Genomic DNA, 288358 nt, shown 5'->3' on the forward strand with positions numbered 1-288358 from the left:
TACCATCAAAGCATCTCAAAAATTATACTACTGTTCAATCCATTTGAAGAAAAACAGAAAGTAAGAACTTTGTTACAAATGTGGAACACTAGGAAAAAAATATTATTTCCAAGATCCTTTGCTGGTATGACAAGTCTTGGGAGTCATGAGATTCTGTGAAATGTTTGTTTGGGCTGCTATATTTGTCATTACAGCTGATTGCAGCATAGAGGTGCCTGTCCTCTACGGGAGCTAGTGATACAAGATAAAAGTCATCAGGAAAAATAAATGTATGCCATTTTCTGTCAGTTAGACACTGTTGCTATACCAATGACAATTCTCTGTATATTCTATTTGAGAGGTACACAAAAGTGTTTGATAGAGGATAAATGCTGCAAGGAAAATGGTTTTGATTCATGAACATTTTGGTTATGAACAGTCATCAGGAATTGAATAAGTCTGTTAATGAGGTTCCACTGTAAATGGATCACACAGGGACATCACAGAATGGATGATTTCTGATCTCTCAAAAATTTCTGATTAGGGCAGAGAAAAATACTCAGTATTGTTTAGTGCCTCAAAACTCAATTTCACCATCAATTAACACAACCTTCCAGACAACTATCCCCTCTTCTTGGATGACACTCAACTATCCCCCTCTTTTACACTGAATATTCTTGGTCTGTCCTTTACTTATATGTAATTTTAAACTGGAAGCTTCACATCTATTCCCTAGCTATAACAACTGTGAAGTTAGATGTCAATTGTTTCTGCCAGTTTTTCTCACCTCCCCATTTGTCAATTATTTACAAGGGCCTTATCTGTGAATTACTTATGCACATCCCTAGCCTGTCAATATCAGTAATACAGTGGTACCTTGAGATATGGGCTGCCTGAGATACAATTTTTTTGAGATATGAGCTACAATTTGGTAAATTTTTTATTTTGAGATATGAGCAAAATTTTGAGATACGAGTTACGCTTGGGGATGTTGCTGCTATATTCAGTGGCTTGGTGCATCGGCCCAGCCTTAGCTGAGCTAGTATCTATGTGTTTCTCATGGATCTCATGCACTGTGATTGTTCTTTCATCATTTTCACACTATTTATTGATCTTTTTTTATTATCTAAAGAAATTGCAGTTTTAATTTATGTTTAATGTTTGTGTCAATGGTGCCGCCTCCTCCTCCTTCTCCTTCTCCTTCTCCTTCTCCTTCTCCTTCTCCTCCTCCTCCTCCTCCTCCTCCTCCTCCTCCTCCTCCTCCTCCTCCTCCTCCTCCTCCTCCTCCTCCTCCTCCTCCTCCTTCATTTACCACCATTAACCAAAAATGTGTGTCTCCAAGGTAAGAACACTAAATAAACTTTTGCTGTTATCTTATATATTTTCCTATTTTCATGTATTGATAAAATATGCATGTGTACGTAACTGAAAAGACAAAACAAATTTCTCCTATTTCTGCCTACCTCCTCCACCGAGGCTTACCACAAAAATGGAGGGAGGGCAAATGTAAACAAACGAACCTCTACAGCTACGGCGTTGCGGCCGTTATTCTCTCTCTCTCTCTCTCTCTCTCTCTCTCTCTCTCTCTCTCTCTCTCTCTCTCTCTCTCTCTCTCTCTCTCTCTCTCCCCCCCCTCTCTCTCCTTCTCCCCCATACAGTAAGGCCCCCACTTGGCGAATTAATTACTCTGGCGAAACTACCGCCAAATGCGAATTTCGCCAAGCAAGAGTTCTTTATATATAAATTGCCTAAAAATGCCTCAATCAGTCTTTGGTCATTGCCAAAGTCCCTCTTTTGACTCCTAAAATACACCATCTTTCAAGCTGAAATAAAATCTTTTGCCTTCACATATTAGAACACGTACAAAACAGACCAATAAACAATAAATAAAGCTAAGAAGACATGATATAAAGGCTGTAACTTCCGTTTTTCCACCCATTTCCTTCGGCCGCTGTCGTCCTTGTCGCCACCACCTGTTGCGCTGGTAGAGGCCATGTTGGCGGTAAATCGCTAGAATTTGTTCCCACGCTAGCAGAACAGAGGGTAGCACAAATAAAATGGCTGAAGGGGACTCTCACACTACATTCCGATAGGTTTAGAGAGAGGTCTGACATCACCGGGGAGTCCCGTGGTTCGCTGTGCGGCCGCCAGGAGGGGACCGCCAAGTTTGAATTTAAATTGGCAAGTGTGCACTCGGTGGTGCATGACCACCCTACTGCCAAAAGTGAATTTCGCCAAGCTGAGATTCGCCAAGTGTGGGGGGGCTTACTGTACTTAAACAAACTTCATTTATTCAATGAATAATGTTTACAGGATCATCAACGAGGTCCTCTGTGATTATTAGAGCAGCCAGTCTTCTGTGGGTGGCTCTATTTGTGCACTCCAGCTGATTGACAGTCCCAATTGAGGGTTAGGAATGCAGTAGGATAATGTCCCATTGAATGCATCCTCTGAGATAAATATACTTTATAAGAGTAGTTTATCTATTTATATTATCTTTTGTTATGTTTTATTAAGTTTCTGTGCAATAATTATTATTTATAAATACAGGCAACACCCGCTTAACGAACATTCACACAACGAAATTTTGCTAAAACGAACATTTCCTTTTACTACCATCTACTCGTATAATGAACACCAAACTCACTCTAACAAAATCTAATCCAGGTAATTTTTTCCAAGTTTGAAGGCCCCACTATATCACGCAAGCCGACAGGCTTTTCAATACACCAGCGCCTCTCGTGGGCAAAACGCGCACCACTCACTCCTCTACCCTTCCCCGCTCTTAGTTCAAAACAAAAACAAGGTCCAACATCAGCTCATCATCTCACACTCAACATGCCACCAAAATGCCCTGCAACCAGCCCTGCAATGTTGCCTGGCATTGCTAAGACCAGGAAGTCTCTCACTCTCGAAGTGAAGCTAGATATTATTCACAGACACGAAAGGCGAGAAAACTAATAGCATTGCTCGCCACCATCTTGACTCCATCTACTGTCTCTACTATTTTTTAGTCAGCAGACTCTATTAAGAAGGCTGGTGAAACTGTATATTCCTTGCAAGTTAAAAGAACCACCTGAACTCGTGACTGCAATGGATAAAATGGAAAGCCTTGTGGAAATGTGGTACATAAGTTTTGTATGCGGTACAATGATGCACCCTTTGTTTACCTTCCACAGGTTGCCGGTTAGTGTCTTTCCTGCTCCACTCTCCCTCCCTTCATAAATTTAAGATCATCAACATTATAAAGTTACATACATACATGTATTAGTGTACATTATAATGACTTAGTCTTAAATTAAACTGCTTAAATGTTTAACTTCATAATTTTTACTTTCATCAAACCTTTTACTGTACTATGATGCACTCTCGCTTTGTTTATTCTCAATGGAAGATCAAGTCAGAGGTTAAAATTGTTATAATTGGTTCACTTAACGAAAATTCGCACAACGAACGTTTTCTTAGGAATGTAACCTGTTCGTTAAGCGGGAGTTGCCTGTACCTTTTCTTACCTGAAAACACGTAAAAAAAATAGGGGTGCTTCTTTTAGGGAGGCTGGAATGGATTAATGGCATTTCAGTGCATTTCAGTGGGAAAAATTGTTTTTGAGATACAAGCTATTTGAAATATGAACTCCATCACAGAACGAATTAAACTCGTATCTCAAGGTACCACTGTAATCTGGTGGCTTCTATGATAGGTCACTGAGAAGATTTATGAGATCTTTTTAACTTTCCCTGGTAAGTGTGCTCTTAGTCTGTGCTGTCCAACTATGCGTGGTCATGCGTGATTTACGATGCACTGGTACCAAGGCTCAGATTTCATCCGGAGTTGGGGATGAGAAGGTGATGTGGGGGAGCACATCACCAGAAAAACAACCATTCACAAAGCATAACTCGGAATTTAGGTTAACACAGTGTTGACAAGAGCAAATGACAATGAAACCATATACAGATATGCGTGAAATGACAACATACTAGCATGAGCTATGTAACAGACAGTACCCCAAAAACAAAGGGACATGAAGTGAAATGGGATGGGTAGGTACGCATGACCACGCACAGATGAACAGCATAGTCTAAGAGGAAACCCGATCATGGCACACTTACCAGGGTAAGTTATGATGATCTCATAATTCCTCATCAGCTGTGCGGTCAGACAGCATGGTGTCATTTATGACTGTTTGTAGCCTCATCCCCAATGTAACAAAAAGGTTGAAACACCGAATGTGCATACATCATGTCTATGTAAGAAACAAGAAACAACAAGAGATAAAAAACAGAGATCATTACATACTCTCAGCATATGATTTCAGAATGTTCTGTCCAAAGGAACCCACAGGTATTATGATTTTGTTATAATGTTTAGCAAAAGTAGATTCATATCTCCAACCAATTGCTTTTTTAAGCATTACCCACGCCATTCCTGTTCTAAATGTCATAGAAGTGGATGCAGACTGAACTGAATAGGCATTAAACCACGCGTCACTTATACTGGACTTTCTCATTACATCTTTGACCCATCTAGTAATTGTGGCCTTTGATGCAGGCCCAAAAGGTAACCCGGTTGTTAACAACAGTTTGTTTTGATCAGGTCTTATTCTCAGCTTATTTGTCAAATGTAAATATGGCATCAACAGTACAAAGATTAACATTCTAAGGAAGAGCACAAACATTTCTTGCAAATAATGTTGGACATTATAAGTTTTAAGTGGGTCACTGATTCTAAGCAACATATTGCTGATGTCCAGACAGTCAGTGGTTTGAAACCTTTGCCTAGACAAAAGCATGAGTAAACCTGTCACTTTTTTGGGTAAAGTTGAAGAGATAATTGGGTATTTCTTAACCAACCAGGAAGTCTTAGTAGCAAATCACAATCTCATGTAAATCCATCCCTAGGTAGTTTTGAGCATTGTCTGTAACCTCATAAACAAGTGCACAATCTTGTTCTGGCCTGCTGGAGTTCCATTAATTTTAACTACTGTAGAGATAGCTGACCTGGCTGCATTGAGACTGCTATAACTGTAACCAGAACCATCTACATTACTCTTGTGGAATGAAAAGAGTAAATGGTCCAGTAGTTATGTAAAGGGGGCAAAAAAAAAAAAAAAAATCACCTTTTTCTCGTAAACAAGTCATTCCTTACTCTGATATACCTCCCATATGCCATAAGGATTTTCTTATCCTAGGCCTCATACAGAAAGTCTGTAACCTGTTCTGAAACTCCTGCCCTGTGGAAAGATTCCCTTACAGAGGCCATACTGTAAACCTCAGATTCCTGACTGGATGCATCTGTTGGGGATCCTGAGGCAGATACAAACACCTTTGAGGAAGAAGTTGAGGTGCAGTTTTCAACAGGTGAAGATCCTCTGCCAACCAAGGTTGAGCTTCCATACTGGCAGAATCACTAATACTGATGCCTTGTCTTCCCTTACTTTTTGAATGATGTCTTTTATGACTCTAAGGTAGGGGAAACATAAAGGAATGAATCATTACTCCAACAGAATGAAAAAGCATTTGTGCCCAATGCCTCAGGATTCCAAGAATAAAATAGATGTAACTGAGTGTTTTGATGAGGGTTCTCTATAAATTCTGCAAATGTTTCTAAAAACTGTGAGCATTACTCTCCATTCTTATTGAAATCACACTGATGAGATGCTAAATCAACTGTAAAATTCGTAGAACCTTGGATGGATTCAGCAGATTGTCCTGCACACTAGCCCGGTCAAAACAAATTTTTCCCTTATGCCTAAAAAATGTTTAATGCTACCATACTTAATGTTTGCAACAACTGTGGTATTATCTGATTTTCTTATACTATGCTTATGTCAAACATTATATGTGATAGAGCCTTAAGTCCAAAAGGAACACTTTTCAATTCCAAAATATTAATATGGTCCTTTTCATGTTCAGTCTATTAGTCAGCAGTAATGATTTCATCTGTACAAGACCCCTAACCAGACAATGAAGCATCTGCAGAAATAATTAAGTCTGGGACCGATGTTTATATTGATTCCACACAAGAATGAATGTTAGTTGTCCACCAGCATATAAGACATTTTGCTCTCTGATCTTGGCATAATAAGGCATCAAAGTCACCACAATTTTGTTTAAGAGCCTCATTCCTCAGAAGTTATGAATACAGTAAGGTCTCGGTTTACGTCAGAGTTACGTTCCTGAAACATGATGTAAGTCGATTTTGTACGTAACTCGAGTTTCCGTACATTTCAAAGCATATTATCGAGTTTTCAACCAATCATTGTTTATGGTCATTCAGGTAAGTTAAAGGTTATATTGTTATATTATTTACAACTACGTAGGAATATGAAACACAAGCTTGTTTTTGTTGTTGATTAGGGCCACGAACGCGAAGGATTGCGGGTTGCTGAGAGGGATGGCCCTGAGGCCGCCAGGAGAGTGGGCAGGTCGAATGTTGTGATGCCCAGGGCAGACAGCTGGAAGCGTAGTGCAGTGCAGTGGGAGTAGAAGCGTGGGCAGCGGGGCAGGAAATGCAATAGGAAAGGGCAATAGGGATCAGCAGACAGGCGCAGACGGTGCAAGTCAGCTGCGAGTGTCGTGTGGCCCAGGCGAAGGCTCCGGAGTTGTTATTGTTGTGATGGGTGTGCGAGCCCTCAAGGTCGTCAACCTCCCCCGTTGTCATGGTAACGGGCTTCCCATTTTCTTCTTCCCTCCCTCACACACAGCTGCTGCCTCCCTTCTCATGTCTTTTAATTATGTCCTCTTTTTCTTGTAGCATAATGGTTTTCCTTTTCTTAGCATCACTGCTGTCACTAAGAAGTTTTCTGTTTGGTGCTATTGAGCAAGATACTAAGAACTTGAGTCAGTAAACGCAGAAGTAGGATAACACTCTTGCCAGGGGCGATGGTGTGGTGGAACTGAGGCAGGGTGTTATTGTATTCAAGCGTGAGGCGGGCGGTGTGGCGGGCAACCACCAACAATAACAATAAATCCCGCACTTTAAGATTTATAAATTTTCAATTTTTTTAATCTTAAATTGCCTTATAGTGGACTGACGTAACTACGAGTTTGACGTAACTCGAGACCGACGTAACCCGGGACTTTACTGTATTTGTATTTTAATGGAGCCCAATGTACAGAGTCTCCTGCAGCCACTACATTAGCAATAAAAACTGCCAGATCTCTGATCTCTGATTCGCATTTCTTCCATTTGCAATAATTGTAAACACAACTGCTTAATCTTTGGTGTTGTACCCTGTGTGAGTGTAATGGTCATATCACTAGAGTTCAAAATAAAACCCAAGAATTCTATCTTATGACTGGGCTGGAGATCTGACTTCTTGTTAATCTTGAAATGCAGTTGATCCAAGGTTGAGGCAAAATATTGTACAATGGCAATAAATTTCTCTCTTGAATTTGCCACCACAAGACAATCACCAATGTAAACATTAGTCAGGATACTTAAAGCCCTAAAATGGGAAAAAAGAAATCTTTAATAATTTAGTAGAGCCGAAGAAGAGAGGAAAAACCTTGAGGCATGCAAGTAAACTGCCATGAGAGTCCATTTCACATAAATCTTAACCATGAATGACCTGGCTCAAAACTGGGACAGAAAAATAAGCATGCTTCAAGTCAGTGGATGCAAAAAAGTAATTCTCTGTAATTAATAGTAAGTTATCTTCAAGTATTTCCATCTTGAAATGATGATATTCCACATATTCATTGAAATATTTTAAAATTAAGAATACAGTGGAGACTCAATACTCAAACTTAATTCGTTCCAAATGGCCATTCGAATATTAAAAAGTTCAACTATTAATACCTGTAAATCAGGTAATTCGTTCCAACCATTGCCAAACCCAAGTTTAGAAAAAAACGGCGGTTTAATTTTGCAGTCGCCGCTAGCATTGGCGCACAGAAACAGGGTTAGCCTGTCTTTCATGGGCTTGTGTCCTGACAAACACTTCTCTTCCTTTGTTATATAGATCACGTTTGGTAGTTTTTTTTTTCCAAAACAGGCCAGTTTCATCACAATTAAAGATCTGTTGTGGGCTTAAGCACTCCTTATCTTTCTTGAATTCAGACACAAATTACTCAGCGGCAGCTCTGTCATCACTTGCGGGCTCGTCGTGCCTCAGAACAGAATGAATTCCAGTTCTTTTCTTGATATTCCCTAACCACCCTTTACTTGCTTTAAAATCATCATTGGAGTCAGATGTAGTATCAGAAATAAGATCACGATGCAGCAGCCTAGCCTTAGCACAAATTATGCCCTCTGACAAAGAATCACCAGCCATCTGCCTTTGGTTTATCCACTCAACAATTTTTCCATTTCTTCCACTGCCGCAGGTCATTTAAATAGTCTTTTCACACCATTTGCCACATCAGCTCTTTTAATGAGCTCTGTCTTCTTCAGTATTGTGGCTACTGTAGATTTAGCCATACAGTATTCAGCTGCAAGATTGGTTATTCCTTTTTTCTTGTATTTATCAATAATCTTTTTCTTTTCGATGGTTGTCACTATATTCTTTCTTGTAGGCTTATTCTCACCACAAACAAGCCTCTTCAGTGCCATTGTAAGCTTCTAAGTGCAAAAAAAAAAAAACTCCAGAGAGAAAGCGCAAGACAATGTGATCAACTGGCTGCGGTGGACCGGTGGGGCACGTGGGGCAGCGGGAAGGATGAAAGCGCAGGACAATGTTATTCTTACGACAGCGAAGGATCAACTGGCTGCGGTGGACCGGTGGGGCGCGTGGGACGGCAGGAAGGATGAAAGCGCAGGACAATGTTTTCTATCACAGACACCTGTTTTTCATACAAAAAACTAGCAGTTCCACTGTCTCACTTACTTTCATCCGCCGAGATTACAAAAATTCCCGCCTGGCGCTACGCCTGCCAGCGCGGTGCCTGGCGCTGCCGGTGGGATCGGCTGTGCTGCCCCTCAGTTAATTTTCGGCATGCATCGTGTACACATGCGCTGCGCTTCCATCCCTGTTTCGCTTCTTGAACTTTTCAAGTGCTTTCTTTGCCGGTTTCTTCGTGTTTTCGTGGCGGAGGACCTTAATGGGCAGCATACTCGTCCAGAGCTGCCTGCTGCTGCTCGGGAGAGTAGTTTGCTGATGGATGGGGCTGCTTCCACGTCTGGTTCTTCCGGCTCTCAGTCATTGTCTAAGCCTTCTAGAAGGGTTTGCTCAAGACCAGACTGCACCAGGGTCTTGGGCACTTTCCTCCAAGACCCTCATTCTGTTTGTGTTAATTGCAGGGATATCTGCAACCCAGATAAGAGGTGTGATGAGTGTTCTATTTGGAGCAGTGATAAAGTCCTTGCAGCGTATAAGTACCAGTGTGGTTTGAGGCGCAGGAGGTGCGCCAAGGCAAAACATTCACATAGTTCTGTTACCCCCTTTTGTAATGTTTCCTGTGACATAGGCACATTGCAGTCTGTTAAAGCACCTCCTTCTATTCAGGGGACAAGGGTTTCATCGGCTGCCTCTGTTTTGTGTGACGTTCATGGCGGTTCAGAGATTTCGTTTCAGGACGTTAGTGTTTTCTCCCAGGATGAGCTAACAGCTGGGTATTCAGCTTCCCAGCAGGGCACTAAGCCTCCTGTTGCTATTGACCTCTCTTTGTTTTTGAAGTCTTGGCAGGAGGAGGTGCTTGCTTCTGTCAATTCTCTTGTTGCTTCTCAGATAAGAGATTTGCATGGTTCTGTGCCCCCCCGCTACTGATCCCTCTCTTCCAGCTGTCTTTGGACCCAGACCTGATGCAGTTCAGTGTCCTGGCCCCCAGAGTCCTGACGCAAAAAGGTGTGTGCAGTCACATCGAGTCAGTGGGCCAGGTGAGGCTGTCTGAGGACTAGAGGTGCCTCTTAAGCGTTCACGTCCACCTAAGGATGACGCTAGGAGGATCAAGAAGTCCCGCCCCACCTCAGTGGTGTCCGGCTACCCCCCCCTTCTCGGGACCGGTTGGTGGGGGGAAGACTGGGGGTAGGTGGACTGGCGCGGTAGGCTTGGCCCCCCCCCGGTTTGGATGAAGGCCTGACAGGGAGAGAGACTTGCCCTTTTGCCTTGTCTCCCTGCTGTTACGTTCACCGGTTAAATGGGTAAGATTGGCATCGGGGAGCCGGTGAACAATAACAATAAAAAAAAACACTGCAGGTTCAACTGGTGAGGAAATGCAAAGGGGGCACTTTAAAAAGCTATACATATAACATATACATATAACACAGAAATAAATACAACAATAAAGAGCCCAACTTAATACCTAACAATAATCCTAATCTTATATGGAGGCAATGTGCAAAAAACGGACGAGGGGAAGTGATACTTATGCGGTGTCGCAGTGGTGAAGTGCTGGGTGAGGTAGATCCCCACGGTAGTCCAAGAGGCGTTATGTTCACTGGTTGAGGCCTGGACCTCGACTGACTTTCCAGAAAGCCGAGCTTGCTTTAACACTTCCGCTGGAGTCGAATGGGGCCGCGTGAATCCAACTTCGGGACAGTAGCGGGGCTTCATGAGACGGTGACGTGGAGGGTTCATGAGACGGTGGCGTGGAAGGTTCATGAGACGGTGACGTGGAAGGGAGGTGGAGAGGTGGCGAACGAGGTAACAAGCGGAGGAGGTGATGGTAGTGGAGTATGTTACGGGCGGGTTGTAACATTTCCTCCCCTAAGACCTCCGTAATGGGCTCATGAAGGAGGTGAGACGGGAGATCTTGATAAGGCGTCGGCGATGATGTTGTCCACCCCTTGATATGGTGGACTTCAAGTTGAAGGGTTGAGTTAACAAGGCCCACCTAAGAATGCGTTGGTTTCGGTTCTTCATGGCGTGAAGGAAGGCCAGAGGATTGTGATCGGTGAAGACCTTCGTAGTTTGAGGACCAGGATGAAGGTAGCACTCAAAACGTTGGAGCGCCAGGACGAGTGCCAGAGCCTCCTTCTCGATGGTGGAGTAGTTGAGTTGGTGTTTCTTCAGCTTGGTGGAGTGATAGGCGATGGGATGGAGGATGCCGCTTGTGGGGTCCGCTTGTAGGAGGACAGCACCCACTCCAACTCCACTCGCGTCCACTTGTAGATGGAAGGGGCGGGAGTGATCTGGCGTCCAGACCACTGGCTCCGAGGAGAGGAACGCCTTGAGATGTTGGAAGGCTTGGTCACAGGTTGGGGTCCAGTGGAAAGGGACGGAAGTGCTGATAAGGTCCGTCAGGGGCGGCCAGGGTGGAGAAGTTCCTACAGAATCGTCTGTAGAAACCAGCCATCCCCAAGAACCTCATGAGAGCTTTCCTGGTGGTAGGGACAGAGCAGCCAAGGATGGCCTACACGTTGGCTCTCTTGGGGCGAACCTTGCCGTTCCCCACATGTCCCAGGTAGACCACCGTAGACTTCCCGAAAGTGAACTTGGCCAGGTTGATTGTAAGCCCAGCTTCCTGCAACCGACCCATCAGCCTCCGAAGACGGGTCAGATGTGTCACCCAATCGTCCGAAATCACCACCAGGTCATCCAGATAGGCAGATGTTCCCTACAAGTCCTAGGTGATGTAAATTATAGCCCTCTGGAAGGTGGCGGGAGCATTAGACAAGCCGAAGGGCATCACTGTGTATTGGTATAGTCCGAAGGGGGTGATGAAGGCGGATATTATTCGGGCCTCGTCCGAGAGGGAATCTGGTAGTAACCTTTAAGTAAATCTATAGTGGTTACAAATTTGGCTACTCCTATACTATCTATAAGGTCCTCTATCAAGGGCAATGGGTAGGAGTCTGGCACCGTCACTTTATTTAATTTCCTGTAGTCGGTGCAAAATCGACTACTACCATCTGGCTTAGATGTTAACAGGCAGGAGAAGCCCAGGGGATATACTAGGTTCTGCAAGGTGATGACAGAGCAGATAGTCTACCTCTTTTTCATCAAGTCTCTTTTAATGGGTGAAATGCGATAGGCTGGTTGTCTTATAGGCTTGATGTCATTAGATATTAATGTTATATCATGTTGGATAGTAGTACAAAGTCCTGGAAGGTCACCTGTGATTTCTGAAAAGTCTAGCAATAACTTTTTAAGATCAGACTGTTGTGAAGGTGTTAAGGAAAGAAACACCTCATCAAGGTTGGACATGATTTGGCTGTTTGAGGGGCGTCCTTTAGGTGACGAGAAGAGGAATTCGATGTCGGACTCTTCCTCGGGGGGCACAGGACCAGACTCCTTCCCTACCAGACATACAGGTACAGTGCGAGACAAGTCGTCCTCTGGTTCTCTGGAGTGGTAAGGTTTCATTAGATTAATATGAACTAGTTGGGAATCCTTACGACGGTCAGGAGTGTGGACCACATAATTTAATGGACTTAGTTTTTGAGCCACAACATAAGGTCCCATGAACTTACTGTGAAGAGCATTGCCTGGAGTGGGAGAAAAAGTAAAACCTTGTCTCCTGGTTTGAAACTTCTCATGACAGATTTGGGAAGAGAATTTTGTTGCATTTTAGTTTGAGATTTGAGGAAGTTTGATTTAGCAAAAGATCTGACTTCACTGATTTTATTCTTAAGGTTACTGATGTAGTCAGACACACTGGGGCTTGAAGGAGTATTTTGAGTAAACCATTGATCCTTTAATATTTTGAGAGGCCCCCTGATCTGTCTACCATAGAGTAATTCAAAAGGGAGTAACCTAAAGAATCTTGAGGAGATTCTCTTAAAGCGAAGAGAAGGAAAGAGATACTTTCATCCCAGTCTCCTTGATGCTCCAAGCAATACTTCTTCATCATGGATTTTAATGTTTGGTGAAACCGCTCCAGACAGCCTTGGGATTGGGGTGGTAAGCCGAGGAGGTTACATGGTCGATGTTTAGCTCATTCACTATCTGTTGGAAAAAATTGCTAGTGAAATTGCTACCCTTGTCAGACTGAATTTGTTTTGGAATTCCTACCGAGGTGAAAAAATGTATTAGATGTTTTACAATGGTCTTTGATGTGATGTTCTTAAGAGGGAATGCTTCAGGGTACCTGGTAGTGGGATCCATGAGGGTTAACAAATACTGATTCCCTCGTTTGGTTTTGGGTAAGGGCCCTACGCAGTCTAGAATGATCTTTTCGAAGGGCTCCGTCTGAACTGGAATAGGCGTCAGAGGAGCTGGCACAAGGCGTTCGTTAGGCTTACCCACAATTTGACATATGTGACATGTTTTTACATAGTGTGACACATCCTTTTTCATTCCTGGCCAAAAAAATGTTGAAGAGCCTTCTTGTAGGTTTTTGGATGCCTAGATGACCTGACAATCCATCATGAGCTAGTTCTATAATGGCTGGTCTTACAGACAAGGGATGACAACTTGATGTGTTTCTGACCAGGTGTCTAGTTGTTTCAGTTCAGGAGGTCTGTAGGCACGCATCAGGACTCCTTCCTGATAATAAAAACAAGGCAATTTAGACATATCCTTTGTCTCACTGGCAACATGTCTGATCTTAGCCAAAGTGAGATCCTGTTCCTGAGCATTAATCAAATTCTCCTTTGAAATGATGTTATTGTACAAGTTGTCAGTAGAGGCAATCATTGGTGGAGGAGGTGGTGAAAGGGCAGGGGACTTGGACTGAGACCTGGTGACTGCACACACTGGGAAGAAGTGAGGGGGATGTTTCGTCCAGGGTCTTAGTGGGACTTTCTGTTAAGGGAGAATCAAGAACAATTAAGTTTGGAACAGCCAAGTTACCCGCAAGATCATTACCCAGTACAAGATGTACCCCCCGTTACTGGCAGTTTACCAGGTTTAATGGCTACCACAACCTCTCCTGAAATGAAAGGGCACTGTAAGCTAATTTTAGCCAAGGGATAGGAGAGCTGTGATTCGAGACCTGTAAGGATCACCTTCTCCCCAGTGAAAGCCTGTTTGATGTTAGGGATGACATCTTCCCTTAAGATGGATTGGGCAGCACCTGTATCACGCAGAACCTTGACATTTATTGCCTTGTCTTTACCATCAGTCAGGGACACTTTACCTTGATACATGTACGAGTCATAAAGTTCTAGAGGAGAGTTGACAGGGTTAGCTAGGGCCACTGGTTTCTTGTTCTCAAATGTGTTAGGTTTAGGGGCCACAAAAGAAAGTTGACGTTGAGAGGCCTTGCAATTTGGGTGTCTACATTTCTGGATCGTGTGACCTGGCTTCTTACAGTATGTACACCAGGGGGAATTATATGCATTTGGCGAGAATCCGGTCGGCTTACCACCCGCCCCCAAAACCTTCCCCAAAGGAGGACCTAACATTAGATAGTGAACCACGACCTCTACTACCCAGGGATCCCATCAACAAAGCAAACGCATCAGCCACTTTAGCGGCAGACATAAGATCACTCTCTCCCGTTCTTCCACATGCCTCAGAATATTAAAGGGTAACTTGTTCTTCCATTCTTCCAGGACCATTAGATTGAGCAACTCCGAAAAGGTGGTAATGTTAAGGGCGGCTAACCATTTCTTAAATTGTCTTAGTTTCTCACTAGCAAATTCAACATAGGTGTGAGAGTCTGGTTTCACATACTTTCGAACTGTTGTCTGTATCCGTCAGAAGTGATAGAGTAGGCGTCTAGAATGTTACCTTTGATCTCTTCATATTCTACCTCATCACTAAGGCCGTTGTATACCCTGTAAGCTTTTCCTACTAGTTTAGGGACAAGGAGAGACACCCACTGATCCTTGGGCCATTTATTCCTATTAGCAATCTTCTCAAAAGCGCGAAATGACCCGTCAACATCAGATTCATCAAAAGGGGAACTAGCGGAGCAGCTGTAGCGGGATTAAAGCTTGCTAACTTTTTCTTTATATCTACTTCTTCCCCTCTAAACTTAGCGTCATTTCGTAGGGTTAACTCCTGAATTTCTAACTCTTTCTCCTGCCTTTTAAGTTGTAACTGAAATTCTCTCTCTTTTTTTTTTTTCCTGTAGTTGCATTTGTTTTTCCTGCATCCGGTATTCTAGTCTAAGCTTCTCAATTTCCCACTGACTTATCCTACTCTTATCCTGTTCTTCCTGGGGACTGTGTATTATAGTCCTCGTAGAGGCTGACATGGGAGTTAACTCCTCTATGGCATTTCCTAGCAACTGACCTTCTTGCACTAGATGTTCAACAACTACATTCTTAATGACCTCTTTAGTCATCTGAGACGTGATGGGAACATCAAAATGTTTAGCGATGGCTTTCCACTGGTCCTTCTTTATATTAGCACCTTTAAGTTGTTCCAGAGAAGGGTCAGCACAAAAATCTTCAACGTTAAACTGAGCGGAAGCCATATTAAATAGATGTTAAACAACAACAAAAAAATGATAAGCGAATTACTTAAGTGAGGAACTTGGCAGAGTGATAATAAAGGCAACCTTGGAAATTACCTAGATTATACTTAAGTAAACACTTATGAGTACAATCACTAATGAGGGGTAAACTAGAGAATTACGGCATTAAGAGGGATCCGGATTACTCTAGTTACGAGACTTGAGAGTGAGGAGCGAATTGTACTGAGACTTGTTATTGATAAGGAGGCGGATTAGTCTGAGAGACTAGTTAAAATGGCCGATTCTAACTAGCGAGAAAAATGATCCGCGAAGTGAGGGGATTGAGGGTTCGCATGAACATATGATGATCCCAACACTTGGATAACACTTATTACACACCTGCCTATGTGCAAAAATAGAGATAAGTGCTATCGGTGAACACGCCTTTCTACCTGGTTTCCTGCTCTACCACTGCTATGCGATACCAATGAAAGTCACGAAGCACTTTTAACCCAAAAGGAGCCACTTGATCGCACAAAGGTAAATTTAAACCACACGCAGAGTAAGTCACAGAAAAAACACATCAAAGTCACAACACCACAGAAACACAGAAAAAAAATGTAATCACAGAAAAAAAGTCACTGGAAAAATGGAACACTGAACATGGGTTATAATGGTCCTGTCACGGTCGCCAATTGTTACGTTCACCGGTTAAACGGGTAAGATTGGCATCGGGGAGCCGGTGAACAATAACAATAAAAAAAACACTGCAGGTTCAACTGGTGAGGAAATGCAAAGGGGCACTTTAAAAGCTATTTTAATAACCCATAATGAAACTGACATACACATAGATATAACATGAAACATGAAACACATACACATAGATATAACATGAAACACAGGAAAATGACATACACATATACATATAACACAGAAATAAATACAACAATAAAGAACCCAACTTAATACCTAACAATAATCCTAATCCTATATGGAGGCAATGTGGAAAAAACGGACGAGGGGAAGTGATACTTATACGGTGTCGCAGTGGTGAAGTGCTGGGTGAGGTAGATCCCACGGTAGTCCAAGAGGCGTTGTGTTCACTGGTTGAGGCCTGGACCTCGACTGACTTTCCAGAAAGCCGAGGTTGCTTTAACACTTCCGCTGGAGTCGAATGGGGCCGCGTGAATCCAACTTCAGGACAGTAGCGGGGCTTCATGAGACGGTGCCGTGGAAGGTTCATGAGACGGTGATGTGGAAGGGGAGGTGGAGAGGTGGCGAACGAGGTAGCAAGCGGAGGAGGTGATGGTAGTGGAGTATGTTACGGGCGGGCGTAACACTGCCCACAGGATGGCATGCTCACGCTGTACCCACGGGCTGCCTCCTCTGTCTGTTCAGCCAACAGGGGCCCAGTGTCTGATGACCCCCTTACGGCCCAACAAACCCACTGTCCTGCTTTTACAAGTCTTCACAGCGGTCATGTTGCCTCTGTTTCGGCTGATGTGTCTCCCCCTCGGCACGACCCGACACGCTCAGACAGCCGTCGTTTTGGAGGTGATCTTTTTCTGGCAGATGCTTACGATCGGTGTGTCCTGCTTGGGCCTCTTCGCCCTTCTTTTTCTGGGTGGCAGGATTCCAGGGCCTCGCCGTTTCCGGGGCCTGACAGGGCACGTCGCAACTCAGAGAGGCATGATAGGTTATCTACAAGCCTGGAGGAGGATGAGGGGCGTGAGTTCCCGCCTCATGGCCCTTCCATGTACCATCGTATGATGAACTACATTGACTCAGTATTTGAGGACGCAATGGGCCAGCGGTTTGACCTGGAATGCCCTGTGGCCCCGGGTACCAGCACCTCACGTACAAGAAAGGGACCCATCCTCCTTGGAAGGACACAGCCTATCAGGGTTTTCATGGAGCAAGCCGACAGTGCTTATTTGAAGGCAAATGAGAAGAAACCAACCTCAGTTGGCTATCCTTCGGGCAGGTTCGCTAAGATTTACAGTGTGGTGGGTCAGGAGGTTTATGGGAAAGCTGCCTTAGTTAATCCTAGCCTCCACGCTGCCCTGCATCCTAGTGCCAGAGAGCCTCGTGTCCTCCGTGAACACCTGGAGGTGGCCAGGATGGAGGGGGTGGTCACCAGGTCTAGAGATGCCCTTAACTACTTCTTTTGGTGCTTGGGGGCCATGCATCTTCTGGCAGCTCACAACCTCCCTGCACCCCTCTTAGACTTGGAGGAGCAGCTCGTTAAAGCTGTACGTATGGCTCCTAATGACGCTTGCAGGGACTCGACTTGCGTCATCGCCAACTTGCGGGCCTGGAGGAGGGAGGCTTACCTTTGCCGCCTCAGACCCTCCTTCTCGCAGGTCAAAAAAGGCATCCTTTGGAGGTCTTCCATTTTTTCCCCTCTCCTTTTCGATGAGGACCGACTTCAGGAGGCAATGCTGATAGAATGCTCCATGAGGCCGCATTCAAAGCTCTCGCCTGGCCACGTCCTGCCCGAGGCACGCCCTTGGTGGAGCGTGGTCCCCGACCATCTACCTCCACAGCTGTCAGGCCCTCTGCTGCTCCCGCCCACAGACCCTTCGCCACTCATGCCAGGGACTCCCGGGGATTTGGCGGCTCTCACTCTTCTCGTCTCGGTGTGCAAGAAGGGGGACGCAAGGACAAGCCCTTTCGGAAGTGACGCCCTTCATCTCCAGGGGGCAGTTGCAGGCTGTCTAGCCCGCTGCTGGGAGGAGTGGCTCAAGATAAGGGCAGAGATGTGGATCCTCGACGGTCTAAGCCCTAAGGGAAGGCTACAGGATTCCCTTCTCTGCGCCCCCGCCACTCACAACCCACTTCAAGGAACCCAGAGGCTATGCCCCAGGATTACTCAAAGGACAAGCACTTCGGTTGGAGATCCAGCAACTAAAGGCCAAGGGTGCCATAGAGAAGAACCCCCTACCCCGGGTTTTTACAGCCACATGTTTGTCGTTCCGAAGGCCTCGGGAGGTGTCCGACCCATCATCGACCTCTTCATCCTAAACAAGTACATCGTCACCACCAAGTTCAAGATGGAGACTGTCAGAACCGTCACATCTGCAATATGACAGGACGACTGGATGCTGTCTCTCAATCTGAAGGACGCCTATCTCCAGGTGCCCGTCCATCCAGACAGCAGGTGTTTCCTGCGCTTTTCCTGGGAGGGCTGCCACTTACATTTCGAGTCCTTTGCTTCGGCCTCTGTACTGCCCTACAAGTCTTCACTCGTCTCATGGCCCCTGTCTCGGCGGAGTTCCATCGTCAGGGCTTCTGCATCCTCCGATATCTGTACGATTGGTTAGTCCTAGCTTCGTCTGCAGACGAGGCTCAAAGAGCCACCACTTGTCTCATTGGCATCTGTTCAGTTCTGGGGATTCGCATAAATTGGGAGAAGTCCTCCTTGACTCCAGATTAGGAGAAGACCTTCCTCGGGATGCTGATTCACTCTCCTCCTTTGAGGGTTTTCCCGACGCAGGGGAGGATACACAATCTACAGAATACAATTCGTTCCTTCCTCAGTTGTCCGTCCCCACCTGCAAAGGACTGGTTGCGGCTTCTCGGGCACTTGTCCTCCCTCATTCATCTAGTGCCGGGATTGAGGAGGAGAATGCGCCTTGTTCAGATTCAGCTGAACCTGCAGTGGGACAGACAGTCGTTGGCAGACGACCATCTTGTACGCTGGGACCTCAACAGTCGCCGGGACCTGGAGTGGTGGCTGGAGGACCAGAACTTGGCACAGGGTCAATCCCTCCATCTAGCTCTTCTGGACATCTTTCTCTTTACGGATTCCTCAAACGAAGGGTGGGGGGCTTCTCTCCTTCAGGATTCTGTGAGTTGCCTCTGGGACATTCAAGAGAAGTCCCTCCATATCAACGTCCTGGAACTCAGGGTGATTTGCCTGGGGCTCCAACACTTTGTGGACGTGCTGCGGAATTCTGTTGTTGTGGTTTTCTCCAACAACACCATGGTGCTCGCGTACCTGAGCAAGGAGGGTACCTACTCCACTCTCCTCAACAACGAGGCTCGGGAGATCTTAGACTGGGTAGAGGCTCATTCGGTGAGAATTTTTACTCAGTTTGTACAGGGTTCCGACAACGTGGTTGCCGACTGCCTCAGCAGGCGACACCAGATTCTGTCCACGGAGTGGTCACTTCACATGGACGTGTGCCGTCAATTGTGGCGGGTATGGGGCTACCCGACTGTCGATCTCTTTGCCACACGTCTCAACTTATTGTGGTCAATGTTATGTTACCACGAAGAGGGCACAAGAGTAGCAGTGTCTTCTCAGGGGAGTTAACGAAAACACAGCTTGGGTTTTCCTTATATTAACAATACAGTTATTTACACTAAACAAGGATAGTCTTGTACACACACACAGTCCACAGCTCCCTGGCAAGCGCCCGAGGGAGCACAACGGCCAGCTCGTGTGTTAGCCAGACTCCAACTAACGTAGCACCATCTTGTCAATCTCTCGTCAGGAAAAACTCACTGACACCGGTGACCGACTCATATATTAAAGAACAGTTACAAATGCATTGGTTACAATAGTTAAAGTATTACTTAATCATAAATGAAAGAAATAAAATATATGATAGTGTTAAATATGTCTATGCTGTTATGATTACATATATATAATCCAGCAACCAGAGGTTCCCACACTGAGCCTGTGGGAACGTATACTGACTTAGCATAAGAAGTGCTTGCACATGAAAATGAAAGGATGTGCTCTTCGCTAAGATCAGCCTCGCTTCTCACGGCTGTGTGTAGAAACAAGGAAAAAAAAAAAAGAATTATATACAATTCATACCCTAACAAACTACAGAATCCCGAACTTTGTCTCTCCATTTCAGGATCCTGAAGCAATTGCCACGGATGCCTTTCTTTATAGTTGGGACAACCAAGACCTGTATGCCTTCCCTCCTTTTCCTCTCATCAGGAAGGTGCTCAACAAACTTCGGGCTTCCAGCAACACCAGTCTCATTTTGATTGTGCCGTTCTGGCACCAGAGAGAGTGGTTTCCAGACCTGTTGGAGGAGTCACGAGAGCCACCCCGATGCCTTCCGCTTCAGCGGGACTTCTTGACTCAGCCCCACTCCCACAGGTTCCACTGCGGTCTCCACGGGCTTCAGCTGACAGGGTGGAGACTGTCAAGCAATACGTGAGATACAGAGGCTTCTCCTCTAAGGTGGCAGAGTTTTTGGCACATGATAAGAGGCCTTCTACTTCTTTAAACTATCAGCACAAGTGGAAGAGGTACAGGAAATGGTGCAAGGACAACGGGCATACTGTTTCTAACCCCACGGTCCAGAAAGTTGCAGATTTTCTTGTTTATTTGCGTCAGGATTGTCATCTTTCCACCTCTGCTATTAAGGGCTACAAGGCCATGCTTAACAGCGTCCTGGCAATCAGAGGTTTGGACCTCAACAACGACCAGGTGCTGAGTCTTATTATCAGAGCCTGCTCTTCCCAACCACAGAGGTCTAGCAGGAATCTTCGACCTTCCTGGAACTTGGATGTCGTTCTTTGCTTCCTAACCAAGGCTCCCTTTGAACCTTTGCGGCTCTCGTCTACCAGAGACCTGACTAGAAAGTCTCTTTTTCTGCTTGCTCTTGCTACAGCGCAGAGGGTAGGAGAGATCCAAGCACTCTCTCACAAGACGAGCTGGCAGGGACAGGATCTGCTGGTCTCTTATCTTCATGAATTTATTGCTAAGATGAATACGGACGCCCACAGTACTCCTCGGGAGTTTTGTATTAAGAGCCTTGCCACTGTTCTGGGCTCTGAGGATGTGGAGAGACTTCTATGTCCCGTTCGGACGCTTCGTCACTACCTGCACAGGACAGCTTCACCTGCAAGACCCCGCAACCTCTTTCTTGCTGTTAAGTGTCCTTTCAGACCTATGTCCAAAGCAGCAATTTCCTTCTTCCTACGGGATACCATTAAATCAGCCCACGTTTCTTTCCCTGACTCTTCCTGCCGTGAGCTTAAGGTCCATGCCCACGACATCCGTGGCATTGCTACCTCTATGCTCATGTGGAAGAACCGTGGGGCAGTGGGAAGGATGAGGCCTTTTTTGTTTACAACCACGTGGATGGACGTTCGACTAATAGGTATTTTTTCAAGTATTAAGTCAAACTTTTGCATTCGACTATTGAAAAGTTTGACTATTTAGACATTCGAGTATTGAGTCTCCACTGTAATCTTCACAGTACCATCTGTCTCTTTACTTTGGGAAAAAATATTAAAAAAAGAAACCTGAAGAAACATATGTAGCTCTCTCAGTAATATGCTGTTGAATAAACCCTTCATGGTTGCATGAACTGCTTGTTTGTCCCGGACAGAGAAATGTGAAAGAAGAGGAACATCAGGTTTGTGAGGGAAAAACAGGAAAGGAAAACAAATCCTTAACTTGAACAGTGTTATGTATCCAAGGATCACTGGATAATTTCACCTAGAAATCAAAGCAACACTTAAACTTATTCCCTCAAAAAATTTCCTGGCTGTTAACCAAGGTAACCTACCTGAGACAGATATAGATTTAGACCTTAGTACTGGGGGATGAGCAAGACAAACACTATCAACAGGTAACTTGTTTTGCATTATAGAAATCTCATCCTTTGCCTCTCTTCTGGAAATTCCCCCTATGTTAGGGTTGTTCCTGGGGATCTCTAAACTCTTGCTGAAAAAATACAAGGATCTGCTTCAGCTTAAACCTCTTTGGATTAATATATTTCTGCATAAACTGTTGAGCCATGACAATAATGTTAGTCTCAAACAATATATCACCTATCATGTTATTATCCTTAACACTTTCCTAGAAAGACTTAAGTCTAAAGTTCCTCATCAGAGTCATGCAATTAAATAAAACATTGGCAATAACATGCAAAGGTCATCATCGACATTGTATAGACAAACATTATGGCAGAATGTTTGAATTTGGGAGTTCATGAATCTTATTAAAAGAAATGAGTGCCTCTCCCAATAAAGAAGTCTGAGCTAACTTGTTCTCCAATCTGTGACTCTTAGGGCCAAGAGAATTAATCATGATAATAATAGTACATATATGATTTATCAGAATTGCAGTATATACATACTGAAAATGTATATAGGAGATGGGGGTAGGCTTAAGAATAGTACTCTAGTCTAATGGTTTATCACTTACACCATGGTGGGGATTGCACTGTCTTGTGGCACAGACAAGGTGAGGTGTATTAGTAGCAGGTGGCATAGGCATGGGTGACACAGCAGGCTCCTCCAAAATTTCTCTGGGGCCTCTCAATGTCTAGCAGACAGCTTAAGCAGACTCAAGATGGTCAGGGCATCATTGTAGTTGGTGTAGGCAGGGCTGAGGATAACCCTGCTGGCTTCTTTTTGCATATTATCCAGCTGCTGCTGTTGAGTGGAGCTGAGAGAGGAGGACCACGCTGGAGAGGCATACATGAGTTTGGGGAGGATGAAGATGAGGTGCATCCCATTCAGTTTGTCTGCCAGCATCCCCAGGGACTTCAGTTTTCCCAGCATGTACAGCTTGTTTTTTTTTTTTTATTTATGTCCTACTCTATAGGATAGGACCTGTAGGTAACTTGAGTATTGAAAGTGCTGTTAAGCTTCGGCCTATTAGTGGCACAGGCAATTTTATTTACAGTGGTACCCATATTAGGGCCCATATCACCCCCCAAGTGCATCTTTGGTGTAACCACCTAGAAACTGGGTATCATGGTGACATGTAGGTAACTTGACTCGACAAATGACAAAGTAACATTTGATCCTGTGTGGACATCTGTCCGATCTCATGCTCACCACTCCATCCACTATGCCACTGCCGTCCATATAGGCAACTGACCTGACTGTGGTGGTGACATATGCTGCTTCCAAGTCAGCTGATTGTCTGCCATGACACTGAGAAGCTTGGCCAAACAGACCATTTTGAGGCAGTGAGAACCCACAAAGAGTTGGAGAGGAGGCATTGCTGCTGAGGAGACACAGACATGCATCATTACAATCTTGCTGTGGTTGATTGTCATCCTGTTCTCCTTGGTCCACATCTGTAGTTACTCCAATGTTGCTTGGAGTGCCAAGTAGTCCGGGTCTCTTATTGTTGATTGGCATGCCTATGATACAGTTGTCCATGTACTTTCAGCAATAGGGAGTTTTGTTGAGAGTATCATTAATCAGTAACGGGAAACACAATGGACCCATCTTGGCGTCCATGGGGACCCCACATGTCAGCTCTTTGAAAGAGGAGATGGAACCCTGATAATGGATGGCCTGTCATCTCCCTTTAAGGAAGTTGGCAAGCCATGCTATCAGGTAGGGAAGGAGATCCAGACTAATGGCCTTATTAATGACCAATTAATATGATCTACAAGATCAAAAGCTTTTCTGAAGTCCACAAAAGCAACACCTAGAGAGGTGTTTCTTTTGTCCAAGTGACTGTAAATGAATTCAAGGAAGCTGATTAGGTAGTGAGAGGTGGAGGTAGCTCTTATGTTGCCAAACTGTTTGGTGTCAAGAGAGTTTCTAATTTGTTGTAAGCCCAGTGGAACAGAAAGTCTTAACAAATGAGGCTAGGGATGGGTGTGATAACAACTAGCCTGAGGTCATTGGGTAACTGTGGACTGAGAGTTTTAGTTTTAGGGATGGGTGTGACAAATGATGTTTTCCATTCTGTGGGGCATGAGTGCTGTATCTTAAGAAAGAGATGTATTTATTATTGAAAATTGACAGGAGGAGGTAGTAGACACGTACCAAAATGATAATTTACTCCCTGTGAGGTCTAATAGCACTAGTTCAGGGACTGCTGTTAACTCTTCATTAAAGCTAGTTGTGATCTTGCTGAACGTTTCCCTTTGTGTCTCACAACTCAAGGGGGCAGTCACAGCCTACCCTCTAAAGACAACTCTCCTTCTTCACACAAAACTACATGCACTTACCACACACACAACCTTCACTTAAAATAAAAAATAAAAAATGGTGACTCTAAATCCAGCCTTGGAGTTCCCTTCTAGGGAAGGGACCAGAAATGTCCCCAGGTCGAATTACTCTCTCGTTGGTGATCCAGAAAGTCTTGACACCTCCCTCAACTTTTCTTCATTAACTTCTGCAAAATTCATGGTCTTAGATCTAATTTTCAATCTGTAGAACACCACCTCTCCTCTACTAAACCTCATGTTCTTTTCCACACCAAAACAGCTGTCTAAGGCAACTGACAGTAGCCCTTTCTCTGTTCCCTCCTACTTTATTCTCATTTTCGTTCCAAAGCTGGATGTTGTGTCCATATGCGCAACAACTCATCAACTTGCTCTCGTGCCCACGCTCTCAAATCTTCGAGTTTTCCATCATCTAGCTTAAACTCAATAGTCACTCTCTAACTAAATTTATCTGTGCTGTCTATCTCTCCCCTAACTCCTCTGACTATAGTAACTTCTTTGACTATTCAACTTCCAAACTGGAACACATTCTGTCCCTCTATCCTTTCGTTGGAGATCTCCATCCTCGGAGATTTCAATGTTCACCACCAGCCTTGGCTTTTCTCTCCCTTCATTGACCATCTTGGTGAACTAGCCTTCAACTTTACTATCCTCCATGACCTAGAGCAACTGGTGCAACACCCTACTCGTATCCCCGATCATCTTCATCTTTTTCTCACATCTAATCCTTCAGCTTATGCTGTTAGCCTATCTTCTCTGTTGGGCTCCTCTGATCACAATCTCATTTCTGTATCATGTCCTATTTCTCCACTCCCTCTTCAGGATCTCCCAAAGTCAAGGTGCCTCTGGAGTTTTACCTCTGCCAGATGGGGGAACCTGAGGAGGTATTATGCTGATTTTCCCTAGAATGATTACTGTTTCTGTGTCAGAGACCCATCTGTGTGCTGAATGCATAATGGAGGTGATAGTGTCTGGCACGGAGGCATACATTCCTCATTCTTTTTCTCAGCTTAAACCTTCTAAACCTTGGTTTAACACTGTTCTAATGCTATACATGATAGAGAGGTTGCCCAGAATAGGTACTTGAGTCTTCCATCTCCTGAATCTCATGTACTTTATAATAAATTTCTGCCCAGAATCATGCCAAGTCTGTTCTTCAACTTGCCAAACATTCCTTCATAAATAGAAAATGTCAAAATCTTTCAAACTTTAACTCCCCTCGTCACTTCTGGCATCTGGTTAAAAACATCTCTAATAACTTTACTTCTTTATCTTTCCCTTCTTTATTTCATCCTGATGGCACCACTGCCATCTCATCTGTCTCAAAAGCTGATCTCTTATTTCAAACCTTTGCTAAAAACTCCACCTTGGATGATTCTGGTCTTGTCCCTCCCTCTCCTCCTCCCTCTAACAATTTCATATCTACAATCAAACTTCTTCGTAATGATGTTTTCCATGCCCTCACTGGCCTAAACCCTCGGAAGGCTTATGGACCTGATGGGTTCCCTCCTATTGTTCTCAAAAACTGCTTCTGTGATTGCACCTTGCCTGGCCAAAACTCATTCAACTATGCCTATCGACTTGTACCTTTCCTTCTTGCTGGAAGTTTGCCTACATTCAGCCTGTTCCTAAAAAGAGGGACTGTTCTAATCCCTCACACTACCGTCCTATAGCTTTAATCTCTTGCTTGTCTAGGTTTTTTAATCTATCCTCAATAGGAAGATTCTTAAATATCTGTTACTTCACAATCTTCTTTCTGATCACCAGTATGGCTTCCTTCAAGGTTGCTCTACTGGTGATCTTCGGGCGTTCCTTACTGAATCTTGAGTCATCCTCTTTTAGAGATTTCGGTGAAACTTTTGCTGTTGCATTAGACATATCAAAGCTTTTGATAAGAGTCTGGCACAAAGCTTTGATTTCAGAATTGCCCTCCTATGGTTTTTATCCTTCTCTCTGCAACTTTATCTCAAGTTTCCTTTCTGACTGTTCTATTGCAGCTGTAGTAGATGGCCACTGTTCTTCTCCTAAATCTATAACAGTGGTGTTCCTCAGGGTTCTTTCTTATCACCCACTCTTTCTATTACAAAGGATCCTTGCAATTCGACAGGGTTAGTGCGGTTTTACATCAGTCGAATCAGCGTTTATTCAAATCGTGAAACAATTTTTCCCATAAGATACTTAAGAATTAGGGGGAAATAGGGACCATCTCCAGCCTAGACCCCCTCAAATCATCACTATAACCTCTAGAAAACACTAACTTAGACTAAATCAGTACTATTAAAGGCTTCATTTATATCTAACTTTTTTTATTAAACACATTAGGGTGTTGTACAGTACATTTTTGGAAATAAAAACACTTGCAGCGGTTTCACGGTACTTGTCCCTGTTCTTCCAAATTGTTATTACTGTTGATCTAGGGACACTTATTTGCTTTGCAATGACACTGTGAGTTATACCTGCCTCACACTTTCTTATATAAGTTCAAGCTTATCTTTGAAAGGCAGGAAATTGTGCTTCTTAGTGCTGGGGCTGGAGGTGGCTTTCCGTCGTCTTGAGTCATACGAAACAAAAATTTCAGTCCAATTAAGATTATGGATTCTAATTAACACTTTTATAATAAATTAATTTTCTTGTTAATTGGAATGATGCTATGATCTCAAATCAATAGAATCTTGATAAGTAAATGTAAATATATTTGTATACATATATTTTTGTCCTAGCGTAGCAGTGAAAAACAGTTCAGTTGTTTGTTTACATTTCTTTGGCACTGTGACATTCTAAGGCTTCTCTTCCAAGGAACAACTGGCCAAGATGAGCAGCTCTGTTGTTTATGAGTGGACAAGGCTGTCTGAAGAGTTTCTCATGGAGATCATTAAAGGCCAAAAATAGTAATGGCTTGCTGGGGTGAAGGGGCCGCCATGTTTGTTTACAGTTGACAAATGCGACAAAGGCGGAAGTGATCTTGTGTGATGACCAGCGTTGACAAAAGTTGAGTCTTCAGAAAGTTGACAGAAAAAGTTCACGGAAAAGTGCTAGTGTGGTGCCGCCTGCAACGCACAGGGTAGTGTCGGTTTACATTTTCGCCTGGCAGGTTTGCGGCGAAATTGGGGTGGCGTGCAAGATATGAATGTCAAATTGGCGAGTCAGTCGGTCGAACCTTGAGGATTGGGTATTAACTGAGTTCAAATTGGCGATAATTCAAACTGCGAATGGTCGAATCGCAAGGATCCCTTGTATTGATTAATGTCCTTCTTAACTGAACTTATTGCCCTATCCACTCCTACACTGATGATATCACCCTACATCTTTCCATGTCCTTTCAGAGATGACCAACCCTTCAGGAATTCAACAGATCACATAGGGATGCCACAGAATGCCTGACTTCTGATATCTCTTAAGATTTCTGATTGGGGCAGAGAAAACTTAGTAGTTTTTCAATGCCTCAAAAACTCATTTCCTCCATCAATCAACTTGATGCAACTTTCCAGACAACTATCCCCTCTTCTCCAGTGACACAACTGTCTCCCTCTTCCACACTGAATATCCTTGGTCTGTCCTTTACTCAAAATCTTAACTGGAAACTTCACATCTCATCTCTAGCTAAAACAGATTCTATGAAGTTAGGCATTCTGCTGCGTCTCCACCAGTTTTTCTCGCCCCCTCCAACTGCTAACTCTGTACAAGGGCCTTATGCGAGGCATTTGCTCCCCAATTTTAGCTGACGCTTTTCCACTTTTTAGACAGCCAGTACTCAAGTGGGCCTTTTTTTTTAATCTTTTCTTTTTTTTGTTTTTTGCCATTGGCTGGCCCTCTTCCCTACATTTAAAAAAAAATAAATAAAAATCCATCCTCGTATGGAGTACTCTTCGCATTTTTTGGGGGGGTTCCACTTACACAGTTTTATTAGATAGAGTGGAATCAAAGCTTTTTGTCTCATCAACTCCCCTCCTCTGACTGAAAGTCTTCAGACTTTTTCTCACTGCCGAAATGTTTCATCTCTTTCTATCTTTTATCACTATTTTCATGCTAACTGCTCTAGTGATCTTTCTAACTGTATGCCTTCCTCTTGTGGCCTCACTGCACAAGGCTTTCTGCTTCCTCTCGTCCCTATTGTGTCCAACCCTCTAATACAAGAGTTACCCACTATTCTCAATCATTCATACCTTTCACTGGTAAACTCTGGAACTCCTTACCTGCTTCTGTATTTTCATCTTCCTACAACTTAACTTATTTTAAGAGAGAGGTGTCGAGACATTTGTCCCTGAATTTTGACTAATTCTTTGAAATCTTTTAGGGAAACTGCAGCTCCAGTGCACCTTTTTTTTTTTTTTTTCTAATGTTTTGTTGCCCTTGGCAGTTCTCCCTCTTTCATAAGTGTATATATATATGAACAGACACTCAGTCTATAGCACTCCAGCTAAGACATGTATGAGTGGACAAAGCTGTCTGAAGAGTTTCTCATAGGGAGCATTAAATCCATTCTATCTCTTAGATAGAATGGAATCAATGGCTTTTTGTCTTTTCAACTCCTTTCCTCTGACTGACTGTCTTCAGCCCCTCTCCCACCAGTGTTGTTTCTCATGCTATCTTCTACTGTTATTTTCATGCCAACTGCTCTTCTGAACTTGCTAAATGCATGCTGCTCCTCCTCTTGTGGCTCTGCTGCATAGGGCTTTCTTCTTTCACCCCTATTCTGTCCACTACTCTAATGCAAATGTTAACCATTACTCTCAGTCATTCATCCCTTTCTCTGGTAAACTCTAAAACTTCCAACCTGCATCTATTTTACCATCTACCTATAACCTGAACTTAATTAACATGTTCCCCGTGTGTTGGTTCAGCAGTGTACCACATGAGATTCTGTTTTAGCACATATTGGTCCACCGGTGGCCACAAATTAAAAATCAATATCTTCATAATTAGTGTATTTTATACCACATTTGAGGCAAATATGCCTTTGGAATATTTTTTTTATCACATGGTTTTATGAGAAACTTGTATATGACTCATCCAAACTTTATTTATAAACTACAAAAAAAATTGCTGACAAAAACAAAACAAAAAATATTAAGAAATACAAAATTAACAATTTTAATTATTGTATTTGAAGAAAATAATTTCCTTCTTCACATAATAATAGCTGACACCTGGAACACATCAACCCACACCAAAATGAAATTATTTTCTTGATAATAAAGAACTTGCTTTTCACAGAATGACAGCTAACATGATTAAACATAAAATAAGTTTATTTTTCATAAGTAAAAGTAAGAAATGGTAAAGAAAAACAAAAAGATACAATATGCCATACAGAATTGAATATCATTATACTGATATAAAATATACATGAAAATGCATTATAATTAAACTTATATGAATGTGAAAATTGGTATGATTGGTGTAAGTCCTTTGAACAATACCACATGCTCATTCACTTTGGAATCTTTCAATTCTATACTAAAATTAACTAATTGGAATTTCTTGAAAAATTGCATATGATGCACATTACACTGAAATCCTTTCAATATATAATTAGCAAAATAATGCAACTTCACAAAACAATAATATTGAATACAGTTGCATACTGTATAACATTGTGCTCCTTGTAATGAAAAGATAGCATTGCTTTCATGAAACTTATGCACTGTACTTTTTCAGCTAAACATATAATACATAGGTGTGGCTTCTCTTCACACTCAGAACAGAATGTGTTTACTCTTCTGTATTTGTTTCTTACTACCTTGAATCCTTCAGGGAGAGTGATTTTTCACAGCAGCCACAACACCTTTTTCTTGTTTGTCTCTTAGGTCCATCTTTTCAGTCAGTACATGAAGACTTCTTTTTTCTGATATAACTCCAGGACTTTTTGCAGGCCTAATGTTCTCAGGTTCATCTCCAATGAGGGAACACACTAAGGCCTCTTGACTTTGCAGCTGACTCATCTTATCCCATGTGAAGTACTGACAATGAAGAACCCAAGCATTTACTATTGATAGTCCAGTAATCAGTTCAAAGACCAACTTTCTGTACCATTTCTGCTTTTTTCTCAGAGGACTGTAGTAAGACGTATACTGATCAGAGACATTCACACCTTTCTTTGCTTTGTTGTGTGCCATTACACTTTCTGGTTTGAAAACCTCTGCTTTACTTTTGGTCTTTTTGCCAGTAGGAACTAAAACATACTGTGTTCAGGCAGAGTTAAGATAGTCAGTACATTTCTTTTATCTCTCCATTTGAAAACTTTCACCCCCTTGCTGTTCTCCTGTCCTTTCATTTAATTTTTTCTTAGTTTACTTTCAATAACTTCATTGGGAAGGTATTTTCTTGAACCCTTTAGGGTTGTTCTGGCATACCAACAATTAACATATTTATAATTATGCCAATTAGTTTCTTCATTTCTTCTTTTGTAGTTGGTTTTCATGTAATAAACCTTGACCTCCTTGTCAGAGGTGCTGCATTTATTTTTTGTTCAGCATATGTTTTTGTCTAAGTAACTACTATGTTCAAAAGAGCATCAATTATGAATAATGTGTACATATCAATAGGCTCTAATTTTCCTGTGACCGAGTTTACTTGATGCAAAATGACGAGCTCTTCTTTACCACTGAAGGCATAGCTACGCTGTTTAGAAGAAACAAGCCCCCATCCCTGTACAGGTGCAAGACTACTGGCAGAATCATCATCTGTTTCTGTTTCATTTCTTCTATCAGCTTCTGTCTCTCCTCCTGCTTCATCTGTTCCATTTTCTTCTGTCTTTCTTGATTCATCACTTTCTTCACTGCTGCTTGATTGACTCACATTAGAGAGAATGAAATCTTCATCAGAATCTTCTTCAATACGACTACCATAAAATGACGAGGAATTCTTCTTCTGCACGTGAAAACGCATAAAACTGTCAACAAATTACTCTAATGAAAATAAAATCACTGTGAAGCATTTCCATAGTAAGTGTAATTAATTTTATTCATAACTAATTGGAAAAGTGTGATATAGAGAAACTTATAATTTATTTATTTAAAATCAAGTGGTACACAAGTGGCGCAAGATGCAAAAGAACAACAACAAACTCCAGTATGGTGAGTTGGGTCACTGGCAGAGCAACATGTGAGTTGTACACCGGTGGCCCACTTCGCTACAGGAGAGGAAAATATTGTTATACAGTGTGTTGGGCCACCAGTGAGACATCATTTTTATGAAAGCAAAAGAGTTGTTGGGGATGTAAAGGAGGTATATACAAGGTTTCTTCCTCATAGCTTCACTGGGACTTTCGTGAGAGCATTATGAAGGTTGCTGTGATAGAGGGGAGTCTTGATGTTGCCATAACACAGGTAATGTGTTAAGAGGGAAATTTCAAGTCTTTTATCTCATTCTTTAGGCTAACTCTTGAACCTGTTCAGGATCTAGCATCTCAGTGGGCCCTTTGGTTTGATTGTTTTTGTTGCCCTTGGCCATTGCAATAATATTTGAGTAGTTCGGCAGTCATTAGTGATTGACATCAGATAGCTTCACTGTGACGCACAATCAGTGGTTACCTCCAGCCGTTCACTGTATTAACTGACAGTATCAGACTGTCACACCATAAACACAGTTCTTGGAACTTTGTCATCTTGGCTGTTCTAACATGTTACTGTTGTGTATATAGTATTACTTTGGATTTTACTTAATCAAATCACCCTCTGCTGAGGTAAGCATTCCCATGAGATCAGCTGTTCCGTTCCACACCATCAGTCGTTGGTACGCGTCCACGCCGTTCAGACGTTCGTTCTGCCGCCTTCTGTTTCCGGCCCACGGTTTCCAGCCACGTCACCGAAGACATAGGTACATTGCCTCATGGTAATCTTTGTACATATGGCATGGGTTGGGCCTGCCATACGGCTATATGGTATGGAATGGGCCTAGCATTGTGATCTGGTATGGGTTGGGCCTGCTAGTTAGCCAAAGTTTACCCATTATGCAGGTATGATATGTGGCATGGGTTGGGCCTGCCATGGGCTATAGATTGGAGTGGGGCCTTTCATAACGCTAAGGTGGGGTTGTGCCTTCCATTGTGTCATTTGTCGATGATTATATATTGAGGCAGTGTTTGTTTACGGTGCGGCTCCCCACGTGCAGGTGCGGGAGTCATGTCTTGCTCTGGGGATAGCAACGCACTTCTGACTATGGCTTCCTGCAGTGCTTCGGCGAGGAGGAGTGTCAACAGGTTGTCCAGGGAAGGAGTGAAGAGGCGTCATTCCCGGGACAGGAGCATCAGCTCCAATGCCTCGCCTGTTGGGCAGGGAAGCAGGCACTCTGGCCGCAGGTGGAGGTTGCCCACCCACTCGCATGCCCGGTCCCCCACCAAGCACGGTACTGCGCCTGGGCCTTCTTTGCACTTTGTGTTGGATGAGTTGGCAGTCTTAGGAGGTGAGATTGCCAAGCTCAGTGCTAATCCGCCGAAGTCCGAAGAGGAGGTGAACTTTCAGGCCACTGCTTCTACAAGACAACCGTCCCCTGCTAACTTTTCTGGTTTTGTTGCTGAGAGTAGTGAGGAAGGTGAGATCACAGAAACAACCCCGAGGGGCAGTGTTTTGCTCCAGAATGCGAAAGACTTGGGTCCCCCTGACACAGTTTCTGTGGACATTAATGACCAGGTTGCGGGGATGGTCAACTTCTTGTTTGACAATGGCATGCAGGACGAGGACTACAAGGCCATATCTGAGGATGTGCTTACCACACGACCTAAGAATTGTCCTGCGCTGGCTCCTGTGGAGTGCAACCCACAGATCTTGGAAGCACTGAAAACAGATACAAGAAAAGTAGATGCTCGCCTCAAGGATGTATGTGGGGACATTCTTAAGGCAGGTACCATTCTTACTAAGTTTCTTCTGGCCTTGGATCAGGTTGCATAGCAGTCCGCTCACCCTGTCGTGGAGCGGGGGTGAATAATATTAACGGTGCCTTGGCACTTCTTGGCCATGCCAATCATAAGAATAATTTGGCGAGACGGTTTGTGATGAAGAGAAATTAACCAAAAATATTCCCACTTGTGTTCAGATAAGTTGCTGATGTCCCGCTTACTGTTTGGTGATGATGTGTCTCAGTCTACCAGGCAGATTGAGGAATCTGAAAAGCTGTGGCATAAACTAGCAGCCAAGAAAACCACCCCTGTCCCGTGGAGGTTCACAAGTGGCAGGTCCAGAGGCAGAATTCTGGGGGAGGACAACTCACAGGACCTACTCACCTAGGTTCCAGCCCTACGGACTGCTCAGGGGTGTCAGGCAACAATAGCCTCGTCCAAACCAGGAGTAAAAAATCGCCAGGGGCTGGGGTCACTTCAGGCCCCGGCGTTAGCTGAGGTTAGTAACAAATTTGAGGCAGGTAGGCTTCATAAATTTACTAATGTATGATGATAAATTACCAAAGACCCATTAATTTTGGATATGGTGCAACATTGCCATTTGGACATAAATGTTGCTGATATTGGGCATTTATTCAGTGGGGAGCTTACATACTGCTTCAATTTGGAGGAACAACATATCATTGATGAGGAAATCAATAATGTTTTGGAGCTCAAGGTGATTGAGATTACTGATAGAAAGGAGGCACAGATTATTTCACCTATTTTTCTTAGACCTAAAAAGAATGGTGGATACAGAATGGTACTCAATTTAAAACGACTAAACAGCCACATCCCTTATAAACATTTCAAAATGGAGAACTGAACAAGCCAACAGGCTCGTCAATGCAGGGGATTATTTAGCTTCAGTTGACCTCCGTCATGCATAGTATTCAGTTAGGATTGCACCAGAACAACAGGATTTATTATGTTTCAAATGGAAGGATACTATTTATAGATTTACTTGTCTCCCCAATGGTGTTGCTGAAGGCCCAAGGCTTTTCACAAAATTGATGAAACCAGTATTTGCTTATTTGAGGAAAAGTGGTTACTCTATTACAAGTTTCATTGATGACACTTTAATTTGTAATAGTTCTCAGTCAGGTTGCCTTGCCTGTATTGGGGACACAATTGATCTGTAACAGAAGCTGTGGTTTTGTATTAATTATGAGAAGTCTGTATTGACCCCCACTAGGAATATTGAGTATTTAGGCAATATTATTGACACCAATCTCTATGCTGGTTTCGCTTCCAGCCCGCAGGGTGGAGAAAATTACTGACGCTTGTACGAGACTGCTTCGGAAAAGTAGAGATAAGATTCGGGAGGTAGCTAGAGTTACTGGCCTCCTGGTTGCTGCTATTCCAGCAGTGGAGATGGGCAAGCTGTTTTATCAGCAGTTGGAAATGGAGAAAATTGCAGCGTTGCAGGTAGAAAGGGGAAATTTTGATTGGTGGATGTCCATTACGGAAGGGATGAAATCAGACCTATGCTGGTGGATTGATAACATTACTACACAGGACAGAAAAATTTTTAGACTAGGCACTGATATCCACTTGTATACTGATGCTTCTACTTGAGGTTGGGGGTGTCACCTTAACCAATGGTGTATTGGTGGTGGATGGTCCTGGGAAGAGAGATTGTTGCATATCAACGCTCTTGAACTTAAAGCTATTTTCCTAAGTCTTCAGACGTTCAAACAGGACCTAATTGGTAAACATGTTAAAGTTTTTTGTGACAACACCACTGCTATCAATTATGTGAATGAGATGGGCGGCACAAAGTCTCCAGTTTGTAATGCTCTCGCTACTGAGTAGATCTGGGATTGGTGTATTGCTCATAGTGCTTGGGTCACATGCTCACATATTCCAGGTAAGGACAACACAATTGCCGACATGCAGTCACGCACAATTAATGATAGGCATGAATGGAAGTTTAATGAAAATGTTTTTCAACTTTTATGTGGGGTGTTTGGCACACCAGTTATAGACTTGTTTGCCTCAAGACTTAATAAGCAAATTGCCTCTTTTTGTTCCTGGCACCCGGACCCAGAAGCAGGATACTTCGATGCCTTCTCGCTAAACTGGGCTGACTTTGACCTGTCCTACATGTTTCCCCCATTTTCTGTGGGCAGAAGGGGCGAGGGGATGGATGATTGTTCCCATGTGGATGTCACAGCCATGGATGGGGACTTTGCTCGGCATGTTGGTCGACCATCCGTGCCTCATTGCAATGAGGAGAGGTGTTCTCACACACCTGTCTTCCAATGCGGAGCATCTGGTCATGCGTCACACCAGACTAATGGGATGCTTGCTGTCAGGGAGCAGGTCCGAGCATGAGGAGTATCTGCAGAGGGTGCAGATATCATCATGGCCTCATGGACAGCAGGTACAGAGAAGCAGTACCGACTGCATTTCAGAAGATGGTCGCAGTTTTGTAGTAGGTGGAACATTAATTCCATTAATCCCAATGTCAGCGACATAATAAACTTCTTGTCTGATACTTTTCACAGAAATATGAGGTATGAATCGGTCAACATGGCGAGAAGTGCTATCTCTTCTTTAGGCATCATAGTGGATGGTTGCAGGGCTGGTAACCACCTCTTAGTCATCAGATTTATGAAGGGAGTATTTAACCTAAGACCACCCCTACCTAGGTATGCTGCGACTTGGGATGTCCAGCCTGTTCTAAGGCAGTTGCAATTCATGCACCCGTTGCACACGTTGTCTCTTAAGGACTTGACTCTAAAATTAGTTATGTTGATGGCACTGACACAGGCTGCGAGAGTACAGACTTTGCACTTATTGCCAATTAAGGGTTTATGCATCGAGCAGGATTTCATTAATGTGCGTGTGATAAAATTTCAAGCTTATCCCAAGGATGCAAGCTTGTGTGTGTATGGAACTTTACGGCAGTATCTTGCCAGAACACAGGAACTTAGACAAGGCATGGGGCAGGAGTCTTATAGTTTATTTCTCAGCTTCATCAAACCACACAAAGCAGTTACTAGAGACACCATTGCTCGGTGGCTCAGGAAGATGTTGGATAGGTCAGGGGTAGATACTACTAGATTTACGGCCGGCAGTGTTCGAGCGGCTGCAGCATCCGAGGCCAAGGCTATGGTGGTGCCCATTAATTGTATTATGGCAAAAGCAGGGTGGACAAGGGCAAGTACTTTTGCTAAATTTTATGATAGGCATGTGGGCACAACAGATCCATTTCAGGATGCTGTACTACAATAATGAGTTTTTTGCAAATTTTTCTATGAATACTGGAATGTTTTTTGCTGATGGAGGCAGACTGGATATATTTTGGACTCTGGAGAATTTAGGATGGATTTGTTAAAGTATTGATTGGGTAGTTGATATGTTGGGGACCAATGTCTGGGTGATACATTTGTTTTCGGGTTTAATGTAACGTTTTGTATAATGAAGGTTACTGGTTTGCACAGTTTATTTTTGTCACCCTACATTCTGGTTTGGTTACTCGGTTACAATTTACCAGGAACGACACCCACATGGCTTCAAAGCCTCATGGGAATGCTTACCTCAGCAGAGGGTGATTTGACGAAGTAAAATTATAAAGTACACGAGACTTACCTCTGGGGAGTTGAAGTGTGCTTGTAATTTTACGAAGCAAATCACCTCTGCTTGAGGGAAGCATTAACATGCCCGCCTCTTTTCCCACCCTTGTTTTTCTGTTTCCTTATGAGGAAAGTTTTATTTGTGATTTAATGTATGGAAACGTGTGGTGTATTTCATGTGGGTGTTCGTTGCTACGAAGTCTGATGGTGTGGAACGGAACAGCTGATCTCATGTTAATGCTTCCCTCAAGCAGAGGTGATTTGCTTCGTAAAATTACAAGAACACTTCAACTCCCCAGAGGTAAGTCTCGCATACTTTATAATTTTATGTCAGCTGTCGTCTCTGCTGACACGGGGCGCTCAAATGAGATATGCGGGAGCCCAACCAAACACCAGTTGCGCACGCTTGACCACACCGGACGGACGTGCTGTGGACCCGCTGGTCCATTTGGTGCTTTTTCTTTCAGCAGGCCACATTACTTGTTACGTAGGTACAGTGCCTACTATCCGTTATCTGTTTAAGGGCGGTTAGTGCCTTACAAGATGGCTTTTTGTTGGCGGGGGGCTATATACAAGCTTACAGCTTTGTTTTGATCTCCCTTTGACGACAAGGTTGTGTGATGGAGTCTCCCGGCTCCAGTGATGATGGGGCTGGTGCCCCTGTTGGACCCTCCCTGGCCAATTGTGCGCCCAGTGCCCATGATTTGGACCACAGCGGCAAGGGCAGTGACTCTTCCAGGAGTCATCATGCCGGGGATCGGGCGAGGAAGCGCCAGTCACGTTCGGTTCACGGTTCCGACGTGTTTGCCTCTGCCCCCTGCCCCCCGCCCGCTTCAACTCTACCTTCAGCCCCCCCACCCGGGCAGTGGAATGCTGTTTTAGACGCCCTGGCTGAGATGAGGTCTGAAATTGACCATCTCAAGAGGGACCGTGGGAGCCTTCCCCTGGTTTCACCTAATCCTGTGAATGCGGGGGCCTCCTCCACTGCCCGCACCACCAGGATTAATGAGGGTGCTGGGCCTTCTCATGGGCAGGCTTGCTCGCCATCCCCTCCTTCCTTCTCGGGATTCCCTGCAGACAGCAGTGATGATGATTTCGTTGGTGAGCCCTCCACTACTGTGAGTCCCCTTCTTCGGGCCTTCAAGTATTTGGGCCGACGGACGTGTTTTTGGCCGAAGTGGACAGTAAGGTGGCTGATATGATAAATTTTATGTTTGATAAGGGCATTCGAGAGGACGACTATAAAGCCTTATGTGAGGATGACTGTGTTTTGAGACCTGCTAACTGCCCTGCCCTCTCTGCAGTGGACTGCAACCCTCAAGTGTTGGAGGCACTAAGGCCAGTGGCCAGGAGAGTGGATTTTCGGCTGAGGGAGGTGAACAAGGACATTTTGAGGGCTGCTTCTATAATTACCAAATCTTTAGTGAAATTAGACAAAGTGGCCCGTGATGACCAGCACCATGTGATAGCACAGGAAACAAACTTGATAAATGGTGCACTGGCCTTGTTAGGTCATGCCAATGTTAGGAACAACCTCAATAGGAGGTTTGTGATGAAGCGTGAATTGAATCCCAAGTTTTCTCACCTCTGCACAGAAAAAGTTCCCATGTCCAGATTCTTGTTTGGTGATGATATCTCCAAAAGTGTAAAACAGATTGAAGAATCGCAAAGTTACGGTCCACCATCACAGCCAAGAGGCAAGTTTTCCCGTGGCGTCTTCCTGGCAGAAATAGAGGTTTCTCGTCTAGGTTCCAGCCCTACGGGTTTAAGAGGTCGGCCTTCAAGTCTGGTCAGAGATCGTCCCAGGCTCCACGCTACCCAGACCCAAAAAACGCCAGGGGCCGGGGCTACTCCAAGCCCCGGCGCTGAATCAGGCAAGTGGGTGGTAGACTTCACCACTTTGTCCATGAATGGAAGGAAATTACTTCTGATCCTTGTATATTAGATTTTGTTCAACACTGCCATTTGGATATTAATGTGGAGAATGTCAAACACTTATTTTTTCAGAAGGTTGAATACAGGTTTAATTCTTTAGAACAGGATGTTATCTCTACTGAAATTCAAAAATTACTTCTTCTCAAGGTAATTTCTGTCACTGAGTGGCAATATGGACAAATTATTTCTCCTATTTTTCTAAGGAAGAAAAAATGGTGGATATAGGATAGTTTTGAATTTAGAGAAACTTAATTTACACATTCCATATATCCACTTTAAAATGGAGGATTTTGAACTTGCGATCAAGCTCATTCATGCAGGTGACTTCTTGGCGTCAGTGGATTTAAAACATGCCTATTACTCAGTCAAGATAGCGGAGGAACAGCAAAGATTTTTCTGTTTCACATGGCAAGGGGTTATTTACCAATTCAATTGTTTGCCTAATGGGGTGTCACCAGGCCCTAGAATTTTCACAAAACTTATGAAGCCAGTTTTTTCACATTTGAGGAACAAAGGTTATACTATCACCAGTTACATAGATGATTCACTTATCTGCAACAGCTCACAAGCAGGTTGCCTCGCTTGTGTGCAGGACACTGTTTCCCTTTTCAGGAAACTGGGTTTTTGTATCAATGAGGAAAAGTCCATTCTTACTCCTACTAAGTCTATTGAATACTTAGGCAACATTATCAACACTGACACTGTGAAAATTTCTTTGCCGGAAAGAAGAGTTTCTAAAATTTGTCTTGCTTGTGAGGATCTTATGCACAAGTCGGTTGCCCAGATTAGACAGGTTGCACGGGTGATAGGTATTTTGGTCGCTGCCACCTCTGCGGTCGTTCTGGGAAAACTGCATTATAGAGTTCTTGACAGGGCCAAGATTAATGCTTTACATCACTCTCATGAGAATTTTGATGCTATGATGCCTATTTCTGAGGAGATGAAACAAGAATTACTCTGGTGGTGCAAAAATGCAGCAGTACAGGATAGGGTTATTTTCAGGCCGGCTGCAGAACTTGAATTGTTCACAGATGCTTCCAATATTGGTTGGGGTGGCAGCCTTAATCAGGTTTCTACAGGTGGTAGTTGGTCTTTGGAGGAAACTTCATTACACATCAATGCTCTTGAACTTAAAGCAATTTTATTTACTCTGCAGGCATTTCGGCAGGAAGTTAAGGGAAAACATATTAAAATTTTTTGTGACAATTCTACAGCTCTTACTTATGTGAATGAAATGGGAGGTACCAAATCTCTGCCCTGCAATGATCTTTCTATACTCATTTGGGACTGGTGTGTTGATAATGAAGTATGGATCACATGTTCACACATCCCGGGGAAAGCTAACTATGAGGCAGATGAGGCTTCTCGCACTTTCAATTCTTAGCACGAGTGGAAATTGGATGTCAATGTTTTTAGTTCTCTCTGTTCCACTTTTGGTACCCCCTCTATTGACCTGTTTGCATCTAGGCTTAACAAACAGATACCTATGTTTTGCTCATGGAAACCTGACCCTGAGGCAACTTATTTTGATGCTTTCTCTCTTAACTGGACAAATTTTACTCTTCCTTATCTTTTTCCTCCCTTTTCCTTGATTTCTAGGTGTTTGCAGAAGATGGGGGCAGAGCAGGTCAAGGGGGCACTAATACTTTTCCTCATTTATATTAACGACATGCCAGAAGGAGTGAACAGCTACATAAATCTGTTTGCAGATGATACGAAACTGTGCATTGTTATAAAGCAAAAAGAGGATTGTGAAATACTGCAAGAAGACCTAAATAAGATATGGGAATGGAGCAAAAAGTGGGAAATGGAATTCAATGTGAACAAAAGCCATGTCATGGAAATGGGAAAGAGTGAAAGACGACCCATGGGAATCTATAAGATGGGAGATGGAGTAGAACTGGAGAAAGTAAAAAAGGAAAAGGACTTAGGAGTGACGATGGAAGAAAACAATCAACCAATAAGCCGTATTGATAGAATTTTTAGAGAAACATATAATTTGCTAAGGAATATTGGAGTAGCATTTCACTACATGGACAAAGAAATGATGAAGAAATTGATAAGTACTATAATAAGACCCAGATTGGAATATGCAGGAGTAGTGTGGACCCCTCATAAAAAGAAACACACAAGGAAATTGGAGACTACAAAAAAATGGCTACAAGAATGGTTCCAGAATTTGAAGGGATGACATATGAGGAGAGACTAAAGGCTATGGATCTACCAACCCTGGAACAAAGAAGGGAGAGAGGAGACCTGATACAAGTTTTTAAATTGATCAATGGAATGGACCAAGTGGATAATGAGAAACTGATCCTGAGAGAAGAATATGACATCTGAAGCACAAGATCACATAGTAAAAAGCTGAGAAAAGGAAGATGTCTGAGAGATGTTAAAAATATAGTTTCCTGCAAAGATGTATTGAGACGTGGAACAGTTTAAATGAAGAAGTAGTGTCTGCAACGAGTGTGCATACTTTTAAAGTAAGATTCGATAAGTGTAGATGTGGAGACGGGGCCACACGAGCGTAAAGCTCAGGCCTTGTAAAACTACAACTAGGTAAATACACACAGTGGTGAGTTTGTACAAGGCAAACAGTAAACACAGCTGTAGCTCTGGATACAGTGCCAACTACTAAGCCCAACAGATCTGGTGATGTATTGCAGAGGGAGAGGTAGCTATGCTAATGATCCTAATTTATGTTAAATTACTTGTGTTGAAACCAGAAAAGTATTGGAAGGGGATGGGAATACAGATGACACTGCCGCCAGTAAACAGGGGAGCAAGACCTAGGAGTGAGATGCAAATGATAGAAACACCTTTGTGGTTATGACAGCTGGGAGGTTGGAGTTATGAAAGGGAATTTTCCACCTTTAAAGAGGAAAAGCCAGTATGCCAAGGATGATAACAGTAGAAAAAGAAATTAGGTGTCTGAGGGAGATGATTGCTGGGATATTTGAGAAGCAGGAGCAGTTGATTACAGAAAACCAAGAACTGAGAGAGAAATGTGATAGATTAGACAATACTGTTAAAATGAACAATGACAAAAAAAATGTGGATGAAATAAAAAAGGAAACAGTGTCTTTAAGGAGAAATGAAAAGAGTATAAAGTGGCACTGCAAGGGCTGAAGGAAAAGCTAGGCAGTAATGTGGGGACAGAAGGAGCGATAAGTGAAACAAAGCTGGAAGAGTGGAAGGACGTCTGGAAAAAAGAACAAGAGGATGAAAAGTGAAGTTTGCAGTGGTAGTTAAGTAACAAACATGAGAAAAAACGAAGAACAGTTATACAAGTAATTAGAGAGAAGGGAGAGACACAGTAAATAAAAAGAAATACAGTAAGCACCCGCAATTGGCAAATCTCAGCTTGGCAAAATTAACTTTTGGTGGTAGGGTGGCCACGGACCACCGAGTGCATGTTTGGTGATTTGAATAAAAACTTGGCGGCCACACGGTGAACCACGTGGCTCGCTGGTGACGTCAGACCTCTCTCTAAACCTATCAGAATGCAGTGTGAGAGTCCCCTTCAGCCATTTTGTTTGTGCTACCCTCTGTTCTGCTAGAGTGGGAGCGAATTCTGGCAATTTACCGCCAACATAGCCTCTATCAGCTCAACAGGTGATACTGATGGGGGATAAGGACAATGGTGGTGGCGCCAAGGACGACAGCGAACGAGAGAAATGTGTGGAAAAACGGGAGTTACAGCCTTTATATCATGTCTTCTTAGCTTTATTTATTGTTTATTGATTGGTTTTGTACATGTGTTCTAATATGTGAAGGCAAAAGATTTTATTTCAGCTCAAAACATGGTATTTTAGGGGCCAAAAGAGGGACTTTGGCAATGACCAAAGATTGATCGAGGCATTTTTTGGCAATTTATATGGTACAAAGAACTTGTGCTTGGCGAAATTCGCATTTGGCGATAGTTTCGCTAGACTGATTAATTCGCCAAGTAATTAGTAATGAAATCCTGTGGTATTTCACTAGTAATTCACTATCACTCAGTGCCACGGAGTCGAGGTTATCCTCATGGCCATAAGCGTATATGAATACTAAGATGTGATATCCATTATAGCAGACAATAGAGGAGTGGAAACATAAATATCGTGCTTTATTTTTTGGTATTCCATGTAAGATTTCACTTTATGCATTACAAAACAATCCTTTCTTGACATTGAGGCTCTAACATTGGTGGGGGAGATGTAGTGTCGGGGTGTATTTACCTATTTGTATATTACCTATTTGTGTATTACAGGGCCCGAGCTAAGCTCTCTGTGTCCTGTCTCCTTGTCCATTCTTGTCATATCTCTCTTTCATCTGATTGACACACACCGTGTCAACGACATCACTGCTCATTTTATTCCACTTATCAATGCTACGATGCGGGAAACTGTATTTTCTCACGTCATTTAGACAGATGTCCTTTATTAGCTTTTTTCCATGTCCTCGGAGATGATTACTTGTGGTCACCTTTATCAACTCTCTATCCAGTATGTCAATCTTGTTCACCAATTTATACATAGTTATCATGTCTCCTCTTGTTCTTCTCTCTTCTAATGTGGTCAGCCCCAGCTTCCTCAGTCTTTCCTCATAGTCTAACTCCCTGAGTCCTGGTGCCATCCTTGTTGCCAGCCTTTTTTACCCTTTCTACCGGCCACTTCTTCTTCACATTTTTCTTCATATGCAGTGACCAGACACATGCTGCATATTCTAGCTGGGGTCTTATTAAGGTACATAATATCTTCTTCATCATTCCTTCATCTAGATAGTGGAATGCAAGGCCAATATTTTGAAGCATGTTGTATGTTTTCCAAAAAATCTTGTTAATGTGTTTCTCCGGTGACAAAGTGTTTTGCACGGTTACTCCTAAGTCTTTCTCCTCATTGGTCTCTTTAATTTTCTCATCACCCAGCCTGTAATCCCTGTTTGGTCTGTATCTACTTCTTCCCATTTTCATAACATGGGTCTTGTCTATATTAAATTCCATCTGCCACTCTTTACTCCACTCATATATTTTATCAAGATCTTCCTGTAACTTGTTACAATCTTCCACATTCTTTACTCTCCTCATAATTTTAGTATCGTCCAAAACATGTTCATGTAACTGTCAATTCCTACTGGCATATCATTAACATAAATCAAAAACATGATGGGACCCAGCACTGACCCTTGTGGAACTCCACTGGTTACCTTCTTCCACTCGGACTTCCTTCCTCTCACCACTGTTCTCATTTCTCTTCCCATTAAGTAATTTTCCATCCATTTTGCTAGTTTATCATTTACTCCTCCAATCATCTTTAGTTTCCACATCAGTCTATTGTGTGGTACTTTATCAAAGGCCTTTCTCAAGTCCAGGTAGATAGCATCCACCCATCCCTCTCTATGTTGTAGTATGTCAGTCACTCTTGAATAAAAACATAATAAATTGGATACACACGATCTTCCTTTTCTGAAACCAAACTGCCTTTCACTCAGAATGTTTTCACTTTCTAGATACTCACTCCACTTAGCTTTAATTACTTCTTCACATACCTTGCACAATATACTAGTCAACGATACTGGTCTATAATTTAGTGGTTCCATTCTACTACCATTCTTATATATAGGCACAATGTCAGCTCTTTTCCACTCTTTCGGGACTAATCCTGTTCGTATGGAGGTTTCCACAATATCAAATACGGGGTTCAACAATTGATCCTTACATTCATTTAGCAACCTCCCAGATATGCCATCAGGCCCCATTGATTTATTAATATCCAGATTGCTTATAATTTTCCTTACATCTTCCTTAGTAACCATGATGTCCTGCATTTGCTTTATTTCCGTAGGCCTTCCTCCCATAAAATGCTCCTCCTTTGTAAACACTTTGCAAAAGTTGTCGTTCAAAATTTCAGCTATATCTCCAGCATCTTCATATACTTCTTCCCTGTTTTTTACCTTTTCTATTGCCTCCCTTTTATTTAGTTTTCCATTTATGAATTTGTAAAACATTTTTGGGTCACTATCACAGTTTTCCACCACCCTCTGTTCATATTCCTTCTGTGCTGTTCTCCTTACTTCAACATATCTATTCCTTACTGTTTTGTAGCCTTCTCTAGATAATACATCACTGTTTTTCTTAAGTTTCTTCCATGCCTTTTCTTTGTTCTTTTTTGCTTCTTCACAATTTCTATTAAACCACTGTTTATTATTTAAAGTCCTCTTTCTGTAATATGGCACAAACTTTTCACAGCAGAGTTATACAAATCCATAAATTTATCGTATTTCAATTGCATATCTCTTTCCTGGTATACCACGGACCAGTCAATTTCATTAAAGAACTCCCTTATATGGTTATAATTTGCCCTAGTATAATTTAATTTTTCCTCCTGCGTTCCACAATCTTATTCGTGCTTAATTCTGTATCCAGCTCAAAGCTTAGGACATCATGATCGCTTTTCCCCAAGGGACTTTCATGTTCAATTTCCTCTTTTAGAGAGATTCCCCTGGTAAATACCAAATCCAACCTTGCTGCAACATCTTGTCCCCTGCACCTTGTTGGTGATCTCACCCACTGTGTCATCAAGTTATTTGTTGCTACCTTTAACAATTCTTCTGCCCACTCACCACCATTCACCACTTTGTAGTCTTCCCACACTATTTCTTTGCAATTAAAGTCTCCAACTATCATCACTCTATCCTTTCTGATGAGTTCTTGCTTCATTCTGTCTAGAGTATTTCTCATCACCATTTGGTACTGTTCATATTCCCAAGCACTGGTTCTGGGTGGTATGTATACTGTTATAATATTAATGTCCCTCTTGCCATCTGTTATAAGCATACTTATCACTTCCTCATTTCTCTTACTATAGTTCACCTCCTTCACTATCAGATCTTCCTTAGTAAGAACCATTATACCACCACCTCCTTTATTTTTCTATCATTTCTCCATACTTTGTAGTGTTTTACAACAAACCAGTCTAGCTTTATTTCGGCCTTAGCTTTGTTTCCACTACACACATTATGTCCAGTTCGTTATTTCTTAGGTAATCCATACATTCTAGCCTCTTAGACAGAAATCCATCTATGTTCGTGTAAGTCACTTTTATTCCATTCCTAGTCTCTTTCTTCCATGTAATGCCTATTCCGTCTGTTTTATCCACCACTTCTTTAGCCTCCCATTTCTCATCCTCCAAAAAAACTTGGTCTTTTCTTCCTCTGTTCTTTCGTCATTCCTCTCTTTCACTTTAGATACAATCTCTTTCATTTTCATTCTCTCATCTTGTGACATATTTCTTCTTATGTAAATTGTTTTGGTTTCCTCAGAGTCCTTAAGTTTCCAAGCCCTCCTCAACAAGGCCTCCACTGCCACCTGAGACTTTAATTTCAATTTTAATGGTCTATTCTTGCCTTCCTCAAAAGCTCCCAATCTCACACTTTCTTCTACCTCAGCATATAGGTCCTCTTCTTCCACAGAGATCTTGTTCAGTAAAGACTTAATCTTGTCATTTTCCTTATCCCTCCTGTCCTGCCAGTTCCTGTTAGTTTCCTCCTGCAATCCTATTATGATCACACATTTTTTCTTTTCAGCAATATCTCTCACCACATACTCATTTTCCTTTAGTGCCTTTACCATTTCCCTCTGCATAATCCCTTTATTTTCCTCTTCCTGCTTTTTTACTATCTCCCTAAACGACCTTTGTACCTCCTGATGTTCATGGTTCACTTCTTTCATCCTGGTATCAATTACATTAAGACATTCCTCTTTCTTCAAGTTCCCTTCGGATATTTTTATCTCCATTTCCATGAGTTTAGCCTTCATCTCTTCACATTGTTTCCTTAGTTGTTGGTTTTCTTTCTCCATCTCTACTTTTTCCTTCAATAGCTCTTTATTCGCTAACGTTAACAAATAGATCTCTTTTTTAAACGAATCATTCTCGGCTAGAACTCTATCCAGTTTTTCTTCTATTGACAAAATGTTTAGGAACTTACTTTCCAGTGCCTGGATTCTTGCATCCATATAAAGTTTCTCCAGTCCTTTTGGCGTAGTAATAAAACCTTCAAAGTCTTAAGTTTGCCTGGACGCCATTTTTGTTGTCAGCTGATTACGGCCAGAACGATCACCGTCCACACTCCCCTCTCAGGGAACACTCTCCATATCCCTCACTTTCAGCACTAAGAGACAGTAGGACATTAACGGACACTAACTTAGAGTTACCCGGGCCCTGTAATACCATAGGTATTTTCTTTCCTCCCGTCCGCAGCCGGAGACGAGCCGTCCTCTCTCAGCGACGGCGGCGGCGTGTGTGTTTCAGGCAGTGTCAAGACATAAAAGATATACGTATATTGTTTGAGGAGCTTTAAAAGAAGGTTAGATAAGTTCATGGATGGGGAAGATAGATGGAATTAGGTAGCTTAAGCACACTGGGACTGCCTCGTGTAGGCCTGGTGGCCTCTTGCAGCTTCCCTCTTTTCTTATGTTCTTAATACAGTAAAAATCCTTAAATCCGGAACCTTATAATCCGGAAAATTTGAAAGTCTGAGTTAAACATGTAAAAAGTAAGAAATAGTAATAAATATATAATAATAATAGCCGAAACCGAACATGTCATCACCGACATTGAGTTTAACACAAACTCATAAGAGAATAATATTTGGAGGTATTATAAGTGGTGTTTTATGTTTCTATAGGTGATGTGTGTAATTCACTGTTTGATTTGTTGCAGTCTCTGACGAGACAGCCAGACGTTACCCTACGGAACGAGCTCAGAGCTCATTATTTCCAATCTTCGGATAGGCCTGAGACCAGGCACACACCACACACCGGGACAACAAGGTCACAACTTCTCGATTTACATCCCGTACCTACTCACTGCTAGGTGAACAGGGGCTACATGTCAAAGGAGACACACCCAAATATCTCCACCCGGCCGGGTGTGTGTGTGTGTGTATTTACCTAGTTGTAGTTTTACAGGGCCTGGGCTTTATGCTCGTGTGGCCCCGTCTCCATATCTACACATATCCAATCTTACTTTAAAAGTATGCACACTCGTTGCAGACACTACTTCTTCATCTAAACTGTTCCACGTCTCAATACATCTTTGCGGGAAACTATATTTTTTAACATCTCTCAGACATCTTCCTTTTCTCAGCTTTTTACTATGCGATCTTGTGCTTTGGATGTCATATTCTTCTCTCAGGATCAGTTTCTCATTATCCACTTGGTCCATTCCGTTGATCAATTTGTAAACTTGTATCAGATCCCCTTTCTCCCTTCTTTGTTCCAGAGTTGGTAGATCCATAGCCTTTAGTCTCTCCTCGTATGTCATCCCTTCAAATTCTTGAATCATTCTTGTAGCCATTTTTTGTAGTCTCTCCAATTTCCTTGTGTTTCTTTTTATGTGTGTGTGTGTGTGTGTGTGTGTGTGTGAGTCCTGTTATCTGCGGTGGTGGTCCAGCTGGTGTACGCTCAACGCTGGTGACGTGATTGACTGGTGTATGATGTTGGAAGCCTTCCTTTCTTTTTTGTTTCCCTTTATTAGACATCGGTAAATGTTTTATGTTATGAAATGTGTTTTGTATTATATGTAAAATTATTTTATAAAGTGTGACATAAGTATTGTGGACTGTATACATATTATGTGGGGTACAGTACAGTACAATCACTCAAACTTCTCAGTATATGTGGATGGTGGAATAGCCTACGTAAAATAGTGAAATCACCTACACAAATACAAGTTGACAAGTAGGAAAAGAGCAATCATCACATATGGGCCGTCATAATGGCTGGAAAGGCCTATGCCACTCCCCCCATAGTCTGGCAAATCTTCAAGAAGAAAAAAAAAAAAAAAAAAGCCTACGTAAATCTTGTGTGGTGTGGTGAGGAAGTACACAGTGGACTGGTGGTAGCAGCAATCCCTGTAAGATGTTATGACAGTACTACAAAGAGATACAGCAAGTAGGGGTTAGTTTAGTGGGGTTTACATAGTACCCTCAAGATTTTAATCTTACTTTCAGCCTTACTATCTTACAATCCGGAAAATCCTAGAATCCGGAATGCCTGAATCCCCATGACTTCCGGATTTCAGGAGTTTTACTGTATTTGCTTGTATATGGTAGCAAACACGCAAACACAGTGAGCTGTTTGCTTATTGTTTCATCTTGACCAAATTGCACGTGGAATTTATTTGTTTTGGACATTTCTTCACCTTTTTCAAACATTATGTATATTTTGTATGGGTATTATTCTATTTCTGGACATAATTGCTGAAATATGTTTTATTTCACATTGCTGTGAAATGGAAGCATTAAAGTTAGGGAGGGTTAAAATCGGTGCTGACAAATGAAACGTTAAGATTAGGGAGAGTTAGAATGGATTGGTATTGGCAGCGTTGAAAACCCATTCATTTATGTAACAATAGTTTGCTTTGGTGTACATATAGTCAGTAAGTGAAGCAAAATCTGGGTATAAGTGAAAATTGCATGCCCCACTGAGTCACTGACTTCAACACTGCCAGATGAAGTTCCAAAGCAAGAAATTCATGCAGAAAGAAGTGGTATTTCATTAGTAATTCACTATCACTCAGTGCCACGAAGTCGAAGTTATCCTCGTGGCATGAGCGTATATGAATACTAAGATATGATATCCATTATAGCAGGGAGTAGAGGAGTGGAAACATAAATATCGTGGTGAAAACAACACGCAAGCTAATAGGGTCACAAGAAGAAGAAGCGGCCAAGTCGCCGTGAGTCTCCGCCTCGTCTGTGGCCGATCTCATCTCTGCTTTATTTTTTGTTATTCCATGTAAGATTTCACTTTATGCATTACAAAACAATCCTTTCTTAGGGGCAAGGTTTGTAAAAAGCTAATAGAAATGTTGTTTTGTGAACATAATGTATATATAAGACAGTAACACCACCTCGAGAGGTGGTGTTCCCACCAACCTGAGAGCAACCTCGTTACTGTCCCTCCAAGCGTTCATGGATGCCATTTCACGACAGGAAGTTGCTCTGACGTTAAAGTTTCTTGGATCCAGCTCCCGCTTTTCTCATGCCTCATTTGCAGTCTGCCAGCACTGAGTACAGATGGAATCTCTTCAATATGCCTATAATTCACCAAGATGGCCCCAAAATGTCCTTCATCTTCTGCATGTGGGGTTATTTTTGATAAAGTGGTAAAGCTCAGAGGAAGATGGTGACTGACTGTGGTGTGAGTGGCAGTGATGCAGTGAGTGTTTTGTTTATGTATTCTTTGTTTTGTTGTTTTCTTATTTTTTGCTTTTTCTTATTATTTCTTGCTTTTCCCTTTGCATTAAATACACTTCTAGTATTTGGAATGGTAAATAATGATAACATGTTAATTTAGCCTAATAAATAGAGTATTTTGTACAAATTTTTTTGTACCACATCCCACATCCCCCTTATTATCTATTGTTTCTTATGAGAATTACATGTTTGTTTTACGCGAATTTTGATATACGCGATGCCTCTTGGAATGCATCTATCGTGTAAATCGAGATACCTGTATACATATATTATATATATATTCAACTTTTCTTTCTAAGAAACAAAAACAATAGAGACTTGGAATGCATAATTTATTTCATCAAAAAGTAAAAACAAGCTAATGTTCATTAAAAATTAATGATAAACAATACTTCGGTTCCAGAAATTGTAGTTATTACAAATTTTTTCTAATAATAACCATATTGTCTTTAGGACCAGGTGTTTTTTCTTTTCCTTTCTTTACACTTTACACATTTTGAAAAAGACTTGAAAACATTAATTTTTTCATCTCACCATAGAAAACTTTATTTTCCCCTACACATGCACAGTACAAAAGACCCAGACATTTTCTTAATCTCACCTTAGAAAATATTATTTCCTTTTCCCTTGCTCCATCATCACAGACCACATAAAAAACCCACTTTTTTTTTCCCCACTCTAGAAAATATAATTTCCCTGTCCCTGCCTTCTGTCACCCTCGACACTACCTGCGTCTGTCATCCTTCCGCTTAAGAATTCGTTTGACTGCGAAGCGGCGGTGAGTAAGAGTGTTGGGGGAGTTGTACATCAACATTACATTCACCTCCCATTTGTAATTCAGGTTCTGTAGCAGCTGTGGGGGAAGAGAGGGTAAAGGGTGAATGGGAGTGTTTGGGAAGGATTAAGTTAGTTTTAAGGGTGTTTTTGTTAATTTTGTGAATGTTTTTAGAGGGTGTGTGTGCATTTAGGATAGGTCTGGAGGCCATGTATTCAGGAAGGTTCTGGTGTATTTCAAAAGACTGAGGGTATGTACAAGATTACAGATGTATTTGAAAGTTCTGGGACAACTACTACTTACCTTGGGGGTGACAAAGAAATACTGACTGCAATCATCACTTCCTTCTGTTTCCATCAGCATTTCAAGAATCTTCCTCTCATTCACTTTGTCCATCCCCTGTAAGGTTAGTTTAGGTTAAGTCAGGATATACTAGGTTAAGCAAGGTTAGTTAGTTAAGATAGGTTAGGCTTGATTAGGGTTCCTCAACCTTTTTACAGCAGTGGCTCCCTCCAAGGTAATATGAGTTCTCATGGTCCCTCCTTCCCTAACTTACTACATCTTTGGAAGTAAATATAGTAATGATTGTTGGGGTAGAACTATGGACTTGAAATTCATACTCCACTATATCAATAGATTTCATAATTTGAATGAAAAACAATAAGGACTCCCAGTACACTTGATATCTTTATTTAAAGCTCTTATTCAGGAAAATTAAAGGACAAATGGACCAAAATGGGACAGAATGTCAGTAAAAGGACAAACATAGCAACTCTGAATCCAGTGTTGCAAACTCAAGAGAATTTTTATTTATTTATTTTTTTAGGTGACAGAAAACTCCAAAGAAAAAAAAAAAAAAGAGCCCACTTGAATTGTCGTCTCCATAAAAGAATCAAAAGAATTAGTCAAAATTCAGGGACAAATGTCTCGACACCTCTCTCTTAAAAGAAGTTAAGTTGTAGGAAGATGGAAATATAGAAGCAGGCAGGGAGTTCCAGGAGTTTACCAGTGACAGGTATAAATGATTGAGAATACTGGTTAACTCTTGTATTAGAAGGCTGAACAGAATAAGAGTGAGAGGAAGTAGAAAGCCTTGTGCAGTGAGGCCACAGGAGGAGGGGAGGTATGCAGTTAGCATTACAATAGCGATAAAAAGATGATAGAAAGGGATGCAACATTATGGTGGTGAGACAGAGGCTGAAGACAGTCATTTAGAGGTTGGGGAGTTGATGAGATGAAAAGCTTTTGATTCCACCATATCTAATAAAGCTGAGTAAAACCACCCCAAACATGTGAAGAGTACTCTATACAAGGATAGATAAGGCCCTTGTACAGAGTTAGCATTTGGAGGGACAAGGAAAGCTGGCAGAGACGCTGCAGAACTCCTAACTTCATTGAAGCTGTTTTAACAAGAGAGAAATGTGAATTTTCCAGTTAAGATTATGAGTAAAGGACAGACTGAGAATATTTAGTGTGGAAGAGTGAGAGTTGAGTGTCACTGAAGAAGAGGGGATAATTGTCTGGAAGGTTGTGCAGAGTTGATAGATGGGAGAATTGAGTTTGTGAGGCATTGAAAACTACTAAGCTTTCTCTACCCCCATCAGAAATCATAGAAAGATCAGAAGTCAGGCGTTCTGTGGCATCCCTGTGTAATCTGTTGAGTTCCTGAAGGATTGGACGTCTCTGAAAGGACGTGGAAAAATGTAGGGTGGTATCATCAGCATAGGAGTGGATAGGGCAAGAAGTTTGGTTTAAGAGGTCATCAATGAATAATAGAGAGTGGGTGACAGGACAGAACCCTGAGGAACATTACTGTTAATTAATTGATTTAGGAGAAGAACAACAGTGGCCGTCTACAACGGCTGCAATAGAATGGTAGGAAAGAAAACTTGAGATAGAGTTGCAGAGAGAAGGATCAAAACCATAGAAGGGCAGTTTTGAAATCAAAGCTTTGTGCCAGACTCTATCAAAAACTTTTGATATGTCTAACACAACAAAAGTTTCTCCGAAATCTCTAAAAGAGGATGATCAAGATTCAGTAAGGAATGCCAGAAGATCACCAGTACAGCGACCTTGATGAAAGCCATACTGGCGACCAGATAGAAGATTGTGAAGTGACAGATGTTTAAAATCTTCCTATTGAGGATAGATTAAAAAAACTTTAGACAAGCAAGAGATTAAGTGTATAGGACGGTAGTTTGAGGGATGAGAACGGTCACTCTTTTAAGGAACAGGCTGAATGTAGGCAAACTTCCAGCAAGAAGGAAAGGAAGAAGTCAATAGGAATAGTTGAATGAGTTTGGCCAGGTAAGGTGCGAGCACGGAAGCACAGTTTTTGAGAACAGGAAGGACCCCATCAAGTCCATAAGCCTTCTGAGGGTTTAGGCCAGCGAGGGCATGGAAAACATCATTATGAAGAATTTTGATTGAAGACATGAAATAGTCAGAGGGAAGAGGAGAAGGAGGGACAAGCCCAGAATCATCCAAGGTGGAGTTGTTAGCAAAGGTGTGAGAGAAGAGTTGAGCTTTCGAGATAGATGAGATGGCAGTGGGGCCATCAGGATAAAATAAAGAAGGGAAAGACGAAGTAAAGTTATTGGATATGTTTTTGGCCACATGCCAAAAGTCACGAGGGGGAATTGGAGTTTGAAAGATTTTGACATTTTCTATTTATGAAGGAGTGTTTGACAAGTTGAAGAACAGACTTAGCATGATTCTGGGCAGAAATATAAAGTGCATGAGATTTTGGAAGGCTGAAGTACCTTTCGTGGGCAACTTCTCTATCATGTACAGGGGATCCTCGTGATTCGACCGTTCGCAGTTTGAATTATTGCCAATTTGAACTCAGTTAATTAATACTCAACCCTCAAGGTTCGACCAACTGACTCGCTGATTCGACATTCATATCTCGCACACCACCCACCCGGTCAATTCCGCCACCAGCCCGCTAAGTGGAAGTGTAAACCGACGCTACCCTGTGGGTTGCTTAATCTACGTCACTCTCGCTCCAGCCACCATCCAGGCAGGCCACGCTCCACCGTTCCACCTCCTCCTGCCTCTACGCCACTTTGACCATGCTGCGCAAAGTCGCCTCCAGCCCCAGCCCTAAGAAGCACAATTTCCTGCCTTTCAAAGATAAGATTGAGCTTATAAGAAAGTGTGAGGTAGGTATAGCTGATAAGTGTCATTGCAATGCAAATGGGTGTCCCTAGATCAACAATATCAACAATTTGGAAGAACAGGACAAGTACCGCAAGACCGCTGCAAGTGTTTTTATTTCCAAAACTGTACTGTACAGCACCATAATGTGTTTAATAAAAAAGTTAGATATAAATGAAACCTTTAATAGTACTAATTTAGTCTAAGTTAGTGTTTTTTAGAGGTTATAGTGATGTTTTGGGGGGTCTAACCTTGAGGTTGGTCCCTATCCCCCCTAATTCTTAAGTATCCTATGGGAAAAATTACTTCACGATTCAAATAAACGCTGATTCGACAGATGAAAAACCGTCCTAACACCATCGAATGGTGAAGATCCACTGTATAGCAAGAGAAACGGCTGTGTTAAACCAAGGTTTAGAAGGTTTAGATTGAGAAAAAAAATGGGGAATGTACACTTCCATGCCAGACACTATCACCTCTGTTATGCGTTCAGCACAAAGAGATGGGTCTCTGACATGGAAACAGTAATCATTCCAAGGAAAATCAGCATAATACTTCCTCAGGTTCCCCCAACTGACAGAGGGAAAATGCCAGTGGCACCTCTGTTAAGGGGGATCCTGGGCAGGGTTTGGAGAAATAGGACAAGATACAGAAATGAGATTGTGATCGGAGGAGCTCAACGGAGAAGATAGGGTGACAGCATAAGCAGAAGGATTGGAGGTAAGGAAGAAATCAAGAATGTTGGGTTTATCCCCAAAACGGTCAGGAATACGAGTAGGGTATTGCACCAGTTGCTCTAGGTCATGAAGGATAGCAAAGTTGAAGGCTAGTTCACCAGAATGGTCAGTGAAGGGAGAGGAAAGCCAAAGCTGGTGGTGAACATTGAAATCTCCAAGAATGGAGATAGATCTTCATGAAAGGGTACAGGGACAGAATGTGCTCCACTTTGGAAGGTAAATAATCTAAGAATTTACTATAGTCAGAAGAGTTAGGGAAGAGATAGACAGCACAAATAAACTTAGTTCGAGAATGACTGTTGAGGCTAAGCTAAGTGGAGGAAAACTCGGAAGAGTTTAGAATGAAAATGAGAATAGAGTAAGTAGGAGGGAACAGAGAAGGGACTATTGTCAGTTACCTCAGACAGCTGTATTTTGGTGAGGAAAAGATGAGGAGGTTTACTAGAGGAGAGGTGGTGTTCCACAGATTGAAAATTAGATCTAGGATGGCAAATGTAGCAAAAGTTAATTTAGAAAAAGTTGAGGGAAGTGTGAAGACATTTTATTTTGGATAGCTAACAAGAGGACAGTCCAATCTGGGGACATTTCTGGTCCCCTCCTCAGAAGGGGACTGCAAGACTGGGTTTGGAGTTAAATCTTAAGTGAAGGTGTGTATTTACCTAGTTGTAGTTTTACAGGGCCTGGGCTTTACGCTTGTGTGGCCCCGTCTCCATATCTACACTTATCCAAATTTTCTTTAAAGCTATGCACACTCTTTGCTGACACCACTTCTTCACTCAAACTGTTCCAAGTCTCAACACATCTTTGCGGGAAACTGTGTTTTTTAACATCTCTCAGACATCTTCCCTTCCTTAGTTTTTTACTATGCGATCTTGTGCTTCGAATGTCACATTCTTCTCTCAGGATCAGTTTCTCATTATCGACTTGATCCATTCTGTTAATCAATTTATAAACTTGTTTCAGATCACCTCTCTCCCTTCTCTGTTCCAGGATTGGTAGATCCATAGCCTTTAGTCTCTTCTCATATGTCATTCCTTCAAATTCTGGAACCATTCTTGTAGCCATTTTTTGTAGTCTCTCCAACTTCCTTATGTGTTTCTTTTTATGGGGGGTCGATACAACTCCAGCATATTCCAATCTGGGTCTTATTATAGTACTTATGAATTTCTTCATTATTTCTTTGTCCATGTAGTGAAATGCTAATCCAATATTCCTTAGCAAATTATAAGTCTCTCTGAAAATTCTATCAATATGGCTTACCGGTTGATTGTTTTCTTCCATCGTCACTCCCAAGTCTAAGTGTGTGTGTGTATTTACCTAGTTGTAGTTTTACAGGGCCTGGGCTTTATGCTCGTGTGGCCCCGTCTCCATATCTACACTTATCCAATCTTACTTAAAAGTATGCACACTCGTTGCAGACACTACTTCTTCATTTAAACTGTGTGTGTGTGTGTGTGTGTATGTGTGTGTGTGTGTGTGTGTGTTTACCTATATGTGTATTATAGGGCCCGAGCTAAGCTCTCTGTGTCCTGTCTCCTTATCTACTCCTGTCATATCTCTCTTTCATCTGACTGACACACACCGCATCAACGACATCACTGCTCAGTTTATTCCACTTATCAATACTACGATACGGAAAACTGTACTTTCTCACGTCATTTAGACAGATGTCTTTTATTAGTTTTTTTCCATGTCCTCGGAGATGATTACTTGTGGTCACCTTTATCAATTCTCTGTCCAATATGTCAATCTTGTTCACCAATTTATACATAGTTATCATGTCACCCCTTGTTCTTCTCTCTTCTCATGTGGTCAGCCCCAGCTCCCTCAGTCTTTTCTCATAGTCTAACTCCTTGAATCCTGGTACCATCCTTGTTGCCAGCCTCTGTACCCTTTCCACCTTCTTTATGTGTGGTGACCAGACACAAACTGCATATTCTAACTGGGGTCTTATTAAAGTGCATAGTATCTTCTTCATCATTCCTTCTAGGTAGTGGAATGCAAGACCAATATTTTGAAGCATGTTATATGTTTTCCAAAATATCTTGTTAATGTGTTTCTCCGGTGACAAAGTGTTTTGCACGGTTACTCCTAAGTCTTTCTCCTTATTGGTCTCTTCAATTTTCTCATCACCCAGCCTGTAATCCTTGTTTGGTCTGTATCTACTTCTATCCATTTTCATAACATGGCTCTTGTTTATATTAAATTCCATCTGCCACTCTTTACTCCACTCATATATTTTATCAAGATCTTCCTGTAACTTGTTACAATCTTCCGCATTCTTTACTCTCCTCATAATTTTAGTTTCGTCCGCAAACATGTTCATGTAATTGTCAATTCCTACTGGCATATCATTAACATAAATCAAAAACATGATGGGACCAAGCACTGACCCTTGTGGAACTCCACTGGTTACCTTTTTCCACTCTGACTTCTTTCCTTTCACCACTGTTCGCATTTCTCTTCCCACTAAGTAATTTTCCATCCATTTTGCTAGTTTATCACTTACTCCTCCAATCTTCTTTAGTTTCCACATCAGTCTATTGTGTGTGTGTGTGTGGTAAGTGAATGTAGCTTTAATGGAAGGTTTACAGCACCCCCTGAACTAGTGCTATAGACCTTATTGGGAGTAAATTACCTTTTCGGTCAGTGTCTAGTACTTCCTCATGTAATTACAACTTAAAGACACTAAGTTGCTAAGTGAAGCAGTAGAACACCTAACAAGAAAACAACATAAAACAAATATGAAAATATTGAGCTTATATGAGCAGTGCAAACTTAGGAAGTTCTGTGCCTCCCTGTTGTCCCCAATTTTGTTCTGTGACCTCTGAAAATTTGTTATGACTCTCAGGGTGGCCATATGGCCCATGATGAGATACCCTAGGCTAGACAATACAAAACACACCTGGTTGATTTCATCCACACATCTGAAGGGTGCAGCAGTCAGGCTTTGCAGTGCTAGCAGATACAGAGCTGTTGACACTGCTCTCTCCCCACCACTCTGCTGTTGAGCTGTTAATTGTTGTAGGCGCTGTTCATCACGGAATTTGACCTATAAAAATAGTAGTGGGTATAAGACGGGGTGGAAGGAAACATGGTTAATCACCCTTGTTGTGTTCCCTGTACTGATGGAAGGCTTCCACCAAATCCCATCTTAGTCACCCTTGACATGTCCCCCTGTACCACTTGATGTCTTCCACCAGACTGCATTTTAGTCACCCTTGCTGTGTCCCCCACCTCACCTCACTCTAACTTTACCTTGATAGCCATACCGTAGTTCTCAAAATCTTCCTCGGTTTCTATAAGAGAGACCTCACCAGCATAGCCCATCCGCTCCATAAACTCTGAGAATCTCTCACTGATGTCTCCAACCAAACGAGTCAACTGTTTGAGCCACCTGGGAGAATAGGAGAGGTAAGAGGTTAGTGTGAGTGTCAGAGGCATATGGGTGTTTTGGGAATATATTGGATTATTATTATTTTACAATGGTGCCCCAAGATGCAAGCATCTCGCCTTAGGAGCAATTCGGGTTATGAGCACAAAATACTTAAAAAATTTGCCCAGGATACAAGCAATGCTGTGGTTAACCCACGTGGTTCCTGCTGCTGGATAATGAATCATGCTCTTGGTGTACACACACACACACTAAATGAGGCAATCAAAATAGACTTGGATAATAGGTATAATGTATGGAGGAGAGACAGAGTGGGTAAAGGAGGAGGAGGAGTCATGATAATGTTAAGGAAGGAGATAGTGATAAACCAAGTGGAATGTGGGGAAGGAAAAGCAGAAGTATTGTATGTTAAGATGCATATTAATAAAAAAGAGTTAACAATCATTGTAACATATGTGCCACCAAAAACAATGGACCAATCAAGAATATAAAGACATGATAGATGACACAATAAGGAGTCTAACGAGAATCGTTAAAGAAAAGAAAAAGGTGATATTAGTAAGAGATTTCAACTGTAAAGAAATGGACTGGGAAAATTATGAAAGTGGTAAGGGGGAAGAAGCCTGGGGAGAAAGATTCTTGAACCTAATGATAGACAATATGATGGATGGACCAGAGAGTAAAGGAATGCACAAGATTCAGAACAAATGAGGAGCCGGCAAGATTGGACCTAGTTTTTACAAGGGGGTATACAAATTAATGATGATATAAGATATAAGTGCCCATTGGGAAAGAGTGACCATATAATATAAGAAATGGATATAGAAGAGGGAAAGGAAGATAGAGTCGTACGATTCATACAAAGGAGACCGATTAAATTACAGAAAGGCTGATATTGAGAATCTCAAGAACTATTTTAAAATGTAAGCTGGGAGGAGATGGAAAACTCAGAGACGATGCAAGAGAAGTATAACTTATTTTTGGAAATATACAAAACAGGAGTCAGGGAATATGTCCCGAAATATAGACCTAAAGAAAAGGAAAGAAAGATTGGTTTAATGCAAGATGTGCTAGGGCAAAGGAGAAAAGAGATGTAGCATGGAAAAGGTGGAGGAGTAATAGAAATCCAGCAAATAGGAAAACTTCAAGGCAGCAAGAAATTAATATGTTAAGGTGAGGAAGGAAGAAGAGGAAAAGAACTTTGAAAAGGACATTGTCGAAAAATGTAAGGAGGAACCAAAATTGTTCTACAGATTCATAAATGGAAACATTAGGCAAAGAGAAACAATAGAAAGGTTAAAAGGAGAGAATGGGATGGTGAAAGACCCAAAAAGTATGGCAGAACTATTAAATGATAAATTCCAGGTGGTCTTTACTAAGGAATCCAAATTTGAAAGGCCACAGGGTAATAGAGAGACAGTCTATATGAAAGAGATTAAAGTAACCAAGCTTGAAATAAAAGAGTTAATGAAGGAACTGGATGAAGAGAAGGCAATGGGATCAGATGAAGTCTCAGGCAGAATACTGAAAGAATGTAGGGAAGAACTAGCAAGTCCTATATACATCATAAAATGCTCAATAGAAAATGGAACAGTATCAGAAGAATAGAAAAGAGCTGAGGTGGTTCCCATATATAAGAGCGAGAGGAAGGAAGAACCTTTAAATTACAGACCGGTATCACTAACTAGTGTAATATGCAAGATGTGTGAAAGAATAATAAAGAAACAATGGATCGAGTTCCTTGAAGACAACAAATTAATATCAAATAGCCAATTTGGTTTTAGAAAAAGACGGTCTTGTGTAACTAATTTACTGAGTTTCTATTCTAGAATAGTTGATAGAGTACAAGAGAGAGAAGGATGGGTTGACTGTATTTATTTGGATCTAAAAAAGGCATTTGACAAAGTGCCACATGCAAGATTACTATGGAAGTTAGAGAAGAAGGGTGGCTTAAAAGGAAGCACATTGAGATGGATAGAAAATTATTTGAGGGGGGAGAGAAATAAGGACGGTAGTTAAAGATAAGAAGTCTAAATGGAGAGCAGTAGAAAGCGGAGTGCCACAGGGGTCAGTATTGGCACCAATACTTTTCTTCATTTATATTAACGACATGCCAGAAGGAGTGAACAGCTACATAAATCTGTTTGCAGATGATACGAAACTGTGCAGAGTTATAAAGCTAAAAGAGGATTGTGAAATACTGCAAGAAGACCTAAATAAGATCTGGGAATGGAGTAAAAAGTGGGAAATGGAATTCAATGTGAACAAAAGCCATGTCATGGAAATGGGAAAGAGTGAAAGACGACCCGTGGGAATCTATAAGATGGGAGATGGAGTAAAACTGGAGAAAGTAAAAAAGGAAAAGGACTTAGGAGTGACGATGGAAGAAAACAATCAACCGGTAAGCCATATTGATAGAATTTTCAGAGACATATAATTTGCTAAAGAATAATGGGAGTAGCATTTCACTACATGGACAAAGAAATGATAAAGAAATTGATAAGTACTATAATAAGATCCAGATTGGAATATGCAGGAGTAGTGTGGCCCCCTCATAAAAAGAAACGCATATGGAAGTTGGAGACTACAAAAAATGGCTACAAGAATGGTTCCAGAATTTGAAGGAATGACATATGAGGAGAGACTAAAGGCTTTGGATCTTTCAACATTGGAGCAGAGAAGGGAAAGAGGGAATCTCATACAAGTTTAATTGACCAACGGAATGGACCAAGTGGATAATGAGAAACTGATCTTGAGAGAAGAATATGAGATCCGAAGCACAAGATCACATAGTAAAAAGCTGAGAAAAGGAAGATGTCTGAGAGATGTTAAAAAATATAGTTTCCCGCAAAGATGTATTGAGACGTGGAACAGTTTAAATGAAGAAGTAGTGTCTGCAACGAGTGTGCATACTTTTAAAGTAAGATTGGATAAGTGTAGATATGGAGATGGGGCCACACAAGCATAGAGCCCAGGCCCTGTAAAACTACAACTAGGTAAATACAACTAGATAAATACACACACACACACACACAAAGATATGATGAAAAAAATTATCACAAGCATGATACGTCCAAGACTGGAATATGCAGCAGTGGTGTGGTCTCCGAGCTCTAAAAAGGATATAAGAAAATTGGAAAAGATACAGAAGTTTGCTACAAAGATGGTGCCGGAATTAAAGGACCTAACATATGAAGAATGACTGAAGGAAATTGGACTGCCAACCTTACAAGATAGAAGAGAACGTGGGGACCTAATAACAATGTACAAGATAGTCAATGGCATTGAAAAGATAGACAAAGAAGACCTGGTGCTGTTGACAGAAGATGGAAGGACTAGAGTAAATGAAAAGATGAGGATGAGGCAGCGTGAGAAGGATATTGGAAAATACAGTTTTCCACACAGAATGGTGGAAAAGTGGAATGCATTGAATAATGAAATTGTTACAGCACATAATGTGCATAACTTTAAGGAACAATTAGATAAATGGAGACATGGAGACTACAAGCCCCGCTCGAACCCTGTGGAATATGTAAATAAACACACACACACACACACACACACTGTGAATATGAACAGTACCAAATGGTGATGAGAAATACTCTAGACAGAATGAAGCAAGAACTCATCAGAAAGGAGAGAGTGATGATAGTCGGAGATTTTGATTGTAAAAAAAATAGTGTGGGAAGACTACGAAGTGGTGAACGGTGGTGAGTGGGCAGAGGAATTGTTAAAGGTAGCAACAAATAACTTGATGACACAGTGGGTGAGATCACCAACAAGGTGCAGGGGACAAGATGTTGCAGCAAGGTTGGATTTGGTTTGCAGATGATATAAAACTGTGCAGAGTTATAAAGCAAAAAGAGGATTGTGAAATACTGCAAGAAGACCTAAATAAGATTTGGGAATGGAGTAAAAAGTGGGAAATAGAATTCAATGTGGACAAAAGCCATGTCATGGAAATGGGAAAGAGTGAGAGACAACCTGTGGGAATCTATAAGATGGGAGATGGAGTAGAACTGGAGAAAGTAAAAAAGGAAAAGGACTTAGGAGTGACGATGGAAAAAAACAATCAACCGGTAAGCCATATTGATAGAATTTTTAGAAAGACATATAATTTGCTAAGGAATATTGGAGTAGCATTTCACTACATGGACAAAGAAATGATGAAGAAATTGATAAGTACTATAATAAGACCCAGATTGGAATATGCAGGAGTAGTTTGGACCCCTCATAAAAAGAAACACATAAGGAAGTTGGAGAGACTACATAAAATGGCTACAAGAATGGTTCCAGAATTTGAAGGGATGACATGAGGAGAGACTAAAGGCTATGGATCTACCAACGCTGGAACAAAGAAGGGAGAGAGGGTATCTGATACAAGTTTACAAATTGATCAACAGAATGGACCAAGTGGATAATGAGAAACTGATCCTGAGAGAAGAATATGACATTCGAAGCACAAGATCGCATAGTAAAAAGCTGAGAAAGGGAAGATGTCTAAGAGATGTTAAAAAATATAGTTTCCCGCAAAGATGTATTGAGACGTGGAACAGTTTGAATGAAATAGTAGTGTCTGCTACGAGTATGCATACTTTTAAAGTAAGATTGGATAAGTGTAGATATGGAGACAGGGCCACTCGAGCATAAAGCCCAAGCCCTGTAAAATTACAACTAGGTAAATACACACATACACAAGTTCATTAAAAGAAGGGAAAATACCACTACAATGGAAGAGAGCCAACATAATCCCAATATTCAAAGGAGGAAAGTCAACTGAACCATTAAATTACAGATTGGTGTCACTTACAATTGTTGTGGGGATATGTGAAATTGTTATCAAAGAAAAATGGGTTAAATATCTGGAAGAACAAGTTTTATAGAACAGACAATTTTGGGTTCAGGAAAGGACGGTCATTTGTGTTGAACTAATTAAGTTTCTACTCAAGAGTAATAGAAGGACTGGAAACCAGAGATGGATGGGTGGACACAGTATACCTGGACATAAAAAAAAGGCTTTAGATAAAGTCCCTCACGGGAGACTACTTTGGAAGTTAGAGAGCATAGGAGGACTGAGAGGAACTTTGTTAGATCGGATAAGGAATTATTTGAAGGACAGAGATGAGAACTGTGATCAGAGATACATACTCATTTTGGAGTAAAATAAGAAGTGGAGTGCCATAAGGGTGTAGTAAAGGGTATAGTGATGCAGTGTATCCTTTACAAAGATATAAGGCAGAGAAACAGGAAGCCATTATGGTGGACTCATGAGATAGGTAGACAGATCAGAGAGAAGAAAAGGGCATATAGAGAGTTGCAGAAAAGTGGGGAAGATGTAGATTTGATTAGGTACAGACAGGTCAGGGATGATTTGAGTAAGGTTATAAAAAAAAAAGTAAAAGGCAAGCAGAGATAAAACTAGCTAGAGTTGGGAGTAAAGATCCCAAAAAATCATATAGTTATTACAAGGTCAATGATAAAAGAAATAAGGATAGGATTGGACCACTCAGAAAAGATGGTGTAGTAGTAGATCAAAATGAAGACATAGTAGAATTATTGAATGAACAATTTTCTTCAGTATTTACTAGGGAAAGAATAGGAAATCCTGTTACAAACAGTGCGACGAGTAGTTTAAGAGCTTTAGAAAAATATTGATATAAAACTGGGAATTATTAGGAAATTTATTCTTGAACTAGACGATAGGAAAGCTAGTGGTCCTGATGAGCTATATGCCAGAGTACTTAGGGAGGGTGTAGACAGTATTTCTGAAGCACTCAAGTTAATCTTTGAAAGATCACTTAGGTTTGCTGAGATACCTCAGGACTGGAAGTTAGCTAATGTTACACCAATATTTAAAAAAGGTAGGAAGGATGATGCGAATAATTATAGACCGATCAGTTTAATTAGTATAATATGTAAGATACTAGAGAAAATCATTAAGGGTAGTATTTGGGAGCATTTAAATGAGAATAGATTAATTAGAGATACCCAACATGGCTTTAGATCAGGGAGGTCCTGTCTTACAAATTTGCTCGATATCTTAGAATATATTACCAAGGAGTTAGATGATGGAAATAGCATAGATGTTATATATCTAGATTTTAGCAAGGCGTTTGATAAGGTACCACATAGGAGGCTAGTGTACAAATCGAGATTACATGGGATACGGGGTAGGTTAGTTGATTGGATTAGTGAATGACTTTCTGATAGGAAACAGAGAGTAGTATTAAATGGGGCAATGTCTGAGTGGAAGGAAGTGGTTAGTGGGGTACCCCCAAGGATCAGTGCTAGGACCTCTTCTTTTTTTGGTGTACATTAACGATTTAGATATAGGAATTAGTAGCAAAGTATCAAAGTTTGCAGATGATACTAAGATAGCATGTGCAGTACAGGATGAAAAGGACAATTACAGAATACAACGAGACCTGGACAGGCTGATAGCATGGGCAGACAGGTGGCAGATGGAGTTTAATTCTAAAAAGTGTCAGGTTATGCATTTAGGTAAAGACAACACAAACTTTAGCTATGAGATGGAGGGATGTTGGCTAGAGGCAGTAGAGGAGGGAAAGGATTTAGGAGTAGTGATAGACAGGACTATGAAATTTTCAAAGCAATGTTTAGAAGCAATAGGGCAAATAGGATCCTGGGTTTTATAAATAGAAATGTTAGTTATAAAAGTAAGGAAGTGGTGTGTAGCTTATATAATTCTTATGTTAGGCCCCATTTATAGTATTGCATACAGGCATGGTCACCCCATTATAGGCAGGATATCAACATGTTAGAAGCAGTTCAGAGAAGAGCAACTAGGATGATACCAGCATTAAAGTGCCTGGAGTATAGAGGTAGATTAAAGGAATTAAACTTGTTTTCATTTGAGAGGAGATGTATAAGAGGGGATATGATAGAGTTATTTAAAATGTTCTCAGATACAAACTACATAGATGTGAGATCTTTCTTTACCTTAGAGGAGGAAGTAGGACTAGAAATCATGGCAGGAAGATTAGAAAGCAAGGCTGCAGGTTAGATACAAGAAAATATTTCTTTAGTCATAGGGTGGTAGACTTCTGGAATGCATTGCCAGAGAGGGTTGTAAATAGCACTAGTTTGACAATGTTTAAAAACAGATTAGATAAACACTTAAATTTATTAGATTTATAATTATGTATAGCGCTGCATGATAGTTTTTATAAGAAATTTACTATATGTAGTTAAACAAGACATGATCCCCATGTATGGGGATAACAGATTGTAAAGGAATTCGCTGCAGGACTTAGCCATGTTAATGGGCCAAATATTTAGAATTAGTATATAATGTATTGTGTACTTGTAAGTGTATCTTTAAGTACTGATGACGAGGTCGCTGTGTGACTGATACAGGATAACCTAGATGGGCCCTGGTGGCCCTTTGTTATCCTATTATTTATGTTATGTTATGTTATGTAAGGGTCAGTGTTAGCCCCCATTTTGTTCTAGGTATATGTAAATGACACACAAAATGCGGTAAACAGTTATGTAAATTGGTTTGCTGATGATGCAAAATTGCTGAGAGTAATCAAAACCTGAGAGGACTGTTTGCTGCTGCAGGAAGATATAAACAAATTCTGAGTGGAAGAAGTGGAAATTAGAGTTCAATGCCAAGAAATGTCATGTAATGGAATTAGGAAAGAGAAAGAGAAGACCAGTATGGAACTATCTGGTGGGAGAGGAACAAATAATGAAGACTAATGAGGAAAAAAATCTGGGAGTCATTATACAGGAAAATCTGAATCCTGTAAAACACATAAGTAAGATATTTGGATTAGCATATATAATGTTAACTAATATTAGAGTGGCATTTCAATTCATGGACAAAGATATGGTGAAAAATATTATCACGAGTATGACATGTCCTTAGCTGGAACATGAAGCAGATGGAGGAGTTAAAGAAAGAAAATGGTATATTAATGGCTACATGTGCAAATATGAAGAGTTATTATAGAGTCTACAAGTAAAAGTTCAGGATAGGGCAGGCAAAGGGGAAAGTGGAGTGGGTGAGATCAAGTTGGAGAAATTAATAAATGCCTGGAAAAGGGAACAAGAAGAAAAATTTAAATTCTCAGAGGTAGTAAAGAAGCAGATACAAGAAAAAGAAAAAAAGGACACGGTAATACAAGTAATTAAAGAAGGAATGTTTGGTGAGGGACACTGACAACAGAAAATGTATCCTAATCTTTCAGCTGAAGAAAAAAAAAAAAAAAAAAAAAAAAAAAGTTTGTGAGAGAATTGCCAATAGGTATTATTAAGTTGGTTCAGTACAACAAACAAGGGTTGGACCAAGAAGTGGAGGAAGTACTTAGATTGGGAAATTCTCAGAGGTAGTAAAGAAGCAGATACAAGAAAAAGAAAAAAAGGACACGGTAATACAAGTAATTAAAGAAGGAATGTTTGGTGAGGGACACTGACAACAGAAAATGTATCCTAATCTTTCAGCTGAAGAAAAAGAAAAAAAAAAAAAAAAAAAAAAAGTTTGTGAGAGAATTGCCAATAGGTATTATTAAGTTGGTTCAGTACAACAAACAAGGGTTGGACCAAGAAGTGGAGGAAGTACTTAGATTGGGAAAGTATAGTGAAGGAGGAAAGAGATCACTGAAAGTGACACTGAGATCTCAAGTAGCAGTACAAGAGATAATGGCAGGAAAAGAGAAATTGGCTTAAGATACTGAATTTACAGATAGATGGATCAGAAGAGATAAGAACTTGAAAAAAGGAGAGGGTGCTACGAAATGAAGCGAAGAAAAAAAGGAAAAAAGAATGGAGATCATGAAGAAAAAATTCTACTGGTGGGTTCTAGATATGAGACTGAAGAAGTGATATCTTTGGGAAAAAGAGGAGGTAATGGAAGAAATACAAATGTAGGAAGAGGCAAAAAATTAAGAGTGATATATACAAATATAGATGGATCATTTGTCTAGTGTGTTGGAGGTTAGAGACTATTTGAAGAAGAAAAGACCAGTTGTACAGAGGATCCTCGTGATTCGACCGTTTGCAGTTCGAATTATCGCCAATTCGAACTCAGTTAATTAATACCCAATCTTCAAGGTTCGACCGACTGACTCGCCAATTCGACATTCATATCTCGCGCGCCACCCACCTGGTGAAAATCCGTCGCCACCTGATATTCGCCACAAACCCACCAGGCGGAAGTGTAAACCGATGCTACCCTGTGTCGTCACTAAGGCGGCGTCACACAACCACTTTTCCGTCAACTTTCTGAAGACTGTCAACTTTTGTCAACGCTGGTCATCACACAAGCTCGCTTCCGCTTTTGTCGCATTTGTCAACTATAAACAAACATGGCGGCCCTTCACCCCCAGCAAGCCATTGCTATTTTTGGCCTTTAATGATCTCCATGAGAAACTCTTCAGACAGCCTTGTCCACTCATAAACAACAGAGCTGCTCATCTTGGCCAGTTGTTCCTTGGAAAAGAAGCCTTGGAATGTCGCAGAGCCAGAGAAATGTAAACAAACAACTGAACTACTTTTCACTGCTAAGCTAGGACAAAAAATATATGTATACAAATATATTTACATCTACTTATCAAGATTCTATTGATTTGAGATTATAGTATCATTCCAATAAACAAGAAAATTAATTTAATTATAAAAGTGTTAATTAGAAATCATAGATCTTAATTTGACTAAAAATTGACGCTAGAGGAAAACATATGTTTTGTCTGACTCAAGACGACGGAAAGCCACCTCCAGTCCCAGCCCAAAGAAGCACAAATTTCTGCCTTTCAAAGATAAGTTTGAGCTTATAAGAAAGTGTGAGGCAGGTATAGCTCACAGTGTTGTTGCACTGCAAATGGGTGTCCCTAGATCAATAGTATTGACAATTTGGAAGAACAGGGAAAAGTACTGTGAGACCGCTGCAAGTGTTTTTATTTCCAAAAATGTACTGTACAGCACCCTAATGTGTTTAATAAAAAAAGTTAGATATAAATGAAGCCTTTAATAGTACTGATTTAGTCTAAGTTAGTGTTTTCTAGAGGTTATAGTGATGATTTGAGGGGGTCTAGGCTGGAGATGGTCCCTATCTCCCCCTAATTCTTAAGTATCTTATGGGAAAAATGGCTTCACGATTCGAATAAACACTGATTCAACTGATGAAAAACTGCCCTAACCCCATTGAATTGCAAGGATCCAAAGCTGGATGTTGCGTCTATGTACGCAACGACTTAATTTGCTCTCGTGCCCACACTCTTGAGTCTTCCGAATTTTCCACTATCTGGCTACGACTTAACAGTCACTCTCAAACTAAATTCATCTGTGCTGTTTATCTCTCCCCTAACTCTTCAGACTATAGTAATTTCTTCGACTACTTAACTTCTAAAGTGGAGCACATTCTGTCCCTCTACCCTTTCGCTGAGATTTCCATTCTTGGAGATTTCAATGTTCACCACCAGCTTTGGCTTTCCTCTCCCTAAACTGACCACCCTGGTGAACTAGCCTTCAACTTTGCTATCCTCCATGACCTACTCGTATTCCTGACCGTCTTGGAGACACGCCCAACATTCTTGATCTCTTCCTCACCTCTAACCCTTCTGCTTATGCTGTCACCCTTTCATCTCCGTTGGGCTCCTCCGATCACAACCTCATTTCTGTATCTTGTCCTATTTTTCCAATCCTCCAGGATCCCCAAAGCGAAGGTGCCTCTGGCGTTTGCCTCTGCCAGTTGGGGGACCTGAGGAGGTATTATCTGATTTTCCTGGAATGATTATTGCTTCCGTGTCAGAGACCCATCTCTTTGTGCTGAACGCATAACAGAGGTGTTAGTATCTGGCATGGAGGCGTACATTCCTCATTCTTTTTCTCAACCTAAACCTTCTAAACCTTGGTTTAACCCCTTCCTTACCGCAAGACTGTTTTGTGGTACGTGCGTACCACGCGCAAAAGCGACCTCGTGGTACCGCAAGATGCCGCCGTGATGCGTGCGTACCACACCAATACATTTCCGTGTATAACCGTGGCCTGAGTGCGGATTTTGCCTTTTTCATGCTCCACGTGGTTCACTATAAACAAACAAACACTGGAGGCGTTATTTTTAGCCACCCCAGCATAACAAAACCACCCCTCCCACTAGCCAATCAATATCGGAGTTAATTTTTCATGCATAAACTATAAAGCCAATCACTATTCTTTGACATATATTATTCCCACAGTCCCCCCAAGAACATCAGTTCTCTAGTATCGGCCGTGGTGAAACTGTTCTATTGCCTCTAGTTAGAGGTAATGGCGTCTGCTTCGTGTAGCAGCAATGAGGATGATCATAATTATGAGACAGATAGTGAGGATATACTAGAAGACTCTCCAGATGAATATGATTCAGACTATGATCCTGAAAAAGAAATAGGAGAGAGTGATAGTGACAGCAGTGTTGAAACCCTCTCGGCAAGTGAGGGGGAGCAGCCTAGTTATGACTGCCTCAGGGCCACCCTCACCAGGTGCAGAGTGTGTGGTGCTGAATTTATGATAAGTGCACAATTTATGATTATGTTTACGTTTTCTTTTATTAATAAAATGACAAAAATATGTTTAGAAAAAAGTACATAACACTGAGTTAGATAGAAATATAATGTGTAGATCTGGCCGTGAGGCACGTGTGCACACGGGCAGGGGGCTGCGGTATAGGAGGGGAACGCTTTGTTTATATCGGGGGGTGGCTGCTGTTCTTGTGCTATACATGAGATGAGAGGTTGCCCACAAAAGGTACATGAGCCTTCCATCTCCTGAATCTCATGCACTTTATATCTCTGCTCGGAATCATGCCAAGTCTGTTCTTCAACTTGCCAAACACTCTTTCATAAATAGGAAATGTCAAAATCTTTCAAACTCAATCTCTCCTCGTGACTTCTGGCATCTAGCCAAAAACATCTCAAATAACTTCACTTCTTCATCTTTCCCTCCTTTATTTCATCCTGATGGCACCACTGCCATCTCTTCTGTCTCTAAAGCTGAACTCTTTTCTCAAACCTTTGCTCACAACTCCACCTTGGACAATTCTGGGCTTGTCCCTCCCTCTCCTCCTCCCTCTGACTATTTCATGTCTACAATCAAAATTTTTTGTAATGATGTTTTCCATGCCCTCACTGGCCTAAACCCTCGGAAGGCTTATGGACCTGATGGGGTCCCTCCTATTGTTCTCAAAAACTGTGCTTCTGTGCTTGCACCTTGCCTGGCCAAACTCTTCCAACTTTGTCTATCGACTTGTACCTTTCCTTCCTGCTGGAAGTTCGCCTACATTCAGCCTGTTCCTAACTAAAAAGGGTGACCGTTCTAACTCCTCAAACTACCGTCCTATAGCTTTAATCTCTTGCTTGTCTAAAGTTTTTTAATCTATCCTGAATAGGAAGATTCTCAAACATCTGTCACTTCACAATCTTCTGTCTGATCGCCAGTATGGCTTCCGTCAAGGTCGCTCTACTGGTGATCTCCTGGCTTTCCTTACTGAGTCTTGGTCATCCTCTTTTAGAGATTTCGATGAAACTTTTGCTGTTGCGTTAGACATATCAAAAGCTTTTGATAGAGTCTGGCATAAAGCTTTGATTTCAAAACTGCCCTCCTACAGCTTCTATCCTTCTCCCTGAAACTTTATCTCAAGTTTCCTTTCCAACCGCTCTATTGCTGCTGTGGTAGACGGCTACTGTTCTTCTCCTAAACCTATTAATAGTGGTGTTCCTCAGGGTTCTGTCCTGTCACCCACTCTCTTTCTATTATTCATTAATGACCTTCTTAACCAAACTTCTAGCCCTATCCACTCCTACACTGATGATACCACCCTACATCTTTCCACGTTCTTTCAGAGACGTCCAACCCTTCAGGAAATCAACAGTTCACGCGGGGACGCCACGGAACGCCTAACTTCCGATCTTTCTAAGAATTCTGATTGGGGCAGAGAAAATCTAGTAGTTTTCAATGCCTCAAAAACTCAATTCCTCCATCTATCAACTCGACACAACCTTCCAGACAACTATCCCCTTTTCTTCAATGACACTCAACTGTCTCCCTCTTCCATAATGAATATCTTCGGTCTGTCCTTTGCTCATAATCTTAACTGGAAACTTCACATCTCATCTCATGTTAAAACAGCTTCTATGAAATTAGGTGTTCTGAGGTGTCTCCGACAGTTTTTCTCGCCCCTCCAACTGCTTACTTTGTATAAGGGCCTTATCCATCCCTGTATGGAGTACTCTTCGCATGTTTGGGGGGGTACCAGTCACACAGTTTTACTAGATAGGGTGGAATCAAAAGTTCTTCGTCTCATCAACTCCCCTCCTTTGACTAACTGTCTTCAGCCTCTTTCTCACCGCTGGAATGTTGCATCCCTTTCTATATTTTATCGCTATTTTCATGTTCTACTGATCTTGCTAACTGCATGCCTCCCCTCCTCCTGCAGCCACGCTGCACAAGGCTTCTTCTTCTCATCCCTATTCTTGCCTAACATTTCTCGAAATCTTGCCACTAACTCCTCCGACCCACCTGCTCTGACATCGTTCCCACCTACGTGCAAAACTACTACACCCTCCCTCTCCATCCCCCCAACCCTCTTCTGCACCTCCTCACTCACTGCCTTCACACCTGCACCAGGCATACACACGTTCGTCCTCCTATCCCTGTCTTTCCCACAGAAAGTGCTATCTAAATACCTAACCTGAGAGTCACCCACCACACACACCTGAGGTGTGCTAGGCACAACCATCCTCCTCCTCTCCTCTACCCCCTTCTTTCTCCTTTCACTCACCACAACCACTTCATTCACTCCACTCTCACTTTCCCCCTCCCCCTCCAACAAACCAAACCTATTTTCACACTCAACAGGTTTAGTCCTATCCTCCCTAACTGTCTCCGCTTTCCTTCCCCTAGCAACCTGCCATCTCTGCCTATCCTGACTACTATCTTTCCCAGTCTGGCTCGCCTGCTCCCTCTTCCCCACTCTGCTCTTCCCGACAGAGGCCAAGCCACCCTGTCGCCTCAGAAGGTCCAACCTTCAGCCTAACACTGATCTCCTGCCTAATTTTTTCCACTGCCTCCCCAAGCCTCTTAACCTCCTCCTTCAACTCAAAGATGAGAACTTGGTTCGCACTTTTCCCCTCGCTTAGCTTTCTGATTTCCTCGCGCAATTCTCGGTGCTCAAGAGAAAGAACTAAATTCTCGCTCTTGAGCCTACACACCATACACTCAGAAAAGTCAACGACCTTCCTGTCATGCCCACACATCTCACACACAACAAACTCTCCCAATCCCACCTTGACACTCTTTCACGCACTCAATCACACTCTGATATACCTCAGTAGCTACCGCCATACTAATTTACAATATGTTAACTCACAAACAAATAAAAATACTAGGTGACGGCGGGGTGGGGGAACCGCAGTGGTGGGAGGGCCTAAGTGAGGTCAACTAATCCTCTTTCAAGGTCAACTTGACGGTTACAAGCCTAGTCTCCTTGCTCTACAAAAATACTTTTAACTCACAAACACTGATTCTAACCACTATTTCACTCTAATCTAACACTTGCAGTACACACTTTCACTTCACTAACACTCAAAAGCACCACACACAGACAGTTGGCAGATGGAGTTTAATTTTAAAAAGTGTCAGGTTATGCATTTAGGTAAAGACAACACAAACTTTAGCTATGAGATGGAGGGATGTTGGCTAGAGGCAGTAGAGGAAGGAAAGGATTTAGGAGCAGTGATAGACAGGACTATGAAATTTTCAAAGCAATGTTTAGAAGCAAGAAATAGGGCAAATAGGATCCTGGGTTTTATAAATAGAAATGTTAGTTATAAAAGTAAGGAAGTGGTGTGTAGCTTATATAATTCCTATGTTAGGCCCCATTTAGAGTATTGCATACAGGCCTGGTCACCCCACTATAGGCAGGATATCAACATGTTAGAAGCAGTTCAGAGAAGAGCAACTAGGATGATACCAGCATTAAAGCGCCTGGAGTATAGAGATAGATTAAAGGAATTAAACATGTTTTCATTTGAGAGGAGATGTATAAGAGGGATATGATAGAGTTATTTAAAATGTTCTCAGATACAAACTACACAGATGTGAGATCTTTCTTTACCTTAGAGGAGGAAATAGGACTAGAAATCATGGCAGGAAGATTAGAAAGCAAGGCTGCAGGTTAGATATAAGAAAATATTTCTTTAGTCATAGAGTGGTAGACTTCTGGAATGCATTGCCAGAGACGGTTGTAAATAGCACTAGTTTGACAATGTTTAAAAACAGATTAGATAAGCACTTAAATTTATTAGATTTATAATTATGTATAGCACTGCATGAGTTTTTATAAGAAATTTACTATAGTTAAATAAGACATGATCCCCATGTATGGGGACCACAAATTGTAGAGGATTTTGCTGCAGGACTTAGCCCTGTTAATGGGCCAAATATTTAGAATTAGTATATAATGTATTGTGTACTTGTAAGTGTATCTTTAAGTACTGATGACGAGGTCGCTGTGCGACTGATACAGGATAACCTAGATGGGCCATGGTGGCCCTTTGTTATCCTATTATTTATGTTATGTTATGTTATGTTATTCTTTCAGTATTCTGCCTGAGACTTCATCCGGTCCCATTGCCTTTTCCTCATCTAGTTCCGTCATCAACTTTTTTATTTCAAGCTTGGTTACTTTAATCTCTTTCATATGGACAGTCTCTCTATTACCCTGTGGTCTTTCAAATTTGGATTCCTTAGTAAAGACCTCCTGAAATTTACTATTTAACAGTTCTGCCATACTTTTTGGGCCTTCCACCATTCCGTTCTCTCCTTTTAACCTTTCTATTGTTTCTTTTTGTCTTATTTTTCCATTTATGAATCTGTAGAACAATTTTGGTTGTTCCTTACATTTTCGACAATGTCCTTTTCATAGTTCCTTTCTTCTTCCTTTCTCACCTTAGCATATTCATTTCTTGCTGTTTTGAAGTTTTCTTATTTTCTGGATTTCTGTTTCTTCACCTTTTCCATGCTCCATCTCGTTTCTCCTTTGCCCTAGCTGCCTAGCACATCTTGCATTAAACCAATCTTTCTTTCCTTCTTCTTTAGGTCTATATTTTGGGACATATTCCCTGACCCCAGTTTTGTATATTTCCAAAAATAAGTTATATTTCTCTTGAACCGTTAATGAGTTTTCCATCTCTTCCCAGTTTACGTTTTTAAAATAGTTCTTGAGATTCTCAATATCAGCCTTTCTGTAATTTAATCGGTCTCCTTTGTATGATTCATCTCTATCTTCCTTTCCTTCTTCTATATCCATTTCTAATATTACATGGTCACTCTTTCCCAATGGGCACTTGTATCTTATATCATCATTAATTGGTATATCCCTTGTAAAAACTAGGTCTAATTTTGCCAGCTCCTCGTTTCCTCTGAATCTTGTGTTTTCCTTTACTCTTTGGACCATCAAATTATCTATCATTAGGTTCAGGAATCTATCTCCCCAGGCATCTTCCCCCATACCACTTTCATAATTTTCCCAGTCTACCTCCTTACAGTTGAAATCTCCTACCAATATAACTTTTCTCCTTTCCTTAATGATTCTTGTAAGACTCCTTATTGTGTCATCTATCATGTCTCTATATTCTTGGTTAGTCCATGAGTTTGTTTTTGGTGGCACATATGTTCCAATGATTGTTAACTCCTTTTTATTAATATGTACCTTAACATACAGTATTTCTGATTTTCCTTCCCCAAACTCCACTTGATTTACCACTATCTCCTTCCTTAACATCATCATGACTCCTCCTCCTCCTTTACCCACTCTGTCTCTCCTCCATATATTATACCTTTTATCTATGTCTATTTTTATTGCCTCATTTAACTTTGTTTCCACCAGGCATACAATATCTGGTTCTTCTTTCTTTATGTAATCTCTTAATTCTAATTTACTAGATAAAATCCCATCTATGTTTGTATACATCATTTTAATCTCTTGTTCTTATCATTTTTAGTTAAACTTGCTCCATTCTTTTATCTTCTTTTTCTTTTATATACCATTTCCTTATCCTGTCTCCTATAATTCTCGAAAAAAATGCCTTCTTCTCCTCCTCTGACCTTTCATTATTTTTTTCTCTTGCTTCTGCCACCAGTTCATTGTGTCTCTTCCTTTCCTCCTCGTTTCTATTTTTCTTTATATATATATATATATCTTTGCAACCTTCTGTTTCTCTGAGTTTTGTTTTTCTATATAGTACTTCTTCTGCTGCTGCTTGTGATTTTAGTAATATCTTAATTGGTCTCACTGTTTCTTCTTGATATGGTCCCATTCTATGGATTTCTTCTACTTCCTCTTCTAAGTTCTGTCTATCCTCGTCATTCAGATGTTTTAGTAGGTCTTTTACTGATTTCATTTCGTCTTTTTCCCTTCTTGGTCTATATTTAACATTTTTTTCTTTCAGTCCAAAAATAATTACACTTTTTTTTTTCCGCAATTTCTCTTACTAAATTTTCTTTTTTCTTGAGGACTCCTATCATTTTGCTTGTCATATTTTCATCTCTTTCTTTTAACTGTTCTTGAAATACTTCTTGAAATGATTCCTTGTCTTGTGTGTGTGTGTGTGTGTGTGTATTCACCTAGTTGTAATTTTACAGGGCCTGGGTATCATACTCGTGTGGCCCCGTCTCCATATCTACACACATCCAACTTTCCTTTAAAACTATGCACACTCCTCGCTGATACCACCTCCTCACTCAAACTATTTCACACCTCCACACATCTCTGTGGGAAATTATATTTCTTCACATCCTTCAAGCATATTCCCTTGACTATCTTTATACTATGCGATCTCGTAGTTCGATTTCAATTTTCCTCTCTCAACATAATTTGTTCATTATCCTCTTCATCCAAACCATTCAACAGTTTATAAACCTGTATTAAATCTCCTCTTTCTCATCTTTGTTCCAAGGTAAGCAAATTCATTTCTTTTAATCTCTCCTCATAGGTCATTTTTGCCAATTCTGGTACCATTTTTTGTTGCCATTCTCTGCAATCTCTCTAACTTCCTTATATGCTTCTCTTTATAAGGGGACCAAACCACCCAGCATATTCCAATCTTGGTCTAATTACCGTACTAATTAATTTCTTCATCATATCTTTATCCATATAATGAAAGGCTAATCCAATATTTCTAATCAAATTATATGTTTCTCCAAACATCTTGTCAATATGAGCCTCAAACTGTCCATGGTCTTGTATTATCACTCCCAAATCCTTTTCCTTTTCCACCTTTTTCAACACTACTCCTTCACCCATCTTGTATGACCCTCTTGGCCATCTTCCACTCTTCCCCATCTTCATTACATGACTTTTGCTCAGATCAAATTCCATCTCCCACCTCTTGCTCCACTCCCAAATCCTATCCAGATCTGCCTGTAAAATTTCACAATCTTCTTCACTCTTCACATACCTACACAACTTCACATCATCCGCAAACAAATTAATGTAACTGTTTACTCCCTCTGGCATATCATTAATATAGACAAGGAAAAGTATTGGTGCCAGCACTGAACCTTGTGGGACTCCACTCCCCACCACCAACCAGTCCGACTTTGCATCCCTTATTACCGTTCTCATCTCCCTCCATCTCAAGTAGTTTTCCATCCACCTTAACACTTTTCCCTTCAGTCCTCCATAAATCTCTAATTTCCATAGCAGTCTCATGTGCGGTAACTTGTCAAAAGCTTTTTTTAAATCCAAATATACACAGTCCATCCATCCTCTCTTGTATTTTGTCAACCACTCTTGAATAAAAGCTCAGTAGATTTGTTACACATGACCTCCCTTTCCTAAAGCCAAATTGATGATCCAATAATAACTTATGATCCTCCAGGAACCGTATCCAATATTTCTTTATCACCCTCTTACAAATCTTACCGACCACACTTGTTAAAGACACAGGTCTATAGTTAAGAGGCTCTTCTTTACTACCTCCTTTATAAATGGGCACCACTTCAGCTCTTTTCCACTCTACAGGTACTTCCCTGGTTTTCTAATGAGCACCTTATAATATCATATAATGGATCTATCAATTCTTCTCTACATTCCTTCAATAATTTGCCTGAAACTTCATCTGGTTCCATCGCTTTATCTTCTTTAAGTTCCTCCAACATTTTATATAACTCCTTTTTAGGTATGTTAATGTCATCCATGTACACATTTCCTTTTACATTCTGAGGCTTTACAAACATTGTTTCTTTAGTAAATATTTGTTAAAACCTATTGTTTAGCAATTCTGCGATATTCTTAGGGTCATCTACTATCCCTTGCTCTTCTTTTAATCTTTCAATGGACTCTCTCTTTTTAAGTTTACCATTTATGAACCTGTAAAACAATTTTGGATGTTCCTTACTCTTGTCTGCAATATCTTTTTCAAATTTTCTTTCTTCCTCACTCCTTACCCTCACATACTCATTTCTTGCCACTCTATAATTCTCCTTATTTAGTATATTCCTGCTCTTTTTCCATCTTTTCCAAGCCACATCTCTCTTTTCTTTAAGCCTTAGCATAAGTTGCATTAAACCAATCCTTTCTTCCTTCCTCTCTCGGTTTATACTTTGGTACAAATTTCATAACTCCTTCTTTATAATATTTCATAATATTTTTCTTGCACTTTTCTGCTTTGTTACATCTCCTCCCAATCTAAAGTTCTGAAATAGTTTTTCAAATTTTCTGTGTCCATCTTTCTATAATCCAATCTACCACTCCTGTATGTCTCATCTCTCCTTCGCTGTGTTATTGCCATCTGCATTTCCATAACCACATGATCACTCTTCCCCAATGGACATTTATATTGTATATCTCCACATAGGTACACTTCTCGTGTTAACACCAAATCCAGTCTAGCTGGTTCATCATCTCCTCTATATCTAGTATTTTCTTTCACCCTCTGTTCCATCATATTTTCCATCATTAGATTAAGGAATCTCTCTCCCCATGCTTCCTCTCCAACACCACTTACTAGATTTTCCCAATCCACTTCTTTACAATTAAAATCTCCTACTAGTATCACCTTTCTTTTTCAGTTAATACACTTTCCAAACTCTGCAAAGTATCCTTGATCATATTGTCGTATTCCCTTAATGTCCAAGAATTTGTTTTGGGAGGTACATAGGTCACCATGATTATTAATTTTTTTCCATCACTTTTTAACCTTATGCTTATCACTTCTGCATTGTTCTTCCCATACCAAACCTTATCCACATTTATCTCCTTCTTCGTCATAATCATAACTCCTCCTCCACCTTTACCCTCTCTATCCTTTCTCCATATATTATATTTATTATCCAAATTTACCTTTGATTTTTCATGGTAATTTTGTCTCTCTCGTGTGTGTGTGTATGTTGTGTTTTGAAGTACCTTGGGGCCTTTTAGTATGTATTTGTAATTTTGTGGTGTGTGTTTTCAAGGTATTTGCAGGCCCTTTTCCCCATCCCCATCTCTCTCTCTCTCTCTCTCTCTCTCTCTCTCTCTCTCTCTCTCTCTCTCTCTCTCTCTCTCTCACCTCTCTTTCACTTCACTAAGATCAATATAGTGTGTCTCCACTCTCCGCTCTAGGTCCTCCAGTATCTCCCTCTGCCGTGCAAGCTTCTTGCGTCCCTCCTGATACTCCTTCATCTCCTGGAGAGAGAGAGAGAGAGAGAGAGAGAGAGAGAGAGAGAGAGAGAGAGAGAGAGAGAGAGAGAGAGAGAGAGAGAGAGAGAGAGAGAGAGAGAGAGAGAGAGGTAGTGTTTAAAGCTGCAATTTTCTTAACTGTAATCACTTCCCATCACTTTCTAGTCATTCTTCATTCTTAAAACCTTTCCCCATAGCTCCCACCACTTCTTGTCACATTTTAGTCCCATCACTGCTAATCAGCTTACCTTACTCCCATCACCTTCCAGCCTTCCTTTCTCTCAAAACACTCACCCATCACTTTCCAATGCCAAAATCTTAGCTATTATACCCTTCTCATCATCCATAACTGCTCTATATTATCCCTACACCCTTCCTATCTCTCCTCCAAGCACTTCTACCACTCTAATCATCTCACCCAGCTTTCCTATCACTTCCCATCAATACCAATCAGATTTCAGATATTCTACCATCTTAAAATTCTACCTATCACCAATGGTCATAATCTATTTTCATCACTACTCCATCATTTCCTATCATCCATAACTCCTATTTTATTCCCATCACTCATAACTGTCCCATGTTATCCCTATCACTATCTCAGTACTTTTCATCACCCATAACTGTTCCATTATATCCTCATCACCACCCATCACTCACATTAGCAGATGCAGTGATTAGACAAGACAGTTGGGCATCTTTGTCTGCTAATTTGCTCTCTGTCTCTTCTAGTGATGAATTCTGAAATCTCTCTCGGATCTGTAAGAGAAAGAGTGTTAGGTTAGAATTATGTGGATATTCATATATAGTGATCTTGTCTCTCAGCCTACCTACTCTGTTAACTTCCCCAGGGATTTCCAGACAGGTGGCAGGGCAGTCTTATGCTGCATTCACCCCACCTGATACATCTGGCCTGCCAACCTGTCGACACTGGCTTGACCATGTGGATGAATAAGGTCATGGTGGTGGTGGTGGTAGTAGTAGTAGTAGTAGTAGTGGTAGTGGTGGTGGTGGTGGTGGTGGTGGTGGTAGTAGTAGTAGTAGTAGTAGTAGTAGTAGTAGTAGTAGTAGTAGTAGTAGTAGTAGTAGTAGTAGTAGTGTTGGTTGTGGTGGTGATAGAGGGAGGAGGAGAGGGAGGGAGAAGCCCAGAATCATCCAAGGTGGAGTTGTGAGCAAAGATTTGAGAGAAGAGTTCAGCTTTAGAGACAGAAGAGATGGCAGTGGTGCCATCAGGATTAAATAAAGGAGGAAAGATGAAGAAGTGAATTCATTGGAGATGTTTTTGGCTAGATGCCAGAAGTCTCGAGGGGAGTTTGATTTTGAAAGATTTTGACATTTTCTGTTTATGAAGGAGCGTTTGGCAAGTTGAAGAACAGGCTTGGTATGATTCCGGGCAGAGATATAAAGTGCGTGAGATTCAGTAGATGGAAGGCCGAAGTATCTTTTGTGGGCAACCTATCTCTCATGTATAGCATGAGAACAGGCTGTGTTAAACCATAGTTAAGAAGGTTTAGATTGAGAAAAAGAATGAGGAATGTACACCTCCATACCAGACACTATCACCTATGTTATGCATTCAGCATATTCAGATTACTGTTTCTTTCTCTGACACAGAAACAGTAATCATTCCAGGGAAAATCAGCATAATACACTCAACCCTCGAAACAACGGACCTCCCATCAACGGATTTCGGAAACTACGGACAATTTCTGGAGTCCGGTTTAATCTATGGACGAATATGAAAATGCGCGCGATTGTCCGTTCCCGGCAAATTATTGTCCGGTAGGTGGCGGGTCGGTCGCGTCATCAGCTGTTGGCCACCATGTTTTATCTTCAGTCCGTGAATTTTCAGGTTATTTGTTGTACTTAATGCTTTGTAATACTGCCTGAATGATTTCTTAATGATTACACAGTATTTTACGTACATTTTATACAGTTTTTTACGTAATTTTGCAATCTACGGACAGGGTTGTGCACGCATTTGTCCGTTGTTTCGAGGGTCGAGTGTACCTCCTCAGGTCCCCCCAACTGGTAGAGGCAAAATACCAGAGGCACCTCCACTTTGGGGGATCCTGAGGAAGGATTGAAGAAATAGGACCGGATACAGAAATGAGATTGTGATTGGAGCCCAACAAAAATGATAGGATGACAGCATAAGGAGATCATTTATGTTGTGTGTCTCCAAGATGGTCAGGAATATGAGTAGGGTGTTGTACCAGTTGTTCTAGGTCATGGAAGATAGCAAAGTTGAAGGTTAGTTCACCAGGATGGTCAGCACAATTTAAGTTGTTGCACACATAGATGCAATCTCCCTTCATTGACCAACCTGGTGAACTTGCCTTCAGAGGCTGGGCATCCGATGGAGGATTCGCCCAGGGCATAAAAATAGCCAGGACTGCCTCTGACAGTGACTGTTCTAATCCCTCAAACTAACATCCTGTAGCTTTAATCTCTTGCTTGTCTAAAGTTTTTGAATTAATCCTCAATAGGAAGATTCTTAAACATATGTCACTTCACAATCTTCTATCTGATTGCCAGTATGGCTTCCGTCAAGGTCACTCTACTGGTGATCTTCTGGGTTTCCTTACTGAGTCTTGGTGAAACTTTTGCTGTCATGTTAGACATATCAAAAGCTTTTGATAGAGTATGGTGCAAAGCTTTAATTTCAAAACTGTCCTCCTACGGTTTCTATCTTTCTCTCAGCAACTTTATCTTGAGTTTCCTTTCCGACCGTTCTATTGCTGCTGAGGTAGACGGCTACTGTTCTTCTCCAACATCTATTACTAGTGGTGTTTCTAACTGTTCTGTCCTGTCATCCACTCTCTTTCTATTTTTCCTTAATGATCTTAGCCAAACTTCTTGTCCTATCCACTCCTACTCTGATAATACCAGCTTACATCTTTCCACGTCCTTTCAGAGACGACCAACCCTTCAGGAAGTAAACAGATCACGCAGGGATGCTGCAGAACACCTGACTTATTATTTTTCTAAGATTTTTGATTGGGGTAGAGAAAATCTAGTAGTGTTCAATGCCTCAAAAACTCAATTCCTCCATCTATCAACTTGACACAACCTTCCAGACAACTATCCACTTTTCTTCAATGATACTCAACTGTCTACCTCTACTACACTGAATATCCTTGGTCTATCCTTTACTCATAATCTTAACTGGAAATTTCACATCTCATCTCTTGCTAAAACAGCTTCCATGAAGTTAGGCATTCTGTGGCATCCGGTGGCGTCAGTTTTTCTCGTCCCTCCAACTGCTAATTCTGTCCATGAATGGTGCACTCTTCACATGTTTGGGGGAGTTCCACTCACACAGTTTTATTAGATATGGTGAAATTAAAAGCTTTTCATCTCATCAACTCCCCTCTCTGACTGACTGTCTTCAGCCTCTTTCTCACTGCTGGAATGTTGCATCTCATGTTTGGGGGAGTTCCACTCACACAGTTTTATTAGATATGGTGAAATTAAAAGCTTTTCATCTCATCAACTCCCCTCCTCTGACTGACTGTCTTCAGCCTCTTTCTCACTGCTGGAATGTTGCATCTCTTTCTGTCTTTTATCACTATTTTCATGCTAACTGTTCTACTGGTCTTGCTAACTGCATGCCTCCCCTCCTCTTGCAGCGTTGCTGCACAAGGATTTCTTCTTTCTCTCATCACTATCCTGTCCAACTCTCTAATGCAAGAGTTAATCAGTACTCTCAATCATTCATACCTTTCACTGGTAAACTCTGGAAATCCCTACCTGCTTCTGTATTTCTGTCTTCCTATGACTTAACTGCTTATAAGAGGGAGGTAAGAAGACATTTGCTCTCTAATTTTGGCTAACTCTTCTTATCTTTTAGAGAATAAGCTTTTATTATTTTTTTACATTGTGTTGCTCTTGGCTGGCCTTCTTTCCTACATAAAAAAGAATTACTACTACTACTAGAATTACAACTACTACAATTAGAACTACTACTACAATTACTACTACTATTATTACTTCTGTAATTGCTGCAACTACTACTATAACTAGTACTTGTGCTACTAAAACTACAACTACAAATACTACAACAATTACTACTACTCGTACTGCTACTACTACTGCTACGACTATTACTACTAATACTAATACTACAGCAACTTCTATTACTGTTATAATTACTACTACTAGTATTATAATTACTATTACTAGTACTATAATTACTACTACTAGTACTACAATTACTACTATTAGTACTACAATTACTACTATCACTACTATAACAACTATTAGAATTACTACTAGTAGTACTATAATTGCTACAAGTACTATAATTACTACTAGTAGTACTACTCTTACTGCTACTAGTATTTTATTTACTACTTTTACTACCAGTACTATAATTGCTACTATATAGGACTACAATTACTGCTACTAGTATTTTTTTTATCACTTTTACTACTAGTACTACAACAATTTGTACTATTACTATTTTGTTACCCTCTATTTCCAAAAAAGAAGAAGAATGTGTTAGAGGAGGAAAAGTAATTGAAACATCTGAATGTATTTACCTAGTTGTATTCTACAGGGTTTGAGCAGTGTGTGTGTGTGTGTGTATTTACCTATTTGTGTATTACAGGGCCCGAGCTAAGCTCTCTGTGTCCTGTCTCCTTGTCCACTACTGTCATATCTCTCTTTCATCTGATTGACACACACCGCATCAATGACATCACTGCTCAGTTTATTCCACTTATCAATACTACGATGCGGGAAACTATATTTTCTCACGTCATTTAGACAGATGTCTTTTATTAATTTTTTTCCATGTCCCCAGAGATGATTACTTGTGGTCACCTTTATCAACTCTCTGTCCAGTATGTCAATCTTGTTCACCAATTTATACATAGTTATCATGAATTCCTTCCTCTCACCACTGTTCTCATTTCTCTTCCCACTAAGTAATTTTCCATCTATTTTGCTAGTTTATCATTTACTCCTCCAATCTTCTTTAGTTTCCACATCAGTCTATTGTGTGGTACTTTATCAAAGGCCTTTCTCAAGTCCAGGTAAATAGCATTCACCCATCCCTCTGTATGTTGTAGTATGTCAGTCACTCTTGAATAAAAACATAATAAATTTTATATGCACGATCTTCCTTTTCTGAAACCAAACTGTCCTCACTCAGAATGTTTTCACTTTCTAGATACTCACTCCACTTAGCTTTAATTGCTTCTTCACATACCTTGCACAATTTACTAGTCAACGATACTGGTCTATAATTTAGCGGTTCCATTCTACTACCATTTTTATATATAGGCACAATGTCAGCTCTTTTCCACTCTTTCGGGACTATTCCTGTTTGTATGGAGGTTGTAAACTTCTCTTGATAATACATCACTGTTTTTCTTAAGTTTCTTCCATGCCTTTTCTTTGTTCTTTTTTGCTTCTTCACAATTTCTATTAAACCACTGTTTATTATTTAAAGTCCTCTTTCTGTGATATGGCACAAACTTTTTCACAGCAGAGTTATACAAATCCATAAATTTATCGTATTTCAATTGCATATCCCTTTCCTGGTATACCACGGACCAGTCAATTTCATTAAAGAACTCCCTTATATGGTTATAATTTGCCCTAATATAATTTAATTTTTCCTCCCTGCGTTCCACAATCTTATTCGTGCTTAATTCCGTATCCAGCTCAAAGCTTAGGACATCACGATCGCTTCTCCCCAAGGGACATTCATTTTCAATTTCCTCTTTTAGAGAGATGCCCCTGGTAAATACCAAATCCAACCTTGCTGCAACATCTTGCCCCCTGCACCTTGTTGGTGATCTCACCCACTGTGTCATCAAGTTATTTGTTGCTACGTTTAACAATTCCTCTGCCCACTCACCACCGTTCACCACTTCGTAGTCCTCCCACACTATTTCTTTACAATTAAAGTCCCCGACTATCATCACTCTATCCTTTCTGATGAGTTCTTGCTTCATTCTGTCTAGAGTATTTCTCATCACCATTTGATACTTCATATTCCCAAGCATTGGTTCTGGGTGGTATGTATACTGTTATAATATTAATGTCCCTCTTACCATCTGTTATAAGCATACTTATCACTTCCTCATTTCCCTTACTATATAGTTCACCTCCTTCACTATCAGATCTTCCTTAGTAAGAACCATTATACCACCACCTCCTTTGTTTTTTCTATCATTTCTCCATATTTTGTAGTGTTTTACAACAAACCAGTCTAACTTTATTTCGGGCCTTAGCTTTGTTTCCACTACACACATTGTCCGGTTCGTTATTTCTTATGTAATCCATATATTCTAACCTCTTAGACAGAAATCCATCTATATTCATGTAAGTCACTTGTATTCCATTCCTAGTGTCTTTCTTCCATGTAATGTCTATTCCGTCTGTTTTATCCACCATTTCTTTAGCCTCCCATTTCTCATCCTCCAAAAAAACTTGGTCTTTTCCTCCTCTGTTCTTTCGTCATTCCTCTCTCTCACTTCAGTTATAAGCTCTTTCATTTTCATTTGTTCATCCTGTGACATATTTCTTCTTATGTAAATTGTTTTGGTTTCCTCAGAGTCCTTCAGTTTCCAAGCCCTCCTCAGCAAGGCCTCAGCTGCCATCTGAGACTTTAATTTCAATTTTAATGGTCTATTCTTGCCTTCCTCAAAAGCTCCTAATCTCACACTTTCTTCTACCTCAGCATATAGGCCCTCTTCCTCTACTGAGATCTTATTCAGTAAAGACTTAATCCTGTCATTTTCCTTATCCCTCCTATCTTGCCAGTTCCTGTTAGTTTCCTTCCTCAATCCTGTTATGATCACACATTTTTTCTTTTCAGCAATATCTCTCACCACATACTCATTTTCCTTTAGTGCCTTTACCATTTCACTCTGCGTAATCACTTTATTTTCCTCTTCCTGCTTTTTCACTATCTCCCTAAAGGATCTTTGTACCTCCTGATGTTCATGGTTCACTTCTTTCATCCTGGCATCAATTAGGTTAAGGCATTCCTCCTTCCTCAAGTCCCCTTCGGATATAATCTTCTCCATTTCTAGGAGTTTAGCCTTCATCTTTTCACATTGTTTCCTTAGTTGTTGGTTTTCTTTCTCCATTTCTACTTTTTCCCTCAATAGCTCTTTGTTCTCTATCGTTAACAAATAGATATCTTTTTTGAAGGAATCGTTCTCTGCTATGACTCTATGTATTTACCTAGTTGTAGTTTTACAGGGCCTGGGCTTTATGCTTGTGTGGCCCCGTCTCCATATCTACACTTATCCAATCTTACTTTAAAAGTATGCACACTCGTTGCAGACACTACTTCTTCATTTAAACTGTTCCACGTCTCAATAGATCTCTGCGGGAAACTATATTCTTTAATATCTCTCAGACATCTTCCTTTTCTCAGCTTTTTACTATGCGATCTTGTGCTTCGGATGTCATATTCTTCTCTCAGGATCAGTTTCTCATTATCCACTTGGTCCATTCCGTTGATCAATTTATAAACTTGTATCAGGTCTCCTTTCTCCCTTCTTTGTTCCAGGGTTGGTAGATCCATAGCCTTTAGTCTCTCCTCATATGTCATCCCTTCAAATTCTGGAACCATTATTGTAGCTATTTTTTGTAGCCTCTCCAATTTCCTTATGTGTTTCTTTTTATGAGGGGTCCACACTACTCCTGAATATTCCAATCTGGGTCTTACTATAGTACTTATAAATTTCTTCATCATTTCTTTGTCCATGTAGTGAAATGCTACTCCAATATTCCTTAGCAAATTATATGTTTCTCTAAAAATTCTATCAATATGGCTTACTGGTTGATTGTTTTCTTCCATCGTCACTCCTAAGTCCTTTTCCTTTTTTACTTTCTCCAGTTCTACTCCATCTCCCATCTTATAGATTCTCACAGGTCGTCTTTCACTCTTTCCCATTTCCATGACATGACTTTTGTTCACATTGAATTCCATTTCCCACTTCTTACTCCATTCCCAGATCTTATTTAGATCTTCTTGCAGTATTTCACAATCTTCCTTTTGCTTTATAACTCTGCACAGTTTTGTATCATCTGCAAACAGATTTATGTAGCTGTTCACTCCTTCTGGCATGTCGTTAATATAAATGAGGAAAAGTATTGGTGCTAATACTGACCCGTGTGGCACTCCACTTTCTACTGCTCTCCACTTAGACTTCATATCTTTAACTACCGTCCTTATTTCTCTCCCCCCTCAAATAATTTTCTATCCATCTCAATGTGCTTCCTTTTAAGCCACCCTTCTCCTCTAACTTCCACAGTAATCTTTGCTTGTGGCACTTTGGAAGAAAACGAAGCTAGGCTAAGAGCGGAAAATGAAGAACTGAAAAAGGAAGTAGCTAACTACAAAAAGCAGATGGAAGAAGGACTTGGTAAAGCTAAGAAAGAAAAAAGAGAAGCTGAAAGATCTAGTAAACAAGGAAGAGGAAAGAGTACAGACGTGATTAAAAAAGAAGTACAAGCATAGAGAGTCCAAGATAAGAAAGATAAGGCTGATTTTCAGAAGGTGATTCAAGAACAACTAAAAGAAAAAGAGGAAAATATAACAAACAAAATTATACGAGTCCTCAAGACAAAAGAAAATCTAGTTAGGGAAATTGCAGAAATAAAGAAGAGTGTAGTCGTATTTGGAATAAAAGAAAAAAAAATAAAATATAGACCAAGAAGAGAAAAAGAAGAATGAAATCAGTCATAGACCTACTAAAAAATTTAAACGACGAAGACAGGCAGAACTTAGAAGAGGAAGTAGAAGAAATAAACAGAATAGGACCGTAATCAAGAAGGAAAAACAAGACCAATTAAAATACTACTAAAATCACAAGCAGCAACAGAAGAAATACTATATAGAACAACAAAACTTAGAGAAACAGAAGGCTGCAAGGATATCTATATAAAGAAAAATAGAAATGAGGAAGAAAGGAAGAGATACAATGAACTGGCAGCAGCAGTAAGGGAAAAGAATAATGAAAGGTCAGAAGATGAGAAGAAGGCATTTTTTGGAGAATTCTAGGAGACACGATAAGGAAATGGTATATAAACGAGAAGGAAGAGAAAAAGGTGGAACAAGTTTAACTAAAAATGATAAAGGCAAGAGACTAAAAATGATGTATACAAACAGTATACATACCACCCAGAACCAATGCTTGGGAATATGAACAGTACCAAATGGTGATGAGAAATACTCTAGACAGAATGAAGCAAGAACTCATCAGAAAGGATAGAGTGATGATAGTCGGACTCTTTAATTGTAAAGAAATAGTGTGGGAAGACTACGAAGTGGTGAACGGTGGTGAGTGGGCAGAGGAATTGTTAAACGTAGCAACAAATAACTTGATGACACAGTGGGTGAGATCACCAACAAGGTGCAGGGGACAAGATATTGCAGCAAGGTTGGATTTGGTATTTACCAGGGGCATCTCTCTAAAAGAGGAAATTGAACATGAACGTCCCTATGGGAGAAGCGATCATGATGTCCTAAGCTTTGAGCTGGATACGGAATTAAGCACGAATAAGATTGTGGAACGCAGGGAGGAAAAATTAAATTATATTAGGGCAAATTATAACCATATAAGGGAGTTCTTTAATGAAATTGACTGGTCCGTGGTATACCAGGAAAGGGATATGCAATTGAAATACGATAAATTTATGGATTTGTATAACTCTGCTGTGAAAAAGTTTGTGCCATATCACAGAAAGAGGACTTTAAATAATAAACAGTGGTTTAATACAAATTGTAAAGAAGCAAAAAAGAACAAAGAAAAGGCATGGAAGAAACTTAAGAAAAACAGTGATGTATTATCAAGAGAAGTTTACAAAACAACAAGGAATTGAAGTAAGGAGAACAGCACAGAAGGAATATGAACAGAGGGTGGTGGAAAACTGTGATAGTGACCCAAAAATATTTCATAAATTCATATATGGAAAACTAAATATAAAGGAGGCAATAGTAAAGGTAAAAAATGGGGAAGAAGTATATGAGGATGCTGGGGACATAGCTGAAATTTTGAACGACAACTTTTGCAAAGTGTTTACAAACATAACATAACATAACATAAATAATAGGCTAACAAAGGGCCACCAGGGCCCATCTAGGTTATCTTGTATCAGTCGCACAGCAACCTCGTCATCAGTACTTAAAGATACACTTACAAGTACACAATACATTATATACTAATTCTAAATATTTGGCCCATTAACAGGGCTAAGTCCTGCAGCGAAATCCTCTACAATTTGTGGTCCCCATACATGGGGATCATGTCTTGTTTAACTATAGTAAATTTCTTATAAAAACTATCATGCAGTGCTATACATAATTATAAATTTAATAAATTTAAGTGCTTATCTAATCTGTTTTTAAACATTGTCAAACTAGTGCTATTTACAACCCTCTTTGGCAATGCATTCCAGAAGTCTACCACCCTATGACTAAAGAAATATTGTCTTATATCTAACCTGCAGCCTTGCTTTCTAATCTTCCTGTCATGATTTCTAGTCCTATTTCCTCCTCTAAGGTAAAGAAAGATCTCACATCTATGTAGTTTGTATCTGAGAACATTTTAAATAACTCTATCATATCCTCTTTTATACATCTCCTCTCAAATGAAAACATGTTTAATTCCTTTAATCTATCTCTATACTCCAGGCACTTTAATGCTGGTATCATCCTAGTTGCTCTTCTCTGAACTGCTTCTAACATGTTGATATCCTGCCTATAGTGGGGTGACCAGGCCTGTATGCAATACTCTAAATGGGGCCTAACATAGGAATTATATAAGCTATGCACCACTTCCTTACTTTTATAACTAACATTTCTATTTATAAAACCCAGGATCCTATTTGCCCTATTTCTTGCTTCTAAACATTGCTTTGAAAATTTCATAGTCCTGTCTATCACTGCTCCTAAATCCTTTCCTTCCTCTACTGCCTCTAGCCAACATCCCTCCATCTCATAGCTAAAGTTTGTGTTGTCTTTACCTAAATGCATAACCTGACACTTTTTAAAATTAAACTCCATCTGCCAACTGTCTGTCCATGCTATCAGCTTGTCCAGGTCTCGTATTCTGTAATTGTCCTTTTCACCCTGTACTGCACATGCTATCTTAGTATCATCTGTAAACTTTGATACTTTACTACTAATTCCTATATCTAAATCGTTAAAGTACACCAAGAAAAGAAGAGGTCCTAGCACTGATCCTTGGGGTACCCCACTAACCACTTCCTTCCACTCAGACATTGCCCCATTTAATACTACTTTCTGTTTCCTATCAGAAAGCCATTCACTAATCCAATCAACTAACCTACCCCCTATCCCATGTAGTCTCAATTTGTACACTAGCCTCCTATGCGGTACCTTATCAAACGCCTTGCTAAAATCTAGATATATAACATCTATGCTATTTCCATCATCTAACTCCTTGGTAATATATTCTAAGATATCGAGCAAATTTGTAAGACAGGACCTCCCTGATCTAAAGCCATGTTGGGTATCTCTAATTAATCTATTCTCATTTAAATGCTCCCAAATACTACCCTTAATGATTTTCTCTAGTATCTTACATACTATACTATTTAAACTGATCGGTCTATAATTATTCGCATCATCCTTCCTACCTTTTTTAAATACTGGAGTAACATTAGCTAACTTCCAGTCCTGAGGTATCTCAGCAAACCTAAGTGATCTTTCAAAGATTAACTTAAGTGCTTCAGAAATACTGTCTACACCCTCCCTAAGTACTCTGGCATGTAGCTCATCAGGACCACTAGCTTTCCTATCGTCTAGTTCAAGAATAAATTTCCTAATAATTCCCGGTTTTATATCAATATTTTCTAAAGCTCTTAAACTACTCGTCGCACTGTTTGTAACAGGATTTCCTATTCTTTCCATAGTAAATACTGAAGAAAATTGTTCATTCAATAATTCTACTATGTCTTCATTTTGATCCACTATTACACCATCTTTTCTGAGTGGTCCAATCCTATCCTTATTTCTTTTATCACTGACCTTGTAATAACTATATAATTTTTTGGGATCTTTACTCCCAGCTCTAGCTAGTTTGATCTCTGCCTGCCTTTTACTTTTTTATAACCTTACTCAAATCATCTCTGACCTGTCTGTACCTAATCAAATCTATATCTTCCCCACTTTTCTGCAACTCTCTGTATGCCCTCTTCTTCTCTCTGATCTGGCTACCTATCTCATGAGTCCACCATAATGGCTTCCTGTTTCTCTGCCTTATATCTTTGTAAGGGATACACTGCATCACTATACCCTTTACTACAACCTTAAAAATATCCCACATCTCCTGTGCAGTTTTATTTCCAAAACTATCTTCCCAGTTTACCTCTCCTAATAACTGACGTAACCTACCATAATTGCCTTTCTGATAGTTTGGGACTCTAGTCTTATTCACTATAATATCCCTACTGGAATTAATGATAAATCTAATTATATGATGGTCACTGTTTGCTAAAGTCTCTCCTACCTCAACTTCCTTTAAACAATGCTCAATATTTGTTAGTACTATGTCTAAAACCTTCCTCCCCCTAGTAGGTTTATATACCATCTGCACTAAATAGTTATCCGGAAAACTTTCCATAAACTTATTTTCACTAGCATCTCCTACCATCCTCTCCCAGTTTACTGACTTAAGATTAAAATCCCCTAAGATAATTGTCTGACTAGTACACCCCCTATTTATCTCATCTACCATAAGGTTGTCTACATCTGCTGACTGGTTAGGTGGTCTATAAAAAGCTCCTACTCTAATAACCTTACTTTTGTTTACTCTAACATCCAGCCATAAGGACTCTACTCTGTTATCTACCTTAATACCATTAACCTGACTGGAAATGAAGGATTTTTTACATAAATAACTACTCCTCCACCTATCCTACCAATTCTCTGGTGTAAATACATAATAAACATCTACTTTATATTCTTTCCTATTTTCCCTAAACTTTTCCTCATTTACCCATGCCTCTGTGACACATACAACATCTAAGTCCTCCTCAACTATATAACTAGATAGCTCGTCCTTCTTGTTCCTAAGACTCCTGGCATTTACATAAAAACATTTAAGTCCTGCTACCTTCCTAGATGCTGTCTCCTTATTTGGAATCCTAATCTTATTCTCTCCTATTTGCACCTGGAAATCTTTCCTAATCTTTTCACTATCTCTGTTTATCCTATCTAATTTATGTCTAGCATCTTTCTTCTGGAATGCATTTGCTACCTCACCCCCTACACTCCATCCCAACTCCCCCCTCCAGACATCCACTCAGCACATCCACACCCTTCCTACTCAGATGCACACCATCCCTAGCATACAAATCCCTTTGCCCATAGAACCTATCCCATACATCCACAAAGCTGACACCCACATCCTTACACATCCCTTTTACCCGATCATTCACACCAATGGCTCTAGACAACCATTCCTGCTAACATACACACGAGGCAAGATTCCTGACACTACACACCTCCTACCACTCTCCCTTATCTTGTCTAACATTCCCGAAATCTTGCCACTAACTCCTCCGACCCACCTGCTCTGACATCGTTCCCACCTACGTGCAAAACTACTACACCCTCCTCTCCATCCCCCAACCCTCTTCTGCACCTCCTCACTCACTGCCTTCACACCTGCACCAGGCATACACACGTTCATCCTCCTATCCCTGTCTTTCCCACAGAAAGTGCTATCTAAATACCTAACCTGAGAGTCACCCACCACACACACCTGAGGTGTGCTAGGCACAACCCTCCTCTTCCTCTCCTCTACCCCCTTCTTTCTCCTTTCACTCACCACAACCACTTCATTCACTTCATTCTCACTCTCCCCCTCCCCCTCCAACAAACAGAACCTATTTTCACACTCAACAGGTTTAGTCCTATCCTCCCTAACTGCCTCCGCTTTCCTTCCCCTCGCAACCTGCCATCTCTGCCCATCCTGACTACTATCTTTCCCAGTCTGGCTCGCCTGCTCCCTCTTCCCCAATCTGCTCTTCCCGACAGAGGGCCAAGCCACCCTGTCGCCTCAGAAGGTCCAACCTTCGCCTAACACTGATCTCCTGCCTAATTTTTCCACTGCCTCCCAAGCCTCTTAACCTCCTCCTTCAACTCAAAGATGAGAACTTGTTCGCACTTTTCCCTCACTTAGCTTTCTGATTTCCTCTCGCAATTCTCGGTGCTCAAGAGAAAGAACTAAATTCTCGCTCTTGAGCCTACACACCATACACTCAGAAAAGTCAACGACCTTCCTGTCATGCCCACACATCTCACACACAACAAACTCTCCCAATCCCACCTCAACACTCTCTTTCACGCACTCAATCACACTCTGATATACCTCAGTAGCTACCGCCATACTAATTTACAATATGTTAACTCACAAACAAATAAAAATACTAGGTGACGGGGGTGGGGAACCGCGGTGGTGGGAGGGCCTAAGTGAGGTCAACTAATCCTCTTTCAAGGTCAACTTGACGGTTACAAGCCTAGTCTCCTCGCTCTACAAAAATACTTTTAACTCACAAACACTGATTCTAACCACTATTTCACTCTAATCTAACACTTGCAGTACACACTTTCACTTCACTAACACTCAAAAGCACCACACACAGACACCAAGCACAAACACCACTCGCTAACTATAAAAACCACAGCCAGAAAGGGAGCGCACACACAACACGTCCACTCGCCACCACAGCTACTCACTACTACTAGAATGTAGGGAAGAACTAGCAAGTCCAATATACAACATCATAAAATGCTCAATTGAAAATGGAACAGTGCCATTGGAGTGGAAAAGAGCTGCAGTGGTTCCCATATATAAGAGCGGAAGGAAGGAAGAACCTTTAAATTACAGACCGGTATCAGTAACTAGTGTAATATGCAAGATGTGTGAAAAAGTAATAAAGAAGCAATGGATTGAGTTTCTTGAAGACAACAAAATATTATCAAATAGCCAATTTGGTTTTAGAAAAGGTCAGTCATGTATAACAAATTTATTGAGTTACTACTCTAGAATAGTTGATAAAGTACAAGAGAGAGAGGGATGGGTTGACTGTATTTATTTAGATCTAAAAAAGGTGTTTGATAAAGTGCCACATGAAAGATTACTATGGAAGTTAGAGGAGAAGGGTGGCTTAAAAGGAAGCACATTGAGATGGATGAAGAATTACTTAAGGGGGAGAGAAATAAGGACGATAGTTAAAGATATGAAGTCCAAGTGGAGAACAGTAGACAGCGGAGTGCCACAGGGGTCAGTATTGGCGCCAATACTTTTTCTCATATATATAAATGACATGCCAGAGGGAGTGAACAGCTACATAAATCTGTTTGCGGACGATGCGAAACTGTGCAGAGTCATTAAACAAAAAGAAGATTGTGCAATACTACAGGAAAACTTAAACAAGATCTGGAAATGGAGCAAAAAATGGGAGATAGAATTCAATGTGGACAAAAGCCATGTCATGGAAATGGGAAAAAGTGAAAGACGACCAGTGGGAATCTATAAGATGGGAGATGGAGTAGAACTAGAAAAAGTAAAAAAGGAAAAGGACTTGGGAGTGACAATGGAAGAAAATAATCAAGCGGTAAGCCATATTGATAGAATTTCCAGAGAGACGTATAATTTGCTAAGGAATATTGGAGTAGCATTTCATTATATGGACAAGGAAATAATGAAGAAATTGATAAGTACTAAAATAAGACCTAGATTGGAATATGCAGGAGTTGTGTGGACTCCCCATAAAAAGAAACACATAAGAAAATTAGAGAGACTACAAAAAATGGCTACAAGAATGGTTCCAGAATTTGAAGGGATGACATATGAGGAGAGACTAAAGGCTATGGATCTACCAACCTTGGAGCAGAGAAGAGAGAGAGGGGATCTGATACAAGTTTATAAATTGATTAATGGAATGGATGAAGTGGATAATGAGAAACTGATCCTGAGAGAAGAATATGACTTTAGAAGCACAAGATCGCATAGTAAGAAACTAAGGAAGGGACGATGTCTGAGAGATGTTAAAAAATTTTGTTTCCCGCAAAGATGTGTTGAGACTTGGAACAGTTTGAGTGAGGAAGTGGTGTTAGCAAAGAGTGTACATAGTTTTAAAGAAAAATTGGATAAGTGTAGATATGGAGACGGGACCACACGAGCATAAAACCCAGGCCCTGTAAAACTACAACTAGGTAAATACAACTAGATAAATACACACACACACACACACACACACACACACACACACACACACACACACACACACAAGAAGATTGGAGGAGTAAATGATAAACTAGCACAATGGATGGAAAATTACTTAGTGGGAAGAGAAATGAGAACAGTGGTGAGAGGAAAGAAGTCCGAGTAGAAGAAGGTAACCAGTGGAGTTCCACAAGGGTCAGTGCTTGGTCCCATCATGTTTTTTATTTATGTTAATGATATGCCAGTAGGAATTGACAGTTACATGAACATGTTTGCGGACGATACTAAAATTATGAGGAGAGTAAGGAATGTGGAAGATTGTAACAAGTTACAGGAAGATCTTGATAAAATATATGAGTGGAGTAAGGAATGGCAGATGGAATTTCATATAGACAAGACCCATGTTATGAAAATGGGAAGAAGTAGATACAGACCAAACTGGGATTACAGGCTGGGTGATGAGAAAATTAAAGAGACCAATGAGGAAAAAGACTTAGGAGTAACCGTGCAAAACACCTTTTCACCGGAGAAGGTAGAAAGGGTACAGAGGCTGGCAACAAGGATGGGACCAGGACTCAGGGAGTTTGACTATGAGGAAAGACTGAGGAAGCTGGGGCTGACCACATTAGAAGAGAGAAGAACAAGAGGAGACATGATAACTATGTATAAATTGGTGAACAAGATTGACATACTGGACAGAGAGTTGATAAAGGTGACCACAAGTAATCAGTTCCGAGGACATGGAAAAAAGCTAATAAAAGACATCTGTCTAAATGATGTGAGAAAATACAGTTTCCCGTATCGTAGCATTGATAAGTGGAATAAACTGAGCAGTGATGTTGTTGACGTGGTGTGTGTCAATCAGATGAAAGAGAGATATGACAGGAATGGACAAGGAGACAGGACACAGAGAGCTTAGCTCAGGCCCTGTAATACACAAATAGGTAAATAGGTAAACACACACACACACACACACACACACACACACACACACACACACACACACACACACACACACACACACACACACACACACACACACACACACAAGATTAACATGAATACACCAAAAAAGCAAATGCACCTCATCAGTGATCTCCCTGATGTTAACGATGCCTAGCAGATGTTTGAGGTTGTTGAGTGCATCACGACCCTCCAGTTTTTGTTTCTCCAGCACATGTTTCATCTCATCTGCTTTTTCCTGTTGTTGAGAGAGAGAGAATGATAGGAAGGTGGTGGTGGTGTTTAATAATAATAATAATAATAATAATAATAATAATAATAATAATAACTACTGCTACTACTTAAATGTTATTTTTAATTATTAATGGTATATTTTTGTCTAATTATCTCTATACCAGGCTGGTAATCATACACACCCACAGCAAAGCAGCACAGCATACACTAAATAATCCCTTTATTCTTTCACAATGAGACCATTCTCTGCCCTGGTAGCTTGTCCAATCCTGAGAGCACAGCAAGACTGCACATTGTACACTAGTTCTCCTGAGAGCACAGCAAGGCTGCACATTATACACTGGTTCACATCTGCCCCTTCATAATTGGATCTGTTCCCAACCCTGTACTGCACTACTTCCAACTCCAACACTACTATATCACTACTATGTCTACTACTTCTACTACTACTACTACTACTCCTACTTCAACAAACCTGCATATCTTTAATTTTTTCCTTCCACACTCTGGCACTATTTTCAAGGGACGTCAACTCAGTATTTAGTATTTTTGCCTTCCCATCAGCACGCAGGCAGGCACAAACAAGTTCCCCTGTCTCTTTCATGTTTGCTTGTAGTTTCTTTATAACCTCCACTTGCTTACTGATGCAATTCTGTGGGGAGACAGGAGAGGTTGTGTTTCAGGGGTGTTGATGAAGAAGGAGACAATGGAAGGTAAGGAAGGTAGAAGGGAAGGAGAAAGGGAGAAAATGCATAGGCATAGGCCTGTGAACAATAACTTACTCATTTCTGATTTAAAAATATTTTCTCTCTCTCTCTCTATCTCAATGCATAACAATATATAAAAGACACATCTGCTACCTGCATTCTTCATTAATCCAATCAGTGTTGACATTTGCATGTGCATGCATGCGTGCATCCACACACACACACATACACACACACGCCCGGTAGCTCAGTGGTTAGAGCGCTGGCTTCACAAACCAGAGGACCGGGGTTCGATTCCCCGGCCGGGTGAAGATATTTGGGTGTGTCTCCTTTCACGTAGCCCTGTTCACCTAGCAGTGAGTAGGTACGGGATGTAAATCGAGGAGTTGTGACCTTGTTGTCCCGGTGTGTGGTGTGTGCCTGGTCTCAGGCCTATCCGAAGATCGGAAATAATGAGCTCTGAGCTCGTTCCGTAGGGTAAAGTCTGGCTGTCTTGTCAGAGACTGCAGCATATCAAACAAACAGTGAAACATAGGAGAGAACAGGATGGTGGAAGACCCAAAAAGTATGGCAGAACTATTAAATAATAAATTCCAGGTCTTTACTAAGGAATCCAAATTTGAAAAGCCACAGGATAATAGAGAGACAGTCTATATGAAAGATTAAAGTAACCAAGCTTGAAATAAGAGTTAATGAAGGAACTGGATGAAGTCTCAGGCAGAATACTGAAAGAATGTAGGGAAGAACTAGCAAGTCCTACATACAACTTCATAAAATGCTCAATAGAAAATAGAACAGTACCAGTAGAATGGAAAAGAGCTGAGGTGGTTCCCATATATAAAAGTGAAAGGAAGGAAGAACCTTTAAATTACAGACCGGTATCAGTAACTAGTGTAATATGTAAGGTGTGTGAAAGAGTAATAAAGAAACAATGGATCGAGTTCCTTGAAGACAACAAATTTATATCAAATAGCCAATTTGGTTTTAGAAAAAGACGGTCATGTGTAACTAATTTATTGAGTTTCTATTCTAGAATAGTTGATAGAGTACAAGAGAGAGAGGGATGGGTTAACTGTATTCATTTGGATTTTTAAAAAAAAGGCGTTTGACAAAGTGCCACATGCAAGATTACTATGGACGTTAGAGGAGAAGGGTAGCTTAAAAGGAAGCACATTGAGATGGATAGAAAATTATTTGAGGGGGAGAGAAATAAGGATAGTACTTAAAGATATGAAGTCCAAGTGGAGAGCAGTAGAAAACGGAGTGCCACACGGGTCAGTATTGGCACCAATACTTTTCCTCATTTATATTAACAACATGCCAAAAGGAGTGAACAGCTTCATAAATCTGTTTGCACATGATACGAAACTGTGCAGAGTTATAAAGCAAAAAGAGGATTGTGAAATACTGCAAGAAGACCTAAATAAGATCTGGGAATGGAGTAAAAAGTGGGAAATGGAATTCAATGTGAATAAAAGCCATGTTACGGAAATGGGAAAGAGTGAAAGACGACCCGTGGGAATCTATAAAATGGGAGATGGAAACTGGAGAAAGTAAAAAAGGAAAAGGACTCGGGAGTGACGATGGAAAAAAACATATAAATTGCTAAGGAATATTGGAGTAGCATTTTACTACATGGACAAAGAAATGATGAAGAAATTGATAAGTACTATAATAAGACCCAGATTGGAATATGCAGGAGTAGTGTGGACCCCTCATAAAAAGAAACACATAGGAAGTTGGAGAGACTACAAAAATTGGCTACAAGAATGGTTCCAGAATTTGAAGGGATGACATATGAGGAGAGACTAAAGGTTATGGATCTACCAACGCTGGAACAAAGAAGGGAGAGAGGAGATTTGATACAAGTTTAAAAATTGATCAACGGAATGGACCAATGAGAAACTGATCCTGAGAGAAGAATATGAGATTCGAAGCACAAGATCGCATAGTAAAAAGCTGAGAAAAAGATGTCTGAGAGATGTTAAAAAATATAGTTTCCTGTAAAGATGTATTGAGATGTGGAACAGTTTAAATGAAGAAGTAGTATCTGCAACGAGTGTGCATACTTTTAAAGTAAGATTGGATAAGTGTAGATATGGAGATGGGGCCACATGAGCATAAAGCCCAGGTCCTGTAAAACTACAACTAGGTAAATACAACACACACACACACACACACACACACACACACACACACACACACACACACACACACACACACACACACACACGGTAGCTCAGTGGTTAGAGCGCTGGCTTAAGCCAGATGACCGGGTTCGATTCTGCCGGGTGGAGATATTTGGGTGTGTCTCACGTAGCCCTGTTCACCTAGCAGTGAGTAGGTACGGGATGTAAATCGAGGAGTTGTGAGGTGTGTGGTGTGTGCCTGGTCTCAGACCTATCCCAAGATCGGAAATAATGAGCTCTGAGCTCGTTCCGTAGGGTAACGTCTGGCTGTCTCGTCAGAGACTGCAGCAGATCAAACAGATCAAACAGTGAATTACACACACACACACCAGAAGTGGTGGATAAAACAGACGGAATAGACATTACACTGACAGAAACATTGAAGAAAGAGACTAGGAATGGAATTCAAGTGACTTACACGAATATAGATGGATTTCTGTCTAAAAAGCTAGAATGTATGGATTATCTAAAATAAAGTTAGATTGGTTTGATGTCAAACACTACAGAGTATGGAGAAATGATAGAAAAAATAAAGGGGGTGGTGTATAATGGTTCTAACTAAGGAAGATCTGATAGTGAAGGAGGTGAACTATAGTAAGAGAAATGAGGAAGTGATAAGTATGCTTATAACAGATGGCAAGAGGGACATTAATATTATAACAGTATACATACCACCCAGAACCAGTGCTCGGGAATATGAACAGTATCAAATGGTGATGAGAAATACTCTGGACAAAATGAAGCAGGAACTCACCAGAAAGGACAGAGTGATGATAGTCGGGGACTTTAATTGTAAGGAAATAGTGTGGGAAGACTACGAAGTGGTAAACCGTGGAGAGTGGGCAGAGGAATTGTTAAACGTAGCAACAAATAACTTGATGACACAGTGGGTGAGATCACCAACAAGGTGCAGGGGACAAGATGTTGCAGCAAGGTTGGATTTGGTATTTACCACGGGCATCTTTCTAAAAGAAGAAATTGAGCATGAATGTCCCTTGAGGAAAAGCGACCATGATGTCCTAAACTTTAAGCTGGATACAGAAATAAGCACAGATAGGATTGTGGAACACAGGGAAGAAAAATTAAATTACACTAGAGCAAATTATAACCATATGAGGGAGTTCTTTAATGAAATTGACTGGACTGTGGTATACCAGAAAAGAGATATGCAATTGAAATACGATAAATTTATAGATTTATATAACTGCTGTGAAGAGGTTTGTGCCATATCACAGAAAGAGAACTTTAAATAATAAACAGTGGTTTAATAGAAATTGTGAAGAAGCAAAAAAAAACAAAGAAAAGGCATGGAAGAAACTTAAGAAAAACAGTGATGTATTATCAAGAGAAGTTTACAAAACAGGAAGGAATAGATATGTTGAAGTAAGGAGAACAGCACAAAAGGAATATGAACAGAGAGTGGTGGAAAACTGTGATAGTGACCCTAAAATGTTTTACAAATTCATAAATGGAAAACTAAATAAAAGGGAGGCAATAGAAAAGTAAAAATGGGAAGAAGTATATGAGGATGCTAGAGATATAGCTGAAATTTTGAACGACAACTTTTGCAAAGTGTTTACAAAGGAGAAGTATTTTATAGGAGAAGGGCCAACAGAGATAAAGCAAATGCAGGACATCATGGTTACTAAAGAAGATGTAAGGAAAATTATAAGCAATTTGGATATTAATAAATCAATGGGGCCTGATGGCATATCTGGAAGGTTGCTAAAAGAATGTAAGGATCAATTGTTGAACCCTGTATTTAATATTGTGGAAACCTCCATACGAACAGGAATAGTCCGGAAAGAGTGGAAAAGAGCTGACATTGTGCCTATATATAAAAATGGTAGTAGAATGGAACCGTTAAATTACAGACCAGTATCGTTGACTAGTATATTGTGCAAGGTATGTGAAGAAGTAATTAAAGTTAAGTGAAGTGAGTATCTAGAAAGTGAAAACATTCTGAGTGAAAGGCAGTTTGGTTTCAGAAAAGGAAGATCGTGCGTATCCAATTTATTATGTTTTTATTCAAGAGTGACTGACATACTACAACATAGAGAGGGATGGGTGAATGCTATTTACCTGGACTTGAGAAAGGCCTTTGATAAAGTGCCACACAATAGACTGATGTGGAAACTAAAGAAAATTGGAGGAGTAAGAAATAAACTAGCAAAATGGATGAAAAATTACTTAGTGGGAAGAGAAATGCGAACAGTGGTGAAGGGAAGGAAGTCCTAGTGGAAGAAGGTAACCAGTGGAGTTCCACAAGGGTCAGTGCTTGGTCCCATCATGTTTTTGATTTATGTTAATGATATGCCAGTAGGAATTGACAGTTACATGAATATGTTTGCGGACGATACCAAAATTATGCGGAGAGTAAAGAATGTGGAAGATTGTAACAAGCTACAGGAAGATCTTGACAAAATATATGAGTGGAGTAAAGAGTGGCAGATGGAATTCAATATAAACAAGAGCCATGTTATGAAAATGGGAAGAAGTAGATACAGACCAAACAGGGATTACAGGCTGGGTGGTGAGAAAATTGAAGAGACCAATGAGGAGAAAGACTTAGGAGTAACCGTGCAAAACACTCTGTCACCGGAGAAACACATTAACAAGATATTTGGGAAAACATATAACATGCTTCAAAATATTGGCCTTGCATTCCACTACCTAGATGAAGGAATGATGAAGAAGATATTATGCACCTTAATAAGACCCCAGTTAGAATATGCAGCTTGCGTCTGGTCACCACACATGAAGAAAAATGTGAAGAAGGTGGAAAGGGTACAGAGGCTGGCAACAAGGATGGTACCAGGACTCAGGGAGTTAGACTATGAGGAAAGACTGAGGAAGCTGGGGCTGACCACACTAGAAGAGAGAAGAACAAGAGGAGACATGATAAGTATGTATAAATTGGTGAACAAGATTGACATACTGGACAGAGAATTGATAAAGGTGACTGCAAGTAATTACCTCCGAGGACATGGAAAAAACTAATAAAGGACATCTGTCTAAATGACGTGAGAAAGTACAGTTTCCCGCATCGTAGTATTGATAAGTGGAATAAACTGAGCAGTGATGTCGTTGACGCGGTGTATGTCAATCAGATGAAAGAGAGATATGACACGAGTGGACAAGGAGACAGGACACAGAGAGCTTAGCTTGAGCCTTGTAATACACAAATAGGTAAATACACACACACACACACACACACACACACACACACACACACACACACACACACACATGGTATATAAAAGAGAAAGAAGAGAAAAAAATGGAGCAAGTTTAACTAAATATGATAAGAACAAGAGATTAAAAATGATGTATACAAACATAGATGGGATTTTATCTAGTAAATTAGAATTAAGAGATTACATAAAGAAAGAAGAACCAGATATTGTATGCCTGGTGGAAACAAAGTTAAATGAGGGAATAAAAATAGACATAGATAAAAGGTATAATATATGGAGGAGAGACAGAGTGGGTAAAGGAGGAGGAGGAGTCATGATGATGTTAAGGAAGGAGATAGTGGTAAATCAAGTGGAGTTTGGGGAAGGAAAATCAGAAATACTGTATGTTAAGATGCATATTAACAAAAAGGAGTTAACAATCATTGGAACATATGTGCCACCAAAAACAAACTCATGGACTAACCAAGAATATAGAGACATGATAGATGACACAATAAGGAGTCTTACAAGAATCATTAAGGAAAGGAGAAAAGTGATATTGGTAGGAGATTTCAACTGTAAGGAGGTAGACTGGGAAAATTATGAAAGTGGTATGGGGAAGATGCCTGGGAGATAGATTCCTGAACCTAATGATAGATAATTTGATGGTCCAAAGAGTAAAGGAAAACACAAGATTCAGAGGAAACGATGAGCCGGCAAGATTAGACCTAGTTTTACAAGGGATATACCAATTAACGATGATATAAGATACAAGTGCCCATTGGGAAAGAGTGACCATGTAATATTAGAAATGGATATAGAAGAAGGAAAGGAAGATAGAGATGAATCATACAAAGGAGACCGATTAAATTATAGAAAGGCTGATATTGAGAATCTCAAGAAATATTTTAAAAACGTAAACTGGGAGGAGATGGAAAACTCATTAACGGTTCAAGAGAAATATAACTTATTTTTGGAAATATACAAAACTGGGGACAGGAAATATGTTCCAAAATATAGACCTAACGAAGAAGGAAAGAAAGATTGGTTTAATGCAAGATGTGCTAGGGCAAAGGAGAAACGAGATGGAGCATGGAAAAGGTGGAGAAGAAACAGAAATCCAGAAAATAAGGAAAACTTCAAAACAGCAAGAAATGAATATGCTAAGGTGAGAAAGGAAGAAGAAAAGAACTATGAAAAGGACATTGTCGAAAAATGTAAGGAACAACCAAAATTGTTCTACAGATTCATAAATGGAAAAATAAGACAAAAAGAAACAATAGAAAGGTTAAAAGGAGAAAACGGAATGGTGGAAGACCCAAAAGTATGGCAGAACTGTTAAATAGTAAATTTCATGAGGTCTTTACTAAGGAATCCAAATTTGAAAGACCACAGGGTAATAGAGAGACTGTCTATATGAAAGAGATTAAAGTAACCAAGCTTGAAATAAAAAGTTGATGACGGAATTGGATGAGGAAAAGGCAATGGGACCGGATGAAGTCTCAGGCAGAATACTGAAAGAATGTAGGGAAGAACTAGCAAGTCCAATATACAACATCATAAAATGCTCAATAGAAAATGGAACAGTGCCAGTGGAGTGGAAAAGAGCTGAGGTGGTTCCCATATATAAGAGCGGAAGGAAGGAAGAACCTTTAAATTACAGACCGGTATCATTAACTAGTGTAATATGCAAGATGTGTGAAAAAGTAATAAAGAAGCAATGGAATGAGTTTCTTAAAGACAACAAAATATTATCAAATAGCCAATTTGGTTTTAGAAAAGGTCGGTCATGTGTGACAAATTTACTGAGTTTCTACTCTAGAATAGTTGATAAAGTACAAGAGAGAGAGGGATGGGTTGACTGTATTTATTTAGATCTAAAAAAGGCTTTTGATAAAGTACCACATGAAAGATTACTATGGAAGTTAGAGGAGAAGGGTGGCTTAAAAGGAAGCACATTGAGATGGATGAAGAATTACTTAAGGGGGAGAGAAATAAGGACGATAGTTAAAGATATGAAGTCCAAGTGGAGAACAGTAGACAGCGGAGTGCCACAGGGGTCAGTATTGGCACCAATACTTTTCTCGTATATATAAATGACATGCCAGAGGAGTGAACAGCTACATAAATCTGTTTGCGGACGATGCGAAACTGTGCAAAGTCATTAAACAAAAAGAGGATTGTGAAATACTACAGGAAGACTTAAACAAGACCTGGAAATGGAGCAAAAAATGGGAGATGGAATTCAATGTGGACAAAAGCCATGTCATGGAAATGGGAAAAAGTGAAAAACGACCAGTGGGAATCTATAAGATGGGAGATGGAGTAGAACTAGAAAAAGTATAAAAGGAAAAGGACTTGGGAGTGACAATGGAAGAAAATAATCAACCGGTAAGCCATATTGATAGAATTTTCAGAGAGACGTATAATTTGCTAAGGATTATTGGAGTAGCATTTCACTATATGGGCAAGGAAATGATGAAGAAATTGATAAGTACTAAAATAAGACCTAGATTGGAATATGTAGGAGTTGTGTGGACTCCCATAAAAGAAACACATAAGAAAATTAGAGAGACTACAAAAATGGCTACAAGAATGGTTCCAGAATTTAAAGGGATGGCATATGAGGAGAGACTAAAGGCAATGGATCTACCAACCTTGGAGCAGAGAAGAGAGAGGGATCTGATACAAGTTTATAAATTGATTAACGGAATGGATGAAGTGGATAATGAGAAACTGATCCTGAGAGAAGAATATGACTTTAGAAGCACAAGATCGCATAGTAAGAAACTAAGGAAGGGACGATGTCTGAGAGATGTTAAAAAATTTAGTTTCCCGCAAAGATGTGTTGAGACTTGGAACAGTTTGAGTGAGGAAGTGGTGTCAGCAAAGAGTGTACATAGTTTTAAAGAAAAATTGGATAAGTGTAGATATGGAGACGGGACCACACGAGCATAAAGCCCAGGCCCTGTAAAACTACAACTAAGTAAATACAACTAGGTAGATACACACAAATGACGTGAGAAAATACAGTTTCCCGCATCGTAGTATTGATAAGTGGAATAAACTGAGCAGTGATGTCGTTGATGAGGTGTGTGTCAATCAGATGAAAGAGATATGACAGGAATGGACAAGGAGACAAAACACTGAGAGCTTAGCTTGGGCCCTGTAATACACAAATAGATAAATACAAATAGGTAAGTACACGGGAGCCATCGTCGAGGTTGGACGTGTCTGAGCTGCTCACAGAGTGCTACAAAAGGACTGGGCCCAGGCCTAGACGTATGTACAGGGGGAGGGTGGGCCATAGTGTTCTCCTGTCTCCAAATGAAATAAGTGTTAGATTACGTATAGCCAAGGAATAGATAAAGAGGATATGGAACTAAGTAGCGCTGCCAGGCGCATGAATGAACCAAAACATATGCCGGCCGAAATTCAACGTTATACAGAAACACCTATTGGTTTAAGAAAGCTGACTGAAGATATTATGGATAGGGATTTCTCAGGTTTCCAAGATGAACGAGGAAATACGAGGAGACTTGTAAATGTAGAGAGAGAATTAAGATATTTGAAGGAGGCTATGTCCAGTCTTATGGACAAACATGACTGACTGGTATCAGAAAACACAGCCTTGAAATTGAGAATAACTGAATGTAAAAAGGTCAGTGGAATAAACCAAGAATTAATAGAGGAGATTTTAGAAATAAGGAAGCAAAATGACACTCTAAAAACCACATGCCAGAACTTGCAGAATAAAGTGCAGCAAGGGGTTACAGACAGGATAGAAGGTGGTCTAGGTGAAAACAAATTGAAAGAACTAAGAAATGAATGGAAACAAAAACAAGAGGAGGAAAAAGTCAAATTTTTAGAGGTGGTAAAGTGACAAATTCAGGAGAACACAAAAGTTGCTGTAATCAAAGTTATCAAAGAAAAGGAAAGTATAGTGTGGGATGCAGTGGACAAGAAAAAAAGCTTCGTGATCTATGGGATGAGAGAAAAGAAAAATCCAAATAAATTCACACGAGAACGGGAAGAAAGGGAAATGGCCAAAACGGTTATCAAAAGGGTACAAGATAGCACACAAGAATTTGACCAGGAGGTGGAGGAAGTGGTTAGGCTGGGAAAGTACACTGAAGGGGGTAAGAGACCAATGAAGGTGAAAATGAGCTCTCAAGTGGCTGTAGAAGAAATAATGGCTAGAAAAGGAAAGTTAGCCGATGATGTTGATCACAAGGAAATATGGATAAAAAAAGATATGAACTTAGAGGAAAGGGAAAAGGAGAAAGTGCTAAGAAGTGAGGCTAAGGAAAAAAACGAGAAAAGGACAGAGATAGAAAAGAAGAATTTTTACTGGAGGGTTCTGGATATGAGACTAAACAAGTGGTACCTAAGGAAAAAAGAGGTCATGGAGGAAGTAATAAATTGAGAGTGATTTATACTAACATAGATGGTTTGTTATCAAGTGTATTGGAAGTAAGGAATTATTTGAAAGAAAAAAAGCCAGATGTAATGTGTATCGTTGAAACAAAACTGAAGAATGAGATACATGTCAACTTTAAAGAGAAAGGATATAATACCTGGAGGAGGGACAGGAAGGATAAAGGGGGAGGAGGAGTGCTAATAATGGTTCAAGATAACATTTGTGTGGAGGATGTGCAATATGGAGAGGACAAAGTGGAAGCATTGGGAGTAACAATCAGAACAGAAGATTTGAAGAGAAAAATTATAGTTACATATGTTCCACCAAAGACTAATACATGGGGATCAGAAGAGCATAAAGATATGCAAAGAGAGATGATAAGGTATCTGGATAACATGATAAGAAGAGATAGAAGAATACTCATTGTTGGAGACTTTTACTGTAAAAAAATAAACTGGGGAGAGATGGAAGTAATGGACAATGCTGGGCAGTGGAGTGAGAAAGTGTTACAGATGACTATGGTTAATACAATGGACCAGTGAGTAGAAGAGTCAACAAGATACAGGGAAGAAGAGGAACCATTGTTACCTGACCTAGTCTTCACAAAAAAAATTGGACTCCCCTCCACCCATACAATACCTTAGTCTAATGGGGAAAAGTGATCATGTGACATTAGAGATGCAAGTGCAAGAGGAAGATGAGATAAGATACAGAGAGGACTATAAAGGAGAGAGATTAAATTATGCAAGAGCAAATTTTGATAAACTAAGGATTTATTTTGCTGATATTGAGTGGAGTAATATTATGTGCAGGAAGACTGTAGAAGAAAAATATGACATATTCTTACCCTAGGAATACAATGGAGTAAAAAACTTTGTTCCTGTTTATGGAGTTCAGAAAAAAATACATACATGGTACAATGCTAGATGCTTACAAGCAAAAAAGGCAAAGGATAAAGTGTGGAAGAAACTTTTAAAGCAGGGAAATGACTATAATAGTCGGCAGTACAAAGATACTAGAAATTAATATATTAGAGTAAGGAGAGAGGAAGAGAGAAAGTTTGAGAAGGATATAGTGGATAAAAGCAAGGATGAACCAAAATTTTTCTACACGTTTATAAACGGCAAAACAAAGAATAAGGAAACAATTGAAAAAATAATTAAAGAAGGAAAGACATACCAAACAGAGAAAGAAATGTGTGAAATAATGAATGAGAGCTTCAAAACAGTATTCACTGAAGAAGATGACTTCACAGAACCAAATAGGACATTGAATTGCCTAGGATTACAGGAAATTGCAGTTCATAAAGAGGATATTGGAAGATTACTGGACAAGTTGGAAGTCAGGAAAGCAATGGGGCCAGATGGTGTATTAGGCTGGATGTTAAAAGAATGTAAAGAGCAATTACTGGAGCCAATTTGGGAAATAATTTAAAGTTCAATAAATGAAGGGAAAGTTCCACTAGATTGGAAGAGAGCCAATGTAATACCGATATTTAAAGGAGGAAAGGCAACTGAACCACTAAACTACAGACCAGTGTCATTTACAAATGTCATAGGGAAGTTATGTGAAATAATTATCAAAGAAAAATGGGTTAAATATCTAGAAGAGGAGCAAGTCATATCGAACAGACAACTTGGGTTCAGGACAGGGCGGTCATGTGTATCAAATTTATTAAGCTTCTACTCCAGGGTTATTGCAGGACTTGAAAGCAGAGATGGATGGGTAGACACAGTATACCTGGAAATTAAAAAGGCATTTTATAAAGTCCCTCACGGAAGACTTCTTTGGAAACTAGAGAACATAGGAGGACTGCGTGGAACCTTGCTTGAATGGAAAAGAGATTATTTGAAGGATAGAGAAACGAGAACTGTGATCAGAGATACATACTCATCTTGGAGTAAAGTAACTAGTGGGGTGCCACAAGGGTCAGTGTTTGCCCCCATTATGTTTCAAGTTTATGTAAACGAATCATAAAGGCAGCTATGAGCAACATCTTTAATAGGCCAAATGGAAGGACAAAAGGACATGGAAAAAAGATCAGGATGAGGCAGTGTATGAAGAATGTTGGAAAATACAGTTTTCCACACAGAACGGTGGAAAAATGGAATGCATTGAATAATGGAATTGTTGCAGCACATAGTGTGCATAACTTTAAAGAAAAATTAGATAAATGGAGATATGGAGACAGGACACTATGAGACCCGCTCAAACCCTGTACAATACAACTAGGTAAATACACACACACACACACACACACACACAGGAGGAGGAGGAGTCATGATGATGTTAAGGAAGGAGATAGTGATAATCCAAGTGGAATGTGGGGAAGGAAAAGCAGAAGTATTGTATGTTAAGATGCATATTAATAAAAAAGAGTTAACAATCATTGTAACATGTGCCACCAAAAACAAATTCATGGACCAATCAAGAATATAAAGACATAATAGATGACATAATAAGGAGTCTAACGAGAATAGTTAAAGATAGGAGAAAAGTGATATTAGTAGGAGATCTCAACTGTAAAGCAGTGGACTGGGAAAATTATGAAAGTGGTATGGGGGAAGAAGCCTGGGGAGAAAGATTCTTGAACCTAATGACCTAATAGAACCTAATAGACAATATGATGGACCAGAGAGTAAAGGAATGCACAAGATTCAGAGGAAACGACGAGCCGGCGAGATTGGACCTAGTTTTTACAAGGGGTATACAAATGAATGATGATATAAGATATAAGTGCCCATTGGGAAAGAGTGACCATGTAATATTAGAAATGGACATAGAAGAGGGAAAGGAAGATAGAGACGATTCATACAAAGGAGACCGATTAAATTACAGAAAGGCTGATATTGAGAATCTCAAGAATTATTTTAAAAACGTAGACTAGGAGGAGATGGAAAACTCAGAGACAGTGCAAGAGAAATATAACTTATTTTTGGAAATATACAAAACAGGAGTCAGGGAATATGTCCCGATATATAGACCTAAAGAAGAAGGAAAGAAAGATTGGTTTAATGCAAGGTGTGCTAGGGTAAAGGAAAAAAGAGATGGAGCATGGAAAAGGTGGAGGAGAAATAGAAATCCAGCAAATAAGGAAAACTTCAAGGCAGCGAGAAATGAATATGTTAAGGTGAGGAAGGAAGAGGAAAAAAACTTGGAAAAAGACATTGTCGAAAAATGTTAGGAGCAACCAAAATTGTTCTATAGATTCATAAATGGAAAAATTAGGCAAAAAAGAAACAATAGAAAGGCTAAAAGGAGAGAACGGGATGGTGGAAGACCCAAAAAGTATGGCAGAACTATTAAATAAAAAATTCCAGGTCTTTACTAAGGAATCCAAATTTGAAAGGCCACAGAGTAACAGAGAGACAAACTATATAAAAGAGATTAAAGTAACCAAGCTTGAAATAAAAGAGTTAATGAAGGAACTGGATGAAGAGAAGGCAATGGGACCAGATGAACTCTCAGGCAGAATAGTGAAAGAATGTAGGGAAGAACTAGCAAGTCCTATATACAACATCATAAAATGCTCAATAGAAAATGGAACAGTACCAGTAGAATGGAAAAGAGCTGAGGTGGTTCCCATATATAAGAGTGGAAGGAAGGAAGAACCTTTAAATTGCAGACCGGTATCACTAACTAGTGTAATATGCAAGATGTGTGAAAGAGTAGTAAAGAAACAATGGATTCAGTTTCTTGAAGACAACAAATTATTATCAAATAGCCAATTTGGTTTTAGAAAAGGTTGGTCGTGTGTAACATATTTATTGAGTTTCTACTCTAGAATAGTTGATAAAGTACAAGAGAGAGAGGGATGGATTGACTGTATTAATTAGATTTAAAAAAGGCATTTGATAAAGTGCCACATGAAAGATTAGAGGAGAAGGGTGGCTTAAAAAGAAGCACATTGAGATGGATGGAAAATTACTTGAGGGGGAGAGAAATAAGGACGGTAGTTAAAGATATGAAGTCCAAGTGGAGAGCAGTAGACAACGAATGAGTGCCACAGGGGTCAGTATTAGCACCAATACTTTTTCAAGTATATATAAACGACATGCCAGAGGGAGTGAACAGCTACATAAATCTGTTTGCGGACGATGCGAAACTTTGCAGAGTTATAAAACAAAAAGAGAATTGTGAAACACTGCAGGAAGACTTAAACAAGATCTGGAAATGGAGTAAAAAATGGGAGATGGAATTCAATGTGGACAAAAGCCATGTCATGGAAGTGGGAAAAAGTGAACGACGACCAGTGGTAATCTATAAGATGGGAGATGGAGTAGAACTAGAAAAAAGAAAAAAGGAAAAGGACTTGGGAGTGATGATGGAAAAAACAATCAACCGGTAAGCCATATTGATAGAATTTTCAGAGAGACATAATTTGCTAAGGAATATTGGATTAGCATTTCACTAAATGGACAAAGAAATGATGAAGAAATTGATAAGTACTAAAATAAGACCCAGACAATGAGTATCTGATCCTCAGAGAAGAATATGCCAGTCGAAGCACAGGATCGCATAGTAAGAAGCTGAGGAAGGGAGGATGTGTAAGAGATATTAAAAAGTATAGTTTCCCGCAAAGATGTTGAACAGTTTAAATGAAGAAGTAGTGTCAGCAACGAGTGTGCATAGTTTTAAAGAAAGATTGGATAAGTGTAGATATGGAGAAAGGCCACACGAGCATAAAGCCCAGGCCCTGTAAAACTACAACTAGGTAAATACAACTAGGTAAATACACACAGGTATTAGTAGGAGACTTCAACTGTAAAGAAGTGGACTGGGAAAATTTTGAAAGTGGTATGGGGAAAGAAGCCTGGGGAGAAAAATTCCTGAATCTAATGATAGATAATATGATGGACCAAAGAATAAAGGAAAACACAAGATTCAGAGGTAACGACGAGCCGGCGAGATTGGACCTAGTTTTTACAAGGAGTATACAAATTAACGATGATATAAGGTATAAGTGCCCATTGGGAAAGAGTAACCATGTAATATTAGAAATGGATATAGAAGAGGGAAAAAATGCTAGAGACGAATCATACAAAGAAGACAGATTAAATTACAGAAAGGCTGATATTGAGAATCTCAAGAACTATTTTAAAATACATTAACAGGGAGGAGATGGAAAACTCAGAGGGGGTGCAAGAGAAGTATAACTTATTTTTGGAAATTTAGAAAACAGGAGTCAGGGAATATGTCTCGAAATATAGACCCAAAGAAGAAGGAAAGAAGAATTGGTTTAACGCAAGGTGTTCCAGGGCAAAGGAGAAAAGAGATGGAGCATGGAAAAGGTGGATGAAAAACAGAAATCCAGTAAATAAGGAAAACTTCAAGACAGCAAGAAATGAATATGTTAAATCTCAAGAACTATTTAAAATACATTAACTGGGAGGAGATGGAAATCTCAGAGGGGGTGCAAGAGAAGTATAACTTATTTTTGGAAATTTACAAAACATGAGTCAGGGAATATGTCCCGAAATATAGACCCAAAGAAGAAGGAAAAAAAGATTGGTTTAATGCAAGGTGTCCCAGGGCAAAGGAGAAAAGAGATGGAGCATGGAAAAGGAGGAAACAGAAATCCAGTAAATAAGGAAAACTTCAAGACAGCGAGAAATTAATATGTTAAAGTCAGGAAGGAAGAGGAGAGGAACTATGAAAAGGACATTGTCGAAAAATGTAAGGAGAACCAAAATTGTTATACAGATTCATCAATCGGAAAATAAGACAAAAAGAAACAATAGAAAGGTTAAAAGGTGAAAATGGGATGGTGGAAGACCCAAAAAGTAGGGCAGAACTGTTAAATAGTAAATTTCAGGTCTTTACTAAAGAATCCAAATCTGAAAGGCCACAGGGTAATAGAGAGACAGTCTATATGAAAGAGATTAAAGTAACCAAGCTTGAAATAAAAGAGTTAATGAAGAAATTGGATGAAGAGAAAGCAATGGGACTGGATGAAGTCTCAGGCAGAATAATGAAAAAATGTAGGGAAGAACTAGCAAGTCCTATATACAACATAAAATGCTCAATAGAAAATGGAACAACACCAGTAGAATAGAAAAGAGCTGAGTTGGTTCCCATATATAAGAGTGGAAGGAAGGAAGAACCTTTAAATTACAGACCGGTATCAGAAACTAGTGTAATATGTAAGGTGTGTGAAAGAGTAATAAAGAAACAATGGATCGAGTTCCTTGAAGATAACAAATTATTATCAAATAGCCAATTTGGTTTTAGAAAAGGTCGGTCGTGTGTAACAAATTTATTGAGTTTCTACTCTAGAATAGTTGATAGAGTACAAGAGAGAGAGGGATGGATTGACTATATTCATTTGGATTTAAAAAAGGCATTTGATAAAGTGCCACATGCAAGGTTACTGTGGAAGTTAGAAAAGGGTGGGTTAAAAGGAAGCACATTGAGATGGATGGAAAATTATTTGATGGGGGAGAGAAATAAGGACTCTAGGTAAAGATATGAAGTCCAAGTGGAGAGCAGTAGAAAGCAGAGTGCTGCAGGGGTCAGTATTGGCGCCAATACTTTTTCTCATATATATATATAAACAACATACCAGAAGGACGATGTGAAGCTGTGCAGGGTTATACAGAAAAAAGAGGATTGTGAAATACTGCACGAAGACCTAAACAAGATCTGGGAATGGAGTAAAAAATGGGAGATGGAATTTAATGTGGACAAAAGCCATGTCATGGAAATGGGAAAGAGTGAAAGATGACCAGTGGAAATTTATATGATGGGAGATGGAGTAGAACTGGAGAAAGTAAAAAAGGAAAAGGATTTGGGAGTGACGATGGAAGAAAATAATCAACTGGTAAGCCGTATTGATGGAATTTTCAGAGACATATAATTTGCTAAGGAATATTGGAATAGTATTTCAGTACATGGACAAAGAAATGATGAAGAAATTGATAAGTACTATAATAAGACCCAGATTAGAATATGCAGGAGTAGTGTGGACACCCCATAAAAAGAAACACTAAGGAAGCTGGAGAGATTACAAAAAATGGCTACAAGAATGGTTCCAGAATTTGAAGGGATGACATATGAGGAGAGACTAAAGGCTATGGATCTACCAACCCTGGAACAAAGAAGGGAGAGCAGGGATCTGATACAAATTTATAAATTGATCAACGGAATGGAACAAGTGGATAATGAGAAACTGATCCTGAGAGAAGAATATGACATTCAAAGCACAAGATCGCATAGTAAAAAACTGAGGAAGGGATGATGTTTTAGAGATGTTAAAAAATATAGTTTCCCACAAAGATGTGTTGAAACGTGGAACAGTTTGAGTGATGAAGTGGTGTCAGCAGAGTGTGCATAATTTTAAAGAAAAATTGGATAAGTGTAGATATGGATACGGGGCCACACGAGCATAAAGTCCAGGCCCTGTAAAACTACAACTAGGTAAATACATGTACACACACTGCCTTGTAGCTTATTGGTTAAAATGCTGAGTCTGTGTTGGCCACCACAGATGGCATAGGTTGGTACCACACATGGAACTGGTCATCTCGTGGATTTTTCGAGAGACAAGTGAGGCATTTACTGACCCCCTAACCAAGGTAATATATATTTTTTTTTTCTTAGTTTTTTTTTACGTAGGGAAGAGGGCCAGCCAAGGGCAAAAAAAAAAAAAATAAATAAATAAATAAATAAATAAAAAAAAATAAAAAAGGCCCACTTGAGTGCTGGGCCTCTAAAAAGTACAAAACCGTCAGCCAAAGTTGTGGAGCAAATGCCTCGATACCTTCCTCTTGAAAGATGACAAGTCGTAGGAATTTGGAAATACAGATGCAGGGAGGGAGTTCAAGAGTTTACCAGTGAAAGGGATGAATGATTGATAGTACTGGTTAACCCTTGCATTAGAGAGTTGGACAGAATAGGCATGAGAGGAAGAAGAAAGCCTTGTGCAGCGAGGCTGCAGGAGAAGGGGAGGTATGCAGTTAGCAAGATTAGTAGAACAGTTAACATGAAAATAGCGATAAAAGATAGAAAGAGATGCAACATTCCAGCGGTGAGAAAGAGGCTGAAGACAATTAGTCAAAGGAGGGGAGTTGATGAGACAAAGAGCCTTTGATTCCACCCTATCTAGTAAAACTGTGTGACTGGTACCCCCCCAAACATGCGAAGAGTACTCCATACAGGAACGGATAAGGTCCTTATACAGAGTAAGCAGTTGGAGGGGCGAAAAAACTGGCGGAGACGCCTCAGAACACCTAACTTCATAAAAGCTGTTTTAGCAAGAGATGAGATATGAAGTTTCTAGTTAAGATTATGAGCAAAGGACAGACCGAGAATATTCATTGTGGAAGAGGGAGCCAGTTGAGTGTCATTGAAGAAGAGGGGATAGTTGCCTGGAAGGTTGTGTCGAGTTGATAGATGGAGGAATTGAGTTTTTGAGGCATTGAAAACTACTAGATTTTTTCTGCCTCATCAGAAATCTTAGAAAGATCAGAAGTCAGGCATTCTGTGGTGTCCCTGCATGATCTGTTGACTTCCTGAAAGGACGTGGAAAGATGTAGGGTGGTATCATCAGCGTAGGAGTGGATAGGGCAAGAAGTTTGGTTAAGAAGGTCATTAATGAATAATAGAAAGAGAGTGGGTGACAGGACAGAACCCTGGGGAACACCACTATTAATAGATTTAGGAGAAGAACAGTGGCCCTCTACCATAGCAGCAATAGAGCGGTCGGAAAGGAAACATGAGATAAAGTTGTAGAGAGAAGGATAGAAGCCATAAGAGGGCAGTTTAGAAATCAAAGCTTTATGCCATACTCTATTAAAAGCTTTTGATATGTCTAACGCTACAGCAAAGTTTCACTGAAATCTCTAAAAGAGGATGACCAACACTCAGTAAGGAAAGCCAGAAGATCACCAGTAGAGTGACCTTGACGGAAGCCATACTGGCGATCAGACAGAAGATTGTGAAGTGACAGATGTTTGAGAATTTTCCTATTCAGGATAGATTAAAAAACTTTAGACAAGCAAGAGATTAAAGCTATAGGATGGTAGTTTGAGGGGTTAGAACAGTCACCCTTTTTAGGAACAGGCTGAATGTAGGCGAACTTCCAGCAGGAAGGAAAGGTACAAGTCGATAGACAAAGTTGGAAGAGTTTGGCCAGGCAAGGTGCAAGCACAGAAGCACAGTTTTTGAGAACAATAGGAGGGACCCCATCAGGTCCATAAGCCTTCTGAGGGTTTAGGCCAGCGAGGGCATGGAAAACATCATTACGAAGAATTTTAATTGTAGACATGAAATAGTCAGGGGGAAGAGGAGAGGGAGGGACAAGCCCAGAATCGTCCAAGGTGGAGTTGTGAGCAAAGGTTTGAGAAAAGAGTTCAGCTTTAGAGACAGAAGAGATGACAGTGATGCCATCAAGATGAAATATAGGAGTGAAAGATGAAGAAGTGAAGTTATTTGAGATGTTTTTGGCTAGATGCCAGAATTCTCGAGGGGAGTTTGAGTTAGAAAGATTTTGACATTTCCTATTTATGAAGGAGTGTTTGGCAAGTTAAAGAACAGACTTGGCATGATTCCGGGCAGAGATACAAAGTGCATGAGATTTACGAGATGGAAGCCCAAAGTGGGCAACCTCTCTATCATGTATAGCACAAGAACAGGCTGAGTTAAACCAAGGTTTAAAAAAGGTTTAGGTTTGAGAAAAAGAATGAGGAATGTACGCCTCTATGCCAGACACTATCACCTCTGTAATGCGTTCAGCACAAAGAGATGGGTCTCTGACACGGAAGGCAAAACGCCAGAGACACCTTCGCTTTGGGGGATCCTGTGGAGGGATTGGAGAAATAGGACAAGATATAGAAATGAGATTGCGATTAGAGGAGCCCAACGGAGATGAAAGGGTGACAACATAAGCAGGATTAGAGGTGAGGAAGAGATCAAGAATGTTGGGCGTGTCTCCAAGACGGTCAGGAATACGAGTAGGGTGTTGCACCAGTTGCTCTAGGTCATGGAGGATAGCAAAGTTGAAGGCTAGTTCACCAGGATGGTCAGTGATGGGAGAGGAAAACCAAAGCTGATGGTGAACATTGAAATCTCCTAGAATGGAAATCTCAACGAAAGGATAGAGGGACAGAATGTGCTCCACTTTGGAAGTTAAGTAGTCGAAGAATTTACTATAGTCAGAAGAGTTAGGGGAGAGATAAACAGCACAGATGAATTTAGTTTTAGAGTTACTGTTAAGTCAAAGCCAGATGGTGGAAAACTCAGAAGACTCAAGAGCGTGGGCACGAGAGCAAGTTGAGTCGTTGTGCACTTAGACGCAACATCAAACTTTGGAATGAAAATGAGAATAGAGAAAGTAGGAGGGAACAGAGAAAGGACTACTGTCAGTTGCCTCAGACAGCTGTGTTTCGGTGAGGAAAAGAAGATGAGGTTTAGTAGAGGAGAGGTGGTGTTCTACAGATTGAAAATTAGATCTAAGACTGCAAATGTTGCAGAAGTTAATGTAGAAAAAAGTGAGGGAGGTGTCAAGGCATTTGGGGTCGTTATCAAGAGAGGCATCCGACTTGGGGCCAGTTTTGGTCCCCTCCCCAGAAGGGGACTCCGAGGCGTTGTTAAAACGAGTACCCATTTTTCTTTTAAATTTTTATTTTCAAGTGAAGGGTGTATGTGTGGTAAGTGCATGTAGTTTTGTGTGAAGGAGAGTTGTCTTTAGAGGGTAGGCTGTGACTGCCCCCTTGAGTTGTGAGATCACAACTAGCTTTAATGGAAGGTTCACAGTACCCCCTGAACTAGTGCTAGTAGATCTCACTGGGAGTACATTAATGTTTTGGTAGGTGTCTGCTACCTCCTCCTGGTGTGTAAGGTAACAGTCTTACCTGAAGATCGGTAATAATGAGCTCTGAGCTTGTGATCAGACCTTTGTGAATACACATACACATGCATGCTCTCTCTCTCTCTCTCTCTCTCTCTCTCTCTCTCTCTCTCTCTCTCTCTCTCTCTCTCTCTCATGTGTATGCACTGTCTCTTTGACAAACATACATATACATTGTTTTTACTCCCACATACAAACACTTACAATCTCTCTCTCTCTCTCTCTCTCTCCCCACACACACACACACACACCTGCACCACAGAGATCATGGCAGCCTTGGCAGCGGGCAAGTCAATGACATTGGCCTCGTGTTCACTGATTTGGTTCTTCTTGTGATTGATGCGTTGCACCAACATGCTTCTGTAAGGGTGAGAGGAAGATGGGATGTGTATGGCTGAGTACATTACCTGATGTAACCTAATCTTACATAACCTAAGGCATCTTCTTGGTTGCCAAAAACTCCCTTATTAGTTATGCTCCTAAGCTCTGCCCACAAAGGACAGCTAAGAACAAGCCAACATTACTGTCAGATATACAGTTATTTACTTCACTGCATAGCACCAATTAAGACACTTGCCTGCTGGTGAAAAAATAACTGCTTTGTTTGCCACAATTTTTTAATATTATTGTAGATGTGTGAGCCACAGACAGTGTCCCAATATTTCATGTGTAGCCAAATAAGTGTCCTTAAACAAAGGATCTTGGCAGTCATGTTACAATTTTATGGCTCTTCCCCAAAAAACCTGGACTTCAGAGCATTCATATTAATGCTTCCCACATCTGTGCTAAATAAACCTTATGCCTGTCACACAATTATTACTCAAACATATTCCAACTTTGTCGTCTGTTATGGAAATTAGCTCTTGGTGGCAGCACAAAGACAAGAGTCGTGATAACAGAGGGCATTTGAGTGATGAGTGATAAGTCCTGCTTTGACATAACACTGGAGTGATGGTACCGTGTTTGAGTTGTGTTAACTGCTCTTCATATTAAAATAATCATATTATACATAACAAGATGCATTTATCTGATGTCAGGAACATTAGTATGTCATACAGATGCATGCATTTTCAGTTCAAATATTTTTAGATCTCACTGCAAGATTTATTTTCTTGAGTGAGTGTATGAAGATATTAACACTAATGCCTCTTTAAAATAATTTCAGTAGAGGTATATTCTTTAACTAAATAGAACAGTATAATTCTCATACAAAATACATTTCCTACAAATGCCATTTTAAAGTTTTACATTACACATTCTTAGGTCACATGTTCTGTAAGGTTTATGAAATTATGTGAGTATCTGGCCCATCAGTGTAAACTCTGCACACTTTCCTCTAGCATAAATGTTTTGCTCAAAGAGTAAACCTGTATTGAATATTATCATCACAAATAATAGCTCTCTCTCTCCTACACACACACACACACACACACACACACACACACACACACACACACACACACAAATACAATTAGGTAAATACACACACACACACACGTCGCCGCCGTCGCTGAGAGAGGACGGCTCGTCTCAGGCTGCGGACGGGAGAAAAGAAAATACCTATGGTATTAAAGGGCCAGGGTAACTCTAAGTTAGTGTCCGTTAATGTCCTACTGTCTCTCAGTGTTGAAAGTGAGGGATATGGAGAGTGTTCCCTGAGAGGGGAGTGTGGACGGTGATCGTTCTGGCCGTAATCAGCTGACAATAACAAAAATGGCGTCCAGGCAAACTAGAGACTTTGAAGGTTTTATTACTACGCCAAAAGGACTGCAGAAACTTGATATGGATGCAAGAATCCAGGCACTGGAAAGTAAGTTCCTAAACATTTTGTCAATAGAAGAAAAACTGGATAGAGTTCTAGCCGAGAATGATTCGTTTAAAAAAAGAGATCTACTTGTTAACGATAGCGAATAAAGAGCTATTGAAGGAAAAAGTAGAGATGGAGAAAGAAAACCAACAACTAAGGAAACAATGTGAAGAGATGAAGGCTAAACTCATGGAAATGGAGATAAAAATATCCGAAGGGAACTTGAAGAAAGAGGAATGTCTTAATGTAATTGATACCAGGATGAAAGAAGTGAACCATGAACATCAGGAGGTACAAAGGTCGTTTAGGGAGATAGTAAAAAAGCAGGAAGAGGAAAATAAAGGGATTACGCAGAGGGAAATGGTAAAGGCACTAAAGGAAAATGAGTATGTGGTGAAAGATATTGCTGAAAAGAAAAAATGTGTGATCATAATAGGATTGAGGGAAGAAACTAACAGGAACTGGCAGGACAGGAGGGATAAGGAAAATGACAGAATTAAGTCTTTACTGAACAAGATCTCTGTGGAAGAAGAGGACCTATATGCTGAGGTAGAAGAAAGTGTGAGATTGGGAGCTTTTGAGGAAGGCAAGAATAGACCATTAAAATTGAAATTAAAGTCTCAGGTGGCAGCGGAGGCCTTGTTGAGGAGGGCTTGGAAACTTAAGGACTCTGAGGAAACCAAAACAATTTACATAAGAAGAAATATGTCACAAGATGAGCGAATGAAAATGAAGGAGCTTGTAACTGAAGTGAAGGAGAGGAATGACGAAAGAACAGAGGAGGAAAAGACCAAGTTTTTTTGGAGGATGAGAAATGGGAGGCTAAAGAAGTGGTGGATAAAACAGACGGAATAGGCATTACATGGAAGAATGAGACTAGGAATGGAATAAAAGTGACTTACACGAACATAGATGGATTTCTGTCTAAGAGGCTAGAATGTATGGATTACCTAAGAAATAACGAACCGGACATAATGTGTGTAGTGGAAACAAAGCTAAGGCCGAAATAAAGCTAGACTGGTTTGTTGTAAAACACTACAAAGTATGGAGAAATGATAGAAAAAATAAAGGTGGTGGTATAATGGTTCTTACTAAGGAAGATCTGATAGTGAAGGAGGTGAACTATAGTAAGAGAAATGAGGAAGTGATAAGTATGCTTATAACAGATGGCAAGAGGGACATTAATATTATAACAGTATACATACCACCCAGAACCAGTGCTTGGGAATATGAACAGTACCAAATGGTGATGAGAAATACTCTAGACAGAATGAAGCAAGAACTCATCAGAAAGGATAGAGTGATGATAGTTGGAGACTTTAATTGCAAAGAAATAGTGTGGGAAGACTATGAAGTGGTGAACGGTGGTGAGTGGGCAGAAGAATTGTTAAAGGTAGCAACAAATAACTTGATGACACAGTGGGTGAGATCACCAACAAGGTGCAGGGGACAAGATGTTGCAGCAAGGTTGGATTTGGTATTTACCAGGAATCTCTCTAAAAAGGAAATTGAACATGAAAGTCCCTTGGGAAAAGCGATCATGATGTCCTAAGCTTTGAGCTGGATACGAATTAAGCACGAATAAGATTGTGGAACACAGAGAGGAAAAATTAAATTATACTAGGGAAAATTATAACCATATAAGGGAGTTCTTTCATGAAATTGACTGGTCCGTGGTATACCAGGAAAGGGATATGCAATTGAAATACGATAAATTTATGGATTTGTATAACTCTGCTGTGAAAAAGTTTGTGCCATATCACAGAAAGAGGACTTTAAATAATAAACAGTGGTTTAATAGAAATTGTGAAGAAGCAAAAAAGAACAAAGAAAAGGCATGGAAGAAACTTAAGAAAAACAGTGATGTATTATCAAGAGAAGTCTACAAAACAGCAAGGAATAGATATGTTGAAGTAAGGAGAACAGCACAGAAGGAATATGAACAGAGGGTGGTGGAAAACTGTGATAGTGACCCAAAATGTTTTACAAATTCATAAATGGAAAACTAAATAAAGGGAGGCAATAGAAAAGGTAAAAACGGGAAGAAGTATATGAAGATGCTGGAGATATAGCTGAAATTTTGAATGACAACTTTTGCAAAGTGTTTACAAAGGAGGAGCATTTTATGGGAGGAAGGCCTACGGAAATAAAGCAAATGCAGGACATCATGGTTACTAAGGAAGATGTAAGGAAAATTATAAGCAATCTGGATATTAATAAATCAATGGGGCCTGATGGCATATCTGGGAGGTTGCTAAATGAATGTAAGGATCAATTGTTGAACCCAGTATTTGATATTGTGGAAACCTCCATACGAACAGGATTAGTCCCGAAAGAGTGGAAAAGAGCTGACATTGTGCCTATATATAAGAATGGTAGTAGAATGGAACCACTAAATTATAGACCAGTATCGTTGACTAGTATATTGTGCAAGGTATGTGAAGAAGTAATTAAAGCTAAGTGGAGTGAGTATCTAGAAAGTGAAAACATTCTGAGTGAAAGGCAGTTTGGTTTCAGAAAAGGAAGATCGTGCGTATCCAATTTATTATGTTTTTATTCAAGAGTGACTGACATACTACAACATAGAGAGGATGGGTGGATGCTATCTACCTGGACTTGAGAAAGGCCTTTGATAAAGTACCACACAATAGACTGATGTGGAAACTAAAGATGATTGGAGGAGTAAATGATAAACTAGCAAAATGGATGGAAAATTACTTAATGGGAAGAGAAATGAGAACAGTGGTGAGAGGAAGGAAGTCCGAGTGGAAGAAGGTAACCAGTGGAGTTCCACAAGGGTCAGTGCTGGGTCCCATCATGTTTTTGATTTATGTTAATGATATGCCAGTAGGAATTGACAGTTACATGAACATGTTTGCGGACAATACTAAAATTATGAGGAGAGTAAAGAATGTGGAAGATTGTAACAAGTTACAGGAAGATCTTGATAAAATATATGAGTGGAGTAAGGAGTGGCAGATGGAATTTAATATAGACAAGACCCATGTTATGAAAATGGGAAGAAGTAGATACAGACCAAACAGGGATTACAGGCTGGGTGATGAGAAAATTAAAGAGACCAATGAGGAGAAAGACTTAGGAGTAACTGCAAAACACCTTGTCACCGGAGAAACACATTAACAAGATTTTTGGAAAACATACAACATGCTTCAAAATATTGGCCTTGCATTCCACTACCTAGATGAAGGAATGATGAAGAAGATATTATGTACCTTAATAAGACCCCAGTTAGAATATGCAGCATGTGTCTGGTCACTGCATATGAAGAAAAATGTGAAGAAGGTGGAAAGGGTACAGAGGCTGGCAACAAGGATGGTACCAGGACTCAGGGAGTTAGACTATGAGGAAAGACTGAGGAAGCTGGGGCTGACCACATTAGAAGAGAGAAGAACAAGAGGAGACATGATAACTATGTATAAATTGGTGAACAAGATTGACATACTGGACAGAAAGTTGATAAAGGTGACCACAAGTAATCATCTCTGAGGACATGGAAAAAAGCTAATAAAGGACATCTGTCTAAATGACGTGAGAAAATACAGTTTCCCGCATCGTAGCATTGATAGATAAGTGGAATAAACTGAGCAGTGATGTTGTTGATGCGGTGTGTGTCAATCAGATGAAAGAGAGATATGACAGGAATGGACAAGGAGACAGGTCACAGAGAGCTTAGCTCGGGCCCTGTAATACACAAATAGGTAAATACACACACATGCCCGGTAGCTCAGTGGTTAGAGCACTGGCTTCACAAGCCAGAGGACTGGGGTTCGATTCCCCGGCCAGGTGGAGATATTTGGGTGTGTCTCCTTTCACGTGTAGCCCTGTTCACCTAGCAGTGAGTAGGTACGGGATGTAAATCGAGGAGTTGTGACCTTGTTGTCTCGTTGTGTGGTGTGTGCCTGGTCTCAGGCCTATCCGAAGATTGGATATAATGAGCTCTGAGCTTGTTCCGTAGGGTAACGTCTGGCTGTCTCATGAGAGACTGCAGCAGATCAAACAGTGAAACACACACACACCGCGTAGTGTAGTGGTTAGCATGCTCAGCTCACAATTGAGAGGGTCCGGGTTCGAGTCCCGTAGACGGTGAGGCAAATGGGCAAGCCTCTTATTGTGTAGCCCCTGTTCACCTAGCAGTAAATAGGAACGGGATGTAACTCAAGGGGTTGTGGCCTCACTTTTTCAGTGTGTGGAGTGTGTTAAGGTCTCAGTCCTACCCAAAGATCGGTCAATGAGCTCTGAGGTCGCTCCATAATGGAGAAGACTGGCTGGGTGACCAGCAGGCGACCATGGTGGTGAATTACACACACACACACACACACACACACACACACACACACACACACACACACACACACACACACACTGTTGAGACTTGGAACAGTTTGAGTGAGGAAAAGGTGTTAGCAATGAGTGTGCATAGTTTTAAAGAAAAATTGGATAAGTGCAGATATGGAGACAGGGCCACAAGAGCGTAAAGCCCAGGCCTTGTAAAACCACAACTAGGTAAATACAACTAGGTAAATATACACACCTCTCTTCCTTGCGTGAAGAAAGAGCCCTTTTTTCATTCCTCCAAATCTCAAGATTCTTTGACAGCTGATCTTCCTTTGCTCTTAAAGATCTCTGCTGTTCTTCCACTTCCTGGATTCTGTGGAGAGGTGAGAGAAACAGTAGTAATAGCAGAAGAGAATACTGGTGATGATGAGGGAGGGAGGGAAATGAATGAAGGATGATGGTAAGATGATGATATTATTATAAGGATTTCTTGAATTATATGAGTTTACAATATACATTTTGGAATAACATGAGGTAAAAATTTACACAATTATTTGGCATAACAAGATGTCAAAAAAAAATGAGTTGTGCATGGCTGGTTCAAATTCGTGATGTGGCCACCAGATGTTCCCCACGAGCGTTGCCAACATGATGTTCCCACTTGCAGCGCTCAAAGCTCATTGTTACCTGCACACCACTCATGTTCGTATCTTTCTCCACTCTGTGTCTTACTACCTTAGTGCAATTTTCACCATGGCTACTCATAACTCGATTTACGCGTGTTTGATTTACGCGTTTTTGTTATAACGCGACCAAAAAAATATTATAATTAGTTTAATTTGTGTGATCGGTTTGCTTATATGCAATTTGGCCCAACCGCATTTTCAAACTGAGCGCCAGATGCAATTTCAAACTGCGCGTCAGAGAGTTCCGCAGCTGGCCGATAGGTGGGAGCTCCGCTCTTCTCGTGCCTCATTTGCAGTCTGCCAGCACTGAATACAGACGGAATCTCTTCAATCTGCCTATAATTCACCAAGATGGCCCCAAAACGTCCTTCATTTTCTTCTGCATGTAGGGTTATTTTTGATAAGTGGATTTTTGATAAAGTGGTAAAGCTCAGAGGAAGATGGTGACTGACTGTGGTGTGAGTGGTGAAGGCAGTGACGAAGTGAGTGTTGTATTTACATATTCTTTGTTTTGTTGTTTTCTCTTATTATTTCTTGCTTTTCCCTTTACTTTAAATACATTTCTAGTATTTACAATGGTAAATAATAAAATCATGTTAATTTTGTCAAATAAATAGAGTATTTTGTACAAATTTTTTTGGACCACATCCCACATCTCCCCTATTATCTATTGTTTCATATCAGAATTACTTTTTTGTTTTACGTGAATTTTGATATACACATCTATCGCGTAAATCGAGTTACCTGTACTTGCATAATCTGAGAAATCCTTACATCATTATTACTATTATTATCAAGTTAATTCAAATGCTACTACAAGTAGTTGTTGACTTACCACTGTTCAACTTTATGACCACAACTATGTCATCTTTATACAAACTTGTAAAAAAAGTAACAATACACTAATAAAAAAAAGTGGCTAAACATTAATGATAGCACAAATCTGATAAAATTAAAATTATTATCTAATAAAATGAAATAATGAACAAAGAAAATGTTTCTAAAATTCTGTATGGCTTAAAGATAAAGATGACTACAATATAATTAGCCAACATGATATAATTATGGTAGTTTAATATGGCCAACTTATGACTGATTTGCTGTAAGCAAATGCGGTTATAAGTTGATGACTACCTGTACAACTAAAAACACTAGTATTACCATTATCACTACTTCTACTACTACTAATAGTACTATTATACCTAGTTTTTTTATGCAAGAAGGGAAAACTGGCCAAGGACATGAGAGAGAGAGAGAGAGAGAGAGAGAGAGAGAGAGAGAGAGAGAGAGAGAGAGAGAGAGAGAGAGAGAGAGAGAGATACCTAATTAGTTGCCAGTCGCCTTGCAGACCCGAGAAACTAAGCCAAAAACAAGGGATGTCTTGAAACCTCCCTCTTAAATGAAGTCAAGTCATAAGGATTTGGAAATACAGAAGCAGGTAGGGAGTTCCAGAGTTTACCAGAGAATGATTGAGAGTATTAGTTAACTCTTGCATTAGAGAGTTGGACAGAACAGGAGTGAGAAGAAAGTCTTGTGCAGTGAGGCCACAGGAGAAGGGAGAGGCATGCAGTTAACAAAATCAGTTGAGCAGTTAGCATGAAAATAGTGATAGAAGATAGCAAGACATGCAACATTCTGGTGGTGAGAATGATGCTGAAGATAGTCAGAGGAGAGTTGCTGAAACAAGTTGATAAGACGAAAAGCTTTTAAATCCAATCTATCTAATAAAACTGAAAGTGAAATTGCTACTTCTACCAATAACACAAACACTAATATTATTTACTATACTACTACTACTACTAGTACCACTACCATTACCACCACTCACTGTGTCTCGAGATTCTCTATGACAGCTTTCAGTTCATTGATCTTCTCCTGATCCAAAACAATTTGTAGTAATTTTGCTGCCCCCACTTGGAAGATACTAGTGGACACCTGCTTGTCATACCGGGACACAGTACGGGAGTACCTGTGCATGTCTGTGGGAATGGGAAAGTGCATAAAAGTGGGGATAAAGTGGGGATGAAGTGAGAAGATTTCACATAAAGAAATATTCTCCCCACTACCCTCTCTTCTCTCTCTCTCTCTCTCTCTCTCTCACTTACTCACCCAAGTAGAAGACGGAGACATTAAAGGGCACAGCGTCATAATTTCCTGCTGTGCCAATGGGGACGTTGTGCAGTCCATAGTTTTGACACAGGAAGGACAGGATGGCAGGAGGCCCCTCTAGACAGTCCAGCATGTACGTCTCAAACCCGTACTTCCTGTAGGATGGGAGAGGAGGAGAGGTGTGTGTGTGTGTGTGTGTGTGTGTGTGTGTGTGTGTGTGTGTGTGTGTATTTACCTAGTTGTATTTACCTAGTTGTAGTTTTACAGGGCCTGGGCTTTATGCTCGTGTGGTCCCGTCTCCATATCTACACTTATCCAATTTTTCTTTAAAACTATGTACACTCTTTGCTGATACCACTTCCTCACTCAAACTGTTCCAAGTCTCAACACATCTTTGCGGGAAACTAAATTTTTTAACATCTCTCAGACATCGTCCTTCCTTAGTTTCTTACTATGCGATCTTGTGCTTCTAAAGTCATATTCTTCTCTCAGGATCAGTTTCTCATTATCCACTTCATCCATTCCGTTAATCAATTTATAAACTTGTATCAGATCCTCTCTCTTCTCTGCTCCAAGGTTGGTAGATCCATTGCCTTTAGTCTCTCCTCATATGCCATCCCTTTAAATTCTGGAACCATTCTAGTAGCCATTTTTGTAGTCTCTCTAATTTTCTTATGTGTTTCTTTTATGGGAGTCCACACAACTCCTGCATATTCCAATCTAGGTCTTATTTTAGTACTTATCAATTTCTTCATCATTTCCTTGTCCATATAGTGAAATGCTACTCCAATAGTGTGTGTGTGTGTGTGTGTATTTACCTAGTTGTATTTACCTAGTTGTAGTTTTACAGGGCCTGGGCTTTATGCTCGTGTGGCCCCGTCTCCATATCTACACTTATCCAATCTTACTTTAAAAGTATGCACACTCGTTGCAGACACTACTTCCTCATTTAAACTGTTCCACGTCTCAATACATCTCTGTGGGAAACTATATTTCTTAATATCTCTCAGACATCTTCCTTTTCTCAGCTTTTTACTATGCAATCTTGTGCTTCGGATGTCATATTCTTCTCTCAGGATCAATTTTTCATTATCCACTTGGTCCATTCCGTTGATCAATTTATAAACTTGTATCAGGTCTCCTCTCTCCCTTCTTTGTTCCAGGGTTGGTAGATTCATAGCCTTTAGTCTCTCCTCATATGTCATCTCTTCAAATTCTGGAACCATTCTTGTAGCTATTTTTTGTAGCCTCTCCAGTTTCCTTATGTGTTTCTTTTTATGAGTGGTCCACACTACTCCTGCATATTCCAATCTGGGTCTTATTATAGTACTTATCAATTTCTTCATCATTTCTTTGTCCATGTAGTGAAATGCTACTCCAATATTCCTTAGCAAATTATATGTTTCTCTAAAAAATTCTATCAATATGGCTTACTGGTTGATTGTTTTCTTCCATCGCCACTCCTAAGTCCTTTTCCTTTTTAACTTTCTCCAGTTCTACTCCATCTCCCATCTTATAGATTCCCACAGGTCGTCTTTCACTCTTTCCCATTTCCATGACATGGCTTTTGTTCACATTGAATTCCATTTCCCCACTTCTTACTCCATTCCCAGATCTTATTTAGGTCTTCTTGCAGTATTTCACAATCATCCTTTTGCTTTATAACTCTACACAGTTTCATATCATCTGCAAACAGATTTATGTAGCTGTTCACTCCTTCTGGCATGTCGTTAATATAAATGAGGAAAAGTATTGGTGCCAATACTGACCCCTGTGGCACTCCACTTTCTACTGCTCGCCACTTGGATTTCATATCTTTAACTACCGTCCTTATTTCTCTCCCCCTCAAATAATTTTCTATCCATCTCAATGTGCTTCCGCTCTTATATATGGGAACCACCTCAGCTCTTTTCCACTGCACTGGTACTGTTCCATTTTCTATTGAGCATTTTATGATGATGTATATAGGATTTGCTAGTTCTTCCCTACATTCTTAAAGTATTCTGCCTGAGACTTCATCTGGTCCCATTGCCTTCTCTTCGTCCAGTTCCTTCATTAACTCTTTTATTTCAAGCTTGGTTACTTTAATCTCTTTCATATAGATTGTCTCTCTATTACCCTGTGGCCTTTCAAATTTAGATTCCTTAGTAAAGACCTCCTGGAATTTTTTATTTAATAGTTCTGCCATACTTTTTGGGTCTTCCACCATCTCGTTCTCTCCTTTTAACCTTTCTATTGTTTCTTTTGCTTAATTTTTCCATTTATGAATCTGTAGAACAATTTTGGTTGCTCCTTACATTTTTCGACAATGTCTTTTTCGAAGTTCTTTTCCTCTTCTTTCCTCACCTGAACATATTCATTTCTCGCTGCTTTGAAGTTTTCCTCATTTGCTGGATTTCTATTTCTCCTCCACCTTTTCCATGCTCCATCTCTTTTCTCCTTTGCCCTAGCACACCTTGCATTAAACCAATCTTTCTTTCCTTTTCTTTAGGTCTATATTTCGGGACATATTCCCTGACTCCTGTTTTGTATATTTCCAAAAATAAGTTATATTTGTCTTGCATTGTCTCTGAGTTTTCCATCTCCTCCCAGTCTACGTTTTTAAAATAGTTCGTGAGATTCTCAATATCAGCCTTTCTGTAATTTAATCGGTCTCCTTTCTATGAATCGTCTCTATCTTCCTTTCCCTTTTCTATATCTATTTCTAATATTGCATGGTCACTCTTTCCCAATGGGCACTTATATCTTATATCATCATTCATTTGTATACCCCTTGTAAAAACTAGGTCCAATCTCGCCGCTCGTCGTTTCCTCTGAATCTTGTGCATTCCTTTACTCTCTGGTCCATCATATTGTCTATCATTAGGTTCAAGAATCTTTCTCCCCAGGCTTCTTCCCCCATACCACTTTCAGAATTTTCCCAGTCCACTTCTTTTCAGTTGAAATCTACTAATATCACTTTTCTCCTTTCTTTAACGATTCTCGTTAGACTCCTTATTGTGTCATCTATCATGTCTTTATATTCTTGATTGGTCCATGAATTTGTTTTTGGTGGCACATATGTTACAATGATTGTTAACTCTTTTTTATTAATATGCATCTTAATATACAATACTTCTTTTCCTTCCCACATTCCACTTGGTTTATCACTATCCCCTTCCTTAACATAATCATGACTCCTCCTTCTCCTTTACCCACTCTGTCTCTTCTCCATACATTATACCTATTATCCAAGTCTATTTTGATTGCCTTATTTAGTTTTGTTTCAACCAGGCATACAGTATCTGGATTTTCTTTCTTTATGTAATCTCTTAATTCTAGTTTACTTGATAAAACCTTGTCTATGTTCGTATACATCAGTTTTAGTCTTTTGCCTTTATCATTTTTAGTTAAACTTCCACTTTTTTCTCTTCCTTTTCATTTATATACCATTTCCTTATCCTGTCTCCTAGAATTCTCCAAAAAAATGCCTCCTTCTCCTCTTCTGACCTTTCATTATTCTTTTCCCTTACTGCTGCTGCCAGTTCATTGTATGTCTTTCTTTCTTCCTCATTTCTATTTTTCTTTATATAGATATCCTTGCAGCCTTCTGTTTCTCTAAGTTTTGTTGTTCTATATAATATTTCTTCTGTTGCTGCTTGTGATTTTAGTAGTATTTAAATGGTCTCGTTTTTCCTTCCTGATATGGTCTCATTCTGTTTGTTTCTTCTACTTCCTCTTCCAAGTTCTGCCTATCTTCGTCGTTTAGATTCTTCAGTAGGTCTTTGACTGATTTCATTTCTTCTTTTTCTCTTTTTGGTCTATATTTTATATTTTTTTTCTTTTATTCCGAATACTACTACACTCTTCTTTTTTTCTGCAATTTCTCTAACTAAATTTTCTTTTGTCTTGAGGACTCCTATCATTTTGCTTGTCATATTTTCTTCTTTTCTTTAAGTTGTTCTTGAATCACCTCCTGAAAATCAGCCTTATCTTTCTTATCTTGGACTCTCCATGCTTGTACTTCTTTTTAATTACGTTTGTACTCTTTCCTCTTCCTTGTTTACTAGATCTTTCAGCTTCTCTTTTTCTTTCTCGGCTTTACTGAGTCCTTCTTCCATCTGCTTTTTGTACTTAGCTACTTCCTTTTTAAGTTCTTCGTTTTCCGCTCTTAGCCTAGCTTCGTTTTCTTCCACTTTTTTTATCCTTTCTCTCAGTTTTATAAACTCTTTATCCTGTTCTTCATTCACTTTCATTTCCATATTCTCCTTTATCAATTTATCTAGTTTATATTCAATATTTAACACTCTCTTTAGTAGTGAAGTAGTCGTCATATCAAAGCCTTCAAATACACGCTCACCCTCACTAGCATAGTCATCATCAGCTTTCATTCCTTCTCTAATCTCATGTCTGCATTTTGATGGTATCTCTTTTTCACTCATCATTCCTTAATAATTGATTGCATGAAAAAAAATGAGTCCACACTACCTGCCCAGGCCACTGTAAAACTGTACAACAGGTATGTAGTGAAGATCAGCTGATTGTCGGAACGGCGCCAGTGCATCCTTCCTCGACCACGTCTCGTGTGTGTGGGTTATAGCAAGTTATGAGATTGTATAGGAGGTGATAGGTGGAGGTAGCAATGGGATAGACACTTATTAAAACACACACACAGTAGCATTTCACTATATGGATAAGGAAATGATGAAGAAATTGATAAGTACTAAAATAAGACCTAGATTGGAATATGCAGGAGTTGTGTGGACTCCCCATAAAAAGAAACACATAAGAAAATTAGAGACTACAAAAATGGCTACAAGAATGGTTCCAGAATTTAAAGGGATGGCATATGAGGAGAGACTAAAGGCAATGGATCTACCAACCTTGGAGCAGAGAAGAGAGACAGGGGATCTGATACAAGTTTATAAATTGATTAACGGAATGGATGAAGTGGATAATGAGAAACTGATCCTGAGAGAAGAATATGACTTTAGAAGCACAAGATCGCATAGTAAGAAACTAAGGAAGGGATGATGTCTGAGAGATGTTAAAAAATTCAGTTTCCCGCAAGATGTGTTGAGACTTGGAACAGTTTGAGTGAGGAAGTGGTATCAGCAAAGAGTGTACATAGTTTTAAAGAAAAATTGGATAAGTGTAGATATGGAGACAGGACCACACGAGCATAAAGCCCAGGCCCTGTAAAACTACAACTAGGTAAATACAACTAGGTAAATACACACACACACACACACACACACACACACACACACACACACACACACACACACACACACACACACACACACACACACACACACACACACACACACACAAGAAGCAGATGGAAAAAGGACTCGGTAAAGCCGAGAAAGAAAAAGAGAAGCTGAAAGATCTAGTAAACAAGGAAGAGGAAAGAGTACAGAACGTGATTAAAAAAGAAGTACAAGCATGGAGAGTCCAAGATAAGAAAGATAAGGCTGATTTTCAGGAGGTGATTCAAGAACAACTTAAGGAAAAAGAAGAAAATATGACAAACAAAATGATAGGAGTCCTCAAGACAAAAGAAAATTTAGTTAGAAAAATTGCAGAAAAAAAAAAGTGTAATCGTATTTGGAATAAAAGAAAAAAATATAAAATACAGACCAAAAAGAGAAAAAGAAGAAATGAAATCAGTCAAAGACCTACTGAAGCATCTAAACAGCAAAGATAGGCAGAACTTAGAAGAGAAGTAGAAGAAATAAACAGAATGGGACCATATCAAGAAGGAAAAACGAGACCAATTAAAATACTACTAAAATCACAAGCAGCAACAAAAGAAATATTATATAGAACAACAAAACTTAGAGAAACAGAAGGCTGCACGGATATCTATATAAAGAAAAATAGAAATGAGGAAGAAAGGAAGAGATACAACAAACTGGCAGCAACAGTAAGGAAAAAAAATAATGAAAGGTCAGAAGAGGAAAAAAAAAGGCATTTTTTTGGAGAATTCTAGGAGACAGGATAAGGAAATGGTATATAAACGAGAAGAAAGAGAAAAAAGTGGAACAAGTTTAACTAAAAATGATAAAGGCATGAGACTATAAATGATGTATACGAACATAGACAGGGTTTTATCAAGTACATTAGAATTAAGAGATTACATAAAGGAAGAAAATCCGAATATTGTATGCCTGGCTGAAACAAAACTAAATAAGGCAATCAAAATAGACTTGAAAAATAGGTATAACATATGGAGAAGAGACAGAGGAGGTAAAGGAGGAGGAGGAGTCATGATAATGTTAAGGAAGGAGTTAGTGATAAACCAAGTGGAATGTGGGGAAGGAAAAGCAGAAGTACTGTATGTTAAGATGCATATCAATAAAAAAGACTTAACAATCATTGTAACATATGTGCCACCAAAAAAACAAATTCACGGACCAATCAAGAATATAAAGACATGATAGATGACACAATAAGGAGTCTAACGAGAATTGTTAAAGAAAGAAGAAAAGTGATATTAGTAGATTTCAACTGTAAAGAAGTGGACTGGGAAAATTATGAAAGTGGTATGGGGGAAGAAGCCTGGGGAGAAAGATTCCTGAACCTAATGATAGACAATATGATGGACCAGAGAGTAAAGGAATGCACAAGATTCAGAGGAAACGACGAGCCGGCGAGATTGGACCTAGTTTTTACAAGGAGTATACAAATGAATGATGATATAAGATATAAGTACCCATTGGGAAAGAGTGACCATGTAATATTAGAAATGGATATAGAAGAGGGAAAGGAAGATAGAGACGATTCATACAAAGGAGACCGATTAAATTACGGAAAGGCTGGTATTGAGAATCTCAAGAACTATTTTAAAAACGTAAACTGGGAGGAGATGGAAAACTCAGAGACGATGCAAGAGAAGTATAACTTATTTTTGGAAATATACAAAACAGGAGTCAGGGAATATGTCCTGAAATATAGACTTAAAGATGGAAAGAAAAATTGGTTTAATGCGAGGTGTGCTAAGGCAAAGGAGAAAAGAGATGGAGCATGGAAAAGGTGGAGGAGAAATAGGAATCCAGTATATAAGGAAAATTTCAAGGCAGCAAGAAATGAATATGTTAAGGTGAGGAAGGAAGAAGAAAAGAACTATGAAAAGGACATTGTCGAAAAATGTCTGGAGCAACCAAAATTGTTCTATAGATTCATAAATGGAAAAATTAGGCATAAAGAAACAATAGAAAGGTTAAAAGGAGAGAACGGGATGGTGGAAGACCCAAAAAGTATGGCAGAACTATTAAATAATAAATTCCAGGAGGTCTTTACTAAGGAATCCAAATTTGAAAGGCCACACAGTAATAGATAGACAGTCTATATGAAAGAGATTAAAGTAACCAAGCTTAAAATAAGAGTTAATGAAGGAACTGGATGAAGAGAAGGCAATGGGACCGGATGAAGTCTCAGGCAGAATACTGAAAGAATGTAGGAAAAAACTAGCAAGTCCTATACAACATCATAAAATGCTCAATAGAAAATGGAACAGTACCAGTAGAATGGAAAAGAGCTGAGGTGGTTCCTATGTATAAGAGCAGAAGGAAGGAAGAACCTTTAAATTACAGACCAGTATCACTAATTAGTGTAATATGCAAGATGTGTGAAAGAATAATAAAGAAACAATGGATCGAGTTCCTTGAAGACAACAAATTAATATCAAATAGCCAATTTGGTTTTAGGAAAAGACGGTCTTGTGTAACTAATTTACTGAGTTTCTATTCTAGAATAGAATAAAGCATAAAGCCCAGGCCCTGTAAAACTACAACTAGGTAAACACACACACACACAGATATGGAGATGGGGCCACATGAGCGTAAAGCCCAGGCCCTGTAAAACTACAACTAGGTAAATACTAGGTAAATACACACACAGACACATACGACACAGTCGAGGACAGATGTGGTGCTGACGCTCCGAGCATCAGCTGATCCACACTACCTGTTGTTTGTATTTACAAAGGCCTGGGCTAGTGCGTGGAACTCGTTTTCAGAAATACATTGTTAGAAAAGCATGAGTAAGGAAGAGATTACATCTAAATGCAGGTATAAGACCAGGGAAAGAATGCAAGAAGAGGATGAATATGTTGATGAGGGAGAGGGGGCATTTGGAGGTTTTGATACGGCAAACACTACCCTACATAAGAGAGTGTTAACGATTGAAAGAAAACTGGATAAATGGATGAAGGAGAGTATAGGAATTAAAGAGAACAAAGAACAGGAAAAAGAGTTTCAGAACTTGAAAGAAAGGATAAAAAGAGTGGAAGAAAACGAAGCTAGGCTAAGAGCAGAAAATGAGGAACTTAAAAAGAAAGTATAGCTAAGTACAAGAAACAGATGGATGAAGGACTCGGTAAAGCCGAGAAAGAAAAAGAGGATCTGAAAGATCTAGTAAACTGTTACGAGAACGTGCTGAGTGGCTGTTGGAATAGTGCATGAATAGTTAATTATCTGCTCGGTACGGAGTAAACAAGTAATCGGAGTGTCAAGCGAGGCGACCATGACACTGAGGGCTGGACGCTGGGCAGTTCACCAACCACTACAGATGGGCTCACCACCACCTCTTGCCCTGTCCCTCGCCAAGGCCCACGTGTCGCTCACCACTGGCTTCCCTCGCTGTCTGCCGCCCTTACCATTCTGGCGGCCCTTCTTGTCACCGCGTGGACACAACACACACCACTCACCACCACAGAGCGGACTTTGGTGCTTCGTGTCAAGTGACTTGTGGTGTATTGTAAATAAACTCCAGTTACGGGAACATCCTGCTTTCACTTACTCACCACCATAATGTTACATAAACAAAGAAGAGGAAAAAGTACAGGACATGATTAAGAAAGAAGTACAAGCATGGAGAGTCCAAGATAAGAAAGACAAGGATAATTTTCAGGAGGTGATACAGGAACAGCTAAAAGAAAGAGATGAGAATATGCAAACAAAATGATAGGAGTCCTTAAGGAAAAAGAAAATCTAATAAGGGACTATGCAGAAAAGAAAAAGTGTAATCATATTTGGTCTGAAAGAAAAAAATATAAAATATAGACCAAGAAGGGAAAAAGAGGAAATGAAATCAGTCAAAGACCTACTAAAGAATCTAAATGACGAGGATAGACAGAACTTAGAGGAGGAGGTAGAAGAAATCCACAGAATGGGACCATATCAAGAAGGATCAGTGAAACCAATTAAGATACTACTAAAATCACAAGCAGCAACAGAAGAAATACTATACAGAACAACAAAACTCAGAGAAACAGAAGGTTGCAAGGATATATATATATATATATATATATATATATATATATATATATATATATATATATATATATATATATATATATATATATATATATATATATATATATATATATATATATATATATATATATATATATATATATATATATATATATATATAGAAATGAGGAAGGAAGGAAGAGACACAATGAACTGGTGGCAGAAGCACAGGAAAAAAATAATGAAAGGTCAGAGGAGGAGAAGGCATTTTTTTGGGAGAATTCTAGGAGACAGGATAAGGAAATGGTATATAAAAGAGAAGGAAGAAAAAAATAGAGCAAGTTTAACTAAAGGTGATAAGAGCAAGAGATTAAAAATGATGTATGTTTTATCGAGTAAATTAGAATTAAGATTATATGATATTGTATGGCTGGCTGAAACAAAATTAAATGAGGTATAATATATGGAGAAGAGACAGACTGGGTAAAGGAGGAGGAAGAGTCATGATGATGTTAAGGAAAGAGATGGTGGTAAACCAAGTGGAGTGTGGGGAAGAAAAGGCAGAAGTACTGTATATTAAGATACATATCAATAAAAAAGAGTTAACAATCATTGGAACATATGTGCCACCAAAAACAAATTCATGGACCATTCAAGAATATAAAGACATGATAGATGATACAATAAGCAGTCTAATGAGAGTCATTAAAGAAAGGAGAAAAGTTATATTAGTAGATTTCAACTGAGAAAATTATGAAAGTGGTATTGGGGAAGAAGCCTGGGGGAGAAAGATTCCTGAACCTAATGATAGATAATATAATGGACCAAAGAGTAAAGGAAAACACAAGACTCAGAGGAAACGACGAGCCGGCGAGATTGGACCTGGTTTTTACAAAGGGTATACAAATGAACGATGATATAAGATGTAAGTGCCCATTGGGAAAGAGTGACCATGTAATATTAGAAACGGATATAGAAGAGGGAAAGGAAGATAGAGATGAATCATACAAAGGAGACCGATTAAACTACAGAAAGGCTGATATTGAGAACCTCAAGAACTATTTAAAAAATGTTAACAGGGAGGAGATGGAAAACTCATAGACAGTGCAAGAGAAGTATAACTTATTTTTGGAAATATAGAAAACAGGAGTCAGGGAATATGTCCTGAAATATAGACCTAAAGAAAAAGGAAAGAAAGATTGGTTTAATGCAAGGTGTGCTAGGGCAAAGGAGAAAAGAGATGGAGCTTGGAAAAGGTGGAGAAGAAATAGAAATCCAGAAAATAAGGAAAACTTCAAGGCAGTGACAAATGAATATGCTAAGGTGAGGAAGGAAGAAAAAAGGAACTATGAAAAAGACATTGTCGAAAAATGTAAGGAGCAACCAAAATTGTTCTACAGATTCATAAATAAGGCAAAAAGAAACAATAGAAAGGTTAAAATGAGAGAACGGGATGGTGGAAGACCCAAAAAGTATGGCAGAACTATTAAATAATAAATTCCAGGAGGTCTTTACCAAGGAATCCAAATTTGAAAGACCACAGGGTAAAAGAAAGAAATTAAAGTAACCAAGCTTGAAATAAAAGAGTTGATGACGGAATTAGATGAAGAGAAGGCAATGGAACCGGATGAAGTCTCAGGCAGAATATTAAAAGAATGTAGGGAAGAACTAGCAAGTCCTATATACATCATAAAATGCTCAATAGAAAATGGAACAGTACCAGTAGAATGGAATACCAGTAGAATGGAAAAGAGCTGAGGTGGTTCCCATATATAAGAAAGGAAGGAAGGTAGGACGAACCTTTAAATTATAGACCGGTATCACTAACTACTGTAATATGCAAGATGTGTGAAAGAGTAATAAATAAACAATGGATCGAGTTTCTTGAAGACAACAAATTATTATCAAATAGCCAATTTAGTTTTAGAAAAGGTCGGTTGTGTGTAACAAATTTACTGAGTTTCTACTATAGAATAGTTGATAGAGTACAAGAGAGAGAGAGAGAGGGATGGATTGACTGTATTTATTTGGATTTAAAAAATAAATAAATAAATAAATAAATAAAGTGCCACATGCAAGATTACTGTGGAAGTTAGAGGACAAGGGTGGCTTAATAGGAAGCATATTGAGATGGATGGATAATTATTTGACGGGGAGAGAAATAAGGACGGTAGTTAAAGATATGAAGTCCAAGTGGAGAGCAGTAGAAAGTGGAGTGTCACAGGGATCAGTATTGGCGCCAATACTTTTTCTCATATGTATAAACGACATGCCAGAGGGAGTGAACAGCTACATAAATCTGTTTGTGGACGATGTGAAACTGTGCAGAGTTATAAAGCAAAAAGAGGATTGTGAAATGCTGCAGGAAGACCTAAATAAGATCCGGATATGGAGTAAAAAGTTGGAGATGGAATTCAATGTGGACAAAAGCCATGTCATGGAAATGGGAAAAAGAGAAAGACGACCAGTGGGAATCTATAAGATGCGAGATGGAGTAGAATTAGAGAAAGTAAAAAAGGAAAAGGACTTGAGAGTAACGATGGAAGAAAACAATCAACCGGTAAGCCATATTGATAGAATTTTCAGAGACATATAATTTGCTAAAAAATATTGGATTAGCATTTCACTACATGGACAAAGAAATGATGAAGAAATTGATAAGTACTATAATAAGACCCAGATTGGAATATGCAGGAGTTGCGTGGATCCTCCATAAAAAAAACACATAAGAAAGTTGGAGAGACTACAGAGATGACTAAAAATGAGAGAGAAATTAAATTATGTAAAAGTGGATTTTGAAGAACTAATTAACTTTTTTGCTGATAATGAATGGAGACACATGATGTACGAAAGGACAATACAAGGGAAATATGAAATATTCATACAGAAATATAATGAAGGAATAAAGAAATACGTACATTTTTATAAAGTTAAGAAAAAATACACACTTAGTACAATACTAGATGCACAGAAGCTAAAAAGGCAAAAGATAAAGCTTGGAAGAAACTCATAAAACAGAGAAATGACAATAACAATAATAATAAGGATGCGAGAAATGAATATATTAGAGTAAGGAGAGAGGAAGTAAGAAACTTCAAGAAAGACGAACCCAAAAATTTCCTACAAATTTATAAATGGGAAAATGAAAAACAAGGAAACAATAGAAAAAAATAATTAAAGAAGGGAAGACATACCAAACAGAGAAGGAAATGTGTGAAATAATGAATGAGAGCTTCAAAACGGTATTCACTGTATAAGAAGATTTTATAGAACCTAACAGGACATTGCACAACCAAGAATTATAGGAAATTACAAAGCACAAAGAGGATATCAGAAGATTACTGGATAATTTGGATGTCAGAAAAGCAATGGGGCCATATGGTGTATCAGCCTTGGTGCTAAAAGAATGTAAAGAGCAACTGCTGGATCCAATTTGGGAAATAATTACAAGTTCACTAAATGAAGGGAAAGTTCCACTGGAATAGAAGAGAGCCAACACAATACTGATATTTAAAGAAGGAAAGGCAACTGAGCCATTAAATTACAGACTGGTGTCACTTACAAGCATTATGAGAAAGTTGTGTGAAATAATTATCAAAGAAAATGGATTAAAACATCTGGAAGAAGAACAAATCATTATTATAAAACAGACGATTTGGGTTCAGAACAGGACAGTCATGTGCGTCAAACTTATTAAGCTTCTACTCAAGAGTTATAGAAAGATTAGAAAGCAGATATGGATGGGTGGACACAATATACCTGGACATAAAAAAGGTTTTTGATAAAGTCCCTCATGGAAGACTACTTTGGAAACTAGAGAACATAGGAGAACTGTGAGGAACTTTGTTAGAATGGACAAGGGATTATTTGAAGGACAGGGAGATGAGAACTCATCTTGGGGTAAAGTAACAAGTAGAGTGCCACAAGGCACTCTACTTGTTAAACTACTTAGACCCCATTATGTTTCAGATTTTTGTAAACGACATTCACAATGGGGTAAACAGTTATATTAATTTATTTGCTGATGATGCAAAGGTGCTAAGAGTTATCAAAACCTGAGAGGACTGTTTGCTGTTACAGGAAGATATAAACAAAATCTATGAGTGGAGTAAGAAGTGGAAATTGGAGTCCAATGCCAAGAAATATCACGTAATGGAACTAGGAAAGAGCAAAAGAAGACTGGTATGGAACTATCTGATGAGAGAGGAACAAATAATGAAGACTAAGGAGGAAAAGATCTGGGAGTGATTATACAGGAAAATCTGAACCCAAAAACACATAAGCAAGATATTTGGATTATCATATAAAATGTTGACTAATATAGGAGTGGCATTTCAATTCATGGACAAAGATATGATGAAAAAAAACATTATAAGCATGACATGTCCAAAGCTGGAATATGCAGCTGTGGTGTGGTGTCCGAGTTCTAAAAAAGGATATAAAAAGATTAGAACAGATAAAAAAGATTGCTACAAAGATGGTGCTGGAATTAAAAGACCTAACATATGAAGAACGGCTGAAGGAAATGGGACTGCCAACTTTACGAGATAGAAGAGAAGAAGGAGACCTAATAACAATGTACAAGGTAGTCAAAGGCATTGAAAAGATAAACAAGGAAGAAGATAGAAGGACATTTCAATTCATGGACAAAGATATGATGAAAAATAACATTATAAGCATGACATGTCCAAAGCTGGAATATGCAGCTGTGGTGTGGTGTCCGAGTTCTAAAAAAGGATATAAAAAGATTAGAACAGATAAAGAAGATTGCTACAAAGATGGTGCTGGAATTAAAAGACCTAACATATGAAGAACGGCTGAAGGAAATGGGACTGCCAACTTTACGAGATAGAAGAGAAGAAGGCGACCTAATAACAATGTACAAGGTAGTCAAAGGCATTGAAAAGATAAACAAGGAAGAAGATAGAAGGACAAGAGGACATGTAAAGATCAGGATGAGGCAGTGTGTGAAGGATAGTTGAAAATACAGTTTTCCACACAGAACAGTGGAGAAGTGGAATGCATTGAATAAAGAAGTTGTTATAGCACATAATGTGCATAACTTTAAGGAAAAATTGGATAAATGGAGACATGGAGACAGGACACTATGAACCCTACTCGAACCCTGTACAATACAACTAGCTAAATACAACTAAGTAAATACATACTCTTAATATTATGTGGACAAAAGAACACAAACAATGACATTGTTTATGGTGAAATGGGGGTCTGGTGAACTGGGGGTCTATCCAATTGTAGCTGATATTAAAGTAAAAATGGTCAAGAATTCTAGAAGGATATAGGAGTTCAGTGGGCAGGCTGGAGGAATTGTTTAGGGAGTGGAGCTACCAACAGATGGCGTGTGGGTCACAGGTAGTAGGGGGGAGAGGGATGGGGGATCCATCTGCAGGGGAAAGATGAGCACCGTTACAAGATTCAAACAGTCAGTCAGTCACAGGAAGGGACACAAGCCACAGCAGCCATTGCCCACCTCTGCCTGGGCCACACCATACTCGGTGTTCACTTGCACCGCCTATGTCTGTCTCGTGACCACTTCTGCCCTTGGTGTAGGACTACCCCTGAGGCCATGGAACATTTCCTGCTTCAATGCCCACGCTTCCACTCTCACCATACTGCATTATGCTCCCGGCTCTCCACCCTGGCTATCACAACACTCGACATCCCCACCCTCCTGGCAGCCTTAGGTGTCCACACCTCCCGGCAACCTTCTTGAGGGAGACCAACCAGCTACCACGCCTGTGATACCCACACAGGACTACCCCAGGGCTCATAAGGATCCATAGATTTTCATGGCCTTAACTTTTGGATCCTTATGAGCCCTGGGGTAGTCCTGTGTGGGTATCACAGGCGTGGTAGCTGGCCAGTCTTCCTCAAGAAGGCACAAGTAAGGTGAAGGACAGCAGGTTGCTGGGAGGGGTGGACGCCTCAGGCCGCCAGGAGGGTGGGCAGGTCGAGTGTTGTGGTCAGGGTGGAGAGCCATGAGCATACTGCAGTGTGGTGAGAGTGGAAGCATGGGCATTGAAGCAGGAAATGCTAGATGGTCTCAGGGGTAGTCCTACACCAAGGGCAAAAGGGGTCAGAAGACAAATGCAGGCGGTGCAAGTAAGCACTGAGTATGGTGTGACCCAGGCGGAGGAGGGCAGAAAACGCATATATATATATATATATATATATATATATATATATATATATATATATATATATATATATATATATATATATATATATACAGGCAACTTCTCTAGAAAATGTGAGGGTTGGGAAGGTGCAATCAGCAGTGTCATGACAATGTGCTGTTTCACTGCTGAACTGGACACTGAGTCATTATTAGTGTGTTGAAGTGAGATAATGATAGTGAAGTATTTATTGCTTGTCTGGTACAGCTTTCTACCTCTGTCTCAACATAATCTTTTGTAATTGTGTTATTGTGAGAGCTATGTGATGTAAAGTTGTGATGATGAAAGTAAAAAAGTTTGAAAAAATTATAACAGTCTTATGATATAGAGAGATGGTGGGGAAGCCTGGCAGTGAGGCATGGGATGAGACAGGGTCTTTGGGGGAGATAAAATGTCTTCTCTTCTTGATGTTTCTCATTCTAATTCTCGTCAACTTATACCTGTCAGGCAAAAATTAGAGAGCGAAATGACACAGCTCCCTACTTGACTCCTGGCCACATACTGTGTAGGGCGTGAGTCAGGCTATGACACAACCACACAAGACATTTAAAAATGGCTTCCTGATGGGAAGGGTACTTAATTATAAAAACATAAACTATACCATCTGGTAATTTAGGGTCTTAAGATTTTGGAGATACAATAGCAATCCCAAAATCTTAAATCCCCCTAAATTAAATAAATAAATCCTGCATCTCCCTAAAGTCTGAGTTAAATTTTTTTGGGAGGTGGGTAATTCATATAAGTCAGACATATATACTATAATGAAAATTCAACTTCTCGTAGCCATAAACAAGCATCACCACATCCTCCTATGTGACTCCATCAAACCAGCACCACACACTCTTGTATAAGCCAATAATTTTTTTTTATATACTGCATTCATTATGGAAAATAAATCAGGAAAGTAAGAAAACTGTAATATGAAAATTCAACTTCTTCATGGTCAGAAACAAGTGTCAACACATTCTTCTCAGTCGATTTCATCATGCCAGCACTACACACTCTTATCTAAACCAATAACGAAATAAAAATAACGATTCCAATATTGTCATACATCATAATGAGTTTTTTAACTGCTTACTTATCCATGGAAATACATGTATATCTTATTTCTCTCCAAGAAATACATAAGAAATGATAAAATACAGCATACTGACATAGGTGTAGGTGTGAGGGCTTGGCACCTTCACACCTACACAAACATATTCTTGTAAAAGCTGATACATGATTGGCTAAGTGTCCACTATCTTGAAAACAATGGGCCAATGACAGGCCTCAATATATGACAGATAGCCTCAAACATAAACAAACTGTGCGGCATAAAGGAGCATGCACGGTCTAGATATAAGATATATCTAGACCGTGGGAGCGCGGCTTCTGAAAAGTGCCATGATCATGCCTGACAGGATCTAACGTATGAGCTACGATTGTTCCTGACGGGCTATAAAGGTTGAGGCTTTTAATTCATGAGCTGGATACTCTCTCTTCCCCTCGGACCTTCTAGAATCTTCCATACGTTTGTCTGTATGTCTCGTGACCACGTGTGCTGCTACGTTAGGCAATGATCTTAATAACTAAAAAAAACCTTCATATTATTATCCCCGGCACTACAAAACAACAACCAAACAACTGCAAACAACACTCCTGAGGCACTGAGGCAGTGTGGTGCCCCAGCATGCAGTTAGCTGATCGCGCAGTGCTGCGTGCAATCTGTTGACTGAGTTTGTTATTCGCACTCCAAAGCAATGTTTGTCCTCCAATGCAAAATAAAAAAAAAATTTTTTGTTCGTACTCAAAAGCATTCATACTCCAAGGTACCACTGTAAAGCCTTTGTTGCCCAGCCCCATGTTGGCCAGAACTTGAGGGTGACAAAAAGGTGGGTGGTAAATGAGAGAAATTCAGGGAGAAGTGTTTCTACCAAAGTGATAATTTATGCTAGAGTGATTTTAACCGTATATGCTTAAATACACTCTGCTTTGATGACATTATCAGGTGGGGAGTTTGACTGGGGCTAAACTTGGAAGGCTTTTAGACCTGATGGGGTCCCTCCTATTGTTCTCAAAAACTGTGCTTCCATGCTTGCACCTTGCCTGGCCAAACTCTTTCAACTACTATGTGTATCCACTTCTACCTTTCCTTCTTGTTGGAAGTTTGCCTACATTCAACCTGTTTCTAAAAAGGGTGACCGTTCTAATCCCTCAAACTACTGTCCAATAGCTTTAATTTCTTGCTGTCTAAAGTTTTTGAATACAAGCTCGTACGTGTATATGAGGTATGGGCCCTCGTATGCGCATACAACCTCATACGCGTGTACGATATCGTGCCTTACAATCGTATAGGGGCAAGTACATGCTTGTATTATTTCGTTTCTTTGTTTCTTTGGCTTGTATGCTACCCTGGGATGTACGTGAGTCATGCATGACTCCACCTACAATACCCCTCTAGCCAATGGGCATTGAGATAGGTGTGATGCCATATGACACGTCATCGCTCATTAGCCACTCATTATGTCCTGCTAAGCATTCAGTATTGCTTTTGCCTTAGTGAGCACGCGTACGGATTTTACTGCCATAGTGTTTTTTGCCCTACTAACTTGCCATGTCTGACCAAGCGTCAGACTCTGACCCAGGGGATAGCGAGGATAGTGATGAGAGTTGTGAGAGTGACTGTGATTATGACACAGATGATGACATAGGCGATGATGTAGAGCCTGTGGTTGACCAGGGGTGGGCCCAAGCCCAAGTCATGGGAGCCACAGGTGAGTCCCAGTAGCACTGGCACCCACTAATCCTCCCCCCCTCCCCTCCCCACCAAGCCACTCAAGCCCATCATCGCCCATGTGAATGTGAGTACAATAATAATAATAATAATAATAATAATAATAATAATAATAATAATAATAATAATAATTATGCATTATAATATATATTATTATTATTTTGTAAATTAGTACATAGCCTATTGGTAATACAATACGGTATTATTACATTATTATTGTTATTATTATTATTATTGAGCAAAGAACAATCTAATTACGTAATTGGGGTAAAGGTGTGAGGTGACACTGGTGGTGTAATGGGAGATGCGGGTGGTGTGCAGGGTGTGCGAGCAGCAACCCACGCTTCCACCCATTCAAGTGGGTTTGCACCTTATATATATATATATATATATATATATATATATATATATATATATATATATATATATATATATATATATATATATATATATATATATATATATATATATATATATATATATATATATATATATATATACCATTTTTTTTTTAATACCATTTTTTTCGCTCAGCATATAGTAGAGACATCAATGAAGCGTATGTCAGAAATATTCAGGCCATAAAATATTTTTTTACATACGTAAACATAACCTAAATTTATGCTATCGATGTGAGGCAACCGACCTAACACAAACAAACGAAGCCTACCATAACCTTCAATGAGGTGTCTACTATCTGTTGAACATAAAAATAAAGAAATATGACCATAGAAAATGAATGAAAACATGAGTTAATTGAGTGCGTAGTGGCAGCGCGCGCAACAGGTTTCAGCTTGTACACTGGGTGGGGTTTGGGGGGGGGGTGCCCTTGTGGCAAAGGGGTTAATAGGAAGATTCTTAAATGTCTGTCACTTCACGATCTTCTACCTGATAGCCAATGTGGCTTCCGTCAAGGTCGCTTTACTGGTGATCTGGCTTTCCTTACTGGGTCTTGGTCATCCTCTATTAAAGATTTTGGAGAAATTTTTGCTGTCATGTTAGATATATAAATGTTTTTGATAGAGTCTGGCACAAAGCTTTAATTTCAAAACTGCCCTCTTACAGTTTCTATCCTTCTCTCTGCAACTTTATCTCGAGATTCATTTCCGACTGTTCTATTGCAACCTTGGTATTCGGCCACTATTCTTCTCCTAAATCTATTGACAGTGGTGTTCCTGAGGGTTCTGTCATGACATCCACTCTCTTTCTGATATTCAATAACCAAACTTTTTGCCCTATCCACTCTCTTTCTGATATTCAATAATGATCTTAACCAAACTTCTTGCCCTATCCACTCCCACACTGATGATACCACCCTACATCTTTCCATGTCCTTTCAGAGACAACCAACCCTTCAGGAAGTCAAGAGATCACGCAGGGACACCACAGAACGCCTGACTTCTGATCTTTCTAAGATTTCTGATGAGGCAGAAAAAATCTAGTAGTTTTCAATGCCTCAAAAACTCAATTCCTCCATCTATCAACTCGACACAACCTTCCAGACAACTATCCCCTCTTCTTCAATGACACTCAACTGTCTTCCTCTTGCACAATGAATATCCTCCCTCGGTCTGTCCTTTGCTCATAATCTTAACTGGAAACTTCACATCTCATCTCTTGCTAAAACAGCTTCTATGAAGTTAGGTGTTCTGAGGCAGTTTTTCTCGCCCCTCCAACTGCTAATTGTATGGAGTACTCTTCGCATGTTTGGGGCGGTTCCACTCACAGTTTTTGTTTCATCAACTCCCCTCCTCTGACTGATTACCTTCAGCCTCTTTCTCACTGCTGAAATGTTGCATCTCTTTCTATCTTTTATCACTATTTTCATGCTAACTGCTCTACTGATCTTGCTAACTGCATGCCTCCCCTCCTCCTGTGGTCTCCCTGCACAAGGCTTTCTTCTTCCTCTCATCTTTATTCTATCCAGCTCTCTAATACAAGAGTTAACCAGTACTCTCAATCATTCATACCTTTCTCTGGTAAACTCTGGAACTTCATGCCTGTTTCTGTATTTCCATCTTCTTATGACTTGACTTCTTTTAACAATTCATAAATTAAAAGAAATGTTGGATTTTCACAGATATGAAGACAGGACAGCACAAACATAGCTCTTTTCCTGTTTTGTTAAAACTAGGTAAATACACACACCCCAAACACTCAAAAAACTCCTTAACATAATCAATACACTTTTACACAACTAACACCAAAAACAATCTCACACTTTCACACTGAGCTACACACCTGCAGGGCTTTAAGTTCCTCCATATGTGTCTTGATAAGCCCCTTCTTCTTATCTCTGACATGAGTAATATCAGACAAGTCGTTCTGCAGCTGAATGACCTTTTGTGACGAGCTCTTTATCATCTGTGTCAGTTCCTCAAGTCTGTGGGCCACTTCACTCTCTGTAAGCATGATGCAGGAATGTGTCAGTGTGTGTATTTACCTAGTTGTAGTTTTACAGGGCCTGTGTGTGTGTGTGTGTGTGTGTGTGTGTGTGTGTGTGTGTGTGTGTGTGTGTGTGTGTGTGTGTGTGTGTGTGTGCATGTTTTTCAACCCATACAGTGTTTAGTACATACATATACGTACCTCCTTGAGAAGTGTTTAGTACATATACATACGATTTCCTTTTAGAGCCTTTGTACGTCCTAGAATTTTTTTTGTATATATATGATTTGTCACTAACAGTAACACAAAAGTTTAGAAAAGTCAGGACTTTTTTTTATATATGTGTACATATAGTTTTGATTTGTAGTTATTAAGGACTAAATACAGGCAAGCCCCGCTTAACGAAGGGGTTAGGTTCCTAAAAAACCCTTCGTTAAGCGAAACTTTGTTAAGCGAACTGATTATAACAAGTTTAACCCCTGATTTGAACTTCCATTGAGAGTAAGCAAAGCGAGAGTGCATCATAGTACAGTAAAAGGTTTAATGAAAGTAAAAATTATAAAGTTAAACATTTAGGTAGTTTAATTTAAGTCATTATAATGTACACTAATGTATGTATGTACGTAACTTTATAATGTTGATGATCTTAACTTTATGAAGGGAGGGAGAGTGAAACGGGAAATACACTAACCGGCAACCTGTGGAATGTAAACAAAGTGCTCATCATGGTACTGCATACAAAACTTATGTACCACATTTACACAAGGCTTTCCATTTTATCCATTGTAGAGTCATGAGTTCAGGTGGTTCTTTTAGCTTTCAAGCAAGATGCGGTCTCACCAGCCTTCTTAATAGAGTCTGCTGACTTGAAAATAGTAGACAGTAGATGGAGTCAAGATGGTAGCAAGCAATGTTATTAGTTTTCTGGCTTCTCTCTTGTCTGTGAATAATACCCAGCTTCACTTTGAGAGTAAGACACTTCCTGTTCTTAGGAACGTTAGGCCATATTGCAGGGCGTTTTGGTGGTAAGTTGAACTAGGGAAGATGAGCTGCTGGTGACGCTGTTATGTTTTGACTGGTGAGTGAGTGGTGTGTGTGATCTTGATCTTGATGCTACAGGTGACGCAGAATTTCTTCTGAGTCAGGCCTTTGTATCGGCAGTGCCTGTGTTGTCCACAAGAGGCTTGATCTTGATCTTTATTCTACAGGTGTTTCAGGATTTCTCCTGAGGCAGGCCTTAGTACCAGCAGATCCTGGTGTATTCAAAAGCCTGTCAGCTTACATGATATGGTGGGGCTTTCAAATTTGGAAAAAATTACCTAGATAAAACTTCGTTAAAGCAAGTTTGGTGTTCGTTAAACGAGCAGATGGTAGTAAAACGAATTCTTCGTTGTAGCGAAATTTCGTTGTGTGAACCTTCGTTAAAGGGGGTTGCCTGTACTTCAGTAGGAATTGAAACATACTTCGGGTTATTTTGTTTTTTTCTTGATGCATATATCAAAGCAATAAAATGACAGAATTTTACTGTATTGGAGAGCGATAAGAAAAAAAAATTACAATAAATATTTTGGCACACTTGAAACGTGGGATGCATCCAATCATTTTCCTGAACTAAAAATTCTTGTTTACCTATAGGCACATGTGATGTAAAAAGTACTTGTTTATCACAGACATTATAGAGTTGTGGAATGTGTATGTAAGGTAGATATTAGAAGATTTAAAAAATGTAAACAAAATTTTCCTTCATTAGTTGGACATTGTAAGCTCTCAGAAGGGAAAGTATCCAATAATGAGTATGGCATGGTTGCCACACTTCGGCTCATCACATTGAAATAATATATATATATATATATATATATATATATATATATATATATATATATATATATATATATATATATATATATATATATATATATATATATATATATATATATATATATATATATATATATATATATATAGGCAACAACCTGCTTACGTTCCTAAAAACCCTTCGTTAAGCGAAATTTCATTAAGCGAACTGATTATAACAAGTTTAACCCCTGACTTGAACTTCCATTGAGAGTAAACAAAGTGAGAGTACATCATAGTACAGTGAAAGGTTTAATGAAAGTAAAAATTATGAAGTTAAACATTTAGGCAGTTTAATTTAAGTCATTATAATGTACACTAATGTATGTATGCACGTAACTTTATAATGTTGATGATCTTAAATTTATGAAGGGAAGGAGTGAAACGGGAAAGACACAAACCGGCAATCTGTAGAACGTAAACAAATGGCGCAAAACTTATGTACCACATTTCCACAAGGCTTTCCATTTTATCCATTGTAGAGTCATGAGTTCAGGTGGTTCTTTTAGCTTGAAAGGAAGATACGTTCTCACCAGTCTTCTTAATAGAGTCTGCTGACTTGAAAATAGTAGAGACAGTAGATGGAGTCAAGATGGTGGCGAGCAATGCTATTAGTTTTCTGGCCTCTCTCGTGTCTGTGAATAATATCCAGCTTCACTTCGAGAGTAAGAGACTTCCTGGTCTTCTTAGCAACGCTAGGTGACATTGCAGAGCGTTTTGGCGGTAAGTTGAGTAACGGAAGACTAGCTGCTGCTGACGCTGTTATTGTTTTGAACACGGGGGGAGTGAGTGGTGAGCGTGTTGTTCATGAGAGGCGCTGGTGTATTCAAAAGCCTGTCGGCTTGCGTGATACGGCGGTGCTTTCAAACTTGGAAAAAATTATCTGGATAAAACTTCGTTAAAGCAAGTCTAGTGTTTGTTAAACGAGCAGATGGTAGTAAAATGAAACCTTCATTGTAGCGAAATTTCGTTGTGTGAACCTTCGTTAAGCAGGGGTTGCCTGTATATACAGTTGACCCTCATTAACTCGGAATAATAGGAGGAAAGGTTGGTACAACAAATGCGAATGTCTGACTTATACGAATTCACCAAAAAAAAAAAAAAAAAAAAAAAAATCTATTTAATTTTGGGGATACAGTAATACTCCGCTTAACGAACAGAATAGGGAGTGTCAAAGCTGTTTGTAGAGCAAAAATTCGTTAAGCGACGTAATTTTCCCATAGAAATAATGGAAATAGGGGGGGATGCATTCTGGGCTGGTCCCAACATACATGGGTTAAAAAAAAAAATAAAAAAAAAAAATAATATAAATATATATATATATATATATATATATATATATATATATATATATATATATATATATATATATATATAAGTTTGGCAGCATATTGGGCCACTGGTTTACCACTACTTTTATGATGCCATATGAGTCATTGAAAGTTAGAGGAGCTACATACAAATTCTCTCACATTCTCGCATTTATGTTTACAAAGCAACATTTCTACTAGCTTTTTACAAACCTTGCCCCCAAGAAAGGATTGTTTTGTAATGCATAAAGTGAAATCTTATATAGAATACCAAAAAATAAAGCAGAGATGAGATGAGCCACAGACGAAGCGGGAGACTCGTGGCGACTTGGCCGCTTCTTCTTCTTCTTCTTCTTGTGACCCTTTTAGCCTGCATGTTGTCTTTCCCCATGATATTTGTTTCCACTCCTCTATTGTCTGCTATAATGGATATCATATCTTAGTATTCATATACGCTCATGCCACGAGGATAACCTCGACTCCGTGGCACTGAGTGACAGTGAATTATTAATGAAATACCGCGGTATTTCATTAGTAATTCACTATCACTCAGTGCCACGGAGTCAAGGTTATTCTCGTGGCATGAGCGTATATGAATACTAAGATATGATATCCATTATAGCAGGCAAGAGAGGATTGAAAACATAAACATAAACACAGAAGCAAAAGGGTCACAAGAAGAAGCTGCCGAGTGGCCGCGAGTCTCCCGCTTCGTCTGTGGTTCATCTCATCTCTGCTTTATTTTTTGGTATTCCATGTAAGATTTCACTTTATGCATTACAAAATCCTTTCTTGGGACAAAGTTTGTAAAAAGCTAATAGAAATGTTGTTTTGTGAACATAAATGTATATGTAAGACAGTAACACCACTCCCAGAGGTGGTGTTCCCAGCAACCTGAAAGCAACCTTGTCACTGTCCCTCCAAGCGTTTATGGATGCCATTTCGCTGCAAGAGGTTGCTCTGACGTTGTTAAAGAATCTTGGATCCAGCTTCAGGAGCACTGGAGACAGAGGCAGAGAGCCAGCCAATCACAGCGAAACTACCGCATTCGGTCCCTCAACCGGCATATTCAAACCCAGGAAATTCGCTAAAGCGGATATGGTTGTACATTATGTGGATTTTTGGTCTAACTTTATATAGTACGTTAAACAAACGTTCGTTAAGCGGAGTATTACTGTATTTAAAATTTTGGTATTACATTTGTATCTCCAAAACTTTCAGACCCTAAATTACCAGATGGTGTAATTTATTTTTTGCTAATTAAATACATTTTTAAATGTTTCGTGCGGTTGCATCATAGACTGACTCGCACCCTACAGAGTACGTGGCCAGGTGTCAGAAATAACGTCCTCACTGGCATAAATTGACATGGATTTGAATCAGAAACTTCAAGAAGGGAAGACAAGAAGAAAGAAACAAATAAATGTATCACTGGGAGACAGCTGGACCTTGAATCCTCACCTCCCCTCTCCCCTGTCACGCATGTTATCTCCCCGTCCAAGACCCTGGCCTCACCCAATGCCTCACTGCCAGGCTTCTGCACATCTCTTATATCATAAGACTGCTGTGATCTTTTCAAACACTGTTTTTCCTCACTTCCTTCATCATCACAACTATACATCACATAATACTCACAATAACATTATTACAAAAGATTTTGTTGAGACAGAGGTACAAAGCTGGACCAGACGAGTAATAAATACTTTATTGTATTATCTCACTTCAACATGCTAACAATGACTCTAAGAGAAAAAAAAACAGCAGATTGCCATGACGCTGCTGATGGCGCCTTCTCAACACTCACCTACAAGTGAATAATATTGTCTAGAGCAGCGAGGATCTGATGCGTTATAATCTTATCATGCTCCAAGAAGTCACTATTGTATACACAATCATGTGTGAAAATTTCATGTCAATCAGATGAATACAAATAACAAAATAAAGACAAAATTATGAAAATTTTTTAGGAGAGAAAATCTCAGTGTTTTTTTATACTTCAAAAATTTTCACAAAATCGGTATAAACTCTGATCCACTTTTGTTTGGTATCATTTTAAAGTACAACAAAAATGCAATTTTTTGTTGGAATTGAATTTGATTTTTTATAATGTCAAAAGAAAAAAGAAAAAATGTGAAAAAAAAAAAAAAAAAAAAAAAACTTGGGCAGTTCAACTCAAGACTTTAGTCCCTGTGGCAGTCAGAGTCCTTCTTGTCAGAAAATCTGAGTTATCGGGGTCCAAGTTATCGAGGTTCACCAGTATATATATATATATATATATATATATATATATATATATATATATATATATATATATATATATATACAGTAAAAGTCCTTAAATCCCGAACCTTATAATCCGAATATCCTCATAATCCGGAAAATTTGAAAGGCTGAGTTAAATATGTAAAAAGTAAGAAATAGTACTAATAAATATATAATAATAATAGCCGAAACCGAACATGTCATCACCGACATTGAGTTTAACACAAACTCGTAAGAGAATTAATATTTGGAGGTATTATAAGTGGTGTTTTATGTTTATGTAGGTGATGTGCGTGCGTGCGTGTGTGTATGTGTGTGTTGCGGAGTTCTGTTATCTGCGTGGGTGGTCCAGCTGGTGTACGCTCGACGCCGGTGACGTGATTGGGTGGCGTATCATGTTGGAGGCCTTCCTTTCTTTTTGTTTCCCTATATCAGACATCAGTAAATGTTTTATGTTATGAAATGTGTTTTGTATTATACTTAAAATTATTTTATAGTGTGACATAAGTATTATGGACTGTATACATATTATGTGGGGTACAGTACAGTACAATCACTCAAACTTCTCAGTATATGTGTATGGTGGAATAGCCTACGTAAAATAGTGAAATCACCTACACAAATACAAGTTGACAAGTAGGAAAAGAGCAATCATCACATATGGGCCGTCATAATGGCTGGAAAGGCCCATGCCACTCCCGCCATAGTCTGGCAAATCTTCAAGAAAAAAAAAAAAAAAAAAAAGCCTACGTAAATCTTGTGTGGTGTGGTGAGGAAGTACACAGTGGACTGGTGGTAGCAGCAATCCCTGTAAGATGTTATGACAGTACTACAAAGAGATATAGCAAGTAGGGGTTAGTTTAGTGGGATTTACATAGTACCCTCAAGATTTTAATCTTACTTTCAGCCTTACTATCTTACAATCCGGAAAATCCTAGAATCCGGAATGCCTGAACCCCCATGACTTCCGGATTTCAGGACTTTTACTAAATATATATATATATATATATATATATATATATATATATATATATATATATATATATATATATATATATATACACAGCAATTTCTGATTTTTTTTAGATTATATGGGGTAAATAAAAAATATCCTCAAAAAAATGCAACCTGGCAAGACCCATATTTCTGATAAAGTGGTAAGTGGAGATGTCTTTTTTTTGTTTTTTTTATTTATCACCCCTAAAAACAACCATAATGGTAACAAAACTACCACAAAAGAGCTAAAATTAACCAAAAATATCTTTATTTTTATTTTTTATTTATTTATTTTTTTTACATAGGGAAGAGGGCCAGCCAAGGGTAAAAAAAAGAAAGTTAGAAAAAGGCCCACTTGAGCGCTGGCTCTCCAGACTTCAAAAAGTGCCAAAACCGTCAGCCAGAATTAGGGGAGGAAATCCCTCGATACCTCCCTCTTAAAAGAAGACAAACTGTAGGAATTCGGAAATACAGATGCAGGGAGGGAGTTCCAGAGTTTACCAGTGAAAGGGATGAATGATTGAGCATACTGGTTAACTCTTGCATTAGAGAGTTGGACAGAATAGGGATGAGAGGAAGAAGAAAGCCTTGTGCAGCATGGCCGCAGGAGGACGGGAGGCATGCAGTTAGCAAGATCAGTAGAACAGTTACCATGAAAATAGCGATAAAATATAGAAAGGGATGCAACATTTCGGCTGTGAGATAGAGACTGAAGACAGTTAGTCAGAGGAGGGAAGTTGATGAGACAAAGAGCTTTCGATTCCACCCTATCAAGCAAAGCTGTGTGACTGGAACGCCCCCAAACATGCGAAGAGTACTCCATACAGGGACGGATAAGGCCCTTATACAGAGTAAGCAGTTGGAGGGCGAGAAAACTGTCGGAGACGCCTCAGAACACCTAATTTCATAGAAGCTGTTTTAGCAAGAGATGAGATGTGAAGTTTCCAGTTAAGATTATGAGCAAAGGACAGACCGAGGATATTCATTGTGGAAGAGGGAGACAGTTGAGTGTCATTGAAGAAGAGGGGATAGTTGTCTGGAAGGTTGTGTCGAGTTGATAGATGGAGGAATTGAGTTTTGAGGCATTGAAAACTACTAGATTTTCTCTGCCCCAATCGGAAATCTTAGAAAGATCGGAAGTCAGGCGTTCCGTGGCGTCCCGCGTGATCTGTTGATTTCCTGAAGGGTTGGACGTCTCTGAAAGAACGTGGAAAGATGTAGGGTGGTATCATCAGCGTAGGAGTGGATAGGGCAAGAAGTTTGGTTAAGAAGGTCATTAATGAATAATAGAGAGTGGGTGACAGGACAGAACCCTGAGGAACACCACTATTAATAGGTTTAGGAGAAGAACAGTAGCCGTCTACCACAGCAGCAATAGAGCGGTCGGAAAGGAAACTTGAGATAAAGTTGCAGAGAGAAGGATAGAAGCCGTAGGAGGGCAGTTTTGAAATCAAAGCTTTATGCCAGACTCTATCAAAAGCTTTTGATATGTCTAACGCAACAGCAAAAGTTTCACCGAAATCTCTAAAAGAGGATGACCAAGACTCAGTAAGGAAAGCCAGAAGATCACCAGTAGAGCGACCTTGACGGAAGCCATACTGGCGATCAGACAGAAGATTGTGAAGTGACAGATGTTTGAGAATCTTCCTATTCAGGATAGATTAAAAACTTTAGACAAGCAAGAGATTAAAGCTATAGGACGGTAGTTTGAGGGGTTAGAACGGTCACCCTTTTAGGAACAGGCTGAATGTAGGCGAACTTCCAGCAGGAAGGAAAGGTACAAGTCGATAGACAAAGTTGGAAGAGTTTGGCCAGGCAAGGTGCAAGCACAGAAGCACAGTTTTTGAGAACAATAGGAGGGACCCCATCAGGTCCATAAGCCTTCCGAGGGTTTAGGCCAGCAAGGGCATGGAAAACATCATTACGAAGAATTTTGATTGTAGACATGAAATAGTCAGAGGGAGGAGGAGAGGGAGGACAAGCCCAGAATCATCCAAGGTGGAGTTGTGAGCAAAGGTTTGAGAAAAGAGTTCAGCTTTAGAGACAGAAGAGATGGCAGTGGTGCCATCAGGATGAAATAAAGGAGGAAAGATGAAGAAGTGAAGTTATTTGAGATGTTTTTGGCTAGATGCCAGAAGTCACGAGGAGAGTTTGAGTTTGAAAGATTTTGACATTTCCTATTTATGAAAGAGTGTTTGGCAAGTTGAAGAACAGACTTGGCATGATTCCGGGCAGAGATATAAAGTGCATGAGATTCAGGAGATGGAAGGCTCAAGTACCTTTTGTGGGCAACCTCTCTATCATGTATAGCACGAGAACAGGCTGAGTTAAACCAAGGTTTAGAAGGTTTAGGTTGAGAAAAGAATGAGGAATGTACGCCTCCATGCCAGATACTAACACCTCTGTTATGCGTTCAGCACAAAGAGATGGGTCTCTGACACGGAAGCAATAATCATTCCAGGAAAATCAGCATAATACCTCCTCAGGTCCCCCAACTGGCAGAGGCAAAACGCCAGAGGCACCTTCGCTTTGGGGATCCTGCGGAGGATTGGAAAAATAGGACAAGATACAGAAATGAGATTGTGATCGGAGGAGCCCAACGGAGATGAAAGGGTGACAGCATAAGCAGAAGGGTTAGAGATGAGGAAGAGATCAAGAATGTTGGGCGTGTCTCCAAGACGGTCAGGAATACGAGTAGGGTGTTGCACCAGTTGCTCTAGGTTATGGAGGATAGCAAAGTTGAAGGCTAGTTCACCAGGGTGGTCAGTGAAGGGGAGAGGAAAGCCAAAGCTGGTGGTGAACATTGAAATCTCCAAGAATGGAAATCTCAGCGAAAGGGTAAGGGGACAGAATGTGCTCCACTTTAGAAGTTAAGTATTCGAAGAAATTACTATAGTCAGAAGAGTTGGGGGAGAGATAAATAGCACAGATGAATTTAGTTTGAGAGTGACTGTTAAGTCGTAGCCAGATGGTGGAAAATTCGGAAGACTCAAGAGCGTGGGCACGAGAGCAAGTTAAGTCGTTGCGTACATAGACGCAACATCCAGCTTTGGAATGAAAATGAGAATAGAGAAAGTAGGAGGGAACAGAGAAGGGGCTATTGTCAGTTGCCTCAGATAGCTGTGTTTCGGTGAGGAAAGGGAGAGGTGGTGTTCCACAGATTGAAAATTAGATCTAAGACCGCGAATGTTGCAGAAGTTAATGAAGAAAAAGTTGAGGGAGGTGTCAAGGCATTTGTGGTCTTCAACAGGAGAGGTGTCCGACCTGGGGACATTTTTGGTCCCCTCCCCAGAGGGGGACTCCGAGGCGTTGTTTATTTTGGGTCCCATTTTTCTTTTAAATTTTGATTTGGAGTGAAGGGTGTATGTGTGGTAAGTGCATGTAGTTTTGTGTGAAGAAGGAGAGCTGTCTTTAGAGGGTAGGCTGTGACTACCCCCTTGAGTTGTGAGACACAAAGGGAAACATTCAACGAGATCACAACTAGCTTTAATGGAAGATTCACAGCACCTCCTGAACTAGTGCTATTAGATCTCACTGGGAGTAAGTTATTGTTTCGGTAGGTGTCTACTACCTCCTCCACTAAACTATACTTAACTTAAACTTCAAAAACATCATTGAAACACCCACCGTCAAGTCCAGGAAGGTTCTGCAGCTGCCCCTGCAACACATCCAGCTGTCTCTGGTAATCTTTCAGCTCTGCCAACCTCTCTTGCTCTTCAGCCTTTTGTGTGGCAAAATGGCGGTGTGCATCCTTCAGTTTGTCGGCCACGTTGTTACTCTGTGCCTTTAAGTTCTCATTGGCAAGTTGACTCTTGCGGACCAACTGTGTCTGTGTGGTTAGGTTAGGATGGTTTATCAAAAGATTTCTCCCTATTAGTAATACAGAAATTTTGTAATCTGTCATTAGAACCATAAAAACACAGTGAGAGACTCATGTCACTTCAACTAGAGCGTTCTAAAAGTGTTCTTCCTCTTAGTATCATAGCAATCTTGTTAATCTTTCACTAGAACCATAAAAACATCTTTGAAAATTTGTGTCATTTCAACTAGAGCCTTTCAAGTGTTTCTCCTATTAGTTATGTAGAAATTTTGTTAATCTGTTACTAGAAGCACAGCAACACCCTTAGAAACCTGCATAATTTCAACTAGGGCCTTTTAAAAGTGTATTCCTCCTGATGAGAAAGCAGAAATCTTGTTGATCTGTCACTAGAACCGCAACACCATTGAAATCCCACATCACTTCAACTAGAGGTTTTGGAAAGTAGTGGAAATACATAACATAATCTTGAAATGCACCAGAATAACACACTCACTCTCCCTTCCTCACACTGTCAAATACCATTCTATGTCTCACTCACCTTTGAGTGTACAATCTTCTTGACTCCACTAAGAGCAGCATTTATCTTTTTTGATTTTTCTATGGTTGGGTTCATCCTGTGCTTAAATTCGTTCAATTCTTTCAAAACTTCTTCCAGCTTCTCTTTGTGCTCCTGATGGATCTGTGGGGGTGTGTGGGAAGATGTTAGGTGAAGTTATATTAGGTTAGGGTAATATCAATAAACAATAGTTCAGTTTATTTGTATGGCACCCCTAGAGCTGAATCTTTATATATTACAGTTAGTCACTTACTTATATACCATATACTAAAAACACACATTGTAAGACAACTCTAACGCTGAGGTGGTGTCTGACATATTATGACACCATGGCTGTCAGATGGTGCCAGATTGATCTAATGACCTAGTCCTTGTTTATTCTCAGTTTGTTTCTCCTACCTAGCAGTGGGTCACACCTTTCAACCTACGTTGCTGGCTGAACACAGACCATCCACTTGAATAGACCCAGGATTTGAACCAAGACCCTCCAATTGTGTGGTAGGTATGCTAACCAATGCACTACCAGGCTGTGTATTTACCTAGTTGTAGTTTTACAGGGCCTGGGCTTTAAGCTCGTGTGGCCCCGTCTCCATATCTACACTTATCAAATTTTTCTTTAAAGCTATGCAAACTCTTTGCTGACACCACTTCCTCACTCACACTGTTCCAAGTCTCAAAACATCTTTGTGGGAAACTATATTTTTTAACATCTCTCAGACATCTTCCCTTCCTCAATTTTTTACTATACGATCTTGTGCTTCGAATGTCATATTCTTCTCTCAGGATCAGTTTCTCATTATCCACTTGATCCACTCCATTAATCAATTTATAAACTTGTATCAGATCCCCTCTCTCCCTTCTATGTTCCAGGGTTGGTAGATCCATAGCCTTTAGTCTCTCCTCATATGTCATGTGTGTGTGCATTTACCTAGTTGTAGTTTTACAGAGCCTGGGCTTTGTGCTCGTGTGGCCCCATCTCCATATCTACACTTATCCAATCTTACTTTAAAACTATGCACACTCGTTGCAGACACTACTTCTTCATTCAAACTCTTCCACGTCTCAACACATCTTTGTGGGAAACTATACTTTTCAATATCTCTTACACATCTTCCCTTCCTCAGCTTCTTACTATGCGATCTTGTGCTTCGACTGGCACTTTCTTCTCTCAGGATCAGATACTCATTGTCCACTTGGTCCATTCCGTTTATCAATTTATAAACTTGTATGAGATCCCCTCTCTCCCTTCTTTGCTCCAATGTTGGAGGATCCATAGTCTTTAGTCTCTCCTCAAATGTCATCCCTTCGAGTTCTGGGACCATTCTTGTAGCCATTTTTTGTAGTCTCTCAAGCTTATGTTTCTTTTTGTGAGGAATCCACACTACTCCTGCATATTCCAATCTGAGTCTTATTATAGTACTTATCAGTTTCTTCATCAATTCTTTGTCCATGTAGTGAAATCCTATTCCAATATTCCTTAGCAAATTATATGTCTCTGAAAATTTTATCAATATGGCTTGCCTATTGATTATTTTCTTCCATCATCACTCCCAAATCCTTTTCCTTTTTTATTTTCTCCAGTTCTACTCCATCTCCCATCTTATAGATTCCCACTGGTCATCTTTCACTCTTTCCCATTTCCATGACATGGCTTTTGTCCACATTGAATTCCATCTCCCACTTTTTACTCCATTCCCAGATCTTAATTAAGTCTTCTTGCAGTATTTCACAATCCTCTTTTTGCTTTATAACTCTGGAGTTTCACATCGTCTGCAAACAGATTTATGTAGCTGTTCACACCTTCTGGCATGTCGTTTATATAAAGGAGAAAAAGTATTGGCGCCAATACTGACCCCTGTGGCACTCCGCTTTCTACTGCTCTCCACTTGGACTTCATGTCTTTGACTACCGTCCTTATTTTTCTGTGTGTGTGTGTGTGTGTGTGTGTGTGTGTGTGTGTGTGTGTGTGTGTGTATTTACCTAGTTGTATTTACCTAGTTGTAGTTTTACAGGGCCTGGGCTTTATGCTCGTGTGGCCCCGTCTCCATATCTACACTTATCCAATCTTACTTTAAAAGTGTGCACACTCTTTGCAGACACTACTTCTTCATCTAAATTGTTCCACGTCTCAATACATCTCTGCGGGAAACTATATTTTTAATATCTCTCAGACATCTTCCTTTCTCAGCTTTTTACTATGCGATCTTGTGCTTGGATGTCATATTCTTCTCTCAAGATCAGTTTCTCATTATCCACTTGGTCCATTCCGTTGATCAATTTATAGACTTGTATCAGGTCTCCTCTCTCCCTTCTTTGTTCCAAGGTTGGTAGATCCATAGCCTTTACTCTCTCCTCATATGTCATCCCTTCAAGTTCTGGGACCATTCTTGTAGCCATTTTTTGTAGCCTCTCCAATTTTCTTATGTGTTTCTTTTTATGAGGGGTCCACACTACTCCTGCATATTCCAATCTAGGTCCAATCATTTCTTTGTCCATGTAGTGAAATGCTACTCCAATATTCCTCAGCAAATTATATGTTTCTCTAAAAATTCTATCAATATGGCTTACTGGTTGATTGTTTTCTTCCATCGTCACTCCTAAGTCCTTTTCCTTTTTGACTTTCTCCAGTTCTACACCATCTCCCATCTTATAGATTCCCACAGGTCTTCTTTCACTCTTTCCCATTTCCATGACATGGCTTTTGTTCACATTGAATTCCATTTCCCATTTCTTACTTCATTCCCAGATCTTATTTAGGTCTTCTTGCAGTATTTCACAATCCTCCTTTTGCTTTATAACTCTGCAGTTTCGTATCATCCGCAAACAAATTTATGTAGCTGTTCACTCCTTCTGGCATGTCGTTAATATAAATGAGGAAAAGTATTGGTGCCAATACTGACCCCTGTGGCACTCCGCTTTCTACTGCTCTCCACTTGGACTTCATATCTTTAACTACCGTCCTTATTTCTCTCCCCCTCAAATAATTTTCTATCCATCTCAATGTGCTTCCTTTTAAGCCACCCTTCTCCTCTAACTTCCACAGTAATCTTGCGTGTGGCACTTTGTCAAACGCCTTTTTTAAATCCAAGTAGATGCAGTCAACCCATCCTCTCTCTCTGTACTCTATCAACTATTCTAGAATAGAAACTCAATAAATTAGTTACACAAGACCATCCTTTTCTAAAACCAAATTGGCTATTTGATATTAATTTGTTGTCTTCAAGGAACTCGATCCATTGTTTCTTTATTATTCTTTCACACATCTTGCATATTACACTAGTTAGTGATACCGGTCTGTAATTTAAAGGTTCTTCTTTCCTTCCACTCTTATATATGGGAACCACCTCAGCTCTTTTCCATTCTACTGGCACTGTTCCATTTTCTATTGAGCATTTTATGATGTATATAGGACTTGCTAGTTCTTCCCTACATTCTTTCAGTATTCTGCCTGAGACTTCATCTGGTCCCATTGCCTTCTCTTCATCCAGTTCCTTCATTAACTCTTTTTCATTTCAAGTTACTTTAATTGATTGTCTCTCTATTACCCTGTAGCCTCTCAAATTTGGATTCTTTAGTAAAGACCTCCTTTTTTTATTTAATAGTTCTGCCATACTTTTGGGTCTTCCACAATCCCGTTCTCTCCTTTTAACCTTTCCATTGTTTCTTTTTGCCTAATTTTTCCATTTATGAATCTATAGAACAATTTGGTTGCTCCTCACATTTTCACAATATCTATTTACCTAATTGTATTTACCTAATTGTAACATACGGAAAAGAGCTATGCTCGTGTTGTCCCGTCTCCATATCTATTAATGTCCAGCTTTTTCTTAAAATCATGAATATTCCTTGCGTTGACCACTTCCACGTCTAAACTATTCCATGCTTCCACCCTTCTATGAGGAAGCTATATTTTTCACATCTCTCCTATAAGTGGCCATTTTAGTTTTTCCCATGCCCTCTCGACATTCTTCCATTCCACATACACAGATCTTCCCTATCCATTTTTTCCATGCCAATCATCACTCTGTATATTGCTATCAGGTCTCCCCTTTCTCTTCTGTTTTCCAGGGTTGGAAGTTGCATTCTTTTCAGTCTGTCTTCATAAGTCAAATCTCTTAAGTCAGGCACCATTTTGTTGCAGCCCTCTGTACTTTCTCTAGTTTCCTTATGTGTTTCTTTAAGTTCGAGCCCACTGTATTGTTGCATATTCAAGCCTCGGTCTTATCATTGCAGTAATTATTTTCTTCATCATTTCTTCATCTAGATATCTGAATCTTATGTTCCTCAATAAGTTCAATACTTCTCCAATTATTTTGTTTATATGTCTCTCTGGCGATAGGTCATTGGTAATTGTCACCCCAAGGTCTTTTTCTTCATGACTGGTTTTATGTCTTCATTTCCTATCTTGTACATACTCCTGATTCTTCTTTCACTCTTGCCAAACTCTATTTTCTTGCATTTTGTCGTGTTGAACTCCATTTGCCATGTACAGCTCCATTTCCATATTCTGTCCAAGTCTTCCTGGAGTAGTTCGCAATCTTTGTCACATCTCACTTTTCTTAACAATTTTGCATCGTCTGCAAATAGGCTCACATAACTGGACACCCCATCCACCATGTCATTTATGTAGACTGCGAACATTACTGGTGCCAACACTGATCCCTGTGGAACTCCACTCTCCACCAATCCCCATTCTGATGGTCTGTCCTTAATTATTGTTCTCATTTCTCTTCCTACCAAAAGTCTTCCATCCATTTTAGTAAACTGCCATGCACTCCTCCTACCATTTCAAGTTTCCAGATCAGTCTCTGGTGTGGTACCTTATCAAAGGCCTTTTTAAATCCAGATATATTCCATCAGCCCAACCATCTCTTTCCTGTATTACATCTATCACCCTCGAATAGTAACATATCAGGTTTGTCGTGCATGAACGCCTCTTTCTAAAACCAAATTGACACTCACAAAGTATGTCATTTTTCTCCAAGAAGTCTGTCCATCTATTCTTCACCACCCTCTCACACATCTTAGCTACCACACTTGTAAGTGACACTGGTCTATAGTTCAATGGGTCTCTCTTGTTACCTGATTTATAGATTGGGACAATGTTAGCTCTTTTCCAGTCTTGGGGCACTACACCTTCCCTTAATGAGGCATCAATTACTTCACAAACTTTTTCTGCCAATTGCTCCTGCATTCTCTTAAAATCCATCCTGATACCCCATCAGGTCCCACAGCTTTTCTCACTTCTAAACTCCCCATCATGTTCTTGATCTCCTCCACAGTTACTTGAAACTCCTTCATAATCCCTTTCTGTTCCATTACCAGTGGTTTGTCAAAAGCAGTCTCCTTTGTGAATACCTTCCAAAGCATCCATTCATAGCCTCTGCCATTTCCTGGGATCTTCACTGCATACTCCATTTACTTCTAAACTTTCAATACTTTCTCTATTTTTGATGTTGTTGTTCACATGTCTGTAAAAAGCCTTGGTTGGTCTTTACATTTATCAATTATATCCTTTTCTTGTTTCTTTCTTTCTTCTCTTCTAATCAACACATATTCATTTCTTGCTCTTTTGTAACTTTCCCACTGCTTAATCCGTCTTTTCCTTCTCCACCTCTTCCATGCATCCTCTTTTCTTGTTCTAGCCTTTTCACATCTATCGTTAAACCAGTCCTGCTTTCCAACTTCTCTATGTTGTCTTATTGGTACAAATTTTTCTCACCTTCTTTGTATATTTTTATAAATTCCTTCCACTTTTCATTTGCTCCCTTAGCACTCTTGAATTTCATCCAATTTGTCTCTTGAAAGAATTTCTTTAGGTTTCCAAAATCTGTCTTGGCATAATTCCATCTTCCCACTTTATATTCTTCATTTCTTCTAGATTTCTCTTCATCTATCACCTTGAACTCCAAAACTGCATGATCACTCTTTGCTAAAGGGCACTCCACCCTCATCTCCTCAATGACCATTGGCTCTGTACTAAAGACCAAGTCCAGTCTTGACGATGCTCCCTCTCCTCCAAACCTAGTATCTTCTTTGACCCACTGAGTTAACACATTTTCCATTGCCAGTGTCAATAGTGTATTTCCCATGTTGTCTCTGATCCTTCCATTGACCAGTCCTCCCAACACACCTCTTTACAATTAAAATCTCCCATCATTATAGTTCGTTCACAGCCACCCAACATTTCTTCCAGACATGTTCCTGTATCACTTATCATTTCTTCATATTCCTGTACTGACCATGCATTTGTCTTAGGTGGTACGTACACCACTATGTAGTGCCTCTTTTTCCTTCATTAGTTTCTGCTCTGATCTTTAGCACTTCTGCCTTTCCCATACCTTTTTCACTTGATCCACCTTTATATCTTTTTAACCAGCAACATCACTCCTCCTCCCATCTTACCTACTCTATTTCTTTTCCAAACATTATATTTCCTTCTCCAACCTTCATCAGGTCTTCTCCTCTCTCAGTTTTGTTTCAGTAAGACCCACAATATCTGGGTTCTTGTCCTCAAGTAATCGTTGAGTTCTAAAATCCCGATATCACTCCATTTATGTTGGAATACATTACATTTCGCTCATATGTAAGTTTCTTTAGTCCTTTCTTGCTGTACTTTTCTGGGTTATGAACCACTTCCTCAGTCTCATATCCAAGATTCTCCAGAAAACTCTTTCTTCTCCTCTTCTGTCCTCTCTTCATTTTTTTCAAAGCCTCCTTTCTCAACTCATTTAACATTTCTCTTTCCTTTTCACCGAGATCTCTTCTCAACCAAATCTTCCTTGTTGTTTCCTGCTGGGCTAGCCTCCATGACTTCTCCACCAATTCATCTACATCCTTTTGTGACTTAAGTTTGATTCTTATTGGCCTCATACCTTCTCTTGTGAACTTTCCAATTCTATGGAAGTCCTCTATTTCTTGTACTAGGTCTTTTCCTCCTCCTGCACCACATTAATGATATTATTTATCACCTTTTTATGTTTTTCTCTCTCCATTTTACTCGGTGTCTTATCCTCCTCCACACCAAATATCACCACACATCTCTTTTTGTCTACAGTTTCCCTCACCAATGTCTCATTTGACTTAATAACCTTCACCACTTTCTCAGCTATCTTCTCTTCTATGATCTGTTGATCTATAATTTCAGCAAGGCCCAAAGTTTTCTCCCTGACTCTTTGATTTCCTTTTCCAGACTTGCAACTTTGTAATTTACCTCCTTTCTTTCCACTTCCTGACTTTTTTCCATTCAGCCTGCTTCTCCATCACTTTTCCTAGAGATTCTCCACATTTTTCGCAATTCACTTTAATTAGCTTAACTTCCTCTTTCAGTGCTGCATTTTCCTTCTTCATATCGGCACAGTCTCTTTTACATTGTCATAACTCGTTTCCAGGCCCTCATACTTTTCAAACAGTTTTTCAATTTTACCTTCTAACTCCAGAATTTTCTTCACATAAGTGCTCTTCTCCATTATTCCTTGAAACCCTGTGAAGTCTGATTCCTCTTTCGAGTTCACGGCCGCCATGTTGCGCAGACGTAAACAAACCAGCTGATGGCTCAAACGCAGGCTACAGTTTATATTTACCTTCACTGGACATTATTTTGCTAATCAACAGTTAACATGACTATATGGAGACGGGACAAACATTACCAGCTCCTTTCCCACCTTGGTTACTCTTAGGTAACTGTAGAATTATAGATGATTGCTCTGGAGCTCAGCGACCACCTCCGCCATCGACGATGTCCCGTGTGTGTGTGTGTGTGTGTGTGTGTGTGTGTATTTACTTAGTTGTAGTTTTACAGGGCCTGGGCTTTATACTCGTGTGGCCCCGTCTCAATATCTACACTTATCCAATCTTACTTTAAAACTATGCACACTCGTTGCAGACACTACTTCTTCATTCAAACTGTTCCACGTCTCAATACATCTTTGCGGGAAACTATATTTTTTAACATCTCTCAGACAAGATATCTTCCCTTTCTCAGCTTTTTACTATGCGATCTTGTGCTTCGAATGTCATATTCTTCTCTCAGGATCAGTTTCTCATTATCCACTTGGTCCATTCCGTTGATCAATTTGTAAACTTGTATCAGATCCCCTCTCTCCCTTCTTTGTTACAGGGTTGGTAGATCCATAGCCTTTAGTCTCTCCTCATATGTCATCCTTTCAAATTCTGGAACCATTCTTGTAGCCATTTTTTGTAGTCTCTCCAACTTCCTTGTGTGTTTCTTTTTATAAGGGGTCCACACTACTCCTGCATATTCCAATCTGGGTCTTATTATAGTACTTATCAATTTCTTCATCATTTCTTTGTCCATGTAGTGAAATGCTAATCTAATATTCCTTAGCAAATTATGTCTCTCTAAAAATTCTATCAATATGGCTTACCGGTTGATTGTTTTCTTCCATCGTCACTCCTAAGTCCTTTTCCTTTTTTACTTTCTCCAGTTCTACTCCAACTCCCATCTTATAGATTCCCACAGGTCGTCTTTCATTCTTTCCCATTTCCATGACATGGCTTTTGTTCACACTGAATTCCATTTCCCACTTTTTACTCCATTCCCAGATCTTATTTAGGTCTTCTTGCAGTATTTCACAATCCTCTTTTTGCTTTATAACTCTGCACAGTTTCATATCATCTGCAAACAGATTTACGTAGCTGTTCTCTCCTTCTGGCATGTCGTTAATATAAATGAGGAAAAATATTGGTGCCAATACTGATCCCTGCGGCACTCCGCTTTCTACTGCTCTCCATTTGGACTTCATATCTTTAACTACCGTCCTTATTTCTTTCCGGCTTTTTTAAATTCAAATAAATACAGTGAACCCATCCCTCTCTCTCTTGTACTCTATCCATTATTCTAGAATAGAAACTTAATAAATTAGTTACACACGACCGTCTTTTTCTAAAACCAAATTGGCTATTTGATATTAATTTGTTGTCTTCAAGGAACTCGATCCATTGTTTCTTTATTATTCTTTCACACATCTTGTGTGTGTGTGTTTGTGTGTGTGTGTTATTATCATTACTATCATTATTGCTACTATTATTATTATTATTATTATTATTATTATCATCATCATCATCATCATCAGCAGCAGTAGTAGTAGTAGTAGTAGTGGTGGTGGTAGTAGTAGTCATTAATTAATTGCAAACAATTTTTCTAATCCAATTGTCACCCTAAGGCCTAAGCTAACCTAACCTAACATAATACTATCCACTTTTCCACCCAAATCACCCTTTACACCATACCATTTACCTATCACCATTATTTTGCTCTGTCCTTCATTTTATCACCCTATTCCCTCACCCTAATGTCCCATAAATATAACAAACTATCCAACATTTCACTGTCATCCTAATTTCACCCTGCCATTCATCCTATCATCCCATTTCTAGTCTTCACTTAACTTACCTCACCCTATCACCCTTACTTCACTGTCCTTCATCCTTATCATCCTATTTCCAGCCTTCTCTCACCCATACTGTCTCCCAAATCAGCCTGCCTCACCTTCCTTTTGAGGTCGTACAAGTCCCAAGCATGTTGTTTCTTCAAATCTTGTATTTCCATTTCCAGTTTTTGCTTTACCTCCAAGTTGTCCACCACGTCTTTCAATCTGAGAGAGAGAGAGAGAGAGAGAGAGAGAGAGAGAGAGAGAGAGAGAGAGAGAGAGAGAGAGAGAGAGAGAGAGAGAGAGAGAGAGAGAGAGAGAGCACAAAAGGAATGATGATGTAGTGGACAAGAAAGAGTACATGGTTATTACTGTTCCTAGTATGTATTATAGTGGATGAGGTTGACAGATATATACATTTATTTGAAGATGATGACAGGCTGTTGAAAAGTGTGGAAAATTATACAAATTTTTGTGAAATGTTACAAAAGGATTTGGATAAAATATATGAGTGGAGCCAGAGATTGAACTTAATGCAAAGAAATACAAAGTAATGAAGCTCAGGAAAATAAAATACAAGATCTTCCATGATGGGAGAAGCATATATAAACAAAACCAAGAAAAGATTTAGGAGTTATAAAAAGAAACAGCTTATCACCAGAAAACATCTACACAAAATTGTTGGGAACCTTTCATTTAGTGAAAAGATGAAAAGGACATTTACTGATGTGGATGGAGAGATGATGAAGTTGAAGAGTTTATGATTTGACACAGAACAGAATATGCTGCAAATGTTTAGTCACCTCAAAATAAAAAAAAATATATGTATAGAAACTTAGAAAGAACTCAGTTTTGCAATCAAAATGGTTCCTAGTTTGAGAGATTTATCTTATGGAGATACACTAAACAGATTAGAACTTCCAACACACAGAGAGAGAGAGAGAGAGAGAGAGAGAGAGAGAGAGAGAGAGAGAGAGAGAGAGAGAGAGAGAGAGAGAGAGAGAGAGAGAGAGAGAGAGAGAGAGAGAGAGAGAGAGAGAGAGAGAGAGACTTGTTTATGTGGGACTGTAGAGACACAAGAGGACACAGCATGAAATTCAAAGAAGACAGTGTGCAGAAGAGATGTCAAGAAATATAGCATTCTGAATAGAACCATAGAAATATGGAACACTCTTGAGGAAACCGTGGTTCAAGCAAAAAAAAATATTAATGAATTTAAAGTTAAAAGGGATGCCTATTGATACAGAAACAGGACATTGCAAACAAAGCTCTTTTCCTGTAAAGTACAACTAGTAAATACAGACAGATGCTCACCTTGCATTCCTCCTTTCAATTTGTGCCACATCTCCTTGCAACTCCTTAATTCTGTCTTGCATTGTCATAAGTTTCTTACCACTACTACACAGCTGCTGGTGATCATTGAACAGAGAAGGATCTCCTGCAACACACACAGGGGGGGTCACAGAGGTATCATAGAGGCATGGTACAGACATGTATAAACATAAACACACGTACACCAAACATGCATACACACATTGGTATATATATATACAGTCAACCCTCGGCTATCGCGACTTCAGCTATCGCTTTTTATTGCTATCATGCACCCATGAAAAGCTGCTAAAATTTCACTATCACAACCTCAGATGCCTGCTATCGCGCGCCCAGCCATGACGTCATGGGATATCTAAGCGCTTATTGGCTAAAACCGCCTTCCCGCCAAGATGAAACACAGTCTCTGAGTGCGCGTCCTCCCCACTAGACAGTGATAGCCAGATTCTACCATTTTTTGTGCTCACAATGGCCACCAACCCTCCACACCGTCCTCCTACCATCGCCGAACATAAACCAAAGAGACAAGACAGAACCCTAGCTGTGAAATGTTGTTTATGAATGTAAATACAATGAGCTGATGTAATTTTTTTTATGTTATAACCTTGACATGTTTTAATTGGTACCAATGGATTATACAGTAATTAAAATAAATGTAAAAATGAGGGATATTAGGAGTAAAATTTGTGGTTGGGGCACCAATAACAATTTTCACCATTAGTTGTTCAATTCAGCTATCGCGTTTTCGGCTATGGCGTAGCTATTTTGGACCCAATTGGGCGCGATAGCGGTTTATATATATATATATATATATATATATATATATATATATATATATATATATATATATATATATATATATATATATATATATATATATATATATATATATATATATATATATATATATATATATATATATATATATATATATATATATATATATATATATATATATATATATATATATATATATATATATATATATATATATATATATATATATATATATATATATATATATATATATATATATATATATATATATATATATATATATATATATATATATATATATATATATATATATATATATATATATATATATATATATATATATATATATATATATATATATATATATATATATATATATATATATATATATATATATATATATATATATATATATATATATATATATATATATATATATATATATATATATATATATATATATATATATATATATATATATATATATATATATATATATATATATATATATATATATATATATATATATATATATATATATATATATATATATATATATATATATATATATATATATATATATATATATATATATATACACCTAAAATGCTCCTAAATCCATTCATTTATTCAAACACACACAAATACACCCAATCACTCTCAGACTTATCCAACAACACCCAAAAAACACACTTAAAACCTCTCTAAAACACCAAAACACAGTACAGGTAACTCTTGATTTACGCATGTTTAATTTACGCGTTTTTGTTATAACGCGACCAAAAAAATACTATAATTAATTATATTTACGTGATCAGTTTGCTTATACGATTTAGCCCAACCGCATTTTCAAACTGAGCGCCAGACGCAATTTCAAACTGGGCGCCAGAGAGTTCCGCAGCTGGCCGATAGGTGGGAGCTCCACTGTCATGGACGCACTCTTCTGCTACACAATGATGCAAAAAGAATTTTCCAAAAGTGCCAGACCATGCTGTAGTTTTTCAAGAAAACACCAGTGGAAGATGCAGTACCAGAAGAGGATGTGGATGATCTTGTGGAAGCGGACGAAGCAGAGGAAGCGCAGGTGGATGATGATGTCCTTGACTAGGAGGTGGACAGCGACGGCGAGTGCTTGTGAGGGCTGAATTAAGACATTGGCGTCCTGCGTTTATTTTTTTTACTAGTGTTTACTTTTATACTGTGGGGTTATTTTTGATGAGTGGATTTTTGATAAAGTGGAAAAGCTCAGAGGGAGATGGTGACTGACTGTGGTGTGAGTGGTTGAAGGCAGTGACACAGTGAGTGTTGTGTTTACGTATTCTTTGCTTTGTTGTTTTCTCTGATTATTTTTTGCCTTCTCTTATTTCTTGTTTTTCCATTTACTTTAAATACACTTCTAGTATTTAGAATGGTAAATAATAAAAACATGTTAATTTAGCCAAATGGAAAAGCTCAGAGGGAGATGGTGACTGACTGTGGTGTGAGTGGTGAAGGCAGTGACGCAGTGAGTGTTGTGTTTACGTATTCTTTTTGTTGTTTTCTCTAATCATTTTTTGCTTTTTCTTATTATTTCTTGCTTTTCCCTTTACTTTAAATATACTTCTAGTATTAAAAAGGTAAATATTAAAAACATGTTAATTTAGCCAAATAGAGTATTTTGTATGAAGTTTTTTGGACCACAACCCGCATCCCCCCTATTATCTATTGTTTCTTATGAGAATTACAAGTTTATTTTTCGTGAATTTTGATATATGCAATGCCTCTTGAAATGCATCTATTGAGTAAATGGAGTTACCTTTACCTGCAACATTTAAAACACCACGAAATGTACTTAAATTTGTCAAAGCACACTCCAATCACTACAAAATAAATAAATAAACAAATAAATAAATGAATAAATAAATAAATAAAATAAATAAAATAAACAAATAAAATAAATGAATTAAAAAATCAAAAGTAAAAACAAAAACAAAACATACCTAAAACACTCAAAATATCCCACAAAACACATCAATACATACACACATCCCAACACACAGACAATCACACTCACCTACAGCCTTCTGAGTGGCCATAAGCAAATTCTGACTGTTCATCTTGGCAAAAGCGACAACACGATCTTGAGGCAAGAACTGGCACAGGTTGTCCACTTGTATGTTAAGCTCCTTGATGCGTGCCATGGCCTGTAGGGTGACAGTAGGGTGAGTAAGGCTGAGTGATGCTAGTACTGGCAGTAGGATAACAGTAGGAAGAGACAGAGTGATAAGGTAATGGAAGGATGAAAATAATGATGATAATGAATGGAAGATGATAATAGAGTGAGATAGGGTGAAAATAGGGTGATAGGGTGCAACAGGATGAAGATAATGAGAACATATAAGGTAAAATAATGTTAAGAGTGATGGTAGGGTGTGTTAGGCCAAATTTGAGTAAAGATATGACAAAACAGAAAATAAACACATAAACACACACATACACTTACACACTCGGCTCACAACTGAGTCCTGGGCATTGCAAGGCAAATGGGTGAGCCTTTTAATGTGTAGCCCCTGTTCACCTAGCAGTAAATAGATATGGGATGTAATTCAAGGGGTTATGACCTTACTTTCCTGGTGTGTGGAGTGTGGTGTGGTCTCAGTCCTACCTAATGATCGGTCTATGAGCTCTGAGCTTGCTCCATAATGGGGAACGCTGGCTGGGTAACCAGCAGTGACCATGGTGACTTAAACACACACACACACACACAGCGCAGCCACCATGCAGGACACACGCATCTGACCAGCTCGCAGAGATTACTACAAAAGGAGTTGGAGACTGGCCTAGACATATGTACAGGAGGAGAGGGGGCCATAGGTTCTCCTATCTCCAAATCAAATACTAAGTGTTTGATCATATACAGTGGTACTTCGACATATGATCGCCCCAACATACAATTTTTTTTATATACAACGAAAAATTTCATATAATTTACGCCTTGAAATGCGACGATATTTTTAAGATACGATTAGCCATCGGTAGGTGGCGCCATGATTGCTTGGCTACCTGGCTCACAGCACCACCACCAAAGAGATTCAGGGAGAAATCTCCCGAGCTGTAATAACAAAAAAAAAGTAATAAAATATAAAAAGTAAAATTTTTTATTGTTTTCCTTTTTAGCATAGCAATGGGAAGTGTATTGTAACATACAAATATTTTTACACATCCTGATATATAGTATGTGATGAATATATTGAGTTTATGGCCAAAACATTGATTATTCAATACTAAAGCTTCAAATCTTGGCGCGCACGGGCCGCCCGGATGAAGCGCGGTGCGTGTTTTCTAACTTCCGGGGCGAATGGGTTAAGCAGGGGTTGCCTGTATTTGAAGGATAGGGAAATGAGAACTGTAATCAGAGATACATACTCATCTTGGAGTAAAGTAACTAAGGGAGCGCCACAAAGGTCAGTGTTAGTCCCCATTATGTTTCAAGTTTATGTAAACGACATTCACACTGGGATAAACAGTTATATAAATTTATTCACTAATGATGCAAAGTTGCTAAGAGTTATCAAAACCAGAGAGGATTGTCTGCTGTTGCAGGAAAATTTAAACAAGATCTAAGAATGGAGCAGGAAGTGGAAATTGGAGTTTAATACCAAGAAATGCCACATAACGGAACTAGGAAAGAATAAGAGAAGACCAGTATGGAACTATTTGATGGGAGAGGAACAAATAATGAAGACTAAAGAGGAAAAAGATCTTGGAGTGATCACACAAGAAAATCTGAGCCCTGATAAACACACAAGCAAGATATTTGGACTATAATATAAAATGATGACTAATATAAGAGAGGCATTTCATTACATGGATACAGGTATGATGAAAAAAATCATCCCAAGCATGATACACCCAAGGCTGGAATATTCACGCAGTGGTATGGTCTCCGAGCTCTAAAAAGGATATGAGAAAATTGGAAAGGATACAGAAAATTGCTACAAAGATGGTGCCAGAATTAAGGGACCTCACATATGAAGAACGACTGAAGGAAATGGGACTGCCAACCTTACAAGATAGAAGAGAACGTGGGGACCTAATAACAATGTATAAGGTAGTAAATTATATTGAAAAGATAGACAAAGAAGACCTGGTGCTGTTGACAGAAGATGGAAGGACAAGAGGACATGAAAAGATCAGGATGAGGCAGTATGTGAAGGATATTGGAAAATACAGTTTTCCACACAGAACGGTGGAAAAATGGAATGCATTGGATAATTGAATTGTCACAGCACATAGTGTGCATAACTTTAAAAAAAACTAGATAAATGGATATAAGGAGACAGGACACTATGAGGCACGCTCGAACCCTGTACAATACAACTAAGTAAATACAAGTAGGTAAATACACACACACAGGCACATACAAAACTCACCCCAAACACTCAAATGCCCACACACACATGTACTTACCTTGGCATGAGTCACTTCCTTGCCTTGTATAAACCATGAGCACCTTCTGGCTGATGAATTGATTTTGTGTGTTATGACAGCATTAATCCTGTAAAGTAGAAGTAGTAGTAGTAGTAGGGCGGAGGAGGAGGAGGAGGAGGAGGAGGAGGAGGAGGAGGAGGAGGAGGAGGAGGAGGAGGAGGAGGAGGAGGAGGAGGAGGAGGAGGAGGAGGAGGAGGCGGTAGCCTAGTGGATAAGGTGGTGAGCGTGGGATTGGGCAGACATCCACGCATAGGTTCGAATCCCACAATGTATCACCTTGATACTTTGCTATTTGTCGAATGGTTTAAAGTTATCTACATGTCACCATGATACCCAGGTTCTAGGAGGTTACACCAAAGATGCACTTGGGTGGTGATATGGGCCCTTATATCGGTACTACTATAAATAAAATTGGCTGTGCCACTAATGAGTGCAATTGCAGCAGCAACAACAGCAGTAGTAGTAGAGTGCTCATCCCTAATATGCACCTTTATTGCTGACAGAAAACCATGTATATTGTGAAAATACATATTGTGAACTGAAGAATCAATGGAAAAATGGTATATGGTCAGACAGCACCCGAAACAGGGCTACAGTATTATAATTTATTTGTATTGTATTTACACTAGGGTGTCATAAAAAAAAGCTCATTAATGATGTTGTAGACACTATTCATGGCAAAATTTTCTTAAATAAGCAAGAGGGGAAAGAGAGAAGAACATGTGCTGCAGAATGCCATGAGAAGTTTGTTTGCAACATTGTTCCCCCACACAGGGTTAAGTGCAGGAGGAGGTGACAGTGGAGGAGATGAGAGGAGTTTGTTTTGTTTGTGCCTTTTCATTTTCATTCTCACTTAATCACTGAACTTACTCATTACATTGTTAATGCTAAACTTTATTGTTTAACTTAATTGTTACATTTTTTTTACTTCGCTTTCGCTAAACCTAATTTTCTTCATTGCTTTTTGCTTTTTTCGTCATTTATTCTCCTAGGTCTAATTCACAGCCTATGGAAGTGTTTCCTTTAACTTAATAACCTTCTCTTTCATTTCTAAATTGAGATTTCATTTCTTGGAATTTCTGGCTAGTGAAAATCACAATGCAGTAGTGAGGCAGATGGGCAGGGAGGCAGTAGCGGGTGTGTTGGGCAAGGGAAAGACACACATGTTCACCAGCTGGAGTCTGGTGATGCAATAACTTATGAGGCAGTCCATTAATGGTTCCGTGGTACCTACGTGCTGAGTCAGAAACGCTCGCATATTGGAAGTACATACAAATTGCATATCAATAATTCCATCCTGTATATAAAAAACAATCTCATATTTTGGTATGAAGTAGTAGTAAAAGACATAAGTTTAGCCAAGTAGTAGTAGTAGTAGTAGTAGTAGTAGTAGTAGTAGTAGTAGTAGTAGTAGTAGTAGTAGTACAAGTACAAGAGGCATCACTATCATCATCATTACTTCCCTCTAACACATCTAACTAATTAACACAGCCATACTCCTTAACTTAACTCCTCCGCAACTTACTGGTCCAGGACAAACACCTCCACTTCTAAGATAGCTTCAGTCTTGCCAATTTTCACATAATCAAACACCTAGAATGAAATAAAAAGTACAATTAAAAAAATAAAGTATGAATAAACTCATGCCTGCTCCCCTCAAAATGACAAAACACTAAAAAGCAGACTGGTTTCAAACTGATGGAAGGATAAAATGAATACTTAAAAACCATGAATTAACTCCAAAGAAACATAAATATCACAAAAAAAAAAAAAAAAGATCATAAATATCAAATTAAAATGTCTAATGAAACCAATAAAACATTATAACTCCCAAAAACTACAAGCACTTAGAAAAACAAAACAAAACATATTTTACACACACAAGTAGATTTAAAACATAATGAAACCAAGAGAATATGAATATAAAAAAATAAATAAAATAAATGAAAACCCTCTAGAATACAACAAAACACACAATCAAACCAACAAAACACAACAATAAGCTTAATTTGGAAGAGCAAAGAGGAAATAGCAAGAGAAAGAAAAGAAGGAAAAGAAGCAAGGAATGAAAAGCCAGAGAAGGAGGAAGAAGATGGAATTAGTTAAGAGATGAAGCAACACGACAATAAGATTAATTTGAGAGTAACCTAACCCTCCCTCCCCCTCTCCCTCTTTCTGACCTCTTTGCTGCGACCCAAGACCTGTGCCTTGCCGCCGAGACACAGACAGATGGCGCTCAAAATGGTGGACTTTCCAGAACCGTTGCGGCCGTAGATCAGGTTGAGCCGAGGTTTGGGGCGCACCTCCACCTCATTGAATGTCCTGTGGAGATTAGGTAAGGTTAGAGTTGAGATCTCAATAGGGTTTTAGGGGTGGGATGGTGGGACGGGTGTTAGGTTAGGCTACTTGTGTCAATTTGTGGTCCCTTGGCCAGGTAGCGTCTCCAGGGATTCAAAATATTGAAGTTATGGAAATGGGAGTAGGGAGGGACAAGATTGAATTAGGTTAGGGGAGGGTTGTTATTAGGGTTCTGGTTCTACGGGGTTCAGGGCAAAAGGTCAGGTTAGGTTAGTGTCAATCTGTGGTATGTTTCTTTAGAGTTAAAAATAGTTACGTCACAGAAATACAAGAAAATTTGTTATGGTTCTTCAATGTAGTACTATAATTTTAATACCAATAAACACACACACACAAACACACATTCCTCCAAGAGCCATCTGGAATAGAAAACAAGTTAATGAACAAACAGCTCAGCACCAGGACTAGTGTATCCCAGTAGTAGTTCTCAAAATGTGCAGCTACTCATTAGTCAAGCCATACCATGTATAAAAGTAATTATTTTCATTAGTAATAATGTCATTTTTTCAAAATAAACTGAAATACGAAAAATTTCTACTTTTAGACCCTCCGTAACTCTGAAACCGTTCACTTTAGCAAAATTATGCATTAGACCATTTTCATTCGCAATTTAATGTTGATTAATTTTGTATATGACACTTTTTGCACTAAACTGCTTAGTTTTAAATATTTCAGAAAAACTGATAAAAACTACTAATTTAGCAACTTTTACCCCCCCTCACTGGGGCCCCAAACCTGACGCTCAAAATGGTGTAACTTTTTACCAAACATTACGTGGACTGTATTGAACAATTTGGAGTCGTAGAGAAACTTTAACTTTGGATGTTGGGGTTAGGCCATTTTTTGGACTAATTGCACCGTACTACTACTACTTGATTTTCTCTGCCCCAATCGGAAATCTTAGAAAAATCAGAAGTCGGCGTTCTGTGGCGACCCTGCGTGATCTGTTGACTTCCTGAAGGGTTGATCGTCTCTGAAAGGACGTGGAAAGATGCCAGGTGGTATCATCAGCTTAGGAGTGGATAGGGCAAGAAGTTTGTTTAACCCATTTGCCCCGGAAGTTAGAAAACACACGCCGCGTTCCATCCGGGCGGCCCACGCGCGCCAAGATTTGAAGTGTCAGTATTGAATAATCAATGTTTTAGCCATAAACTCAATATATTCATCACATACTATATATCAGGATGTGTAAAAATATTTGTATGTTACAATACACTTCCCATTGCTATGCTAAAAAGGAAAACAATACAAAATTTTACTTTTTATATTTTATTACGTTTTTTTTTATTACAGTTCGGGAGATTTCTCCCTGAATCTCTTGGGTGGTGGTGCTGTGATGGCAGAGGTGGAGGGTTGTGAGGGAAAGGCGGAGGTGGAGGGGAGTGCGGTGAAGCCAGAGGTGGAGGGCTGTGACCTGGTGGTGGTGAGGGTGGGTAGAGGAGGTGTCTTGCATTGGGTGGTGGGGAGCGGTGGCTCCAGGCATAGAAGGTGGTGGCGGTCCCTCACCACCCCTACTTCATCCCCACCAGGATCCTCACACACACACACACACACACACACACACACACACACACGTGAAAACCTGCAAAAAACTACGAATGGAAACACTATGAGAGAGAGAGAGAGAGAGAGAGAGAGAGAGAGAGAGAGAGAGGAATTATCACCAGATAGTGCGGGGTGGGGGTGACGGACATGATCTCTCTCTCTCTCTCTCTCTCTCTCTCTCTCTCTCTCTCTCTCTCTGTCCGTCTGTAAGCTGGTGGCTGTGGCTGCTACAGCTGACGAAACAGAGAAAAAATAAACCTTCATGCGAAAACTTATTCTTGTCTGCGATATAATAGTTACATATATTCATTTTCCTAGATAATATACATATGTAAGAGAACAAATGGCTGCTGGTTTTCTTGGGTACGTAATAATACGTCCCCGGACTGGAGGTAAGGCTTGTGAACGCATATATACGTCACCGGACTGGCGCGCGTAGCCACCATGATGTATATATACGTCCCCGGACTGAAAGGGTTACGAAGGTCATTAATGAATAATAGAAAGAGTGGGTGATAGGACAGAACTCTGAGGAACTCCACTATTAATAAATTTAGGAGAAGAACAGTGGCCATCTACCACAGCAGAAATAGAACGGTCAGAAAGGAAACTTGAGATAAAGTTAGAAGCCATAAGAGGGCAGTTTTGAAATCAAAGCTTTATGCCAGTCTCTATCAAAAGCTTTTAATATGTCTAACGCTACTGCAAAAGTTTCACAGAAATCTCTAAAAGAGGATGACCAAGACTCAGTAAGGAAAGCCAGAAGATCACCAGTAGAGCGACCTTGACGGAACCTATACTGGCGATCAGAAAGAAGATTGTGAAGTGACAGATGTTTGAGAATCTTCCTATTCAGAATAGATTAAAAAAACCTTAGACAAGCATGAGATTAAAACTATAGGACGGTAGTTTGAGGGGTTAGAACGGTCACCCTTTTTAGGAACAAGCTGAATGTAGGCAAACTTCCAGCAGGAAGGAAAGGTACAAGTCGATAGACAAAGTTGGAAGAGTTTGGCCAGGCAAGGTGCAAGCACAGAAGCACAGTTTTTGAGAACAATAGGAGGTGCCCCATCAGGACCATAAGCCTTCTGAGGGTTTAGGCCAGTGAGGGCATGGAAAACATCGTTACGAAGAATTTTAATTGTAGACATGAAATAGTCAGAAGGAGGAAGAGAGGGAGGGACAAGCCCAGAATCGTCCAAGGTGGAATTGTGAGCAAAGGTTTGAGAGAAGAGTTCAGCTTTAGAGACAGAGATGGCAGTGGTGCCATCAGGATGAAATAAAGGAGGGAAAGATGAAGAAGTTAAGTTATTGGAGATGTTTTTGGCTAGATGCCAGAAGTCTCAAGGGGAGTTTGATTTTGAAAGATTTTGACATTTTCTACTTATGGAGGAGTGTTTGGCAAGTTGAAGAACAGACTTGGCATGATTTTGGGTAGAGATATAAAGTGTGTGAGATTCAGGAGATGGAAGAAGATGGATGTGGATGAGTCTGAATTGCTGCACAAAAGCAAAGAGTGAAAAGATGAGCTTGGTGAGCCAATGGGTAGACCAACTAAAGTCAGTTCATCCAAAGAATCCAGGCCGAAACTGCTAGTTCGGTTGGCAGCCTGCCGCCACTAAACCTTTCTGACATTATTTTCTTCATACATTTATTTTTCTTCACTTAACTCAATAGATATACAAGTTTATAGCTTGAAGAAAAATAAATGTACTTGAAGAAAATTTAAGGGACGGTTTAGTGGCGGCGGGGGTGGGCAGGGCTGCCAACCGAACTAGCAGTTTCGGCCTGGATTCTTTGGATGAACAGACTATAGGAAGTGCAGCAAGGATGAGGGCCAGCAAATATGATGTGCTGTGGGAATTATGGAAGAGCATGGCTGTTTTGAGCATCATGTATAGTATGAATGTGATTGCATGGAATGAAAATAAACTAGAGAAGTTAGAAGTAAGACAGAATAGAGTGGCCAGAATGGGACATGGGATGGAGCACCTTCACAGAGAGGCAGGTAAAGGCAACACTGAGAACCCCACGATGGCTAACACGCCAATCAAAAAAAAAAAAAAAGGATGAAGACACAACTGGAAGGTGTGCTATAAGCCCATATACAAAGACAAGGACAAAGTGATGACATTTAGTGATTCACTATAGTCGAATAGTTCATTACCTAAGAAGTCACCGATTCCTCTTTTAAATGTACTGAGGTTGTCCGCTTCAGCTAACTCAGCAGGGAGAGCATTCCAATGCCTGACCACTCAAACTGAAAAATATCTATGTCTGGCCTCACAGGATGTGTGGGGAACAAATATCTGAAATCCATAACCTCTCAACATTCCTCTCAAAGGGGCAATGATAAAAATATCAGTAAGAGCAACACCATACATCACATGGAAGATTTTCCAGCACTTGATCAAATCAGCACAAAGCAAATGCTCTTTGACGGAATACAGATCTAGAATTTTGAGACATTGGCCATAAGACATGTTACCATGACCCGTAACTTATTTAGTCCAATGTCACTGAACAGATTCCAAAAGAGTCAAATCCATGATGCAACCTGTATTCCAGACTGGGGACACAAACTCAAGTAGAGGACACATACGAGTGGCAAAAAGCTTAACCATGAAGGGAGGAGACTGGCACAGAGTGGATATCAGAAGCGAGTTTGTTAGTCCAGCAGCTTTAGACATCAAGGATTAAATGTGAATGTAAAATCTTAATGATGGCTCTACAGTTATACCTAAATTCACTACAAAGTCACTCAAGTGTAATGGTTTACCCTTTACCATAATATAATGAGTAGGGTCCCAGATCATAAATCTGACAAAGATTGACTCCAAAACTTAGACACTTGGTCTTATCAGAATTAAGTTTTAGATCCCAGGATTCTGCTACTTCAATTAAAGAATTAATATCTCTTTGAACTGTATTGATGTCTTGCAATATAGTGGAGAGATCATAAGGCTTCATAAAGAGATACAATTTAAGGTCATCAGCAAATAGTTTAAAGTTACATGTTAAGGAAGTCGCAATGTAGTTTATATAGATAAGAAATAGAGGAGGACCTAATACAGACCCTTGAGGTACCCCACAAACTACTGGAAATAAAGAACTGACCTGACCGCCCACAACTACCTCCATTGATCTGTGAGAAAAAAAAAAAAAGCTTTTATCCAAGAAAGATCACCATCAATGCCAATATCATAAGGTTTAGTAAGAAGAATCTGATGGTTTAATGTGTCAAAAACCTTAGAAAAATCAAAGAGTATGAGATCAACCATATATCCCTTGTCTATCCAGTTAGTCGCTACATCATAGGTTAGCAAAAGCTGATCCTCCACAGACTTGCCACGTCAAAAACCAAACTAGTTATAGTTAAACATAGAATTTGTTTAGAAATACTCATATAATTGTACCACAATAAGCCTTTCCAAAGTTTTACAACACACTGATATAAGACCTAATGGCCTATAATTTAGGGGATCGCTTCTTTTGCCTTTTTTAAATATTGGAACTAAGTAGATTTTTTCAAAATAACAGGAATTTCACTCATGGTAATAGATAGTGAAAAGATCTTATATAAGGGGTAAGCCACGTTCTTCGCACAGTTTTTTAGTACTGCTGGGTGAATAAAGTCAAGCCCCATTGCAAAAGATATATCCATGTTGTTCAGTATTTCTAAAATGTTATTGACTGTAAAATGGATTTGCTGAAAGGATCCATCATGAATCTGATGTGGGAACTGTGGAAGTCCAGATGGTGTGGTGTACTGAGGCAAAGGATGCACCAAGGATCTGAGCCATGTCTTTGGGATCGGAAACCAGATTGTCAATGTTGCCAAGGGGACCAACTGAGGGATATCCGACTTTTTTCCCTCTTATGTAACCATGAAAGAGTTTAGGCTTTGTAGAGTAACTTCCAAGTATGCTTTCTTCATAAGCTACCTTTGTGTTGCATAATTTCAGTATTCAAAATTCACATCATGAAAAGATTGTAATTCTTCAACAGCAGGGAGAGAATTTCAACCATAGTGTTCTAAGTTGTTTATAAAGAGTCCAGCTAGTTTTTTGTTTCTTAATAACTTACTTTAAAGGGTTTGTAATCCCATGCTTTGTACAATTTCTTTGAAGTTGAATGTTGAGGCCTCTGTAGAACAAAAGATCTACCTAAATCAGACACTATGGAGATAAGTTTACAGTAAGAATCATTCACATTTAGATTAAGGAATTTGAAGTCCCAATCTACAGTGCTTAGGATATAGTTAATTGCACTGAAATCAGCCCTGGGCCAGAAAGGGTATGTATCATCTGAATCTGTCAGTGTAAGTCTAAACTGGAAAACATATCTGCAAAGTATAACACAATGATCACAATTAGGGATCAGGGGAAAATAGTGCAGGAAACTACTCAGTCTACTTCTGTGGTAAGAAAAAGATCTAAGATGTTACTTGCTCTGATGTTAGTTGGTTCATTAATCCATTGAGTAAGACCTAGTGAAGTAAAACAATTAGGAAAAGTCTGTCAGTAAAGGACAAGGCACTGTCTTGTAATACCATACTATCTAACCAAGAGAGAGTTGGAAGATTAAAGTCCCTCATCACAATTACTTCCTTATTAATACAGAAGATCATTAGAAAATATATTACTTGAGAATTGTCATCCAAAGAGTAAGAAGGAGGTCTATAGATAACTACAATGTAGACCTTATAATCAGGAAGGAAAACAGAACAAGTATCAGGTATATTGTTGCCCATATTCAGACATCTAACCGAATTGTTAATATATAAACAAACTCCATGTTTACAAATTGAGCCAGAGACATAATTTCTACATATATTATAATTTGGGATAGAGACTGTACCATCTGATATTGAATTAATGAGCCAAGTCTGTAACCCCTTAGGTATTTAAACTGTTGGAACACAAAAAAATGCTTAACAAATGAAACTTTGTTGGCACTGTCCCTGAGAAACCGTCCCGCACGCTCGCCTCGATTCCCAGCTCCCACTCCACAGCTCCTCTACCCAGCTAAGTTGAAGTCACATATATGAAGCCACGCTATTGGTCAGAGAGAGAGAGAGAGAGAGAGAGAGAGAGAGAGAGAGAGAGAGAGAGAGAGAGAGAGAGAGAGAGAGAGAGAGAGAGAGAGAGAGAGAGAGAGAGAGATATGAAATGAATAAGGAGAGAGAGAGAGAGAGAGAGAGAGAGAGAGAGAGAGAGAGAGAGAGAGAGAGAGAGAGAGAGAGAGAGAGAGAGAGAGAGAGAGAGAGAGAGAGAGAGAGAGAGAATATGAAACGAATAAAGGGGGGAGAGAGAGAGAGAGAGAGAGAGAGAGAGAGAGAGAGAGAGAGAGAGAGAGAGAGAGAGAGAGAGAGAGAGAGAGAGAGAGAGAGAGAGAGAAAATATGGCAACGAATAAGGCAGAGTTTCTCAACCTTTTTATCTTTACGTAATCCTTTCAATACATGACATGTCTCAAGGAACCCCTGCGCAAAAACAAAATTATATACCATATATTTCTCATTTTATGTGACGTCAAATCAGCTGGGTGGAGGAGCTGCGAAGGGGGAGCCGGGAATCGAGGCGTGCGCGTGGGACGGTTTCTCGGGGACAGTGCCACCTTGTTAATCAGACTATTCACATTACAAAATGTTATATTTAATTATCGAAAAGGCCACTTTGTGGTAAGATAGGTCTGTCAGACTGAGATCCAGCTTGGGGATTCCTGAGAGGATTTGAGTTTTTGGCATCTCATAAAGATGTTTTCTTTGTTTAAAAGTTAAGTCTCTATTGATATAGACACCATTAAACTCTGAGCTATTTCTGAATTCTTTAGCTGTGATAAGGAGTTCTCTACGCAACTCATCATTAGGAAGTTTAATCCTAAAAAGACCTTTTTCCCTAGTAATGCAATCTGGAATCCCCTCACATTTAACATGATACCAGGTCTCACAGATATCACATAAAAGTGCCATATCCATTTTCCTTACCATCTTACTGCATCTTCCACAAACATTCCTTGTATTTTTCTTCCTCTCCTGTGATAACTAATCTATTGTTGTTCTTGTCTCACCTCCATATTTAGATCTTGCCCCACTATCCACTTGTCTTCCCGTCATATTTCTCCTTTAAACCACCACTCCAGAGGCAAACGGTCCACACAGAGATCGAGTGTAACCTCAAGTCAACTCTTGTTTACATTCCACATGTGAATGCTAAAGATCTACAGAGCTGCCTGGTGCCTCAACCAGGGCAGATCAAACAAACACAATTATACTAAGTGCTTTTGACTCCGCCTCACACAACTCAATTCTCGAGAAACTTGCCCACCTTGAACTCTTTGGTCCACCACTAAGTTGGGTTCAGTCCTTCCTAACAAACAGATTCTTCTCCCTGTCGATTGGTAACACCTACTCTAGGTCATCATATCCAATCACTAGGGGTGTTCCTCAAGGTTCTCCACTTAACCCTCTACTCTTCAATGTCTTACTTTCTGACTTTCCCTCCTCTCCTGGCACACATGCACTTATCTATATTGATAACATTTCCCCCCTTTGTTCTGCTTCCACTATCCAAGAGCCTCAACTTTCACTTCAGGGTGGGCTTGACCTTGTCCACTCTTGGACTGCCCGTTGGGGGCTGACGGTGAGTGCCCAGAAATCTAGCCTTCTGTTATTCACCAGAAGGCAAATACCTAATATTCCAATGGTCACCATCAACGGTTCCCTGATCCCTTTCAAATCAAATCACAAATTCCTTGGCCTACTGTTGGATAGCCCCTGCCTAACCTGGGGCTGCCATATACAGTACCTGGTGACTTCATGCCTTAAAAGGCTAAACTCAATGAAATCCCTGGCTGGTGTCAAGTGAGGTGCGGACAGGCATACTCTCCTCCATTTTTATTGTACTTATATCCGGAGTCGCTTGGACTACAGGTTTATGGAGCGGCCTCACTATCACTTCTCAGTAAATAGGACGTCATACAAAATTCAGCCCTTCGTATTTCACTGGGAGCATTTAAGTCCTCCCCAGTCTGTGCCCTTCAGGCAGAGGCTTCCCTCCCCTTCCTGTCACACAGACGCTCCATCTTCCTTGTCTGGACCTACACCAAACTTGCCTCCTCCCCTAGGTGTCATGCCCTCCACTCCCTCCTCCTGCAGCACAGCAGGGAGCCACTTCATGGCCCCTTACCAGATCAAGCCCACACACCCTTTGTAGACATAGCCCTCTCCTTCTTTGCAATTCTCCGGGTGACTCCTCCCCCTTTCTTCATCCTCGAAAAAAATTCTCCTCTGGGCCCTTGGTACCCTCTCTCTTCCTCAGTCTCACTGGCCTGTCCAGTGCAGAGCAGGACTCTATTCACCTCACTCCTCCACTCACAGTACCACACCCACTTCCAAACCTACACCGACGGCTCCAGCCTCACTAACCCTCCATCCGTCGGTGCAGCCATTTACATCCCCTCCAGGTCCCTTGCCACTGCCTGGAGGTTACCGGCCACTGCCTCCATCACCACAGCAGAACTATTTGCCATCAAAGAGGGCCTTCAATTTGCCACTACCCTTGCTCAATAGCCCTCTTTTCTGACTCCCTCTCTGCCCTCCAGATCATAAAATCCCACCACCCACACTCCCACCACAACCTCACCCTCATCATTCACCACCTGACCTCCCTGGGACACACCATCCACCTTCAGTGGGTGCTCTCCCATGTCGGTGTCATGGGGAACACAGTGGCCGACAGGCCAGCAGCAGAGGCACACACTCATCCCTCCCCTATTGACTTAGCTACTGACCAGACAGACTTCCTAACTCAAGACAGCCTGCAGACGACACTAGGACACAACACTGACTGACGCTTTACAGTACACCTCGGCACTGTCCTCGAGAAACCGTCCCACGCGCTCGTCTTGATTCTTGGCTCCCCCTTCGCAGCTCTTCCACCCAGCTGATTTGACGTCACATAAAATGAGAAATATATGGTATATCATTTTGTTTTTTAAGCAGGGGTTCCTTGAGACGTCATGTATTTTAAGGGTTATGCAAGGGTAAAAAGGTTGAGAAAGGCTGCTTTTTTTGTTACCCTCTCTCTCTCTCTCTCTCTCTCTCTCTCTCTCTCTCTCTCTCTCTCTCTCCTTATTCATTTTCATATTCTCTCTCTCTCTCATTCGGTTTTCATATTCTCTCTCTCCTTATTCAGTTTGGATAATCTTTTCAATAGGACCTCCTAACGAAGCAGTAAAATACTCACATTTAGTGATAAAGTACTTAATGCACAATACGTTTCTTGTGGTTTTATTTGAGGGACGGCCTTACTGTGTCATACACAAGCCTTCAAATGTGTGGTGTTCGGTGAGTTTTCTTAAGTCCAGCAAGCTGCGGCGAGCCACGGAGCTCCATCACACTCAAAAATTAGCAGAACACTGACTTGCATTTGTTTCTAGCTGGGGTTTGTGGGTAACTGCTGAATAGGATTCTTATTGTGTCTATAGTTCTTTTGTCCAATGATGTGCCACCACCTCTTAACACCACGAGCTGTGCCAATGGGAATTTGCTATATGTATTCGTAGGCGGGGCACAGCTGGGCAGGCAGGTGCACAAAGACATCTGTGTGCTAGTTCAGCCATGGCCACCATTGACATTAGTTGTAAAGGTTGCGAATTTGATTACTGGGAAATCATTGCTCCTGCGATGCAAATCAGCGTACAATCGAGAAGAGGACCAGCCAGGATCTTCATTCTTTCACTAAGGTATTGTGAGGAGGGGTATTGGTACAGGTAGGGCATATTGTGTGAAGCTATAAGTGAACTGGTGTGGGGGAAGGGAAGCTGCCCCAAAGCAAGGATAGAGTAGGTTAGGGGCGGGAGGGCAGCTACCCCTGGATAGGATATGTTAGGTTAGGTTTTGTGTTAGGGTTAGATTAGTGTTGTAGGGGGGTCCATGGGGGGCACAGCCCCCCGGCTATGATACGATAGGTTAGGTTAGGTTTATGTTAGGGTTAGTGTCCTACAGGGGGTGGGTTATGTAAAACTTTCCTATATTTAGGAATATTTTCCAACATTTGGGGATATTTCCCTAGATTTTTCAAAGTCCATATATCACTCAAATATGTCTCCCCCACTAAAAGCCCCGATTCCCCACAGGCCCCCAAGCTTGCTGGGACTGGGAAGGGATGACATAAGAATATATAAGGTGGTGCTATTAGTAAGATTTACCTAAACATAACATAACATAACATAAATAATAGGATAACAATGGGCCACCAGGGCCCATCTAGGTTATCCTGTATCAGTCACACAGCGACCTCGTCATCAGTACTTAAAGATACACTTACAAGTACACAATACATTATATACTAATTCTAAATATTTGGCCCATTAACAGGGCTAAGTCCTGCAGCGAATTCCTTTACAATCTGTGATCCCCATACATGGGGATCACAGATTGTAGAGAGAGAGAATATGAAAACCGAAAGTTTTCATATTCTCTCTCTCTCTCTGACTAATAGCGTGGCTTCATATATATTTGACGTCAAATCAGCTGGGTGGAGGAGCTGCGAAGTGGGAGCCGGGAATCAAGGCGAGCGCGCGGGATGGTTTCTCGGGGGACAGTACCTACACCTCACTGGGACACATTAGACAGGACACAAGACACCACTGGTGGACCTACTCCCCCAACCAGGGGTAAACCTCCAGAGTTTCACTACCTTGTCTTTTCTGGACGAAACTAATTTTCTTTGGTAGATTTCGGCTTGCTTTTAATAAAAATACCACTTGTTTTTAACACAAATCAACCAATTTTTTTTTTACAGCCCCGAAACATATTATGATATGCATAAAAAACAACTGGTAAATAAATTAAAAACATGCCAAAATCTATCAGAAAAAATTAGTTTCGTCCAGAAAAGAACCTTTATGTTAGCATGTCCTTTGTTTTTCCCATACTCCCTTTCTGTCTGACGTCACGTCCTTCCCCTCAGTCCTCGCTCGCCGCCGCCTCAGGCGACACTCTACGCCTCCTGCCTCTCGTTTCGCTCGGTTTACACTTGTTGTGTATTGTGCTACTGTAAATACACTTTCATAATGGACTCAGGTGTCTCCATGCTACCCCTGTTTTACGACAACTACCACACCTTATTTAATCTAATCTAACCTAACCTAACTTAACCTAACCTCAATAAAAGATTCAGTTACCTTATTCGTCATCCGAGCCTTCCTCGAGAGTGACGGGCCACCGCAAGCGCATCACGGCATCAGTGTGCGGCAGGGTTTGATGCAGGAGGCTAGTGTCACGGCTGATCACCAAAACACGCTTAAATCTTTAAAAATCTGTGTCGCCATTATAAAAGGTTGCACCTAGTATATATGGGGTTCAAATTACTCGTAATGAGGAGCTCTATCTCTTGAGGTGGGTAAAAAAAATACGTAGCTGATTGTGATGAAACTGGAGTAATACCCAACCGGGCACTGGACACGGCAGTCACCAGACAGAGAATTGGCCACACCCGCCTCAATGCCCACCTGCACAGGCTGGGCATGACCGATTCTTCAGACTGCCCCTGGTGCCCTACACAGCCTGACACCCCAAAACACCTGTTCCTATACTTACCTCGTCATCACTCACACCGTGTGACTCTCCTCCACTCGCTATATGCAATTCACCCTCACAGGCCGGTATTACTGCAGTTTCAGGTGAAACTCTGTAGGTTTACCCACAGGCCAACACTGACTGACCTCCTGGGTGGCTGTACAAATACCAATCAGGCTTTCAAGACTCAACCTCACCAGGACCTTCCTGTACAAAACAAATCAACTCCACCACATATAGCCTGAACACCTCACCACTGCATACCGGACCTATGGGGCACTAGAGGCTGTGACACAGCCTGCACGGCCCCAACAAACCCCAAAGAAAAGTACACTAATACTCACAGGAAATTTTTTACGTATATCCTGCAGATATTTCCCGTTTTGAACTGTATTCCTGTGCTGTCGGCCATTCTCTCTTATCTCCTACTTCGTCCTTCTTTTTTCTTCAATCCGTGGGTGTTTTCTTCAATTAAATCACTGGTTTCAGCGTCACATTTCATATCACCAGTCTTCACTGCGCGGCAAACATGAAGCATTGATCTTGATTGATCTTGAGTTTGGTCTTGACTCTTGTTGATCTCGAGGCCACAGTCACAAGTTCACAACCTCACTGGTTCGGGATCGCTCCCACCATCTCACCTGTAGTTCCTTACATTCACATCCTCAGAAGACAGGACCAGGACCACCATCGTAATCGCATTGTAATTATGCTGTATTCACGACCACTAGGCACAGACACACGCTTGAAACCTCACGGCGAAGCTTGGCGTTGGCGAGCCGCACAGTATTCACTAGAACGGATCGGATGGGAGCTCTGGAGCACATTCCATCTCATAAACCTCCTTGGTCTCAGCTGATTAGAACGAAAGGGCGATTGTGACGTCTATTACAGTCTCGCTGGACTTCACTGCTGTTGGTACAGTGCCAGTAAAGTTGTAGCCATTAGTAAATTGCTCTCCATGCAACCTAAAATAGAGTCTGCAAATATGATATTCATTTTCACTGTCATTTCGAAGAAGACTAGTAGAACATGGAGCTGTGGTGCAGAAAACTAGAAAAAACATTCATATCCTCGGAATTGCAAGTGGTTTAACCCAAAGAAATGTACCTTAACAAACATTATGATAATGGAGATAAGCTGATATCCATATTCCCAAGAAAAAAAAAGTCTGGCATGAAGTCAGGGGGTTTGTTGGGTGGAAACGCAGCTCTCTGTGACCCTGCAAGCATAGAGTTAAGTTAGGTTAGGTTAGTTAAGAGTAGGGCAGCCCCTGTCATCCCCATTAGAATCTATGATAGGTCAGTTGGGTTAGGATATTACATATTGTAAAAAAATTATTTGGCATGGTGAAATGACAAAATTTTCCTTAATATTTATCTCACCTTTCTTGATTAACTTAAAGAGAATCTACATTATCATAACATCCACATCTACTACATTGGGATTCCAGACTGACATTGTCCATACAGGAGTCTACTTGTTACTGGCCTGCATGGTGAGGAAACATGGGATTATTTGGACGCAGCCGGCACCGGGAGTTGAACAGCCTGACGTGCCTGGTGGTGGCATTGGAAGGCTGGCGCACCACTGTTGAACTGCACAACGACGCCTTTGTCTCGGGGCTCGTCATCAATGTGGATGCGTAGGTTGTTATCTTTTGACACAGTTAGCTTTTGTAAAAAAAAAAAAAAAAAACGATCATCTTCATGACTCCTTTTCTTCAATATATGTTTGATAAGTATTCAAAGGTTTCTGTGGAAATCTATGAAAAATTAAAGATGATTCAGAAAAAGGTTAGATGATTAAGCAAAAAAAATTGGTTTTGCAAACCCTTATAGTCATCCTGCTACATATGCAATAATTTTTTTCTAACTAGTGCATGTTTCATAGCTCCTAAGTGGAATACACTTTATCTAGACTGTCATGGACATAACTGACAGTCTTATAACTGGTATATACAGTTTCTTGATTGTGATTCTTAGCATTGATATACACCCTCCTGAGTGACATTCAGGCAGGTTGCAGCTACATACTTCCTGTTTTTAGTCTCACTTTTACATAAATACTCATTCACATAAACTCTCAACTGCCATGTTGTCTCTTAACAAAGAGATACCATCACATACATTCCCAGCTACCATATATGATCTAAATATCAAGTGCTTTCTTACTATTACATGCACTGACTCAAACATTCTCCTAACAAAGTTTCCTATACGTACTTGTTTAGTCACTTTACATTTATCAATTTCCTCAGTAGTATGGCTATGCAGCTCTCAGAAAATATGAAACATGGCATCTTAACATAGAAATGTGTGATGTTTAAATGAGTTATAGAAAACTATGGTAAGAAACTGCCTGTAACTAATGTCCTACTCTAAGTGTACAACTTAAATTACAGTTCAATAATTGTGGGTTAGAAGCCTAAAACTTCAAGTTACCTATTTAATTAATGAACAGCTTGTCATTAGGAGCATCTGTACTACATTCAGTTAGTTTGTTTTCAGAAAAATGAACATAGACATGGAGGATGCCAGGTATACTGATGGCAATGGCAAAACTGTGAGGTTAGAGAACTTCCACGTGAGGGGGAGGAAAGTCCGCTATGTCCACATCCCTGACCAGGTACGTGAAGGCAAAAATAGTGAGTACATTTGATATTCATCACATCACATCTTATATATTGTCACACTATTATTTCCTTCACATGATCATATGATCATCATAAGAGTGGTTAAGAAAATGGTTATCATTCATAAGATTGTTATAAACATGAGACATTGGAATGTTTTTTTTTTTTTTTTTTTTTTTTAAATAGCAATGATAAAAATTAATGTTTCTTTACTCTTGAAATAGCAAAATTCTCACCATCCTGGCTTATCTCTCTCTCTTCATCCCAGATCAACATCATGGAAGCCATTCAGAAGAAGGTGAAGGTTAAAGTCCCACATCGGCGGATGACTGAAAAGGGACACATTGCCCTAAAGCGTACACAGCAGACTCTTAAGAGGTACAGACGACAACAGGAAGAGCTGCAGCAGCAACAAGAAAGCTCTGCATCATCATCTCAGTCCCTCCCAGGACCATCTACCAGTAGCCAATGATTAAATCAATCATAAATAGTTTAAGAAATTGTACTGCATGGAAAGAATGAAGAAAAAAGGGTTTGTAAAGTTGTGTGAAAATGAAGTTGGAGAGAAAGGCCACTAGGGGAATGGAAGAATAGGACAAAAGTGTGAGAGAGACGTTGACAGAGGTCAACTATTTGAACAAGCATCAAGCAGTTGTTGGAGAGGTAAAGGTTCTGCTGCTGCAACCACTCCCTTGAGGTGCTTCTAGAGTGAGATGTCAGAGACATAGATTGATATGACATGAGCATGAGTATTCTTGTGAGGGAAGCAAAAAGTGTCATGTCAATATTTTTTGTTTTGTTTTTAGATTCATTGATTGATTATTCTTAATTTAATGTACATAAGTAATGGCATAGTACATACACACTATTTTGTAAATTTGTGTAATGCAAAAATATAGATTTGTGCAAGATTTGCATTTTTGTTCTGTTATTTGAATCAAGTAAAGATATTCATCCTTTGCCACTTCAGTACTTAAAGCATTGATCTCATCTCTATACTTATTCACATCTTTGATCTACTGTAATGTTATAATAGATATACTCTGGACTCACATGGAGAGAGAGAGAGAGAGAGAGGGAGGGGGGGGAGGATATGACAAGCATGGGAGTGAAAAAGAGTGACAGGGAGGGTAGGATGGAGTGGGAGAGGAAGAAGGTAGGCCTATGATACATGTAAGCCAGCTTTAGCCAATAACTGCTGCCATGCAAAAAAGGGAGATGGATGTCACTTTTGTTGGATATTTATGTAGGAAAACTGCTTTATCAGGTGAGCTGACTGTGCCAACTCACAAGACATCCTGTGTTAATGAAACAGGTACTAGTATTGGAAAAGAAACTTACATGGACATATTTGCTGATGATGCAAAGTTGCAAAGGAAAACTCTTGGAATGAGTTACAAAAAAAAATTCACAGGACTGAATGAATGTATGTGATTAAATTTGGGAGTTCAAAGAGACCTCACTGCAAGTAAGAACTAAATAACACAATTCAAGCATATGAAAAGGAAAGACTAAGGTAAAACAGTAAATATTAGCCCATCACTGGAAGACTATATAAATGACAGAGTAAATAATAGGTACAACTTGGTAAATACAAGGATAACATCTCAATACACTTAATAAATACAAAATGATGGGAAAAATAATCAACATTTATAAGATAGCACTGAAATATGTAGCTGTTGATTATTTTTCCCATCATTTTGTATTTATTAAGTGTATTGAGATGTTATCCTTGTATTTACCAAGTTGTACCTATTATTTACTCTGTCATTTATATAGTCTTCCAGTGATGGCCTAATATTTACTGTTTTACCTTAGTCTTTCCTTTTCATATGCTTGAATTGTGTTGTTATTTAGTTCTTACTTGCAGTGAGGTCTCTTTGAACTCCCAAATTTAATCACATACATTCATTCAGTCCTGTGAATTTTTTTTTGTAACTCATTCCAAGAGTTTTCCTTTGCAACTTTGCATCATCAGCAAATATGTCCATGTAAGTTTCTTTTCCAATACTAGTACCTGTTTCATTAACACAGGATGTCTTGTGAGTTAAGGTACAGTCAGCTCCCTACCTGATAAAGCAGTTTTCCTACATAAATATCCAACAAAAGTGACATCCATCTCCCTTTTTTGCATGGCAGCAGTTATTGGCTAAAGCTGGCTTACATGTATCATAGGCCTACCTTCTTCCTCTCCCCTTCCATCCTACCCTCCCTGTCACTCTTTTTCACTCCCATGCTTGTCATATCCTCCCTCCTCTCTCTCTCTCTCTCTCTCTCTCTCCATGTGAATCCACATCTAAAAAAAGGGTTGAAAAGATAAAGTACAAAGAGGAACTACAAAGTGGGTACCAGAATCCACATCTAAAAAAAGGGTTGAAAAGATAAAGTACAAAGAGGAACTACAAAGTGGGTACCAGACTGGAAAGATCTTGGTTATGAAGAAAGGCTAAACAAACTGAAATTCACAACACTAGGGGAGAGAAAAACAAGATATCATGATGTAGTGGGAAAAGAAAAGATTGATATAAAGGATTGTGTGGTGTCACATCAATCATCACTAATAGGACACATTAAGAAATTGTACAAAAAACTAATGAAGAAAGACAGTTTTACATACAGTTTTCCTGTTAGAGCAATCAGTCAATGAAATGCATAGACTGATGTGTGTGCAAGGATTGTTCATAACTTTTTGAAGATGAATACAACAAATAAACTTAAAAGACAGGATGTTATGAGCTTTAAAATCCTTTAAATTTACAATCATATACAAACATCTAGTGCACTCTTATCTATGTTAGCCTGGGTGGAAAGGTAGTCTTGTGGGCCTTCATGCACCACAGGGACCTTGGCAACTTACATTTTCAGAAATGCCTGACAACATATATTGGTTTGCTCTTTCATAATTAGACTATTCTATTTCACACACCTACTCTTTTCCTGAATGGAAAGCAAGGAGTCCTCATCTACTGCTAGTATGTGTGGTCTTGCATAAATAAATAAATAAAAAGTCCTTTTTCTTTTTTACTTTCTCCAGTTCTACTCCATCTCCCATCTTATAGATTCCCACAGGTCATCTTTCACTCTTTCCCATTTCCATGACATGGCTTTCGTCCACATTGAATTCCATTTCCCACTTCTTACTCCATTCCCAGATCTTATTTAGGTCTTCTTGCAGTATTTCACAATCCTCTTTTTGCTTTATAACTCTGCACAGTTTCGTATCATTTGCAAACAGTTTCTTCCAAGCTTTATCTTTTGTCTTTTCAGCTTCTATACATATGCTATTGCACTAAGTGTGTATACTTTTCTTTACTCTATAGATAGATACATATTTCTTTACTCCTTCATTATATTTCTGTAAGAATATTTCATATTTTCCCAGTATATTCCTTCCTTTCATAATGTTCCTTCATTCAATATCAGGAAAAATTTTTCTTAACTTATTGAAATCTGCTCTTGCATAATTTAATCTCATTTTTTTGTAGTCTTCTTTATATCTTATCCCATCCTCTTCCTGCATTTCCAGATCCAATGTTACATGACCATTTTTTCCCATTGGACTAAGGTATTGTATGCTGGGAGGGGGCTCTGGCTTCTTTGTGAATACCAAGTCAAGCAGTTATGGTTCTTTTTTCCCCCTGTACCTTGTTGATTTTTCCACCCACTGATTCATTGTAATTACCATAGTCAACTGTAACACCTCCTTCCATCTCTTCTTATCATATTATCTTAGCACTTAATCACCTCTCTTTGCATATCCTTATATTCCTCAGTTCCCCATGTATTTGTCTTAGGTGGCACATACGTAACTATGATTTTCCTTCTTTTCAATTCCTGTTTTGATTGTTACTCCCATTACTTCCACCATACCATCACCATATTGCACTTCCTCCACACATATATTATCATGAACCATTATTAGCACTCCTCCCCGTTTTCCCTTCCTGTCTCTTCTCCAGCTATTATATCCTTCTTCTTTAAAGATAACATGGATATCCTCTTTTAATTTTGTATCTACTATGCACATTACATCCGGTCTTTTTCTTTCAAATAATCTCTAACCTCCAACACACTGGATAACAACCCATCTACATTAGTGTAAGTCACTCTTAATTTCTTGCTTCTTCCATGACTTCCTCCTTCTGAAGATATCACTTCTTTAGTCTCATATCTGGAACCCTCCAGTAGAAATTCTTTTTCTCAATCTCTGGCCTTTTTTTTTTTTTTTCCTTAGCTTCATTTCTTTGCACACTCTCTTTCTCCCTCTCTTCCAGGTTCATATATCTTTTTATCCATATATTCTTATATTCAGTATCATCAGCCAGCTTCCCTTTTCTTATCATAATTTCCTTGACTGCCACCTGTGATCTTGGTCTCACTTTCACTGGTCTCTTACTCCCTTCACTAAATCTTCCCAAACTAATCACTTCCTCCACCTCCTGGTCCAACTCTGGACCTGTTTGATAATAGTTTTTGCCAATTCTCTCTCTTCTCGCTCTCTCACAAACTTGTCTTGATTTTTATTTCCTTCATCCCCAAAATTAAGATACATTTCCTCTTATCCACCGTATCCCTCACTAGATCTTCTTTCTCCTTAATTACTTGTATAACAGTGTCCTTTGTCTTTTCCTGAATTTACTTCCTTACTACCTTGGAAAATTTAACTTTTTCCTCTTCTTATTCCTGTTTCCATGCATTTCATAATTCATCCAATTTGCTTTCCCCATACCATTCTCTACTTTATCCTCCCCATCCTGTATTTTTTCCTTTAAGCTCCTAAAGAAGTTTTCATAGTCACAACATATAGCCTTCAGTATATAATTTTATTACTTTATCTCCTGCATCTCCTTCATCTCTTGATTTATTTCTCTTACTTTATCACATTACTATAATCTCATTTTTAGTTCAATGTTTTCTTTTAGAAAAATCCTTGTCTGTATTTTCATCACTCAGTCTCATCAGCCCAACTGGAGCTTCAATAAACCTTTGCTTTTCAAAACATGGCATTTGTTTTGGTCCTGTACATTTGGCAGCACCACCTGGCTCTGCCTCTCTCTCCATTTTTCTAATCTATCCAGTATCCAAATCTTATTTATTATGGAGACAGAACCCTATGGCCCCTCTTCCCCCCTGTACATACGTCTAGGTCAGGCTCCAACGCCTGTGTGTGTGTATTTACCTAGTTATAGTTTTACAAGGCCTGGGCTTTATGCTCGTATGGCCCCGTCTCCATATCTACACTTATCCAATTTTTCTTTAAAACTATGCACACTCGTTGCTGACACCACTTCTTCAGTCAAACTGTTCCACGTCTCAACACATCTTTGTGGGAAACTATATTTTTTAACATCTCTCAGACATCTTCCCTTCCTCAGTTTCTTACTATGCGATATTGTGCTTCGAATGTCATATTCTTCTCTCAGGATCAGTTTCTCATTATCCACTTGGTCCATTCCGTTGATCAATTTATAAACTTGTATCAAATCCCCTCTCTCCCTTCTCTGTTCCAGGGTTGGTAGATCCATAGCCTTTAGTCTCTCCTCATATGTCATCCCTTCAAATTCTGGAACCATTCTTGTAGCCATTTTTTGTAGTCTCTCCAACTTCCTTGTGTGTTTCTTTTATTGAGGGGTCCACACTACTCCTGCATATTCCAATCTGGGTCTTATTATAATATGTACTTATCAATTTCTTCATAATTTCTTTGTACATGTAGTGAAATGCTAATCCAATATTCCTTAGCAAATTATATGTATTTACCTAATTGTATTGTACAGGGTTCGAGCGGGGCTCATAGTGTCCTGTCTCCATATCTCCATTTATCTAATTTTCCTTTAAAGTTATGCACACTAGGTGCTGTATCAATTCCATTATCCAATGCATTCCATTTTTCCACCATTCTGTGTGGAAAACTGTATTTTCCAACATCCTTCACACACTGCCTCATCCTGATCTTTTCATGTCCTCTTGTCCTTCCATCCTCTTCCGCCAACAGCACCAGGTCTTCTTTGTCTATCTTTTCAATATCATTTACTATCTTATACATTGTTATTAGGTCCCATCATTCTCTTCTATTCTTGTAAGGTTGGCAGTCCCATTTCCTTCAGTCGTTCTTCATATGTGAGGTCCTTTAATTCCGGCACCATCTTTGTAGCAATCTTCTGTATCCTTTCCAGTTTTCTTGTATCTTTTTTAGAACTTGGAGACCATACCACTGCTGCATATTCCAGCCTTGGGCGTATCATGCTTGTGATGATTTTTTTCATCATATCTTTATCCATGTAATGAAATGCCACTCTTATATTAGTCAACATCTTATATGATAGTCCAAATATCTACTTCTTCTCATTTTCATAACATGGCTCTTGTTTATATTAAATTCTATCTGCCATTCTTTACTCCACTCATATATTTTATCAAGATCTTCCTGTAACTTGTTACAATCTTCCACATTCTTTACTCTCCTCATAATTTTAGTATTGTCCTGAACATATTCATGTAACTGTCAATTCCTACTGGCATATCATTAACATAAATAAAAAACATGTTGGGACCCAGCACTGACCCTTGTGGAACTCCTCTGGTTACCTTCTTCCACTCGGATTTCTTTCCTCTCACCACTGTTCTCATTTCTCTTCCCATTAAGTAATTTTCCATCCATTTTGCTAGTTTATCATTTACTCCTCCAGTCATCTTTAGTTTCCACATCAATCTATTGTGTGGTACTTTATCAAAGGCCTTTCTCAAGTCCAGGTAGATAGCATCCACCCATCCCTCTCTATGTTGCAGTATGTCAGTCACTCTTGTGTGTGTGTGTATTTACCTAGTTGTATTGTACAGGGTTTGAGCGGGTCTCATAGTGTCCTGTCTCCATATCTCCATTTATCTAATTTTTCTTTAAAGTTATGCACACTATGTGCTGCAACAATTCCATTATTCAATGCATTCCATTTTTCCACCGTTCTGTGTGGAAAACTGTATTTTCCAACATCCTTCACACACTGCCTCATCCTGATCTTTTTTCCATGTCCTCTTGTCCTTCCATTTGGCCTATTAAAGATGTTGCTCATAGCTGCCTTTATGATTCGTTTACATAAACTTGAAACATAATGGGGGCAAACACTGACCCTTGTGGCACCCCACTAGTTACTTTACTCCAAGATGAGTATGTATCTCTGATCACAGTTCTCGTTTCTCTATCCTTCAAATAATCTCTTTTCCATTCAAGCAAGGTTCCACGCAGTCCTCCTATGTTCTCTAGTTTCCAAAGAAGTCTTCCGTGAGGGACTTTATGAAATGCATTTTTAATGTCCAGGTATACTGTGTCTACCCATCCATCTCTGCTTTCAAGTCCTGCAATAACCCTGGAGTAGAAGCTTAATAAGTTTGATACACATGACCGCCCTGTCCTGAACCCAAATTGTCTGTTCGATATGACTTGCTCCTCTTCTAGATATTTAACCCATTTTTCTTTGATAATTATTTCACATAACTTCCCTATGACACTTGTAAGTGACACTGGTCTGTAGTTTAGTGGTTCAGTTGCCTTTCCTCCTTTAAATATCAGTATTATGTTGGCTCTCTTCCAATCTAGTGGAACTTTCCCTTCATTTATTGAACTTTTAATTATTTCCCAACTTGGCTCCAGTAATTGCTCTTTACATTCTTTTAACACCCAGCCTGATACACCATCTGGCCCCATTGCTTTCCTGACTTTCAACTTGTCCAGTAATCTTCCAATATCCTCTTTATGAACTGCAACTTCCTGTAATCCTAGGCAATTCAATGTCCTATTAGATTCTGTAAAGTCATCTTCTTCAGGGAATACCGTTTTGAAGCTCTCATTTATTATTTCACACATTTCTTTCTCTGTGTATGTCTTTCCTTCATTAATTACTTTTTCAATTGTTTCCTTATTCTTTGTTTTGCTGTTTATAAACTTGTAGAAAAAAAAGTTTGGTTCATCCTTGCTTTCATCCACTATATCCTTCTCAAATTTTCTTTCTTCCTCTCTCCTTACTCTAATATATTCATTTCTAGTATCTTTGTACTGCCAACTATTATAGTCATTTTCCTGCTTTAAAAGTTTCTTCCACACTTTATCCTTTGCCTTTTTTGCTTGTAAGCATCTAGCATTGTACCATGTATGTATTTTTTTCTAAACTCTATAAACAGGAACAAACTTTTTTACTCCTTCATTGTATTCCTGTAAGAATATGTCATATTTCTCTTGTACAGTCTTCCTGCACATAATATTACTTCACTCAATATCAGCAAAATAAATCCTTAGTTTATCAAAATCTGCTCTTGCATAATTTAATCTCTCTTCTTTATAGTCCTGTCTGTATCTTATCTCATCTTTCTCCTGCATTTGCATCTCTAATGTCACATGATCACTTTTCCTCATTGGACTAAGGTATTGTATGATTGGAGGGGACTCCGGTTTTTTTGTGAAGACTAGGTCAAGTAAAGATGGTTCCTCTTCCCCCCTGTATCTTGTTGACTCTTCTACCCACTGGTCCATTGTATTAACCATAGTCATCTGTAACAGTTTCTCACTCCACTGCCCAGCATTGTCCATTACTTCCATCTCTCCCCAGTTTATTTTTTTACAGTAAAAGTCTCCAACTAAGAGTATTCTTCTATCTCTTCTTATCATGTTATCCAGATACTTTATCGTCTCTCTTTGCATATCTTTATGCTCTTCTGATCCCTATGTATTAGTCTTTGGTGGAACATATGTAACAATAATTTTTATCTTCAAATCTTCTGTTCTGATTGTTACTCCCAATGCTTCCACTTTGTCCTCTCCATATTGCACATCCTCCACACAAATGTTATCACGAACCATTATTAGCACTCCTCCTCCCCCTTTATCCTTCCCGTCCCTCCTCCAGGTATTATATCCTTCCTCTTTAAAGTTGACATGTATCTCAATCTTCAGTTTTGTTTGAACGATACACATTACATCTGCCTTTTTCTCTTTCAAATAGTCTCAAACTTCTAATATACTTGATAACAAACCATCTATGTTATTACTTCCTCCACAACCTCCTCTTTTTTCCTTAAGTACCACTTCTTTAGTCTCATATCTAGACCCCTCCAGTAAAAATTCTTCTTCTCTATCTCTGTCCTTTTCTCGTTTTTTTCCTTAGCCTCACTTCTTAGTACTTTCTCCTTTTCTCTTTCCTCTAAGTTCATATCTTTTTTTATCCATACGTATTTCCTTGTGATTGACATTATCGGCTAACTTTCCTTTTCTAGCCATTATTTCTTCTACAGCCACTTGAGATCTCATTTTCACCTTCATTGATCTCTTACCCCCTTCAGTGTACCTTCCCAGCCTAACCACTTCCTCCATCTCCTGGTCAAATTCTTGTGTGCTGTCTTGTACCCTTTTGATAACCATTTTGGCCATTTCCCTTTCTTCCCGTTCTCTTGTGAATTTATTTGGATTTTTCTTTTCTCTCATCCCGTAGATCACGGAGCTTTTTTTCTTGTCCACTGCATCCCACACTATACTTTCCTTTTCTTTGATAACTTTGATTACAGCAACTTTTGTGTTCTGAATTTGTCTCTTTACCACTTCTGAAAATTTGACTTTTTCCTCCTCTTGTTTTTGTTTCCATTCATTTCTTAGTTCTTTCAATTTGTTTTCACCTAGACCACCTTTTATCCTGTCTATAACCCCTTGCTGCACTTTATCCTGCAAGTTCTGGCATGTGGTTTTTAGAGTGTCATTTTGCTTCCTTATTTCTAAAATCTCCTCTTTTAATTCCTGGTTTATTCCACTGACCTTTTCATATTCAGTTATTCTCAATTTCAAGGCTGTGTTTTCTGATACCAGTCAGTCATGTTTATCCATGAGACTGGACATCGCTTCCTTCAAATATCTTAATTCTCTCTCTACATTTACAAGTCTCCTTGTATTTCCTCGTTCATCTTGGAAACCCGAGAAATCCTTATCCATAATATCTTCAGTCAGCTTTCTTAAACCAATAGGCGTTTCTGTATAACGTTGATTTTCGGCCGGCGCATGTTTTGGTTCCTCCATGCACCTGGCAGCGCTACTTGGTTCCATATCTCTCTCTTTATCTATTCCTTGTCTATACATAATCTAACACTTATTTCATTTGGAGACAAGAGAACACTATGCCCCCCCCCTCAACTTGTACATATGTCTAGGCCTGAGTCCAGTCCTTTTGCAGCACCCTCCGTGAGCAGCTCAGACACGTCCGACCTCGCCGAAGGCTGGTCTGTGTGTGTATTTACCTAGTTGTAATTATCTAGTTGTAGTTTTACAGGGCCGGGGTTTTATGCTTGTGTGGCCCATTCTCCATATCTACACTTATTCAATCTTACTTTAAAAGTATGCACAATCGTTGCAGACACTACTTCTTCATTCAAACTGTTACACGTCTCAATACATCTTTGCGAGAAACTATACTTTTTAACATCTCTCAGACATCTTCCCTTTCTCAGCTTTTTACTATGCGATCTTGTGCTTCGAACGTCATATTCTTCTCTCAGGATCAGTTTCTCATTATCCACTTGGTCCATTCCGTTGATCAATTTATAAACTTGTATCAGATCCCCTCTCTCCCTTCTTTGTTCCAGGGTTGGCAGATCCATAGCCTTTAGTCTCTCCTCATATGTCATCCCTTCAAATTCTGGAACCATTCTTGTCTGTGTGTGTGTGTGTATTTACCTAGTTGTATTTACCTAGTTGTAGTTTTACAGGGCCTGGACTTTATGCTCGTGTGGCCCCGTCTCCATATCTACACTTATCCAATCTTACTTTAAAAGTATGTACACTCGTTGCAGACACTACTTCTTCATTTAAACTGTTCCAGATCTCAATACATCTTTGCGGGAAACTATATTTTTTAACATCTCTCAGACATCTTCCCTTTCTCAGCTTTTTACTATGTGATTTTGTGGTTCGGATGTCATATTCTTCTCTCGGGATCAGTTTCTCATTATCCACTTGGTCCATTCCGTTGATCAATTTAAAAACTTGTATCAGGTCTCCTCTCTCCCTTCTTTGTTCCAGGGTTGGTAGATTCATAGCCTTTAGTCTCTCCTCATATGTCATCCCTTCAGATCCCCTCTCTCCCTTCTTTGTTCAAGGGTTGGTAGATCCATAGTCTTTAGTCTTTCCTCATCTCTTCAAATTCTGGAACCATTCTTGTAACCATTTTTTGTAGTCTCTCCAATTTCCTTATGTGTTTCTTTTTATGAGGGGTCCACACTACTCCTGCATATTCCAATCTGGGTCTTATTATAGTACTTATCAATTTCTTTATCATTTCTTTGTCCATGTAGTGAAATGTTACTCCAATATTCCTTAGCAAATTATATGTTTCTCTAAAAATTCTATCAATATGACTTACTGGTTGATTGTTTTCTTCCATCGTCACTCCTAAATCCTTTGCCTTTTTTAGTTTTTCCAGTTCAACTCCATCTCCCATCTTATAGATTCCCATGGGTCGTCTTTCACTCTTTCCCATTTCCATGACATGGCTTTTGTTCACATTGAATTCCATTTCCCACTTTTTGCTCCATTCCCATATCTTATTTACATCTTCTTGCAGTATTTCACAATCCTCTTTTTGCTTTATAACTCTGCACAGTTTCGTATCATCTGCAAACAGATCTATGTAGCTGTTCACTCTTTCTGGCATGTCGTTAATATAAATAAGGAAAAGTATTGGGGCCAATACTGATCCCTGCTGCACTCCGCGTTCTACTGCTCTCCACTTGGACTTCATATCTTTAACTACCGTCCTTATTTCTCTCACCCTCAAATAATTTTCTACTCATCTCAATGTGCTTACTTTTAAGCCACCGTTCTCCTCTAACTTCCATAGTAATCTTTCATATGGCACTTTATCAAACGCCTTTTTTAAATCCAAATAAATACAGTCGACCCATCCCTCTCTCTCTTGTACTCTATCAACTATTCTAGAATAGAAACTCAGTAAATTAGTTACACAAGACCGTCTTTTCCTAAAACCAAATTGGCTATTTGATATTAATTTGTTGTCTTCAAGGAACTGAATCCATTGTTTCTTTATTATTCTTTCACACATCTTGCATATTACACTAGTTAGTGATACCGGTCTGTAATTTAAAGGTTCTTCCTTCCTTCCACTCTTACATATGGAAACTACCTCAGCTCTTTTCTATTCTACTGGTACTGTTCTATTTTCTATTGAGCATTTTTTGATGTTGTATATAGGACTTGCTAGTTCATCCCTACATTCTTTCAGTATTCTGCCTGAGACTTCATCCAGTCCCATTGTCTTCTCTTCATCCAGTTCCTTCATTAACTCTTTTATTTCAAGCTTGGTTACTTTAACCTCTTTCATATAGACTGTCTCTCTATTACCCTATGGCCTAACAAATTTGGATTCCTTAGTAAAGACCTGGAATTTATTATTTAATAGTTCTGCCATACTTTTTGGGTCTTCCACCATCCTCTTCTCTCCTTTTAACCTTTCTATTGTTTCTTTTTGCCTAATTTTTTAATTTATGAATCTGTAGAACAATTTCGGTTACTCCTTACATTTTTCGACAATGTCCTTTTCAAAGTTCTTTTCCTCTTCTTTCCTCACTTTAACATATTCATTTCTCGCTGCCTTGAAGTTTTCCTTATTTACTGGATTTCTATTTCTCCTCCACCTTTTCCATGCTTCCATGTATTTACCTAGTTGTACTTAGTTGTAGTTTTACAGGGCCTGGGCTTTATGCTCGTGTGGCCCCGTCTCCATATCTACACTTATCCAATCTTATATTAAAAGTATGCACACTCGTTGCAGACACTACTTCTTCATTTAAACTGTTCCACGTCTCAATACATCTTTGCGGGAAACTATATTTTTTAACATCTCTCAGACATCTTCCTTTTCTCAGCTTTTTACTATGCGATCTTGTGCTTCGGATGTCATATTCTTCTGTCAGGATCCAGAGTTGGTAGATCCATAGCTTTTAGTCTCTCCTCATATGTCATCCCTTCAAATTCTGGAATCATTCTTGTAGCCATTTTTTGTAGTCTCTCCAATTTCCTTATGTGTTTGTTTTTATGAGGGGTCGACACTACTCCTGCACATGTGTGTGTGTGTGTGTGTGTGTGTGTGTGTGTGTGTGTGTGTGTGTGTGTGTGTGTGTGTGTGTGTATTTACCTAGTTGTAGTTTTACAGGGCCTGGGCTTTATGCTCATGTGGCCCCGTCTCCATATCTACACTTATCCAATCTTAAATTAAAAGTATGCACACTCGTTGCAGACACTACTTCTTCATTCAAACTATTCCACGTCTCAATACATCTTTGCGGGAAACTATATTTTTTAAAAATCTCTCAGACATCTTCCCTTTCTCAGCTTTTTACTATGCGATCTTGTGCTTTGAATGTCATATTCTTCTCTCAGGATCAGTTTCTCATTATCCACTTGGTCCACTCCGTTGATCAATTTATAAACTTGTATCAGATCCCCTCTCTCCCTTCTTTGTTCCAGGGTTGGCAAATCCATAGCCTTTAGTCTCTCCTCACATGTCATCCCTTCAAATTGTGGAACCATTGTTGTGGCCATCTTTTGTAGTCTCTCCAACTTCCTTATGTGTTTCTTTTTGTGGGGGGTCCACACTACTCCTGCATATTCCAATCTGGATCTTATTATACAGGATGGGGCGCGGTTACTTCCTGATTTGAGAATGAAATAAAAACCTGTTCACGCTTCACAATTCTTTATTCTTCTTTTATGCCTTTCACACAACATGGGAGATTTACTTTTACACTGTTTTAAAGACAATATCTTTTAAATGTCCACCTCCATTGTCAATACACTGATTCAGACGATTTCGGAAGCTTTAGTCTACTCTCTCCAGCATGTTGAGCAGTATATTGGCATATATACAGAATTTCAGTTCGGATGGCATTCTGTAGGTCTTCCAGGGTCTGTGGATGGTCGTTATAAACCAATCTCTACAGGAAATAATCACAGGGGGCTAAATCAGGTGAGCGCACAGGCCAGTTTAAGTCTTCCCTCAGGGAAATCAGTCGGTTGGGAAAAGCTTCTCTCAGGAATCCCATTGAAATGCGTGCAGTGTGGGCACACTGATTTAGCCCCCTGTGATGATTTCCTGTGGGGATATCTCAAATCCCTGGTTTATAACGACCGTCCACAGACCCTGGAAGACCTACAGAACGCCATCCGAACTGAAATAGCCAATATACCGCTCAACATGCTGGAGAGAGTAGACCAAAGCTTCCGAAATTGTCTGAATCAGTGTATTGACAATGGAGGTGGACATTTAAAAGGTATTGTCTTTAAAACAGTGTAAAAGTAAATCTCCCATGTTGTGTGAAAGGCATAAAAGCAAAATAAAGAATTGTGAAGTGTGAACAGTTTTTTATTTTATTCTCAAATCGGGAAGTAACCGCGCCCCACCCTGTAGTACATATCAATTTCTTCATCATTTCTTTGTCCATGTAGTGAAATGCTAATCCAATATTCCTTAGCAAATTATATGTCTCTCTGAAAATTTTATCTATATGGCATACCGATTGATTGTTTTCTTCCATTGTCACTCTTAAGTCCTTTTCCTTTTTTACTTTCTTCAGTTCTACTCCATCTCCCATCTTATAGATTCCCACTGGTCGTCTTTCACTCTTCCCCATTTCCATGACATGGCTTTTGTTCACATTGAATACCATCTCTCACTTTTTAGTCCATTTCCAGATCTTATGTAGGTCTTCCTGCAGTATTTCACAATCCTTTTTTTTGCTTTATAACTCTGCACAGTTTCGCATCGTCCGCAAGCAGATTTATGTAGCTGTTCACTCCCTCTGGCATGTCGTTTATATATATGAGAAAAAGTACTGGCGCCAATACTGCCCCCTGAATTTACTTTCTTACTACCTCGGAAAATTTAACGTTTTCTTCTTCCTGTTCCTGTTTCCATGCATTTCATAATTCCTCCAATTTACTTTCACCCATTCCATTCTCTATTTCATCCTCCCCTTTCTGTATTTTTTTCTGTAAGCTCCTTAAGGGGTCTTCATAGTCGCAATATGTAGTCTTTAGTATATTGTTTTGTTTTTCTATCTCCTGCATCTCCTCCTTCATTTCTTTATTGATTTCTCTTACTTTCTCACATTCCTCTAATCTCACATTTAGTTCAGTGTTTTCTTTTATCATTTTGTCTTGTTTTTCCATCATACTTGACATCACCTCCTTCATGTATCTTATCTCCCTTTCCACGTGTATCAGCCTCCTCATATTACCTCTTCCTCTTTAAATCCAGAAAAATCTTTTTCCTTATTATCATCACTCAATCTCTTCAGTCCAACAGGTGTTTCAAATAAACCTTTGACCCTCAAAACATGTCATTTGTTTTTGGTCCCGTACATTTGGCCACACCACCTAGCTCCACCTCTCTCTCCATTTTTCCATTTTATATGGTATCCAAATGTTATTTATTCTGGAGACAGGAGAACCGTATGGTCCCCTACCCCCTTGTACATATGTCTAGGTCAGGTCCAATGTCTGTTGAAGTGCTTTCTCTGGGTGCTGTTTTTGCACATCTTGTTGATAAGGCGGCACTCTCATGTGTGTGTATTTACCTAGTTGTATTGTACAGGGTTCAAGCGGGGTTCATAGTGTCCTGTCTCCATATCTCCATTTATCTAATTTTTTTTTAAAGCTATGCACATTATGTGCTGTAACAACTTCATCACAATGCATTCCATTTTTCCACGGTTCTATCTAAAAAACTGTATTTTCAATATTTTTCACACACTGCCTCTTCCTGATCTTTGCATGTAATCTTGTTTTTCCAGCTTCATCTGCACCAGGTATTGCTTGTCTATCTTTTCAATACCATTAACTATTTTATACATTATTATAAGGCCCCTTCTTTCTCTTTTATCTTGTAAGGTTGGCAGTCTCATTTCCTTCAGCCTTTCTTCATATGTTAGGTCTTTTATATCAGGCACCATCTTTGTAGCTATCCTCTGGATCTGTTCTAATTTTCTTATATCCTTTTTAAAGCTCAGACCACACCACTGCTGCATATTCCAACTGTGGATGTATTATACTTGTAATAGTTTTTTTTCATCATATCCTTGTCCAGATACTGAAATGCCACCCTAATATTAGCCAACATTTTATATGTTGTTCCAAATATTTTACTTATGTGTTTTTCGAGGCTCAGCATTTCTTGTATAACCACTCCCAGAACTTTTTCTTCTTTTGTTTCATCATTTGTTCCTCTCCCATCATATAGTTCCATACTGGTCTTCTCTTATTCTTTCCTAATCCCATTACATGGCATTTCTTGTCACTGAATTCTAACTTCTACTTCTTACTTAGTTCATAAATTTTGTCTCTACCTTTCTGCACTAGCAAACAGTCTTCTCGGGTCTTAATTACTCTTAACAATTTTGCATCATCAGCAAATACATTGATATAGCTGGTCACTCCATACTGTATGCCGTTTACCTGGAACATAATGCGGGGCTAACACTGACCCTTGCAGCAGTCCACTTGATACTTTACTTTAGGAGGAGTATGTATCCCTGATCACAGTTGTCATCTCTCTGTCAATCAAGCAGTCCCTTATCCAATCTAATATTATTCCTCTCAGTCCTCCTATGTTCTCCAATTTCCAAAGTAGTCTGTTATGAGGGACACTATGAAAAGCCATTTTTATGTCCAGGCACACAGTGTCCACCCATCCATCTCTGCTCTCCAGTCCTTTCATTACTCTTGAGTAGAGTAAAACTTAATCAATTCGACACACATGACCTTCCTGTTTTGAACTCAAATTCCTTGACTATTATTTTCAATGCCATTGACTATCTTGTACATAGCTATTGGGTCTCCTCATTCTCTTCTTTCTTGTAAGGTTGGTAGTCCCATTTCCTTCAGCCATTTTTCATATATTAGGTCCTTTAGTTGTGGCACCATCTTTGTATCTGTTCTAATCTTCTTATGTCTTTTTTAGAGCTTGGAAACCACACCACAGCTGCATATTCCAGCTTTGGACGTATCATGCTTGTGATGATTTTTTTCATCATATCTTTCTCCATGAATTGAAATGCCACTCTTATATTAGTCAACATTTTATATGATATTCCAAATATCTTGCTTATGTCTTTTTTTGTTATTTTGGGTTCAGATTTTCCTGTATAATTACTCCCAGATCTTTTTCCTCTTTAGTCTTCATTATTTGTTCCTCTCCCATCAAATAGTTCCATACCAGTCTTCTTCTGTTCTTTCCTAGTTCCATTACATGACATTTCTTGGCATTGAACTCCAATTTCCATTTCCTACTCCACTCATAGATCTTGTTTATATCTTCCTGTAACAGCAAACAGTCTTCCTGGGTTTTCATAACTCTTAGTAATTTTGCATCATCAGCAAATAAATTAATGTAATTGTTTATCCCATTATGAATGTCGTCTACATAAATCTGAAACATAATTGGGGCTAACACTGACCCTTGTGGAACTCCACTTGTTATTTTACCCCATGATGAGTATGTATCTCTGATCACAGTTCTCATCTCCCTGTCCTTCAAATAATCCCTTGTCCATTATAACAAAGTTCCTTGCAGTCCTCCTATGTTCTCTAGTTTCCAAAGTAGTCTTCCATGAGGGACTTTATCAAAAGCCTTTTTTATGTCTAGGTATACTGTGTCCACCCATCCATCTCTGCTTTCCAGTTCTTCTATTACTCTCAAGTAGCAGCTTAATAGATTTGATACACATGACCGTCCTGTCCTGAACCCAAATTGTCTATTTCATATGACTTATTCTTCTTCCAAATGTTAAATCCATGTTTAATTATTTCACACAACTTTCCAATAGTGCTTGCAAGTGACACCGGTCTGTAATTTAACAGCTCAGTTGCCTTTCCCCCTTTAAATATCAGTAATACATTGCCTTTTTTCCATTCTAGTGGAACTTCCCCTTCATTTAGTGAACTTGTGATTATTTCCCAAATTGGATCCAATAGTTGCTCTTTATATTCTTTTAGCACCCAGCCTGATACACCATCCAGCCTTATTGCTTTTCTGACATTCAAATTTTTCAATTATCTTCTAATATCCTCTTTGTGCACTGATCTTTGGCAATGCAATGTCCTTTTAGGTTCTGTAAAATCTACAGTGAATACCGTTTTGAAGCTCTCATTCATTATTTCACACATTTTCTTCTCTGTTTGGTATGTCTTCCCTCCTTTAATTATTTTTCTATTGTTTCCTTGTTCTTCATTTTGTTGTTTATGAATTAGTAGAAAAGTTTGGGTTCATCTTTGGTTTTACTCACCACATCTTTCTCAAAGCTTCTTTCCTCCTCTTTCCTTATTCTAATATATTAATTTCTTGCATCCCTATATTGTTGTCTGTTATTGTCATTTATCTTTTGTCTTTTTTGTGTCTGTGCATCTATCATTGTACCAAGCATGTATTTTTTTCTTAACTCTATAAAAAGGTATGTATTGCTTTACTCCTTCATTATATTTCCATAAAAATATTTCATATTTCCCTTGTATTGTCTTTTCGTACATAATGTTTCTCCATTCAATGTTATGCTCTTGCATAATTTAATCTCTTTTTTTAAGTCATCTTTGTAACTTATCCCATCCTCCTCTTGTATTTTCATCTCTAATGTCACATGATCACTTCTTCCCATTGGATTAAGGTATTGTATGCTAGGAGGGGGCTCTGGTTTCTTTGTAAATACTAGGTCAAGTAACAATGGTTCTTCTTCCCCCCCCATACCTTTTTGACTCCTCCACCCACTGGTCCATCGTATTTACCATAGTCAACTGTAACGCTTCCTCACTCCACTGTCCAGCATTATCCTTTCCTTCTATCTCTCTCTATTTTATTTTCTCACAGTTAAATTCTCCAACTAAAAGTATTCTTCCATCCCTTCTGAACCTATTATCTAAGCACTTAATCACCTCTCTTTGCATATCTTTGTTCCTCAGTTCTCATGTATTTGTCTTAGATGGCACATATGCAACTTTGATTTTCCTTTTTTTCAATTCCTGTTTTAATTGTTACTCCCATTACTTCCACCTTGCCTTCACCATATTGCACATCCTCCACACATATATTATCACGAACCATTATTAACACTCCTCCTCCTTTATCCTTCCTGTCTCTTCTCCAGCTATCATATCCCTCCTCCTTAAAGTTAACATGGATCTCTGCTCTTAGTTTTGTTTCAACAATGCACAGTACATCCAGCTTTTTCTCTTTCAAATAATCATTAACTTCCAACACATTGGATAACAACCCATCTATATTAGTATGTCACTCTTAATTTCTTGCCTCCTGCACAACCTCCTCCTTCTTCTGTAGATACCACTCCTTTAGCCTCATATGTAGAACCCTACAGTATAATTTTTTTCTCGATCTCCATCTTTTTCTCATTTTTTCCTAGCTTAATTTCTTAGCACTTTCTCTTTTTCCCTCTTCTCTAGGTTCATATCTCTTTTTATCCATATATATTTGTGTTCAGTATCATCAGCCAGCTTCCCTTTCCTTATCATAATTTCCTCCACTGCCATCTGCAATCTCATTCTCACTTTCATTGGTCTCCTACCCCCTTCACTAAATCTTCCCAACCTAATCATTTCCTCCACCTCCTGTTCCAGCTCCTGTGTGCTGTCCTGGACCTGTTTGATAATAGTTTTGGCTAATTCTCTTCACACTCTCTTATGAACTATTTGGATTTTTTTTCCTTCATCCCCAAAATCAAGAAACATTTCCTCTTATCCACTGTATCTCTCGCTAGGTCTTTTTTCTCCTTAATCACTTGTATAACAGCATCATTTGTTTTTTTGTGAAAATGTCTCTTTACTACCTCTGAAAATTTAACTTTTCCCCTTCCTGTTCTAGTTTCCATGCATTTTGTAATTCAGCTTGTTTTCACCCAATCCACCTTCCAACCTGTCCTCAGTCTCATCCTTTACTTTTTCCTATAAGCTCCTTAAGGAGTTTTCATAGTCTTTACATGTAGCTTTTAGTATACAATTTTGTTTCTTTATCTCCTGTATCTCCTCCTTTTATCCTTGATTGATTGCAGTGACCTCACATTCTACTAATCTCAATCTCAGCTCTGTGTTTTCCATTGTCAGTCTATCTTGCTTGTCCATTAAACTTGACATCACTTCCTTCATGTACCTTAACTCTCTTTCCACATTTATCAACCTCCTCATGTTGCCTCTTTCATCTCTATGTAGATCCAAAAAAGTCTTTATCCTCAGTCCTACAGGTGTTTTTATAAATTTTGATTGTCATCACCAGGCGTTTGATTTTGTGTCGTACATCTGGCCACACCACTCGGTTCTGTTTCTTTCTCTATTTTTTCCATCTATACGATCCAAAAACTCATTTATTATGGAGACAGGAGAACTCTATGGTCCCATACCCCCCCTGTACATATGTCTAGGTCAGGCTCCAATGCCTGCTGTAGTTCATTTCCTGGGATCTGTTCAGCACGTCCTCTCAGTGCAGTGTCGGCAGCATGTGTGTGTTATCTATTCACATAATAAATAATTATTTATTTATTTATTTAATTCAGTTTCAGGACTGGAATAAATGAGTGAATAAAATAAATAAATAAAACACACAATCACAATATTGTTTTCATTCATGTGAGACTTCATATATGTACAGGAGAGCAAGGCTGTTTACATTCCCCTTCTTCCAGTCTATCTTCTGCTAGGCAAGAGAAATGCTGCAATGTGGAAAGAGACAATCTTGCTGGGATAAGAACTCATAACTATATTTGCATATAAAATATTTATTTAGATTTTTAAAATTTTATCTTAAATCTTAAACTTCATAAAAATATACTCTCATCCAGATGCATTTCAGCAGGTAGAAAAGAATGGTAAAATATATGTATGTATGTATGTATGTATATATATATATATATATATATATATATATATATATATATATATATATATATATATATATATATATATATATATATATATACACAAACCAATTACCCTGACAAAGGAACGAAAAAAGCTTTCGGAATGACAGTCATTACAAATCTAATTCAAAAGACAAGTAATGTGAAAGCAGACCACATCCAAAAGAGCAACCAGAAAAGGATATGACGACCATAACTAAAGCAAGCACAACTGATAAAAATTCAATTAGATTATAAATTTGTAAATTTTTGACAAATAGCTTTTACCTATTCATCAATACGTAAATGATGTTATATATATCTGTTGTAAATAATCATAAAGGTATTATATCAAAAGTCAATTATATAACATGACATAACAAATTGTGGTTACTTTCTCCAGGAGAACTCTTCACATGTTTGGGAGGGGTTCCACTCATACAGCTTTATATATAGGGTGGAATCAAAAGATTTTTATCTCAACAACTCCCCTCCTCTGACTGACTGTCTTCAGCCTCTTTCTCACCGCCGAAAGGTTGCATCTCTTTCTATCTTTTATCGCTATTTTCATGTTAACTGTTCTACTGATCTTGCTAACTGCATGCCTCCCCTCCTGCGGCCTCGGTGCACAAAGCTTTCTTCTTCCTCTCATCCCTATTCTGTCCAACCCTCTAATAAAAGAGTTAACCAGTAGTCTCAATCATTCATATCTTTCACTGGTAAACTCTGGAACTCCCTACCTGCTTCTGTATTTCCATCTTCCTACGACTTAACTTCTTTTAAGAGAGAGGGGCCGACGTGGTACAGTGGAACCATGCGTGCTTTGGGGTCCGAGGGGTCTCCAAGTGCACGGGTTTGAATCCTGTCCACGGTCCAAGTGTAGGTTGGGCTTCCTCACTCAGGGCAACGGTTTCCTAGCAGGTAGGCTTTGAGATAGGAGGTACCCCAAAAAGTATCCACTTTAGTCCAGAAATTTCCATGAAAAGCCCACATGGTATAAAAAAAAAGGCATTTGTCCCACTCTTTTGACTAATTCTTTCTAATCTTTTAGGGAGACTGCAATTCCAGTGGGCTTTTTTTTCTGATATAGTTTTTTGCCCTTGGCAGTTCTCCCTCTTACATAAAAAAAGAAGACTAAAACATAAAATACAAATAAAATATCCAACTTTAATTCCATACCTCAGTGAGAGCTGCTATCCTCTTCTTTACATACCCATTTTTTTTCTTTTTGCCCTTCTAATGTGACAGACTCAAGGATCCTACATACTCTTCTCTACCTTTTAATAATAGGCATATATAAGTATGCACACAGTTTCATGAATTTGATCTATAAATTTGTTCTCAATGAAGAGAAAAGTGGCAGTGTCAAAAAGGATACAGAATGACAAACTGCTTGGACCACTAATGATCATCTACACTCTCCTTGATACAATCTGTCTTGAGGTTTCCATCAGAGCTCAAAATCAATCTCATCAAATAATCCAAAATTAGTTTCAGCATGGCAGTTTTTTCTTAGTGTTTGACAGCTATCCTTTCACTATTCTATCCCTTTCCCTCCCCTCTTTCTCTCTTTGTATCCACTTATGATTAGTAATACACCTAAACCAAATTAATGACAGGGTAGACTGAACATCTATCACAGCTCTTATTTACGACAGATCTGTGACTTCTAAATTTAGAGAGATGTTATGCACTACAATACACAAACACTTACTGACTAGCCTTGGCACATAATTATTTTCACTATCAAGTAAGTTTCCATTTTCATAATCATAAAGTTAGGCTAAAATCATGATTATGTTTTCCTTTACTTAAGTTTAGCTAAAAGAGAGTAAGTAATTGAATACAGATGCTTATCTACCACACTCAATAAAATTTATCTATATGTCTAGATATCTATAAGTTGTCTTTTACCCCTCGTTAATTCTTATAATCTCCCTCATTTTCCATCTAGTGACTCATGTCTCCTGCTTTACCCTAGCTCAGACTCTACATTATTGCACTACAATAGGTGTTGATTTATGACACTTCTAAGAAAGGCAAAGTCAAGTGTCTTCTTGGGGGAAGTAGGGTTCTTTAGAGAAACCTATCAACTACAATTACTGCTTGTATTATTGAGCATAGTGAGGAGGGGCAGGTAAGGTCCATCTGCACCACCTTCTGCAGCTGGTGCAGGCGTCTGATCATGCTGGGGCAGAGCTGCTGGCATGACAGACTGTGTTGTATGTCCTTCAACACTGGATTTGGAATTGGTCATGCTAGTGTATTCAGACTCAGAGTTGGAGTTCATATTGAGGCTTGACAGCTGAGGGATAATGGGCAAAGCAGCAGCTCCTGCAGGAGGTGGTTGGGACATGGTTTCACTATAGCTAGGAGGATCCTGTTGCTCAAGGGGAATTCCTGTTCCAGGAGATAGGTTGTGAGGAATATAATACTTTTGGACACCAGGTGTCACACCACATATCATGTCTGCAGGGCCTTGTACCCATACAGGCTGGCTGCCGGGAGGGAATGCCCGAGGGTGGTAAGCAACTTGTCCATTCATTACCATGCCAGGATAGTTGGGATGCACTAAGGGAGAATGTGGGAAATAATGAGGTGAGCCGGGGGGAACTGGTGAACGGGGAATGCCAGGAGATGGAGAAGGAGGTAAAGTGGAGACAGCAGAAGGTGAGGATGGGTGATGGAAGTAATAGGGAAAGGAAGGATTTGTGGGTGGAGAATGGAGTGAGCCAGCTGTGTCATATCGCACTTGCAGGAGATGGGGTGTTGAGCATCCTGAGCTGCTCTCACCCATGGAAATTCCTGGAGAAAGCAAGCAGTTAGTAATGTCAGATTTCTCAAAGATAAAAACACTATTCAGATTTCTCAAAGATAAAAACACTTTTCAGATGAAGATGTAAAATATACTTGGAAAATACACATCAAATGCAAAATAAGTTATAGGATTATGATCTAAATAAAAAGAAACACTTGTAATCATTCTGAAGACATTAAATCATTTAACAAATTTGGCTAAAAAGTATGATAGGCTGACAAACAACTTTTGATATTCAAAAATTTTCCTTACTTCTAGCTCTGGCTCGCTCCTCCATCACCATCTTGAAGCTCTCAAGCTCCTTGAATACATCAGTCATGTCTGGACGCTGGGATGCCCGCTGCTGTGCACATTTCTGCGCATAAAATAATGTGATTGTGGATTTAGTATTACATTAAAAAAATTCAGTCAGTCCCACATTAACCTACAATTAGATTTCAATGTAATATGAAATGTAACCCTGGATTGTATTGCCAAATTACACTTCCTGACAATACATGGGCACAACCTACCTTGCCCAGCTGCAGAAGAAAGGGAAACACTTCTGGCTCCTGAGTTCCAACAGGCTTCTTGTCCCGCATTGTTTCCTGGTCACTCTCCTCCACCAGCTCCCACTACATTATGAATACATAGTACTCCATCATCTTCTTTATCACAGCAATAGTTACATAAAATGTTTCAAGAAAGTAATAATATAGGAATATCTAATACTTTGGTCCAATAATGGCTCATGCTGATCTCAATTTATCATTGAGCTTCTGTTAAACTCAATAATATCCAAATCAAGCAAAATAAAAATGAGAAAATAATGAATGACAGAAAAGTGGCTGTCATCATGCCCAACAAACTCACCAGGAACTTTTGCCCTTCTTTTCTCTTGTCATCATATCCTCTCAGTCCAGTGCACAGCTCATAAAGCACAATACCAAAACTGTATGTATCCACCTTCACAGAGAGCTTCTTGCTACGAAGATAGTCCACCGGCAGGTAAGGTTTGGTGCCATGGACTCGTGACACCTACACCAATAGAAAGAAGGATATCCATGTTATGATGTCTGTTATAGTAAACACTCAAATTTTAATTAAGCAACCTACTGTATTAATTTTTCTTTCCACATTAAAATAAAGGTTAAAGATCAGATTAAACACTACATATATGAGATAATCCAAATAAGATTTTAAGATCAATATATGAATTCTTGTTGATTGCTAAAATGTATCATAAAGCATAAAAATTATAACCAAGAAAGCAAGTAAATACTATGAAAATGTGTAAATAAAGGAAATAGGGATCAAGATGGTAGATTTCATGTGTTGAGGATACATACGTAATGTATTTTGGCAAGTAAAATTTAAGGTATCAAAAACAGTATACTGTAATATTTCAGAAGTGTAAAAGATGTATTTAGTAGCAGATAGAAGTGTAGGACAATATAAGACTTTGCTATCAGACTGCCCTAATGTGATAGACTAACATCAGAGCAGGAAAACAAACCTGAAGGCTGGTGGACCGACTCTTGCCTTCCCTTGCTAACCCAAAGTCTCCTAGTTTGGGCTCATAATTCTGGTCTAGCAAAATGTTTGCACTGGAAATTAATAAATCAGAAAATAAAATCAAGAAATGACATTAGAATAAACTTAAAAAAGATTAAATAAAAATAAATTAATAAAAACAATCCTTTAAAAGTTTAATAGTAGTAAACTTGATCTTATCAAAGTCTCTCTCTCTCTCTCTCTCTCTCTCTCTCTCTCTCTCTCTCTCTCTCTCTCTCTCTGATTGTTATGAGTGGTGGACAAAGAGTGTTGTCTAATTAGATACTAGGTACCACCTCAATGTTAACTAGAATTCATAAAATTTCCCTTATATGCAAGATCTGCAATTCAGTAAGAAATTAGTCTTGTCCTATGGTTTCTGGTCAATCACCTTTCATGCTCACAATAAGAGAGAGACTTAGGATAGTACAATAAGTTCTGTGTTAATATGAAGGAACTATACTCTGGGTCATGGCTTGCCTCTTGACATCACCATGGATCAATGGTTTCTCTTTAACTGTATGAAGAAACTGAAGGGCCCCAGCAGTGCCCAATGCCACTCTGAAACGCTGCCTCCACCCTAGCACATCAGGGCCTCGCTGGGTAGAGCTCTCACCAAAAGCTTCTATTCTCTGTAAATTTTATAGGTTTAACTTATATTACACTAACAGTGCAATAAGAATTTCAGAGATTTCAATGTCACACTACAACTATCTAATCAAATATATATTGTAAATGAAAGTGTGGAAAAGTAAAAGCTCACTAACCCATTCTCTAATATTTTGCATTAAGAACTCTAATTCACTGCCATATACTCAAGATATTAAGGAAAGTGACAGAGTTCCATATATAAATTCTATCAAAAGGCTCTTCCAAAACATGAAATTAAGCAATGATAGGAAAACATGATTAGATTTTAGAACTTTTACTAGATTTTACTTGTTATGCACTCAAAAACTTCTATAAGATAACTCACAAGAAGCCTGGAACCTCATCAGCACACACTGAGGAAGTTCTAAAGTATGAATATTGAGAAAACTTCTGAAATATCTACATACTAAAGTAAGGAAAGCTTAGGGAAGTAATGAAACAGGTGAATATGATCAAAGATGAATTAATATAATGTCTAATACTATTTATTATATTCACTACTTCTTGGTTTTCTTTACGATGAAGTAAATTCTTTCCTACTTTTATAAGGAAAGTCATCACATAAATACAGGTGTTGTATAATGAAGTATCTAGTCTAAGTACACATTCATTTCAAAATACATATCTAAAAACAAAGTAAAATATAACAAGAAATACGTGTTCATCTCACCCGACACTGAAGCCTGTCTTCCAGAGAGCCATGTGGCATGAACTGGTAAACAAGGCAGGGGTATGATTCATGGTCAGTGGAGTAACCATACACCTGCCCACATCAGATGAGCCACAGCCAAAATTTATGGAAAAAAAAAAAGAAAGAAAAAAATAGTGAATACTTTTAACTGTTTACCTCCTTAGAGCATGATAGAACCATAACATCTAAATGTGACTGTATATATACACAAAAATAAATGACAAGGACTATTTTTATAATACTACTATTTTTTTTTTTAATGCAGAAGGGGAAACTGGCCAAGGCAAAAAAAAAAAAAATAAATAAATAAAAAAAAAAAAAAAAAAAAAAAAAAGGCCCACTGAATTGCTAGTTCCCTTAAAGAAATTGAGAATTATCCAAAAGACATATATAAGTCTTGATACCTCCCTCTTAAAAGAAGTCAAGTCGTAGGAAGATGGAAATACAGAAGCAGGCAGGGAGTTCCAGAGTTTACTAGAGAAAGGTATGAATGATTGAGAATACTGGCTAACTCTTGTATTAGAGACTTAAATAGAATAGGGATGAGAGGAAGAAGAAGGCCTTGTGCAGTGAGGCTGCAGGAGGGGAGGCAAGCATTTAGCAAGATCAGTAGAGCAGTTAGGATGAAAATAGTGATAAAAGATAGAAATAGATGCAACATTTTGGCAGGGAGAAAGAGGTTGAAAACAGTCAGTCAGCGGAAGGGAGTTGATGATACAAAAAGGTTTTGATTCCACCCTATCTAATAGAACTGTGTGAGTGGAACCCCCCAAACGTTTTTTTTTTTTTTTTGGGGGAAGAAGGCCAGCCAAGGGAAAAAAAAAAGAAAGATTAAAAGAAAAGGCCCACTTGAGTGCTGGCTCTCTAAAAAGCGTAAAAGCATCAGCCAAAGTTGGGGAGCAAATGCCTCGATACCTCCCTCTTAAAAGAAGACAAGTCGTAGGAATTCGGAAATACAGATGCAGGGAGGGAGTTCCAGAGTTTGCCAGTGAAAGGGATGAATGATTGAGAGTACTGGTTAACTCTTGCGTGAGAGAATTGGACAGAATAAGGATGAGAGGAAGAAGAAAGCCTTGTGCAGCGAGGCTGCAGGAGGAGGGGAGGCATGCAGTTAGCAAGATCAGTAGAACAGTTAACATGAAAATAGTGATAAAAGATAGAAAGAGATGCAACATTCCGGCGGTGAAAAAGAGGCTGAAAACAGTTAGTCAGAGGAGGGGAATTGATGAGACGAAGAGCTTTTGATTCCACCTTATCTAGTAAAACTGTGTGACTGGAAACCCCCCAAACATGCGAAGAGTACTCCACACAGGGACGGATAAGGCCTTTATACAGAGTAAGCAGTTGGAGGGGCGAGAAAAACTGGCGGAGACGCCTCAGAACACCTAACTTCATAGAAGCTTTAGCAAGAGACAAAGGACAGACCGAGGATATTTATTGTGGAAGAGGGAGACAGTTGAGTGTCATTGAAGAAGAGGGGATAGTTGTCTGGAAGGTTGTGTCGAGTTGATAGATGGAGAAATTGAGTTTTTGAGGCATTGAAAACTACTAGATTTTCTCTGCCCCAATCGGAAATCTTAGAAAGATCGGAAGTCAGGCATTCTATGGCCTCCCTGTGTGATCTGTTGACTTCCTGAAGGGTTGGTCGTCTTTGAAAGGACGTGGAAAGATGTAGGGTGGTATCATCAGCGTAGGAGTGGATAGGGCAAGAAGTTTGGTTAAGAAGGTCATTAATGAATAATAGAAAGAGAGTGGGTGACAGGACAGAACCCTGAGGAACACCACTATTGATAGATTTAGGAGAACAGTGGCTGTCTACCACAGCAGCAATAGAGCGGTCAGAAAGGAAACACGAGATAAAGTTGCTGAGAGAAGGATAGAAGCCATAGAAGGGTAGTTTTGAAATCAAAGCTTTGTGCCAGACTCTATCAAAAGCTTTCAATATGTCTCACGCAACTGCAAAAGTTTCACCGAAATCTCTAAAAGAGGATGATCAAGACTCAGTAAGGAAAGCCAGAAGATCACCAGTAGAGCGACCTTGATGGAAGCCATACTGGCAATCAGACAGAAGATTGTAAAGTGACAGATGTTTGAGAATTTTCCTATTCAGGATGGATTAAAAACTTTAAACAAGCAAGAGATTAAAGCCATAGGACGGTAGTTTGAGGGGTTAGAACGGTCACCATTTTTAGGAACAGGCTGAATGTAGGCAAACTTCCAGCAGGAAGGAAAGGTAGGAGTAGATAGGCAAAGTTGGAAGAGTTTGGCCAGGCAAGGTGCAAGCACGGAAGCACAGTTTTTGAGAACAATAGGAGGTGCCCCATCAGGACCATAAGCCTTCCGAGGGTTTAGGCCAGCGAGGGCATGGAAAACATCATTACAAAGAATTTTAATTGCAGACATGAACTAGTCAGAGGGAGGAGGAGAGGGCGGGGACAAGCCCAGAATCGTCCAAGGTGGAGTTGTGAGCAAAGGTTTGAGAGAAGAGTTCAGCTTTAGAGATAGAAGAGATGGCAGCGGTGCCATCGGGATGAAATAAAGGAGGGAAAGGTGAAGAAGTGAAGTTGCTTAAGATGTTTATGGCTAGATGCCAGAAGTCTTGAGGGGAGTTTGAGTTTGAAAGATTTTGACATTTTCTACTTATGAAGGAGTGTTTGGCAAGTTGAAGAACAGACTTGGCATGATTTCGGGCAGAGATATAAAATGCATGAGATTCAGGAGATGGAAGAATCAAGTATCTTTTGTGGGCAACCTCTCTATCTTGTATAGCACAAGAACAGGCTGAGTTAACCCTTAAAGTACAGTGATCGTATATGTATGATTGTAGCGTTGCGTGCGGAGAGGCGGGGATCATACATGTAATCATGATTTTTCCGCGCTAAACGTTTGAATCTCTTCCCCTCACTATTGGTCCTAGGGCAAGTGGAGGTATCTGGCATCTTCTTTCACTCGCCTGCTTGAACCTTGAGACATATGTTCCCTCACAATAGGTCATCTTTTCCCATTTCGAGGCAACATCTGGCAAGCCCTGTGACCGGGAGGGAGGAAACGGTACTCCGAGTGATGTTATGTCAGTGTTACTCAGTAATGACATTGAGGAGTGATGAAAATGAAGACAGTGATTTTTTTTATTGAGACAGAAGAAAGTGAAGACTCCAGTAGTGATTCTAAGAGTGATCTGGGGACAGAGACCAACCCTCACAGCGACGTTCATAAACCTCCTCACGTAGCCTATTCCCCTCGAGCAATGCGGTGGTGTGTGTCAACCCTGGTTGCCTCTACAAAACTGTGCTTTGTTGGCCAAGTCACATGAATTCCATTGCTAATAAGAGTTGCCACATTCCAATTATTATAGAAATCCACAATACTTGTAATATGTGGTTTCTTTTTCTTTTCCTGTTTTGCACATCATTTCATATATCTGAGTTCGCATTTTCTTGACATGAAAGTGCAAAAGTTCCTACTTTTACATCAAATTCAAATGCCCAAAAGGAGAGAGAGAGAGAGAGAGAGAGAGAGAGAGAGAGAGAGAGAGAGAGAGAGAGAGAGAGAGAGAGAGAGAGAGAGAGAGAGAGAGAGAGAGAGAGAGAGAGAGAGAGAGAGAGAGAGAGAGAGCGCAGTGTTAACGGAGCTTGGGGGGTATTTCTTAGCGGCGGGTTCTGCCATGAATTTTTTGATGTGCAATAACTTTGCTCTCAGAGGTCATAACATGTTGTACTCAGAATAACACAAAGAAATATGTTTTTATAAGAAAAAAAATATTTTTAGCATTTTTGACAGGTGTGATTTTGCCCACAACGTTGTAACAGACGGAAAGTAAATCAACCCCTTACTTTAAGAGTTAAAGAAGGTTTAGGTTGAAATAAAGAATGAGGGATGTACTCCTCCATGCTAGACACTATCACCTCTGTTATGCGTTCAGCACAAAGAGATGGGTCTCTGACATGGAAGCAGTAATCATTCCAGGGAAAATCTGCATAATACCTCCTCAGGTTCCCCCAACTGGCAGAGGCAAAATGCCAGAGGCACCTTTGTTTTGGGGGATCCTGTGGAGGGATTGGAGAAATAGGACAAGATATAGAAATGAGATTGTGATCGGAAGAGCCAAACGGAGATGAAAGGGTAACAGCATAAGCAGAAGGGTTAGAGGTGAGGAAGAGATCAAGAATGTTGGGCGTGTCTCCAAGACAGTCAGGAATACGAGTAGGGTGTTGCACCAGTTGCTCGAGGTCATGGAGGATAGCAAAGTTGAAGGCTAGTTCACCAGGATGGTCAGTGAAGGGAGAGGAAAGCCAAAGCTGGTGATGAACATTGAAATCTCCAAGAATGGAAATCTCAGTGGAAGGGTAGAGAGACAGAATGTGCTCCACTTTGGAAGTTAAATAGTCGAAGAATTTACTATAGTCAGAAGAGTTAGAGATAAACAGCACAGATGAATTTAGTTTGAGAGTGACTATTAAGTCGAAGCCAGATGGTGGAAAACTCGGAAGACTCAAGAGCGTGGCCACGAGAGCAAGTTAAGTCGTTGTGTACATAGACGTAACATCCAACTTTGGAATGAAAATGAGAATAGAGAAAGTAGGAGGGAACAGAGAAGGGGCTACTGTCAGTTGCCTCAGACAGCTGTGTTTCGGTGAGGAAAAGAAGATGAGAATTAGTAGAGGAGAGGTGGTGTTCTACAGATTGAAAATTAGATCTTAGAATGTGAATGTTGCAGAAGTTAATGTATAAAAAGTTGAATTTTGATTTTCAAGTGAAGGGTGTATGTGTGGTAAGTGCATGTAGTTTTGTGTGAAGAAGGAGAGTTGTCTTTAGAGGGTAGGCTGTGACTGCCCTCTTGAGTTGTGAGACACAAAGGGAAACGTTCAGTGAGATCACAACTAGCTTTAATGGAAGGTTCACAGCAACCCCTGAACTAGTGCTATTAGATCTCACTGGGAGTAAGTTAATGTTTCCGTAGGTGTCTGCTACCTTCTCATACTCATACAAGGGCAGATAAGGCCCTTGTACAGACTAAGCAGTTGCAGGGGCGAGAAAAACTGGCAGAGATGCCGTAGAATACCTAACTTCATAGAAGCTGTTTTCGCAACAGATGAGATGTGAAGTTTCCAGTTAAGATTATGAATAAAGGACAGACCGAGGATATTCAGTGTAGAAGAGGGAGACAGCTGAGTGTCACTGAAGAAGAGGGGATAGTTGTCTGGAAGGTTGTGTCGAGTTGATATATGGAGGAATAGAGTTTTTGAGGCATTGAAAACTACTAAGTTTTTTTTCTGCCCAGAAAGAAATCTTAAAAAGATCAGAAAGAAGTTGGGTGTATACAACTAAACCATGACATTTGTCCCTTTCTCTTGGGTGACCATTTGACCTGCAAGAGGAATGGCAATAAGTGGGTATTATTTTCATCAATTAATTTTTTCTTTATTTGACCAATTTTCCCTCTTACATAAAAAAAAAAAAAAAAAAAAAACTTGGAATGATCGATAGTTCTAGCATTCTAGGAGTCCTGCATGGGCTTACATTTGGAGGGTTTTCTTTATGTAAAAACACCATTGTTTTTCAATGAGCAAGTCAAGTTGTGAAGATAATGATATCATAGGATTATTAAGAAAATAATTAGTCAAATAACAATCTTTCCTCCTGCTGCCACATGCGTCTGTCCCACCCATCCACCCCCTTCAGGCATTACAAGGGTCCCACACATTCCAATCCAGGCTATCCATCCTCCCATTTTATATATATATATATATATATATATATATATATATATATATATATATATATATATATATATATATATATACAGGGGATCCTCGCAATTCGACCGGGTGAGGGTGGTTTTTCATTGGTCGAATCAGCATTTATTCGAATCGTGAAGCAATTTTTCCCATAAGATACTTAAAAATTAGGGGTGATAGGAACCAACCTCCAGCCTAGACCCCCTCAAAACATCACTATAACTCTAAAAAACACTAATTTAGACTAAATCAGTAATATTAAAGGATTCATTTATATCTAACTTTTTTTTACTAAAGACATTAGGGTGGTGTACAGTACATTTTTGGAAATAAAAACATTTGCAGTCGTCTCGCGGTATTTGTCCCTGTTCTTCCAAATTGTTGATACTGTTGATCTAGGGACACCCATTTGCACTGCAACAATGCTGTGAGCTATACCTGCCTCACACTTTCTTATAAGCTCAAGCTTATCTTTTGAAAGGCAGGAAATTGTGTTTCTTACGGCTGGGGCTGGAGGTGGCTTTTCGTCATCTTGAGTCAGATGAAACGTACGTTTTCCTCTAACGTCAGTATTGTTGTCTGCTGGGCAAACAGTGGCAGATCCTAAGACTGTCGCCGACCTCTTTGCTGAACACTTTGCCAGTGTTTCTCAGAAGGATCCTGCAGTGCCAGGTGCATGTTACCGCCAGAGTATGGAATCTCTCGGGGTCAACTTTTCTTCAACTGGATGGGAGTCTTATAATGTCCCCTTCTCTGTCTCCGAGTTGCGGACAGCTTTGGCCCAGTGTCATGACTCTTCTGGTCCAGATGATATTCCTTATGCCTTCTTGCACCATATGTCTGACAGTGCTTCTACCTTTTTATTAAATCTTTATAATATGATTTGGCATACCGGCAATTTTCCATCTTCTTGGGCTGTGGCAGTGGTTCTCCCATTTCCAAAGCCTGGGAAAGATAATCTCCAGGCTACGAACAACCGTCCTATATCTTTGACATCCTGCATTTGTAAAGTGTTGGAAAAGATGGTTAATGTAAGACTCATGTGGTACTTGAAGAGGAGGAACTACTTTTCATCGGTACAGTATGGCTTCCGAAAGATGAGGTCTACTACTGATGCTCTTTTATCCCTGGAGTCTTCTATTTGTGAGGCCTTTGCTAATCACCGCCATCAAGTAACCGTATTTTTTTACCTGGAGAAGGCCTACGACACACCTTGGTGCCATGGTATTTTACGTTCCTTGTTTGATTTTGGCCTCCATGGCCACCTTCCTCTTTTTATTCAGTAGTTTTTATCCAAAAGTCTTTTATGGGTTTGAGTGGGGAGTGTTCTCTCCGAGGCTAGTGCTCTAAATGATGGTGTCCCACAGGGAAATATTCTTAGTGTTACACTATTCGCACTCACCATAAATGGTGTTATAGATACTCTCCCAGATGGCGTTCACAGCTCTTATGCATCTCTTTTTCGGCTGCTAGAATGTCTCTGATTGAGCGCAAGCTCCAACTGGCGATCAATAGGGTGTTCCTTTGGGCCAACATAAATAGTTTTCGTTTCTCCACCTCGAAGACCATAGCCATGCATTTTTGTCGCAACCGTGGTGTCTATCCAGATCCTGATTTATACCTAGCCAATAGACGCCTCTCATGTTTTTTTTTTTTTTTTTTTTTATGGTAAGGCCTATAGCGCCTGTAGGCACACTTGAAGAGTGTATGGGAAGCGCTGTTCAGCTTCCGCCCATTAGTGGCGCAGGCAATTTTATTTATAGTGGTACCCATATTAGGGCCCATATCACCGCCCAAGCTCATCTTGAGTATAACCACCTAGAACCTAGGTATCATGGTGACATGTAGGTAACTTTAAACAACTCGACAAATGGCAAAATGTTTTAAGGTTGTACGTGGTGAGATTCGAACCTACGCGTGGACGTCTGCCCAATCCCACGCTCACCACCTTATCCACTACGCCACCGCCTCCCTGAGGCGGTGTGGACGTGAATCGATATCTTGGCCTTGTGTTTGACAACCGTCTCACCTGGGTTCTCCATTTCCGTTCTCTTGAGGCATCTTGCAGGAAGGCATTATCCCTTCTTCGGGTTTTAAGTCACACCTCTTGGGGCGCGGACAGGGACAATCTATTGCTTCTTCACCGTACACTTATACTTCCCAAGCTGAAATACGGTTCTGAGATCTGCTCATCTGCAACGGATGCACGGCTACGCGTGCTTGACTCCATGCATTATGCTGGGGTCCGATTGGCTACAGGTGCATTTCGGACATCTCCAATTCCTAGCCTACTAGTGGATGCTGGTTTCTGGCCGCTCGACCTCCGGCGGCAGTCTTCGCTGCTCCAGTGTTGGTTTCACACCCACCGTCTTCCTAACTCTGTCCCTTGTGTGTCAATATTGCGGGACTCGCGTTTGCAAGCATATGCCACTCGATCTAGTCTCCCTAAACCTTTTGGTCTTCAAGTCGTCTCTCTCATGACGTTCCCACTCCGGTCTATTCTTTCCGACTCCCTCAAATTGGTTATTGGCAGCTTCCCAATGTTTTGTTATGCCCTCCAGCCATGGATGGCACGAAGGATCTCCCGCCAGCTCTGTCCCACACACGGTTTTTAGAACACTATTCTACCCATTCTGAAGCCATCCCTATCTTTACTGGTGGTTCCAAATCCAATGCAGGTGTTGGGTTTAGTGTGGTTTTTCCCTCCTTCTACTGGTCTGGTAGCCTTCCTTCAGTGGTATCTGTCTTTACTGCGGAGCTGTCTGCCATAGTTCTTGCTTTACAGATAATTTTCACTCTCCTGGTTTATTCTTTTATAATTTCTAGTAACTCTTGCAGTACTCTTACTGCTCTCTCCTCTATTATTTCCCTTAACCCATTGATTTTATCAGCTTTGGAGTGGCTACATCTGCTTATGAAAAGAAGATATCGTGTTGTGTTCTGCTGGGTCTCTGGTCATGTTGGTGTTCCTGGGAATGAACATGCAGATCACCTTGCTAAAGAGGCAGCAAGTCACGCTACACCCCCTGCCCCTGTCCCGTTTCGAGATGTATTCCAGTGTATTTGTCTGGCGATTGTTGCAAGATGGCAGAGGAGGTGGCAAACGGGGGTTGCCACCTCGAAAATGGGAGAGATCACCACTTCTGTTCTCTATGACTGGAAATTCACCCATATTCGCGACCTCCATACACAAATTGTATTAGCGTATCTTACACAAAGATATTTGTTGACCAGGGACCCTCGACCCTACTGTGATGACTGCCTGGTGCCGCTTATCATGCGGCACCTGCTGGTCGAGTGCCCTAGTTTTACTGACTTACTACACCACTACCTCTACCTGTGTCGTGGTAGAGATAGCGGTGTCTATTATCTCTCTAAAGTCCTTGGACCAGCATGCCTGTCCCCTGGCCATGATGTTTTTAAGTACTTGGAAGAAGCTGGTCTTCTTCCGAATTTGTGAATTTTATTTTATTTTATTATATGTATTTTTAATGTTTTATTTAGTTTTATTGTATTTTCAGTATTTTTAGTTACTTTTAATTGTATTGTTTTTAATTGCTTTTAGTTAGTTTTTTATAAACTATATCGTTTTAATTAAAATATTGTAGCGGCGCCACATGACCTTCGCTGTTGCGGCATCTAAATTAAAATCCATCCATCCATCCATCCTCTAGCGTCAATTTTTAGTCAAATTAAAATCTATGATTTCTAATTAACACTTTTATAATAAAATCAATTTTCTTGTTAATTGGAATGATGCTATAATCTCAAATCAATAGAATCTTGATAAGTAGATGTAAATATATTTGTATATATATATTTTTTGTCTTAGCTTAACAATGAAAAGTAGTTCAGTTGTTTGCTTACATTTGTCTGTGACTGTAACGCTCCAAGGCTTCTCTTCCAAGGAACAACTGGCTCAGTTGCCTTTCTTCCTTTAAATATCGGTATTATGTTAGCTCTCTTCCATTCCAGTGGAACTTTCCTTTCATTTATTGAACTTGTAATTATTTCCCAAATTGGATCCAATAGTTGCTCTTTACATTCTTTTAACACCCATCCTGATACACCATCTGGCCCCATTGTGTACAGTGGTGCCTTGCAATAACAGACCTCACAGTAACGGATTTCACTCAATAATGGACTGAACAAACCTAACCAGTTTTTTTGGGACCGTTATGGCAGCTTTCTTTTTTCCCTCGTGAATCCATACTTCCCGAGTGGCCTCGTGGAGGAATATACATATGACATGATAAACGAGCCAAAAAATGTGTGCTAGATACCATTGTAACCATTTTATTTGTCTACCATTTACAAAAACTTGAAATTATGTGGAGAGTGGCAACTGCTTGTCTGTGTGGGTCACCAGAGTGATACTCATGGTGATCTGTGATTCTGGGAAAGTTGGAATTGGGGTCTACCTAAGCGAAATGCTAGTTATGCATTTCTGTTTGAATGTTGTTAGGCAAGCGAGGATAATGACACTGCCATACAGAGAGAGAGAGAGAGAGAGAGAGAGTGAGAGTGAGAGTGAGAGAGAGAGAGAGAGAGAGAGAGAGAGAGAGAGAGAGAGAGAGAGAGAGAGAGAGAGAGAACGCACAGCGGCTGACAAATGTGCAGACGACAAACATACATAAACAAAAACTCTCCAATCACTTAACTTTGTCTTTATTTAACCATCTTTGGAGGTCTACAATTTAATTTCTCTCTTCTTTTGAATGAGGGTAATTTAGTATGAAGTGAACTAGCTTTTCTTCTTGTAAATGACATAATGAGCAGTGTTTCATCAACACAGTGCCAGCGATGGTGGTGAAAGTGTACAGACGTACACACAGCCGCCTGACCATGCTCTCTCTCTCTCTCTCTCTGTATGGCAGTGTCATTATCCTCGCTTGCCCAACAACATTCAAACAGAAATGCATAACCAGCATTTCACTTTGGCAGACATAACATAACATAACATAACATAAATAATAGGATAACAAAGGGCCACCAGGGCCCATCTAGGTTATCCTGTATCTGTCGCACAGCGACCTCGTCATCAGTACTTAAAGATACACTTACAAGTACACAATACATTATATACTAATTCTAAATATTTGGCCCATTAACAGGGGTAAGTCCTGCAGCGAAATCCTCTACAATTTGTGGTCCCCATACATGGGGATCATGTCTTATTTAACTATAGTAAATTTCTTATAAAAACTATCATGCAATGCTATACATAATCATAAATCTAATAAATTTAAGTGCTTATCTAATCTGTTTTTAAACATTGTCAAACTAGTGCTATTTACAACCGTCTCTGGCAATGCATTCCAGAAGTCTACCACTCTATGACTAAAGAAATATTTTCTTATATCTAACCTGCAGCCTTGCTTTCTAATCTTCCTGCCATGATTTCTAGTCCTATTTCCCTCCTCTAAGGTAAAGAAAGATCTCACATCTATGTAGTTCGTATCTGAAAACATTTTAAATAACTCTATCATATCCCCTCTTATACATCTCCTCTCAAATGAAAACATGTTTAATTCCTTTAATCTATCTCTATACTCCAGGCGCTTTAATGCTGGTATCATCCTAGTTGCTCTTCTCTGAACTGCTTCTAACATGTTGATATCCTGCCTATAGTGGGGTGACCAGGCCTGTATGCAATACTCTAAATGGGGCCTAACATAGGAATTATATAAGCTACGCACCACTTCCTTACTTTTATAACTAACATTTCTATTTACGTATAAAACCCAGGATCCTATTTGCCCTATTTCTTGCTTCTAAACATTGCTTTGAAAATTTCATAGTTCTGTCTATCACTACTCCTAAATCCTTTCCCTCCTCTACTGCCTCTAGCCAACATCCCTCCATCTCATAGCTAAAGTTTGTGTTGTCTTTACCAGCCTAGGACCACAAGTCACCTTGAGTGTTACTCCAATGATCCCCAAAGGCAAGCAGTTGCCATTCTCCACCTAATTACAAGTTTTGTAAATGGTAGATGAATAAAATGAGTTACAATGGTATCTAGCATGCTTCTTTTTTTTTTTTTTGGTCTGGTTTATTGTGTCACATATATATTCATCTGCAATGCTACTCAGGAACTATAGACTTGAGAGAGAGAGAGAGAGAGAGAGAGAGAGAGAGAGAGAGAGAGAGAGAGAGAGAGAGAGAGAGAGAGAGAGAGAGAGAGAGAGAGAGAGAGATAAGAAAAGAGGGAAGCTGGAAGAAGCCGCCAGGCTTATACGAGGCAGTCCCTGTGTGGTTAAGCTACCTAATTCCATCTATCTTCCCCATCCATGAACTTATTTAACCTTCTTTTAAAGCTCCCTATTGACTCAGCCCTGACTACATGACCACTGAAACCGTTCCACTCATCAACCACTCTGTTTGAAAACCAGTTTCTTCCTGTTTCTTTCCTAAACCTGAATTTTTCAGGTTTAAACCCATTATTTCTGGTTCTGTCCCCGCTACTGATCCTAAGAGAGAGAGAGAGAGAGAGAGAGAGAGAGAGAGAGAGAGAGAGAGAGAGAGAGAGAGAGAGAGAGAGAGAGAGAGAGAGAGAAAATTCCATGATGAACCCCAAAAATTATTTAGTGTCTGACCAGTCTGTTATTGAGCAAAATCCGTTACTGTGAAGTCCGTTATCGTGAGACACAACTGTGTGTGATGTGTGTGTGTGTATTTACCTAGTTGTATTTACCTAGTTGCAGTTTTACAGGGCCTGGGCTTTATGCTCGTGTGGTACCGTCTCCATATCTAGACTTATCCAATCTTACTTTAAAAGTGTGCACACTCGTTGCAGACACTACTTCTTCATCTAAACTGTTCCACGTCTCAATACATCTCTGCGGGAAACTATATTTTTTAATATCTCTCAAAATCTTCCTTTTCTCAGTTTTTTACTATGCGATCTTGTGCTTCGGATGTCATATTCTTCTCTCAGGATCAGTTTCTCATCATCCACTTGGTCCATTCCGTTGATCAATTTATAAACTTGTATCAGGTCTCCTCTCTCCCTTCTTTGTTTCAGGGTTGGTAGATCCATAGCCTTAAGTCTCTCCTCATATGTCATCCCTTCAAATTCTGGAACCATTCTTGTAGCTATTTTTTGTAGCCTCTCCAAATTCCTTATGTGGGTGTGTATTTACCTAATTGTATTTACCTAATTGTAACATACGGGAAAAGAGCTATGCTCGTGTTGTCCCGTCTCCATATCTATTAATGTCCAGCTTTTTCTTAAAATCATGAATATTCCTTGCGTTGACCACTTCCACATCTAAACTATTCCATGCTTCCACCCTTCTATGAGGGAAGCTATATGTGTGTGTGTGTGTGTATTTACCTAATTGTATTTACCTAATTGTAACATACGGAAAAGAGCTATGCTCGTGTTGTCCCGCTCCATATCTATTAATGTCCAGCTTTTTCTTAAAATCATGAATATTCCTTGCTGACCACTTCCACGCCTAAACTATTCCATGCTTCCACCCTTCTATGAGGGAAGCTATATTTTTCACATCTCTCCTATAAGTGGCCATTTTAGTTTTTTCCCATGCCCTCTCGACATTCTTCCATTCCACATACACAGATCTTCCCTATCCATTTTTTCCATGCCAATCATCACTCTGTATATTGCTATCAGGTCTCCCTTTCTTCTGTTTTCCAGGGTTGGAAGTTGCATTCTTTTCAGTCTGTCTTCATAAGTCAAATCTCTTAAGTCAGGCACCATTTTGTTGCAGCCCTCTGTACTTTCTCTAGTTTCCTTATGTGTTTCTTTAAGTTCGAGCCCACTGTATTGTTGCATATTCAAGCCTCGGTCTTATCATTGCAGTAATTATTTTCTTCATCATTTCTTCATCTAGATATACGAACGCCACTCTTATGTTCCTCAATAAGTTCAATACTTCTCCAATTATTTTGTTTATATGTCTCTCTGGCGATAGGTCATTGGTAATTGTCACCCCAAGGTCTTTTTCTTCATGACTGGTTTTATGTCTTCATTTCCTATCTTGTACATACTCCTGATTCTTCTTTCACTCTTGCCAAACTCTATTTTCTTGCATTTTGTCGTGTTGAACTCCATTTGCCATGTACAGCTCCATTTCCATATTCTGTCCAAGTCTTCCTGGAGTAGTTCGCAATCTTTGTCACATCTCACTTTTCTTAACAATTTTGCATCGCCTGCAAATAGGCTCACATAACTGGACACCCCATCCACCATGTCATTTATGTAGACTGCGAACATTACTGGTGCCAACACTGATCCCTGTGGAACTCCACTCTCCACCAATCCCCATTCTGATGGTCTGTCCTTAATTATTGTTCTCATTTCTCTTCCTACCAAAAAGTCTTCCATCCATTTTAGTAAACTGCCATGCACTCCTCCTACCATTTCAAGTTTCCAGATCAGTCTCTGTGTGGTACCTTATCAAAGGCCTTTTTTAAATCCAGATATATTCCATCAGCCCAACCATCTCTTTCCTGTATTACATCTATCACCCTCGAATAGTAACATATCAGGTTTGTCGCATGAACGCCTTTTCTAAAACCAAATTGACACTCACAAAGTATGTCATTTTTCTCCAAGAAGTCTGTCCATCTATTCTTCACCACCCTCTCACACATCTTAGCTACCACACTTGTAAGTGACACTGGTCTATAGTTCAATGGGTCTCTTGTTACCTGATTTATAGATTGGGACAATGTTAGCTCTTTTCCAGTCTTGGGGCACTACACCTTCCCTTAATGAGGCATCAATTACTTCACAAACTTTTTCTGCCAATTGCTCCCTGCATTCTCTTAAAATCCATCCTGATACCCCATCAGGTCCCACAGCTTTTCTCACTTCTAAACTCCCCATCATGTTCTTGATCTCCTCCACAGTTACTTGAAACTCCTTCATAATCCCTTTCTGTTCCATTACCAGTGGTTTGTCAAAAGCAGTCTCCTTTGTGAATACCTTCCGAAAGCATCCATTCATAGCCTCTGCCATTTCCTGGGATCTTCACTGCATACCCATTTACTTCTAAACTTTCAATACTTTCTATTTTTGATGTTGTTGTTCACATGTCTGTAAAAAGCCTTGGTTGGTCTTTACATTTATCAATTATATCCTTTTCTTGTTTCTTTCTTTCTTCTCTTCTAATCAACACATATTCATTTCTTGCTCTTTTGTAACTTTCCCACTGCTTAATCCGTCTTTTCCTTCTCCACCTCTTCCATGCATCCTCTTTTCTTGTTCTAGCCTTTTCACATCTATCGTTAAACCAGTCCTGCTTTCCAACTTCTATGTTGTCTTATTGGTACAAATTTTTCTCACCTTCTTTGTATATTTTTATAAATTCCTTCCACTTTTCATTTGCTCCTTAGCACTCTTGAATTTCATCCAATTTGTCTCTTGAAAGAATTTCTTTAGGTTTCCAAAATCTGTCTTGGCATAATTCCATCTTCCCACTTTATATTCTTCATTTCTTCTAGATTTCTCTTCGTCTATCACCTTGAACTCCAAAACTGCATGATCACTCTTGCTAAAGGGCACTCCACCCTCATCTCCTCAATGACCATTGGCTCTGTACTAAAGACCAAGTCCAGTCTTGACGATGCTCCTCTCCTCCAAACCTAGTATCTTCTTTGACCCACTGAGTTAACACATTTTCCATTGCCAGTGTCAATAGTGTATTTCCCATGTTGTCTCTGATCCTTCCATTGACCAGTCCTCCCAACACACCTCTTTACAATTAAAATCTCCCATCATTATAGTTCGTTCACAGCCACCCAACATTTCTTCCAGACATGTTCCTGTATCACTTATCATTTCTTCATATTCCTGTACTGACCATGCATTTGTCTTAGGTGGTACGTACACCACTATGTAGTGCCTCTTTTTCCTTCATTAGTTTCTGCTCTGATCTTTAGCACTTCTGCCTTTCCCATACCTTTTTTCACTTGATCCACCTTTATATCTTTTTTAACCAGCAACATCACTCCTCCTCCCATCTTACCTACTCTATTTCTTTTCCAAACGTTATATTTCCTTCTCCAACCTTCATCAGGTCTTCTCCTCTCTCAGTTTTGTTTCAGTAAGACCCACAATATCTGGGTTCTTGTCCTCAAGTAATCGTATCACTCCATTTATGTGAGTTCTAAAATGTGTGTATCACTGTGTGTGTTTATGTTGGAATACATTACATTTCGCTCATATGTAAGTTTCTTTAGTCCTTTCTGCTGTTGTCCCACAGATCTTCCCTATCCATTTTTTCCATGCCAATCATCACTCTGTATATTGCTATCAGGTCTCCCTTTCTTCTGTTTTCCAGGGTTGGAAGTTGCATTCTTTTCAGTCTGTCTTCATAAGTCAAATCTCTTAAGTCAGGCACCATTTTGTTGCAGCCCTCTGTACTTTCTCTAGTTTCCTTATGTGTTTCTTTAAGTTCGAGCCCACTGTATTGTTGCATATTCAAGCCTCGGTCTTATCATTGCAGTAATTATTTTCTTCATCATTTCTTCATCTAGATATACGAACGCCACTCTTATGTTCCTCAATAAGTTCAATACTTCTCCAATTATTTTGTTTATATGTCTCTCTGGCGATAGGTCATTGGTAATTGTCACCCCAAGGTCTTTTTCTTCATGACTGGTTTTTATGTCTTCATTTCCTATCTTGTACATACTCCTGATTCTTCTTTCACTCTTGCCAAACTCTATTTTCTTGCATTTTGTCGTGTTGAACTCCATTTGCCATGTACAGCTCCATTTCCATATTCTGTCCAAGTCTTCCTGGAGTAGTTCGCAATCTTTGTCACATCTCACTTTTCTTAACAATTTTGCATCGCCTGCAAATAGGCTCACATAACTGGACACCCCATCCACCATGTCATTTATGTAGACTGCGAACATTACTGGTGCCAACACTGATCCCTGTGGAACTCCACTCTCCACCAATCCCCATTCTGATGGTCTGTCCTTAATTATTGTTCTCATTTCTCTTCCTACCAAAAGTCTTCCATCCATTTTAGTAAACTGCCATGCACTCCTCCTACCATTTCAAGTTTCCAGATCAGTCTCTGTGTGGTACCTTATCAAAGGCCTTTTAAATCCAGATATATTCCATCAGCCCAACCATCTCTTTCCTGTATTACATCTATCACCCTCGAATAGTAACATATCAGGTTTGTCGTGCATGAACGCCTTTTCCTAAAACCAAATTGACACTCACAAAGTATGTCATTTTTCTCCAAGAAGTCTGTCCATCTATTCTTCACCACCCTCTCACACATCTTAGCTACCACACTTGTAAGTGACACTGGTCTATAGTTCAATGGGTCTCTTGTTACCTGATTTATAGATTGGGACAATGTTAGCTCTTTTCCAGTCTTGGGGCACTACGCCTTCCCTTAATGAGGCATCAATTACTTCACAAACTTTTTCTGCCAATTGCTCCCTGCATTCTCTTAAAATCCATCCTGATACCCCATCAGGTCCCACAGCTTTTCTCACTTCTAAACTCCCCATCATGTTCTTGATCTCCTCCACAGTTACTTGAAACTCCTTCATAATCCCTTTCTGTTCCATTACCAGTGGTTTGTCAAAAGCAGTCTCCTTTGTGAATACCTTCCGAAAGCATCCATTCATAGCCTCTGCCATTTCCTGGGATCTTCACTGTATACTCCATTTACTTCTAAACTTTCAATACTTTCTATTTTTGATGTTGTTGTTCACATGTCTGTAAAAAGCCTTGGTTGGTCTTTACATTTATCAATTATATCCTTTTCTTGTTTCTTTCTTCTTCTTCATTCCTCAGACATAATATTTAATATTTCATATCTTCAACAGACAGTCCCAACTCACCACAATCACTCACAGTATCATCAGATATCCTTAAATATTCTTGTGTGTGTGTGTGTGTGTGTTGTGTGTGTGTGTGTGTGTGTGTGTGTGTGTGTGTGTGTGTGTGTTTTACCTATTTGTGTATTACACCCAGCTAAGCTCTCTGTGTCCTGTCTCCTTGTCCATTCCTGTCATATCTCTTTTCATCTGATTGACACACCCATCAACGACATCACTGCTCAGTTTATTCCACTTATCAATCTACATCAAACTGTATTTTCTCACTCATTTAGACAGATGTCCTTTATTAGTTTTTTTCATGTCCTCAGATGATTCTTTGTCACCTTTATCAACTCTTCCAGTATGTCAATCTTGTTCACCAATTTATACATAGTTATCATGTCTCCTCTTGTTCTTCTCTCTTCTAATGTGGTCAGCAGCTTCTCAGTCTTTCCTCATAGTCTAACTCCTGAGTCCTGGTACCATCCTTGTTGCCAGCCTCTGTACCTTTCCACCTTCTTCACATTTTTCTTCATATGACCAGACACATCTGCATATTCTAACTTCTTATTAAGTACATAATATCTTCTTCATCATTCCTTCATCTATAGTAATGCAACCAATATTTTGAAGAATGTTGTATTTTCCAAAAATCTTGTTAATGTGTTTCTCCTGACAAGTTTTTTCACTTACTCCAAGTCTTTCTCCTCATTGGTCTCTTTAATTTCACTTTCTATTCCTATTCCCATCACTCCCTCTCATATTTCTTTTCTGACTTTCTTTATTCATTGTCCCCATATTTTCCAACTCATCTTCTTCCTTAAATCTTTACCATCCTTGTCCACCAATCACTAAAGATAACTACATCTGTTTGTCTTTCCCAATCATACTGTTCCATCTCTCTCTTTTTTTTCTCTTCTCTTCTTCTTATCTTTTTTTTCTCCTTTTTCCTCTCAGTTTCATCTCCTTGTCTTCTCACACCAGCACACACACACACACACAGTTTGATTGACTTTTTCAGAAGAAAAGAAGAATTTTCTTCTTGATATGAGACTATTTCCTCCATCACTCTTTCTCTCTGTAATGTATTCCAACATCTATGTGATTCATTTTCTCACTCTTGAACAAGAACCCATATTTTCTTCTCACTAGAAGACCTGATGATTTTATTAATGTTTTAGAGTTATATATGATCTTTTGATTTTCTGTGATATCATCTTCAGAGCCTTGAAGGACACTACATTTTCTCCACCTAAGACATGCATTCTACTATGATGAAATGATTGATCACATGTCTAAGAAATGTTTCTTCACCATAATGATAGATTTTAATAATTTTCTTCTATCAGAGACAACATTCACTATTCACTCAATGGAAAATTTTCTCAGTTCAAATCAATATCATTTAAACATCCCAAGACTCTTTCTTTCAGAGCCAATTCTTGATATATCCCTTTCATCATGATCATCAGTTTTATTCATGATAGATGAAGAGAATCTGTGTTTTGGTTCCCAAGACAGATTTTCCTCTGTTCTTTTCACTTTTGATTTCATCTCATGTTTTATTTCAAAGAAGGTTTGTCCAATCAACATGTTCACTTTTTCTATGATGTAGAACAAGGAATGCATCTATAGAAGGGACATTCTGTTCACTGTATGAATATTGGGGAAAGAAGGCGTATAATTGATTGTCCAACCACTTTTTACTGTCAACATCATGTATTGAAATTTAGTAAATGATCTGTATCCCAAAACTAGAACTAATCTTTAATATTCATATTCTCTTCAACCCACTTAATAGAACATTATATTTCAAGTAACTTATCCTAGAATTTGATAGTTTGAAAGAAACTTCCTGATTATCATATTTTATCATCTCATTTTTGTAAGTAATTTCCTCTTTTGTTCCCCAAGACTGAAACATTGTCCCAATTTATAAATCAGGTCAAGAGAGACCCTTTCTATCCAGTGTCACTTCTTTTCTTTTAATTAAGAATAGATCCTTCTTTGACATCTTTCTAGTTCTTTTTTTTCTCTCCACAAACCTGATATTTCTATTCCACACACACACACACACACACACACAAATACAAAACAACAAATTTTCTAATCTCTCTCTCTCTCTCTCTCTCTCTCTTCATTTCCCATCTCCCTTCCCTCCCTCCCCTCTTCCTCTCGAAGATAAGCTACATGCCCCAGCTTGTGTCTAAAATATTAGCAAATGTCACTCTCTCTCTCTCTCTCTTTCTCCGAAGAGAGAAGCGTCCACTTTCCTCTTCGAAGGCGATATAGTGACTAAAAAATAGCAGCATAATACACAAAGACGACCAGTATGACAAGCTTGCACGAGTTTCCCGTGCTCGGGCGCGTGGCACTACCACCCGTATATCATACAGGTGGGCTTTTTTAACATCCGGCGCGAAGGGGTTAATTTTCTCATCACCCAGCCTGTAATCCCTGTTTGGACTATATCTACTTCTTCCCATTTTCATAACATGAGTCTTGTCTATATTAAATTCCATCTGCCACTCCTTACTCCACTCCTATATCTTATCAAGATCTTCCTGTAACTTGTTACAATCTTCCACATTCTTTACTCTCCTCATAATTTTAGTATTGTTCCCAAACATGTTCATGTAACTGTCAATTCCCACTGGCATATCATTAACATAAATCAAAAACATGATGGGACCAAGCACTGACCCTTGTGGAACTCCACTGGTTACCTTCTTCCACTCGAACTTCCTTCCTCTCACCACTGTTCTAATTTCTCTTCCCATTAAGTAATTTTCCATCCATTTTGCTAGTTTATCATTTACTCCTCCAATCATCTTTAGTTTCCACATCAGTCTATTGTGTGGTAATTTATCAAAGGCCTTTCTCAAGTCCAGGTAGATAGCATTCACCCATCCCTCTCTATGTTGTAGTATGTCAGTGTGTGTGTGTGTGTGTGTGTATTTACCTAATTGTATTTACCTAATTGTAACATACGGGAAAAGAGCTATGCTCGTGTTGTCCCGTCTCCATATCTATTAATGTCCAGCTTTTTCTTAAAATCATGAATATTCCTTGCGTTGACCACTTCCACGTCTAAACTATTCCATGCTTCCACCCTTCTATGAGGGAAGCTATATTTTTCACATCTCTCCTATAAGTGGCCATTTTAGTTTTTTCCCATGCCCTCTCGACATTCTTTCATTCCACATACACAGATCTTCCCTATCCATTTTTCCATGCCAATCATCACTCTGTATATTGCTATCAGGTCTCCCTTTCTTCTGTTTTCCAGGGTCGGAAGTTGCATTCTTTTCAGTCTGTCTTCATAAGTCAAATCTCTTAAGTCAGGCACCATTTTGTTGCAGCCCTCTGTACTTTCTCTAGTTTCCTTATGTGTTTCTTTAAGTTCGAGCCCACTGTATTGTTGCATATTCAAGCCTCGGTCTTATCATTGCAGTAATTATTTTCTTCATCATTTCTTCATCTAAATATACGAACGCCACTCTTATGTTCCTCAATAAGTTCAATACTTCTCCAATTATTTTGTTTATATGTCTCTCTGGCGATAGGTCATTGGTAATTGTCACCCCAAGGTCTTTTTCTTCATGACTGGTTTTATGTCTTCATTTCCTATCTTGTACATACTCCTGATTCTTCTTTCACTCTTGCCAAACTCTATTTTCTTGCATTTTGTCGTGTTGAACTCCATTTGCCATGTACAGCTCCATTTCCATATTCTGTCCAAGTCTTCCTGGAGTAGTTCGCAATCTTTGTCACATCTCACTTTTCTTAACAATTTTGCATCGCCTGCAAATAGGCTCACATAACTGGACACCCCATCCACCATGTCATTTATGTAGACCGCGAACATTACTGGTGCCAACACTGATCCCTGTGGAACTCCACTCTCCACCAAGCCCCATTCTGATGGTCTGTCCTTAATTATTGTTCTCATTTCTCTTCCTACCAAAAGTCTTCCATCCATTTTAGTAAACTGCCATGCACTCCTCCTACCATTTCAAGTTTCCAGATCAGTCTCCGTGTGGTACCTTATCAAAGGCCTTTTTAAATCCAGATATATTCCATCAGCCCAACCATCTCTTTCCTGTATTACATCTATCACCCTCGAATAGTAACATATCAGGTTTGTCGCATGAACGCCTTTTCTAAAACCAAATTGACACTCACAAAGTATGTCATTTTTCTCCAAGAAGTCTGTCCATCTATTCTTCACCACCCTCTCACACATCTTAGCTACCACACTTGTAAGTGACACTGGTCTATAGTTCAATGGGTCTCTCTTGTTACCTGATTTATAGATTGGGACAATGTTAGCTCTTTTCCAGTCTTGGGGCACTACACCTTCCCTTAATGAGGCATCAATTACTTCACAAACTTTTTCTGCCAGTTGCTCCTGCATTCTCTTAAAATCCATCCTGATACCCCATCAGGTCCCACAGCTTTTCTCACTTCTAAACTCCCCATCATATTCTTGATCTCCTCCACAGTTACTTGAAACTCCTTCATAATCCCTTTCTGTTCCATTACCAGTGGTTTGTCAAAAGCAGTCTCCTTTGTGAATACCTTCCGAAAGCATCCATTCATAGCCTCTGCCATTTCCTGGGATCTTCACTGCATACTCCATTTACTTCTAAACTTTCAATACTTTCTATTTTTGATGTTGTTGTTCACATGTCTGTAAAAAGCCTTGGTTGGTCTTTACATTTATCAATTATATCCTTTTCTTGTTTCTTTCTTTCTTCTCTTCTAATCAACACATATTCATTTCTTGCTCTTTTGTAACTTTCCCACTGCTTAATCCGTCTTTTCCTTCTCCACCTCTTCCATGCATCCTCTTTTCTTGTTCTAGCCTTTTCACATCTATCGTTAAACCAGTCCTGCTTTCCAACTTCTCTATGTTGTCTTATTGGTACAAATTTTTCTCACCTTCTTTGTATATTTTTATAAATTCCTTCCACTTTTCATTTGCTCCTTAGCACTCTTGAATTTCATCCAATTTGTCTCTTGAAAGAATTTCTTTAGGTTTCCAAAATCTGTCTTGGCATAATTCCATCTTCCCACTTTATATTCTTCATTTCTTCTAGATTTCTCTTCATCTATCACCTTGAACTCCAAAACTGCATGATCACTCTTTGCTAAAGGGCACTCCACCCTCATCTCCTCAATGACCATTGGCTCTGTACTAAAGACCAAGTCCAGTCTTGACGATGCTCCCTCTCCTCCAAACCTAGTATCTTCTTTGACCCACTGAGTTAACACATTTTCCATTGCCAGTGTCAATAGTGTATTTCCCCATGTTGTCTCTGATCCTTCCATTGACCAGTCCTCCCAACACACCTCTTTACAATTAAAATCTCCCATCATTATAGTTCGTTCACAGCCACCCAACATTTCTTCCAGACATGTTCCTGTATCACTTATCATTTCTTCATATTCCTGTACTGACCATGCATTTGTCTGTGTGTGTGTGTGTGTGTGTGTGTGTGTGTGTGTGTGTGTGTATATATATATATATATATATATATATATATATATATATATATATATATATATATATATATATATATATATATATATATATATATATATATATATATATATATATATATATATATATATATACAGTGGTACCATGAGATATGAGTTTAATTCATTCCATGACGGAGCTTGTATCTCAAAAAGTTCGTATCTCAAAACAACTTTTCCCATTGAAATGCATTGAAATCCATTCCAGGCTCCCCACAAAGAGCACCCCTATTTTTTTTTATGTGTTTTCAGGTAAGAAAAAGGTACAGGCAACCCCTGCTTAATGAACGGGTTACGTTCTTAAAAAAACGTTCATTAAGCGAATTTTCATCAAACAAATCAATTATAAAAAGTTTGACCCCTGACTTGAACCTCCATCATAGTACAGTGAAAAGTTTAATGAAAGTAAAAATTATGAAGTTAAACATTTAAGCAGTTTAATTTAAGACAAGTCATAATGTACACTAATGTATGTATGTAAGTCACTTTATAATGTTGATGATCTTAAATTAATGAAGGGAGGGAGAGTGGAGCGGGAAAAACGCTAGCTGGCAACCGGTGGAATGCAGAACAAAGGGCGCATCATTGTACCACATACAAAACTTATGTACCACATTTCAACAAGGTTTTCCATTTTATCCATTGCAGAGTCACAAGTTCAGGTGGTTCTTTTAGCTTGTAAGGAAGATACGGTCTCACCAGCCCTCTTAATAGAGTCTGCTGACTTGAAAATACTAGGGACAGTAGATGGAGTCAAGCCATGGTGGTGAGCAATGCTATTACTTTTCTCACCTCTTGTGTCTGTGAATAATATCTAGCTTCACTTCGAGAGTAAGAGACTTCCTGGTCTTCTTAGCAACACTAGGCGACATTACAGGGATGGTTGGTTTGGTGGTTTGTTGAGTGAGGGAAGACGAGTTGGTGCTGGACACTGTTATTCTTTTGCACTGATAGCACGGAGGGGTAGGAGAGTGAGTGGTGCGCGTTTAGTCCACAAGAGGCGCTGGTGTATTCAAAAGCTGGTCGGCTTGCGTGATACGGCGGGGCTTTTGAACCTGGAAAATATTACCTGGATAAAATTTCGTTAAAGTGAATTTGGTGTTCATTAAACGAGCAGATGGTAGTAAAAGGAAACGTTCATTGTAGCGAAATTTCGTTGTGTGAACCTTCGTTAAGCGGGGGTTGCCTGTATTTATAAATAATAATTATCGCACAGAAACATAATAAAACACAACAAAAAATAATATAAATAGATAAACTACTTTTATAGAGTATATTTATCTTGGAGGATGTATTCCACAGGATGTTACCCTACCACATTCCCAACCCTCACTTGGGACTGTCAATCAGCTGGAGTGTACAAATACAGTAATACTCCGCTTAACAAACGTTCATCTAAAAAATTTCCGGTTTAACGTACTATATAAAGTTAGACGAGAAAGTCCGCATAACGTACAACCAAATCCGTTTTAGCGAATTTTCTGTGTTTGAATTTGCTGGGTGAGGGACCGAACGCGGCAACTTCGCTGTGATTGTCTGGCTCCCCGCCTGTCTCTAGCGCTCCTGGAGCTGGATCCAAGATTCTTTAACAACCTCAGAGCAACCTCCTGCCGCAAAATGGCTTCCATGAACGCTTGGAGGGACGGTGACGAGGTTGCTTTGAGGTTACTGTCTTATATATGCATTCATGTTCACAAAACAACATTTCTATTAGCTTTTTACAAACCTTGCCTCCAAGAAAGGATTGTTTTGTAATGCATAAAGTGAAATCTTACATGGAATACCAAAAAATAAAGCAGAGATGATGAGATTGGCCACAGACGGTGGAGATTCCGGCAACATGGCCGCTTCTTCTTCTTCTTCTTGTGACCTTTTTAGCTTGGCGTGTTGTCTTTCACCACGATATTAAATTTGTTTCCACTCCTCTATTGCCTGCTATAATGGATATCATATCTTACTATTCATATACGCTCATGCCATGAGGATAACCTGGACTCCATGGCAGTAAGCTACAAGGGTCACAAGAAGAAGAAGAAGAGGCCGAGTGGCCGCGAGTCTCCCACTTCGTCTATGGCTCATCTCATCTCTGCTTTATTTTTTGGTATTCCATTAAGATTTCACTTTATGCATTACAAAACAATCCTTTCTTGGGGGCAAGGCTTGTAAAAAGCTAATAGAAATGTTTTGTGAACATATATGCATATATAAGACAGTAACACAGGACCAGTGGGAGATTCAAATGGGGATCAAATCGTGCAATCGCGAGTCAAAGTCGTGCTCGGCGAAATATGGTATATTTGACCAATTTGTGTACACGCGAGATTCGTGTTCGGCGAGGTTTGACTACATGCAAACTTTATCAATTCATGATAATATATAAAATAGCAGGAAAAGTTTATTTACTGTTCTTACCTTGGAGAAGCATGTTTTTGGCTAATGGTGGTAAATTGTGGAGGAGGAGGAGGGAGGGAGGAAAGGATGCAGGCACCATTTACACATAAACATTAAACATAAATTACAACTGTACTTTCTTTAGACAATAAAAAAGGTCAGTAAATAGTGTGAAAATTATAAAAGAACAATTACAGTGCATGAGATCCACAGGAAGCAAGTAGATACTAGCTCAGCTGAGGTTGGACCAATGCTCTGAGCCACCGACTATAGCGGCAACATCCCCAAGCATGACCCATATCTCAAAATACAAAAATGGCCAAAAAAAACTCGTATTTCAGGCTGCTTGTATCTCAAGGTAACACTATATATGAATACATATAAAGAGTAATACCTCGAGATACGAACACCCCAACATACAATTTTTTTTATAAACAGGCAACCTCCACTTAACGAATGTTCACACAAAAAAATTTTGCTACAATGAACATTTCCTTTTACTACCATCTGCTTGTATAACGAACACTAAACTTGCTTTAACAAAATTTTATCCAGATAATTTCTTCCATGTTTGAAAGCCCCACCATATTACGCAAGCCGACAGGTTTTTTAATACACCAGTGCCTTTCGTGGACAAAACGCGCACCACTCATTACCCTACCCTTCCCTCCTCTCAATTCAAAACAAAAACAAGGTCCAGCACCAGCTCATCATCTCACGCTCATCATGCCACCAAAACCAGCCCTGCAATGTCGCCTAGTGTTGCTAAGAAGAAAAGGAAGTCTCTTACTCTTGACATGAAGCTGGATATTATTCATAGACACAAGAGAAGAGAGAAAACTAAAAGCATTGCTCACTACCGTCGGTTGATTTTATCTACTGTCTCTACTATTTTCAAGTCAGCAGACTCTATTAAGAAGGCTGGTGAGACCGTATCTTCCTTAAAAGCTAAAAGAACCACCTGAACTCGTGACTCTGCAATGGATAAAATGGAAAGCCTTGTGGAAATGTGGTACATAAGTTTTGTAAGTGATACAATGATGCGCCCTTTGTTTACAGTCCAGACTGCCAGATAGCATCTTTCCCGCTTCACTCTCCCTCCTTTCATAATTTTAAGATCATCAACATTATAAAGTTACATACATACATACATTAGTGTACATTATAACGACTTAGTCTTAAATTAAACTGCTTAAGTGTTTAACTTCATAATTTTTACTTTCATTAAATCTTTTACTGTACTATGATGCACTCTTGCTTTGTTTACCCTCAATGGAAGTTCAGTCAGGGGCCAAACTTGTTATAATTAGTTCGCACAACAAATGTTTTTTTTAAGAATGTAACCCGTTCGTTAAGCGGGGATTGCCTGTATGGCAAAAATTTTCATATAATTTATGCCTCGAAATACGAAGATATTTTCAAGATACGAATAGCCATCGGTAGGTGGCGCAGCGATCACTCGGCTGCCCATGTCCACCCGAACATTCAGCCTGCATTGTGTATCGTTGTTCATCCTTTGTGCATGTATGTGTCTGTGCTCCTCGGCAGTGTGTATTTTTTCTTAAGTTTTGTGAACTGAAGACCCCATGATCATGGATGCCAAAAGTAAAAGTTTGGTGAGAAACACACAAAATAGCCTGTATTCACATACTGATTTCTCTTGGAAATTCAATAAATGAGTGAGTACAATTGGTGTTCTGCCCACAAGCAACTCTTCCTCTTTGCAATGCAAAGAACTGTTAGAAATTAGTGTTCCACACAACCTAACGAGAATTTAATAAAAATTAATGTGAATAAGAAATTTAAAGGAGAAACCGGTAAATAAAGTAATCACCAGACTCTTACCCGGCAGTTATGGCTGGGAGCACTCACCCCCACATTTTAGTGTTCCAGCTACCAATGAATAACTAGCTAGTTACAGGACCTGCAACCTCTAAGCTAACATTAACAGCTAGAAACTTATCTGGCTTTCAATATGGTGGGAGTATCGAGTCTGGCGGGATCAAGTTCTCCTGCACGTGGTAGCTTTTGTGTAGTCAAGAGGACGAGCGGTGATGTTAACGCCTTGGCAGTAGGGACGAGAGTGCGTCAGCACACTAGCAGACCCCAAATGTTGCTAAGCTTTATCATCACGCTCACTATCCCCTTTGATTATCTTTTAAATATTATTTGCCCTTTTAATGGCTTGAATGTTTATTATAATTTTATTTTAATATATATAAATGGAATAACCCGAGGGAAGCAACGATTTGCCATCAGTAAATTAATTTATTTATCCTTTGTTTTAAGGTTAATTCCAACAGAACCAGAAGTCTCAAGATGTTATGGTTACCAAAAATCATAGGTTGAATGAGGTGGTATCATCATTGTACGTGGCCTTGCGTCCGATCGGGTTCAGCAGCCTTGGACAGAGCAATAGAAAATGGGCCTCTCTCTCTCCTGTTCTGATACCACTCTCATTCAAAAGTTGTCTCCCCACAACATGGTGAGAGACCCGAGGTGTAGAAGTAAGGCGCATGGGAGAGGCGGCAAAATCGGACACAGTGAAATCACTGTCGCTCCCACCATCCATCGTGGAAGTTGGTGACACAGTGACGTACAGCATATGTTTACTCCTGATGACTGTTGCTAGCTCACAGGCAAAGAAGACGGGAAGAAAATAGCCAAAATATAGCCATAAAAAGCCTAAATGTCTATTTAAGTGCCCCGAGTCTTGCGTGACAAACGTCTATCGATGTGTCCCAAGTTTTGCAGGTTAAGTTGTTATTTTGGGTAATATAGTACATTTATATCATGCATACAATAAACATTGTGTTTATCTTATATTAAATCTATATTTGGTTGATATTTAAAGCATGTTGATTTTTTGGGGGATAAATTCGTATCACAAGAACAAATTAATTCTATTTCCATTAATTTCTATGAGAAAAATTGATTTGATATACAATTTTTTTTATATACAACGATCGTCACGGAACAAATTAAATTCGTATGTCGAGGTACCTCAGATATATATATATATATATATATATATATATATATATATATATATATATATATATATATATATATATATATATATATATATATATATATATATATATATATATATATATATATATATATATATATATATATATATATATATATATATATATATATATATATATATATATATATATATATATATATATATATATATATATATATATATATATATATATATATATATATATATATATATATATATATATATATATATATATATATATATATATATATATATATATATATATATATATATATATATATATATATATATATATATATATATATATATATATATATATATATATATATATATATATATATATATATATATATATATATATATATATATATATATATATATATATATATATATATATATATATATATATATATATATATATATGAGCAGCTTGGCATACAATTTTTTTTTTCATATGAGCCACGATTTGGTCCATTTTATTGTTTGAGAAATTAGTGAAATTTTGGTATATGAGTCATGCTTTGGGATGTTGTCACTAGTTGGCACATCAGTCTAGCCTCAGCTAAGCCAGTATCCACATATTTCCCACGTAACAAGTTGGATCTCGTGCACTGTGATAGTTCTTTTACATCATTGTCACACACTTTATTTATCTTTTTGTGTGTGATATCATGGGGCTGAAAAAAATGAGTGCAAAAGACAGTGATGTGAAGAAGAAGAGAATATGTCAATAGAAGTAAAGCAAGAAATAATAGAAAAATGTGAGCATGGTGTGTGAGTGCTTGAACTGGCAAGGCAGTATGACTGCAGTACATCTATAATTTGTACCATCCTTAACTAAGCAAAAGGATCCAGTCAAAAATGTAACACCAACAAAAGGAACTACAATTCTGGACCAATTAATAACTAAGGGCATCGCAATGAATTTTACTTGGGAAAATTTATTTGAATTACAAGCAAATTGACATATGAGCTACATCACGGAAAGAATTAAACTCATAACTCAAGGCACCACTGTATTTCAATGAATGGCCATTATGGAAGTGCACAATTGTTCCATATTTTTTCCGGAATACTAATATTTATTTGTGTTCTCACATTCCAGTATTCACAGTACACCATAATGTCCAGCATTTACTAATAAAGGGTAAGGATATAACATAAATTATAACTAAGAATTTTTGGAGTCTTAATTGTCCTCTCATTATGGAATAAACCATTCAGAAAATAGTACTATGGTGAAAAGACTCATAGCAACAAGAAGAGGATGAAACAATGCAAAGAATCAAAACTTACAGGTTCAATCCTCTTGATGGCCACTTCAGTGTTCTTCCATGTGCCTCTGTAAACAGCACCAAATCCCCCACGTCCTAGCAGGTTATGTGGGCTCCAAAGAGCTGTAGCCTCTTCCAGTTCCTTGTAGGGAATCACTGGCACACTACTATATGGACTCTCTGCATCTGACACATCTATAAGGGAAAAGTGTATTGCTGAATGACACACCTGGATATATGCTCTGGCAGAGGTGTTATAATACATAATTATTGATGAAGTACTAAGTAATGAGGAGCCAATACACTACACGCCAATTAATTGCTCGCCGCTTCAAAACAGATCACTTCCACAAGGGCCTTAAGATCATTTCCTCTAGTATGGCACCGAAGTGATTTATGTGAGTTATCATGCAACTGGGAACATGTTTAAAGTACAAGCAGTCCATGAAAACCGTTGATGGACTGTCAGTTGACATTTGTCAGTTATTAGCAAAACATTCTTAAAAGTATCGCTTCATTTTCCGCCTGTAATTTGAGCAGACACGCCCTGACACATCTCACCTTTCCTTCATAATGGGAGGCAAGAAAGATTTGACAAAGGATCAGATAAAGTCATTGTGTCTTTACACAAGGCAGAGAGGCCAATGAGGGAAATAGCCAGGATTGTGGGCGTTATGAGGAGATGTGCAAAAGTAGATACAAAAGTTTCATATGGAAGGCAGGGTGGCAACACCAGAACAGAAAAAGTGTCTGTGAGGACGGTACAACACTGCCTGCACGATGACTTTGAGTTCCACAGACGCCGCGCTCTCAAGAAGCAACTCATCACCCCTAGGCAACAAGAGTTTAGGGTTGCATTTGCCACTAAATATCTCCAGTGCGATATGGCAAAATGGCAGCAAGTATTATGGAGCGACAAAGCTGTCTTCACGGTGTCCTGAAACCGTGGCAAGCATGTATACCAGTGACCTGGGAGTGACCCACTTGACACAAAATTTACATTTCAGACTGAAAAGCACCCTGATTCATTGATGGTGTGGGCCTGCTTCAGTTATCATGGTGTGGGAAATTTAGTGTTTTTGCCAAGAAATTAAAACATGAAACAGAACAATTATTTGGAACTTTTATGTGACTTTTTGCCCAGGTCTTTTGAAATGTACAACGCTACTATGTTCATGCCGGATGGAGGTCCATGTCACAGGGCCAAATCCGTCCTGACATGTCTTCAGGACTGCCAGATTGACTTTTTGGAGGACTGGCCACCCAAATCCCCCAATCTGAACCCTATTGAAAACATCTGGTCCATTATGAAGAGGCACATGCAGAGGAGGGATATCTCCAACAAGCTGTGGACGGCCATCAGGGAGGAATGGCATAATCTAAATCAAATAACCCTCAAAAACCTGGCTGAATCTGTTCCTTCATGACTTCAAAAGCGTAGAAGAAGGAGGGGAAAGCCCATTAATTACTAGTTTCCTCGTAAGTATGATAATACTTTTGTTTTCTCCATTCTAAGTGCATTTTAGCACCTGTGGTGTCACGGCGAGCAATTAATAGGTGTGTAGTGTAATCATATTAAACATTTAAAAAAATGTTCTCGATCTTGAAAAGCAGATTATTCCCTGAGAGAAATGCAAACAATGATCAAAAGTAAAGTAATGATGGTAATAAAATAGAATGTATAGCCTTTTAAGCTATTTCCCACTACAACAGGAGCTTTCTACTCAAAATGAGACAGCACACAATCCTTCACATGTTTGATTGGAAACATGCTTGCGTACTAGAGATTTTTCTAGAAGAGGGGTGCTGCTGCTGCTGCTGCTGCTGTTGTAGTTGAGGATGCTGTTGGCTTGGAGAGGTCGGAGAGGCTGGTGAAGGACCTACACTCATGTGGGTTGCAATGAGTGGGGAGTTGGTGGAAGGACTAGTGGTACAAGAACCCTCTGTTCTGTACTGGGCCTCACGTGCTGCTTCTCGGGCTCGTTTTTCTTCTAGCTGCAAAAAAAGGTAAACTTGCTGAAAAATACAATTATGTATCACCAATACTATTATCAACATAATCCAATTTCTCAAGTTGTCAGCAAACTGTAAGAAAGCATCAAATATCCATTAATTTAATAATAACCAGCATCCATATAATATCGAATCTTTAATTTACCACATTTAATGGTACATGAGATACATTTATGTACAACTGGCTTTTTGAGTTAGGCATGTAACTCATGTTTTTATCTGTGAAGCTTTCATAATATTTTCTTCTATAGTTAAATACTGCTATCTTTCTTTAAACTCATGGTGAAATATACCATTTTTTTTATTTCATAAATATGCACTGCTGAAATTAGGGTGCACCTGATGTGTCCAAGGATACTACATGAATATTATAAAATACAAAATATATGTACTTTGTATATAATGAAAAACAACAAAGTAGGATGAATATAACTGGCCCCAAGATACTGTCCTAAGAATTTCAGTATCTCATGAAAGAAGACAAATAGGAGACTCATTTTCATCATTCTAATGTTGATATCACCTATACTTTTCTCTTACTTCTTGAAAAGGTGAGGAAAGCCAAGAAATTATTTCATTGCTTTCCAAGACATTATCAAATACCCACAATTATTTCATCCACTTGTCCTCTTGTTCCACTAAATGTCTTCACTTTCTTGTAATTTCTAGTATAATCATATAATCTCAAGTCATCTTACTTTCTGCCATTATTTGTGTGTGACCGAGCCACCTTCAAGCACTACATATAACCATTTTCAATTGCTCCACATTCAATTAAATCATCTTTACTTAGCAGACCAAAGGTGATCCACACACATTTCTTCTCATACCACAAGCTTTTTTATTAAAGATATTCATTTCAATTAATCAGTTGTTTATCATTATTTTTCATTCCTTTTCCAAGTCTCAGTTGAACATACCATATTTGGTACAAATCTTCCATGACATTACTTTGTTTACATTCAAATTAAGCCTTAATAAATTTGTTGAAAACAATTTAACCTTACTTTCCAGTGAAGTTGAGTGAAGCATGGGTTTCCTCTGGTAGGAAGGAATACAGTACCTTCATAAGTAAGGACGTGCAGTCCACTTTTGAGAAAATAATCGTTCACTGCTCACCAGATATCGGCATTTCCTCAGAATGAAAGATTCACTATATTTCACTAAAATAGATATTTTTTGGGGGTTAAGAGCAACACTTCTATGATTAGCTCACCTCTCTGCTTCCCTCACTATGGATTCTTGTGATTTCAGGTAGCTATGAAAATGTTGCTAATAAGAATTAATTTGAATTATGTGGAAAGCAACAGCCCAGCTCTACTCAATTTCTAACCTAGATATCAATTAACTATTCTGAGGTTTTACTCTATCTCTACCACTCACTCAATACGACATATAAAAGGATATAAGAAAATTGGAAAGGATACAGAAGATTGCTACAAAGATGGTGCCAGAATTAAAGGACCTCACATATGAAGAACGACTGAAGGAAATGGGACTGCCAACCTTACAAGATAGAAGAGAACATACAGGCAACCCCCTCTTAGCAAAGGTTCACACAACGAAATTTTGCTACAACAAACGTTTCCTTTTACTACCATCTGCTCGTTTAACAAACACCAAACTCGCTATAACGAAATTTTATCCAGGTAATTTTTTCAAAATTTGTAAGCCCCGCCATATCACACAAGCCGACAGGCTTTTGAATACACCAGCGCCTCTTGTGGACAAAACGTGCACTACTCACTCCCCTACCCTTCCCCTGCTCTTAGTTCAAAACAATAACAGCGTCAGCAGCAGCTCGTCTTCCCCACTCAACATGCCACCAAAATGCCCTACAATGTCGCCTAACATTGCTATGAAGACCAGGAAGTCTCTTATTCTCAGAATGAAGCTGGATATTATTCACAGACATGAGAGGCGAGAAAAGTAATAGCATTGCTCGCCACCATGGCTTGACTCCATCTACTGTCTCTACTATTTTCAAGTCAGCAGACTCTATTAAGAAGACTGGTGAGACCATATCTTCCTTGCAACCTAAAACAACCACCTGAACTCGTGACTCTGCAATGGATAAAATGGAAAGCCTTGTGGAAATGTGGTACATAAGTTTTGTATGCGGTACAATGATACGCCCTTTGAATACATTCCACAGGTTGCCGGTTAGTGTCTTTCCCATTTCACTCTCCCTCCCTTCATAAATTTAAGATCATCAACGTTATAAAGTTATTTACATACATTAGTGTACATTATAATGACTTAGATTAAACTGTCTAAATGTTTAACTTCATAATTTTTACTTTCATTAAACCTTTCACTGTACTATGATGCACTCTCACTTTGTTTACTCTAAATGGAAGTTCAAGTCAGGGGTCAAACTTGTTATAATTGGTTCACTTAAAGAAACGTTTTTTTAGGAACATAACCCGTTCATTACGTGGGAGTTGCCTGTATAAGATAGTAAATTATATTGAAAAGATAGACAAAGAAGACCTGGTGCTGCTGACGGAAGAAGATGGAAGGACAAGAGGACATGAAAAGAAGATCAGGATGAGGCAGTGTGTGAAGGATATTGGAAAATACAGTTTTCCACACAGAATGGTGGAAAAATGGAATGCATTGGATAATGGAATTGTCACAGCACAGTGTGCATGATTTTAAAGAAAAACTAGATAAACGGAGATATGGAGACAGGACACTATCAGCCCCACTTAAGGAGCTTGCAGGTTAAAGTGCAGGAGGGGATTACAGACAGGGTAGAAGGTGGTCTAGGTGATAACAAGCTGAAGGAACTACAAAATTAATGGAAACAGGAGCAAGAAGAAGAAAAAGTTAAATTTTCAGAGGTTGTAAAGAGATAAATTCAGGAGACAACGAAAGTCACAGTAATTGAAGTTATTAAATGAAATAAGACCTGGTGCGGGATGTAGTGGATAAGAAAAAAAAAGCATGATTTTTGGGATGAAGGAAAAGAATAATCCAAATAAATTCATGAGAGAACGTGAAGAGAGAGAATTGGCCAAAACTGTTATCAAATGAGTACAAGACAGCACACAAGAATTAGACCAGGATGTGGAGGAAGTGATCAGGCTAGGAAGATCCAGTGAAAGGGATAGGAGACCAATGAAGGTGAGAATGAGATCTCAAGTGGCTGTAGAGGAAATTATGGCTAGAAAATGGAAGCTGGCCGATGATACTGAACACAAGGATATATGGATAAAGAGAGATATGAACTTAGAGGAAATGGAAAAGGAGAAAGTGCTAAGAAGTGAAGCTAAGGAAAAAAAAAAACGAGAAAAGAAGACATAGAGAAGAAGAATTTTTATTGGAGGGTTCTGGATATGAGATTACAGAAGTGGTACCTAAGAAAGAAAGAGGAGATCGTGGAGGAGGCAAGAAATTAAGAGTGACTTATACTAACATAGATGGGTTGTTATCAAGCATATTGAAAGTTAGGGATTATTTGAAAGAGAAAAAGCTGGATGTAATATGCATCGTTGAAACAAAACTAAGAGGAGAGATCCATGTCAACTTTAAAGAGGAGGGCTATAATAACTGGAGGAGAGACAGGAAGGATAAAGATGGAGGAGGAGTGCTAATAATGGTTCGTGATAATATATGTGTGGAAGATGTGCAATATGGTGAGGACAAAGTGGAAGTAATGGGAGTAACAATCAAAACAGAAGATTTGAAGAAAAAAATTATAATTACATATGTTCCACCAAAGACTAATACATGGGGATCAGAAGAACATAAAGATATGCAAAGAGAGACGACAAAGTGCCTAAATAACATGATAAGAAGAGATAGAAGAACACTCTTAGTTGGAGACTTTAACTGTAAAAAAAGTAAACTGGAGAGAGATGGAAGTAATGGATAATGCTGGGCAGTGGAGTGAGAAAGTGTTACAGTTGACTATGATTATGCAATGGACCAGTGGGTGGAGGAGTCAACTAGGTACAGGGGGTAAGAAGAACCATTTTGCTTGACCTAGTTTTTACAAAGAAACCACAGCCCCCTTCAATCATACAATACCTTAGTTCAATTGGGAGAAGTGATCATGTGACATTTGAGATGCAAATTCAGGAGGAAGATGAGGTAAGTTACAGAGAGGACTATAAAGGAGAGAGATTAAATTATGCAAGAGTGGATTTTGAAAAATTAAGGATCTATTTTGCTGATATTGAGTGGAGTCATAGTATGTACAGAAAGACAGTACAAGGGAAATATGACATTCTTACAGAAATATAATGAAGGAGTAAAAAAGTTTGTACCTGTTTATAGAGTTCAGAAAAAAATACATGCTTGGTACAATGCTAGATGCATACAAGCAAAAATGTCAAAAGATAAAATGTTGAAGAAACTCTTAAAGCAGGGAAATGACTATAACAAATGGCAGTACAAAGATACCAGAAATGAATATATTAGAGTAAGGAGAGAGGAAAAATTACAAGTTCAATAAATGAAGGTAAAGTTCCACTAGAGTTGAAGAGACCTAACGTAATACCGATATTTAAAGGAGGAAAGGCAACTGAACCACTAAACTACAGACCAATGTCACTTACAAGTGTCTTGGGAAGTTATGTGAAACAATTGTCAAAGAAAAATGGGTTAAATTTCTAGAAGAGGAGTAAGTCATATCAAAGACAATTTGGGTTCAGGGCAGGGCAGTCATGTGTATCAAACTTATTAAACTTCTACTCTAGAGTTATTGCAAGACTTGAAAACAGAGATGGATGGGTTGACACAGTATACCTGGATATTAAAAAGGCTTTTGATAAAGTCCCTCATGAAAGACTACTTTGGAAACTAGAGAACATAGGAAGACTGCGAGGAACTTTCCTTGAATGGACAAAAGATTATTTGAAGGATAGGGAAATGAGAACTGTTATCAGAGATACATACTCATCTTTTTTTACAAATTCAGCTAATAAATTAATATAACTGCTTACCCCATGTTGAATGTCAATTACATATACATGAAACATAATGAGGGCTAACACTGACCCTTGTGGCATTCCACTTGTTACTTTACCCCAAGATGAGTATGTATCTCTGATCACAGTTCTCATCTCTCTATCCTTCAAGTAATCCCTTATCCAATCTAACAAGTTCATTTCAGTCCTCCTGTGCTCTCTAACTTCCAAAGTAGTCTGCATTAGGGACTTTATCAAAAGCTTTTTTTATGTCCAGGTATCCTGTGTCCACCCATCCGTCCCTGCTCTCCATTCGTTCTATTACTTTTGAGTAAAAACTTAATAAGTTTGACATACATGACTGTCCTGTCCTGAACCCAAATTGTCTGTTTGATATAACTTGTTCTTCCAGATGTTTAACCCTTTTTTCTTTGATAACAATTTCACATAACTTCTCCACAACACTTATAAGTGACACTGGTCTGTAATTTAATAGCTTAGTTGACTGTCCTCCTTTAAATATTGGGATTATGTTGGCTCTTTTCTATTCTAGTGGTACTCTCCCTTCTTTTAAAGAACTTGTAACCATTTCCCAAATTGGATCTAACAGCTGCTCTTTACATTCTTTTAGTGCCTAGCCAGATACACCATCTGGCCCCATTGCTTTTCTGACATCCAAATTATCAAGTAATCTTCCAATATCTTTGTGCACTATGATTTCCTACAATCCTCAGCAACGCAATGTCCTATTAGGTTCCACAGAACCCTCTTCTTCAGGGAACACAGTTTTGAAGCTCTCATTCATTATTTCACTCATTTCCTTTGCTGTTTGGTATGTCTTCCCTCCTTTAATTATTTTTTGTAATGTTTCCTTATTCTTCATCTTACCATGTATAAATTTGTAGAAAAGCTTTGGTTCATTTTTGCTTTTCTGCATCACATCTTTCTCAAAGTTTCTTTCTTCCAATATCTTTGTGCACTATGATTTCCTGCAATCCTCGGCAATGCAATGTCCTATGGGGTTCCACAAAACCCTCTTCTTCAGGGAACACAATTTTGCAGCTCTCATTCATTATTTCACTCATTTCCTTTGCTGTTTGGTATGTCTTCCCTCCTTTAATTATTCTTTCTATTGTTTCCTTGTTTTTCATTTTCCCATTTATAAATTTGTAGAAAAGCTTGAGTTCATCTTTGCTTTTTCAAACCACATCTTTCTCAAACTTTCTTTCTTCCTCTCTTCTAACTCTAATATATTCATTTCTTGCATCATTATACTGCTGCCTGTTATTTTTATTTCTTTGTTTTTTGAGTTTCTTCCAAGCTTTATCTTTTGCATTTTTAGCTTTATACATCTGGCACTGTACAAAGCGTGTATACTTTTTTTTACTCTATAGATAGATATGTATTTATTCACTCCTTTGTTGTATTTCTGTAGGAATATTTCATATTTCCCTTGTATCATCCTTCCCTTCATAATGTTCCTTCATTCAGTATCAGAAAATTTTCTAACTTATCAAAATCTGCTCATGCATAATCTAATCTCTCTCTTTTTTGTAATCTTCTCTGTATCTTATCCCACCCTCTTCCTGCATTTCCAACACTAATGTTATATGATCATTTCTTTCCAATGGAGTACGGTATTGTATGCTAGGAGGGGGCTCTGGCTTCTTTGTGAATACTAGGTCAAGCAACGATGGTTTTTCTTCCCCCCTGTACCTTGTTGATTCTTCCACCCACTGATCCATTGTATTTACCATAATCAACTGTAACACCTCCTTGCTCCATTGTCCAGCATTACCCATTACTTCCATCTCTCTCCATTGTACTCTTTTACAGTTAAAGTCTCCTACTAATAAGAGTCTTCCATCTCTTCTTATCATATTATCTAAGCACTTAATCACCTCTCTTTGCATATCCTTATATTCCTCAGTTCCCCATGTATTTGCCTTAGGTGGCACATACATAACTATGATTTTCCTTCTTTTCAATTCCTCTGTTTTGATTGTTACTCCCATTACTTCCACCATATTGCACTTCCTCCACACATATATTATCATGAACCATTATTAGCACTCCTCCCCGTTTTCCCTTCCTGTCTCTTCTCCAGCTATTATATCCCTCTTCTTTAAAGATAACATGGATCTCCTCTTTTAGTTTTATTTCTACTATGTACATTACATCTGGTCTTTTTTCTTTCAAATAATCTCTAACCTCCAACACGCTGGATAACAACCCATCTATGTTAGTACAGGTAACTCTCGATTTACGCGTGTTTGATTTACACGTTTTTGTTATAACGCGACCGAAAAAATATTATAATTAATTTAATTTGCGCGATCGGTTTACGTATATACGATTTGGCCCAACTGCATTTTTAAACTAAGTACCAGACGCAATTTCAAACTGTGCGCCTGAGAGTTCCACAGCTGGCTGATAGGTGGGAGCTCTGGGGCCAGATCCAAGAAGCAGGTTGTTGTCTATGTTGGTACAAACAACCTCCATAGCAACCTCCTGCTCACATACCAACCTTCGTAAAATAGCATCCACAAAGATTCGTTGCTGTTGGCGGGTGGAGGTTGGTAGCCCACCTAAAAGTGCTCATTGGCTGCCAGGAGCTGGATCCAAGAAACTTTAACAACGTCAGAGCAACCTCCTGCCGTGAAATGGCATCCATGAACGCTTAGAGGGATAGTAACAAGGTTGCTATGAAGTTGCTCTCAGGTTGCTGGGAACACCACCTCTTGAGGTGGTGTTACTGTCTTATACAGACAATCCCCGCTTAGCGAAGGTTCACACAACAAAATTTCGCTACAACGAAGGTTTCCTTTTACTACCATCTGCTCGTTTAACAAACACCAAACTCGCTTTAACAAAATTTTATCCAGGTAATTTTTTCCAAGTTTGAAAGCCCGCCGTATCACGCAAGCTAACAGGCTTTTGAATACACCAGCGCCTCTCATGGACAAAACACGCACCACTCACTCCCCCTAGTTCAAAACAATAACAGCGTCAGCAGCAGCTCATCTTCCCTCGCTCTACATGCCACCAAAAAACCCTGCAATGTTGCCTAGCGTTGCTAAGAAGACCAGGAAGTCTCTTACTCTTGAAGTGAAGCTGGATATCATTCACAGACACTAGAGAGGACAGAAAACTAATAGCATTGCTTGCCACCATGGCTTGACTCTATCTACTGTCTACCATTATCAAGTCAGCAGACTGTATTAAAAAGGCTGGTGAGATCATATCTTCCTTGCAAGCTAAAAGAACCACCTGAACTTGTGACTCTGCAATGAATAAAGTGGAAAGCCTTGTGGAAATGTGGTACATAAGTTTTGTATGTGATACAATGATGCGTCCTTTGTTTACATTCCACAGGTTGCCAGCTAGTGTAATTCCTGCTCCACTCTCCCTCCCTTCATAAATTCAAGATCACCAATATTATTAAGTTATTTACATACATACATTAGTGTACATTATAATGACTTAGTCTTAAATTAAACTGCTTAAATGTTTAACTTCATAATTTTTACTTTCATTAAATCTTTTACTGTACTATGATGCACTCTCACTTTATTTACTCTCAATGGAAGCTAAAGTCAGGGGTTAAACTTGTTATTATTGGTTCATTTAACGAAAATTCGCTTAACGAAAGTTTTTTCAGGAACGTAACTCCTTCGTTAAGTGGGGGTTGCCTGTATATGCTTTTATGTTCACAAAACAACATTTCTATTAGCTTTTTACAAACCTTGCCCCCAAGAAAGGATTGTTTTGTAATGCATAAAGTGAAATGTTACATGGAATACCAAAAAATAAAGCAGAGATGAGATTGGCCACAGACGAGGCGGAGACTCGCGGCGACTCGGCCACTTCTTCTTGTGACCCCTTTAGCTTGCATGTCGCTTTCACCGAGATATTTATGTTTCCACTCCTCTATTGCCTGCTATAATGGATATCATATCTTAGTATTCATATATGCTCATGCCTTGAGGATAACCTTGACTCCGTGGCACTGAGTGATAGTGAATTACTAATGAAATACCGTGGTATTTCATTAATAATTCACTATCTGCCAGCACTGAGTACAGATGGACTCTCTTCAATTCACCAAGATGGCCCCAAAACGTCCTTCATCTTCTTCTGCATGTGGGGTTATTTTTCATAAATGGATTTTTGATAAAGTGGTAAAGCTAAGAGGAAGATGGTGACTGACTGTGGTGTGAGTGGTGAAGGCAGTGATGCAGTGAGTGTTGTGTTTACGTATTCTTTGTTTTGTTGTTTTCTCATATTATTTTTTGCTCTCTTATTATTTCTTGTTTTTCCTTTTACTTTAAATACACTTCTAGTATTTAGAATGGTAAATAATAAAAACATGTTAATTTAGCCAAATAAATAATAATAAAAATATGTTAATTTAACCAAATAAATAGAGTATTTTGTACAAATTTTTTTGGACCACATCCCGCATCTCCCCTATTATCTATTGTTTCTTATGAGAATTACATGATTGCTTTACGCGAATTTTGATATACGCGATGCCTCTTGGAACACATCTATCGCGTAAATCGAGTTACCTGAATGTCACTCTTAATTTCTTGCCTCTTCCAAGACCTCCTTCTTCAGAAGGTACCACTTATTTAGTTTCATATCTGGAACCCTCCAATAGAAATTCCTTTTCTCGATCTCTGTCCTTTTCTCGTTTTTTTCCTAAGCTTCATTTCTTATCACTTTCTCCTTCTCCCTTTCTTCCAGGTTCATATCTCTTTTTATCCATATAATCTTAAATTCAGTATCATCAGCCAGCTTCCCTTTTCTTATCATAATTTCCTCCACCGCCACCTGCGATCTCATTCTCGCTTTCATTGGTCTCTTACCCTCTTCACTAAATCTTCCCAACCTAATAACTTCCTCCACTTCCTGGTCTAACTCGTGTTTGATAATAGTTTTTGCCAATTCTCTCTCTTCTCGCTCTCTCACAGACTTGTTTGGCTTTTTTTCCCTTCATCCCTAAAATAAAAAAAACATTTCCTTATTATTCACCGTATCCCTCACTAGATCTTCTTTCTCCTTAATTACTTGTATAACAGTGTCCTTTGTCTTTTCCTGAATTTACTTTCTTACTACCTCCGAGAATTTAACTTTTTTCTCTTCCTGTTCCTGTTTCCATGCATTTCATAATTCCTCCAATTTACTTTCACCCATTCCATTCTCTATTTCATCCTCCCCTTCCTATATTTTTTTCTGTAGGCTCCTTAAGGGGTCTTCATAGTCGCAATATGTAGTCTTTAGTATATTGTTTTGTTTTTCTATCTCCTGCATCTCCTCCTTCATTTCTTGATTGATTTCTCTTACTTTCTCACATTCCTCTAATCTCACATTTAGTTCAGTGTTTTCTTTTATCATTTTGTCTTGTTTTTCCATCATACTTGACATCACCTCCTTCATGTATCTTATCTCCCTTTCCACATTTATAAGCCTCCTCATATTACCTCTTTCCTCTCTAAATCCAGGAATTTCCATGTCTGTATTATCATCCCACAGTCTCTTCAGACCAACAGGTGTTTCAATAAACCTTTGGTTTTCGAATCTTGGCATTTTTTATTTTGTACATTTGGTCACACTACATAGCTCTGCCTCTCTCTCTCCATTTTTCAGTTGTATATGGTACCCAAATCTTATTTATTTTGGACACAGGAGAACCCTATGGCCCCCTATCCCACTGTACATATGTCTAGGTCAGGTTCCAGTGCCTGCTGAAGTGCTTTCCCTGGGAGCTGTTTTCGCTTGTCTTGCTGGTACAGTGGCACTCTCATGTTTGTGTGTGTGTGTATTTATCTAGTTGTATTGTACAGGGTTCGAGCCGGGCTCATAGTGTCCTGTCTCCATATCTCCATTTATCTAATTTTTCTTTAAAGTTATGCACACTATGTGCTGTAACAATTCCATTATACAATGCATTCCATTTTTCCACAGTTCTCCGTGTGTATTTACCTATTTGTATTTACCCAGTTGTAGTTTTACAGGGCCTGGCCTTTATGTTCGTGTGGCCCCGTCTCCATATCCAGATCGGTCTATGAGCTGTGAGCTCGCTCCGTAATGGGGAAGACTGGCTGGGTGACCAGCAGGCGACCAAGGTGAATTACTTATCCAATCTTACTTTAAAAGTATGCACACTCGTTGCAGACACTACTTCCTCACTCAAACTGTTCCAAGTCTCAACACATCTTTGTGGGAAACTATATTTTTTAACATCTCTCAGACATCTTCCCTTCCTCAGTTTCTTACTATGCAATCTTGTGCTTCTAATATCATATTCTTCTCTCGGGATTAGTTTCTCATTATCCACTTGATCCATTCCGTTAATCAATTTATAAACTTGTATCAGATCCCCTCTCTCTCTTCTCTGTTCCAAGGTTGGTAGATCCATAGCTTTTAGTCTCTCCTCATATGTCATCCCTTTAACTTCTGGAACCATTCTTGTAGCCATTTTTTGTAGTCTCTCCAATTTCCTTATGTGTTTCTTTTTATGGGGAGTTCACACAACTCCTGCATATTCCAATCTGGTTCTTGTTATAGTACTTATCAATTTCTTCATCATTTCTTTGTCCATGTAGTGAAATGCTAATCTAATATTCCTTAGCAAATTATATGTCTCTGAAAATTCTATCAATATGGCTTACCAGTTGATTTTTCTTCCATGGTCACTCCCAAGTCCTTTTCCTTTTTTACTTTTTCTACTTCTACTCCATCTCCCATCTTATAGATTCCCAGTGGTCGTCTTTCACTCTTTCCTATTTCCATGACATGGCTTTTGTCCACATGAATTCCATGTCCCATTTTTTACTCCATTTCCAGATCTTGTTTAAGTCTTCCTGCAGTATTTCACAATCCTCTTTTTGCTTTATAACTCTGCACAGTTTTGCATCGTCCGCAAACATATTTATGTAGCTGTTCACTCCCTCTAGCACAGTGGTTCCCAAACTATCTTACCTGACGCCCCCTTCTTGCTTCCAGTAGACCCGCGCCCTCCCACTTCCTCTTTTGCTCATGTGAACTTATTTTATTTTATTGCATTTATTTCTTAGCATTGTTCAGGAAAACAGATCTCTGTTTGTATTAAATTTTAATAATGAAAGCCACTCAAACAAATAATAGTACATTCCAGAGAGACATTTTGATTTTATTATTCTTATAATCTATTAAAACATTTTTTTTAGCAGATGACTTCACGCCCCCCTTGAATTCTCTTTACGCCTCCCTAGGGGGGCGCGCCCCCCAGTTTGGGAACCACTGCTCTAGCATGTCGTTTATATATATGAGAAAAAGTATTGGCACCAATACTGACCCCTGTGACACTCCGCTTTCTACTGCTCTCCACTTGGAGTACATATCTTAAACTACTGTCCTTATTTCTCTCCCCCTCAAATAATTTTCCATCCATCTCAATGTGCTTCCTTTTAAGCCACCCTTCTCCTCTAACTTCCACAGTAATCTTTTATGTGGCACTTTATCAAATGCCTTTTTTAAATCCAAATAAATACAGTCAATCCATCTCTCTCTCTCTTGTACTCTATCAACTATTCTAGAATAAAAACTCAGTAAATTTGTTACACATGACCGACCTTATCTAAAACCATATTGGCTATTTGATAATAATTTGTTGTCTTCAAGAAACTTGATCTATTGTTTCTTTATTACTCTTTCACACATCTTGCATATTATACTAGTTAGTGATACCAGTCTGTAATTTAAAGGTTCTTCCTTCCTTCCTTCCTTATATATGGGAATCACCTCAGCTCTTTTCCATTCTACTGGTACTGTTTCATTTTCTATTGAGCATTTTATGATGTTGTATATAGGACTTGCTAGTTCTTCCTTACATTCTTTTAATATTCTGCCTGAGACTTCATCCGGTCCAATTGCCTTCTCTTCATCTAATTCTGTCATCAACTCTTTTATTTCAAGCTTGGTTACTTTAATCTCTCTCATATAGACAGTCTCTCTATTACCCTGTGGTCTTTCAAATCTGGATTCCTTAGTAAAGACCCCCTGAAATTTACTATCTAACAGTTCTGCCATACATTTTGGGTCTTCCACCATCCCGTTCTCTCCTTTTAACCTTTCTATTGTTTCTTTTTGCCTAATTTTTCCATTTATGAATCTGTAGAACAATTTCAGTTGTTCCTTACATTTTTTGACAATGGCCTTTTCATAGTTCCTTTTCTCATCCTTCCTCACCTTAACATATTCATTTCTCGCTGCTTTAAAGTTTTCCTTATTTTCTGGATTTCTGTTTCTCCTCCACCTTTTCCATGCTCCATCTCTTTTTTCCTTTGCCCTAGCACATCTTGCATTAAACCAATCTTTCTTTCCTTCTTCTTTGGGTCTATATTTCGGAACATATTCCCTGACTCCTGTTTTGTATATTTACAAAAATGTTATATTTCTCTTGCACCCTCTCTGAGTTTTCCATCTCCTCCCAGTTAACGTTTTTAAAATAGTTCTTGAGGTTCTCAATATCAGCCTTTCTGTAATCTAATCGGTCTCCTTTGTATGATTCGTCTCTATCTTCCTTTCCCTCTTTTATATCTATTTCTAATATTACATGGTCACTCTTTCCCAATGGGCACTTATATCTTATATCATCGTTCATTTGTATATCCCTTGTAAAAAACCATGTCCAATCTCGCCGGCTCATCGTTTCCTCTGAATCTTGTGTTTTCCTTTACTCTTTGGTCCATCATATTATCTATCATTAGATTCAGGAATCTATCTCCCCCAGGCTTCTTCCCCCATACCACTTTCATAATTTTCCCAGTCCACCTCCGTACAGCTGAAATCTCCTACTAATATCACTTTTCTTTGATGATTCTCGTTAGACTCCTTATTGTGTCATCTATCATGTCTTTAAATTCTTGATTGGTCCATGAATTTGTTTTTGTGGCACATATGTTCTAATGATTGTTAACTCTTTTTTATTAATATGTATCTTAATATACAGTACTTCTGCTTTTCCTTCCCCACAGTTCACTTAGTTTACCACCATCTCCTTCCTTAACATCATCATGACTCCTCCTCCTTTACCCACTCTGTCTTTCCTCCATATATTATACCTATTTTCTATGTCTATTTTTATTGCCTCATTTAATTTTGTTTCAACCAGGCATACAATATTTGGTTCTTCTTTCTTTATATAATCTCTTAATTATAATTTACTTGATAAAACTCTATCTATGTTCATATACATAATTTTTAATCTCTTGTTCTTATCATTTTTAGTTAAATTTGCTCCATTTTTTTCTCTTCCTTCTCTTTTATATACCATTTCCTTATCCTGTCTCCTATAATTCTCCAAAAAAAATGCCTTCTTCTCCTCTTTTGATCTTTCATTATTTTTTCCCTTGCTTCTGCCATCAGTTCGTTGTCACTTCCTTTCTTCCTCATTTCTCTTTTTCTTTATATATATATATATATATATATATATATATATATATATATATATATATATATATATATATATATATATATATATATATATATCCTTGCAACTATCTGTTTCTCTGTGTTTTGTCATTCTATATAGTATTTCTTCCGTTGCTGCTTGTGATTTTAATAGTATCTTAATTGGTCTCACTCTTCCTTCTTGATATGGTCCCATTCTGGGGATTTCTTCTACCTCCTCCTCTAAGTTCTGTCTATCCTCGTCATTTAGATTCTTTAGTAGGTCTTTGACTGATTTCATTTCCTCTTTTTCCCTTCTTGGTCTATATTTTACATTTTTTTCTTTCAGGCCAAAAATAATTATACTCTTTTTTTTCTGCAATTTCCCTTACTAGATTTTCTTTTTTCTTAAGGACTCCTATAATTTTGTTTGCCATATTCTCATCTCTTTGTTTTAACTGTTCTTGAAATACTTCCTGAAAATTTTCCTTGTCTTTTTTATCTTGGACTCTCCATGCCTGTACTTCTTTTTTAATCACACTCGGTACTCTTTCCTCTTCTTTGTTTACTATATCTTTCAGTTCCTCTTTTTCTTTCTCGGCTTTACCGAGTCCTTCTTTCATGTGTTTCTTGTACTTAACTACTTCCTTTTTCTGTTCCTCATTTTCTGCTCGTAGCGTAGCTTCGTTTTCTTCCACTCTTTTTATCCTTTCTTTCAATTTCTGGAACTCTTTTTACTGTTCTTCGATCTCTTTAATACACATACGCTCCTTTATCCATTTATCTAATTTACGTTCAATATCCAACACTCTCTTAAAAAGGGAAATATCTGCCGTATCAAAATCTTTGAATGTCCTTTCACCCTCATCAACATATTCATCCTCTTCTTCCATTCTTTCCCTAGTCTCATACCTGCATTTAGATGTAATCTTTTCCTTACTCATGATTCTCAAACACTGTATACATTAAAACGAGTCTACACTACTCGCCCAGGCCTCTGCAAACACAAACAACAGGTAGTGGGGATCAGCTGATGCTCGGAGCGATGATTACTGCATCCTTCCTCGACCATGTCTCGGTCATATGTGTGTGTATTTACCTAGTTGTAGTTTTCCAGCTTGGGCTTTATGCTCGTGTGGCCTCGTCTCCATATCTACACTTGATTGTTTTCTTCCATTGTCACTCCTAAATCCTTTTCCTTTTTTACTTTCTCCAGTTCTACTCCATCTCCCATCTTATAGATTCCCACGGGTCGTCTTTCACTCTTTCCCATTTCCATGACATGGATTTTGTCCACATTGAATTCCATTTCCCACGTTTTACTCCATTCCCAGATCTTATTTAGGTCTTCCTGCAGTATTTCACAATCCTCTTTTTGCTTTATAACTCTGCACAGTTTCATATCATTCGCAAACATATTTATGTAGCTGTTCACTCCTTCTGGCATGTCGTTTATATATATGAGGAAAAGTATTGGTGCTAATACTGACCCCTGCGCACTCTGCTTTCTACTGCTCTCCACATGGACTTCATATCTTTAACTACCGTCCTTATTTCTCTCCCCCTCAAATAATTTTCTATCCATCTCAATGTGCTTCCTTTTAAGCCACCCTTCTCCTCTAACTTCCACAATAATCTTGCATGTGGCACTTTGTCAAATGCCTTTTTTAAAATCCAAATAAATACAGTCAATCCATCCCTCTCTCTCTTGTACTCTATCAACTATTCTAGAGTAGAAACTCAGTAAATTAGTTACACACGACCGTCTTTTTCTAAAACCAAATTGGCTATTTGATATTAATTTGTTGTCTTCAAAGAACTCGATCCATTGTTTATTTATTATTCTTTCACACATCTTGCATATTACACTAGTTAGTGATACCAGTCTGTAATTTAAAGGTTATTCCTTCCTTCCGCTCTTAAATATAGGAACAACCTCAGCTCTTTTCCATTCTACTGGTACTGTTCTATTTTCTATTGAGCATTTTATGATGTTGTATATAGGACTTGTTAGTTCTTCTCTACATTCTTTCAGTATTCTGCCTTCCCTTCATCCAGTCCCATTGCCTTCCCTTCATCCAATACCTTCTTCATTAACTCTTTTATTTTATGCTTAGTTACTTTAGCCTCTTTCATATAGACGGTCTCTCTATTACCCTGTGGTCTTTCAAATTTGGATTCCTTAGTAAAGACATCCTAGAATTTATTATTTAATAGTTCTGCCATACTTTTTGGGTCTTCCACCATCCCGTTCTCTCCTTTTAACCTTTCTATTGTTTCTTTTTGCCCAATTTTTCCATTTATGAATCTGTAGAAAAATTTTGGTTGCTCCTTACATTTTTTGACAATGTTCTTTTCATAGTTCCTTTCCTCATCCTTCCTCACCTTAACATATTCATTTCTCGCTGCCTTGAAGTTTTCCTTATTTACTGGATTTCTATTTCTCCTCCACCTTTTCCATGCTCCATCTCTTTTCTCCTTTGCCTTGGCACACCTTGCGTTAAACCAATCTTTCTTTCTTTCTTCTTTCGATCTATATTTCGGGACATATTCCTGACTCCTGTTTTGTATATTTCCAAAAATAAGTTATACTTCTCTTGCACTGTCTCTGAGTTTTCCATCTCCTCCCAGTTAACGTATTTGAAGTAGTTCTTGAGATTCTCAATATCAGCCTGTCTGTAATTTAATCGGCCTTTGTATGAATCGTCTCTATCTTCCTTGTGTGTGTGTGCATTTACCTAGTTGTATTTACCTAGTTGTAGTTTTACAGGGCCTGGGCTTTATGCTCGTGTGGCCCCCGTTTCCATATCTACACTTATCCTATTTTACTTCGGCAAATCAGCCTCTGCTGAGGTGAGCTAACTCATGAGATATACTATCCGCACCTCCAGTTCTTCGCATTCCAGCACCTCATTCCTCCACTCGCTCACTCGCTCTGCTTTTTCCCACTTTTCCCAGGTATTTCTACAGGCTATATGTTATGGAATTCCTCCACTGGACTATTATTATCCTGCCATATGATATTATTTCCCACCATGATACTCCTTTCCGTGTTTGGGACACCAAGTTTCCATTTTGTGCAATCAGTCATGTCCAGCTCTGAAGACCAGCCTGCCCCTCTTCCCACTTCCCTCTGTTGACCATAGCAGTTCTTCAAATCCTATCTTCACATTGTAATCACCCCCAGCGCATCGACATCTCCCCGCTCCTCAGCGCTCTCACGTCACAAGTAAACACGCGGATTCGCCCATTGTTACTGCCCGTTCACTCCTCTCCTACTACAACGACTGTCTGAGCCTTCCTTGCGCCATGTCTTATAAACTCTTTGAATATTAAATTTCCCAGTGCCCGCCTGCTCCCCAGCCTGATGTGGACAGTCGGCCCGGCTCTTCTTCCCAACGCACTCATTGCATCTGACGCCCACGTCTCTGCTGATTCACTACTGTCACTCCTAACTTTTCTGGATTTGATTCTTCCAGTGGTGAATGGTGATTCACCCCCCCTCTAGTGTTTTAGAGAGAGAGAGAGAGAGAGATTTGCTAATATTTTAGACACAAGTCATGTAGCTTATCTTTCAAGGAAAAAAAGAGAGAGAGAGAGAGAGAGAGAGAGAGAGAGAGAGAGAGAGAGAGAGAGAGAGAGAGAGAGAGAGAGAGAGAGAGAGAGAGAGAGAGAGAGAAAGTTTGTTGTTTTGTGTGTGTGTGTGTGTGTGTGTGTGTGTGTGTGTGTGTGTATTTACCTAATTGTATTTACCTAATTGTAACATACGGAAAAGAGCTATGCTCGTGTTGTCCCGTCTCCATATCTATTAATGTCCAGCTTTTTCTTAAAATCATGAATATTCCTTGCGTTGACCACTTCCACGTCTAAACTATTCCATGCTTCCACCCTTCTATGAGGGAAGCTATATTTTTCACATCTCTCCTATAAGTGGCCATTTTAGTTTTTCCCATGCCCTCTCGACATTCTTTCATTCCACATACACAGATCTTCCCTATCCATTTTTCCATGCCAATCATCACTCTGTATATTGCTATCAGGTCTCCCCTTTCTCTTCTGTTTTCCAGGGTCGGAAGTTGCATTCTTTTCAGTCTGTCTTCATAAGTCAAATCTCTTAAGTCAGGCACCATTTTTGTTGCAGCCCTCTGTACTTTCTCTAGTTTCCTTATGTGTTTCTTTAAGTTCGAGCCCACTGTATTGTTGCATATTCAAGCCTCGGTCTTATCATTGCAGTAATTATTTTCTTCATCATTTCTTCATCTAAATATACGAACGCCACTCTTATGTTCCTCAATAAGTTCAATACTTCTCCAATTATTTTGTTTATATGTCTCTCTGGCGATAGGTCATTGGTAATTGTCACCCCAAGGTCTTTTTCTTCATGACTGGTTTTATGTCTTCATTTCCTATCTTGTACATACTCCTGATTCTTCTTTCACTCTTGCCAAACTCTATTTTCTTGCATTTTGTCGTGTTGAACTCCATTTGCCATGTACAGCTCCATTTCCATATTCTGTCCAAGTCTTCCTGGAGTAGTTCGCAATCTTTGTCACATCTCACTTTTCTTAACAATTTTGCATCGTCTGCAAATAGGCTCACATAACTGGACACCCCATCCACCATGTCATTTATGTAGACCGCGAACATTACTGGTGCCAACACTGATCCCTGTGGAACTCCACTCTCCACCAATCCCCATTCTGATGGTCTGTCCTTAATTATTGTTCTCATTTCTCTTCCTACCAAAAGTCTTCCATCCATTTTAGTAAACTGCCATGCACTCCTCCTACCATTTCAAGTTTCCAGATCAGTCTCCGGTGTGGTACCTTATCAAAGGCCTTTTTTAAATCCAGATATATTCCATCAGCCCAACCATCTCTTTCCTGTATTACATCTATCACCCTCGAATAGTAACATATCAGGTTTGTCGTGCATGAACGCCCTTTTCTAAAACCAAATTGACACTCACAAAGTATGTCATTTTTCTCCAAGAAGTCTGTCCATCTATTCTTCACCACCCTCTCACACATCTTAGCTACCACACTTGTAAGTGACACTGGTCTATAGTTCAATGGGTCTCTCTTGTTACCTGATTTATAGATTGGGACAATGTTAGCTCTTTTCCAGTCTTGGGGCACTACACCTTCCCTTAATGAGGCATCAATTACTTCACAAACTTTTTCTGCCAGTTGCTCCCTGCATTCTCTTAAAATCCATCCTGATACCCCATCAGGTCCCACAGCTTTTCTCACTTCTAAACTCCCCATCATATTCTTGATCTCCTCCACAGTTACTTGAAACTCCTTCATAATCCCTTTCTGTTCCATTACCAGTGGTTTGTCAAAAGCAGTCTCCTTTGTGAATACCTTCCGAAAGCATCCATTCATAGCCTCTGCCATTTCCTGGGATCTTCACTGCATACTCCATTTACTTCTAAACTTTCAATACTTTCTCTATTTTTGATGTTGTTGTTCACATGTCTGTAAAAAGCCTTGGTTGGTCTTTACATTTATCAATTATATCCTTTTCTTGTTTCTTTCTTTCTTCTCTTCTAATCAACACATATTCATTTCTTGCTCTTTTGTAACTTTCCCACTGCTTAATCCGTCTTTTCCTTCTCCACCTCTTCCATGCATCCTCTTTTCTTGTTCTAGCCTTTTCACATCTATCGTTAAACCAGTCCTGCTTTCCAACTTCTCTATGTTGTCTTATTGGTACAAATTTTTCTCACCTTCTTTGTATATTTTTATAAATTCCTTCCACTTTTCATTTGCTCCTTAGCACTCTTGAATTTCATCCAATTTGTCTCTTGAAAGAATTTCTTTAGGTTTCCAAAATCTGTCTTGGCATAATTCCATCTTCCCACTTTATATTCTTCATTTCTTCTAGATTTCTCTTCATCTATCACCTTGAACTCCAAAACTGCATGATCACTCTTTGCTAAAGGGCACTCCACCCTCATCTCCTCAATGACCATTGGCTCTGTACTAAAGACCAAGTCCAGTCTTGACGATGCTCCCTCTCCTCCAAACCTAGTATCTTCTTTGACCCACTGAGTTAACACATTTTCCATTGCCAGTGTCAATAGTGTATTTCCCCATGTTGTCTCTGATCCTTCCATTGACCAGTCCTCCCAACACACCTCTTTACAATTAAAATCTCCCATCATTATAGTTCGTTCACAGCCACCCAACATTTCTTCCAGACATGTTCCTGTATCACTTATCATTTCTTCATATTCCTGTACTGACCATGCATTTGTCTTAGGTGGTACGTACACCACTATGTAGTGCCTCTTTTTCCTTCATTAGTTTCTGCTCTGATCTTTAGCACTTCTGCCTTTCCCATACCTTCTTTCACTTGATCCACCTTTATATCTTTTTAACCAGCAACATCACTCCTCCTCCCATCTTACCTACTCTATTTCTTTTCCAAACATTATATTTCCTTCTCCAACCATCATCAGGTCTTCTCCTCTCTCAGTTTTGTTTCAGTAAGACCCACAATATCTGGGTTCTTGTCCCTCAAGTAATCGTTGAGTTCTAAAATCCCGATATCACTCCATTTATGTTGGAATACATTACATTCCGCTCATACGTAAGTTTCTTTAGTCCTTTCTTGCTGTACTTTTCTGGGTTATGAACCACTTCCTCAGTCTCATATCCAAGATTCTCCAGAAAAACTCTTTCTTCTCCTCTTCTGTCCTCTCTTCATTTTTTTCAAAGCCTCCTTTCTCAACTCATTTAACATTTCTCTTTCCTTTTCACCGAGATCTCTTCTCAACCAAATCTTCCTTGTTGTTTCCTGCTGGGCTAGCCTCCATGACTTCTCCACCAATTCATCTACATCCTTTTGTGACTTAAGTTTGATTCTTATTGGCCTCATACCTTCTCTTGTGAACTTTCCAATTCTATGGAAGTCCTCTATTTCTTGTACTAGGTCTTTTCCTCCTCCTGCACCACATTAATGATATTATTTATCACCTTTTTATGTTTTCTCTCTCTCCATTTTACTCGGTGTCTTATCCTCCTCCACACCAAATATCACCACACATCTCTTTTTGTCTACAGTTTCCCTCACCAATGTCTCATTTGATTTAATAACCTTCACCACTTTCTCAGCAATCTTCTCTTCTATGATCTGTTGATCTATAATTTCAGCAAGGCCCAAAGTTTTCTCCCCAGACTCTTTGATTTCCTTTTCCAGACTTGCAACTTTGTAATTTACCTCCTTTCTTTCCACTTCCTGACTTTTTCCATTCAGCCTGCTTCTCCATCACTTTTCCTAGAGATTCTCCACATTTTTCGCAATTCACTTTAATTAGCTTAACTTCCTCTTTCAGTGCTTCATTTTCCTTCTTCATATCGGCACAGTCTTTCATTACATTGTCATAACTCGTTTCCAGGCCCCCATACTTTTCAAACAGTTTTCAATTTTACCTTCCAACTCCAGAATTTTCTTCACATAAGCGCTCTTCTCCATTATTCCTTGAAATCCTGTGAAGTCTGATTCATCTTTCGAGTTCACGGCCGCCATGTTGCTCAGATGTAAACAAACCAGCTGATGGCTCAAACGCAGGCTACAGTTTATATTTACCTTCCTGGACATTATTTTGCTAATCAACAGTTAACATGACTATATGGAGACGGGACAAACATTACCAGCTCCTTTCCCACCTTGGTTACTCTTAGGCAATGGTAACTGTAGAATTAGAGATGATTGCTCTGGAGCTCAGCGACCACCTCCGTGTGTCGTGTGTGTGTGTGTGTGTGTGTGTGTGTGTGTGTGTGTGTGTGTGTTTTCAATGTTACAAGGTGGGACGCATGTAACTTATCTTTCGAGAGGAGACGGAGGGAGGAAAGGAGATGGGAGGAGAGAGGGAGAGAGAGAGAGAGAGAGAGAGAGAGAGAGAGAGAGAGAGAGAGAGAGAGAGAGAGAGAGAGATGGGAACAGTCTATGCCATTGGGTAATTTTAGACACAAGGCATGTAGCTTATCTTTAGTGATTGGTGGAGACAAGGATGGTGGGAGGAGCACTAGGATTTCAAGGACAGCATACGGCGTGTGTAGTTGCTATCCAACACACTATACGGGACAACTGAACTGAAGAAAACTCAGAAAAGAAATATGACGTCTCGTCTTCGTAGGCATCACCGGCGTCACCGTATTTAAACCATTGATCTACTGGGCACAAAGTTCTTCACTATATATTTCCATAAATTTTCATATTTTAACTGCATGTTTGTTTCCTGGTACATAGGCGTCACAGTAGTGAAGGGTTAAAACCACCTTTACCTCAAATTTCAATAATTCATGATCACTCTTCCCAAAGGACACTCATGCTCAATCTCATTTTTTAGATTTACTCCCTTTGTGAATATCAAGTCCAGTCTCGACGGGGCATCACCCCCTCCTTCCCCTTGTTGGATGCCTCACCCACTGTGTCATCAAATTTCCTACCGCATAATTTAATAGCTGCTCACCCCATTCTCCACCATTCCCCACTTCAAATTCTTCCCAATTGACATCTTTACAGTTGAAATCTCCAACTATAACCATTTTTGCTTTCTTTGCAGCTTCAATTCTCATTCTTTCCAATGTGCTTTCCACCATACTATTATACTGATCATTTGACCATGCATTTGTTTTTGGTGGTACATACACAGTTACAATATTGATATCTTGCCTTCCATCAGTCACCACAACACCCACCACTTCCTCCTCGTCTCCTCCAAGGCACACATTTTGCACTATTAAGTCTTTTCTTGTTAACACAATTATTCCACCTCCACTTTTATTCACTCTATCTTTTCTCCACATTCTATAATTTCCCCCTCCAAACCAATCTATTTGTATATTCGGTCTCAATTTAGTCTCCACTATACACATAATATCTGGTTTACCCCTTATCAGATGGTCCATACACTCTAATCTTTTTGATAGAAAGCCGTCTATGTTAGTATATGATACTCTTATGTCTTTCTTCCTTATCTGCTCCTTTGTCTGGTCTTTTACTCCCTCTCTTTTGTCCACCACTTCCACACTTTGTTGTTTCTTATTTTCCAAAAAAACTTCTTCTTTTCTTCTTCTGTTCTTGCCTCATTCCTCTCTCTCACCTCTGTCACCATTTCTCTCATCTTAGCCCTTTCCTCCTGCGACATATTTCTTCTTACATAAATCATGTTTGTCTCTTGAGAATTTTTCAGCTTCCATGCATTTCTCAATACATGCTCAGCAGCTACTTGGGATTTTAATGTTATCTTCATGGCTCTAGACTTTCCTTCTTCATACTTTCCCAATCTCATATATTCCTCAACTTCTCCAAATGCATTTTCTTCTTCCAAGATCTTATTCAGCATGGTCTTAATCTTCTCTTCCTCCTTAATTTTTCTCTCCTGCCAGTTTCTTATATTATCTTCCTTTAATCCACTCACTACCACACACTTTTCTTTTCTGCAATGTTTCTCACCATTGTCTCCTCTTGCTGTAAAACTTTAACAATCCTGTATTACATCTATCACCCTCGAATAGTAACATATCAGGTTTGTCGTGCATGAACGCCCTTTCCTAAAACCAAATTGACACTCACAAAGTATGTCATTTTTCTCCAAGAAGTCTGTCCATCTAGTCTTCACCACCCTCTCACACATCTTAGCTACCACACTTGTAAGTGACACTGGTCTATAGTTCAATGGGTCTCTCTTGTTACCTGATTTATAGATTGGGACAATGTTAGCTCTTTTCAGTCTTGGGGCACTACGCCTTCCCTTAATGAGGCATCAATTACTTCACAAACTTTTTCTGCCAATTGCTCCCTGCATTCTCTTAAAATCCATCCTGATACCCCATCAGGTCCCACAGCTTTTCTCACTTCTAAACTCCCCATCATGTTCTTGATCTCCTCCACCGTTACTTGAAACTCCTTCATAATCCCTTTCTGTTCCATTACCAGTGGTTTGTCAAAAGCAGTCTCCTTTGTGAATACCTTCGAAAGCATCCAAGAGAGAGAGAGAGAGAGAGAGAGAGAGAGAGAGAGAGAGAGAGAGAGAGAGAGAGAGAGAGAGAGAGAGAGAGAGAGAGAGAGAGAGAGAGAGAGAGAGAGAGAGAGAGAGAGAGAGAGAGTGTGTGTGTGTTTGCTCGGTGTCATCGCTCACCGAGCTGTTTCTGCTTGACGGATCACACAGCGGGCGGAGTAGGAATCCTTGATAAGGCAATAACTAAACTTTCAGAGGTCACATCGAGCTAGAAAGTATATCATTGTATTCAGAATAACAAAGAGAAAATAATTATTAGTATTTGAACAGTCTTCTGACAATTTCTAGGTTTACCATTTTTACCCATCATGGGATATTGGAAAACAGTTTAATCACCGGAACATAAGGGTTAATAAGTAGTAATTATATAGGACCAATTTTTTACATTTTGTGATCAAAGTAGAGATATGAAAGCATTTTTATAATTTCATGTTTGTTTTATTTAAAGGTGAAACAGAGAGTGATGTACAGGCAACCCCTGCTTAATGAACGAGTTACATTCCTAAAAAAACTTTCACTGCGTGAATTTTTGTTAAGCTAACTAATTATAACAAGTTTGACCACTGACTTGAACTTCCATTGAGAGTAAGCAAAGCTAGAGTGCATCATAGTACAAAAAATGGTTTAATGAAAGTAAAAATTATGAAGTTAAATATCTAAGCAGCTTAATTTAAGACTAAGTCATTATAATGCACACTAATGTATGTATGTAAGTAATTTTATAATGTTGATGATCTTAAATTAATGAAGGGAGGGAAAGTGGAGTAGGAAAAACGCTAGTCGGCAACTTGTGGAATGTAAACAAAGGACGCATCACTGCACCACATGCAAAACTTGTGTACAGTGTTCCCTCGCTATTTCGCAGTTCGACATTCATGGCTTCACTGTTTCACGGTTTTTATACATACTCGTAGATACGTTCTGCGGATTTTTCGCTATATCACAGGGTCTAAGGCGTCATTTACAAATACTGTACGTACAGTAATTCGGTAAGTTGGTGTGTAATAACAACGACAATGTACGTAAAGCACTGTACATGTATTATTTGTATACATATGCAGCCTTGCCCAACATCTTCCCTTGTTGTATCCAAGGCCCATAGAATAGAAGGTCGACCTACGCGCAGCTCTAAGGGGAAAAGAGCTGGGGCTAGTGACGTCAGCAGGTTCACCAACAGGGGAGCTTCCTCCCAGGACGTGTCTTTCTTGCATGGAAACCTCACGTTCTCCCTCTGCCCGCTGAGCAAATCATACTTACCTAGCACAAGAGACAAGTTTTGTGAAGGCTTCTCTGCTTCCTATTACTGCCCCACACCCTCTACTTGCCAGCAAGTCTCTCTCTCTCTCTCTCTCTCTCTCTCTCTCTCTCTCTCTCTCTCTCTCTCTCTCTCTCTCTCTCTCTCTCTCTCTCTCTCTCTCTCTCTCTCTGTCTCTGTCTCTCTCTCTCAACTGTCAGAACCACTCTCTTTCTCTCTTTGACCATTGTATCATTATCATATTTAATGATATCAATACTCTTGCTGTTACTAATCATCATTATTATTATTATTATTATTATTATTATTATTATTACTATTATCAAACTTTTGCTCTTATTAATAATATCAATATAGTGTTGCTGTTTTCGTTATTATTATTTCATTTTCACATTACATATATAACTGAGGCAATTTATATCTACACTATTAACTGAATGGGGACCTCTCAATAACTAGACATCAGAAATTTACTTCTCAATAACTAAACATCAGAAATTTACTAATGTCTTAATTAAGGTGCAAAATTACCAGGAAAAAAAAATGTTTTTCATTTATCACATACTACATACTACATATTATATACTACTGATAATTAAAACAGTCACGCACTGCACAACTCTGCATTGTGACCGATGTTGGCGTGGAACAGAGAGAGAATGGGAGAGAGAGAAGCACGTGAACACCTACCAGGCAGCTTGCTAACAGAACCAACGTCCCTGCTCAGACCACTTGTGAACCAATTGACGTCACGGATGCTCATATTAGACCCATTTTGAATGCCTCGTAGGTCGACCTTCTACTCCATGGACCTTGGTTGTATCTTGCCAGTCTCATCCACGCTGTTGACTGTCTCACATACTGTATCTTAGTGTTGTATTCGCGATAACTTTTTTTGTTTAAGTAGTGATTCGTTAAGCCCTTACAATGCCGCCTAAGCGCTGTGCCCCTGCGAAAGCTTCCTCTAGTGAGCCCAAGAGGAAGAGAAGGATGATGACCATCAGTGAAAAAGTGAAACTTTTGCATATGATCAAAGAGGGCAGAAGAGGATGAGTGTTACATACCATGTGTGTGTGTGAGAGAGAGAGAGAGAGAGAGAGAGAGAGAGAGAGAGAGAGAGAGAGAGAGAGAGAGAGAGAGAGAGAGAGAGAGAGAGAGAGAGAGAGAGAGAGAGAGTAAATGTATAATTACTCTATAAGGTTTTATAATTAAATAATTTAAGTAAAATACTGTATATGTAAAGTATAAATACTGCTTACATATTTTAAACATTCTGGTACCCACATACACATACACCAAAATTCCTACGGGGTGCAAATCCTACTTCGCGGTTTTTCACCTTTCCCGGGGAGTTCTGGTATCCATTAACCGCGATAAATGAGGGATCACTGTACCACATTTCAACAAAGCTTTCCATTTATCCATTGCAGAGTCCCGAGTTCGGGTGGTTCTTTTAGTTCGCAAGGAAGGTACGGTCTCACCAGCCTTCTTAATAGTCTGCTGACTTGAAAATAGTAGACAGTAGATGGAGTCAAGCCATGGTGGCAAGCATTGCTATTAGTTTTCTCGCCTCTCACATGTCTGTGAATAATATTCAGCTTCACTTCGTGAGTAAGAGACTTCCTGGTCTTCTTAGCAATGCTGGGCGACATTGCAGCGCTGGTTGCTGGGCATTTTGGTGGCATGTTGAGCAAGGGAAGACAAGCTGCTGCTGGACTCTGTTATTCTTTTGAACTAAGAGTGGGGAAAGGTATGGGAATGAGTAGTGCGCGTTTTGTCCATGAGAGGCGCTGGTGTATTCAAAAGCATTTCTGCTTGCATGATATGGTATGGCTTTCAAACTTGAAAAAAAAAATGATTTGGATGAAATTTCGTTAAAGCGAGTTTGGTGTTCATTATACGACCAGTTGGTAGTAAAAGGAAACATTCATTGTAGCAAAATTTCATTGTGTGAATGTTCGTTAAGCGGGGGTTGCCAGTATGTCTTAACCTGTTTAAAGCAAGTTGGGTCAAAATGATGTCTGATGTTGGTCAGTGAGAATTCACAAGACCTGCAGCAGGTACAGCAATAATTAAATGAAATTTCAAAGCATCTCTGTTATTTTGACCAAGTACACAATAAGGTACATCCCATCACTTAGGCAATTCTATTTGTTATCCTGATCTATCTTGACAGGATACAACCATGTGTTAGAAACTGATGGGTTCCAAAGGGATTGTGAGTAACTAAGGATACCTAACAACAACCTCACCTTCCTTGCTTCCTTGGAACCAAACTCATCAAAATTAATAAAATGTTACTATAATAATTGATATATGGGCATTGTGTTTTTTGGCCCCCTGTTCAAGTACTTCTATCATTTTCATCAAGATCATGTTACTCTACTTAGCTGAGTAGAGTTTTTGGCATAACATTACATTACTATATTATCTATTTTGCAACAGGCAATGCAAATAAATTAACTATAATTTACTACAAACAAGAGGAAATAGTGTATGGTCTACTAAGGTATTAATAACAATATGTGTAAATAACTATAAAAATGGTATCAATAATCATGGTGATAAAAGTAAATAACCATTTATCAATCTTGCTAGACGTCTCAGGCCTTTACCTTGTTTAAGTAGTCCTGGTCAGGGTCATAAGGAATCTTAATGGACTTGCTCTTCAGTTCCTCATGGTTGTTGTCCTCACAGGACACTTCTTGGGAAGCTCTGAAAGACAGAAAATGCTCATCAACAGGGTGAATCAATAAGCACAATGCAAAAAAATAAATATTTACAATGCAGCAAAGGAAAAGTTATCATTCATGACCTACATTTTAGTTGCCTGCTCTTGTACAGGGAATCTTCCTCTTAAGAAAAGTCATGGCAGAGATCCTGCTCATACATATCTTTACTTCCAATGCTAACCCTGAAAAAGAATCCTTGTAGATTCTCCATATCCTTGCAGTCTTTAGTATAAGCTACCAAAAACTCAAAAAGTAAATCTTACCCATGAGCTTCATTGTTGTTGATTTTTTTCTCAACTCCACCATTTAGAAGAGAAGTAGGGGCTTTTTCATGGCTGGCAACAGATGGAAAATGAAGAGGTTTGTTTGGGTTGGCTGCAGTTGGAAGACGATAGATTTCTTTGTTGGGGCCAGCCGCAGTCAGAAGATGATGGGCAGGTTTGTTAGGGTCTGCCGCAGTTGGAAGACGATAGACAGGTTTGTTAGGGTCTGCCGCAGTTGGAAGACGATAGACAGGTTTGTTAGGGTCTGCCGCAGTTGGAAGACGATAGACAGGTTTGTTAGGGTCTGCCGCAGTTGGAAGACGATAGACAGGTTTGTTAGGGTCTGCTGCAGTTGGAAGACGATAGACAGGTTTGTTAGGGTCTGCCGCAGTTGGAAGACGATAGACAGGTTTGTTAGGGTCTGCAGCAGTTGGAAGACGATAGACAGGTTTGTTAGGGTCTGCAGCAGTTGGAAGACGATAGACAGGTTTGTTAGGGTCTGCAGCAGTTGGAAGACGATAGACAGGTTTGTTAGGGTCTGCAGCAGTTGGAAGACGATAGACAGGTTTGTTACGGTCAGCAGCAGTTGGAAGATGATAGACAGACTTGTTAGGCTCAGCTGCAGATGGCAGATGATAGACAGATTTATTAGAATCAGTCGCAGTTGGAAGATGATAGACAGGTTTGTTAGGGTCAGCTGCAGATGGTAGATGGGAGAAGGATTCCTTCGGATTGGATGCTACTGAGTGAGGGGCAATGCTCTCATTGTTGGCTGGAGTTGATATACAAGCAACAGTTTTCTTAGATACAGCAGCTCCTGGACTATGCAGTAGGGGAGTAATATTCTGAGCTGGTGGCTGATGGTTGCTATGTGTATAAGTTGAAGGAATGCGGTGGTGTGTTGGATTCAAGAGAGACACTGGGACCTTAGATGAATAGCAGTGGTTGAGGTTGGAAGGCTTCTCATCAATGGTCTGAAGGTTGTGGTAGTGAGATGGATCCAAGGCATAGGCTCCCTCCATATTATAGTTCTGGTGCTACAATAGTGAATCATAATTAGTTGAGAAAGCATACATTATTCTATCAAGAGAAAAGCTATTTTTCACAATATTTAAATGGTACAAAATTACAATTTTCTTAGCTCACAAACATTGAGTCACTTAGTATAAATAATATAAATGTATGATTATATATACGTATATATATATATATATATATATATATATATATATATATATATATATATATATATATATATATATATATATATATATATATATATATATATATATATATATATATATCTCACACACACACATAAATAGTCATGACCATGGAAGACCTGCTTGTAAAAATCACCTGTATAGGTTTCTAGTGATTTCTTGCATCTGAGCCACCTATTCTTTCCCTTCCTCCACCTCAGTGTGCCTCTGGCAGTCACATGGAAGTTGGATTTTTGCATTCATTTTTTTCAATGGCCTTGTTCATTTTGTGTCCGATGTTTTTTCAACACAGTACCTTTACTGAGCACTCAAGGGTGCAATGACCACAAAGAGAAAAGAGGTAGGATAATTGAACCAAGAGAGGAAAATGTGCCAATTAAAGAGATTAGCAGGTGAATTGCCTAACACAAACCTACCATCCTGTGCATCTTGCTGGCCTCTCATAAGCTCCTACCAGGCATTATACCACCACCAAAATCCCATCTTGGACCTTCCAGTTGCTAGAAAATTGAGCCAACAAATTGTACAATGATGGCTGCAGGAGGACCTTGCTTTTACTTTTTGCCATGAAGCAGCAAAACCCCTTTTATCAATCAAGGTGAAGAAAAAGGATTCATTTTGCCAAGACACATAACAACTGGGAAGAAACTTTCGTTTCAAGTGAAAGGTGCATGTTTCAGGAGGCCGTGTGGTTCAAGAAGTTTGTTTCACAGTACACAGCAAAAAGTATGTAACATCCTGATAATGTTATGGCCTGGGGTAAGTTTAGAGGTGCAGAGGTTTAGGAGATTGTACTATCTGCCACAAAAATGTAATAAAGCATACCAGAAATGATCTTGAGGTGTTAAAAGAGCACGATGTCATTTTTTGAGAAATATGATGAAGACACATTTATGCACAACAGTGACCTCTGTCATAAAGCTAGACTGGTGAATGAATATGTGAGAATTGCTAATATTCTAGTCTGGAAACTCCAGACTAGAATCCTATTCACAGATGGCCACATCCATTAACACAAAGAAAGACATAATGCTTTGTTAAGACCCAGATAAAGATTGTTTAGCAAATTTGGATAGATCTATGCCTAGAAGACTCTAACAAGTAATCAAGAGTGAGGGTGAAATGAGAAAATATAAATTTATGAGTACAATACAGGATTTAATTTCTTGTACATTTTCTAACCATACCTGATTTTTTTTTTTTTTTATGCATGTGGGAAGACTGCCAAGGGCAACAAAATATTGGAAAAAAAGGCCCACTGGAACTGCAGTTCCCTAGATCTGAAAGAGTCAGCCAAAAGCCAGAGACAAATGTCTTGGCATCTCTCTCTTCAAAGAAGTCAAGTCATACGAAGATGGAAATAAAGAGGCAGGTAGGGAGTTCCAGAGTTTACTAGTGAAGGGTATGAATCATTGAGTACTGGTTAACTCTTGTATTAGAGGGTTGGACAGAATAGGGATGAGAGGAAGAAGAAAGCCTTGTGCAGCGAGGCAGCAGGAGGAGGGGAGGCATGCAGTTAGCAAGATCAGTAAAGCAGTTAGCATGAAAATAGCAATAAAAGATAGAAAGATATGCAACATTATGGCAGTGAGAAAGAGGCTGAAGACAGTCAGTAAGAGGAGGGGAGTTGATGAGACGAAATGCATCTGATTCCACCCATCTAATAAAGCTGCATGAGTGGAACTCCCCCAAACCAGTCTTAACAAAGCATTATGTCTTTCTTTGTGTTGATGGATGTGGCCATCTGTGAATAGGATTCTAGTGGAACCATGCGTGCTTTGGGGTCTGAGGGGTCTCCAAGCGCATGGGTTCGAATCCTGTCCACGAGTGTAGGTTGGGCTTCCTCACTCAGGGCAACGGTTTCCAAGCAAGTAGGCTTTGAGGTACCACAAAAAGTATCACCTTTAGCCCATAAATTCCCATGAAAAGCCCATATGGTATAAAAAAAAAATAAATAAATAAAGAAAGAAAAAAAGATAAAGAAAAACATGCAAAGAGTACTCCATACAAGGACATATAAGGCCCTTGTACAGAGTAAGCAGTTGGAGGGACGAGAAAAACTGGTGAAGATGCCACAGAACGCCAAACTTCATAGAAGCTGTTTTAGCAAGAGATGAGATGTGAAGTTTCCAGTTAAGATTATGAGTAAAGGACAGACCGAGGATATTCAGTGTGGAAGAAGGGGACAGTTGAGTGTCATCGAAGAAGAAGGGATAGTTGTCTGGAAGGTTGTGTCGAGTTGATAGATGGAGGAATTGAGTTTTGAGGCATTGAAAACTACTAAGTTTTCTCTGCCTCAATCAGAAATCTTAGAAAGATCAGAAGTCAGGCATTCTGTGGTGTCCCTGCGAGATATGATGACTTCCTGAAGGGTAGGTTATCTCTGAAAGGACATGGTTAGATGTAGGCTGGTATCATCAGCATAGGAGTGGATAGGGCAAGAAGTTTGGTTAAGATGGTCATTAGTGAATAATAGAAAGAGAGGGTGATAGAACAGAATCCTGAGGAACACCACTGTTAACCCTTTCAAGGCGCAAATAGGTTTTTGGGTCATGTCTGTGAGACGCAAATTCGGCCGAAAAATCAAGGTTTGCAAAAAATGGAAAAAATCAATATTCTCATGAATAATAGTGTTTCGCATCTACTGTAAAAAAATTTAGGTCTCTACTCACCCTGGAAAGTGGTGCAATAATGATGGGAAGTTGGCTTTCTGGTGGTACGTTGTGCGCTGTTTAGTATTGCCATCGTAGCGGGTGGTTATTTTCCGCCGCAACTTGTGCAGCTATTCTCTCTAAATTACACATAATTTTCTGCCTGATTTGAACTGCTCCAGAATGTGCTAGGGTAGTTATTTTTCACACCTGTGCATATATTATGCCCACACAAATAATATAAAATACGTTTTCAGAGTGTTTTCTTGATGTACATACTATCATGAGTGAGGATATGCATGCCCATATATGGTAATATACGAAATATGCAATATACTACCAATAAACGAATAATATCTGGCATATTTGCTCTCTAACAACAAGATTTGATGATTACTCTTGTTACTTCTGTAAATAAATGCACAAATAGCCACTAGCGACATCGTAATATAATAATAATTGTGAAAAAGGGGGCATCTGATACTCTACTGTGTGGATGCCATTGTGACTATATTTTTCTTACCACGCAACTGATGGCGCGTCCCATGAGTAGAGGGAGGATGGGAGAATGTCATCTGGCAACTAGCAGCAGCCAGAAGGCGCGCGGTTTAATTCTGTGACTCGTCAAATATGGGACCACAATTGTGGACAGGAGGCATTTTCCTCAAAGTACGATCATGGTCCGGAGCACTGAAAGGGTTAATAGATTTAGGAGAAGAGCAGTGGCCGTCTACCATGGCTGCAATAGAATGGTCGGAAAGGAAACTTGAGATAAAGTTGCAGAGAGAAGGATAGAACTGTATGAGGGCAGTTTGGAAATCAAAGCTATGTGCCACACTCTATCAAAAGATTTTGATATGTCTAAGCGACAGCAAAAGTTTCACCGAAATCTTTAAAAGAGGATGACCAAGACTCAATAAGGAAAGCCAGATCACCAGTAGAGCAACTTTGACAGAAGCCATACTGGCAATCAGATAAAAGATTGTGAAATGACAGATGTTTGAGAATCTTCCTATTGAGGATAGATTCAAAAACTTTAGACAAGCAAAAGTTTGAAGGATTAGAATGGTCACCCTATTTAGGAACAGGCTGAATGTAGGCAAACTTCCAGCAATAAGGAAAGGTAGAAGTCGATAGACATAGCTGAAAGAATTTGGCCAGGCAAGGTGCAAGCAATGAAGTTTTTGAGAACAATAGGAGGGACCCCATCAGGTCCATAAGCCTTTCGAGGGTTTAGGCCAGCGAGGGCATGGAAAACATCATTACGAAGAATTTTGACTGTAGGTATGAAATAGTCAGAGGGAGGAGAAGAGGGAGGAACGAGCACAGAATCATCCAAGGTGGAGTTGTTGGCGAAGGTTTGAAAGAAGAGTTCAGCTTTAGAGACAAATGAGATGGCAGCAGTGCCATCAGGATGAAATAAAGGAGGAAAGATGAAGAAGTAAGGTTATTGGAGATGTTTTTGGCCAGGTGCCAGAAATCACGAGGAGAGTTGGAGTTTGAAAGTTTCTGACATTTCTTATTTATAAAAGAGTGTTTGGCAAGTTGAAGAACAGACTTGGCATGATTCCGGGCAGAAATATAAAGTGCATGAGATTCAGGAGATGGAAGGCTCAAGAACCTTTAGTGGGCAATCTCTCTATCATGTATAGCTTTGTTAAACCAAAGTTTAAAAGGTTTAGGTTGAGAAAAAGAATGAGGAATTTACATCTCCATGCTAGACACTATCACCTCTGTTAAGATACAGAAATTATATTGTGATCGGAGGAGATAAGAAGATAGGGTAATAGTATAAGCAGAAGGATTAGAGGTAAGGAAAAGATCAAGAATGTTGGGCGTATCTCGAAGACAGTCAGGAATACAAGTAGGGTGTTGCACCAGTTGCTCTAGGTCATGGAGGATAGCAAAGTTGAAGGCTAGTTCCCCAGGATGGTCAGTGAAAGGAGAGGAAAGCCAAAGCTAGTGGTGAACATTGAAATCTCCAAGGATGGAGATCTCCGCGAAAGGGTAAAGGGACAGAATGTGCTCCACTTTGGAAGTTATATTGTCAAAGAATTTACTATAGTCAAGGGAGTTATGGGAGAGATAAACAGCACAGATAAATTTAGTTAGAGAGTGACTATTGAGTTGAAGCCAGGTGGTGGAAAACTCAGAAGATTCAAGAGCGTATGCATGAGAGCAAGTGAAGTCATTGCGCACATAGATGCAACATCCAACTTTGGAGGAAAAATGAGAATAGAGAAAGTAAGAGGGAACAGAAAAGGGGCTGCTGTCAGTTGCCTCAGAAAGCTGTGTTTCGGTGAGGAAAAGATGAGGTTTGGCAGAGGAGAGGTGGTGTTCTACAGAATGAAAATTAGATCTAAGATCGCAAATGTTGCAGAAGTTAATGAAGAAAAAGTCGAAGGAGGTGTCAAGACATTTTGGGTCACCACCGAGACAGCAGTCCGACCTGAGGACATTTCTGGTCCCCTCTCCAGAAGGGGACTCCAAGGCTGGATTTGGAGTCACAATTTTGAATTTTGAGTTTTAAGTGAAGGGTGTGTGTGTGTATGTGTGTGTGTGTGTGTGTAATTCACTGTTTGTTTGATCTGCTGCAGTCTCTGACGAGACAGCCAGACGATACCCTACGGAATGAGCTCAGAGCTCATTATTTCCGATCTTCGGATAGGCCTGAGACCAGGCACACAACACACACCGGGACAACAAGGTCACAACTCCTCGATTTACATCCCGTACCTACTCACTGCTAGGTGAACAGGGCTACGTGAAAGGAGACACACCCAAATATCTCCACCCGGCCGGGGAATCGAACCCCAGTCCTCTGGCTTGTGAAGCCAGCGCTCTAACCACTGAGCTACTGGGCCGTGTGTGTGTGTGTGTGTGTGTGTGTGTGTGTATTTACCTAGTTTTAGTTTTACAGGGCCTGGGCTTTATGCTCGTGTGGCCCCGTCTCCATATCTACACTTATCCAATCTTACTTTAAAAGTGTGCACACTCTTTGCAGACACTACTTCTTCATCTAAACTGTTCCACGTCTCAATACATCTCTGCGGGAAACTATATTTTTTAATATCTCTCAGACATCTTCCCTTTCTCAGCTTTTTACTATGCGATCTTGTACTTCGGGTGTCATATTCTTCTCTCAAGATCAGTTTCTCATTATCCACTTGGTCCATTCCGTTGATCAATTTATAGACTTGTATCAGGTCTCCTCTCTCCCTTCTTTGTTCCAAGGTTGGTAGATCCATAGCCTTTAGTCTCTCCTCATATGTCATCCCTTCAAGTTCTGGGACCATTCTTGTAGCCATTTTTTGTAGCCTCTCCAATTTTCTTATGTGTTTCTTTTATGAGGGGTCCACACTACTCCTGCATATTCCAATCTAGGTCTTATTATAGTATTTATCAATTTCTTCATCATTTCTTTGTCCATGTAGTGAAATGCTACTCCAATATTCCTCAGCAAATTATATGTTTCTCTAAAATTCTATCAATATGGCTTACTGGTTGATTGTTTTCTTCCATCGTCACTCCTAAGTCCTTTTCCTTTTTGACTTTCTCCAGTTCTACACCATCTCCCATCTTATAGATTCCCACAGGTCGTCTTTCACTCTTTCCCATTTCCATGACATGGCTTTTGTTCACATTGAATTCCATTTCCCACTTCTTACTCCATTCCCAGATCTTATTTAGGTCTTCTTGCAGTATTTCACAATCCTCCTTTTGCTTTATAACTCTGCACAGTTTCGTATCATCCACAAACAAATTTATGTAGCTGTTCACTCCTTCTGGCATGTCGTTAATATAAATGAGGAAAAGTATTGGTGCCAATACTGACCCCTGTGGCACTCCGCTTTCTACTGCTCTCCACTTGGACTTCATATCTTTAACTACCGTCCTTATTTCTCTCCCCCTCAAATAATTTTCTATCCATCTCAATGTGCTTCCTTTTAAGCCACCCTTCTCCTCTAACTTCCACAGTAATCTTGCATGTGGCACTTTGTCAAACGCCTTTTTTAAATCCAAGTAGATGCAGTCAACCCATCCTCTCTCTCTTGTACTCTATCAACTATTCTAGAATAGAAACTCAATAAATTAGTTACACAAGACCGTCCTTTTCTAAAACCAAATTGGCTATTTGATATTAATTTGTTGTCTTCAAGGAACTCGATCCATTGTTTCTTTATTATTCTTTCACACATCTTGCATATTACACTAGTTAGTGATACCGGTCTGTAATTTAAAGGTTCTTCTTTCCTTCCACTCTTATATATGGGAACCACCTCAGCTCTTTTCCATTCTACTGGCACTGTTCCATTTTCTATTGAGCATTTTATGATGTTGTATATAGGACTTGCTAGTTCTTCCCTACATTCTTTCAGTATTCTGCCTGAGACTTCATCCGGTCCCATTGCCTTCTCTTCATCCAGTTCCTTCATTAACTCTTTTATTTCAAGCTTGGTTACTTTAATCTCTTTCATATAGATTGTCTCTCTATTACCCTGTGGCCTCTCAAATTTGGATTCTTTAGTAAAGACCTCCTGAATTTTTATTTAATAGTTCTGCCATACTTTTGGGTCTTCCACCATCCCGTTCTCTCCTTTTAACCTTTCTATTGTTTCTTTTTGCCTAATTTTTCCATTTATGAATCTATAGAACAATTTTGGTTGCTCCTTACATTTTTCGACAATATCTTTTCAAGTTCTTTTCCTCTTCCTTCCTCACCTTAACATATTCATTTCTCGCTGCCTTGAAGTTTTCCTTGTTTGTTGGATTTCTATTTCTCCTCCACCTTTTCCATGCTCCATCTCTTTTCTCCTTTGCCTTGGCACACCTTGCATTAAACCAATCTTTCTTTCCTTCTTCTTTTGGTCTATATTTTGGGACATATTCCCTGACTCCTGTTTTGTATATTTCCAAAAATAAGTTATATTTGTCTTGCATTGTCTCTGAGTTTTCCATCTCTTCCCAGTCTACGTTTTTAAAATAGTTCTTGAGATTCTCAATATCAGCCTTTCTGTAATTTAATCGGTCTCCTTTGTATGAATCATCTCTATCTTCCTTTCCTTCTTCTATATCTATTTCTAATATTACATGGTCACTCTTTCCCAATGGGCACTTATATCTTATATCGTCATTCATTTGTATACCCCTTGTAAAAACTAGGTCCAATCTGGCCAGCTCGTCGTTTCCTCTGAATCTTGTGTATTCCTTTACTCTCTGGTCCATCATATTGTCTATCATTAGGTTTAAGAATCTTTCTCCCCAGGCTTCTTCCCCCATACCACTTTCATAATTTTCCCAGTCCACTTCTTTACAGTTGAAATCTCCTACTAATATCACTTTTCTCCTTTCTTTAACGATTCTCATTAGACTCCTTATTGTGTCATCTATCATGTCTTTATATTCTTGATTGGTCCATGAATTTGTTTTGGTGGCACATATGTTACAATGATTGTTATCTCTTTTTATTAATATGCATCTTAATATACAATACTTCTGCTTTTCCTTCCCACATTCCACTTGATTGATCACTATCTCCTTCCTTAACATTATCATGACTCCTCCTCCTCCTTTACCCACTCTGTCTCTTCTCCATACATTATACCTATTATCCAAGACTATTTTGATTTCCTCATTTAGTTTTGTTTCAGCCAGGCATACAATATCTGGATTTTCTTTCCTTATGTAATCTCTTAATTCTAATTTACTTGATAAAACCCGTCTATGTTCGTATACATCATTTTTAGTCTTTTGCCTTTATCATTTTTAGTTAAACTTGTTCCACTTTTTTCTCTTCCTTCTCGTTTATATACCATTTCCTTATCCTGTCTCCTAGAATTCTCCAAAAAAATGCCTTCTTCTCCTCTTCTGACCTTTCATTATTCTTTTCCTTACTGCTGCTGCCAGTTCATTGTATCTCTTCCTTTCTTCCTCATTTCTATTTTTCTTTATATAGATATCCTTGCAGCCTTCTGTTTCTCTAAGTTTTGTTGTTCTATATAATATTTCTTCTGTTGCTGCTTGTGATTTTAGTAATATTTTAATTGGTCTCGTTTTTCCTTCTTGATATGGTCCCATTCTGTTTATTTCTTCTACTTCCTCTTCCAAGTTCTGCCTATCTTCGTCATTAAGATTCTTCAGTAGGTCTTTGACTGATTTCATTTCTTCTTTTCTCTTTTGGTCTATATTTTATATTTTTTCTTTTATTCCAAATACGACTACACTCTTCTTTTTTCTGCAATTTCTCTAACTAGATTTTCTTTTGTCTTGAGGACTCCTATCATTTTGTTTGTCATATTTTCTTCTTTTTCTTTAAGTTGTTCTTGAATCACCTCCTGAAAATCGGCCTTATCTTTCTTATCTTGGACTCTCCATGCTTGTACTTCTTTTTTAATCACGTTCTGTACTCTTTCCTCTTCCTTGTTTACTAGATCTTTCAGCTTCTCCTTTTCTTTCTCGGCTTTACCGAGTCCTTCTTCCATCTGCTTCTTGTAGTTAGCTACTTCCTTTTTTAGTTCTTCGTTTTCCGCTCTTAGCCTAGCTTCATTTTCTTCCACTTTTCTTATCCTTTCTCTCAGTCTTATAAACTCCATTTCCTGTTCTTTATTCTCTTTCATTTCCATCTCCTTTATCAGTTTATCTAGTTTACATTCAATATTGAACACTCTCTTAAGTAGTGAAGTTGTCGTCGTATCGAACCCTTGAATCGCGTTCTCCCTCACCGTCATAGTCAT

At 39.3% G+C, this 288358-nt stretch overlaps 3 protein-coding genes across 10 annotated transcripts in view; 1 reads left to right on the plus strand and 2 right to left on the minus strand.

Moving 5' to 3' along the window:
- Positions 1 to 50104: 50104 nt before the first annotated feature.
- Positions 50105 to 188630, minus strand: LOC123514164 (structural maintenance of chromosomes protein 5-like). The gene is made up of 30 exons (XM_045271814.1): positions 188376 to 188630; positions 175725 to 175866; positions 175070 to 175137; positions 173524 to 173611; positions 171128 to 171257; positions 168280 to 168403; positions 167085 to 167190; positions 157556 to 157696; positions 156825 to 157026; positions 146618 to 146792; positions 144238 to 144322; positions 143942 to 144053; positions 143420 to 143470; positions 142769 to 142803; positions 142052 to 142133; positions 141413 to 141490; positions 141049 to 141140; positions 140768 to 140818; positions 126176 to 126359; positions 125895 to 126045; positions 123637 to 123753; positions 117529 to 117637; positions 96415 to 96591; positions 95827 to 95943; positions 79174 to 79272; positions 78404 to 78519; positions 57716 to 57854; positions 57363 to 57509; positions 50865 to 50960; positions 50105 to 50639 (listed from the first exon to the last, which is right to left on the minus strand). Exons 1-30 carry the CDS (start codon positions 188441 to 188443, stop codon positions 50511 to 50513), a joined length of 3411 nt encoding a protein of 1136 aa, XP_045127749.1. The 5' UTR covers positions 188444 to 188630; the 3' UTR covers positions 50105 to 50510.
- On the plus strand, positions 188592 to 191583 carry LOC123514293 (U7 snRNA-associated Sm-like protein LSm10). 8 transcript variants are annotated; one of them, XM_045272111.1, is made up of 4 exons: positions 188592 to 188723; positions 189504 to 189676; positions 190542 to 190659; positions 190935 to 191583. In XM_045272111.1, the coding sequence occupies exons 2-4, from the start codon at positions 189540 to 189542 to the stop codon at positions 191136 to 191138; spliced, it is 459 nt and encodes a 152-aa protein (XP_045128046.1). In that variant the 5' UTR covers positions 188592 to 188723; positions 189504 to 189539; the 3' UTR covers positions 191139 to 191583. The 8 variants fall into 8 exon arrangements, with proteins under 8 accessions (XP_045128046.1, XP_045128039.1, XP_045128040.1 ...); XM_045272104.1 differs by having other exon boundaries at positions 188596 to 188734; positions 189485 to 189676; XM_045272105.1 differs by having other exon boundaries at positions 188598 to 188734.
- Positions 191584 to 212762: 21179 nt separating this feature from the next.
- LOC123514294 (proline-rich receptor-like protein kinase PERK9) overlaps positions 212763 to 288358 on the minus strand; it is a 102095-nt gene continuing 26499 nt past the window's right edge. The window contains exons 4-18 of the mRNA XM_045272112.1: positions 277751 to 278787; positions 277371 to 277470; positions 248882 to 249095; positions 247123 to 247295; positions 244318 to 244332; positions 229690 to 229720; positions 224986 to 224996; positions 222238 to 222276; positions 217282 to 217374; positions 216441 to 216592; positions 215923 to 216013; positions 215280 to 215444; positions 214940 to 215041; positions 214680 to 214782; positions 212763 to 214414 (exon numbers count right to left, since the gene is read on the minus strand). Of these exons, the coding sequence (XP_045128047.1) occupies positions 213699 to 214414; positions 214680 to 214782; positions 214940 to 215041; positions 215280 to 215444; positions 215923 to 216013; positions 216441 to 216592; positions 217282 to 217374; positions 222238 to 222276; positions 224986 to 224996; positions 229690 to 229720; positions 244318 to 244332; positions 247123 to 247295; positions 248882 to 249095; positions 277371 to 277470; positions 277751 to 278787 (3042 nt within the window). The 3' untranslated portion in view covers positions 212763 to 213698. The remainder of the gene's footprint in view (positions 214415 to 214679; positions 214783 to 214939; positions 215042 to 215279; positions 215445 to 215922; positions 216014 to 216440; positions 216593 to 217281; positions 217375 to 222237; positions 222277 to 224985; positions 224997 to 229689; positions 229721 to 244317; positions 244333 to 247122; positions 247296 to 248881; positions 249096 to 277370; positions 277471 to 277750; positions 278788 to 288358) is intronic.

The sequence above is a fragment of the Portunus trituberculatus genome, chromosome 37, assembly GCF_017591435.1.
Source record: "Portunus trituberculatus isolate SZX2019 chromosome 37, ASM1759143v1, whole genome shotgun sequence".
Classification (NCBI taxonomy): Eukaryota; Metazoa; Arthropoda; class Malacostraca; order Decapoda; family Portunidae; genus Portunus; species Portunus trituberculatus.

Bases quoted from the DNA above. Each gene is read 5' to 3' on its own strand.
- LOC123514164 (XM_045271814.1), bottom strand. From the start codon at position 188,443: ATGGCCGACAGCACAGGAATACAGTTCAAAACGGGAAATATCTGCAGG. The intron at 175,867-188,375 runs GTGAGTATTAGT...TAATCTCCACAG, and splicing joins ATATACGTAAAAAATTTCCT to GACATTCAATGAGGTGGAGG. The intron at 141,491-142,051 runs GTATAAGTTGAC...CCCTTGGTGTAG, and splicing joins CTCTAATTTTTGCCTGACAG to GACTACCCCTGAGACCATCT.
- LOC123514293 (XM_045272111.1), top strand. From the start codon at position 189,540: ATGGGATTATTTGGACGCAGCCGGCACCGGGAGTTGAACAGCCTGACG. The intron at 189,677-190,541 runs GTAGGTTGTTAT...GTTTGTTTTCAG, and splicing joins CTCGTCATCAATGTGGATGC to AAAAATGAACATAGACATGG. The intron at 190,660-190,934 runs GTACGTGAAGGC...TCTTCATCCCAG, and splicing joins ATGTCCACATCCCTGACCAG to ATCAACATCATGGAAGCCAT.